General features: G+C 49.1%; 5 protein-coding genes and 2 long non-coding RNA genes across 11 annotated transcripts in view; 4 read left to right on the top strand and 3 right to left on the bottom strand.

Moving 5' to 3' along the window:
* VSTM2L (V-set and transmembrane domain containing 2 like) overlaps window positions 1–10,478 on the top strand; it is a gene marked incomplete at both ends in the record, with an annotated part of 56,715 nt that extends 46,237 nt beyond the window's left edge. The window contains one exon of the mRNA XM_083358218.1: window positions 10,194–10,478. Coding sequence (XP_083214344.1) covers window positions 10,194–10,478 — 285 coding nt within the window. The remainder of the gene's footprint in view (window positions 1–10,193) is intronic.
* A 9,444-nt stretch (window positions 10,479–19,922) lies between these two features.
* On the bottom strand, window positions 19,923–45,679 carry TTI1 (TELO2 interacting protein 1). Of its 4 annotated transcripts, none has more exons than XM_083360832.1 (9): window positions 45,648–45,679; window positions 42,516–44,810; window positions 35,437–35,616; window positions 34,828–34,970; window positions 32,808–32,948; window positions 31,100–31,304; window positions 27,965–28,052; window positions 21,424–21,650; window positions 19,923–20,143 (listed from the first exon to the last, which is right to left on the bottom strand). In XM_083360832.1, exons 2-8 carry the CDS (start codon window positions 44,767–44,769, stop codon window positions 21,464–21,466), a joined length of 3,198 nt encoding a protein of 1,065 aa, XP_083216958.1. In that variant the 5' UTR covers window positions 44,770–44,810; window positions 45,648–45,679; the 3' UTR covers window positions 19,923–20,143; window positions 21,424–21,463. The 4 variants fall into 4 exon arrangements, with proteins under 4 accessions (XP_083216958.1, XP_083216957.1, XP_083216955.1 ...); XM_083360831.1 differs by lacking the exon at window positions 45,648–45,679 and adding an exon at window positions 44,907–45,627; XM_083360829.1 differs by lacking the exon at window positions 45,648–45,679 and having other exon boundaries at window positions 19,923–20,049.
* Window positions 45,680–45,903: 224 nt separating this feature from the next.
* Window positions 45,904–86,452, top strand: RPRD1B (regulation of nuclear pre-mRNA domain containing 1B). The gene is made up of 7 exons (XM_083360966.1): window positions 45,904–46,163; window positions 60,419–60,548; window positions 66,533–66,666; window positions 69,492–69,604; window positions 72,016–72,142; window positions 73,681–73,856; window positions 84,180–86,452. The coding sequence occupies exons 1-7, from the start codon at window positions 46,013–46,015 to the stop codon at window positions 84,327–84,329; spliced, it is 981 nt and encodes a 326-aa protein (XP_083217092.1). The 5' UTR covers window positions 45,904–46,012; the 3' UTR covers window positions 84,330–86,452.
* Window positions 70,148–71,802, top strand: LOC310639376. 2 transcript variants are annotated; one of them, XR_014492283.1, is made up of 3 exons: window positions 70,238–70,854; window positions 71,055–71,352; window positions 71,393–71,802. It is a non-coding gene; the product is annotated as an uncharacterized lncRNA (long non-coding RNA). The 2 variants fall into 2 exon arrangements; XR_014492282.1 differs by having other exon boundaries at window positions 70,148–70,854; window positions 71,055–71,802.
* Window positions 86,453–91,125: 4,673 nt separating the features above from the next.
* On the top strand, window positions 91,126–101,921 carry LOC310639378. Its single transcript, XR_014492285.1, has 3 exons — window positions 91,126–91,354; window positions 95,534–98,340; window positions 101,578–101,921. It is a non-coding gene; the product is annotated as an uncharacterized lncRNA (long non-coding RNA).
* On the bottom strand, window positions 95,728–164,924 carry TGM2 (transglutaminase 2). The gene is given in 18 exon segments (XM_083360842.1): window positions 95,728–100,384; window positions 104,487–104,623; window positions 105,924–106,084; window positions 110,572–110,841; window positions 112,138–112,377; window positions 113,789–113,892; window positions 117,182–117,317; window positions 118,503–118,539; window positions 118,542–118,598; window positions 118,604–118,617; window positions 118,620–118,653; window positions 118,655–118,681; window positions 119,760–119,873; window positions 119,875–119,889; window positions 136,052–136,170; window positions 147,039–147,281; window positions 155,587–155,766; window positions 164,803–164,924. Coding segments are annotated over 18 exon segments (2,052 nt in total). The 5' UTR covers window positions 164,813–164,924; the 3' UTR covers window positions 95,728–100,230.
* Window positions 164,925–197,838: 32,914 nt separating this feature from the next.
* On the bottom strand, window positions 197,839–223,541 carry LOC310639298 (bactericidal permeability-increasing protein-like). Its single transcript, XM_083360910.1, has 15 exons — window positions 223,345–223,541; window positions 221,150–221,264; window positions 218,055–218,183; window positions 214,630–214,785; window positions 211,422–211,485; window positions 208,115–208,178; window positions 207,003–207,094; window positions 205,901–206,077; window positions 205,209–205,268; window positions 203,725–203,892; window positions 202,723–202,790; window positions 200,448–200,490; window positions 200,033–200,096; window positions 199,528–199,604; window positions 197,839–198,621 (listed from the first exon to the last, which is right to left on the bottom strand). The coding sequence occupies exons 1-15, from the start codon at window positions 223,451–223,453 to the stop codon at window positions 198,583–198,585; spliced, it is 1,425 nt and encodes a 474-aa protein (XP_083217036.1). The 5' UTR covers window positions 223,454–223,541; the 3' UTR covers window positions 197,839–198,582.
* Window positions 223,542–226,120: the final 2,579 nt, after the last annotated feature.

The following is a 226,120-nucleotide window of genomic DNA, read 5'->3' as shown; positions in this document are numbered from 1 at the left end:
GGAGAAGAAATGAAATAGAGTTTCCAGCACACACGTATAGTTAGTTATAGTTAGTTATAGTTTATTTGATTTATATACCGCCCTTCTCCTTGGTAGGGACTCAGGGCGGTTCACAGGGCATATATCAAAAAGAGAATACAAAAATTAAAAAAGGAATTAAACCCATGCCCAATAAAACAGTGGTACAAATTAAAAACAATTAAAAACCCATAATCCCCCATCAGGCCAGACCAGCTAATTCGAACAGGTGGGTCTTCAGGCCCCGACGGAAAGTTCGGAGGTCTGGTGCCATCCGGAGCTCCACCGGCAGTTGATTCCATAATGCCGGAGCCCCCACAGAGAAGGCCCTCCCCCTGGGGGCCACCAGTCGACATTCCCTGACTGGCGGCACCCTGAGGAGGCCCTCTCTGTGGGAACGCACAGGGCGGAGGGGAGTCGATGCCGGCAGCAGGTGGTCCCCGAGGTATCCCGGACCCATGCCATGTAGGGCCTTAAAGGTCGTAACCAACACCTTGAACCTCACCCGAAAGACAACTGGTAACCAATGCAGCTCGCGGAGCAAAGGTGTAACATGGGAGTACCGGGAAACTCCCAAGACAACTCTCGCGGCCGCATTCTGTACCAGTTGGAGCCTCCGAGTGGTCTTCAAGGGAAGCCCCATGTAGAGAGCATTACAGTAGTCAAGGCGAGAGGTCACGAGCGCATGAGTGACCGTACACAGGGCATCCCGGTTCAGATAGGGCCGCAACTGGCGCACCAGGCGAACCTGGGCGAAAGCCCCCCTAGTCACGGCCACTATATGCTCGTATACACACACACAATCCAAATTATATTGTGAGAGGTTTCCTCTTCTCCGATTCATTGTGACCTGCTCGTTCTTTCCATTCAGAATTTATTCATTCATTCGGCATTAAGTACGTCATATGTGCGCTTGCAATATACATTTGCATCTCTATGTGCTTTTACTACATACTGCATTTCCCCCCAAAATAAGATTGGGTCTTATATTAATTTTGGCTCCAAACGATGCATCCGAGGGCTGATTTTCCAGTTAGGTCTTATTTTGGGGGAAATATAGTACTAAACGGGTCTGTCTGTCTGATGATCTTAACTGGGGATTATTTTGGGGGGTGGGGCTCATATTCCGAGCACCCTGAAAAATCACGCTAGGGCTTATATTCCACTTAGGCCTTATTTTCGGGGAAACACGGTACTACACACTTTGCAGAAGAGACAATCAACAAGCCCAGGAGGATCAGAACTCCCCCCCCCCGCACCAGCAAACAGCACCCAGATGTGCAGATTAACTCCAAGATGAACATCAGACCAGCAGCCAAGAAGCAAACCGTAGCCCAATCAAGGAACTGCCAAACCAGTTAAGAGTAAGCAGTCCAGCCCAAGAACTGCCAACACCACCCCATCCCCCACTGACAGGGCAAGACATCAATGGAGAGCAAAGCCCACTCCTTACTAGCCCTGATGATGTTCCCTGGATGGGTCATGAAAACGTCTGCAAGAAAACAAGCAAGCTCAGAGAGTGCCACCAACTTCCTCTTCCTCTGCCTCCTCCTCCTCCTCTCCTCTCCGCAAACCCCCCCTCCCTCCCTTCTAGCCCTGATGATGTTCCCTAATTGGGTCATGAAATGTCTGCAAGGAAACCACCCAGCTCAAGGAGCACCAAGGACCCCACAGTCCTCCTTCTTCTTCTCCTCCTCCTCCTCCTCCTCCTCACAAGCCCCACTCGCTTCTGGTACCTGCCAGGAGATGGGCTGCCCCTTGGGAGATTCAGGAAGCTGAAGCCCCGGCTGGGTAGGGGGGACCCTTCGCCCAGTCCTTTTCGTTCTCTGTCCCTTTGTGCCCTCTCTTTGCTACGTTTACCTATAACTCAAGGGGGCGAATGTGTCCAGTAGAACTTCCTCCTCCGCCTTTGCCCTCTACAACAATCCTGTGAGGTGGGTTGGCCTGAGAGAGAGGGACTGGCCCAAAGTCGCACCTAAGGCGGGACTAGAACTCACCGTCTCCTTGGGATTGGCCCATAGTCACCCAGCCAGCTTTCATGCCTAGGGCGGGACTAGAACTCACCGTGCCCTGGTGATTGGCCCAAAGTCACTCACCCGGCATTCACGCTTCAGGCGGGACTAGAACTCACTGTCTCCTGGTGATTGGGACAAAGTCACATAGCTTTCATGTTTAAGGCAGGACTAGAACTCACCGTCTCCTGGGAATTTGGCCATAGTTACCCAGTCAGCTTTCATGCCTAGGGTGGAACTAGAACTCACCGTCTCCTGGCAATTGGCCCAAAGTCACCCAGCTTTCATGCTTCAGGCAGGACTAGAACTCACTGTCTCCTGGGGATTTGCCCAATCAGCCAGCCAGATTTGAACTTAAGGCAGGAGTTGAACTCATGGCCCCTCACTTTCTAGCCTGGTGCCCAAATCGCCAGTCCAAACTAGCTCTAGTTATACTGGAATAGCGTTTCTCATCTTATGCACACTTAGAGAACACAACTATTGTATTGCATGGAATATTCTAGGGCAGTCTTCCCAAACCTGGGACCCTCCAAAATCCCCTTGAATTCCCTGGCAGCACAGTCCTTGGCACCACAGGGAATTTCTGTTGGGATACAGAGCCTTAGTAGAATAAGGGAATACAGAAAAATAGAGATTGGCAAAAAATTGGGGGTTCTACTACAGCTCTTCATTAAAGTAGTGTTTCTCATCCTTGACCACTTGAAGATGGGTGGATTTTAATTCCCAGAATTTCCCAGCCAGGCATTCCTCATCCCCCCCCCCAACCTCTAGAGAGGAGAGATTGCAGAGAAAAGGATTATAAGAGAGTAAGCAGATCACAATGGGGATACACATCCAAAGGAATGCATTATTGTAGTACCAGAGAATTCTGAGTGTTGAAATCCATGCATGCTGGCTGAGGATTCTGGGAATTCAAGTCACCCATCTTCAGCTGGCCAATGCCGAGAAACATGATCTGATGCAACCAGTTTTGTGCCACATGAAAGGTTAAGGAAATGGCTTGAAACTGTTTTCATGCTTCAGGGTGGCGCTATCCAGAATGAGCACGGAAGGCTGACCGCTTTCAGGCCAGAAAAATTTGCTCCCGGGGCCACAAACTTTGAGGCCCTTCTCCTAACTCTGAGGGGAAAAAAACAGGCTGCTGAGATCCTTGCCCAGACTCATAAAAATGATCCATCTTTCGTTTTTATGGAGCCAGACAGGCTTAGCCAGCAATGTTCAGGCTGGATTAAAAACCTGAAAATTTATTTCTCGGGACTTGTCTGGCTGAATCGGCTTTTTCTGAGGCTCACCTGGAAAAGTTTCTTCCCTGAATGAGTATAATGGGAGAGCTGTGTTAATCGATGGGATCCAAAGGTCAGAAAGAGTGAAGAAATTCTTCTAGGCCAGTGTGTTTTTCAATCTTGGCCACTTGAAGAAGGGTGGACTCCAACGCCAGCCAGCCATGCCTATTTGTTTCTCCTACCCACTAGCCTAGAGATCACAGAAAAAGGGATTACAAGAGAATAAGTAGGCCACAATGGAGATACACATCGAAAGGGATGCATTGGTGCCAGGGAATTCTGGGTCTTGAAGTCCATGCATGCTGTCTAGGACTTCGGGAGTATTGAAGTCCATGCTGGCTGGCTGGGGTAATTCTGGGAATTGAAGTCCATCCATCTTGAAGTGGCCAAGGTTGAGGAATATTGCGATAAGGTCTGGCATATCTGAGAAGGAAAATTAATGCAACATCTAGGAAACCCACTACGGCCCAATCCTAGCTCTTTCGCAAGCATCATGGTTTGTATCCTGGTTACCTTCCCTTCCCCTTTCCCTTCGCAGATTTTGAGCCAGAGAAATTCATGGGAACAGACTCAGGCAGTCAACTAATTAGCAAAGAAAATAGACGTTTTACCTGCCCTCTCCAGGCTCCCTCCATGCTCTGCTCCAACAAGGAGGGGCCGGGAAAGCTTTTGCAATTATTTCTTTGCTCATTTCAGCAGAGAGTTTTGCCCAGGATAAATATAGAAGAATATTTTAAGAGCGCTTCGCTTCTGACATGATGTTATTTTAATACCAGCTAATCAGACCCAGATTCTTGTAACGCAATCCTTCTCAGTTGCAACAAGGCTTGAGAAACATGGATTTCCTTCCTTCCTTCCTTCCTTCCTTCCTTCCTTCCTTCCTTCCTTCCTTCCAATAATAAAGTTGGAAGAGACCTTGGAGGTCATCTAGTCCAACACCCTGCTCAGGCAGGAAACCCTATACCATTTCAGACAAATGGCTGTCCAGTCTCTTCTTAAAAGCCTCCATTGATGGAGCACCCACAGTTTCTAAAGGCAAGGAGTTCCACTGGTTAATTGTCCTCACTGTCAGGAAGTTTCTCCTTAGTTCCAGCTTGCTTCTGTCCTTGACTACTTTCCATCCATTGCCTCTTGTCCAGCATTCAGGCACTTTGGAGAATAGCTTGACTCCCTCTTCTTTGGGGCAGCCCCTGAGATACTGGAACACTGCTATCATGTCCCTCATCCTTCTCTTCATTAGACTAGAGTAGACATACCCAATTCCAGCAACCGTTCCTTATATGTTTTAGCCTCCAGCCCCCTAATCATCTTTGTTGCTCTTCTCTGCACTCTTTCTAGAGTCTCGACATCTTTTTTACATTGTGGTGACCAAAACTGGATGCAGTATTCCAGGTGTGGCCTTACCAAGGCCTTGTAAAGTGGTATTAACACGTCACGTGATCCTTCCTTCGTTCCTTCCTCCCTCCCTCCCTTTTCCTTCCTTCCTTCCTTCCTTCCTTCCTTCCTTCCTTCCTTCCTTCCTTCCTTCCTTCCTTCCTTCCTTCCCTCTCAGTCGTTAGAATGCAGTGTTGCAGGCAAACTCTGCCCACAACCTGGAGTTCAATCCTGACCGGCTCAAGGTCGACTCAGCCTTCCGTCCTTCCCAGGACAGTAAAACGAGGACCCAGATGGTTGGGGGCAAATAGGCTGACTCTGTAAGCTGCTCAAAGAGGGCTGCAAAGCCGTGTCAAGCGGTAGATAAGTCTAAATGCTGAGTGCTATTCTGTTAAGTGTGTTTGTGACGTGGACCCACCTGGTGAGGAGAACGGAGGCAGACCCGCTCCTTGGAGGGGCTTCCAAGCCCCCAGGTTCTGCTTGTGAAGGCAGAACCGGTTTCCAGGAGAGCATTGTGTCTCCAGATTGGGGCAAGGATCCTCCCCACTCCCCCCCCCCCCGTAGGCTGAGCGGTGTGCATCCATGCGTGAAAAAACCATCTGCAGCCAGAGCCATTTCTCCCCTCCGAGGGGTTCAAGCGCCGATGATTCAGAAATGGGGCTGCACCCAGGAGACACCCCCCCTCCAGGGCCATCTTGAGGAGAGAAGCCCATCAGTCCTTGCCAGGGGTGGAATGAACTTTTGTGCCAATTTACTTGGAAAAGGACTCTGGTGTCCCCTAAAGAACAATTCTGAGCCCTCGATGATTGACACGAGAAGGATCGTCAGTCTGCAGAGTCTGTGAAAAAGAAGCAGAGAGCAGATTTTCGGCTGAAGGAGAGCTGGGAACTGACCAGGCCTGCAGAAGGGTCTCCATGCAAGTAATCCAGCTACTCTGGGGGCAAATGGCAGTTTGGGGAAGGGGGCAGCTCCTTTGGAACACAGAACATAGAACAATAGGGTTGGAAGGGACCTTAGAGGTCTTCTAGTCCAACCCCCTGCCTGTGGCAGGAGATCCTATAGTACCATTCCGGACTTTCTTTGGGCTTGGTGGCATGGATACACATGATTGTAAAAGAGTACTAGAATAACAAAACAGAATAATAGAGTTGGAAGGAAGCCTGGAGGTCCTCCAGTCCAACCCCACCCCACACACCCGAGCAGAAGAGCCTATACGATTTCAGACAAATGGCTCTCCAGTCTCTCCTTAAAATCCTCCAGTACTGGAGCACCCCTAAGTCCAGAAGGCAAGTCTTCCCAATGGTTAATTGTTCCCCATTATCAGGAAGTTTCTCCTTAGTTCTAGGTTGCTTCTCTCCTTGGTTAGTTTCCATCCGTTGCTTCTTGTCCTGCTTTCAGGTGCTTTGGAGAATAGCTTGACTCCCTCTTCTTTGGGGCAGCCCCTGAGATATTGGAACACTCCTATCATGTCCCCCCTTGTCCTTCTCTTCATTAAACTAGACAGACCCAATTCCTACAACCGTTCTTTATATGTTTTAGCCTCCAGTCCCCTGATCATCTTTGTTGCTCTTCTCTGTACTCTTTCCAGAGTCTCAACATCTTTTTTACATCGTGGCGAGCAAAAATGGATGCAGGATTCCAAGTGTGGCCTTACCAAAGCATTGTAAAGTGGTATCAACACACCACGTGATCTTGATTCTATTAATGCAGCCTAGCACTGTGTTGGCTTTTTTGGCAGCTGCAGCACACAGCTGGCTCATATTTAAGGGATGGTCCACTAGGACTCCGAGATCCCTCTCACAGTTGCTACTATTGAACAAGGTACTTCCTATACCAGGGGTAGGCAACCTCAGCTCTTTTATGACTCATGGACTTCAACTCCCAGAATTCCTGTGCTGACTCAGGAATTCTGGGAGTTGAAGTCCACGAGTCATCAAGGTTGCCTACCCCTGCCCTATACTATAGCTGTGCATTTGATTTTTCCTGCCTAAGTGTCAAAACCTGACTTTTCTCACCGCTGAATTTCATTTTGTCAGATAGGGTCCAGTGTTCGAGTCTGTCGAAGTCCTTCTCGATCATGACCCTAACCTTTTAAAGTGTGGCAATTAAGATGTAAGGACTTCAACTCCCAGAATTCCCCAACCAGGTACAATCTGCCGGCTGGGGCAGTCCTTTCCAGCTTGGGGATGTCCAAGACTTCACCAGAACTGCTGGTGTTGGAAAACAGATTTGGGAGGTGGGGGGAGGAGGGCACAGAGCCCTCCAGGGTGGCTTGGCCATTCCCAAAGGCAGGGAGACGCTCCAGAAATTCTCCAGTCTCTCTTTCCCGGAGCCAATTCTAGCCAACCTTCCTCTTCCTCCCTCCTACTTTGTAGGAACGGGCGTGTTTGCCCCTGACCTTGGCCCACTCTTTAAACAAGAAAAAAATCTCAGCCTCCAGAAAGGCAGTGGGGGCCTTCCTCTTCCCCCCCCCAAGATTATGGGGAAGAGAGGCAGTGGCTTCAGGGCGGGTAATAAAGCTGATTTATTGACCCGGCTCCAGAACAGCATCTGCAGCCAGTGAGCAAGTCTTAAATTTCATTAGGTGATAAATTCCAACAGCCAAACCATTTGCTAGGAAAGCTAATTAGCTCGCGTGAGCCACAGACACATTGACTTCAGGGCCCTGCCAGGGAGAGACCGCCCCCTCCCCGGGGTCCCCTTGATGGATAGGGACTGGGGGAAAGGGAAAGTGGGCCAAGCGGAGGGCTAGGGCTGGGGGCAAAGGCTGGGTGGGGGTGTCTTTGGCATTCTCCATCCTTTTCTGCAGTTCATTGACGTTGTTCTCTGGCCCTCTGGAAACTGTGGGAGGTTTTTAAGAAGAGACTGGGGGGGGGCATTTGATTCTAAACGGTGTAGTAGGGTCTCCTGTTTGGGTGGGTGGGTGGGGGTTAGACTAGGAGATCTCTAAGGCCCCTTCCAACTTGGCCATGCTGTTATTCTGAGTAGCTTGCCTCCAGAGGTTGTGGGTGCTCCATCATTGGAGGCTTCGAAGAAGAGCTTGGATAGCCATTGGTCCAGAATAGTATCGAGTCCCCCGCTTGAGCAGGGGGTTGGACTAGAAGACCTCCGAGGTCCCTTCCACCCCTATTATTCTCTGTGCTAAGCTGACCGCCGTTGGTCCAGTGTTGGCATACATTGCATAGAAAATAGAGGCTTCTATGTGTGTCTTCAGACTGCGGTCAGGAAACAATCAATACGGGTACCACCTTGGTTTTGTGTGTGTGTATGTGTTGTGTGTGTGTGTGTGTCTTGCAAACAGCCCCGAATTGGCAGCTAGAAGAGATAAACATCACAAGATCACTCCCCCCACACTGCATCTCTGCCACAAACGATTATCAGCTGCAGACCAAAAGTGGACCTCTGCGCCTTTTTCTCTGCTCTGACACACACACACCCCACACACACATGCACACACACCACAAATGTTCCTGGATCGTACAGGGCTGGTGAGGTCTGCAAGGTTGTCGATTTTGCGCAATGATGCCAATTCTGTGCATGTTGGCGGCAGTGTTGTGCGGGAGGGTACATTGCAAGCCAGCCAGCCTGAGAGCATCTGGAGATATGCTTGTCTGACCGATTGGACGTTTTTTGTTTTATTATGATGTGTGCGAATCCCCCACCCAGGAATGGGGATCTTAAAAATCAGCCCTGCTCTTTCCCTGGTAAATTCCTCCCCACCCCCCACCCCCTGTGCATGTGCCAGGCTTTCTTCCGAGGGGGGTGTGTGTGATGGGATCCATAAATATCACTTTGCAAAAGAGAGAAAGAGAAGGCGACACAATTCTTTGGCAAAGTCACAAACTTGCTAAGTGAGAAATGGGGATCCCTCTCCTTCAGACGGACGGCCTTAGAAGCCGCGCGCAAACATGATTTTTTTTCTCTTTTTTGCTTGGCAGCTGCCAAGTGACTTTGCAAACAGCCAACAGCCCAGGGTGTGTCTCTTCCTCTCCTGTTTTATTTATTTATTTATTTATTTAATTTATTTAGATTTATATACCGCCCTTTCCCGAAGGACTCAGGGCGGTTTACAGGATGTTTAAAAGAAAAATCAATACAAAAGTTAAAACAATTAAAAAAGATTAAATGAAACCCTGAGAGAAAAATAAAAAAAAACCTAGTTAAAATTAAAAATTAAAAATTCTCAGCCTGGGCCAGAGAGCTCGAAGAGCCAGGTCTTCAGGTCCCAGCGGAATGTGCGAAGGTTGGGGGCAGTCCTAAGCTCCGCGGGCAGCTGGTTCCAGAGGGCAGGCGCCCCCACTGAGAAGGCCCTCCCCCTGGGTGTTACCCGGCGGCAATCTTTAACCGGCGGCACCCTGAGAAGACCCTCCCTGTGGGAGCGCACTGGGCAAAGGGAGCTTGATGCCGGCAGCAGGTGTTCCCTCAGATATCCCAGATATCCCTCAGATATTCCCCACAACAACAACCCTGTGAGGTGGGCTGGGCTGGGCTGGGCAAGAAGGACTGGCCCAAAGTCACCCGACGGTTTTTTCATGGCTAAGGCAGAACTAGAACTCACCGTCTCCTGGCGGTTGGGCCAAAGTCACCCAGCTGGCTTTCGTGCCTAGTTTGTAGCTTGGCACCTAAACAGGGTCTCCTTACAGGGTTAGGCAACCCTGGCTCTTTTATGACTCGTGGACTTCAACTCCCAGAATTCCTGGCTCAGGTTGCCTACCCCTGCCTTAGGAACATAAAATAGGGATGGAAGGGACCTTGGAGGTCATCTATCCCAGCCCCTACCCAGGGAACCCTCCTCTCTCTGCCTCTCGGTCTCTCATACACACACACACACACACACACACACACACACACACACACACACACACAGAGCACCCCCTCTTCTGCTCTGCTTTGTCAACTTCTCCCATACCCTCCCTCTACAATTAGCTGGGGTTCTAGGCATTCAAATGGTCATCCAAGTGGGTATTATTATTATTATTATTATTATTATTATTATTATTATTATTATTATTATTATTATTATTATTATTATTATTATTTAGAATTTCTTTGCTGCCCATGTCACTGGACGGGGACATCCAAGCCCAGCAAGCCAGGGGGTGGGGGAGCCCACCTTAGGATCATAGCAAAGTGGTGGAGGGTAACCTCAGAGGTCATCTATCCCACCCACCCAGCCAGCCAACTCTGTCGCTGGCACGCATAGACACCCCCCCCCGCCGCCCCGACCCTTCCACTCTGCTCTCTGTGCCTGCAGGTGGTGAAGGTGGAGGGCAGCAACCTCTCCCAACGTCCCCCCTGGGTATTCAAGTGGTCATCCAAGCGGATATCATCATCATCATCATCATCATCGTTGTCGTTGTTGTTGTTATTCATTCCATTTCTTTGTTGCCCCTCTCCCTGCAGCCAGGCCCAGCAAGCCAGAGGGTGGGGCGGCGGAGGGGAACCTCGGAGGTCATCTATCCCAACCTAGACCCTTCTGCTCTGCTTTCTCTCCCCCTCCCCCCAGGTGGTGAAGGTGGCGGGCAGCAACATCTCGCACAAGCTGCGCCTCTCGCGGGTCAAGCCGGCCGACGAAGGGACCTACGAGTGCCGCGTGATCGACTTCAGCGACCGGCCGGCGCGGCACCACAAGGTCAAGGCTTTCCTGCGGGTGGCAGCCGAGGACGACAGCGCCCCCCCGCCCGACACGCCGCTGCTGCTCCTGGCCGCCCCCCGCCCGCCCCCCCCGCCCCGCCTGGCCAAGGAGCTGAAGAAGCGCTCGCTGGACGGAGACCCCGCCTGCGACCGCTAGAGACCCCCGACCCCGCCGCAGCCGGAGTCCGGGCCGGAGCGCCCGAGCCGCGCCGAGGAGCCCCTGGTTGGCTGCGTCCCGCAGGGGGAAGGGTCTCCGGCTCCGCGCCCCCTCCTCCTCGGCTGCCCTGGACTGGGGGGGGTTCCTCTCCCGCCCCCCCTCCCCCAGACCCCGCTCCCCACGAACTTGCTGCGGAGGATCGCTCGCAACTGGACTCGCCTGTAAATAGCCCCGAGCCCCCCCCACACTTACACACACACACACACACACACACACACCCACCCTTCCCCGCCGGCCTGGGTGGGCAAGGGCGCCCCGCTGAGGTCCGGGCAGCCAAGCAGGAAGCCGGAGACGGCGGGGGTGGGGTGGGGTGGGGTGAGTGGGTGGGAATTTGGGGAGGGGGAGATCTGGGGGCTGGGGAAGGCACCCCACCACCACCACCGCTACGCACACGCACCCGCACGCAGACCCCCGTCCTCTTCCGCGGGACGGGGAACTCCATCCCGGCTGCGTTCACACAACATGCAGGTCGGGGTTCGGCTTCCTTAGGATTCCCGTCGCTCCGTGTCTTGTGCGCGCACCCGCTCCGTGGGGAGGGGAGGGGAGGGAAGGTGGGGGGGTCTCGTGGATGGTCCGGTATATTTTTTTTCACCCCACTTTGCGGCAGGGGAGGGGGTTAGCATGTTGTGTGAGCTCAGCCCTAGAGCCTCTGCGCTGGAGTTTAAAGAATTGCTTGTGCTTCTTCTTCTTCTTTTTTTCCCCCTTTCTTTTAAAAAAACAAACCAACGAACCAAAAGGAATATTTATGCTTCTACCCATCTTCTTATTACGATTATTAATATAATACCTGTGACGTGTTTCTGTTACACTCTTTGGCCAAAAGAGAGAGAAGAGAGAGAGAGAGAAAAATAAAAATTAAAAAAAAAGTGGGGGGTGGGGTGGGTGGGTCGGGGTCTCTTTCGGGGATGGGGTCCAATTTCCAGCGCTGCTTTGTATTCCGAGGGTTTATTTATTCATTTTTACAAAAGAGTTTCCGAAGCTGTCTGGCCTGGGGGTTTGGGCTTCGCTTCTATTTGGGGGGGGTGTTACAAAGTCTTGGGACTCCCCCCCTTTTAGAAAGGGTGCAATCTGAGGACCCCCTCCCCTTCCCACACATATTCCTTGGGGTGGAAAAGAGGATTGAGGGGTGCAGTCGATTCCATTCCCCCCCCCTTTAAGGAATTCCTTGGGATCCTTTTGCCTGGCTTCATGGGGGCTTTCTGGCAACTGGGGAGGGGGGGCAGAGAAGGCAGACTTTACTGACCCCTGAACAGACAATCATTGTTGGTTTGATTCTGTTAGCCCCCTCTTCCTCCTCCCTTCTGCACCCCTTGTACTGGGCTATGTCTACGTCAGAGTTTCTGGACTCAGCAGCTTTAAGACGGGTGGACTTCAACTCCCAGAATTCCCCAGCCTGGGAGTTGAAGTCCATGCATCTTAAAGCTGGGCTGGCTGGGGAATTCTGGGAGTTGAAGTCCACGCATCTTAAAGCTGGGCTGGCTTAAAGCTAGGCTGGCTGAGGAATTCTGGGAGTTGAAGTCCACCCGTCTTAAAGCTGGGCTGGCTTAAAGCTAGGCTGGCTGGGGAATTCTGGGAGTTGAAGTCCACCCGTCTTAAAGCTGCTGGGGTCGAGAAGCTCTGATTTAATGGCAGCTGTTTCTTGAGGCAGGTAGAATTGGAGTGAGAGGCAGACAGACAACCAGCCAGGGGGTCTCCCTTAGCGACCAAGAGAGTGACTTGTCGCCCCAAGGGAGCCCCAAAATGCTGCATTGGTTGTTAAGCATGGAAGCTGACAAGGGTGGGGGGGAGAGGGAGGGGGGCGGGCAGGCTACGGAGCACCCTGGCACTGTGTGAAGTAGTTTGTGACCAGCTGAAGTGAATAAAAGATCTTTTAAGTGGAGATTGCCTTGTGGTCTCCTTTCTCATTAAACCGCCAAAGCATTCGCCTCTCTCCCTTTGGGAGCCTAGCAAACCAATGCCACACACACACACACACACACACCACCCCAGTTGCAGAGGCAGGCCAGTGAAGGGGAGCACTCTGGACATGGTCAGGGACCATCGTTCCTTTGGTAGTCCTCGGTTTACGACCATTTATTTAGCGACCTTTCAAAGTCACAGCAGCATGGGTGACTTCTCACTGGTGCTCGTATTTAATGACTATCATACACGAGATCAAAATCTTGGCAACCGGCGTGCACTTAGGACAACTGTGTATTTATGACCTTCCCAGCTGGCTTCCAAGAGGCAAAATAAATAAATAAATACAATAACAGAATAACTGAGCTGGGAGGGACCTTGGAGGCCTTCTAGTCCAACCCCCAATGCAGGAAGCCAGTTGCGCTTAACGACTGCATGATTCACTTCATTGCAGTGACTCGCTTAACAACCATGGCATAAAGGTGATAAAATCAGGCGTGGCTCACTTAACAACCGCCTTGCTTAGCAACAGAGATTTGTAGTCTCAATTGTGGTCATAAGTCGAGAACTACCTGTAACTCGCCCATCGATCGGGGAAAGCACAAGATGAGACAGTGGCGTGTTTCCATACATTCGAAATCGATGTTTTTTTTCAACCTCGGTGACTTGAAAAGGGGTGGATGTCAACTCCCAGAACCCCCTAGCCAGCATGCATGGGTATCAATTCCCAGAATTCCCTGGCGCTCGTGCATTCCTTTTCATGCATATCCCCATTGTGGCCTGCTTGCTCTCTTGTAATCCCTTCTTCTGCAATCTCTCCCCTCTAGGGCAGGGTTTTCCAACCTTGGCAATGTTTAGACGGCTGGACTTCATCTCCCAGAATTCCCCAGCCAGCATGGCTGGCTGGGGAATTCTGGGAGTTGAAGTCCAGTTGTCTTAACATTGCCAAGGTTGGGAAACTCTGCTCTAGGGGATAAGAGAGAGAGAGGGAGGGAGGGAGAGAGAGAGAGAGAGACGGGCGTGACTGACTGGAGCTTTCTGGGAGTTGAAGTCCACCTTTGTTCAAATTGCCAAGGCTCAGAAAGGCCGAACTAATTCAACGATTGGGCCAAATTTCATTTTTCAATATCCTAACCGGAGATTGAAGAGAGATGTGTAGCCAAGGCGGAACCTTTCCAGCAAATTCTTCAGCTGTGGCCTCCGTCATTCCCGGCCAGACCAGATGGGACTGAAAGCAGTGGGGTTTAAGCCACCCCACCCCCCAATTGGGGAGGGTGCTTCAGTCCCCAAAGGCAGCACCTAGACTTCATGGCCAAAGTGGCACCGCACCTGTCGTGACGCTGCACAAATAACCCACATTGGGGGGGGGGTCCGTTTCATGCAACTAGGAGAAAATAGCAGAGGGGCCCAGATGGGCAAGGGGGATTGTGAGGGTCCTAATGGCACCCCGTGAAGATACTTACGGTGCAAGCAACTTGAGTCTCTGCTCTAGTCCCCTTTGGCCCCTGAAGGCTGAGACCCCCCCCCCCTTAAGTCCAGCTCTCCATCTTTTATTCATTAACATCCCCCCCCACCTTTGTTTCTCAGCCCCGCCTTGCAGGCAGCGGACAAGAGATAAGCACCGTAAAATAAAAATCAATGCAGCCAGCAAGAGTAATAAAAGGGGGAAAGATAAAAAAACAAACACCCAAACCTCACGGATAAAAAAATAATAATAATAAATACATCCCATTGATATCCCTAAGCAAACATAAATTAAAAAACCTGCCTGGATAGAAAATGTTGTGGGCTTTTTTTTCTTTGAAGGGTGGGGAGGGGTGTCTTTCTGGAAGATGGAGAAGGAGGGGGGAGAGCTAGAAAAATGTCAGGAATCTCACTGCATTCGGGTTAATTGCATCCCCCTCCCCAAGCCAGACACAGCCGGGCCTGGAGACTAATGAAAAGAAGCGACACAATAGCAGTCTTCCAATCTTTGAGGGGCTGCCCCAAAGCAGAGGGGGGTCCCCCTCTCGTCTCCAAAACCCCTAAAGGCAGGACAAGAAGCAACGGATGGAAACTCACCAAGGAGAGAAGCAACCTGGAACTAAGGAGGAATTTCCTAACAGTGAGGACAATTAACCGGTGGAACGGCTTGCCACCAGAAGTTGTGGATGGAGGATTTTTTAAAAAAAAGAGACATTGGGCAACTATTTATCCAGAATGGCACAGGTGCTTGAGCAGAGGGTTGGACTAGAAGACCTCCAAGGCCCCTCCCAACTCTGGTATTGTGCTATAGTTCACCGTCTAGTCAAAGAGGAATTTTTCCATATGCACACACCAATACACACCACAAGGACACAACGGATTGTGTAGATGGCCTTGGGGGAGAGGGATGCTGCCAAGGGTAGGATGAGAGAGGAGGTAGCCCAAAGCTGCATAATAGGTGAAGATACTCCCTAACTTCTCAGGCTGTAAAAGAGACGGTGGGAGAGTTTTGTACTTGCAGATTTGCAAGATTTTGTTAATGCAGCCTTATAAAAAACAAACAAAACAGAATTAGTTTGTCTAGTCCGGTTTCCTTCCTGGTTTACCTGGAAGGGTTGGCATCGATCTTGCAAGTCTGAAAATGGTCCTTGCTGCTCCTGCTTGTAACTGCTCGATCCATTAGGGTGGATCCCGGTCAGGTGCAGAAGGGCAGGATCGCAAGTGATGTTCCAATGAAACTGATTTATTCCTTCTGGTGCCTAGGCACGAGAATCTAGATCAGGGCTCTTCAAACGTGGTCCTTTGATGACTTGTGGACTTCAACTCCCAGAATTCCTCAGCCAGGCACGCGTGCCTGGCTGAGGAATTCTGGGAGTTGAAGTCCACAAGTCATCAAAGGACCAAGTTCGAAGAGCCCTGATCTAGACTAAGGTTAGCACTACTTTGGTATTAGATAGGGGTCAATGGAATTCAAAAGAGGTTGGACTTAGTTTGCAGCTACGTCGGGATTCCAGGCTAATTCCTCTCTTGACTCTGACCCCAGGTGTGCCATGCCTTCTAAATTTTATCCTCTGAGCGTTCAGCGACTCCTCTTCTCTGGTTGTTTCATAGGCACATCTTTTCCTCCTCCCCCAAAGTCATCCACACCGCCCTTTACACAGAGGTGGTCCCCTCCAGGCTGGGCGCAGGCCCAAATCACACAGTGGCAGAGCTCACACTACACACTCTTCCCCGGAACCCCACAAGCTCGCGTGAAACCCAGAGGTCAGGGCAAAACGTCCCTCCGGTCACTTCCTCAAGACTCTGCCGAGTAGCTTGCGCAACAGCCCTGCAGAGCAGACTTGGTGCTGGCTCTCTTTAGAGATCATTTTAAGATCCCTGGTGGCGCAGTGGTGAGAATGCAGTATTGCAGGCTAACTCACTGCCAGCAGTTTGATCCTGACCGGGGCTCAGCGTCGAGTCAGCCTTCCATCTTTCCAAGGTGGGTGAAACAAGGACCCAGGTTGTTTGGGGGGGGGGGGCAAGAGGCTGACCCTGTAAACTGCCCAGAGAGGGCTGGAAAGCCCTGGAAAGTGGCAGATAAGCCTAAGGGCTAGTGCTATTTTCTCAGCTCCTGGTTTAGCTTAGTGATCAGGATTGCCTGCTGGTCTCTCCCGACCATTGATCCATCCTGATCCCGCGTCGCTGTCTGAGACCAGCCAGGCCCAGACGGAAGAATCAGAAGCCGGCAGATGCCGTGAAGCCGGGCGCCTGCAATTCCTGCCCACCATCGGAGCACCAGCGAGAGAATTCATTTCCACCGCAGCTAATCACTCCGGGGGGGGGGGGGGAAGCCGCTTTTCTTGGCTAATGAGAACACAGCTCACCTACTAAGCTACAATGGAATCTGGCTTAGCAGGCTGCGTGATCACATCCCGTGGAGCTGAGCACCCGGGGCTCCAGCCCTAAAATCACGGACAGGTAATGAGGGCTGACAGGGAAACAATCTGCTTTGCTAAATACGCCCAAAGATTGGAGTGGGATGGGCAGTTGAACTGGCACGGCCCTGGGAAAGGATCCCCACCCCACCCTCTCTGGATGCTCCGGGCCTCGCGGAGATTCTGCCACCCGCCCCCCCCCCACGTTGGCGTGTGGCAGTCGGTGGTGGAGAGGGTGTGGGGCCGGGTGTTGGCGGGGCAAATCCAGATGCCTTGCTAGTCTAGTCGCCAGCCTGGAGCTCTGCCCGAGAGGCTGATAAACAGAAGCCTTTGGGGAAGGGATGGGAAGGGAGAGGGGAGGGAAAGGATGCGAAGGGAATAGATGAAGAATGGAATGGAAGGGTTGAGAATGGAATAGGTCAGGGGTCGGCAACCTCGGCTCTTTTATGACTCGTGGACTTCAACTCCCAGAATTCCTAAGCCAGCATAGCTGGCTCAGGAATTCTGGGAGTTGAAGTCCACGAGTCATAAAAGAGCCGAGGTTGCCGACCCCTGGAATAGGTGGAGAAGGGAGGGAAGGGATGGGAAGGGAATAGATGAAGAATGGAAGGGAGGGGAAGGAAGCGAAAGGGAAGGGGTGAAAAGGGAATAGATGAATGGAAGGGAATGAGAAGGGAAGGGAAGGGGAGAAGGGAGGGAATAGATGAAGGGAGGGGGAGGGAAGGGAATAGATGAAAGGAAGGGAGGGGGAGAAGGGAGAACGGGGAGGGTAGAGGCAAGGGAAGGGTAGGAGGGACAAACGGATCTGGGGGAAAGGAAAGAAAGAGTTGGCTAGCCTGTGGAACTCGGGGCCACCAGGGTTCCAGCTCCCCACTTCGGAATAATAATAATAATAATAATAATAATAATAATAATAATAATAATAATAATAATAATAATAATAATAATAATAATAATAATAATAATAATAATAATAATTTTATTTATATACCGCCCTTCTCCCGAAGGACTCAGGGCGGTGAACAGGGCAGACATATAAAAAATACAAAAATACAAAAGTTAAAAAAAAAATTAAACATATGCCCAAGCTAAAAACAGTAAATACATATAGGAAGGCTTTCAAAGAGACCGATTCCCCAACCGTGTTTCTCTTCCACCTCCAGAGACCTGCTTTGGATCCCATTGGGTGAAAAACCCCTGGGGGGGGAGAAGAGAGGGGCTACCTGGGTTGCAGGACACCCCCCCCACTCACACACTACATTAGCCCAGGGAGAAGCAGGGCGCAGGACCAGAGGTGCCTCATTTGAGGGTCCGGGAGGGGGGCAGCCCCACGACCTTTCCTCCCACCACGGACCCTTTTGCTCTCCCTCCTCCCCCCCCCCCGAGAACAGGGCAAACCAGGCAGGCAGGCCCGGTAGGAGAGGAGTGGGGGTCTCCCCAGATCTCCGCCCTCCTAAGAGGCCCAAATGTACAGAGCATCACGTCTCTCGCCCACCCCCCCTACCCCACCCCTGGCTACCTACAACGGGATACCAGGTTAAATGGTGCAGAACCCTGTAAGTAGCCTGATTGTCTTGTCACAAATGAAATACGCACCACGGCAGCTCCAGGTTGGGGAGGGGAGAGGAGGGGGGTCTATTCGGGCAGAATCTGGAGCCCCGAGCATCCTTTGCCCAGGGACCTGCGCTGAGAGACCCAGGGTGGGCGCCTTCCTCCCGGCAAAAGGAAGGGGAGGGGGCCAGCCGGTCCAAGGGCCGGTAGGGAGGAGATGGGGGGGGCTGCTACACCCCCCACGGTCTCACCTCCTCCCTCCCCTCCTTTAGGGATGAGCCAGGGAGGAGAGGCAAAGCCAATTGCGCTTTCTTGCTGCCCTCCGATTCTGCCTTTCCAAAGGGAGGAAGCAAAAGCCCTCAGACACCCCCCCCCACGTACGGGAAGTTCATTTAATGACTGTTCCAACGTCACGACAGCACTGGAAAAAGTGACCTATGGCCCTTTTTTTCACACTTAACGACGGCTGCAGCATCCCCACGGTCGCAGGACCGAAATCCAGACGCTTGGCAACTGGTTCACATTTACGACGGTCGCTGTGTCCAGGTGTGTGTGTGTGTGTGACGTGATCCCTTTTGAGACCTTCTGACGAGCCCGTGGGGGAAGCCAGATAACAACCGGGTGGCTAACTTAACAGCTGCGGCGGTTCGCTTAATGACTGTGGCAAGGAAAGTCGTAAAACGGGGCAAAACTCACGTAACCGTCTCATTTAGCAACGTACATTTTGGGCTCAATTGTGGCCGTACGTCGAGGACTACCTCTGCTGGCTGGGTGGGTGGGTGGATGGCGGGCCATTCAAAGCACCGGAGGGGTTTGAAAGGATCCAATTGATCTATGTAGAGAGGAGCCACTTCAGGAATCCCCAATGACTGGCTATTCACTCCAATGGACAGTAACCGCAAACACTGACCCAGGACGCAGCTATGGAGGGGGGGGGTCTTTGGGTGTCCCCCCCCCAACACTCCTGAAGTCTCCCAGGGAGGTGGTCTTATTGGCAAGCCTGGGAATTTGTCTTTCAGAGGTATAAGAAGACCCCAGACCTCTGCCTCTGGAAATCCACTGGCTGGCAGAGGGGGCTTCAGCAGCCCCATGACTTTTTTACACACACACACACACACACACACACACACACACACACACTGGCTGGGGCTCCCCAAACTGAAGGCTGATTGGCTGGGATGGACAAACACTGCACATTAAACGACATGGTTTTCCCATTAAAGGGCTGACTCGAATGATGGTGGCAATGGTGTGTGTGTGTGTGTTAGTATTTTATTTTTATTTTACGATCTTTAAAATTACTTTTATTTTTCCTACGTTGTGTTTTCGTTGTCTGTAAGCCGTCTAGAGTCGCTGGGGAGCGAGTAGGGGACTACGTAATTTTTCTCAAATAAAGAAGTCAGAAGCGCCTGACCCATAAGGCAACTGATTTCCTCCCCCAGCTCCCTTCCACGTTCCCTGGGAAGCTGCAGTGGTGCCTGGTGGACACTGAGGCAGCCAGTGGGTGGATGTGTGCGTGTGTGTGTGTGTGCGTGTGCACAAGTGTGCTGGGCAGACACAAGGCTCAAGAGCTTCGTTATCGCCTCAGCTTTATTACAGGCAGAGCAAATTGCTTTTGTCTGAAGCTACGCGACGGTCAGAGGAGGCAAATGGCATTTGCACGCTGCCTGCTTAATTCCCGGCTGGTGCTTTGCATATTAAGTTTGCTCTCTCTGCAACGGGCAACGGTCCAGGACGGATGATGCCGCAAAGTTTCAGGACACCAGTGGCGGGGGGTTGCTGAGCTCAAACGTTGGCAGCACTGGGGCAAAAGGAGGGTGGGAAGCTCTGGGTTCTTCTGCTCCTCCACCTGCCTCTTAATAATCCACGCGGCAAACCAGGAAACGGACTCCGTTCTGGGCCCAGCCAGGATTAGCACCGGGTCTGTCTTTGGTGGCTTCCGTCAGAACAGAGAGTCGAAGGGCAAAATGCAGCCGCAGTTCTGGGTATCGTCTGCCAGCAGCCCTGGCCATTCGGGTTCCAGGTGCCCCAAAGGTTTTTTTGGGGGGAGGGGTTTTGCACCAGGACCTGCGTGGGTAAGCCGGGAGGGTCCTCCTTCAGACGCTTGGAAATCTGGAAGGTGGCTTTCTCCGTGGTGACCCCGGCCCTGTGGAACAACCGCTCGCTGAAGTCAGGAGAGCCTTTGAAGGAGAGAGAGGAGAGGACTGGCTAAAGTCAGCTGCTTCTCTCTTGGTGCTGGGAAGGGTTGCTCATGGCACCCCCGGGGTCTTGGACCTAGACGACAGAGGGAGGATAGATACGGACAGAAAGGGAGAGAGGAATGAAGGACGGAAGGACTTGGGTTAGGGACATAAACCTATTTCTCAGCGTAGTTCAGGACCGGTCGTCATTCCTCCAGTGAGTGAGGAGCAGTCTTCTCGTGATTTAGATCAGGGATCCCCAAAGGTGGCAATTTTTAAGACTTGTGGGCGTCAACTCTCAGAATTCCCTGACACCAATGCATTTCTTTTCAGGTGTAGCCCCATTGTGGCCTGCTTACTCTCTTGTAATCCTTTCCTCTGAAATCTCTCCGCTGTAGGGAGTGGGAGGGGAAAAAACCAACCCAACAGGCATGGCTGCCGGAGGAATACTGGGAGTTGAAGTCCACAAAGCTATCAAGTTTGGAGAGCCTTGGTCTAGGTCAGGGGTAGGCAACCTCGGCTCTTTTATGACTCATGGACTTCAACTCCCAGAATTCCCCAGCCAGCCATGCCGGGTTGTTGTTTTCTCTCTGAGCCTGAGCAGAAAGATTGCAAAGGAAGGGATTACAAGAGAGTAAGCAGGACACAATGGGGCTACCCATGAAAAGGAATGCATTAGTGCCAGAGAATTCTGGGAGCTGAAATCCACATGTCTTCCGAGAGGCCAAGGTTGAGAAACATTTATCGAGACCCTGAAGCTAAATCAAATTCTCCGCTCCGGACTTCTGCCAGCCCACAGGTATGTCTGCATGTTCTGCATCCGTAGCCTGAAATTTACGAACGCCCTCACCTGCCAGGTGCAGAACTGTGAAGGAAAACCTCATCTTAACAGTGACATCTGAATGGCCACTAGGCAGCTCTTCCAACATGGGCTAAAAGGGGATGGAATGCTAGAAGGGGAATGGAATAACTGATGATGTTCCCTAGTTGGGGGATGAAACATCTGCAAGAAAACCACCAAGCTCAGAGAACAGCAAGGGCCCCACGGTCTTCCCTCTTCCTCCTCCTCTCCGCAAACCCTCCCCCCTTCTAGCACTGAAGATGTTCCCTAGTTGGGTCACGAAACTTCTGCAGGAAAACATCCCAGCTCAGAGGAGAGAACAGCAAAGGCCTTTCATTTCGACCCCGAGCTACACACAGTCTCCTAAATTGCTTAAAATGGCACAGTCGCAATATCCTTCCAAGCACGACTGCTCAGGATTGTGGTGTGGGGAGGAACGGGGATCTTCCCCAGCTCTACTCGGCCAGTTCAAGGGCCGGCACCCCCCTCACCCTTCCCCTCCTACCCGGAGGGGCCCTGTCCAAGCCTCCTACCTCCAGAGCGTGAGTGCGCCCGGGCGCTCCTTCCTCGCCCTCAACCACCCAGCTGGTCCAAGAGACTCTGCACGTTGTCCGTGAACTCGTTTCGCGTCTTCTCGCTCCCCGCTAGTTTCGCAGGGTGCAAGGAGGGGTGGGGGGCCTCCAGGTTTCTGGGGCACCAAACATTGCAGAGGAAGAACCATATGGCATCCGGGTCAAGCTCCATCAGGCGAAGGAAAACGCTGCAAAAAGGCAGGAGGAGAGAAAAAGGCTGCGGATGGCAAGTGAGGCCATACGTACCTTATGTATATATATTTGCTGCTGCTTTATTTAAACTTATGTCTGTGTATCAAATGATTGCACAACCCCAGTGGGCGCCATGCACCAAATAAATAAAAATCTATTCTCGAAACATGCTAAGCTTCATTAATCTTTGGTGTAGCTCCGTATCTTGTGCAAATCCAACACGCGTTGTTAAGTTTATGAGTCCACGTCTTAGGAGGTCAATTTCGAAAATGGGCTATCCATTCAGCCGCCCAACGCCGCGTCCAAACAGGCTCTGGCGGCTTAAGAAACTCTTGATTTTTAGCTTCACCTCTCGACTTTTCTCCAAGATTCTTTTCGATAGCCACGGAACAGAGCAAGACAAGTCTACAAACCAGCATTTCCTTCTGGGGCACCCTGTCCCAAACGGCCCTCCAGCCTCTCTGCTCAATGCCTCCCGTACGGAGAAGTGTCCTACTCCACAACTTAAAGGCTGCTATCTCCTTCCCCCAAATCAGCTCTCCTCTGGCTTCAAACGCCGTCCTTTTTGCAAACCCAGGAGCCGGTTTTCACTTTCCACTTCCTCAGCGCTCACTCCCGTTGGACGGCACCCATTAAACACCAAGACAAGATTCCCCAAACTGGACTTCCCGGGGGCTCAGGCTAGGGTCATCTATCCCTCTTCCCCTCCTCTTTTCTAAGTGAAAAGAAACTTGAAAGGATTTTTAAGCCGCAGACGGAATGACGGAGCACGTAGTGTAGAGGAAAGTAACGTGTGTGTAAATTAGAGAAGGACGAAGGGAGACAAGAACTCTCTAATGTCTGTACATCTACTAGTTCGCTAAGACCATAGTAGAACAGGAATGAGCACAATTCACTAAAAAGTACTGTTAAGAATAAAGGTAAAGGTTCCCCCGCACACGCGTGCTAGTCGTTTCCGACTCTAGGGGCCGGTGCTCATCTCCGTTTCAAAGCCGAAGAGCCAGCGCTTGTCCGAGGACGTCTCCGTGGTCATGTGGCCGGCATGACTAGACGCCAAAGGCGCACGGAACGCCGTTACCTTCCCACCGTGGTGGTCCCCATTTTTCTACTTGCATTTTTACCTGCTTTCGAACTGCTAGGTTGGCAGAAGCTGGGACGAGTAACAGGCGCTCACTCTGCTACGCGGCACTCGGGATTCGACCCACCAAACTGCCGACCTTCTGATCGACAACCTCAGCGTCCTAACCCACTGAGCCACCGCATCCCTACCGTAAGAATATACAGCCCTAAAGATGTAGGGAACTCCCCCTCTTCCTCTTCCTTCCTGTCACTTTTTTCCTTATTTCCTCCCTCTTTCCTCTCCCTTTCCATTTTCCTTTCCTTTCCTTCCTTCCCTCCCTCAGTTCTCATCTCTTTTCCTATTCTCTCCCAGCCTGGAGGAAGAAGTGGAGAACGGAGCTGTGTAGCTAGGGAAGCATTTTCAAACCATGAAAATGGCCTTATGGATTTCTTGGTTTAGACAGAGGAAGGCTGATTTATAAAAATGGGCACCACCCGATGTCGCCATGGCAAACCAAGCCGAGCTTTCCACCTCCAACTTTTCTCTGAAGCGGGACTGCGCGAAACCCCCCACAGAGCGGGGAGATCTGAAAAACAGCGGGTGAAGGACAGATCGTGGTGGAGAAAAGTCACTTAGGTGGCCGGCGGGTGCCAAAAGCAACCCGACGGGGCCTCATCGATCAATCAGCCCTCAACTGCCCTGCTCTAGGATGCCTGCTTTAAATCCGGCCACCTCTTTGTGATCCTCCTGCCAGATAAGATTTCCTTCCTTTCGTTCAACTGATTGGACGATTCGGGGAGCACGGAAGAGGTTTCCCTGTCAGGCTGCCACAGCCCAATCGATGCGGCTGTCGGATGGAAATTCGGCCGGAGCTGCTTTGCAATCACGACACACGAGGCTGAACGCGCGGCTCCCTCTGGGCCCAGTTCTACCTGACTGTTCTGTCTACATCTGCATCGCGTATCCAGCTAGTGCTCGGCTTACGTTTGAGCCCAAAATCTCTGTCGCTGAGTTTTGCCCCCTTTTACCAGCTCTCTTGCCACAAGTGAATCCCTGCAACAGTATTGTCTAGTTTAATGAAAAGGAATATGTGTGTGTGTGTGTGTGTGTGTGTGTGTGTGTGTGTGTGTGTGAGAGAGAGAGAGAGAGAGAGAGAGAGAGAGAGAGAGAGACGATAGAAGCCTTCCAATATTGGAGGGGCTGCCACAAAGAAGAAGCGGTCCATCTGTTCTCCAAAGCATCAGAAGGCAGAAGCAGCAGCGACGGATGGAAACTCATCAAGGAGAGAAGCAACCTGATGGTGAAGACAATTAACCAGTGGAAGAGAAGTTGCCTCCAGAAGTGTGGGTGCTCCATCACTGGAAATTTTAAAGAAGAGATTGGACAGGCATTTGTCTGGAATGGTATAAGAACTTTGCTTTGAGCAGGGGTTGGACTAGAAGACCTCCAAAGTCCCTTCCAACTATTCTAATTCTATTCTATTCTATTCTATTCTATTCTATTCTATTCTATTCTATTCTATTCTATTCTATTCTATTCTATTCTATTCTATTAATTCCATTCCACTCCACTCCACTCCACTCCACTCCATTCCATTCCATTCTATTCATCACACGGTCGTTAAACAAATCTTTTTCCTCCTCCATTGACTTTGCTGGTCACAAGGTGGCAAAAGGGGATCACATGACACACACACACCCCGGGGACGCTGCAACTGTCATAAATATGAGTCAGTTGAAGGTTGACTCAGCCTTCCATCCTTCTGAGGTAGGTAAAATGAGGACCCAGATTGTTGGGGGCAATTAAGCTGACTTTGTAATAATGCCGCTTGGGGTGTGTGTGAAAGCCCTAATAAGCAGGCATATACATAGAATGAAGGCTACCGCTAAGCTTGTAAGCCGCCGAGTCTTCGGAGAAGGGCGGGATATAATTGGAATTAAAAAATAAAATAAAATAAATAAGTTGCCAAGCATCTGTATTTTGATTACACGACCCTGGGGATGCTTCAAGCCACTAGTGCAGACATGTCAAACACAAGGCCCGGGGGCCGGATCTGGCCCGCGAAGTGGTTTCATGTGGCCCGCAAAGCCATCCTGGAAAAAGTGAGGGAACGGTCCCCACTGCCTTGGCCCTGGCCCAGAGACCCTCCTTCTGCCAGAGACCCTCAGATCTGTCCCACTCTTGCCCAGGCCCCCATAGGCACCCTTGATGCAAACGATGTAGAGCTGGCCATGCCCACTCAGTAGGCCATATGGACTCTAGCCACGCCCACCCAGGCCACACCCACCTGGACCCCTGAGGGCAACTGCAATGCTGATGCAGCCCTCAATGAAATTGAGTTTGACACCCATGGTGTAGGGTCTCCTGCTCAGGTGGGGGGGTGGACTAGATGACCTGTAAGGTCCCTTCCAATTCTGTTATTCTATTCTATTCCATGCCCAGGCACCCTAAGAAATGTGTATTACCCCCAAACATCTCAGAGTTCTCAAAACATCTTGGAGAGTTCCAGTTGGCTGGAAATGGGCTGGTCATGGGAGGAGGGAGATGGGCTGGGGGCAAACCTACCTATAATTTTGCGTCCAGCAAGCGCGGTGATTTCAGAGCTGGCTTGAATTTACGGCAACCAACACTCTTAGTGTGAACGATGTAGAGCTGGCCACGCCCACCCAGTAGGTCATACGCACTCTAGCCACGCCCACCCAGTAGGTCACGCCCACCCAGTAGGCCACACCCACCCTGGCCATACCCACCCGGCCCCCTGAGGGCAACTGCAATGCTGATGTGGCCCTCAATGAAATTGAGTTTGACACCCCTGCACTAGTGTGAAAAATTGTCATGTCACTTTTTTCAGCGCAGTTGTAATTTTAAACGATCAGTAAATGAACTGTTGTAAAGTTGAGGACCGCTCCTTTCAGCCTCCGCTTGGTAGGAAACCCACCCTTGAAAGAGCCCGAGCGATTGTACTACCTAACATCAGCTGACTTTTTTTCTGCCCACCGTGTCTACAAAAATGGTATAGGGTTTCCTGCCTGAGCAGGGGGTTGGACTAGATGACCTCCAAGGTCCCTATCATCATCATCATCATCATCGTTATTGAAGGGACGTGAGACTGGCTGCGCTGCTGTCTTGAGGTCACCTGGGAAATGCCAGCAGAGGTTCAAGAAAGCTCTTTGGCTCCTGCATTTGATCTTCTTCCGCCTGCAACCCTGCAAAATATTCCCGCAGGCAGCCCACTTCCCCGTTCATTTTGAGGGCTTGCTTCTGCAACGTTAAGAGTCTTGTTCGGATGACCCAGCCAAGCAGCCTGCTTCTGCAATGCCAACTGGCTGCATCTGTCCAGAAACTCCGGTAAGAAAACATCTCTGCCATCTTGGCTATCTAGAACCCTCAAGTGGTTAAGGCCCCATTTCAGACAGCTGATGATGGCTTGCTGGGATCGGAGACCAATGGCTCCTCCAATGGTTTGGAAACCTCTGAAGCTTAAAAAAGGACAAACTGGACCGGGTGGCTTGCCGTCTTCTTTAAAAATAATGTCTCTGGCAGTTTCCAAGCAACCTGTGTTTCCATGGCGAAAGATTCCGGGGTGAACCCAGCCTGCACTTCTGACCGCCTTCGCTTTGTTCGGTGAAGTGTTATCGATTCCAGCTCGCCTTTGCTTAGCCGGGCACCGGGGCTCGCTCACGACATTCGGTTGGGGGGGGGAAAAGGAGAGGAGGGTCTGCTGGCATCTTACACATGCTTAACCGCTTGGGAATTAGGGAGGGGGATCGTCTTCAGAGACAAGATGGACGGTTCCAGCCTGACTCCAAGGTCGCTGCCTCTTGAGGATGACCTGTTATCTGCCCAGCACCTCAGCATTCTCAAAACATCTTTGCGGCATTGCATTGGCTGCTGGTGGACTGGTTTTGGGGGGGGGAGGCTGGGTTTGGGGGGGAAACTGCTTCACGCTTTGGGTGGGGCCTCCAGATTCCATGGGACTTTCCTTTCCTCTGATGAACCTCAATGGAGTCAAAGAGTTTTGCTTTCCTGGGGCGACCAGCTAGGGCAGGTCCTCCTCCCACCCAGGCTGAACGGGGGGAAGGGGGGGGCGCTGCTGCACCCCAAAATCTCCAAGGGGATCAGGCAGGCTGGCAGGGCAATCTGCACTATTGACTCCACCAGAGGAATCCGGGGGGGGGGGGGGCAGACAGGTAGTTCTCTATTTACAACCGTTTGTTTGCTGACCGTTCAAAATTACAATGCCACTGAAAAAAAGGAGTGCCCGTGATGGCGCAGCGGTGATGGAGAGCAGCGCTGCAGGCTTCCTCCGTGGACTGCCGGCTGCCACCAATTTGGCAGTTCGATCCTGACCGGCTCAAGGTCGACTCAGCCTTCCGTCCTTCCGAGGTCGGTAAAATGAGGACCCTGATTGTTGAGGGGGGGAATAGGCTGACTTTGTAAACCATTTAGAGAGGGTTGTAAAGCACTGTGGAGCCGTATTTAAGTCTAAGGGCTATTGCTAAGTGTGGAGGGAGGGAGGGAGGGAGGAAGGAGGGAAGGAAGGAAGGAAGGACCCTGGTGGCACAACTGTTTGAATGCAGTATTGCAGGCTGACTCACTGCCCAGTGCCGGGAGTTCGATCCTGACCGGCTCAAGGTCAACTCAGCCTTCCGCCCATCCGTGGCCGGTAAAATGAGGACCCAGATTGTTGAGGGGGGGGGGAAACAACAGGCTGACTCTGTAAACCGCTTAGAAAGGGTGAAGGCCTGTGAAGCGGTAGATAAGCCTAAGGGCTGGTGCTATTTAACGAACGGTTCAGCCTCCCCGTGGCCCGGTCGTCAAAATCCAGAGCTTTGGCAACTAGCAGGCAGTCCTTGCCTTATGGCCAGAACTGAGGATGGAGTTATGCTGGCTGAGGAATTCTGGGAGCTGGAGTCCACAGGTTTTAAAGTGGCCAGGCTTGGAGACCCAGACTTTCTTGGGACTTTTGTTATGTCTGCTCTGGGCCTTGGACCACTTGCCCGAGCGCCCTGGAACCAACCGGTCTCGATCTTGGCGGATTTGGGGGGTAGGCGAACTTCAGTTCCCTGGCTGGAGTTAACGGTGCGACGCAAATGTTTTTTGATCTGGGAAAGGACTTGCAAAGGCCTCCAGGGAACAGATCGACCCTGCAGAGGCCAGAGAGTGAGCAGCCACCCAAGACCGAATGGAACCCTCCTCCGATTGCAGACTTGAGGCTCTCTCTGCAGCCTGCGGGCACACCGGTCTTACCTGCGAGCAGCTTCCTGCAGTCTCACAGGCTGCCTGGCGCTGAGGTAGGGCAGGCAGGCATCCACCACCGTGTTCAGGTCATTCTCGCCTGCAGAGACAATTAAGATGGGTAGCTGAAAAGGGGGAGTGCTCAGCCACAGCCCCCTCACACCTGCCCCCCATCTCCCTAGAGCAGGGGTCCCCAATCTGTGGGCCGCGGCCCACCACCGGATTGTTGGCTGTTGCGTGCCCATGCATGAGCGTCGCGGGTGCTCTGGGGCTCACTTGCGCGAGCAACGGGTGGTCGTATGTGCACGCATCTTCCTGCACGCCTGCCCCTCCCACAAAACCCTCCCCTCTTTCCACCCCCTCCCCTCCGGGACGCCAAGCCGGAAAGGTTGGGTAAATCTGCCCAGGAGAGCCTGCTAGACCAGGCAGCCCAGGCCAGCCACGGAGATGCAGGGAGGGTCATGGCACACGCCAGCCCCTCCCTGGAGTCAACTGCAGGTGCTCCTTGACTTACAATCAGAACTGAGCCCAACCTTCCTGTCGCTAAGTGAGAGAGTTAAGGGAGTTTCAGCCCGTTTTGCAACCTTCCTTGCCACAGTTATTAAGTGAATCACTGCAGTTGTTAAGTCAGTCACACGGTGGCCAAGTGGATCTGACTCCCCCCGTTGAGTTTGCTTGTCAGACAGTCACAAAGGGGGATCACGTGACTCCGTGACACTGCAACCCATCGCAAGTACATGCCAGTTACCAAGCCTCCGAATTTTGATCACGTGTCCACGGGGATGCTGCAATGGTTATTAAGTGTGAAAAATGGCCCTTTTTTTCGGTGTTTTTGTGACTTCGGTCAGTAAACAAACTGTTGTAAGTGTAGTGCAGAGGTCTTCCAACTTGGCTCTTTTATGACTGGTGGACTTTAACTTCCAGAAGTCCTTAGCCAGGTATCAGTTGTAAAAGGGCCAAGTTGGAAGACCCCTGAGAGTCTGGATCCAAGCCCGCAGGTTCATCAAAATGGCCGACTGAGGAATTCTGGGAGTTGAAGTCCACCAGTCGTAAAAGGGCCAGGTCTGAAGACCCCTGAGAGTCTGGATCCAAGCCCGCAGGTTCATCAAAATGGCCGACTGAGGAATTCTGGGAGTTGAAGTCCACCAGTCGTAAAAGGGCCAGGTCTGAAGACCCCTGAGTGTCTGGATCCAAGCCCGCAGGTTCATCAAAATGGCCGACTGAGGAATTCTGGGAGTTGAAGTCCACCAGTCGTAAAAGGGCCAGGTCTGAAGACCCCTGAGTGTCTGGATCCAAGCCCGCAGGTTCATCAAAATGGCCGACTGAGGAATTCTGGGAGTTGAAGTCCACCAGTCGTAAAAGGGCCAGGTCTGAAGACCCCTGAGAGTCTGGATCCAAGCCCGCAGGTTCATCAAAATGGCCGACTGAGGAATTCTGGGAGTTGAAGTCCACCAGTCGTAAAAGGGCCAGGTCTGAAGACCCCTGAGTGTCTGGATCCAAGCCCGCAGGTTCATCAAAATGGCCGACTGAGGAATTCTGGGAGTTGAAGTCCACCAGTCGTAAAAGGGCCAGGTCTGAAGACCCCTGAGAGTCTGGATCCAAGCCCGCAGGTTCATCAAAATGGCCGACTGAGGAATTCTGGGAGTTGAAGTCCACCAGTCGTAAAAGGGCCAGGTCTGAAGACCCCTGAGTGTCTGGATCCAAGCCCGCAGGTTCATCAAAATGGCCGACTGAGGAATTCTGGGAGTTGAAGTCCACCAGTCGTAAAAGGGCCAGGTCTGAAGACCCCTGAGAGTCTGGATCCAAGCCCGCAGGTTCATCAAAATGGCCGACTGAGGAATTCTGGGAGTTGAAGTCCACCAGTCGTAAAAGGGCCAGGTCTGAAGACCCCTGAGAGTCTGGATCCAAGCCCGAAGGTTCATCAAAATGGCCGACTGAGGAATTCTGGGAGTTGAAGTCCACCAGTCGTAAAAGGGCCAGGTCTGAAGACCCCTGAGAGTCTGGATCCAAGCCCGCAGGTTCATCAAAATGGCCGACTGAGGAATTCTGGGAGTTGAAGTCCACCAGTCGTAAAAGGGCCAGGTCTGAAGACCCCTGAGAGTCTGGATCCAAGCCCGAAGGTTCATCAAAATGGCCGACTGAGGAATTCTGGGAGTTGAAGTCCACCAGTCGTAAAAGGGCCAGGTCTGAAGACCCCTGGTGCAGTGGCTTTGCCAGCAAGGACTGAATTCCGCAGGATGGGGCATCTGTGCCTCTGACAAAGAAGAAAGAGACGGCTGGATCAGTGCGAGTCCTCTCCATAATACATTTATTACTCGGCCTTCCCACCTGCCTCTAACTGCCTTCTCTGGCAGGAAGAGGAGTCCGGCCAGGAAAGGGGAGGGAGGAGGAATCGGTGTCAGAATCCATTTATATCACATTCATAAATGTATGTTTAAAACATTATCCACCCCCATGGATTCTGCCATCTCCCGAGGAAGGAGGAGTGGATGTGGATTCAGCCTGCCTTAGGTTATTTCAAAGACCAAGGAAACCTTTTGAACTGGGGGGAACAAAAGGGAGGGTTAGAGAAGCTTCCTCAAAGAGCGGCACCGCTGCCCATTCGCGCGGAGGTACGCACGCACCTCTCCAAAGGTTTGGGGAGGTGCGCGCGCACCTCCGCCCATTCGGGGAGGTGCGCGTGCACCTCTCCAAACGGGCGGTGCCACTCTCCATTTGGAGAGGTGCGCGCGCACCACTGCCCGTTGGAAGAGGTGCGCGCGCACCGGGCGGCTGGGAGCCGCAAGAGACGGCTCAAAGACATGGATTGGGGTGGGTCATGGCACAACTCACAACTCACAATTCAGTCAAGGCGAGCTCGGCGCTGAACGCGCCAAGAATGGGTACCTCAGTCTAGAGCAGAGGTCCCCAACCTTGGCAACTTTAAGACTTGTGGACTTCAACTCCCAGAATTCCTCAGCCAGCCACGGACCGGAGAGTGGCTGGTTTTGTGTGCTGCCTGCGTCCCACAGACGGGGCTTTGCTTGTTTGTGCAGATCGGTTACTGGCGTGCCGTGGCCCGCTCCTGGTCCACGGATTGGGGATCCCTGCGTGAACTACGGTAGGCCAGAACAGGAACCTCAGCCTGGAGTGTTGTGTGGTACTCACCCAGATCCAGAGCCTGGCAGAGGGAGCCCAGGCCTTGCAGCACGGCCAGCTGCAGCTTGAAGGCCAGGCTGTGGCCGTAGATGGGCCCGGCGTGGGCGCTGGTGGGGGCCTGGGCGGCAAGGGAGGCGGCCAGCTTTGGCAAGACGTCTTTGCAGAAACGGCTCCTCAGGAAGTCCCCACTGCAGGCTCCGAGAGTGCACAGCACCTGTTGGGAAGCCCACCGAGTGGTCACTCCCCCCCCGAGACAGGTCCCACCTGCTGAACGGAAGGAGAGCGCCCTTGGCCAGGGTCCAGTGACCCACTTCCCTGGGCTTGTTTCTCCCAGGAAGAAAGAAGGAGAGAGCGAAGTTCTCCCTGAGGCTGTGTTGTGATTCAGGGTCAGCCTGTGGGTTCGGCAGTTGGGTCAGACGACTCAGAGGAGGAGGAGGGGGTGTTGAAGAGCTTGCTGAGGGGGTTGGACAGCTTGATGAGAGCCCCCAGCCAGGCCCCTCTCATCTGGTCACGATGCAGACCCAGCTGTGTGAGCCTGACAGCGTGGATGAAGATGACCCACAGCTGGCCCTGTTCAAGGACGCCCGACGCAGGAGGCAGTCAGTCAGGAGTAAACAGAGGAAGGCAATGGGGCACCTCAGAAGGAGGCACAGAGAGGCCATGCACTGAACTGTATTTAAGGGGAATGTGTGGGAGGGCTGGTTTGCTGAAGGCAACCGCTTGGATTGTTCCTGCTTCTTAGCTCGTGTTTTATGGTTGGTGTCTTTTCTTACTCTGTTTTATGTGAATAAATTTGGCAGGCGTAATCCAGCCTCTTGCCGTTTCTATAGGGGTTGTCCCTGCCTTTTCTGCAGGGCCGGTAGCAGGCTGGTACAGAACAGGCTGGCCTCCAGCACAATTCTAAACCTTCCATCATCATCATCATCATCATTATTGAAGCCTTTGAACTCTGGTGCTGTAGAAGACTCCTGTGAGTCCCTTGGACTGCAAGGCGATCAAACCGGTCGGTCCTAGAGGAGATCCACCCTGACTGCTCTTTAGAAGGCCAGATCCTGAAGCTAAAACTCAAATACTTTGGCCACCTAATGAGAAGGAAGGACTCACTGGAGAAGAGCCTAATGCTGGGAAAGATTGAGGGCAAGAGAAGAAGGGGACGACAGAGAAGGAGGTGGCTGGATGGAGTCCCTGAAGCAGGAGGCGTGAGCTTAAATGGACTCCAGAAGATGGTGGAGGACAGGAAGGCCTGGAGGAACATTGTCCATGGGGTCGCGATGGGTCGGACACGACTTCGCAACTAACAACATTATCTTTTATTCATTAAGACGTGAACCTCAGTCAACTGAACATTCAAATTGACTGGCGCTGATGGTTGACACGGGTTGCTGCCAGCGTCCTAGGTATCAACCAGGTACCTCCTTAAAGTGTAAAATGTTCCAAGTAGCGCAGTTTTTTGCAGCATTGCTGGAGTTATTGCAGGAAGCTGCAGTTTCTTGATGTATTTTGCAAAGTTTTGGGACATGGTTCCCAGTGCCCCGATGACAATGGGTATTACTGTTACACGTTTCATCCATAATCGCGCAGTTTCGATGGCGACGTCGTGATATTTCATCCTCCTCCTCCTCCTCATTATTATTATATTATCCTCCTCCTCTGGTCCCTGTGACCAACCCAGATGGGATCCTGCAACCTTAGGATGGGTCACGTAGATTTGCCTTACCTTGAAGGCTCTGAGAACAGCCAAGGGGTCGTCGTTAATCAAGCGGCAAACGAGAGCCGGCCACGCCCGATGGGCCAGTGGAAGGAGAACGTTTTCATGTGGACCAAGGACCACCAGACAGAGTTCCAGGACATCGAGGGCCTATCAGGAGAAGCCCCAGAGTCAGAGGAGAAGCATGCCAGGATTAAGGGAGACGAGCGGTGACGTTGGGGAAACAAGAGGACTGAGACTCTCATTCGTAATGTGTGAATTTGTGGCTCGGGGTTGAAATGTGGGTTCCTTAGTGGTCTCTCGAGATGGGTTGATTTCTTACGGAGATTTCACGATCCAGCTAGGGAACATCATCCGTGCCTTCTGTCTCCCTTCTAGCACGGATGATGTTCCCTAGTTGGGTCATGAAATGCTTGCAATAACGAAGCTCAGAGAGCACCAAGGACCCCACAGCCGTCCTCTCCACAAACCCAACTCTAGCGCTGATGATGCTACCTAGTTGAGTCATGAAACATCTGCAGGAAAACAACCAAGTTCAGAGAGGACCAAGGACCCCAGTTCCTCCTCCTCCTCCTCCTCCTCCTCCTCCTCTCCTTTTCCTTGTCCTCTCTGCACACCCTCCCTTCCTTCCTTAGCACTGATAACATTCCCTAGTTGGGTCATGAAACATCTGCAAGAAAACAAAGTTCAGAGAGCACCAAGGACCCCACACTCCTCCTCCTCCTCTTCCTCCTCCTCCTCCTCACAAGCCCCACTTGCTTCTAGTTGTTTTCTGCAGGAAAACAACCAAGTTCAGAGAGCACCAAGGATCCCACAATTCCTCCTCCTCTTCTCCCTTTTCCTCTCTGCACACCCTCCCTTCCTTCCTTAGCACTGATGATGTTCCCTAGTTGGGTCATGAAACATCTGCAAAAAAGCAACCAAGTTCAGAGAGCACCAAGGACGCCACAACTTATAATGCGCTCGGTCCTTATGGACAGTGAGAAGTTTAAGCAAAGGCCGAGCAAGAAGGAAGATGGAGAGTCATGCCTCAGTTGGAGGCCGTGGATAAGTGTCCTTCTCATCCAGCTCCATTCCGGTGAGAACCTTTTTCCAGCAGGAAAAGAGGAACACAGCTCTATGAGGAGGGCCTTCCTTGCCCATGGCAGTCGGACTCGGCTTGGGGTAAGGGTAGCTTCGGTGTTTTGCTCAAGACGGTCTCCTCCTTTACGAGGTCAGGTCCTTCTGAGCCTGACAAGAACATGCCTCTCTGTGCGCTACGATTCTGATCAACTCTGAGGTTAAAAGGTACAGAGGCTGAGATGGAAGAATTAACGTTCAGGCCTCAGCCTTGCTTTGGGGCTGTGGAAAGTTCCAAAGGAAACCACAAGTCTCTGGGTCGGGGGGGGGGGGCAACCTTGGCTCTTTTATGACTGGTGGACTTTAACTCCCAGAATTCCTGAGCCAGCATGGGGGAACTATGGCCCCCTCATGACTCGTGGACTTCAACTCCCAGAATTCCTGAGCCAGCATGGCTCAGCTTGGAAACCTCTCCCTTTCCCCTCAGCATGGCTGGCTCAGGAATTCTGGGAGTTGAAGTCCACGAGTCATAAAAAAGCCAAGGTTCCCTACCCCTGCTCTGGGTTAAACATGGGTCCAAAACCACAGAAAGGCACAAATGAGTATATTTTATAACTTACATATATCTGATCTGTCTTGTGCTGGCTTCTTCTGATGCAACTGAGTAAAAGCAAGAAAGCCACCCATACTTGCTTCACACTGCATTTGCGGTTCTTCCAATCCCGCGGAGGACCCACCTCTGCTCAGGTAAACAAATGCCTTTGCTTATCCAGAGAGATCTGGGTTCCGTCTCCTCGTTCGCCCCGAATTACCCCTGTTCCCTGCTTAACAACTTGGAGCAAAACTTAAAAAGACACCTGAGCAGGTGGAGGAAGAGGTCACCCCTGCGCTAACCAAAGCAAGGACAGGGCACTTGAGGGCTTGGTGGCATCAGAGGACGGCTGCGCTGCGTTGATGTGGCTTCCCTTACCTTCAGCCGGACTGCAAGGCTCTTGCTGGGGAGTAAGTGGACGGCCCTCTCCAGGACATCCTTGGCCATCTGGGCCTGCAAGGGCAACGGCCTCTCGGGCCCAGGAGTCTCCTCCGGTGCTTCGGGCCGCACGGCAGGATCCTCTGGGGAGGCAAGAGGCCAATGTCACGGCTCGGACAGATGAAACTCTTCCAAGAAATTCGAGGCATTGTTTACCTTAAAGAATCTTTATTCGAGCAGCACGGCATCAGCAAGTATCGGGTCACAGCCAAAATCTGAATTCTCCTCCCCTTAGCGCATGGTATCAAACGCAATTCCCTCCTCCAATTGACAGTCACAAACCGCATTCTCCAATTAGTTCGAAATGCAGGTTTTCCCTCTTCTCCAACCCGCCATTGTCTTATCATCTCCTATTTCAAAAGCCCCTGCTATCACATGCTGTTGCAATATTGTTATGTGTAACTAATACCACACCACAGCCACAGCTGTGGGCACAGCCAGTGGGGCAGAAGGGAAACTTGCTTGGCCAGACGTTTACCGTCGGCCCAACAGCTGTGGGAGCACTGCCAATCCTCCTGCCCGGCCACAGACCTTTATGGATCTACCAACCTTCCTCCTCTTCCTCTTCCTCGAGATCCCCCTCTGCAATCCGCTTCTGCTTCACGTATGCCGAAAAGAACTCTTCCATTTCTGCTGCGGTGGGCAGGTTGGTCAGCCTCTGTGCCCGCCGGCAGGAAGAACCACCTTCCGGCTCGTGGTGGGTCTGCTGCTCTGGCCCAAACCAGGAAGCTGCCAAGAGGAGGAAAATGCATTTGGGCCTCCTGGATCAAAGATGGGATGGGTGGCAGCGAGAATTTCAGACCAACCTCTGGTGAAAACCCTGAGTTCGTCTACATCAGGATAACAGAGTTGCAAGGGACCTTGGAGGTCTTCTAGTACAACCCTTGCTCAAGCAGGAGACCCCAACCCCAAGCTTGGCAACTTTAAGACCTGTGGACCTCAACCCCCAGAATTCCCCAGCCAGCCATCCTGGCTGGGGAATTCTGGGAGTTGAAGTCCACAGGTCTTAAAAGTTGCCAACATTGGGGACCCCTGCCCTGCACCATTTCAGAGAAATGGTTGTCCAATCTCTTCTTTAAAAAAAAACCCAGTGCTGGAGCACCCACAACTTCTGGAGGCAAGCTGTTCCACTGGTTAATTGTTCTAAACGTCAGGAAATTTAGTTCTAGGTTGCTTCTCTGCTTGATTAGTTTTCATCCATTGAAACTTTAAACTCTGTTTGCCGCCTCTAAAGTGACACTGAAAGCCTTTTATGCCAGCAGGATTTGGAAGTATGAACAAGTATGACCTCTTCCAACTAAGATGCCTTTGCCAAAACCTAAAGATTTACTATTTTGACCATATTACTAATGTACTAATCACAAAGCGCTCCGAAAGAGTTTCTCCTGCATACTACACAACATTGCCACGAGCAGAAGCCTCCAACTTGCAGGTCATATTCTCTGCATGGAGAACAACTGAATCCCCAAGATGGCAATGAGATGGACCCCCAGTGATGCCAAACACCCCAGAAGACAAACTCAGGATCCAAGAAGATCTTGACAAACTGGAACAATGGGGCCTATTCAACAAAATGAGTTTCATTGTGGAAAAAAGCAAAGTCTTACATTTAGGCAGGAGAAACCAAAGGTATAAAAGTACAGATTGGGCGAAACCTGGCTCAAAAACAGCCACTGTGAGAGGGACCTTGGAGTCCTCGTGGACGATCGCTTGACCATGAGCCGGCCGTGTGCAGCAGCAGCCAAAAGAGCTAACACAATCCTGGGTTGTATAAACAGAGGCACAGAATCAAGATCACGTGAGGTATTATTACCGTTTTATAAAGCCCTAGTGAGGCCACACCCGGAATAGGGCAGCCAATTTTGGTCACCATATCACAAAAAAGATGTTGAAAGTTTGGGAAAAAAAATTCAGAGAAGAGCAACTAAGAGGATCCAAGGCCTGGAGACTAAAACAGACGAAGAACGGCTCAGGACTTGGGTTTGGCTAGTCTAAGGAAAAGAAGAATTAGGGGAGACATGATAGCAGTGCTCCAGTATCTCAGGGGCTGCCACAAGGAAGAGGGGGGGGTGTCAAGTTATTAAAGCACCAGAGGGCAAGAGAAGAAACAATGGATGGAAACTAACCAAGGAGAGAAGCAACCTGGAACTAAGGAGAATCTTCCTAATAGTGAGGACAATTAACCAGTGGAACAGCTTGCCACCAAAGGTTGTGGGTGCTCCATCACTGGAGGTTTTTAAGAAGAGACTGGACAGCCATTTCTCTGGAATGGTGTGGGACCTCCTGCTTGAGCAGGGGCCTGGACTAGAAGACATTAGAAGAACAGACATTGCCCCTGCCCTAGGGAAGGTCTCGCCCCGGAGGTGAGGCGGGCCCCCAATCTCCTGGGCTTCTTGGACATCAACATTTGGCTCTGCCAACTGGCACGGGGGCCCAAGAGTGGCACGCAGCCTTGGGGGGGGGGCAGGGGTTGGTGGCTTCCGCGTGCTCCTTTGGCCTTGTTAAACTATGACTTATCCAACATCTAAGGTCCGATATCTCAGGGGCTGCCCCAAAGAAGAGGGATCGAGCTATTCTGCAATGCCCCTGAAGGCTGAACAAGAAGCGACGGATGGAAACTAATCAAGGAGAGAACAAACGTAGAAATAAGGAGGAATTTCCTGACAGTGAGAACAATTAATCAGTGGAATGGATGGCTTGCCTCCAGAAGTTGTGGGATCGGAGAGCCACTGGTCTGGAATGGTCTAGGGCAGAGGGACCAGTTCTCTGGAGAGAGGGCTTTCCGCGGACCGGAGGGGGTGTAGTTTTGTGTGACACCTTCATCTCACGGATGGGGCTTGGCTTGTTTGTGCGGCCCGGTTGCTGGCATGCCGCAGCCCGGTACTGGTCTAGATGTTAATTGGTCTAGGGTCTCCTGCCTGGGCAGGGGGTTGGACTAGAAGACCTCTAAAGTCCCTTCCAACTCTGTTATTCTGCTTTTATTTGCAAAACTGCCCAGTCGTGTAAGTGAGGTGGGTGGAGTAGAACAGCAGTCCACAACTTTGCCACCTGGGAGGCCCGGCGCAGGGGTGTGTGAATGGCCGGCGCACACACGCGCGCACAACTCCATGGGTGTGAGCAGCATGCCTGTGTGTGCACCTTCCGCTTGTGCGAATGGAGCTTTGCGCATCGAGTGGAAGATGCTGGCGTGCGCACAAAGCTCCACTCGCACGAGCGAAGCTCCATTTACGCAAATGGAGCTTCACGCGTGACCACAAGCACCCTCCACTCGTGTGAGTGGAGCTTCACGCATGCAGACTTGCCCATCGCTTGCACGGTCTGGCTACAAAAACGCCACGGCCCAGGACCTGGGGACCCCCCGGGGTAGAAATTTGGTCCTTAAAATAAATAAAAATGCATAGGTGCCAAGCTCATTTCTGCCAAGAAACAAACCTGCGCTTAGAACATAAAAGAGTGTCAGGCCGGACAAAAAGGTGCAAGATGGATGTACAGCCCCCCTTCTCTCTCTCGCAGGCACGCGTAGCTTGAAGCTTGTAGTTAGCAGCTGCTCGTTTTCTGGTCTAGCGCAATGACGATAATAATAATTTTATATGCCATCTGACTCTCAAGGACTCTGGGCAGTTTACAAAATGTGAAAACATTTAAGAAAACTGCACACAAAAAAGATCGATGACGGGAGAGAAGTAATCCAGATGGGAAGGAAGGGAACGAAGCAAAGAGGGCTTCAATCACACTTGCACACAGCCAGGGTTTCGCGGCCCTTTGAAACATCAGCAAGGGGGGGGGGCTGTTCGACTCTTGGGGGAAACTCATTCCGGAGGGCAGGCGGCTGCTACAGAGAAAGGGGGATTCTGGGATATGGATAGAGGGCTTTGCTTAGCGGAAGGAATGTGGAGACCCTTTGCAAAATTAAAATTGGCCTGGTGGATGGTATGGGAGGCGGTGGTCCCTCAAGTAAGCAAGGCCCTGTGCGAGGGAGGGCCTTCGAGACGGCCTTGAATCACATCCAGAAGCAAACTGGCAATCAGTGCAACTCAGGAAGCAGAGGTTACAAACCGAAGTGTGCCTACCGCCGCCGCCTGCGCTGCTGCATTCTGGACCAGGCAGAGCTTCCTAGGTGACCCATGTCTGCGTCTGAAGGTCTATGGAGATTCTCAGTCAATTAATCTTCCAGGTCACGGCTGTCCCAAAGGTTTTTTGTTTTTTTTCCCCTCTCCAAAAGGCAAACTGGACTTCTCTTGGTGTTTTCTTTGAAAACGTTTCGCTTCTCATCCAAGAAGCCTCTTCAGAATCGTTCAGCATGTTTATTTGCTTGCCCATCTTAACATATTAATTAGTCTACGATTCTGAGCTTCCTGGATGAGAAGCGAAACGCTGTCAAAGAGGAGAGCAAGAGAAGTCCAGTTTGCCTTTGGGAGAGAGAGAGAGAGAAAGCCGCTGAGACGAGTGTGTGAAGGGTTCCTGATCTGGGAACAGGCACAACTGGTGCACCGCATAAAAGTCATGCAAAGGTCTTCCTGGCCTCAGCAGCCACCTGCGCGTGAGGAAGGAGTTGTGAGTCCAGACGGCCTACAAATTGTGCGCCACTTTCGAATGGGGAAACGTTCTCCTGTTCCAAGGTCAAAGATAGAATATCCCCCGATCCGGGCGGTCCACACACCCCGGCCACCCAGTCTTGGCTGGAGTAAGCTGGAGACAGGTCCTCCCAGTGCAAACCAGCTCATGATTTCCTGGCAGAAGCTCAACAGCCTCTCTGGCCTGGATGGAGTTGGCATAACTGGGCATAATCGGGCATTACCATTTGCACTGATGTCCACCGAGATTCTCAATCATCCAGGTCCTGGTTGTCCCAAACTGTTCAAAAGGCAACTGGGTTTTTTTTTTATTTTTCCTGAAAACATTTTGCTTCTCATCCGAGTTCTGATCTGAAGAAGCTTCGGTTCTCTCTCGAGCTTCCTCTTTCCGCTATGCATTCAAGATGGATGGGGATTAATATTTATATGTATTCATACGTAAGGGGGCAGGTATATATACACACGCGTTGCATACAGCGTGTTTATGCGCGCGTACGCTTTTGAGAGCAGGCAACAGAATCTCATTTTTAATGTGTGCCAGTGTGGCCACGGGAAAAAAAAAGTACGACAATAAAAGTTATCTATCTTCTTGGATGAGAAGTGAAATATTTTCAAGGGGGAAAAAAAAGCCACGAAAAAGCACCTTTGGGATGCTCGTTCTTACTGTTGATTCAAACCTTAAATGGGGGGGGGGGGCGACCTCACCTAGGTGAGGTCAGACGATGTACGAGAAAGCCGGACTGTGACAGAGAAGGTATGCTTCCTCACTCTCAAAAGGTGACATTTAATTGAGGGGACCTAGACCACAGCCGCCCCCCACTCCCAGGCCCAAATATAACAGACAGGTAAAGTCAGAGTTGGTAGACAGGCAGTCCGTCGAGTAACCGGGCCTTACACAGGCCTTGATTGGTGGTGACCAGTGTCTTGAATTCCACCTGGAAGCCAACTAGGTTAAGAAACACGTTTCTCTGTTCCCTGACCAGAGTTTCATTAATTAAGGTGGGCAGCCATATACGTACGATTAGCAAATGAGCAAAGCCTTTAGCTCAAGTTGGAGAAACCCAACTGCTACATTCACACCGCATGCAACCTCCAAGCAATAAACCGATTCCCAAGAATCTGAGAAATGATCAGTGGATCAAAGGGGCACTCTTAACCCAGGCTAGGCCACGAGGTAGCCGACTCCATCTTGGTCTTTTGTGTGCGTTTCCAAGCCAGTTTCCGATTCCTGAACAAGTCCCAGTGGGTTTTCTTGAAAAGGTTCTTGCGACTGGTTTGTTCTCGTCCCCTTTCTAGGACTGAAGGAAGGTGACGGCGCCAAGATCACCAACGGGTTTCAGGCCTAAGGTAAAAACTTTGGAGACTCCCAGCCTCTGGTTTTCTAACCTGATCCTTAACCGCCACACCGGGGGGGTGTCCAACCTTGGCAACGTTGAGACCTGTGAACTTCAACTCAACTTCAACTCCTAGGCTGGCTGGGGAATTCTGGGCGCTGAAGTCCACAAGTCTTAAAAGTTGCCGAAGTTGGACACCCCTGCACGACACCAAGCTAGCTCTCCTAACCTGCTCTAGCCTCTTCTAAACCCAGTCAGACATAAAGGCAGGCTTAACTGCTCCTGTGGTTTATTGCTGGCCTTCCCAATGCCCTCCAGAGGTAAGTGTCTACGGACAATCTCAGTCACCCGGGTCCTGGTTGTACCAAAGGGGCTTTTTTTCAGGAGACAACTGGACTTTCTTGTTTTTCTTCGAAGACGTTTCCCTTCTCATTCAAGAAGCTTCTTCAGGTTCTGACTGGAGAATGGGGAATGGAAGGATTTGTCCTCCTTGCAGAGAGATGGTCATTTGCCTCCTTTTGAAGAGTCGTTAAGGCCACTTGGAGGTTTGTCTGTATTTGCACCACTCAGGTGACCTTAAGGACACAGATAAACTTCCAAGTAGCCCCAACCACTTTCTAAAACACAGGTGACAAATTGCCGGCCCATGGGCTGGACGCGTCATCCAGAAGCTGCACGCACCCCATTGACGGCAATGGCAAAAGCGTCCCGATACGTTGTACGACGTTACGTGATGTCACGAGTTTGACACGTCTGCTCTAAAAGAAGGCAAACGACCAGCTGTCTGCAAGGAGTATAAATCCTTCCCTTCCCCCACCATCCAGGCAGAGCTGAAGAAGCTTCTTGGATGAGATGAGAAATGTCTTCAAAGGAAAAACAAGAAAGACCAGTTGCCTCCTGAAAAAAGCCCCTTTGGGACATCCGGAGGTGAGTGGATTCCAGCAGGGACTCACATAAGGAGTCCTCAACGTACGACCATAGTAGAGCTCAAAATTCTGGCTGTAAATGGCTGCAGTCATTAAGTTGAGTTACCATAAGACCGGACTGAATTTTATGAGTGTTTTTACACAGTCATTTTACACACACAGTCATTAAAGCAAATCCCACGGCTGTAATTCCAAATCCAGCTTGCCCAATGGGCATTTTTGTCAGAAAAGGGCAAAAACATTTAAAAGTGCCATTAGGTGGACACAAGGCGCTGCTGCCAAGCACCCAAAATACGATCACGTGGCCAAGTGTGTGTGTGTGTGTGTGTGTGTGTGTGTGTGTGTGTGTGTGTGTGCGCTATGTGGAAGTCAAAATTCTGAGGATTGGTGCCAAGTAAGTTTTTTAAATTGGTCATTAAACATTAACCTTAAGCCAGGGGTCCCCAACCCCTGGCCCGTGGACCGGTACCAGGCAGCGGCATGCCAGCAACCAGTCCGCACAAACAAGGCAGCACACAAATCCACACCCTCCGGTCTGCGGAAAAACCTTTCTCCACGGAACTGGTCCCTGGTGCCCAAAAGGTTGGGGGCCTCTGCCTTAAGCAACCAGTTGCAAATTGAGGACTACCTGCGTTGGCTGGGGAACATAGGAATTGAAGTCTAACAGATCCGGAGGCTAACAGGGCTGGAAATGTGAGTTTATCTTAAGGGTAAAACAGTAGCCAAGCACAACCAGCAAGTTCTGAATCTCTGGCATCCCGAAAACCCCTCCCAATCTCTCATTCGTAGTTTACCTAGTGACGCCATCAGGGTCCGGAGCGCTGCCAAGAAGGAAGGGGCCCGTTCGCTGTGGCACTGATCCAACCTGGCCAAAACGTCTTCCACCAGGTCCTCCACCAAGGGGGCCACCCGGGCGTCCGAGTGTCGGAGCATGGCCTCCAGCACCCGCAAGGCCTGGGCCTCCTCGGCTGGGTGCCTGAGACGCAAGGAAATCTCGTTCACCAAGTAATCAGCGTTCTGCCTGAGCAGCTCAGGGATGGAGACGTAGCCGCAGGCCCGGCACATGCCGGCCAGGGTCCACTTTGCAGTCTGGCTGACCAGGAGCGTGCCGTCCCCGGCCTTTTCCAGGACGGGGTACAAAGCGGAGATCAACAGGAAACGGAAGTCCTTCCCCAGGGCAGAGGCAAAGCTGCCAATCCCTTCCAGCTGGAGACAGATCTGCCAAATGTTACTGTTCATACAGCGGATGTTGGGGCTCGATTCTGGGGGCAACAGAGGCCCCCGAGAGGCTTCGTACGTCACAGCCAGAGGTCTGGAACCTGCGGCTTCGGCCCAAGATTCTTGGCCCTCCAAGCTGGTGACCAAATGCCAGTTTCCCGAGTCCACATATTCTTCCAGCACGGAAGTGACGATGGCCACAAGATCCTCTGAGCTCAGCGAAGCGTTCTGTGCCTCCCGCCCTGCGGCTCCAGCGATCAGCTCGTTGACAACCATCGCGGCTTGCTTCCGGTAGACAGTCGATTCTCTGTACAGGTCCATGAAGTGATCCACGAGCAGGTAGAGATTCCCGTGGCCGCCCAGAACCCGGCAAATCTGCTGCAGGAGAGGAAAAATCCGCTCATCTGTGAAGAAGCGGAAGTACTTCCTCTGGAGGCCGGCCGGCCAGGGCTGCTGAAGTGCTTCCGGGGCGCCCCCCTTCTCCTCCACCACCTTCACATCCTTCACCTCCAGCTCCAGGACTTGCATCAGGGCCTTGGACAGACGCTGGAGGTGGGAGGCCGAGTTGAGAACCAGGCTCACCTTTGGGCCCAAGAGCTTCAGGTACCCAAGGAGCAGGTTTAAGGTGGCCATCTTGCCTCGGTCGTTCTGGGAGGTCATGAAGCGAGGCAGAGAAGTGGCCAGAGAGTGGAGATCCTCAGACAGGAGGTCGGCCAGGCACCTGTTCCCAGCCACGCTCTCCTGTGCAGCAACATCCTCCAACGCCCTCTCACTCTCCCGCCGGACCTCGGCGCTCTCATCATTCACGAGGCCAACTAAGGCTTTCAGCAACTGGCCGGCCGAGTCCACCAAAGAGCGTCCGCAGGTCGTCAGGAGGAGGCGAGCCATTTCCACCAGCTCCCGTCGCACCTTCCAGTGGGGGTGAACAGAGCCAAATCCAACCACCTTCTCGATCAGGATGGAGAGTCTGCATGCGGTGTTTCTCGCCCAGTCCGAGTCTCGGCGGACCACGAGGGCCTGTATTTTGCTCTCTTCTGAGGCCGGTTTCTTCTCCTCCTCTGGGATCTGCACTAGCTGCTCATCGGCCATCACCAGACTGACAGCCCCAGAGAAGAGCTTGATGGCCGAGACCGCCACGGCGTGACCTTGCTTCACATCTCCCGTGATAACCTTGGAGAGAGCAATGGAGACCCCAGGGAGGAAGGAGGCAAAGAGATCCCCGCACTGCCTCATCTCCTCTTTCTCCAGGGACTGGTGACCCTGGGGGCAGTCACACTGCAGAAGGAGAGCCTGCAGACACCGCAAGGCGGTGATCTTAACCTGCCGGGCTTTTTCCTGTTCCGCAAGGCCCAAAAGCAGGGAGACGGCGAAGCCCAGCTGGGGAAGGCTGGAAGGCTGGTAGAGAGACAGCAGGACATCTCCGTAAGCGGAGTGGAGCAACGCAAGCAGCGCCTGGGCCACGTCTTGCTTCAGTTCTTCCGACAACGGGGCCAGCTGGGGTGGGCTGGAGGGGGACGCCAGGCAGACACAGAGTTCGGAGAACAGCTCCAGGAGGAGATCTGCCTTCTTCACGCAGGTGGCCGAAAGCACAAAGCCGACGCACTGCACCACGCTTTGGACCACCCCCTCCCGCTTCGGCCCGGGGGTCTTGAGGGCGAATCTCAAAGGGAAAAGGACGTATTCCTGGAGCTCCTGCAGGGCCGAGTCGCTGACCGCCCGCAGCTGTGAGCGGAGGCGCTCCACGTTCTCCACCGTCTGGGCCTTGGTCAGCTGGACGCAGGCGGGACGCAGGGCTCCGAAGGCCTCCTGGGGGGTGTCGAAAATGGCCATGGCTGCCGCTGCCCCGCTCTCAGGTTCCTTCGGTGTCCATCCTGCCAGCAAGAGGAAAGAAAAGGATATTTTTATTGATTCAGTTACATCCTGCCTTTATTCATTTATTTTTAAATAAATAACTCAAGTGAACATACCTAACAGGGGAAGTCCTCGACTTATGACTACTCATTTAGTGACCATTGAAAGTTACAACGGCACTGAAAAAAGTGACTTATGCTCAGGCTTCACGCTCAAAAGACCTTTGCAGCCTCCCCCAGGGTCACACGATCAAACTTTGGACGCTTGGCAACTGACTCGTATTTATGACGGTCGCAGTGTCCCGGGGTCACGCGATCCCCCTTTGTGACTTTCCCAGCTGGTGTCCGACAAGCAAAGCCAATGGGGGGAGGGGGAAGGAGCCAGGTTCGATTAACGACCATATGATTCACTTAACAACTGCAGCGGTTCACGCATCAATCCTGGCAAAAAAGGTCATCAAGTGAGGGAGAAACTCACTTAACAACCGCCCTGCTTAGCAACGGAAACATTGGCCTCAATGGTGGTCGTAAGTAGAGGACGACTTGCGCTCCTCCTCTTTTCCTCACAACAACCCTGTGAGGTGGGCTGGGCGGAGAGGGAGGGGGACTAGGCCCAAAGTGACGCAGCCGGCTTTCCTGCCCAGGGCAGGATTAGAACTCCTGACTTCTAGTCTTAAGCGGCTTCCCCAGACCCCCACGGGTCCTGCCTAGGCCCCTGGCGCTGACCCAGAGTCCGGGCACCCGCCTGGGAGGGGCCCCCAGGCCCGGTAGGGGCGGCCAGGCAGCGCCCTCAGCGGAGAAGGACCCCCCCCCCCCCGCCTCGCTCGGGCCTCCTGAGGGGCAGACGCGCCCCCTTACCTTTACCGACGCTCAAGGCGCCTGCGCGAGCGGCCGCGCATGCCCGGAGGCGTCGTTCCGGCAACCGGCGCGAGCGCTCGGGGCGGACCGCGCAGGCGCGCACCTTCCCGGAGCGGATTGCGCAGGCGTGGCCGTCGGCGGCCGCAAACTCCCCGCGGTCACTTGGCAACTCGGCGTGCCGGGCCCCTCCCCGCCTCCTCGCCGCTTGACCCCCTCCGGCGACCCGTAGCATGCCGCCCTCTGACCCTCGGCGGCGCCGGGGTGAAAGGGCGGGCGGCCATTTTGTGGCGGTTGGTCGCCCCTGAGGCCGGGGCCCGGTCCAGCCGGGGCGGGGCGGGCGAGTGGCGGCGGCGGCGGGTCCCGCCATGTCGTCCTTCTCGGAGTCGGCGCTGGAGCGGAAGCTGTCGGAGCTGAGCAACTCGCAGCAGAGCGTGCAGACGCTGAGCCTGTGGCTCATCCACCACCGCAAGCACGCCGGGCCCATCGTCGTCGTCTGGCACCGCGAGCTCCGCAAGGGTGAGAGAGCGGCGGCGCCGGGGAGGCCAGCGAGCCGCAACCGCCGCGTAAGAGGGCCGGGAGCCAGCCCCACCACCGGCCCCATCATCCCCAGGCCGCCCGCCCCCCCCGGCTGGTCCCGGATGGGGGGCTGCGGGCGGTGGCGGGGAGGGGGCTGGGGGGGGGAAGAGTCCCACAGGGGCTTCTTTGAGGGGGGGCTCTGAAAGGCTTCATCTCGATGGGGGTCTCAGAGGTCGTCCCCGGGGCGAATCGGCTGGGCTGGGCCGGCTCCAGCGGTCCTCGACTTACAACGCTTCGCTTAGTGACCTGCCCAGAGTTACCCCGGGGCGGAACAGAGCGATTTACGACCGGTCCTCGCAGTTACGACCGTCGCGGCATTCCCGACCTCGGGTGATCCGACGCTTGGCAACAGACTCGCTTTGTGACGGTCACGTGATCCCCTTTTTCTGACCTTCTGGCAAAGTCAATTGGGGGAAGATGGGTTCACTTAATAACCGCCGTGTTGCTCGCTTAACAACTGTTCACATAACTGCAACGCTCGCTTTAGGACTTAGGACTGTCGCAGTGACCCTAGAGCAGGGGTCGGCAACCTCGGCTCTTTTATGACTCGTGGACTTCAACTCCCAGAATTCCTGAGCCAGCATAGCTGGCTCAGGAATTCTGGGAGTTGAAGTCCACGAGTCATAAAAGAGCCGAGGTTGCCGACCCCTGCTCTAGAGGATCCCCTCTGGCGACGCCTGATTCGCTTAACGGCCCTGTTGCTAACAGCTGGGGCGATTGGCTTAGTAACCGTGGCAAGCGAGGTTGCAAAAAAAAAAAATGGGGCAAAACGCCCTTAACAGCTGCCTCACTTAGCAAAAGAAATTTTTGGCTCAATTGCGGTCGTAAGTTGTGGACTGCCGGTAACACAACGGCAAGTCGGTTCTCCTTGGGGGCTTCAGTTCCCAAGAATCTATGGAGATTCAGCTCCTGGTTGTCCCAAAAGTGCTTTTTTCTCCCAGGAGGCAGCTGGATTTTCTTGTTTTTCCTTGAAGAGGTTTCGCTTCTCATCCCAGAAGCTTCTTCAGGTTCTGACTGGATGGTGAGGGAATGGAAGGATTTATACTCCTTGCAGACAGCTAGTCGTTTGCCTCCTTTTAGAGAGTCCTTGAGGCCACCTGGAGGCTTACCTGTGTCCTCGGAGTCACCTGAGGGGTGCAAATGGGTGGGGAGCCTTCTTGGCTGCAGGATGTCTTCTGCCCTGGGTCCCGTCGCGGTTACAGACAGGCTCAGGATGATGGGGATGAGTCTGTGTTGTCTGCATCTCAAACTGAAGCGCAAAGGGTTCCTGGGGTCTGCAATGTTTTCTGCAAGTCCATTCATGCCCCGGCATCATTTGAAGGGTGTCCGTCCCCGAGTGCGTGGCTAAATGTCTATGGAGGTTCCCAGTCACGCAGGTCCTGGTTGCCCCAAAGGTGCTTTTCCAGGAGGCAACTGGACTTCCTTTGTTTTTCCTTGAAGAGGTTTCACTTCTCATCCCAGAAGCTTCTTCAGGTTCTGACTGGATGGTGAGGAACAGTGAAGGGACCCAGGGCAGAAAACATCCTGCAGCCAAGAAGGCCCCCCCACCCATTTGCACCCCTCAGGTGACCCTGAGGACACAGGCGAACCTCCAAGTGGCCTCAACGACCCACTAAAAGGAGGCAAATGACCAGCTGTCTGCAAGGAGTATAAATCCCTCCCTTTCCCCGCCATCCGGTCAGAACCTGAGGAAGCTTCTTGGATGAGAAGCGAAACGTCTTCGAAGGAAAAAACAAGAAAGTCCAGTTGCCTCCTGGAAAAGCACCTTTGGGACAGTCAGGAGTGACGTGATGGCACGATCAATCAAAGTCAAGACTTGGAGAAGTCCATATCGTGGGGAAAAGTGGAAGGAAAGAGAAGAAGCAGGTGACCAGTGTCAGAAGGATAATTTGGGGTTCCCAATTGAGTTGCGGTTGTGCGATAAGAAATGAAAAAAATCCTAACAGCTGTGAGGAAAGGAGAAATATTTATTCCCAAAAGCAAAGGGGTTTGACTTGAGACACTGTTTTATAGGGGAGCTTGTCCTAAATGTGGAAGAATATACGTGCTGATTCTAGGGTGACCCTTGAGGGGCATGGGTGTATTGATGTTTGTCTTTGTGAACGTTGGGTTCCGCAGGGAGACCAATTCTTGTGTGTTTACAGACCCTATCCTTTGGTATGTGGATTAGGTCTGGGTAACTTCGACTCAATCCCGCCAAGACTGAGTGGCTGTGCATACCGGCATCTTGGGAGAACCAGTTTTGTCCATCGTTAACTAGGGGGGGGTGTGAGGTGTTACCCCCCGTTGATAGGGCCCGCAACTTGGGCGTCCTCCTGGATTCACGGCTCAGTTTGGAAGACCACATAGGAGACGTGACCATGGGGGCTTTTGCCCAGGTTCGCCTGGTGCGCCAGTTGCGGCCCTACCTGGACCGAGATGCCCTACGCACAGTCACTCATGTGCTCGTGACCTCCCGGTTAGACTACTGCAACGCTCTCTACATGGGGCTGCCCTTGAGGACCACCCGGAGGCTTCAGCTGGTGCAGAATGCAGCCGCGCGAGTTGCGATGGGAGTTTCCTGATACTCCCGTGTAACGCCTCTTCTCTGCGAGCTGCACTGGCTTCCGGTTGCCCTCCGGGTGAGATTCAAGGTGCTGGTGATGACCTATAAAGCCCTGAATGGCTTGGGTCCGGGATATCTGAGGGAACACCTGCTGCCGGCATCAAGTTCCCATCGTCCAGTGCGCTCCCATAGGGAGGGCCTCCTTAGGGTGCCGCCGGTCAGGGAATGCCGGCGGGTGATCCCCAGAGGGAGGGCATTCTCTGTGGGCGCGCCTGCCCTTTGGAATGATTTACCTGTGGAACTCCGCACTGCCCCCGACCTGCGCTCGTTTCTCCGGGACCTGAAAACCTGTCTTTTCAATCTATCTGGCCTGGACTGAGGGGGGTTTTAGTTTTAAGTTTTAACATTGTTTTATTGTTGGTCTATTATTATTATTATTATTATTATTAATTCTATTTTATCTTAATTTATATTGTCGTTTAAATATTGCCCTGTATACCGCCCTGAGTCCTTCGGGGATAGGGCGGTATAGAAAACTAAATAAATAAATAAATAAATAACTTGTTTGAGGAAGTTTGAGTAAAAATTTCCCTCCCTTTGCTATTATGACTTGATTAACTTAGTTTCAGCTTGACTGTCGGTTATCTGACAGAGACGCCGATTCTCAGTCCATTGTAGATTACATTATTGGGTTAAGGAAAGCTGGGAACAAGCATAAAGAACGTGTTTTATTTCGATATAAAAATTTTCCTACACCAGGAAGCAAGTGGATGGATTCAGGGCTGTTGAGGGCCCTATTGGAAGAGCTGAAGGACCAAGCTGGGGGCGGATTATCCTGGGTCAGTGGTGGGCAATTCTGGCAGCTTTACGACCCGTGGGCTTCAACTCCCAGAATTCCTGAGACAGCCATGCTGGCCGTCAAAGACCACAGTTTGTAAAGTTGCCATGCTTGCCCACCTCTGATCTATGTGGTCGCTCAGAGTCAGCACTGACCTGGTGGCAGCTAATTGGCAAGCCAAAAACGGAGCAAGAAGTCAGAATAGAATAGAGCTGGAAGGGACCTTGGAGGTCTTCTAGTCCAGCCGCCTGCTTAAGCAGGAAACCCCATACCATTTCAGACAAGGGACTGTCCAGTCTCTTCTTGAAAACCTCCAGTGATGGAGCGCCCACGATCTCTGGAGGCAACTTCTGTCCCACTGGCTAATTGTCTTCTCTGTCAAGGAGTTTCTCCTTAGTTCCAGGTTGCTTCTCTCCTTGATTAGTGTTCTGTACCAGCCTGCTACCGGCCCTGCAGCAAAAGCAGGGACAACCCCTTTACAAACGGCAAGAGGCTGGAATAAAGCCTGCCAAATTTATTACCACAAAAACAAACGGAACAAGACAAACCAAGAAACAGGAGCTTTAAGAAACAGGAACTATCCAAGCGGTTGCCTTCAGCAAACCAGCCCTCCCAGACATTCCCCTTATATAGAGTTCAGGGCGTGGCTTCTCTCTGCCTCCTTCCGAGGAGCCCCATTGCCTTCCTCTGTTTACTCCTGATTGACTGCCTCCTGCGTCGGGCGTCCTTGAACAGGGCCAGCTGTGGGTCATCTTCATCCACGCTGTCAGGCTCACAGCTGGGTCTGCGTCGTGACCAGATGAGAGGGGCCTGGCTGAGGGCTCTCATCAAGCTGTCCAACCCCCTCAGCAAGGTCTTCAACACCCCCCTCCTCCTCCTCCTCCTCTGAGTCATCCGACCCAACTGCCGAACCCACAGGCTGACCCTGAATCACAACACTTAGTTTCCAACTGCTGTTTCTCTTCCTTCCCTCTGGTGCTTTGGAGAATAACGTGGTCCCCTCCTCTTCTTTGTGGCAGCCCGTCAAATAGTGGAACGCTGCTATCATGTCTCATTTCTTCTTTTCTCTAGACTAAATCAGGACCCTAAACCAAAAGATAGGGATAGAAAGATAGGGAATGAAAGCTAAATTATACCAGTGCCATTCCCTACCATTCTATGCTTTTGCCATTATTGTCACTCCTCCTTTGCCTCCTGTCCTGCATTGCCTTTTCTTCTTTAAACTAATCGTCTGCCCCCCCCTCTCTCTCCCCCCTTCCTTTCTCTCTTCTCCCCTTGCAGCTCTCCATTAATGCAGTCCGTTCTGACTCCTTCTCTGCTGATGACTAGGCCACCCCCCCAGTGGGGCTACTTTTGAATTCCCTCTTCCCCCCCCCCCCAGATCCCCTTTATTCTTAGCCAGTCTTTTTTGTTCTCTTCCACCCCGTAGCCTCTTCCGGCTGCGTTCAGCTCTTCTGCTTCTCCCGACTCCCATTTACTTGCACCGAACGACCCAGAAAGCAGACGCCGAGATGCAGCTGGTTTTGCTTCTTTCAACCTTTGCTCGTGAACGTCAGACGTTGAATTTTCCCCGCTTTCTTAAACACTCCGTCGAGGCCTGCGGCTTTTCTCCAGTTCTGCATAACACACAGTCATTCATTGCGGGTGGTTCTCAAGTTACAACCGTACACGGAGCCTACCCATGATGGTCGTAAGTGGTAAGGGTTGTAAAATGGCTAGGCCCTGCGATTGATCTGTTTCTACCACATTTCTTGTGGCTGTCATTGAGCGGATGCTGTGGTCATAAGTCAACCTCATGGCCATTAAGTGAAAGCTGTGGTCGTTAAGCGAGCCCAAGTGAGGCAGTTTTGCTGAAAAACGGAAGTAAATGCCGGCACAGAACACAGTCAAGTGACCACAGGATGCTGGAAATGTGGCTGTAAGTGTGGCAGAGTTAGCAAAGCCCGGTCATTCCACTGCGGGGAGGTGACCATTCCTAATTTCTGATCCTTTTTCAGGCAAGACATAATAGAGTAGAATAGAATAGACCTGGAATGGGCCTTGGAGATCTTCTAGTCCAGCCCCCTGCTCAAGCAGAAGAACCTATACCATCTCCAACAAGTGACTGTCCGGTCTCTTCTTGAAAACCTCCAGTGATGGAGCGCCCACAACTTCTGGTGGCCAGCTCTTCCACTGGTTAATTGTCCTCACTGTTAGGAAGTTTCTCCTTAATTCTAGGTTGCTTCTCTCCTTGATGAGTTTCCATCCGTTGCTTCTTGTCCTGCCCTCAGGTGCTCTGGAGAATAACGTGACCCCCTCTTCTTCTTTCTGGCAGCCCCTCAAATACTGGAATCTTTCTGTCATGTCGCCCCGTTTCTTCTTTTCTTTAGAGTAGTCCTGCAGCCATCCTTCGTATGTTTGACCCCCCCCCAGGCCTTAGATTATCTTAGTTGCTCTTCTCTGAAATTTTGCCAAGGTCTCAACATCTTTTTTGTGATATGGTGACCAAAATGGGTTGCAGTAAACCGGTTTTAAGTCGACGACAACCTGTATCTATAAATACATTAAACAGCCAAGGGGACATTAGTTTTATCTCCTTTTAGAACCTGAACTATTTGCAAACTCTCTCTTTTTATAGCTCCACATGCTCATTTAGCCTCCTTCCTCCTAATACATTTTCTTAAAATTTCCATTGACACCCATCTTTATAGCTCCGTGGTATCTTTCTCGTGCGCCAGTCATTTAATGTATGCATCCTTTCCTGATTTTTCAAGGAAGCTTGATTTTAATTACCTGCTCAAAAATGTTACCTCGATGGCAGTAATACTAACAACTCAACTTACATGCCATTCAACGTCTAGCCCAGGGGTCTTCAAACCTGGCCCTTCTATGACTTGTGGATCTAACTCACATTCATCCTTTTACTATAGTAATGAAAATTAGGTTTTCATAGTTTTGAAGAACCCTTTTAAGTAAAACAACTTTCAGTTGTGCAAGTTGAAGCACCCAAAGGCAGTTAGTTCCCTGTGTCCCACACAAGGCCATTTTGTCTTCTGGGATAGGATCCTGTCCTAGGAAGGGGGTTGGACTAGATGACCTCCAAGGTCCTTTTCAGCCCTAGGGTTCGCTTGCCATCCCAACAACAATTGCCAGGAATTGCGTCCCCAGTAAAGAGCGGGGGGGGGGGGAAGCGTGCTACTGAAATGAACCTAAAGTTACGTTGTGGAAGAAAAAAAACATACCCCTATTGAAATGCCAGGATGGGTTTGATTATTTTCCTTTCGAAAGTAAATTAAGAATATTGATATGCGCTTTGACCTCAAACAATCATATGAGGAAGTTTTAGTTTGTAGAGCATGGATTACTTTTCCCTTTTCGTTTTCCCTGCTTGTTTTGTTTGTTGAAGAATATTTGTATGCTGCCACAATAAAAAAAAATGACTCGATGGGTGGCATAGGAAAGTCAATAGGAAACAACCTCTCCCCACGCAGAACAGCAACGCTACAAGAATAAAGAATAAAGGCAAAAACAATTCAAATTACGGGAGGCCTCTCTGGAAACAGCGTGGCTGTAGAAGCTGGCACATAATCAGTAGAGCTTCCCAGCCTGCCTGCTGCACGCATATGGGAATAATACGGATATTCGGAAATCTGTATTTTTGTTTAAAGAGTCCCAGAAATGAAGGCAGCCCAAGCACCGGTTCCGTTGCGAAATAAAGAGTGAAGTGTGAGATTTTTCGGCACCGGTACAGTCAGGAGAAAGGTAGATGAATCAAGAAAGCTTTGAAAGCTCCAGTACGATATACAGATAGACATCTAACTAATAAAGGGGAATATTTTAGCTCAGGGTTGAAACGAGGTGTCCTCGGTGCTCTCTGAGCGTGCTTGTTTTCTTGCAGGCGTTCCGTGACCCAAACTAGGTAACAGCATCAGACTGATGACCTAACCCAGTTTGGGTCACGAAACGTCTGCAACAAAACCACCAAGCTCAGAGAGCACCAAGGACCCCACAGTTGTTGTTGTCGTCGTGGTCCTCCTCCTCCTCCTCCATCACTGCAACCTCCTCCTTCCTCCCTCCTTCCTCCTCCTCCTGCCCTACACCAACCCCCCTCCCTTCTAGCACTGATAACGTTCCCTAGCTGGGTCATGAAACGTCTGCAAGAAAACATCCAAGCTCAGAGAGCACCCGGGACCCCTCGTATTCTGTAACTGTCTACCCCAGACCATGGCTAGGCTGTCAGGTGTGATGGTCAATGGCAGATGCATCCATGAGTGTGGAAGGGCTTCGGTGCCTGTGCTCCAGAGTCCATTATGTCATTTTCTTTCTGCTGCAACTTGACAGAGTTCTTGGGGAACCTTTTGAGAGAAAGCTTCCCCTCCCCCCGGAGATTCTGGAGCTTCATTTCTTCCGTGGATTTCTTAGTCCAGCCAACACCAACCTCGCGACCCCGGGTGGGGTATGGCAAATCGCAACTGATATAGTTGACGTCCCACATGAATAAACAGGTGGTGATCTGATACCAATGGAAGACAGTTTTTGTACCCCAGGGTTGAACGGTGGGGTCCTTGGGACTCCTTGACCTTGGTGGTTTCCTTGCAGATGTTTCATGACCCAGCCAGGTAGCATCATCATCATCATCGTCATCACTACTAGAGGGCAATAAGGTTTGAGTAGTGGAGGAGAGGGAGGAGGGTAGGAGGAGACCTGTGGGCTGCTTGGTGCTCTCTGAGCTTGCTTTTTAGTTAGCTTGCAGACATTTCATGACCCAGCTGGGCGACACCATCAGCACAGTTGAGTCAGGAAATGTCTGCAAGAAAGCCTCCAACTCAAGAGAGCACCGAGGACTCCACAGGTCTATCTGATCTCGTGGTTTGGATCAAAGAACAGCCTCTCGGCTCTTGCATTTGGTGTGGTTCTGCCCACCCAAGGGGCAAAGAACTGCCAGAGAGGTGGGCTGCTAATATTATTAAGCCCCTGTTCATTAGTATGATTTGTACAGCTGCAAAAAGAACAGAACAAAGAAACTAAATAAGCTGCTTAATTTTTTTTAAAAAAGAAACAACTGCTATTTCACAGCTATTAGAATAGAAGTAGAATAGAATAGAACAGAACAGAGAACAGAATAGAAATAGAATAGAATAGAATAGAATAGAATAGGAATGGCCGCGCGAGTTGTGATGGGGGCTTCCCGACACTCCCACGTAACACCTCTACTCCGTGAGCTGCATTGGCTTCCGGGTGAGATTCAAGGTGCTGGTGATGACCTATAAAGCCCTAAATGGCATGGGTCCGGATTATCTCAGGGAGCACCTGCTGCCAGCATCCACTTCCCATCGTCCTGTGCGCTCCCACAGGGATGGCCTTCTTAGGGTGCCGCCGGTCAGGGAGTGCCGGCGGGTGATCCCTAGCGGGAGGGCGTTGTCTGTGGGCGCGCCTGCCCTGTGGAACAACCTGCCTGTGGAACTCCGGACCGCCCCCGACCTTCGTTTGTTTCGCCAGGACCTAAAAACCTGGTTGTTTGATTTAGCTGGCCTGGACTGAGGGGGTTTTAAATTTTTAAATTTTAAATTAAATTTTAAATTTGGGCTAACGTTATTTAATTCTATTTTAATTTTAACTGTATTCTAGCTATTTTAACTGTTTTTAACTTTGCCCTGTAAACCGCCCTGAGTCCTTCGGGAATAGGGCGGTATAGAAATCTAATAAATAAATGGAATGGAATGGAATGGAATGGAATAAATAGAATAGAGTAGAGTAGAATAGAATAGAATAGAATAGAATAGAATAGAATACAATACAATACAATACAATACAATACAATACAATACAATACAATACAATACAATACAATAGAATACAATAGAATAGAATACGATACAATACGATAGAATACAATAGAATACAATAGAATAGAATAGAACAAAATAAAACATAGAACAGAACAGAGCTGGAAGGGACCTTGGAGGTCTTCTAGTCCAGCCCCCTGCTCAAGCAGGAGATCCTATACCATTTCAGACAAGTGACTGTCCAGTCTCTTTTTAAAAACCTCCAGAGATGGAGCAGCCATGAGGCAAAAGCTCTTCCACTGGTCGATTGTCCTCCCTGTCAGGAAGTTTCTCCTTAGTTTCCCTAAGTTGTTTCTTGTCCCGCCCTTTGGTGCTTTGGAGGATAGTTGGTTGCCCTCTTCTATGTGGCAGCCCCTCAAATACTGGAATACTACATTAAACATTAAAACAACCTCAATAAGAGAGAGAGATGCTTCCGTCCTTTGCCATGATCTTTGTAGCGGTAGCTTATAACCTCTAAATATTTCAAATTAAGTTTGTGAATTGGGTTTCAGGACTTGTTTTTCACGTGGCAAGCCTCTCTGGGGACCGACCAGAGGCTAACGCCGGCACCTCAGTAATTACTAGGTAATGCTGTTTGCCTTGCCAGGCCATTATTTCTGAAGCCCCCGGGGAGCTTGGAAAGGAGTTAGGCTGAATCCGGTGAAGCGGTGGCAGAAACGGCGGTGCCGGCCTCTCCCTCCAAAGAGCCTCGGTGGCACTTTCTCTAGCTGAAGCTGTGAGACGAGATAAACTTTCCTTTGGACTCGGCCAGGGCGTGACTGCAGCGTGTCCCGCACGCTGATAACTCTTCAGACACACAGCCGGCTCCGCTGCTTGGCGCCCTGTCCTTGCAGCTGGCCCAGAAATGGGAGCCAGCGGAGCAGGCCGGGTTCTAGCTAGGTCAGGGGTGGGGGACCTTGGCCCTTTTAGGACTGGTGGACTTCAACTCCCAGAATCCCTGAGCCAGCCGTGCTGCAATGGCCGGAAGCGTGTGAAAAACGGCCATCGCTTTTTCCAGCGCCGTTGTAGCTTTGAACAGTCACTAGGCGAACTGTTGTAAGCCAAGGACTGCCTGGACTTAGTTTGGGCAATGAAACCTCTGCAAGGAAGCAACCAAGCTCAGTGTGGAGAGTTTATTCAGAAATAAGTGGGGTTTTGCAGCATTCCTCCTGTGCGGGTGGAGGGAGAGGAGCTGCACTCCGGGTACAACCCCCTCCCCCCCCCCCCGAAAAAGGACATTTTTCAATTCTCACCGGCTCAAGGTTGACTCAGCCTTCCGTCCTTCCCAGGTCGGTAAAGCGAGGACCCAGATTGTTGGGGGACAAGAGGCTGACTCTGTAAACGGCCCAGAGAGGGCTATAAATCTCTGTGAGGTGGTATAGTGTACAACGTGTGCACCATTATTAGGCAAGTGAGCCGTGTCTCGTGAGCACCGAACACCTTGTACTTCTGGACAGTTCTGGAATATGACAGCCCTGGAGGATCCTGGGTTGCTGGGAGCTTCCCATTTGGTTCTCCTCAAGTCTTTGGTAGTTCACGTGCATTCCTTTTCTCTCCATGCGTTTCTTGCAACCCTCAAGAGAAGAGAAGAGAGCTGGAAGGGACCTTGGAGGTCTTCTAGTCCAGCCCCCTGCTCAAGCAGGAGAACCTATACCATCTTAGACAAGTGAGTGTCCAGTCTCTTCTTAAAAACCCCCGATGATGAAGCAGCATACAGGCTGTAGGAAGTTTCCCCTTAATTCCAGGTTGCTTCTCATCCGTTGCTTCTTGTCTTGTCTTCTGGTGCTTTGGAGAATATCATGACCCCCTCCTCCTTGTAGCAGCCCCTCAAATACTGGAACACTGCTATCATGTTGCCCCTATTTCTTCTTTTCTTTAGACTGGCCAAACCCAAGTCCTAACCCTTTTTTCATATGTTTTGGTCTCCAGGCCTTGGATCATCTTAGTTGCTCTTTCTGAATTTTTTCGCCAAACTCTCAACATCTTTTTTGTGATATGGTGACCAAAATTGGCTGCCCTATTCCAGGTGTGGCCTCACTAGGGCTTTATAAAACGGTAATAATACTTTGTGTGATCTTGATTCTGTGCCTCTGTTTACACAACCCAGGACTGTGTTAGCTTTTTTGGCTGCTGCTGCACACGGCTGGCTCATGGTCAAGCGATCGTCCACAGGGACTCCAAGGTCCCTCTCACAGTGGCTGTTTTTGAGCCAAGTCTCGCCCAATCTGTACTTTTATGCCTTTGGTTTCTCCTGCCCAAGTGCAAAACTTTGCTTTTCTCCACATTAAAACTCATTTTGTTGGACAGGGCCCATTGCTCAAGTCTGTCAAGATCTTTTTGGATCCTGAGTTTGTCTTCTGGGGTCTTGGCTACTCCTGCCAGTTTGGTGTCATCTGCAAATTTGACGAGTTCCCCTTCTATTCCCTCCTCTAAGTCATTGATGAAGATATTGAAGAGTCCAGGGCCTAAGATGGAGCCTTGTGGTACCCCACTGCTTACTTCCCTCCATGTGGATGTGGTGCCGTTGAAGACTACTCGTAGAGTACGATTTGCTTGTTGACTATTTGCAACAAAACGTTTGATGGCTCTGTGATCACACCCTGATATCTTAGCCATTTCCAGAGTGCTACATCCCTGTGAAAGACTTTTTACAATGTTTGGCATTTCAGAGTCAGATAAATCTCATTTTATTTGGCCCATTTTGCACCAAGGAAAAGAAGCTGCCGAATAATTACACACACCTTGGTATAGGGGTGTGGATCTCCTCCCTCATGACACAAACACACACATCACCTGATATGCTTCTATCCGCTAAGCATTCAAGTTTATACCGCTTGGAGGTGGAAAATATGCACGGAAATGGTGATACGATCGGTCAAAATGCTCGCTCGCCTAACCATTGTGCACACAGTGTAAATCAAGTGCCATTTCTATTTTATTTTATTGGTTATGTTTATTAGGCCGCCCATCTTGCCGCAGGGCAACTCTTGTGGAACTGCAAATACGGCAGCCTTAAGGCTTTAACTAGGCCGTCCTTAGCTGGTTTGTCTCTGTGCCCTGCCCAGCTTGTGCTGAGCTGTTACGCTTGAATGGCGTCCTTGTGAGTGCACAACGCCCGTTCCACACCCGCAGTGGCTTCCCTGCAGTGGTCTCCCTGCTTGAGCCTTCTTTAGGTGCCCAAGAGCAGCCCCCTCTTCCCCCCCACCTGTTAACCTGCTTGACCTGATGTTTTTAACCCTCTGTATGTGTCCGTGTTACAAAGAGCCGCTGCTGTTGAAAGAACGCAGTCCAGATGCTGCAGTTCCCACGCTCCAGCGAAAAGCTCTGGGAAGAAAGGGCTGCTCTGATCGTTGCCGTTTCTCCCTACCTGGAGGTCCAGTATGTCAAAATAAAAAATTAAAAAAAAACAGGAAGAATCCAAGGTTTTTTCTTTAAAATAAAAGGCGAGTTTCAGAGACGGGTGATTTTAAAGGAGAATATTTCCAGCTCAAGGGTTGAAATGAGGATGATCCTGGGTGCTCTCTGAGCTGGGCGGTTTTCTTGCAGACGTTTCATGGCCCAACTAGGGAACATCATCATTGCTAGAAGGGGGGGGGGGGGGTTGCAGAGGTGGGGGGAAGGGGGAGGGGGAGGAAGAGGAGGAAGAAGATAAAGAGGAGAGAAGGATTGAAGGGTCCTGGGTCCTCTCTGAGCTGGGTGGTTTTCTTGCAGACGTTTCATGGCCCAACTAGGGAACTTCATCAGGGCTAGAAGAGGTGGGTTTGTGAGGAGGAGGAGGAGGTGGAAGACTGGGGCATGAATAGAATAGAATAGAATAGAATAGAATAGAATAAGGAATGAATAGAATAGAATAGAATAGAATAGAAATATAGAATAGAATAGAATAGAATAGAATAGAAGAATAGAATAGAATAGAATAGAATAGAATAGAATAGAATAGAATAGAATAGAATAGAATAGAATAGAAATTATAGAATATCTTTATTACTGTGTACCAACAAAATTAAGTATATCGAGACAAGGTCAGTTAATAGTCATTCCCCCCCCCCAAAAAAAAAAGATTGATGGGCACAGACTGGATGACAGGCCTTCTTTGTGGCAGTCCCCGCCCCTTTAAAATACCCTCCCCCCAGGCCTGCATGGTTCCTCTCTGGCTTGTGTTCAGAAACAAACCAAATCAGTCATATTCCCTTGGTTCATGGCAAATGGTCATCAGAATGGTGGGTGGGTGTGCCACAATTGTTGAGCGAATCAGGTGGCCGTTCAGCTTCCCCCATTGACTTTGCTTGTCGGAATCTGGCTGGGAAGTTCACAAAGGGCGATCCCGGGACGCTGCAGCCATCGTCGATAACGCGCTGCTTGCCAAGCGGCCGAATTTCGATTCTGTGACCCTGGGGATGCCGCAGTGGTCGTAAGTGCGAGGACTGGTGGTTGTAAACCCCCCCCCTTTTTTTTTTTTTTAAAAAAAAATGCTGTTGTGATTTGGAAAGGTCAGTAAATGAAGGATTGCAAATTGCGGACAGCCTGGCCTTCCCAGAGTTATGGTTCAAATCCTTAGCCACCCAGAGCGTTTGCAGATTTGGTCAGGGTATAAACGCCGTAAATAAATAAGTCCTCTTATTATGGCATCGGGTTAGGGTTTTTTTTGTTTTTTGTTTTCATTTTCCTCGGCCTTTAAACATGGCTGTTTTTAAAGGAGGTCGTAGGAAGTGATTGACTCTCTCTCTGATGACGCTGAAACCGCAGAGCCCTCGGAGACCTTGTTTAGATCCAAGCAGCAGTGCAGTTGGTTGGCTGGAGAGGTTTTTCTGTGGAGGGATTTCTGGGACGTCTCCGTTCATCAGCGGGATTTTAGGCAGTAGATAAATTCAGTAAACCGTGGTTTAAAAAAAAAAAAAGATCTTAGCTTCCGAACACATGGGAACGTGTAAATCTGAGATGCGAGTTGAATGCCGTGTTACGTAGATATATATATATATTTCTTTATTTCCCTTTCCTTTCCCAGCCAAATCGAGTAGGAAATTGACTTTCTTATACTTGGCGAACGATGTCATCCAGAACAGTAAAAAGAAGGGACCCGAGTTCACGAAGGAATTCGAAACGGTGCTCGTGGATGCCTTTTCACACGTGGCCAGGTGCGTATAACACCTTCCTTGCTTGTCTCTCTCTGTGTGTGTTGAGGGCTGCTGGAAAGCAGGTTCGCCCCTGGGCTTTTCACGGACCATCCTTGCCGTTGCAGTGATTCCAAAGGAAAGCCGGCTTGGGGTGGCTGAAATATTTGTGTCCTGTTGTGTCTTTCCACCTTTCCTGCAGAGCTGCCAGTTTACATCTTCCTCTGGAGTAGACTTTTGTCCGTGGCTGTAGCGGAGATGGGAAGGGCATGCCGAGTGTGTGTGTGTGTGTGTGTGTGTTTGTGTGAGCAGACATGTGATCTTGCTCTGTTGCCATCTTTCTTCTGCCATACCGCAGTGGCATTGTAAGTTGCAGGTTTTGGTGTGTGTGTGTATGTGTGTGTGCGTGCGTGTGTGTGCACGCACTCTCTGCACAGGATCACAAGATGTACCTGACTAGAACAAAATGGGGGCATCGCCTCTGACTGACAGGAGGGAAGTTCAACAGTCATGTTAGAAAGGACGACTTCACAGAAAAAGTCTTAACACAAATTTAACAAAATAATAAAAAAACCTCAAAGGGCAGATTCAAAGGTCATTTTCTATGTTTTTATGTTTTAGATTAAAGCTCTCTTCCTCCCTCCCTCCCTCCCTTCAGTTAACCTCAAGCGGTTAAAGTACTGGCCTAGAAACTAGGAGACGGTGAGTTCTAGTCCCAGCTTAGGTATGAAGGCCAGCTGGGTGATTTTCGTCCAATCACCAGGAGACGGTGAGTTCTAGTCCCGCCTTAGGCAGGAAAGCCAGCCGGGTGACTTTCAGCCACTTCCTCTCTGTCAGCCCGCCTCACAGGGTTGTTGTTGTGAGGGAAGGAAGTTGTTTTGGATGTGTGCGCTGCCTCGGGTTATTTGTAAAAATAATAACGGTGGGATCAAAAGCCGCCATTCTGTTTGTATGCATTGGCAATTTATTTATTTTTATTTGCTCTCTTTACAAGCGGCACGCAGAGTTCAAAACAAAATAACTCCAAATACTCACAAGAATCTGTTTCGAATATCAGCCATGTGAATTTGCTGCTGCTGTCCATAAAAGCAGGGTTAAAAAGGTAAAGGTAAAGGTTCCCCCGCACATGCGTGCTAGTTGTTTCCAACTCTAGGGGCCGGTGCTCATCTCCGTTTCAAAGCCGAAGAGCCAGCGCTTGTCCGAGGACGTCTCTGTGGTCCTGTGGCCGGCATGACTAGACGCCAAAGGCGCACGGAACGCTGTTACCTTCCCACCGTTGTGGTCCCTATTTTTCTACTTGCATTTTTACGTGCTTTCGAACTGCTAGGTTGGCAGAAGCTGGGATGAGTAGCAGGCGCTCACTCTGCTATGCGGCACTCAGGATTCGACCCGCCAAACTGCCGACCTTCCGATCGACAAGCTCAGCGTCCTAATTCCCAAATGGTTTGATTTCTTCTGTGACACCCCCATCAGTCTCCCCCTGGGCAAACCAGGGACCAACCGCACCCCAGTGTTAGTTCTTTTCCAGCAGTGGGCCCTTGCGTCTTCAGATGATGCCACGAAGTATTGATAGCTTCATTCTTTATGATGCAGAGAAATCCCTGCGAGAAATCGGGAAGGAACCCACATTTGACACAGCGGGGGGGGGGGCAGGATCCTCTGGAAAAAGGATCCCCTTGCCACACACAGCTGTTGAAGCCTCTCATTTTGACCCGATGGCCACGAGCCACGAAAGACGTTGCTTCACACAACCTTGCTTTGATTTCCTTTCCCGACCATCGCAAAATACGTCCAGGTCCCAGCAAATCCCCCTCGTCTTTCGACACAGCGGATGGACGGCGCAAAGATTCCCCTTCAGAGTATCCGCCTGCTTCCTTCGGATCCCAGTTGGCACTTTTTGCGTGGTGGTTAGTTATGCCGCACGCCTCGCCTCTATATCTGAACACGCTTTTAAGTGAGGCCAGCGACTCAAGCGGTGGGGATTTATCAGATTTATTTATTTATTTTCCCCCTTCTTCTTCTTCTTCTCTCTCTCTCTCTCTCTCTCTCTCTCTCTCTCTCCTTTTCCAGATTGTCTTTCTGCTCGACTTGCTCCATCTGTCACCAGGTGACGCTTCTCCCACTGTGGGGCAAGCTATAAACGAGCAGATCCGTGTTATTTCCTGGCAGCCGATATATTACCAGCTAGTTTAAAGACGGGGACATTATTTAGCGAGGGCCTTCTGCCATCCAAGGGACGCGGTGGGGAAGGCGCAGGGGAAAAGATTAGGGACGTGGCTCCCCCAAGCTGGCGCCCTCCAGATGTGCGCGAGCTTCAGGCCACTTGGGCTGATGTTGTTCCCCAGGCAGCAGGAAGAGTCTGGGGTGGGGAAGATGGCTGCGCATTTACAGGTAGTCCTCGGCTTATGACCCCCAGCGAGCCAGAATTTCTGTTGCTAAGCGAGACGTTTCTTAAGGGAGTTTGGCCCCGTTTTTTATGACCTTCCTTGCCACTGTTGTCGTTAACGTGAACCCCGTCAGTTCCCCCCCCCCATTGAAGCCTGTTTCACTTTTAACGACCAAGCGACTAACTTAACAACTGACGTGGGGAATCAAAGGGAGTCACTCGACGCTGCGACCGTCATAAGTACGAGTCAGTTGCCGAGTGTCTGAATTTGGATCACGTGACCACGGCGGGGGATGCCGCAGTGGCTGTGCGTGTGGAAAAAAAAGAGGTCCTTAATCACTTTCTTCAGTGCCGTCGTAACTTTGAACTGTCGCTAAACGAATGTGTTGTAAGTCGAGGACTTACCTGTATTTAATTTCTTTTTTTATTTTTATTTTTTAGCCGATTAGACAGCCTTGCACGTTTGAAGGCGCTTATTTTGTTTGTTTGTTTGTTTGTTTTTAAAAAAGGGCAAGATGCCCGCCAATCCTAGCAGGTGCATACGTGTGCGAAACGCACCAAACGCCAGGCAGTCCTCGACTTAACATCAGCTCATTTAGTGATGGTTTCGAAGTTACAACAGCACTGGGGGAAAAAAGTGACTTGGGAGCGTTTTTCACGCTTAGCGACCGTCGCAGCGTGATCACATGGGTGCGTGTGTGTGTCACGTGATCAGAATTCAGTCGGTTGGCGACTGACTCGTATTTACGATGGTCGCAGCCTCCCAGCATCACACGGTCCCCGTTTTGCGACCGTCTGACCAGGAAAGGCCAAGGGGAAAGCCAGGTTGGCTTGAGAATCGTGTTGCTGACTTAACAACTCCAGTGATTCATTTAGCAACTGTGGCAAGGAAGGTCGTAAAATGGGGCAAACCTCACTTCATTGTCTCACTTAGCGAGAGAAATTTTGGGCTCCATCGTGGCCATAAGCCAAGGACTAACTGCATGCTGAATTTGTCTTACGTTGAACGAATGAATAAAAGCAGCTGTGCAAAGGCCATTTCTCTTGGCTGGTGGAGGTTTTCTAACTGCTGTGCAAACAACAACGAACAACAGCAACAACAACTCAGGACATGGCTATCAAACATCAAAAACATCTGTCACACTAACCCGCCTCCTTTACATGGGTGATTTGAAGCTGTATGGAAAAACATCATCTGAAATAAAATCACTGCTCAACATTGTCCGTATATATAGCCAAGATATTGATTGCAATGGAGTTTGGGCTGGACAAATGTGCACACTTACTCTCAAACAAGGAAAAACAGTGAAAACCGAAGGAATCAAGATGCCCCACGGAAACAACATTAAGATCTGGATGAGGAAGATTACTACAAATACTTGGGTATCCTTCAAGCTGACAACATCAAGCACACTGAAGTCAAGAAAAAGATTAGAGGTGAATGCATCACGAGAGTGAAGAAGATCTTAAAGTCCAAACTCGATGGAGGAAATACCGTGAAGGTAGTCAACACCTGGGCAATTCCAGTCATTAGATACACAGCTGGAATAGCGGACTGGACTCAAGCACAACTAAAAGCAATGGATAGGAAGACCAGAAAAATAATGACAATGAATCATGCCCTTCATCCACGAAGTGGCATTGACAGACTCTTATCTACCAAGGGAAATAGGTGGGCGTGGAATGCTGCAAGTACATCAGATGGTTGAAAAAAAAATGGCTTTGGAAGAATATCTGAAAGACAACGATGAAGATGCACTGAAATTAGTATATCAGGAAGGCTTACTGACCACTGGAGAGACCAAACTGGCCTACGAGAAAGACCAAATGAAGAACAGAATAGAGGCGTGGGAAGACAAAGCACTACATGGCCATTACATTTATAAAAACAGCTGGGAAAGCAGATAATAACAAGAGCTGGCAATGGCTAAGAGCAGGAAAGTTGAAGAAAGAGACCAAGGGACTAATTCTGGCTGCACAAGAAAGACCAAGCCTTAAGGACAAATGCATACAAAGTCAAAATTGAGAAGACAGCAACAGACAGTCAGTGCCACCTATGCAAAGAAGCGGAAGAAACAGTGGATCACCCGGTAAGCTGCTGCAAGAAGATCACACAGACTGACTACAAGCAGCGGCACGACAAAGTAGCAACAATGGTGCATTGGAAGATCTGCAAGAAATATCATTTGCCTGTAAGCAAGGACTGGTGGGATCATAAAATAGAGAAAGTCATAGAAAATGATAAAGTTAAACTGCTCTGGGACTTCAGAATTCAAACAGACAAGCACCTGCAACATAACACCCGGGACTTAACAATTGTCGATAAGAAAGACAAAAAAGTCTGGATAGTGGACGTGGCAGTGCCTGGAGACAGCAGAATAGACGAGAAAGAACTGAAGAAGATAACAAAATACAAAGACCTACAAACAGAAATAGAATGGCTGTGGCAAAGGCAAGCAAGGGTAGTAGTACCAATAGTAAGAGGCGCCTCGGGTGCCATCCCAAAACAACTGGAGCACCACTTGAACACCATCATCGGCATTGACAAATTCGCCATTAGTCAATTGCAAAAGGCGGCCTTACTAGGAACTGCTTCCATCCTGTGACAAGATCTGTAATACCATCCAACATCCACATCTGCCTATCCCAGGTCCTTGGGAAGGAGACGATAGGCAGACAAAGATGCCAAATCCAGTCCGAACATCTGGCTGTGCAATGAACAATAAAATAATAATAAAAAAATTGGAAGGGACCTTGGAGGTGATCTAGTCACCTGGTCAGGCAGGAAATCCTGGCCTATACCATTTCAGACAAATGCTTGTCCAGTCTCTTCTTAAAAATCTCCAGAGTTGGAGCATTCACAGCTTCTGGAGGCAGGATGTTCCACTGGTTAATGGTTCTACCTGTCAGGAAATTCCTCCTTAGTTCCAGGTTGCTTCTCTCCTTGATGAGTTTCCATCCGTTGCTTCTTGTCCTGCCTTCGGGCGCTTTGGAGAAGAGATTGACTCCCTCTTCTTTGGGGCAGACCCTGAGATATTGGAACACTGCGATCCTGTCCCCCCCTCGTCCTTCTCTTCGTTAAACCGGACATCCCCAATTCCAACAACTTTTCTTCATATGATATTAAAGATATGTATGTATGTATATGTGTGTGTTTGTATATAATATCAACTATTCTATTTCTATCATCTGTTATTTCTATTTATTCCATTCCATTCCATTCCATATTTTCTATTCTATTCTATTCTATTCTATTCTATTCTATTCTATTCTATTCTATTCTATTCTATTCTATTCTATTTATTCTACAATCTATTCTATTCTATTCTATTCTACTCTACTCCTACTCTATTCTGTTCTACTCCTACTCCTACTCTACTCCTACTCTACTCTACTCTACTCTACTCTACTCTACTCTACTCTACTCTATTCTATTCTATTCTATTCTATTCTATTCTATTCTATTCTATTCTATTCTATTCTATTCCCTATTCCCTATTTTCTATTTTCTATTTTCTATTTTCTATTCTGTTCCGTTTTCCTCCTTTCCAGCCCTAGACCTCTTTGGTAGCAGCTGTTTCTGATCCTGCTTTTCACGCTGCCCTTTCCCCCCACCTGGCAGGGAGGCAGACGAGGGCTGCAAGAAGCCCTTGGAACGGCTGCTGAACATCTGGCAAGAGCGGAGCGTGTATGGCGGGGAGTTCATACAGCAGCTGAAACTGTCCATGGAGGACTCCAATAGCCCCCAACCCAAAGGTAAGCCCTCCGCTCCTTTTCTCGGAACTCTTCGGGTTACAGGTGGTCCTCGACTCACGACGATTCGCTTAGGGACTGTCCGAAGCTGCAAGGGCGCTGTAAAAAAAGTGTCTTACGACCGTTTTCCACACTTAACGACCGTTGCATCATTTCCCCCCTCCCCCCACAGTCACATGATCCAAATCCAGGCTCTGGGCAACCGACTCGTACTTATGACGGACGCAGAATCCCGGAGTCACGTGATGCCCTTTTGGGACCTCCTAACCAGCAGAGATTCTCTTAACAACCGGGTTACTCAACAAACTGCAGCCATCAGTTGCTCTTCTCTGACGATGTTGCCCAATTTGGGCAATGTAAGGTCTACAAGGAAATAAGCTCGGGGGGCACCCAGCGTCCCTTACGGCAGGGGTCCCCAACCCCTCCTCCCCCCCTGGGTCCGTGGACTGATACCGGCCCGGGGCGTGCCAGCGACCGGTCTGCAGAAAGAAGCAAAGGCCCACCCGTGGGGTGCAGGCGGCACACAAAAGCTTTCCCCACGGAACTGGTCCCTGGTGCCCCAAAGGTTGGGGGCCTCTGCCTTACGGGAAAGGCTGGTCCAGAAGGATGCCTGCTGCGGACCTGAGGCTCTGGCTTGCCCAGAAAGGAGGCACGGAGGGGCGCTTTGCAGATGCATTGCCGTGCGTGGCACCTCCGCCGATGCTCGGGAGAGGGAATGGCCGTAGAACAGCTGGCTTCCCCTTTCCTTGGCGCTCTGCAAGGCAGCCGGGCACCCCGAAGCCCTTTGCGGAGGGCGGCAGCTCCCTGGCCAGCTGGCGCTTCGTCTCCCCTCGCTGCCGCCAGCTGCCGCTGCTACGGCTCCTCTTCCGGGCCTGCCCCCTGGCGTCCCTTCTCCTACGCCAGCCGGACTCCACCTTTCGCACCTGCCAAAGCGTCCCATTAATTCTCACGTGGGGTTTTGTGGGGTTTTTTTTGGGTGGGGCAGGGTGGTGTTGCCTCCTGCAGAATCTCTTGAGGCTTTGAATAATGGCCGGAAGGCTCCCTTACTGGTTTCTCTGGAATTGCCAGCTCCCGCTGCTGGGCGGCGGTGTCTTTGCGGCTCCCACGGTGGGCGAAACTGGGCTCTGCAGCTGCCGTTACGCCAGGCAGGGGGTTCTGCAGCGGCTTCAAGCAGGAGGGTGTGTGTGTGTTTGTGTGTGTGTGTGCACGCGCAGAGCTAAAACGAGGAATTAAAGTTAAGGATCCTTCCTCTCTGCCTCTCCCACCCTGCACTGCCCAGCCCTGGAGGAACGTTTTCCGACCGGCTGGGTCCTGCTCACCTGTACAGGTGAATCTAAAGAGGGAGGAGAAGCCCAGCGGTTGATTTGACGGGGCTGGGCAGAGGCCTTTTTGACCTGGCCTGGCCTTTTGGCCGTGGGGGCTTTCTCATCTCCTATTGAAAGGACAGACTCCAGAGCCCTCCCTAGCTTTTGATTTTGGCTGGGAACGATGTATAAACCCGGCCAGTTGTGACTTACGGGAACCGTGGCTTGAAACTCACGTTGTGCAGTGCGGGCTTGCTCTTCACGTAGAGCAGTCTGGGTACCTGCCTCTGATGCTTGACTCGTCTTCCATGGGAGTAGTAAATATCTGTGCTTTGACTTAACCTTTCTCCTTCCTTCCTTCCTTCCTTCCTTCCTTCCTTCCTTCCTTCCTTCCTTCCTTCCTTCCTTCCTTTGTCTGTCTATCTGTCCATTCCATCCCTCTGTTCGTCCATCTGGCTGGCTGGCTGGCTGCCTGCCTGCCTATCTATCTATATCTATCTATCTTATCTATCTATCCATCCATCCATCCTGTCTGTCTATGTATCTGTCCATCTCCATCCATCTCTGTCCGTCTGTCCATCCATCCATCCATCAACCCACCCACCTACATACCTACCTACCTGTCCGTCCATCTTCATCCATCCATCTCTGTCCGTTCATCCACCCACCCACCCATCTCTCTCTCCCTCTCTCCCCCCTCTCTCTCCCTCCCCCCTTCTCTCTCTCTCCCCCCCGTCTCTCAGCCATTTTTTGGCGCCTTTCCTGAAGGCCAGGAGAAATGGGGCCTGCTTACCTGTGTGAGAGAGTTCCACAGGGCAGAAATATGCCTGAAATCTGTGTAAGGGGCAGGAGACCCGTGCCAGGCTTGTATTCCTGCCCTGGGGGTGGGGTGGGGTTTTTTTTTTTAATCCCATTTATATCCCGCCCTTCTCCGAAGACTCAGGGCGGCTTACAATCTTAAGAAGCACAAATCAATGTGCTTAGCAATAGCCTTCATTCTATCTATATGCCTGCTTATTAGGGCTTTCACACACACACACCCCAAGCGGCATTATTACAGAGTCAGCTTAATTGCCCCCAACAATCTGGGTCCTCATTTGACCTACCTCGGAAGGATGGAAGGCTGAGTCAACCTTGAGCCTGGTGGGACGCGAACCTGCACTAATTGTAGCTTGGACTAGGAGACCTCCAAGGTCCCTTCCAGCCCTAGGATTCTAGGATTTGATCCGATTGGATTGGCCTTGGCAAGTCGCACGGCAGAAGTAAGGGCTGGGTGAGTTTCTGATGCTTCTGGACCTGAGTGAGGCCGGGCTCTGTGCAGTGTCGAAGTGAGCCCCGAGGAGCAGCGAAGGTGGGGGTGGGGGAGTATGCTGTGTCTTGGGCACTCCCCCACCCACCCACCCCCGGTCGATGAACTGCTTGGGGTGGGCAGTTGTGCGTGTGTTTGTGCGTGTGTGTGTGCGTGTGCAATTGTGCCCCTTTTGATTTTGCCAGCACCCAAAAGGGGTCTTTTTCCTTCCTCAGTTACAGAGGAGAAGAAGTCCCTGAAGAGGACGTTTCAGCAGATGCAGGAGGAGGAGGACGACGACTATCCCGGAGGCTACTCCCCACAGGACGCCAACGCCGGGCCCCTGCTGGTACACTGGGGAGAGGGGAGCCACCACCAGGGGGCGCCCTTAGCAAGGGGATCCCCTTCCTTCCTTCCCTCCCTCCTCCTCCCTCCCTCTCTTTCTTTCTTTTTCTCTTTTTCTCTCTCACTTTCTATCATCTATCATCTATCTATCTTCTATCTATATATTCTCTCTATCTCAATATCTCTTTCTTTCTCTCTTTCTTTCTTTCTTTCTTTCTTTCTTTCTTTCTTTCTTTCTTTCTTTGCCTTTCTTTGCCTCTCTCTCTCTCTTGTGCCATCTGGGTGGTTGGACTTCCATTCCCATAATTCTCAGCCAGGGTTGGACCTTGCAGCTGATGGGGAGTAAAGAGGAGTTGGCCGAAGACCCCTGGAGGGTAGTGGAGATGGGAGAAAGTGCTCCACTTGCTCCAGGCCCTTTAATGGAAGGCTTCGTGCATGACCTCTCTCTGCGCTCCAGATAAATAGACGGACAGATGAAGCAGGTGATTAGAGAGACAGATGGTAAATGAAAGATAAAGAGAGAGAGGGATAAATCAGATGATAGCCAGTCAGGAGAGGTATTTAATTAGCTAGAGATGATAAAGATAGATAGATAGATAGATAGATAGATAGATAGATAGATAGATAGATAGATAGATAGATAGATAGATAGATAGGATGGATGGAAGCGGGGGGGGGTTATGTGTGCCCATGTGTGCGTGCCCTGGCCAGCCATTTCTGTGGCCTGCTGGCCAAGAGCCCACAGCCCAGTACCCATAGTTTGGGGACCCCTGCCTTAAAGAACAATCAAAAGTGAAACCAAGACTGGGGTTCCCTCCCAGAGGTTATAATGTTACAAAGTTGAACTTCCCACCCCAGTAATATGTCAGAATGTGGATACTTGATAACCAGCATAGGTTTATGATGATTGCAGGGTTTGTGACCTTTCCAGCTAGCTTCAGACAAGCAAGGCACAGCGGAGGTGAGCTGGACTCACTTAATGAACATACGATTCACTTAACAACGTGATTTACTTAACGTGAAAGGAAGCAAGAGATCGCGAATCCCAGTCCTGCTTTAGCCTGCAAATCCAGCTGGGTGACCTTGGGCCGGTCCCTCTCGGCTTGGCCCACCTCACAGGGTTGTCGTTGTCATTGGGAATAGAGGAGGAGGAAGGGAGAATCTTAGTTACGTCGGCCACCTCGAGTTATTTATGAAAATAATTGCCGAGATGGAAGGAGTGAATGAATGAACGAACGACAGTTGTGGCAAAAAGTCCTGAAGTTTGGCGTGGCCACGTAACGGCTGCCCGGCTTAGCAATGGAAATTCTGCTCCCGATTGTGGTCATAAGCTGAGGACTCCCTGTCTGTCCAAGAGAGCCCATCCAGGAAACCTTAAACTGGATTTTCAAAGCGAGCTGCTTCCCTGGGAGGAAGGCTTTTTAGCAAGCGTTGGCCTGGGCAGCCCATCCGAGCTCGTGAAGCTTGGCTGAGTGTCACCGGGAGAGGTGTCGATGCAGGCAGAGAGAGGGCCGCCCCCCCCCCCCTTCCCCAATTCATCTCTTCCTGCCAGCAAGAGCAGTGAATGGGCGGGAGGGCTGGCCTCCGGAGGCAGGGGGCGCTCCATCAGCGGAGGCCTTCCCGAGGAGACTGGGCGGCCCTCTCTCTGGAATGGCCTAGGCCAGGGAGGTCCGAACATGGGAGCTTCAAGACTTGTGGGCTTCAACTTCCCCCACCCCCCCAAAAAAAAATGGAAGGAGAGGGAGGGGGAAGGTAGGGAAAGAGGAAGGAAGGAAGGAAGGAAGGAAGGAAGGAAGGAAGGAAGGAAGGAAGGAAGGAAGACGAAAGGAGCGAGGGAGTGAAAGAAAAAGGAAGGGAAGAAAGAAAGGAAAAGAAGGGAGGGAGGGAGGGAAAAGGAGAGGAGGGAAGGAAGGAAAGAGGGAGGGAGGAAAGAGGAAGGAAGGAAGGAAGAAAAAAGAAGGAAGGGAGAAATGAAAGCGAGGGAGAAAGAAAAGGAAGGGAAGAAAGGGAAGGAAGGAAGGAAAAAGGGAGAGGAAAGGAGGAAAGGAGAAGGAAGGGAAGGAAAGAAAGAAAAAGGGGAAGGAATGGAAAGGGACTCACAGAATTCTGGGAGTTGAAGTCCGCGTCTTAAAGTTGCCAGGTTTGGAGACCCCCCCCCCCGCTCTAGGATCTTCTGCCGTGAGCAGGGGGGTTGGACTAGAAGACCTCCGGGGTCCCTTCCAACTCTGCCACTCCGTCATCTGCACGGGCAGCGCCAGCCAAACCCTCCGCCCTGCGTGGCCGGGGCGCTTTGGTTCCTCCTGGCAGCGCCGTCTCGGGGGCCGCCCCCAGGCGCTTTGGGGGAGAGGCTGTGTGGGGAAGCCCCAGCGCCCACCTTCTCCTCTCTCTCCCCTCCCCTCCCCCCCCCCCGGGCAGGCCGAGGACCTGATCAAGGCCTTGCAGGACTTGGAGAACGCGGCCTCGGGCGATGCCACCGTGCGGCAGAAGATCGCTTCCCTCCCGCAGGAGGTTCAAGACGTCTCGCTGCTGGAGAAGATCACAGGTGAGCAACTCTCCTCCCGGGGCCAAAACCGCTCGCTTGGATGAGCCGAGACCGAAAGGGTCTCAGAGCGACGGGGGGTCCTCAACTGGGCCAACTTCCAAGACTTGTGGACTTCAACTCCCAGAATTCCTCAGCCGGCAAAGCCACACCCCCACCCCGCTTCCTCCGAAGCCATGTTGGCAGTTGGGTCTGTTGCGATGCCATTTCAGATCGACCCATCGTATGGGAAGTCCTCAACTTATCACAGTTCACTTAGTGACTGTTCGGAGTTACAACGGCACTGGGAAAAATGACTTATGACCGTTTTTCACACTTAACACCCTTGCAGCATCCCCCCTTCCCCCCCCCCCGGGGTCATGTGATTGACCTTCAGACGCTTGGCAACTGACTCGTATTTATGATGGTCGCAGCGTCCCCGGGGTGTGTGTGTCACATGATCCCCTTTTGCGACCACCTGACAAGCAATGTCAACGGGGGGAAGCCAGATTCACTTAACAACCGGGAAACTAATTTAGTAAGGGCAGCGATTCACTTAACAACAGTGGCAAGAAAGGTCGTAAAAATGGGACAAAACTCACCTAGCAGATTTCCCGCTTATCAACATAAAATTTTGGGGCTCCGTTGTGGTCGTACTGTGTTGGGGTGCACAGCGTTGCATTGAGAAGCTGAGCGGGGGCCAGGAGGCAAGAAGGAACACACACACACACACACACACACACACGCTCCAGGCTCCCCATTCCTGACACCGCGAGCTGCCCTTGGACCAGCTTTTCCCCCCAGACTCGACCGTTTGGCACCCTTGTTTGGTGATAAAATGTATATCCTGGCCCGACTCACAGTGGCTCTTGGGGCTGACAGAACTAGAAGCCCAAGTCAAAGGCCAACGAATCTCCTCAACCTCTGATGGCAACAGTCGAACCAACCAGTGTCCCCCTCGGCCAAAGCAGGTCTTTGGCACCTTTTGAAAGAGTGTCCAAGCGGGAGGCCAGTGTCACCTTCCCAGGGGTCATGTTCCTCAGAGAAGGAGCCACTCTTGGTCCCTCCAGAGGGGCCTCCTTAAGTGGGGGAGACCCATAACATCCCCTGCTCTTGGTGGGCCAGGTGGAAGCGACTGTCCTTCAAACAACAGAGAAGGTCCTTCTTGGTCGCACCAGATGGACCTCCTTAAGAGAAGGGATCCGTAACGTTTCCAGCCTCCCCGCTCTGCTGGGTCCGCTGGGCGTAACTGGGAAAAGAGGGCCCTTCAAATAAGAGGGAGGGGGCCACCACGGAGAAGGCCCTTCTTCTTGGTCCCACCAGGTGGGCCTCCTTAGGAGAGGGGACCCCTGACATTCCCTACCTTTGTGCTCTGCTGGGCTGGGAAAAGATGGTCCGTCAACTTTCTCAGATTTTGCATCAGGTAGAAAGTTGGCCAAGGTTGCAAAACCCTCTGTGGGCATCCTTCCCTCCAGGCGAGCGGCCTACCGCTTCTCAGCAACACAAAAGTGTGTGTGTGTTTGTGTCCTCCCCGTAACCTGTTTTACTGCTTCTGTGCGCAGACAAAGAGGCGGCGGAGCGCCTGTCGAAGACGGTGGATGAGGCCTGCTTGCTACTCGCTGAATACAACGGGCGGCTAGCTGCGGAACTGGAGGACCGGCGCCAGCTGGCACGCATGTTGATCGAGTACACGCAGACCCAGAAGGACGTGCTGACGGAGAAGGAGAAGAAGCTAGAGGTGAGCGGGGTGCCCTGCCCTCCCTCCTAACCCCCTTCGCCTTCTGGGCACAGGTGGCCTCGGTGTAGGGCGAGTTATGCACACACATACACACACCCACAAACACACACACTCCTTGCAGGAGCACACCAGTCTGGGGAAACGGACTGCCTGGAGCTTCTCTAGGGCTTGTCCTTGAGCCATCACGACTTGAGAACCTGTGGACTTCAACTCCCAGAATTCCTGAGCCAGCTCTTAAAATTGCCCTAGATTTTATTTTATTTATTTATTTATTTAATTAGTTTTTTATACCACCCTATTCCCGAAGGACTCAGGGCGGTTTACAGGGCAACATATAAAAGACAATATAAAATTAAGATAAAATAGAATTAAAATGAATTAATTATAGCCCAAACAATTAAAACAATGTTTAAAAAAGCTTAAAACCCCTTCAGTCCAGTTTTGAGGGACACAGCCTGATGACCAGGAAGAAGATGCAGTTGCTTCTTAACCCACCATTTGTGCTTCTTGTTCAGTCTTAGAATAACCGAGTAGGAGATTTTCTACCCTGTTCCCACGAAAGTAAGACTTTCCCCCAAAATAAGCCCTAGCTTGATTTTTATGGGGCGGGCCTAATATACGCCCTACCCCCAAGTAAGCCCTACTTTTGGGGCAAGGTGCACACCTAAAAGTCAAGCTGGGGTGGGGGCGTGGAGCTGCCACACGTGCCCCGCCAGCCCTCTCCTGCTGACCCTCTCCTTCTGCGGCATCTTCCACAGCCAGGCCTGCATTTCTCAGTCACAGGCCTTTCCGGAAGGCCTCTGCAGCCGAGAACCGAGCTATGGATCAAATACATAGCTCGGTACTCAGCTGCAGAGGCCTTCCAAAAAGGCCTGACTGTGAAGTACAGGCCAGAATTCAGCTGCTCCTTTAGCCCCAGAAGAAGTGGAGCCGGCTGGGCGGTGTTGTCGGTGCCGGAGGTAAATATGAAAGACACACACATCTCCAAAAATAAGACCTGGTGCCTCTTCTGGAGTAAAATAAAAATAAGACCCAGTCTTATTTTCAGGGAAACACGGGTGGTCCACCTGGCTGCTCGGGCAGGAAACCCACTACTATTTCTTCCCTCCTTCCTCGTCCAATCTTTGCGCAGAACTTTGCAGACGGACAGGCAAGTTCATTTTGCCTCTGCTGGGGGGTCAGGAAATTACAGATTGTCCTTGAGTGACGGCCACCATGGAGCCCAAAATTTCTCCTGCTAAGTGAGACATTCGTTACGTGACATTTTACGACCTTCTTCGCCACACCTGCAGCTGATAAGTCAGTCACCGGTCGCTAAGCAAATCCGGCTTCCCCCGGTGACTCTGCTTGTCACACGGTTGCAAAAGGGGATCATGCGATCTCCCCCCCCCCCCCCGAGACACTGTGCAACCGTCATAAATCCGAGTCAGTTGCCAAGTGTCTGAATTTTGACCACGTGACCCTGGGGAGGCTGCAACGGTCGTAAGTGTGAGAACTGGTCCTGAGTCCCTTTTTTTTGTGCCGTTGTAACTTGGAACAAATAGTTGTAAGTGGAGGACTGTTGTGGGATGGATGGACAGCTGGCATTAACAGACCAACATCAATTGTTTTCAAGCGGGTTAAGGCCTCACCAAATCAGGGAAGCCTCTGGATATCTTGCGATAGCCCCAGAACTTAGAAAGGATGACTTCGCAAGAAAGAGGAGTGAGTGCAAGCGTGGAGCCAATTTCCAGCAGGCACCGTATTTAAACATGCTTGGGGTAAGAACATGTCCATTGTATCAGTGAGAGTCCTAGTGGACAATCCCTTAAATATGAGCCAGCCGTGTGCTGCAGCTGCCAAAAAAGCCAACACAGTGCTAGGCTGCATTAACAGAGGGAGAGAATCAAGATCCCGTCAAGTGTTACTACCACTTTACAAGGCCTCGGTAAGGCCACACTTGGAATACGGCATCCCGTTTTGGTCACCACAATGTAAAAAAGACGTTGAGACTCTGGAAAGAGGGCAGAGAAGAGCAACAAACAGGATAAGAGGTCTGGAGGCTAAAACGTACAAGGAACGGTTGCTGGAATTGGGCATGTCTAGTTTAACGAAGAGAAGAGTGAGGGGTGACAGGATAGCAGTCTTCCACTATCTCAGGGGCTGCCCCAAAGAAGAGGGAGTCAAGCTATTCTCCAAAGCACCTGAAAGCAGGAGAAGAAGCAACAGATGGAAACTAGTCAAGGAGAGAAGCAACCTAGAACTAAGGAGAAACTTCCTGACAGTTAGAACAATTAACCAGTGGAACCACCTGCCTCCAGAAGTGGTGAATGCTCCAACACTGGAAGTTGTTAAGAAGAGACTGGACAGTCACTTGTCTGGAATGGTATAGGGTTTCCTGCCCGGGCAGGGGGTTGGACTAGATGACCTCCAAGGTCCCTTCCAGCTATTATTATTTAGTAGTAGTAGTAGTATCAGTATCTGAGAAGAATTTAAAAGAATAAAATCAAACTCGAAGGGCACGTGGCTCGGTGGACCAGTGGCTCTTTTTCTGCCATCCGTTTTCTATGTTGCCAAGCAATTCTCCAGCTATCCAGTGATTCAAATAGCTAATTCTCGTCTTTCTCACTTAACAAATATTGACAGATTTTAGTAAACGTCGCTAAGCATGTTTGGTGTTTCAGTATATAAAATTCGCCCTTCGAGTTGCTTAGGTAGGATGTCTTCATTTCGAGATTTTCATTTAATAAATCCATTTCCCCGAACTTATTTTTTTAAAAAATCGTGACTCTTTGACTATCACTTTTAACTTTCACTAGCCAATTTTTCTTTCCATTTTTGTCTCCTTATCTAGCTTAATCTATTGTTTTATTTGTTTTTCTTTTAAAAATGCCGTGTCGGAACAGTATATCTCAGAAGGGCTGCTAAGCAGGTGACTGGCTGGCGATCTGAAATGTTAAAATCCGGATTTAGAGGTTGCTGCCGACCTCCAGCATTTTCTTGGCCAGTTGCAGAATCTGGGTTGTTCCTATAAAATGTCTGTATGGTTCCCTGGTTGGGACCGCTCTTCCCAGGCCTGAACTCGCTCCGGCTGAGTGAGAGTGTGTGTGTGTGTGTGTGTGTGTTGCCGAAAAGGAGGGCTAGAGCCGCCTCCCTAAACCCCACACAGAGAACAAAGGGGCCAGGAAAGGACGTGCAGCCGTTTAGTCTTTGGGCAACCAGACCAAGAAAAATGTCAGAATAGAATAGAGTAGAATATAGAATTAAGAGTAGATCAGAATACAATTAGAATAGAATAGACTTACAATGGAATGGAATGGGAATAGGAATAGAATTAGTATTAGAATAAGAATAGAATTAGAGTTGAATAGACAGATTGTAGAATAGAATAGAATAACAATAGAATTAGAATAGAATAAGAATAGAATAGAATAATAATAATAATAAACCTTTATTGTCAAACATACAGGCAGTCCTCGACTTAACGACCATTCATTCAGTGACCCAGGGCCTCTCCCACCCCCTGAGGCAGCCCCTGCTCTGCCTAATGACTGGAGTGGGGGGAGCCGGGATGTCGTGGCTGGGCGTGCCTCTCTTTACTACAGGACGGAAATCCTGGGCTAGGTTGACTGCTTGTGATATAGCAGTGTGCTATAGTAAGCCGAGGGCCACTGCTTCACCACAGCTACAACCTAAACTCTCTAATTCTGGGCTCAGTTCAGTAAAGGTAGTCCTTGGCTCATAAGAGTTCGTTTAGTGACCGGTCAAAGTTACGCCGGCCCTGAAAACAGTGATTTGCAATCGGTTTTCTCACGACCGTTGCAGCGTCCCGTGATTTATGTTTAGATGCTTGGCAGCTGACTCCTATTGATGATGGTCGCGGTGTCCCGGGTGGGTGACACATGATCCCCTTTTGCAACCTTCTAAGCAGCAAAGGCCACGGGGGAAGCCAGATTCACTTAACGACCGTGTCACTCACCTAACAACTGCAGCAATTCGCTTCCCAACCGGGGCGAGAAAAGTTGCAAAACGGGGCAAAGTCCACTTAGCAGTTGTTTCGCTTAGCAACGGAGCTTTTGGGCTCCGTTGCGGTCGTACGCCGAGGACTACCTGTGTCCATCACGTGGAAATGTGATGTCGTAAGTTGAGGACTACTGCTTTACAAAGCAGCGCCCTAATGATTGTAATCCTGGCGCTCAATTGACTACCTCTGATGTAATGTCGTAAGATGAGGACTACGGCTTTACGACAGCTGCCACATAATGGACCGTAATTCTGGGCTCCGTTGACGACTACCTCTTAACGTAGTGACGGAATGTCGTAAGTCGAGACTGGCCACGGTGTTAGCAGATGGGTGCATATACGCACCCTGCAACTCCCCATTTATTTATTTATTTATTATTGGGACTTATATGCCGCCCTATCTCTCGAAGGACTCAGGGCGGCTAACAACAGTAACATATAATAAATACAGAAGTTAAGATAAAAAATTAAAATTAAAGGCCTCTGTACAATAAATTAAATTTTATCCCATACCTTCATTGGCTTCCTGTGCCCCCTTTTGTAAAGCAGGATGCAGGCCCATCCCAAGTATAGTTTTTGTGTTGTTTTTTTAAACTGCATCTCCAAAGCAAGGGTGTAAAATGCGAGGCTTTGCTCCTCCGCCAGGAAGCTCTGCAAAACATAACACACACACACACCCAGTTTTTTTTAATTTTCTGCAGAGTTGGAGGAAAACACGGGCAGAGATTGGGTTTGACTGGAAGGTGGAAAATATATGAACAAAGAGGAAACAGGCACTGAGAGGAGAAATGGATGATAGGGAAATTCAGCCAAAAAAAAAGGAACAAGAAGGCATATATTCTAAATTTAAGACTTGTGGACTTCAATTCCCAGAATTCCCCAGCCAGCAGAGCTGGCTCAGAAATTCTAGGAGTTGAGGTCCGCCGGTCTTAAAATCGCCAAGATTGGACAATCCTGTTTTAAATGAAGGCAGCTTTGCTAACTTAAAATCTCCATCAATTGCTAGCTGTTAGTTTGTGAAAGATAACAGCCCTGAGTGGCAAATCCGTGGAGTGATCTGATTGTTGAACAGAGTCCCTTGTATTTTTCAATCAATCAATCAGTCAATCAGTCAATCAATCAGTCACAGAATATAGCTGAAAGGGACCTTAGAGGTCTTCTAGTCCAGCCCCCCACTCAAACAGGAGAACCTATACTATCTCAGACAAATGGCTGTCCAGTCTCTTCTTAAAAACCTCCGGTGTTGGAGCATTCACAGCTTCTGGAGGCAGGTTGTTCCACTGGTTAGTTAGGACGTTTCTCCTTAATTCCAGGTTGTTTCTCTCTTTGGTTAGTTTCCAACCATTGTTTCTTGTCCTGCCTTCAGGTGCTTTGGAGAATAATTTGACCCCCTCTTCTTTGGGGCAGCCCCTCAAATACTGGAATGCTGCTATCATGTCTCCCCCAGTCCTTCTTTTCTCTAGAACTAGCCATTCCCAAATCCTGCAACCGTTCTTCGTATGTCTTAGACTCCAGGCCTTTAATCATCTTATTTGCTCTCCTCTTCACTTTTTCCTTTTTTGGATATGGTGACCAAAATTAGCTGCAGTATTCCAGGTGCGTCCTTACTAAGGCTTTGTAAAGCTGTACTAACACTTGACGTGATCTTGATTCTGTGCCTCTGTTTATACAACCCAGGATTGTATTGGCTTTTTTGGCTGCTGCTGCACACGGCTGGCTCATGGCCAAGCGATCGTCCACGAGGACTCCAAGGTCCCTCTCACATTGACTATTTCTGAGCCAGATCTCGCGTCGTCTGTACTTGTACCTTTGGGGTTTTTCCTGCCCAGGTGTAAAACCTGGCTTTTCTCCACATTAAATATCACTTTGTCGGATAGGGCCCGTTATTTTTTTGTAGAGTCTTTAAAACCTGAAATTTCCTCGTCTGCTACGCTGGACCAGAGCCCCAGCGCGACTCCTGCGTTGCTCGTCTTTTGTCGCACCCGCCAAACGTCGTGCGGCCTTTTTGAGCCGTAGTTACTTTCTTGGTCTGGCTGCATCTTCGCTTGAAGTCGCTTCCTTTTAAGGGGATTTTGAAATCTTTCGTGGATGGAGACCAGCAGTCTGGAAGCAGGCGAGGAATCCGTGGGTGGACTGGGGCCATTCGGCTTCCAGACGATCTCTGCGTTTGGCAAAGACACACGAGACAAAATCAGCAGGGCTGATCAACATGAAAGAGCGGGTCCTGGCAACTGTTTTTCCTGCGTGTTGCTGGCTGTCAGCTGGGCCTGGGGTAAGAGAGGTCCTTCCCAATAGGGCTGTGGCCTTAACACGTGTCCCATGAACACTTGTTACGTGGCCTCCCCCTGGTCTCCCCTCTACAGGTCACCCTTGACTTACAGCTAGCTATTCATTTATTTTATTTTTTTATTTTTATTTATTTTAATTCCATTTATATCCCGCCCTTCTCCGAAGACTCAGGGCGGCTTACAAGCTTAGCAGTAGCCTTCATCCTACGTATATGCCTGCTTGTTAGGGCTTTCACACACACCCCAAGCGGCATTATTACAAAGTCAGCTTAATTGCCCCCAACAATCTGGGTCCTCATTTGACCTACCTGGGAAGGATGGAAGGCTGAGTCAACCTTGAGCCTGGTGGGATGTGACTGGGGCCCTGAAAAAACGATGCATAACCATTTTTCACACTAAAGAAGGCCGTTGCAGCGTTCCCGGGGTCACGTGATTAAAATTCGGACACTTGGCAACTGACCCGTATTTACGACGGTTGCAGCGTCCCCGAGGAGGGTGGTGTCACGTGATCCCCTTTTGCCACCTTCGATGAGCAGAGCCCGCGGGGAAGCCAGGTTCATTGAAAAACCCAGTTGCTAACTTAACAACTGCAGTGATTCACTTAACAGCCGTGGCAAGAAAGGTTGTAAAACGAGGCAAAGCCCCCTCAACAGCCATCTCGCTTAATAGCGGTAATCATGATTGTAGAATTGCAGAAAAGCAGGTCCCTGGAGATTCTCCATCGTCCAGGTCACGGTTGCCCCAGACGGTTCTTTATCATCTTAATTTCTTCAAATCTTGTCTTTTTTGCACTCCCATCTCTGCGTGTCCTCCCCGTTTTTCTTGCTGGTCGCTGTCAATTTCTTTTGAGCTCTGTTCGCGTTGAAAACGTGCACACCAGTTTTGGGAAGAACGAGGACGTCGATCTTCCTTCTGCGTTCCCTGTCATTCATTGATCGTTGAAGATCCTTGTCCCAAAGGGGCTTTTTTTTTCCCAAGAAGGCGACTGGACTTTCTTGTTTTTCCTTTGAAGACGTCTCGCTTCTCATCCCAGAAGCTTCCTCAGGTTCTGAGTGGAGGGTGGAGGATGGAAGCTGTCTGCAAGGAGTATAAATCTTTCCGTTCCCCACCACCCAGTCAAAGCTGAAGAAGCTTCTGGGAGGAGAAGTGAAACGTCTCCAAGGAAAAATCCGGTTGCCTCCTGGAAAAGCGCCTTGCACAAAAAGCGTGTGCCGCATTTTCCTTGAGGGTAAACACTTGGTGTTCTTTCGCCGCAAAATAACACCCAGGATGCGCGGAGGCACCTTAATCGTCTGCTTTCTCCTTCGGTCAGGGCATCATCATAATAACGGATTTGCTGCGGCAGCCGTCAGATTAGGGGGAAGTCCTGTAAGCGCCATAGTGTGAAGTGCTGGAGGGTGGCTTTCCACACCCACCCAGGCGGTCCTCGGTTTACAGCCGGTTGCTTGCCGGCCACTCCCAAGTTGTGACCTCCCTGGAAAAAAGGGAGGGGTGACCCCTTTCCACAGGTCCGATGATCGGCAGCCCGGCGCCCGCACTTTGTGTGGCTGGCCGCCGTCCTGCGTTCATACGACCGTGTTTCATGAGGGTTTTCAGCAAAACCGCGCCGTTGCACTCAATGGGCTTGCTTAGCAACGGCTGGTTGTGACATCGGGATGGCGAAGGGGCTGATCCGTTTGGGGGCCGTCGCGACAGGTCACCACGATGGGAGGACCCCCTCCCTTGTCCCAGAGGCTCCCCGCAGCGGCCAAAATGGAAGTGGGCAGAGGAGCTGGGAACGGGGCAGGCAGCCGCTATAAGTAGTCTGCCATTAAAAGAGACGCCTTGCCCCCCCCCCCCGGAGCCTCTGGAGGGTGAGGGGCTGCTCAGCCGGCATCATTTCCACCAAAGCCACCACTTCACACACACACCCCACCACACACACACACCCTCTTCAGCTAGTGAGGGGTGTGTGTGTTACGCTGCTGATTTTAAGAAACAGATGATCCTTCCTTGCTTGCTTCCTTTCCTCCCCCCTTGCTTTTTCCCTTCCCTCCTCCTCCCACCCTCTTTCTTTCCCTCCCTCCCTCCCTCCCTCCCTCCCACCTTCCTTCCTTTACCCCCTCTCTCTTTCTTTCTTTCTTTCTTTCCTTTCTTTTTCTCCCTCCCTTCCCCCTTTCTTCTCTCTCTCTTTCTTTCTCTCCCTCCTTTCCCCCCTCTCTCCTTCCTTTCTTCCTTCCTTTCTTCCTTCCTTCCTTTCTTTCTTTCTTTCTTTCCCTCCCTTCCCCCTTTCTTCTCTCTCTCTTTCTTTCTCTCCCTCCTTTTCCCCCTCTCCTTCCTTCCTTCCTTCCTTCCTTCCTTCCTTCCTTCCTTTCTTTCTTTCTTTCCCTCCCTTCCCCCTTTCTTCTCTCTCTCTTTCTTTCTCTCCTCCTTTTCCCCCTCTCCTTCCTTCCTTCCTTCCTTCCTTCCTTCCTTCCTTCCTTCCTTCCTTCCTTCCTTCCTTCCTTCCTTCCTTTCTTTCTTTCTTTCTTTCTTTCTTTCTTTCTTTCTTTCTTTCTTTTTCTCCCTCCCTTCCCCCTTTCTTCTCTCTCTCTTTCTCTCCCTCCTTTCCCCCCTCTCTCCTTCCTTCGTTCCTTCCTTCCTCCCTCCCTCCCTCTCTTTCTTTCTTTCTTTCTTTCTTTCTTTCTTTTTCTCCCTCCCTTCCCCCTTTCTTCTCTCTCTCTTTCTTTATCTCCCTCCTTTCCCCCCTCTCTCCTTCCTTCCTTCCTTCCTTCCTTCCTTTTTCTTTCTTTCTTTCTTTCTTTCTTTCTTTCTTTCTTTCTTTCTTTCTTTCTTTCTTTCTTTCTTTCCCTCCTTCCTTTCCCCTTCTCTCTCTCTCTTTCTTTCTCTCCTTCCTTCCTTCCTTCCTTCCTTCCTTCCTTCCTTCCTTCCTTCCTTCCTTCCTTCCTTCCTTCCTTCCTTTTTCCTATCCTTCAAACACATTTCTCTCTGTTCTGGAGGCCTTCTTCTGCGCGTCTTTTGCCCCATCCTTTCTCCAGCGTCCCCATCGCTGTGCTGAGAATACAGACCGGAGCTGTGCTTGGAGTGCATTTCACAGCTTTATTTATTCCTTGCAAAATTTCACATCCACTCCTGGTAACTCCAGGCGCCTTAGAGAAGTGAAACCCCGCCACAAAACTCAACGAACAGCCCTCCTCCTTCCCCGTGACAGCAATCAAGTCAACCATTTGACGGGTTTCCTATCTCTCTCTCCGGGGTCTCCGGACCCCCTGGCAGAAGCCCGTCTTCAGGGCCTTTTGAAAGAGTGTGTGTGTGTGGGGGGGCAATCTTACCTCAGCAGGGATGGTGTTCCACAGCGAAGGAGTCACCACAGAGAAGGCCCTCCTCCTTGGTCCCACCAGATGGGCCTCCTTAGGAGAGGAGATCTGTCACAGCCTCTGCCTCGCCACGCTGGTGACTCAAGTGGATGCAGCTTGAGAAATGGCCGGCCTTCCATATCTTAACACCGCGGCCCCCAACCTTTTGGGCACTGGGGACCGGCTCCGCGGAGAGAGGTTTTTCCACGGACCGGAGCGGGCCTGCTTTTCTGTGCAGCCTGCCTCCCACCGATGGGGCTTCCCTTCTTTGCGTGGACCGGCTTCTGGCATGCCGGGGCCCGGTACCGGTCCACGGCCCCGGGGTTAAACCGGTCTTAAAACGTTAAATCTCGGCAACTGGAGCACAGTTTATTAAAACCGAGACGTTTCGTTACTCGCCCAAGCAGCTTCTTCAGTCCAGAAGTCATCCAGATGGTCCCAAAGATTCACGTTCGGAGCTGAAGAAGCTTCGTGGATGAGAAGCGAAACGTCTTCAAGGGGGGAAAAAAAGCAAAGCTTAGTTTTACGTACCGTTTTTATCCTTGGGGTGTTTCGGGGCACACTGACCAGCGTCCCTTTTTGGAGTAAGGTGGGCAGCTCAGAACTTCAGAAATGCGGAAAAGCAAATTAATTCATGTCCTCCCCCTCTCCCTCCCTCCCTCTCTTCCTTTCCCCCTTCCCCCCTCTTCCCTTTCCAGGAGTACAAGCAGAAGCTGGCCCGGGTCACCCAGGTGCGCAAAGAGCTGAAGTCCCACATCCAGAGTCTGCCGGACCTGTCGCTGCTGCCCAACGTCACTGGTGGGCTGGCGCCCCTCCCGTCTGCTGGGGACCTTTTCTCTACTGACTAGGACACGGGGGAGGGGGTCCGCCTCGCCCGCCCACCTGCCCTGGACCCCCCTCCCCGGCAGGAGGCGCCTCCGGCAGGATGAGGAATCCTCGCGGGAAGCCGATCTCGGAAGGGACGGGCAGAGACCCCCGCCGTGGCCCGTCTCCATCTCCACCGGGGCTGCTGCCCAGCCGGGTGGCCGGGAAGTGGGGGGTGGAGGGGGGAAGGAAGTGGGCGGGGGCACAGAAGGGCACCGCCTTCGTTTTGGGTGGGAAGCAGAAGGTGTCTTTCCACGGGAAAACTCACCCTGGCGGCCACTACCAACGCTCACAAATCATGTGTGCCCAGAGCCTTCGAAGAATTTTGATCTCTCTCTAGCTTTGTGTTTGTTTTTTTTCTCCCCCATGTGTTTGAAAAAAAGAAGAAGACTGGATTGTTTTGAGGGGGGGCAGGGTCAATTTTGGGGGGCGGGGGGGCTGTGGGTCAGGAATGGCAGAGGCAGCTGCGTGGCGGATCAGCCCCGGGGACAGCCGGAACACCACCACCCCTCCCCTCCAAATGACCTGGGGCGGCCCCTTCCCCTGCTTTGAACCCTGGGAGCCCGGGGTTAGCGAAAGCCCCTCCTGCTCCCCCTCCCCTTAAACAGGGGTAAGGGTAGACAGTTCAAATCCCGTGGGCTTTAGGAAAGCGTCTCCAATCCCCTCAATCTCCAAAGCTGTGAAACTTTGGCCACTTCCTTCCCTGCCTGGCTCCCGGTCTGTGGGAGGGACAGCAACAGTCAATGGGTACATCTTCTGCTCCCCAACACCACACACACACACACACACACACACACACACACACACACACACACACACACACACACACCGCAGTGAACAGAGCCCAGACCTTTGGATCCGCGCCCAGGTCGGACGAAGCCCTTTCCACTTTGCAACGCAGCCGACATAAAAATGCAAGTGTTTGCTTTGCCCCGAGACCCCCACCAAGGAGGGTGGGGGGCTGTCCTGCTGTTTTTCAAAAGAGAGCAATGGGAAACGACCCATTCCGCCATTGCTGTGCCTTTCTTGGAGGCATCCTCTTGCCCCTTCTTTCAAGCGGGGGTGTGTGTCTCCAGCCTTGGCAAGGTGTAACACTTGTGGACTTCAACTCCCAGAATTCCCTGGCATCAATGCATTCCTGTTCACGCGTAACCCCATTGTGGCCCGCTTACTCTCCCGTAATCCTTTCCTCTCTAATCGCTCCACTCCAATTGCTGGGGAATTCTGGCAGTTGAAATCCACCCATCTTCAAGCCAGGTTGAGAAACACTATTCTAGGTGATGTGAAGCAGAAAATGGGTTCCCTTTGGTAAATAACCTAGGCTGTGAACAGCAATGTCCCATCAGGGTCTCCAAACCTGGTTACTTTTAAGACCGGTGGGCTTCAACTCCTGGAATAGCCTGGCTGGGGAATTCTGGGACTTGAAGTCCACCAGTCTGGAAGTGGCCAAGGTTGAAGACCCCTGCTTTAGAAGACTTTTGCTGCTCAAATCCCTTTGTTCTCCTTACACAGAAGGGTCGGGCTTTCTGCTTGGTGCCCACATTTGGCCCCCCTGAAATCCCTTCCATTGGGGGGGGCTGTTTTGGGCCGCCGGTCCCCACCTTCTCCGTCAGCTCAGCCCAACTTGGCAGATGTGGCACCGAACGTCTGGAGGTGTCCCAGGTGGAGAAGGCAACTTCCAGTGGTCTTTGAGTCTGGAAGCAACTGGGGCTGATCCCCTTCCCAGACCCCACAGCAGGGAGGAGCCCCCCCCCCCTTTGCATACGCGGGGTGCGCAAGTGAGCATGTCTGAATCACAGCCTCCCACGTCCAGCCACCCCCATCTTGTTATTCCATTCGTGGTTTCACCCTAATTGAAATCCAAGGGTGGGGGGGGTGGGAGCTGTGATGGGAGACCCCCTCCCCCCCTTTCCCCTCCCCACTGTGTGGTCTTTCGGCTCTTGGTCTGATCCGCCTCCTCCCCCCCCCCCAAAGGCATTTTCTTAAACCTGTACATGAATCAGTTTAGAGATTTAGAGGGACAGGCTGTCCTTTTAGCAGCGGTATATTCTGAAATGTCTCATAAATATATTTTTGAATAAAGAGGGTGTCATTTGATGGGCGAGAAGCTGCTTCCTGGCGTCCTTTTTTCCCCCCTCCCCCTCCTCTTGGAGCAAAAGAGACCCCTGAGGTGAAGTCAGGTTTTCAAGGTTTAAAGCAAGGGTGTCCAACCTTGGCCACTTGGAAGACCTCTGGACTTCAATTCCCAGAGTTCCCCGGTGTTAATGCATTCCTTCTCACGCGTAGCCCATTATGGCCTGCTTACTCTCTTATAATCCTTTCCTCTGTAATCTCTGCACTCGAGAGAGGGAGGGGGAAAAAGAAACCCAGGCATGGCTGGCTGGGGAATTCTGGGAGTTGAAGTCCACAAGTTGCCAAAGTTGGACATCTTTCATCTAAGCTTTGAAACTCAGCCTTTGGATGGTCTTATACTGAGAGCATTTACACCAGTGGGCCAGTTCAGGTAGTCCTTGAGTTACGACTTTCAAGGACCCTTACCCACTATCGCCGTAAGTCATTGCAGTCATTAAGCGAGGCGGGTGATTAACTCAATGGCCGTTCTCTCTGCCCTCCCAGAGCTCTTTTTCCTCGCACCCCACATTTATTTCATCACTCTTGTTTTCTTATCCTGGCAGGTAATCCTCTACTTACGACCACTTATGTTGCTAAGCAAGGCATTTGTTGAGTGAGTTTTGCCCCATTTTGCCACCTTGCTGCCGTTGCTAAGTGAAGGCCTGCAGTTGTTCAGTTAGTCATTCTGTGCTTCCCTAAGGGTTTCCTGCCTGAGCAGGCGGTTGGACTAGAGCAGGGTTTTTTCAACCAGTGGTACGGGGTACCACCTGGGGTACGTTGGCAGGTGGTACGCGACCATCCTAGGAAAGGGGTAGCGGGGGAGGGGAAGGAGCTGAACCGGTGGCAGCATCACACAAGCCTGAGCGAGAGACGGCTGGAGCTGCAGGGCTGTCAGGGCTCAGGGGAAGCTCCAGGATCAGCGCCAGGATCCAGCCGGAGCTCAGCGCTGATCCTGGCCCTTCTGAGCCCAGAAGAAGCGCCGATCGGCTGGAATGTTGCAGCATCTCCAGGGTCTTGTGATTTACAGTCAGATGCTGGGCAACCAATTCATATTTATGACGGTCACAGTGTCCCAGGGTCATGTGAAGGGACCAAAACCTGCTGCAACCACCCAGCAGAGGGGGGGAATAAAAACCAAACACCCCCCCACCCCTCCCCCACTGCCAATCCTCAACAGAAATGCTCCCAACAATGAAAACCTCGGACAGGAGGAAGAGCGCCACCAGGAGGGGCAGGCAGGTGTCTTGCTCGGCTGTGGCTTGGGGGGCACTTTTTCAGTGCCATGGTAACTTCGAACAGTCACTAAGCGAACTGTTGTAAGTCGAGGACTCCCTGTACTTCATCACTTTTTTCCTTTTTTTTTTTTTTTGGTCATCAAGTTTTTGACCCCTTGCTAGGCGACTGGTGGTGCTTGGATGTTGCCATATCCTAAAAGTGGTAGAATGGGTGAAAAAGTTGAAAAACCTAGACTAGAAGACCTCCAAGGTCCCTTCCAATTTTTTATTATTGTTATTATTATTATTATTATTATTATTATTATTACTACTACTACTACTACTACTACTACTACTACTACTACTATTGATTTCACCTCATTTCAAAACTGCCCATCTTCCTCACAGGAGGACTCTGGGTGACATATAATCTCCATATTTATTAACTTTCTAGGTCTCGGGCTCTGGTTGGTTTCTGGTTGGTTTATAATAGCGTAATGAAACAGTATAAACACATGGATAAAAGCACAGATTAAAAAAACGAGAGTTCAGAACACAACTAAACCCGGTTTGGTCAGCGATTAGCTGTGCGTTTCAATCCAGAACTCTTTAAGAATCCGGGGCCTTGCTTGGCCAACCCCCCCCCCCACCCCTTTGTGGCTGCTGGGACACAAAAGGGTTGTGCGAAAATACTCGTGGCTGACCATGTTGTTTGCAGCCAAGCCACTGTGGCTTGGACACCCCATTCGTGGGTTTGTGGAGCAAACCCAGCCAACTCCCCAAAGGAGAATATTTGTAGGTCAGGCTAGAACTCTGTGTGTGTGTGTGTGTGTGTGTGTGTGTGTGTGTGTGTCCGTCCTTGTTGCTCTCTGAGCTGAGTCGTTTCCTTGCACAGGTTTTATTAGCCAACTAGGGAGCATCATCTGCTGGAAGGGAGGGGGGTCCATGGAGGAGGAGGAGGAGGAATACAGTGGTCCTTGGTGCTCTCTGAGCTTGGTTGTTCTCTTGCAGATGTTTCATCACCCAACTAGGGAACATCATCAGGGCTAGAAGGAAGGGGGATTTGCAAAGAGGAGGAGGAGGACTATGGGTCCTTGGTGTTTTCTGGAAGGGAGGATCTACAAGGTCCACCAAGCTCAGAGCACACAGAAACCTACAGTCCTCCTCCTCCTCCTCCTCCTCCTCCTCCTCCTCCTCCTCCTCCTCCTCCTCCTCCTCCTCCCTTCCAGCACTGATGATGTTCCCTAGCTGGGTCATGAAACATCTGCAAGAAACCACCCAGCTCAGAGAGCACCAAGGACCCCAGAGGTGTTCTCCTCCTCCTCCTCATCCCAACCGAGCCCAACAGGCAGTCGCTAAGTGAGTTGCATCCCATTTTATGATGGTTTTTGCCACGGTTAAGCAAATCACTGCAGTTGTTCAGCGAATCCTGGGCTCACGACAGTGGCACGCTCCTTCCGTGCCACAGTCAAGGTGTCTGTCACTGGCTTTGCAACTGGCAGCTGTCATCCTTCCAGCGCCTTGGATGGCCAGAATAAATGTGCCACCCTACACACACACACACACACACACACACACTTTTCCAGCAAAGTTGACCCAGCCAGCTAATCAGTTGCATGAAGAATTGAACCTCAGTTTTTTGTGTGTGTGTTTCCGCTCTTGCTCCGGCTTGCAACTATTTTATTTCTTTTCCCTTCCAAAGTGAGATGCAGAAAACTTTTGTCACCTCTTTGTCCCTGCAGCTCAGGGCCAGATCCAGTTGGCACAAGCGGAGCCTGCTGGTCTCTGCCGGTCCGGTCCACGTCACCCTCTCTCTGCATGGTGTAGCCACAATTTGGGATGTGTTAAATGGCTGTGTGTGTGTGTGTGTGTGTGTGTGTGTGTGAGAGAGAGAGAGAGAGAGAGAGAGAGAGAGAGAGAGAGAGAGAGAGAGAGAGAGAGAGAGAGAGAGAGAGAGAGAGAGAGAGAGAGAGAGAGAGAGAGAGAGAGAGATGGAAACTCATCAAGGAAAGAAGCAGCCTGGAACTAAGGAACTAAGGAGGAATTTCCTGACAGTCAGGTCAATTCACCAGTGGAACTGCTCGCCTCCAGAAGTTGTGGGTGCTTCATCACTGGAAGTTTTAAAGAAGAGACTGGATGGCCATTGGTCTGAAATGGTCTAGGGCAGGGGTAGGCAACCTCGGCTCCTTTAGGACTCATGGACTTCAACTCCCAGAATTCCTGAGCCAGCATGGGGGAACTATGGCTCTTTTATGACTCGTGGACTTCAACTCCCAGAATTCCTGAGCCAGCCATGCTGAGGGGAACAGGAGAGGTTTCCAAGCTGAGCCATGCTGGCTCAGGAATTCTGGGAGTTGAAGTCCATGAGTCATAAAGGAGCCGAGGTTGCCTACCCCTGGTATAGGGGCTTCCTGCTTGGGCAGTGTGGTTAGACTGGAAGACCCACTCGGGTCGCTTCCACCTGTGTTATTCTAGTAGTTCCTTTCTGCTTCTCCAAATATGGGGCTGGTGGTGGCCTTCCCCGTAGGCTGAAAAGCATGAGAGGGAAGTGGACCAGGCAAGCTGGTGGGTCCAGGAAAGGCTGCCCAGTGGGGCTTGCTCCCCCCCTGGGGGGGGGCTTTGAAGAGGGAAGGCAGAAGCGGGGCCACCCAGCATCCAACAAGGAGGAGGAGGAGGAGGAGGAGGAAGAGGAGGAGGAGGAGGAGGAGGAGGAGGAGATCCGATGGCAAGGAGGTGTGGTGGGCTGAAGAAGAACATCAGGATTATTTATGGGGAGGCAGTGGGGGAGATAGAGGGGGGGAAGGTCAGGCTGACCCAGCACAGAACTTCAGGCACTCTCCCAAAGCAAAAGGAGCATAAATAGAGACCAAAAGGGGGGAATATTTGTCGGTTGGGTTGAAGTGTGAGGTCCTTGGTGCCCTGGTTGCAGATGTTTCACGATCCAACTCAGTAACCTCCTCCGGGCTAGAAGGGAGGGAGGGGGGAGGAGGAGGAGGAGGACGGTGAGGTCCTTCGTGCTCTCTGGTTTCTTTCTTGCAGACATGTCATGACCCAGCTGGGCAACATCAGTACTAGGAGGAGGAGAGGTTTTGCAGAAAGGAGGAGGAGGAGGACTAGTAGCCCTGATGACGTTTCCTAGTTGGAAGATGAAATATCTGCAAGGAAACAATCCAGCTCAGGGAGCACCAAGGACCCCACAGTCGTCCTCTCCTCCTCCTCCTCTCCTCCTCCTCCCCTCCTCCTCCCTCCTCCTCCTCCTCCTCCTCCTCCTCCTCCTCCTCCTCCTCCCCTCTGCAAATTCCCCTCCCTTCTAGCCCTGATGATGTTCCCTAGTTGGGTGATGAAACATCTGCAAGAAAACAGTCCAGTTCAGAGTGCACCAAAGGTCTCACAGTCCTCCTCCTCCTCCTCCTCCTCCTCTCAGCAAACCATCCTCCCTTCTAGCACTGATGATGTTCCCTAGTTGGGTCATGAAACATCTGCAAGAAACAGCCAAGCTCAGCATCCACCACTCCACCACATTCACCTATTTTACACCAGTCTCTTTAGACAGGCTCCCAAAGACAAACCGAGGAAGAGTCACGGCCAGAAAATCAGCCTCCGGTGTGGACATCTGAATTCAGTCGCTGCAATGGGACACGGGTGAGCCCTCCAGATGTGAACTGCTGTCTCGACTGATGGGTGTAAGTGACAGATTCGAACACTGGGCACTATCTAACGAAATGAAATTCAATGGTGAAAAAAGTAAGGTTCTACATTTAGGCAGGAAAAATCAAATGCATAGGTATAGTATAGGTGATACCTTGCTCAATAGTAGTAACTGTGAGAGGGATCGCTGAGTCCTAGTGGACAATCCCTTAAATAGGAGCCAGCCGTGTGCTGCAGCTGCCAAAAAAGCCAACACAGTGCTAGGATGCATTGACAGAGGGATAGAATCAAGATCCCGTGAAGTACTAATACCACTTTACAATGCTTTGGTAAGGCCACACCTGGAATACTGCATCCAGTTTTGGTCACCACGATGTAAAAAAGATGTCGAGACTCTAGAAAGGGTACAGAGAAGTGCAACAAAGATGATTAGGGGGCTGGAGGCTAAAACATATAGGGAACGGTTGCTGGAATTGGGTATGTGCAGTTTAATGAAGAGAAGGGTGAGGGGTGACATGATAGCAGTGTTCCAGTCTCTCAGGGGCTGCCCCAGAGAAGAGGGAGTCAAGCTATTCTCCAAAGCCCCTGAAAGCAGAACAAGAAGCAACGGATGGAAACTAACCAAAGAGAGAAGCAACCTAGAACTAAGGAGAAACTTCCTGACTGTTAGAACAATTAACCAGTGGAACCACCTGCCTCCAGAAGCAGTGAATGCTCCAACACTGGAGATTTTTAAGAGGAGACTGGACAGCCATTTGCCTGAAATGGCATAAGGTTTCCTGCCTGAGCAGGGGGTTGGACTAGATGACCTCCAAGGTCCCTTCCAACTTTTATTATTATTATTATTATTATTATTATTATTATTATTATTATTATTAATAATAATAATAATAATAATAATAATAGGGGAGCAGGGGGCGCAAAGGACTGCCTGCTCATCTGGCCAGGTGAAGCCTCCCCCTCTTCTGATGCGGCCAGAGAGGACAACCTGCAAGTGGGGGATTGGCCTGGGCCAGAGAAGCAATGACCAAGGCAGTGGTCAGCTCCCTTTGAAGGACTGTCAGCCAGCCCCCACCAGCAACCTCTTTCTCACAGCCAAATGCCCCCCCCCCGCAGGTTCCCCAGGGGGACCCCAGGCTCAAAGCCTGGATAAAGAGGCTACAAGTCAACCTGAACTCTTCCTACCCGTTTGCTTCTGGTTGACTGTGCCGGAATTTGCACTTTTGATTTTTAAATGGCAACCTTTTTTTTTAAAGCTCCCCGGCAAAGATAGGAGTGCTAAATTAACCCTCTTTATCTGAGGAGGGGTGTGCAGCTTCTCCTTCCAGCTGGATAGATAGGAGCCAGGCCAACGGCTCCTCTGAGTTTTGAAACCGCAGCCAGCTGCGTTTCAGATAAGAGAAGCAGCAAGGGAGAGGAAAAGAAAGAGAGAGAAAGCAAGAAGGAAAGAGGGGGAGAAAGAAAGAGAGGGGGAGGGAGGAGAGGAAGAGAGAGAAAGAGAAATGGAGGGAGGGGGAGAAAGAAAGAAAGAAAGTAAAAGAGAAAAGAAAAAGAAAGAAAGAAAGAGAAAGGAAGAGAAAGAAAGAAAAAAGAGAAAGAGAAAAAAAGAAAGAGAAAAAAGAAAGAAAAAGAAATGAAAAAGAAAAAGAAAAAGAAAAAGAAAGAGAAAGAAAGAAAAAGAAAGAAAGAGAAAAAGGAGGGAGGGAGGGGGATGGGAAGGAAGGAGGAAAGAAGAAAAAGGGAAGGAAGAGGGAGAGAAAGTGAAGATTGGGAGAGAGAAAGAAATGGAGAGAGAGTGAAAGAGGGAGGAGGGGGAGAGAGAGGGAGAAGAGGAAGGGAAAAGGGGGCATCAGGAGGGGGGAATGTACGGTATGGGGGGGGCCAAACGGAGAGCCCAAGGAGGCCCCTGCCAGTTTTCTGCACCAGCTGGCGAAAGTGACCAGCAGGAGAGTTGATGGACGGACTTGTCAGGATTTATTTATTTATTTATTTTAATCCCATTTATATCCCGCCCTTCTCCGAAGACTCAGGGCGGCTTACAAGCTTAGCAGTAGCCTTCATTCTATGTCTATGCCTGCTTATTATGGCTTTCACACACACCCCCAAGTGGCATTATTACAAAGTCAGCTTAATTGCCCCCAATAATCTGGGTCCTCATTTTACCTCCCTCAGAAGGGTTCTGGCAAGGAGAACTGGGTGGCCCAACAGTGAGAGTCCAGCCCCTTCTGGTCGGGCAGGGGACCCTCCACCATGCCAGACAAAGGGCTGCCCAGTCTCTTCTCGGAAGCCTCCAGGGACGAAGCCCCCATAACACTCGGAAGCAAGCGGTTCCCCTGGCGGTTCCCCTGTCCTCCCCGTCAGGAAGTTTCTCCTTCATTCCAGGTTGCTTCTCTCCTTGGTCAGTTTCCAAACGTCGTTTCTCGTCCTGCCCTCAGGTGCTCTGGTGACCCCCCCCCCTCTTCCTTGTGGCAGCCCCTCAGATACTGGAACACTGCTATCGTGTCTCCCCTGTTTCTTCTTTTCTTTAGACTGGCCAAACTCAAATCCTGCAGCCGTTCTTCGTCTGTTTTAGTCTCCAGGCCTCAGATCATCTTAGTTGCTCTTCTCCGAACTTTTTCCAAACAATAACAACAACAACAACAACAACAACAACAACAACAACAACAACAACAACAACAACAATAATAATAATAATAATAATAATAATAATAATAATAATAATAATAATAATAATAATAAAGTTGGAAGGGACCTGGGAGGTCATCTAGTCCAACCCCCTGCTAAGGCAGGAAACCCTATCCCATTTCAGGCAAATGGCTGTCCAGTCTCTTCTTAAAACTTCCAGTGTTGGAGCATTCACCGCTTCTGGAGGCAGGTTGTTCCACTGCTTAATTGTTCTAACTGTCAGGAAGTTTCTCCTTAGTTCCAGGTTGCTTCTCTCCTTGACTAGTTTCCATCCGTTGCTTCTTGTCCTGCCTTCAGGGGCTTTGGAGAATAGCTTGACTCCCTCTTCTTCGGGGCAGCCCCTGAGATACTGGAAGGCTGCTGTCACATTGCCCCTCGTCCTTCTCTCAACATCTTTGTTGTGATATGGTGAGCAAAATTGGCTGCAGTATTCCGGGTGTGGGGATACAACCTTGATTAAAAGAAGAACAATGGGAAGACCGGCTGCATCCAGGCCAACCAACCAACCATGGCTAAACTGAATTAAATATCAGGTTAGGAAAAGCCCACCCAGGTTTAGTATTTACTCTCTGCGTCTTCTAGGTCAAATGCATCCAGAAGGGCAAAGCTCTTTTCGCCGGGACCTAAAAACCTGGCTATTTGAGTTAGCCGGCCTGGACTGAGGGGTTTTAAGGTTGTAAATTTTAAATTTTAAACTCTATTAATTTTATTTTATTTTAACCTGTACATTGTACTGTTTTAATTTGCCCTGTAAACCGCCCTGAGTCCCTCAGGAAAAGGGCGGTATATAAATCAAAATAAATAAATAAATAAATAAATAAATAAATAAAAATAAAGCTATCAGTGGGGAGTTTTGGGGGCTCTCTGAGCTGGGTTGTTTTCTTGCAGACGTTTCGTGACCTAACTAGGTAACATCACCAGCACGAGAACGGAGTGGAGGAAGAGGAGGAGGACTGTGGGGTCCTCGGTGCCCTCTGACCTTGGAGGGTTTCTTGCAGACGTTTCATTGCCAGACTAGGCAACATCATCAAAATTAGAAGGGAGGGGGGGTTGCGAGGAGGGGGAGGAGGACTGCATGGTCCTTGGGACTCTCTGAGCTTGGTGGCTTTCTTGAAGATATTGCAACCTTTCAAGATGTCACCTAGTCTCCTAGGTGCAAGATGTCACCTAGTTGGGTCATGAAATGTCTTCAGCCTGGCTCAGAGAGCGCCGAGGAGCCCCCAGTTTTCCTTTCCCCCCCTCCAAACCCCATTCCCTCTAGCATTGATGATGTTAGCCAGGTGGGTTATCAAACGTCTCCAAGAAAACAACAAAGCTCGGAGAGCACCAAGGACCCCACAGTCCTCCTCCTCCTCCTCCTCCTCTTCCTCCCTTCTAGCCCTGATGATGTTCCCTAGTTGGGTCATGAAATGTCTGCAAGAAAACCACCCAGCTCAAAGAGCACCAAGGACCCCACAGTCCTCTTCCTAGCTCAGAGAGCACCAAGGACCTTCACAATTCAACCCCAAGCCACAAATATTCTCTTCTAGAACTACAATTCAGAGGAGCCATGGTTAACTAGATTGCTGCAGAATGATCTCCACGGAGCTGCCCTTGAAAACAATCAGGAAGTCTCATTGATAGGGCCGCTGGATGACGGTGCCCAGAATCCCCACCCAGCACAGCTGTTGGCAGCAGAGAGCCATTGAAATGTTGGCTGAACAAAAGAAACCTAAACAATTGCAAGGTGAAAAATAAACTTTTTATTGAGTGATTGCAAAATAAATTCCCACCCGGTCGTTTGCGAAAGAGATTAGCCCCAGAAGGATTGCAACGTGAGTAAACATCTTACAAGGTTAGGAAACGTTTGATGGCTTATAAACCATATCTGTCTCTCGTCTCTCTAAGTGCTCTTGGGGAAGCTCTGTGCAAATAAGTTTGAAGCAGGGCGTGACTGGACAGCGGCCAAGGGACTTGGAAAGCAGCGCTTCTGGCCAAGTTAGCGCTGCAAAAAGCACCAGAGTTTGGGTCAAAAGGTAGCGTGGTTGGGCTTGACCAACCACCAAGACTGAGGGGACATCATGTTCCTGGAAACCCAGAGGAGGTGGAGACACAGAGGCTCACCCCTCAGTTGATACAATCCAGGTGGCTTGGGCTGGGCCCATTCTCCCCCGTTCCAGCTAATAAGGATGGCTAAAGACCACCTCACTGGAAAAGGCTGGTCTGGATCTTCTCAACTGGTCAGCCAACTATCCCTGACCTCTTCTACTCATCCTGTAGACCACCAGAGCTGGAAAAGGGTGCTCTGGACCTTCTCAACTGGCCCTTCTTAGTCAGCCAAATGTTTCTGACTTCTTCTAATCACCCTGTAGACCACCACAGCTGGAAAAAGCTGGCCTGGACCTTCTCAACAGGTCCTTCTTAGTTGGCCAACTGTTCCTAACCTTCTACTCATTCTGTTGACCACCAGAGCTGGAAAAGACTGGTCTGGACCTTCTCAACTGGTCCTTCCCAGTTGACCAACTGTTCCTAACCTTCTACTCATTCTGTTGACCACCAGAGCTGGAAAAGACTGGTCTGGACCTTCTCAACTGGTCCTTCCCAGTTGACCAACTGTTCCTAACCTTCTACTCATTCTGTTGACCACCAGAGCTGGAAAAGACTGGTCTGGACCTTCTCAACTGGTCGTTCTTAGTTGGCCAACTGTTCCTAAACTTCTACTCATTCTGTTGACCACCAGAGCAGGAAAAGACTGGTCTGGACCTTCTCAACTGGTCCTTCTTAGTTGGCCAACTGTTCCTAACCTTCTACTCATTCTGTTGACCACCAGAGCTGGAAAAGACTGGTCTGGACCTTCTCAACTGGTCGTTCTTAGTTGGCCAACTGTTCCTAAACTTCTACTCATTCTGTTGACCACCAGAGCTGGAAAAGACTGGTCTGGACCTTCTCAACTGGTCCTTCCCAGTTGACCAACTGTTCCTAACCTTCTACTCATTCTGTTGACCACCAGAGCTGGAAAAGACTGGTCTGGACCTTCTCAACTGGTCGTTCTTAGTTGGCCAACTGTTCCTAAACTTCTACTCATTCTGTTGACCACCAGAGCAGGAAAAGACTGGTCTGGACCTTCTCAACTGGTCCTTCTTAGTTGGCCAACTGTTCCTAACCTTCTACTCATTCTGTTGACCACCAGAGCTGGAAAAGACTGGTCTGGACCTTCTCAACTGGTCGTTCTTAGTTGGCCAACTGTTCCTAAACTTCTACTCATTCTGTTGACCACCAGAGCTGGAAAAGACTGGTCTGGACCTTCTCAACTGGTCCTTCCCAGTTGACCAACTGTTCCTAACCTTCTACTCATTCTGTTGACCACCAGAGCAGGAAAAGACTGGTCTGGACCTTCTCAACTGGTCCTTCTTAGTCCGCCAACTGTTCCTGACTTCTTCTACTCATCCTGTAGACCACCACAACTGGAAAAGGCTGGTCTGGACCCTCCAAACTGGTCCTTCTTAGTTGGCCACCCTTCCTTAACCTCCTTGGCTTATCTATTCATATATCCATCCATCATTTGTGCTTGTCTTGCCCATCTCTGGGTGTTTCCTGAACAGTTGCCAATCACCTTCCTTGATAAGGGAGCAAAAACATGCTGGGCTGACTCAGAAGCAGTAACACCACTGGAAAAGCACAGGAGCCCAAACAGCTGGCATTTGCGGTAAGCCACACCTTAGGCAAGTGACTACCAGCTCCCCCCAAAAGCCGGCCTGGTCTTGTCCAGAAATGGGTTGGGAGTGTGCAGGCAGATACCTTTCTCTCCACATCTCTACCCCTTTTCCATTGCCTTCTCCTGTTCCATGTTCCCCATCCGGCATGGCTGTTGGCAGCAGAGAGCCACTGGAGTACACTAGATCTTGCTCTCTCTCCAAACCCAACGTTCTTACAGACCTGGTCACTTGATGAGTGGAGTTCCGCTCCCAGGATTTGCTGGAAGCGGAATGCTGGACGTTGAACCCCACCCATCCTCAAGTTGCCATTGGCCCAAGTGGAGAAAGACTGCTCTAACTAGGTTGCTTCAGGGGATGTGGGCTGCTGAGGCTCCAGGGGGAATTCTGGGAGTCAAAGTCCACTCATCTTCAAGAAAAACTCTGAAGATAGTCATCTACAGAGCTTCTCAGTCATCCAGGCCAACGGGGCTTTTTCAGGAGGCAACTGGACTTTCTTGTTTTTCTTCGAAGACGTTTCCCTTCTCATCCAAGGAGCTTCTTCAGGTTCTGACCGGATGGTGGGGAAGGGAAGGATTTATACTCCTTGCAGAGAGCTGGTCATTTGCCTCCTTTTAGATAGGAGTCGTTGAGGCCACTTGGAGGTTCATCTGTGTCCTCGGGGTCACCTGAGGGGTGCAAATGGGTGTGGAGCCGTCTTGGCTGCAGGATGTTTTCTGCCCTGGGTCCTTCCATCCCGCCACCTCCAGTCAGAGCCGAAGAAGCTTCTGGGATGAGAAGTGAAACATCTTCAAAGGAAAAACAAGAAAGTCCAGTTGCCTCCTGGAAAAAGCCCCTTTTTGGGTCTGAAGGTAGTCAAGGCAGAGTCTGACCAACTGTCACAATTTGATGCTGGCTTCTCTTTGAAGGCACGCTCCTGTCGCCTCCATGGTTTTGCTGTCTTTTGATCGTATCTGGTGCTTTGCAGAAGGGAACCCCCCTTCAAGGGTCTTAGTGAGGAGTCCCAGCAGGGGACGGACTCTGTAAGACCTCCCTTCCTTCAAAAACTCTTTTTGGTAGTCAGTTTGGAGAAGGTCTAGATGCTCTCCAGCCATGGTTAATTGACTTTCTGCTTCCCAGCCCTCTTCTTTCCCTGCTCAGATCCACAATTCCTGTAGGCCCTTCCCAAGGGCTGAAGGACCACCCTCCTCCCCCCCCCAGGAGACACAAGATGTCAACAATCAAGACATTTCTTCTCTTCTTCCAAGTAAGGGGTGGAAGTCGCTCGTCAAATGCCATTCTTGAGATCTTGCTATCTTTCCTAACTCAGCGTTTGTCCAACTTGTCTAGTTGAAGACGGGTGGACTTCAACTCCCAGAATTATGCTGGCTTGGAATGCTGGGAGTTGAAGTCCATCTGTCTTCCAGTGGCCAAGGTTGAGAAACCCTGATTAGCCCAGGGTTTCCTTCGGGGAATGTGGCCTGCAAAGAGTCCAAACGCTGGTGCTTCGCGGAAGGTTCCTTGAGGGCCTATCAGAGATCAGCCATCAGGTCCTCGTGGGAAAAAAATCCATAGGGGGTCCAGCAGGAAAGCCAGGGGTCCCACGCTCTGAGAAAAGACAGGCCCTGCAGAGCCAAGGGCCCTCTAAACAATAAGCAAGCAGAGTGCCTTAGGGACTATGGAGTCATGCAAGCAACGGTGGAGATCTTTCATGCCAGGAGTGTGCCATCGAAGCCAAAACTCGCCGGGGCAATAGGGGAGGCTGATTTGTTCTGCCCAACCGACCTCACCCTTGTTTCTATGGGCTGCCACGCCATAGAAACATGAGATCTTTTCATTCTGGATGCTTCTGACATCTGGTGGGACATCAGGATGGGGGAAGCAGATGCTCTCCTCTGTGCCCTTCTCAGGAGGCTTTCAAAGGCCATCAATGATTGGGAGGGCAGTTAAAGAGGACTTCCCTAAAGAGGAGCCTGCAGCCTTGGCAACTTTCAGCCCTGTGGACTTCAACTCCCAGAATTCCCCAGCCAGCAAAGCTGGCTGGGGAATTCTGGGAGTTAAAGTCCACCAGTCTTAAAGTTGAAGTCCACTGGTCTTTTAAAGCAGCCAACAGTGGACAGCCCCTGCCCTAAAATAATCCCTTTCCTTCAGCCTGACCATCCAGGGCAACCAGAATGGATGGCAAACATCCTGGTAGGAGGTGTGTGTGTGTGTGTGTGTGTGTGTGTGACCTCTGGCAGGGCGGAAGACCCCCAGAAGTCACATCGTAAAGGGGTGGTTCTCCCGCGTGCACACATCCCGAGTCAAGGGCTGCCACCCCCTCCCCAATTGCAGCCACGTCCGCTCTAGGATTCGGGGTGCCCTCCAACCAGCTGTGGGATGGGGCCGGTCTTTGGTGATGGCAAGAGCACAGAAGCATCTGGAAGGCGGGTGTAGTTGGGGGTGCAGGTAGAAAGACACACACACACACATACACACACACACACACGGCATCTGGGCGGGGGGGGGCTCCTGGACTTGTTTGGCTTTTCGACTGGGGGAGACGTCTGGCTCTATTAGCGCAGGGGGGCGATGATGACGTTCCGGTAGCCCTTCACCGCCTTCAGCTTGTTGCTCTCAAAATCCACCACCAGCTTCCGCAGGCCGAATTGTTGGGGCACGAAGTCCACCATGGCTTTGGCTTCCTCCCCAGGCTCGACGGGGGCTTCCCTGCAGCAGGAGGCAGAAGCACAGGTCAAGCGGGGGACCCGGCTCAGTTTTTGGGTGCTTCCCTGCTGTGTCCCCAACACCCCTCCTTCTAAATGTCTATGGAGACTCTCCGTCATTCAGGACGTGGGTGGCCCAAAGGCGCTTTTTCAAGAGGCAACTGGACTTTCTTGTTTTTGGAATGGAAGAACAGAACAGAACAGAACAGAACAGAACAGAATAGAATACGGAATGGAATGGAATGGAATGGAATGGAATAAAATAGAACAGAACAGAACAGAACAGAATAGAATACGGAATGGAATGGAATGGAATGGAATGGAATGGAATAAAATAGAACAGAACAGAACAGAACAGAATAGAATACGGAATGGAATGGAATGGAATAGAATAGAATGTAAGAATAAAGGATAGAATAGAATAGAATAGAATAGAATAGAATAGAATAGAATAGAATAGAATAGAATAGAATAGAATAGAATAGAATAGAATAGAATAGAATAGAATAGAACAGAACAGAACAGAACAGAATGTAGGAATAAAGGATAGAATAGAATAGAACAGAATAGAATAGAGAATGAATAGAAAGAGAATAGAATAGAATAGAATAGAATAGAATAGAATAGAATAGAATAGAATAGAATAGAATAGAATAGAATAGAATAGAATAGAATAGAATAGAATGTAAGAATAAAGGATAGAATGGAATGGAATGGAATGGAATGGAATGGAATGGAATAGAATAGAATAGAATAGAATAGAATAGAATAGAATAGAATAGAATAGAATAGAATAGAATAGAATGTAGGAATAAAGGATAGAATAGAATAGAACAGAATAGAATAGAGAATAGAAAGAGAACAGAATAGAATAGAATAGAGAATGAATAGAAAGAGAATAGAATAGAATAGAATGTAAGAATAAAGGATAGAACAGAACAGAACAGAACAGAACAGAACAGAATAGAATAGAATAGAATAGAATAGAATAGAATGAGAAGAAAGAATGGAATGGAATGGAATGGAACAAAAGAGAATAGAATAGCATAGGAGCTGGAAGGGACCTTGGAGGTCTTCTAGTCCAGCCCCACCCACCCCGCTCAAGTAGGAGAACCTATACCATCTCAGGTGATTGTCTAGTCTCTTCCAATGATGGGGCGTCCACAATTTTTAGAAAGTCCTTGAGGCCACCTGGAGGTTTATCTGTGTCCTCAGGGTCACCTGAGTGGTGCAAATGGGTGGGGAGCCTTCTTGGAACTGCTGAAAGGACCGTGTGGTAGACTGGAGATGGGTGATGTTGTGTCTCCAACCCCTGTGTTGAGAGAGAGCTGTTCAATTTTGCTATAGATGTAAGAGGGATTCAAAGAGGCCAACTAGGTCAGAACAGCCCTGTCTCAAGGGGGGGGGAGGGAATACGACATCATCCATCTCCAGTCTACAACACGGTCCTGTCAGCAGTTCCAGGAAGGCTCCCCACCCATTTGCACCCCTCAGGTGACCCCGAGGACACAGGTAAGCCTCCAAGTGGCCTCAACGACTCTCTAAAACAGGGGTGTAAAACTCAATTTCATTGAGGGCCGCATCAGCACTGCGGTTGCCCTCAGGGGGCCGGGTGGGTATGGCCAGGGTGGGTGTGGCCTACTGGGTGGGCGTGGCTAGAGTGCGTATGGCCTACTGGGTGGGCGTGGCCAGCTCTACATCGTTCGCATCAAGGGGGCCTATGGGGGCCTGGGCAGGAGTGGGACAGATCTGAGGGTCTCTGGCGGGAGGAGGGTCTCTGGGCCAGGGCCAAGGCAGTGGGGGCCGTTCCCTCACTGTTTCCAGGATGGCTTCGCGGGCCGCATGAAACCACTTCGCGGGCCGGATCCGGCCCCCGGGCCTTGTGTTTGACATGTCTGCTCTAAAAGGAGGCAAAGGACCAGCTGTCTGCAAGGAGTATAAATCCTTCCATTCCCTCACCATCCAGTCAGAACCTGAGGAAGCTTCTGGGATGAGAAGCGAAACGCCTTCAAAGAAAATTAAGACATTCCAGTTCTCTTGAAAAAGCATCTTTGGGATACCCCCCTACTATCTCCGGAATGGGACAGCTCTCCGCGACCAAGCGGCCGCTTGATAATTCAACAAATGCACCTAGTCCTTGACTTACAACAGCCCATTTAGTGACCGTTCAAAGTTGCAGCGTCACTGGAAAAAAAAAGCTTTTCACACTTCCCAAACGTTGCAGCATCCCCGTGGTCACGTGATCACAATTCAGGCGCTCGGCAACCGGTTCATATTTATGACGGTCGCAGTGCCCCCCGGGGTCACATGATTCCCCTTTGGGGACTTTTTTTTTCTTATTGAAAAGTTTTTCAATACATTTTATCTTTAACAATCCCTCCCCCCCTCCCCCCACCCAACCCTTCCTAACCCTCCCTAACCCTCCCCCCCTCCCCCCTCCCGACTTCCCAGAGCTAAATGCAAGGTATAAAAGTAAAAGCAATCATAAACAACCATATGTTAACAACCATAAACTATTAAGTCTATCGCACTCTAGCGCGTATAAAATGACTACAAGCAATACTAATATCACATCAAAACTTATGCAAATGCTAAATGAAACTTTTTGGTCCCATATTTGTTCTGGATGTAATCAATCCACTTTTTCCACTCCATAATAACCTTTTGGGACTTTTTGATCAAGCAAAGTCCGTGGGGCAAGCCAGATGAACGTAACGAGCGAGCGTGCTGCTCACTTGAGAACCGCAGTGATGCCCTTATAACACCTGTGGGGAGGAAGGTCATAAAATGTCTTGCTTAAGCAGCGGAAATCCGGGGCTCAGCTGCGGTTATAAGTCAAGGGTTTACCGTGTGGAAAAGTTAAATTAATTTTGACGGGAGCGTGGCCAATCATAATTTGATTTTACTGTTTTTTACATTTCATTTCATTTTAATTTATATTCTATATTTTGTTTGATTTGATTTTATTTATTTTATGTTCTATATTTCATTTTGTTTATTTTTTGATTTGTTTCATTTCATTTCTATTCTATATTTTATTTTATCTTATTTTATTTACTTTATTTATTTTATTTTTTTAGTTTAGCTTTTTCTTTTGTTTATGCCATTTGAGGCCACCCCAAAGGAAAGAACCATCTGCCTTTGCTGGTTCTAGCACCTTCCTGTCCCGAGACCACCAAGACCCCCCATTCTCTGGGTGGGGGGGGGACTTGAGATTTTGGCCCAGACCCCCCTGGGAAAGACTTTGCCCCCTTCTCCCCCTGGAGTAAGGGGCTCCTGGCCCCCAAGGGGATCAGTCCTTTGCTGAGGGCACTGGAGGTTAATCCCCCCCCTTCCCCTGGGCTTTCTTCACTGCCCTTTCCAATTTATTCGATTTATATGCAGCGAGTCCTCGACTTACGACTACAATTGAGCCCAAAATGTATGTTGTTAAGTGAGACATTTGTTAAGCAAGTTTCGCCCCATTTTACAACTTTCCTTCCCACCGTTGGTAAGTGAATCACTGCAGTCGTGAAACAAGACCGTCGTTAAGTGAATCCGGCTTTCCCCATTGATTCTGCTTGTTGGAAAGTCGCCAAAGGGGATCACGTGACACACACCCCCCGGGACGCCGTGACCGTCATAAATACAAGTCCGTTGCAGTGCGTCTGAATTTTAATCATGTGACCACGGGGAAGCTGCCACGGTTGTAAGTGTGAAATGTGCCATTGTAACTTGTGAGCCGCCCTGAGTCTTCGGAGAAGGGCGGGATATAAATGGAATTTTTTTAAAAAAACGGTCACTAAACGAGCCGTTGTATATCCGAGGACCACCCATACAGGTGTTCCTCAACTTAATGACCAGAACCAGGACCAGAATTTTCCCTGCCAAGCGAGAGGAGTTCAGCCGTGAGTTGCCTCTGATTTTACGACTTGGCTTTTCAATCCGGAGGGGGTCCCCTGAGGTCATCCAATCCAGCCCCTGCTCCGAGCAGGACCGATGGCCCTCAGACCGTCATTGACAGGCACACAGACCCCTTTCTGGTCTCCCAGGTCCAACCGCAGCTTCTTCTAGAACCTCTGACAACCCGGGTGTGTGTGTGTGCATGTTTGTGTTGTCACACGTACAGCCGCTGCATTTTCTGCCCTCCGGTCAGTCCGGCCCCCTCCATGGTGAAGACGCAGTCGGTCAGGGCGGTGGGGAGGGGGTTGGACAGGGTCAGCTCGGCCACCAGTTTACGCTTCTGCATCGGCTCGCCAAAAATCTGCAGGACGGAAAGAGAAGTTCTTGACCGGGGGTCCTCAACCTTGGCAACTTTAAGACTTGTGGACTTCAACTCCCAGAATTCCTCAGCCAGAGGATGAGGAAAGAGTATGAGGTATAATTGCTGCCTTGAGTTACTTATGAAGTGATAAAGGTGGGACAAAAGCAGATGGATGGATGGATGGATGCATAGATAGAGATAGATAGATAGATAGATAGATAGATAGATAGATAGATAGATAGATAGATAGATAGATAGAGTCAAGCTATTCTCCAAAGTGCCTGAAAGCAGGATAAGAAGCAATGGATGGAGACTAACCAAGGAGAGAAGCAACCTGGAACTAAGGAGAAACTTCCTGACAGTGAGAACAATTAACCCGTGGAACTCCTTGCCTCTAGAAGCTGTGAATGCTCCTACACTGGAAGTTTTTAAGAAGAGACTGGACAGACACTTGTCTGAAATGGTATAGGGTTTCCTGCCTGAGCAGGGGGTTGGACTAGATGACCCCCAAGGTCCCTTCCAACTATTAAGATTACGATTATGAAGGATAGATACATAAATAGATAGATATGGATGGATGGATGGATAGATAGATAGATAGATAGATAGATAGATAGATAGATAGATAGATAGATAGAGATGGATAGATAGATGTGGGGAGAGAGAGAGGGAGGGAGGGAGGGAGAGATAGAAGATAAATATATATAGATAGAAAATAGATAGATATAGATATGGACTGCAAGGCGATCAAACCGGTCAGTCCTAGAGGAGATCAACCCTGACTGCTCTTTAGAAGGCCAGATCCTGAAGCTGAAACTCAAATCCTTTGGCCACCTGATGAGAAGGAAGGACTCACTGGAGAAGAGCCCAAGGCTGGGAAAGGTTGAGGGCAATAGAAGAAGGGGACGACAGAGAAGGAGGTGGCTGGATGGAGTCACTGAAGCAGGAGGCCTGAGCTTAAATGGACTCCAGAAGATGATAGAGGACAGGAAGGCCTGGAGGAACATTGTCCATGGGGTCGCGATGGGTCGGACACGACTTCGCAGCTAACAACAACAAGATATACAGAGAGAGAGAGAGAGAGAGAGAGAGAGAGAGAGAGAGAGAGAGAGAGAGAGAGAGAGAGAGAGAGAGAGAGAGAGAGAGAGAGAGAGAAAGAGAGAGAGAGAGATGGACGAGGGCTCTGAGCCCTCCCAAAGGTTATTTCAGCCGCCCCACCAGGTGCCCTAATTCCCTCGGGCCCCGTTCCTTCTCCTTGTCCAAGGGACCCTCCCTGCAACTCCCCCCCCCATCACCTCACCCGGATTTTGATGTCGGGGTTCTTGACGTGGAAGTCCCGCACCCCGAGGAGGATCTTCTGGTTCTCGTACTGCTGCAGCACAGCCGTGACTTTGATCATGTTGTCCGGGGTGAGGCAGTCGCCGTACTTCTCGTAGGGGATGCGCAGGGGGACCGACTTTTCTGGCGGGGGGGGGGAAACACGGACGGAGCATTGTCAGAATCTGGCTCGGTTTTGACTCTGGAAACGTCGTGTATTGCCGGAGTTTCACAGAGATACGTTGCCTTTCATTTTATGTTCGGATGCATTGGATATTTGTGGACTTTGTGCAACAATTCATTAATGGCCTCTTTGCTTTATTCACACTGGAAGTGTCCAACCTTGGCAACCTTAAAAACGGTGGACCTCAACTGTGGCAAGAAAGGACATAAAATGAGGTAAAACTCACTTAACAAAGGTCTCGTTTAGCAATGGAAATTTGGGGCCCCATTGTGGTCGTAAGTCAAAGGCAACCTATTCAAAATGATGTTGCCTATGCCAATGGTGGAATTTCGACTGTTACGTTCTGGTCATCGTCTTAAATTTTTCCAACATGGCCATTTAATTAAATTTATTCAGTTTTGACACTGCTGGATTCCAAACGAATAGAATAGAATAGAATAGAATAGAATAGAATAGAATAGAATAGAATAGAATAGAATAGAATAGAATAGAATAGAATAGAATAGAATAGAATAGAATAGAATAGAATAGAATAGAATAGAATAGAATAGAAATATGGAATAAGAATAGAATAATAGACTAGACTAGACTAGACTAGACTAGACTAGACTAGAATAGAATAGACTAGAATAGAATAGAATAGAATAGAATAGAATAGAGCTGGAAGGGACCTTGGAGGTCTTCTAGTCCAGCCCCCTGCTCAAGCAGAAGGACCTACACCATCTCAGACAGGTGACTGTCCAGTCTCTTCATAAAGATCTCTAGTGATGGGGCGCCCACGATTTCTGGTGGCAAGCTGTTCTACTGGTTGATTGTCCTCCCTGTCAGGAAGTTTCTCCTTGAAACCAAGAGGATGAAAAGAGAAGGCCGGGGTCATGAAAAACGTAGAAAGGAAGGAGGTCCAGTTGACACTGGCAAAACCCACAGATTTCAATCAGAAAAAGCTCCGTTGGGTTTCTTCCTTCAGAGGTCTCCTGCCTCCTTAACATGTTTCATCAATTAAAGCTGCTGCAGAGAAGTTTTAGATGCAACCCATTTAACTTGTGGAGGTCAATCTGAGGCTGGAGTTCGAAATCCAAAAATAGATCCGGGCAAGAAGATCTGAGCTCTCCTCGGGGGCCTTCAGAGCCTTTCCCAGCTATGGAAAAAACACGTCATTTTTCCTGGAGAGACAGAGAGCGAGAGGGCAAAGGAACAAGCCCCTGGCTCCTCCGGCTTTTGATTCCACCATGTTCCTGCAGAATTTGTGCCTCAAAGGCAAGCTTCATCCAGAGGAGGGAATATCTGAGCATCCAAACAGCATCAGGCAGGAGACCCTAGGCCATTGCCTGAAATGATGGAGGGTCTCCTGCTTGAGCAGGTGCTGGACTAGAAGACCTTGCCAGGTCCCTTCCAGCTCTGTTCTGATTAATAAAACAAGAGGGAAATTGCATGTTCCTGCAATATAGAAATTCTCTCTCTCTCTCTTCCTCCTCCTCCTCTTTCTCTCTCTTTGCTGGTCTTGGTCTCTCTCTTTCTCTCTCTGTCTCTCTCTGTCTCTCTGTGTGTATGAGAGACAGACAGAGAGAGAGAGAGAGAGAGAGAGAGAGAGAGAAAGAAAGAAAGAAAGAAAGAAAGAAAGAAAGAGATGAAGAAATGAAAGTTGCCATGATTTTAAAAAAGATGTTGAGACTCTAGAAAGAGTGCAGAGAAGAGCAACAAAGATGATCAAGGGACTGGAGGCTAAAACATACAAGGAACAGTTGCTGGAATTGGGCATGTCAAGTATAATAAAGAGAAGGATGAGGGATTCTTTGCAGCTAGCAAAGGAGAGCTGTGAGAGAGAACCTGGAGTCCTAGTGGACGATCCCTTAAATAGGAGCCAGCCGTGTGCTGCCGCTGCCAAAAAAGCCAACACAGTGCTGGGCTGCATTAACAGAGGGATAGAATCAAGATCAAGTGAAGTACTAATACCACTTTACAATGCTTTGGTAAGGCCACACCTGGAATACTGCATCCAGTTTTGGTCACCACGATGTAAAAAAGATGTCGAGACTCTAGAAAGGGTACAGAGAAGAGCAACCAAGATGATTAGGGGGCTGGAGGCTAAAACATATAGGGAACGGTTGCTGGAATTGGGTATGTGCAGTTTAATGAAGAGAAGGGTGAGGGGTGACAGGATAGCAGTCTTCCAGTATCTCAGGGGCTGCCCCAAAGAAGATGGAGCCAAGCTATTCTCCAAAGCCCCTGAAGGCAGGACAAGAAGCAACGGATGGAAACACGTCAAGGAGAGAAGCAACCTGGAACTAAGGAGAAACTTCCTGACAGTGAGGACAATTAACCAGTGGAACAACCTGCCTCCAGAAGATGTGAATGTTCCAACACTGGAAGTTTTTAAGAAGACACCGGACAACCATTTGTCTGAAATGGGATAGGGTTTCCTGCCTGAGCAGGGGGTTGGACCAGATGACCTCCAAGGTCCCTTCCAACCTTGTTATTCTGTAATTCTACTGTTTCTGGTAGATTTGGGACAGGTGCTGACCAATCCCTTCCTCCCTGCCTGCCCCCCACATGTCTTTTTCTCCGTCTCCAAGGGATCTCCCCGCAATACATCTGCAGTTGGAGAGAACCTTCCGATGCAGAAGTCCAGGCACAGAGTAGGGCAGATAGGCAGAAGCCGAGCAGAGTGTACCTGTAAACACTAACTCTGTGGGCACCCCGGCTCTGTGGAATCAACTGCCGGTTGAGCTCCGGATGGCACCGGATCTCCGCTCCTTCCGGCGCGGGTTAAAGACCCACTTATTCGAACAAGCTGGCCTGGCCTGATGGGGAGTCAATTTAGGGTTTTAATTATTTGTATATTTTTACTGTTTTATTTTGGGCATTAATTTAATTCTTTTTTAACTTTTGTACTTTTGTATTTTTATTATATGCCCTGTTCACCGCCCTGAGTCCTTCGGGAGAAGGGCGGTATAAAAATTTAATAAAACTTAAACTTAACTAAAAAGGCACAATGAAAAAGGCTTAACTGCACAACCTATGGACACAAAGTGTGAGCATCCTGGAACAAGGTAAGTCCAAAAATGCCACAGAATTCCTGGAAGCCCAGCACTCAAGGCTTTGCTGGCTGAGGAATTCTGGGAGTTGAAGTCCACGAGTCTTAAAAGTTTCCAAAGTTGGAGAGCCCTCGCTCTAACGTGTCAGGAGCTTGAACAACTAAAGGTAAAAACTCCACCGGAGCAAAAACGACACCCGTTTGGCACACAAAGTGAAGCTCACTCGGGCCCTGACCCACCTCCCTTCTTTGCCTCTCCGGCCTTCCCACCCTGAGCACCATGGACGAGGCAACCCAGGCAAGTCCCGACTGTGGGAAGAATTTATGAATTTATGTAACTGTTAGAAATATTGTGCAGGAAATCCTACGTTAATTAATCCAGGTCTCCACGAAGTTACTGATTAACAGCTTTCGAACCTTTAAACGTACACACACATCCTTTTTTTTTCATATTATAAACACACACAAGCAAACATACAAAACTCCATTAACACAAGGTAAACATAATTATTATAACACTAGCGGTTCAAACGAAGAGAATCCACATCACTTGGCTTAACTGATCTGTTCTCTGGGTCAACACATACATACTTCTGCACCCCTCAAGTGTCACCCTCTAGAACCAGCACGTACGCACTTCCACACCCCTCAAGTGTCAACCTCTAGAACCAGCACGTACACACTTCCAGACCCCTCAAGTGTCACCCTCTAGAACCAGCACGTACACACTTCCACACCCCTCAAGTGTCAACCTCTAGAACCAGCACGTACACACTTCCACACCCCTCAAGTGTCAACCTCTAGAACCAGCACGTACACACTTCCAGACCCCTCAAGTGTCACCCTCTAGAACCAGCACGTACACACTCCCACACCCCTCAAGTGTCAACCTCTAGAACCAGCACGTACACACTTCCAGACCCCTCAAGTGTCAACCTCTAGAACCAGCACGTACACACTTCCAGACCCCTCAAGTGTCAACCTCTAGAACCAGCACGTACACACTTCCAGACCCCTCAAGTGTCAACCTCTAGAACCAGCACGTACACACTTCCAGACCCCTCAAGTGTCAACCTCTAGAACCAGCACGTACACACTTCCACACCCCTCAAGTGTCAACCTCTAGAACCAGCACATACGCACTTCCACACCCCTCAAGTGTCACCCTCTAGAACCAGCACGTACACACTTCCACACCCCTCAAGTGTCAACCTCTAGAACCAGCATGTACGCACTTCCACAGCCCTCAAGTGTCACCCTCTACAACGAGCATGTATGCTCTTCCACACGCCTCAAGTGTCACCCTCTACAACTAGCACGTATGCTCTTCCACACCCCTCAACTGTCACCCTAGAATCAGCAGGTACACACTTCCAGATAATTTGGAACCCCAAATTGTTCTTCTGGCACTACCTGCGTGGGGCTCCAGGTTGACGTTCAACAGGTCCTTGCACCCGCATTCGGGGCCCAGCTCCCCGTTGTAGCTGGTGATGGCAGCCGAAATGCTCAACCGGCAGAGGTGTTCCTCGGGCGTGTTGTTGTTGATGACCACAAAGACATCGAAGTCACATCCGTTGTTCATCCCCTCGGAAGCCTTGATCTTGAGGGCCAAGCCTTCCTCTTGTGGGGTCTGGGTCTTCTCGTGTTTCGCCTTGTCGAAGCTTGCTTTCTCCTCCTCTGAATCTGAAACAAAAACAAGAGCAAAGAAGCCTGGAAAATGTCTTTCGGGGGGGGGGTTCCCGGAGGGCAGCTCCTCTCCCCCCACCTGCACAGGAAGAACGCTGCAAAGCCCCACTTATTTCTGAAGAAACTCTCCACACTGAGCTTGGCTGTTTCCTTTGCAGAGGTTTCATTGCTCAAACGTAAGTCCAGGCAGGCCTTGACTTACAGCAGTTCGTTTACTGACCGTTCAAAGTTACAACGGCGCTGGAAAAAGTGACTTACGAACGTTTTCCACACACTTCCAGGCATTGCAGCATCCCCAGGGTCACGTGATCAAAATTTGGACGCTTGGCAACTGACTCGTATTTATGACGGTCGCCGTGTCCCGGTTGGATCACAGTGATCCCCTTTCAGGACAAGCAAAGTCAACGGAGAAGCCAGACCCCCTTAACAACCTTGTTGCTAGTTTAACGACTGGGGTGATTCGCTTACCAACGGTGGCAAGAAAGCTGGAAAAATGGGGCAAAACCCGCTTGACAAGCGTCTCACTTAGCGACAGAAACTTTGAGCTCAATTTGGGGTCATTAAGTTGAGGGCTGCCTGCAATGTCACGGGTGTATGAGCAACAAATATTCTCCTTTATTGAAACTCTGCACGTACTTAAGAGCTCAAGGCGGCCTGGAAGAAAAGCACCAGGCCAATGTTTCTCAGCCGGCTGGGGGGATTCTGGGCGTTGAAGTCCACCCGTCTTAAAGCCGCTGAGTTTGAGGAACTTTGCTCTGGTCTGGTGGATTTCTTCAGGATGTCTTCCATTAAACGCGCTCAAGAAGTCCGTTTACAGGTGGTTCTCAATTTACGACCGTTTGCTTAGCGCTGGTTTGATGTTACAACGGATCTCCCCAGGGAAACTCACAAGGCAGGCCTGAAGTCCGGACGATGGCCACGCGGTTGCATTTTGGGTGCTGGGTAACTGACTTGCCCTTATGACTGTTGGCAGGGTCCCACGGTCACGTGACCGCAAGTTACGTTTTTACCAGAATCGGGCCCTTCTTTCCGGCAAAGCAGAAACAAAAACAAAGCCACCCGTCGTGGACAAGGGATTTGCTCAATGGCAGCTGCATTCACTTAAGCACCACGGTGCTTCATTTAATGACCGCTTCAAAAAGGTCGTAAGTTTGATCATCTCCATGTGGGGAGCCACTTAAGGATCGGCATGAGTTGTGACGGTAATTCCAGGATCCGCAACTGGTCGTAAGCCCGGGACGGCCTGTATTCCCACCCAATTTTCCCACCGCCCCTCAAGCTGCTCCGAAGTACCTTCACGGTGTTTATAGGTGTGCGTGATGTCCTCTTTGGTGTCCCTCCCCACACTCTTGGTGCTGATCTTCTTGCCCACGAAGGTGGGGTGCATGGTCTTCTTGCGGGACATGTCGCTCTGAAGCATCAGGAAGGCCACCTCGGCGTTGACCTCGGCAAAGACAAACTTCACATCGTACTTCAGATCAAGGTCTCCTTCCCTGACGGCTCTCACCGGAGTTGGCCCGCAGCAATAGACTCCTGCAGAGGGAGCACACAGAACACAGAATAACAGAAGGGACCGTGGAGGTCATCTAGTCCAACCCCTTTCTGGAGCAAGAGACCCTCTACCATTCCAGACAAATGGCTGCCCTGTCTCTTCTTAAAAACCACCAGCAATGGAGCAACCACAACTTCTGGAGGCAGGTGGTTCCACTGGTTAATTGTCCTCACTGTCAGGAAATTTCTCCTTAGTTCCAGGTTGCTTCTCTCCTTGGTTAGTGTCCATCCGTTGCTTCTTGTGCTGCCTTCAGGGGCTTTGGGGAACAGGTTGACCCCCCTCTGCTTTATGGCAACCCCTGAGAGATTGGAAGACTGCTATCGTGTCCCCCCTTGTCCTTCCCTTCATTAAACTAGACATCCCCAATTCCAGCAACCGTTCTCTATATGTTTTAGCCTCCAGTCCCCTGATCATCTTTGTTGCTCTTCTCTGCACTCTTTCCAGAGTCTCAACATCTTTTTTTACATCATGGTGACCAAAAAATGTAGGATTCCAAGTGTGGCCTTACCAAGGCGTTGAAAAGTAGTATTAACACTTCACGTAATCTTCATTCTATCTCTCTGTTAATATGGCCTAGAACTGGGTTGGCTTTTTTGGCAGCTGCAGCACACTGCTGGCTCATGTTTATGTTATTAAATAAATATGACATTAAGCAGACAAGGCAGTTCCCTAAAATATCCTGGCTGTGACCTTCTTCTCTCATATTCTTGATGTGTTTCCATCCATTGCTTCTTCTCCTGCCTTCAGGCGCTTTGGAGAAGAGCTTGACTGCCTCTTCTTTGGGGCAGCCCCTGAGATATTGGAACACTGCTATCATGTCACCCCTGGTCCTTCTATTCCAGGGGTCAGCAACCTGAAACAGTGAAAGAGCCACTCGGAACCGGTTCCCTCACAAAAGGAAAAACTGGGAGCCGCAAAAAATGTGTTCACATGTGCGTACATGCGCACATGCACAGAACAGGGTTTGACTGAAGAGTGGAGCCAAGGCGAGATATGCACCTACCCTGCATATTTGAATTGATTGGTTGAACTTTTTTAGTCCCACTTTTGTTTTTTGGGACTGCACATGGCAGAGGACTGGGAGCCGCAGGAGACGGCTGAAAGAGCCACATGCGGCTCCGGAGCCGCGGGTTGCAGACCTGTGTTCTATTCATTAAACCAGACATACCCAATTCCTGCAACCTTTTTTGTATATATTAGCCTCCAGCCCCCTGATCAACTTTGCTGCTCTTCTCTGCACCCTTTCCAGACTCTCAGCATCTTTTTTCTATTGTGGCGACCAAACTGGATGCAGGATTCCACGTGTGGCCTTACAAGGGTGGATTTGCCAGGCGACAGTCTGCTCCATCCGAGGTCCTTCCTCCCACCGCTGGGAATGTCTCCATCACTTACCTTCACTTTTTTCCTGTGGAGTTGGGTCCAAGGCCTGCCAGCCGTCGTAGCCGCTCGGAAGGTCTGGACGGGCCATCCAAGATTCCACCCAGCAGTGAAAATTCCTGGGTCAAGAAGGGAAGGAGAGACCAAGAGGAGAAGGAAGGGTTGAAGAGATCCAGGGACAGCCTCCTCCATGTTCCTCCTCCTGAGGTTGCGCAGGTGGAAATGTCCAACATGCTCCCAGTGATAAGAGACCTGGATCCCATGCACCAGGGGTAGGCAACCTTGGCTCTTTTATGACTTGTGCACTTCAACTCCCAGAATTCCTGAGCCAGCATGGGGGAACTATGGCCCCTTCATGGCTCGTGGACTTCAACTCCCAGAATTCCTCAGCCAGACGCCTGGCATAGCTGGCTCAGGAATTCTGCGAGTTGAAGTCCACGAGTCATAAAAGAGCCAAGGTTGCCTACCCCTGCACTAGATTCTAGAAAGAGTGCAGAGAAGAGCAACAAAGAGGATCAGGGGACTGGAGGCTCAAACATACAAAGAACGGTTGCTGGAATCGGGAATGTCTAGTTTAATGAAGAGAAGGATCAGTGGTGACATGATAGCAGTCTCCCAATATCTCAGGGGCTGCCCCAAAGAAGAGGGAGTCAAGCTATTCTCCAAAGCCCCTGAAAGGCAGGACAAGAAACAACAATGGATGGAAACTCATCAAGGAGAGAATCAACCTGGAACAAAGGAGAAACTTCCTGACAGTTAGAACAATTAATCAGTGGAACTCCTTGCCACCAGAATTGGTGAATGCTCCAACCCTGGAAGTTTTTAAGAAGAGACTGAACAGCCATTTGTCTGGAATGGAATAGGGTTTCCTGCCTGAGCAGGGGGTTGGACTAGATGACCTCCAAGGTCCCTTCCAACTTATTATTATTATTATTATTATTATTATTATTATTATTATTATTATTATTATTATTATTATTATTATTGCCATTTGTGGACTGGCTTCCTCATTTTATCTAATTCCTGATCCTTTTCACGTTTTTATATTTGTGCTGTAGATGGCTTTGAATAGTGAGATGGGGAGCATAAAAAGGTAAGGCAGCCGTTCATTTAGCGACTGTTCCAAGTTGCAACAGCACTGGGAAAACTGACTTATGACCGTTCTTCACACTTACAACCATTGCAGCATCCCCCAGGGTCACATGATCAAAATTCAGACCCTTGGCAACTGGTTCGTATTTAGGATGGTTGGACTGTCCCAGGGGTCATGTGATCTCCTTTCCCAGCCTTCTGATAGGCTAAGTCAAGAGGGAATGGGAGAGGGTTTCCTGCCTGAGCAGGGGGTTGGACTAGAGGACCTCCAAGGTCCCTTCCAACTCTATTCTATTCTATTCTATTCTATTCCATTCCATTCCATTCCATATTTTCAACTCTATTCTATTCCTATTCCTATTCTATTCTGTTCTGTTCTGTCCTGTTCTGTTCTCTTCTGTTGTATTCCGTTCTCTATTTTCTATTCTATTCTGTTCTATTCTATTCTGTTCTATTCTGTTCTGTTCTGTTCTGTTCTGTTCTGTTCTATTCTATTCTATTCTATTCTATTCTATTCTATTCTATTCTATTCTATTCTATTCTATTCTCTCACAATACTATTCTATTCTATTCTATTCTATTCTATTCTATTCTATTCTATTCTATTCTATTCTATTCTATTTTTTCTATTCTATTCTATTCTATTCTATTCTATTCTATTCTATTCTATTCTATTCTATTCTATTCTATTCTATTCTATTCTATTCTATTCTATTCACGCCAGATTAATTTAACAACCACGTCACTAACTTTAAAACTGCAGCGATTCACTTTTCAACAGTGTCAAGAACAGTCAGAAACCTCACTTAAAATCTGTCTGGCTTGCAATGGAAAGTTTGGGTTCATTCGTGGTCGTAAGTCGAGGAACACTTATCCATAAACAAACGAACTCTGGGGGTGTTCTCTGTTTTGCCTGGGGCTTCTCGTTTTGCAAAAAGAAAAAAAGAAATTAGTGGTGCTGATTGCCGAGAGGGCCACCCCAGGGAAATGGGCTTTTTGGAGACCTGACTGGCCCCTCGGGCTATGAGTAAAAAGAGGCAAGGCAAATAAATAAATACAGGAATTAAACCCAGAGCCTCCGTGACTCTCCCCAGCTCTTACGCAATGCAAGAAGGAGAAGTTAAAAACTAGGGACTGGCAGCCGGGCATCTGAGAAAAATGAATGCTTTTCTGCATGCCCACCGGGGAGGTTGCCATTGAGCAGACAGCCGTGTGTGTGCAGGCGTTGAGCAAACAGGGAGCCGAGTTCAAGGCTGCAGCTGCAAAACCTGGGGAGGAGGAGGAGGAAGGAGAGGGAGGGCAGAAGTGAGCAGAGGGAGGGGGAAAGGGGTCAACGGGGGTGGGGTGGGGTGTGTCCCAGGGCTGAGTCACCCCCGTCTCGCCTGCGGTGCAGACAGGACGGAGGGAGTGGTGCAGGAGAGCCGGGCAGCTCCGTGTCCTGAAATCAAGGGGCAGCCTGCAAGGCTGGATTCCTGCAGAAAAGGACGGAGGATCCTTCTCTTGCCTGCCTTTGAGGAGGGGGATTGTGGGAGGAGAGTTGTGTCGCTCCGTTAAGTCTGCGGAAGTTCCCAACAGTATCTGCTGGCTAACGGAAAGCTTAATGCTCTGATCCCCGGGCTGCTTTCTGGCGGACGTTTCATCACCCAACTAGGGGACATCATCAGTCATGGAAGGGAGGGGGGGTCTGTGGGGAGGAGGAGGAAGCCTGTGGGGTCTTTGGTGGTCTCTGAGATGGGTGGCTTTCTTGCAGACTTTTCATGACCCAATTAGGTAACATCATCAGTGTTAGAAGGAAGGGAGGGTTTGCAGAGAGGAGGAGGAGGAGGAGGAGGAGGAGGAGGAGGAGGAGGAGGAGGAGGAGGAGGACGACGGTGGGGTCCTTGGTGCTCTCTGAGCTTGGCAGTTTTCTTGCAGACGTTTCATGACCCAACTAGGGAACATCATCAGTGCTAGAAGGGAGGGGGTTTGACAAGAGGAGGAGGAGGAGGAGGAGGAGGACTGTGGGGTCCTTAGTGCTCTCTGAGCTTGGATGTTTGCTTGAGACGTTTCATGACCCAACTAGGGAACATCATCAGTGCTAGAAGGGAGGGGGTTTGACAAGAGGAGGAGGAGGAGGAGGAGGAGGAGGAGGAGGAGGACTGTGGGGTCCTTAGTGCTCTCTGAGCTTGGATGTTTGCTTGAGACGTTTCATGACCCAACTAGGGAACATCATCAGTGCCAGAAGGGAGGGGGTTTGACAAGAGGAGGAGGAGGAGGAGGAGGAGGAGGAGGAGGCAGTTTGAGCCCCCGTGCCGCCCTTCCCCCCACCTGACTCACCAGATCATCTCCCGGTTTCCCCTCTGCAGCTTCCCGTTCTCGTCCAGGTACTGCTCGATGACCAGGTTCCCGTTGCTGTCGTGGGCCGAGTTGTAGTTGGTCACCACGCGTGTCGGAATCCCCAGGCACCGGAGCACTAGGCGGGCGGGGGAGGAAAGCAGCCGGTTCAGCCCCTGTTCGGCCTCTGGGCAGAAGAGACGGCCGGCTCTCGCTCCGAAAGCCAAGCCACCTTTCCCCTCATTTTATGCTAGTCTCTTTGCGAACCCACATTCGCACCCTGGCTTGCGACAGAGCACTTTCTGGGAGCTGAAGTCCACGCATCTTAAAGTAGCTGAGGCCGAGAAGCACTACAGGCAGTCCTCAACTTACGACCACAATCCATGTTGCTAAGCGAGACATTTGTTAAGGGAGTTTTGCCCAACTCCCAGAATTCCTGTGCCAGCCTGGGGGAACTACGGCCCCCTCATGACTGGTGGACTTCAACTCCCAGAATTCCTGTGCCAGCCTGGGGGAACTACAGCCCCCTCATGACTGGTGGACTTCAACTCCCAGAATTCCTGAGCCAGCATGGGGGAACTACAGCCCCCTCATGACTGGTGGACTTCAACTCCCAGAATTCCTCAGCCAGCATGGGGGAACTATGGCCCCTTCATGACTGGTGGACTTCAACTCCCAGAATCCCTGAGCCAGCATGGAGGAACTATGGCCCCCTCATGGCTTGTGGACTTCAACTCCCAGAATTCCTGAGCCAGCATGGGGGAACTATGGCCCCCTCATGGCTTGTGGACTTCAACTCCCAGAATTCCTGAGCCGGCATGGCTCAGCTTGGAAACTCTCCCTTTCCCCTCAGCATGGCTGGCTCAGGAATTCTGGGAGTTGAAGTCCACCAGTCATAAAACAGCCAAGGTTGCCTACCCCTGGACTGTAGCTGAATATTTTTTGTTTTAAAAAAGAGCTGGGAGGATCGGGCTATGGAGTGACGGCCTCCTTCTTCCTTGAGAAAAGCCTGGCTGGCCATTCAAGCCAATCTGATCAAGAAACAATTCTTTGCTCCATTTCCTCTGCTTTACACACACCCTGGGATTAAGCCCTGGCACACAGCTAAGCGTGGGAGCTTAGCTGTGTGCTTGTAGGCCTTGTGTAGGAAGCTTCTTCAGTTCTGGATGAGAAGCAAAAGGTTTTCAAGGAAAACCAAGGAAGGCCAGTTGCCTTTTGGGGGAAAAGCACCTGTGGGACACCTCTTGAACTTCTCCCTCCAACCAGCTGCACTGTCATGATTGTGACCACCTGGGCAGCAACTTGACCTGTTGTGGATTCTCACCTGTGCAGGCCACCGCAGCAAAGACCCAGCAATTGCCCGTAGCGAAACCGGTTGGCATCCGTACTTCTGCCACCTGCGAAGGATGTCCACGCTGCCCTCCAGGTCATGGGGCTGACCCGTCATCGTAGCGGTTTGTCCAGCGTCCGAAGAGGGATGCCTTTGTCATCGTTGCAGTTGACCTGCAGCCAAGAAGGCAACGCCTCAGTGTGAGATAACACAAGTTTCAGTAAGGAAGAAGAATACTGGCAACTCAGGTTGAGCTGAGGGGTCCTTGCTGTTCTCTGAGCTTAGATGTTTTCTTGCAGACGTTTCGTTACCAAACTAGGCAACATCCTCATTTCCAGTAGGGAGTGGGGTAAATTGAGAGCAAAGCTTGCTCCCTTCCAGCACTGATGATGTTACTTTGCTTGGTAATGAAACGTCCGCAAGAAAGCAACCAAGCTCAGGCTGCATCAAGGACCACACTGTATTCCTCCTCCTCCTCCTCCTCCTCCTCCTCCTCCTCCCTCCTCCCTCCTCCTCCTCCTCCTCTCCCCAAACCCACTCCCTTCCAGCACTGATGATGTTACTTTGCTTGGTAATGAAACGTCCGCAAGAAAGCAACCAAGCAGGCTGCATCAAGGACCACACTGTATTCCTCTCCTCCTCCTCCTCCTCCTCCTCCTCCTCCTCCTCCTCCCTCCTCCTCCTCCTCCTCCTCCTCTCCCCAAACCCCCACTCCCTTCCAGCACTGATGATGTTTACTTTGCTTGGTAATGAATCGTCCGCAAGAAAGCAACCAAGCTCAGGCTGCATCAAGGACCACACTGTATCTCCTCTCCTCCTCCTCCTCCTCCTCCTCCTCCTCCTCCTCCTCCCTCCTCCTCCTCCTCCTCCTCCTCCTCCTCCTCCTCCTCCTCCTCCTCCTCCTCCTCCTCTCCCCAAACCCCACTCCCTTCCAGCACTGATGATGTTACCTAGTTTGGTCATGAAACAGCTGCAAGAAAGCCACCCAGCTCAGAGAGCACCAAGGATCCCTCAGCACAAGTTGCCGCAAAACAAAGTTTACAAATTGTTTTTCTATAGTAGGTCCACCTTGTAAGACTTTAGATCAACTTTAAACCTTGTTGATTTCAGTGCAGGAAGAATTCAGTCAGATCAAGAAGGTGGGGATACTTCTGAGTCTGCTCTCATCTGTGCAGAAAGTGCTAGTCCACCGGGGCCCAGGAATCCATCTGTCCTTTCCTTGAGTGCAGGTCAAAGGGTCGGTGGTCTTACCATGGCGCTCACCACCCTGCTGATGTAGATGGGGCTGTTGCGTCGGGCACAGTCCTTGTCTTGATTAAGGAGGAACTTGGGGTTGTTGTCCAGCAGCTGCAAGCTGATGTCCAAAAATGTCCTCTTCAAACTATTTCGGGGAAGAAAGAAGGTGGGAGAGCTGAGATGGAGCTGGTGGCCTTCAACAGAAACATCTGGTGGTTCCTTGGTTCCCAGCGGTCACGAACGCATCAATGGAGTCCTTGCTCCATCGGTTGGACCCTGAAGAGCCAACAGAACAAGGAGGAACGGTGGCCATCCGCCCTATCTCCCTCTTTCTGGTGGGCGGCATCCAGCACCTGGAGACCCTCAGGAGCTTGGGCACCAGAAGGTGGCCTTCCCCACCCCGGATCTCCTTCAGGCAGTGACAGGTCCTGACCTGTTTCCACACACACAGCCCCCGCACATCCTGTTCTCTCCCTCCCCATTTTAATTGCAATTTTACTGTTGATTTTAATTCTATTCTGTTGTTTTTAGAAATATTTAGTTATTATGTTTTTATAGCTTTCAATGTTAAAGCTGCTCAGAGTCACCTCAGGGTGAGATGGGGGGCAAATGAGACGTGGTGCACCGTGGCAGGTACAAACCACCAATATTAGACCAGCAGCAAGCAGGAAAGAAACCAGGAATTACAACTCAAACAAAGAAGCTAACAGTAAATGACAGGCTGGTCAAGCAACCAGCAAGAAGGAAAAGACAACAGCCCCATCAACACTGACCGGGCAAGGCACTTGTGTGTAAACAGAGAGCCAGCCACACTCCCTTCTAGCATTGAGGGTGTTCCCTAGTTGGGTCATGAAACGCCTGCAAGAAAACAAGCAAGCTCAAGAGAGTTCCAGGATCCCACAGTTCCTGTTCCTCCTCTCCTCCTCCTCCTCCTCCTCCTCCTCCTCCTCCTCCTCCTCCTCTCCACAAACCCCACTCCCTCTAGCACTGATGATGTTCCCTAGTTGGGTCATGAAATGTCTGCAAGAAAACAACCCAGCTCAAGAGAGTAGCAGGGATCCCACAGCTCCTCCTGCTCCTCCTCGTCTCCACAAACCCCACTCCCTTCTAACACTTTGGGTAGTGAAACGCCTGCAAGAAAACACCCAAGCTTAAAGAGCATCAAGGACCTCCACAGTTCAGTCCTGAGCTACAGATTCTCTTCTAATGTCATGTTTATTTAATAACTTAAGCATGAGCCGGCTGTGTGCTGCAGCTGCCGAAAAATCCAATGCAGTCCTAGTCTGTATTTACAGAGGGATAGAATCAAGGTCACATGAAAGAGCCTTGGTGGAGCAGTGGCTAATGCCTCCTTAAGTAACACCAGCTGCCTGCAATTAGTGCAGGTTCGAGTCCCACCAGGCTCAAGGTTGACTCAGCCTTCCGTCCTTCCCAGGTAGGTAAAATGAGGACCCAGATTGTTGGGGCAATTAAGCTGACTTTGTAATAATGCCGCTGGGTGTGTGTGTGTGAAAGCCCTAATAAGCAGGCATATACATAGAATGAAGGCTACTGCTAAGCTTGTAAGCCGCCCTGAGTCTACGGAGAAGGGCGGGATATAAATGGAATTAAAATAAAATAAAAATAAATAAATGAAGAGTTACTACGCTTTACAAGGCCTTGGTAAAGCCACACTTGGAATCCTGCATCCAGTTTTGGTCACCACAATGTAAAAAAAGATGCTGAGACTCTCGAAAGAGTGCAGAGAAGAGCACAAAGTTCATTAGGGGACTGGAGGCTAAAACATATGAAGAACACTTGTGAGAATTGGGTATGTCTAATCTAGTGAAAAGGATTGGGTAACGTGATAGCAGCCTTCCAGTATCTCAGGGGCTGCCCCAAAGAAGAGGGAGTCAAGCTATTCTCCAAGCACCCGAAGGCAGGACAAGAAGCAACGGATGGAAACTAGTCAAGGAGAGAAGCAACCTGGAACTAAGGAGAAACTTCCTGACAGTGAGGACAATAACCAGTGGAACTCCTTGCCTCCAGAAGCGGTGAATGCTCCAAGACTGGAAGTTTTTAAGAAAAAAATGGGCAACCATTTGTCTGGAATAGTATAGGCAGGGGTAGGCAACTTGGCTCTTTTATGACTGGTGGACTTCAACTCCCAGAATTCCTCAGCCAGCCTGCTGAGGAGAAAGGGAGAGGTTTCCAGCTGAGCCATGCTGGCTCGGGAATTCTGGGAGTTGAAGTCCACCAGTCATAAAAGAGCCAAGGTTGCCTATCCCTGGTATAGGGTCTCCTGCCTGAGCAGAGGGTTGGACTAGATGACCTCCAAGTTCCCTTCTAACTCTATTATTATTATTATTAAGTTGTGGGTGCTTCATGACTGGAGGCTTTTAATAAGAGACTGGACAGTCCCTTGTCTGGAATGGTATGGGGTTTCCTGCCTGAGCGGGGGTTGACTAGAAGATCTCCAAGGTCCCTCCAATCCTGTTATTCTGCTTGCCTCAGCTTTGTAAGTGGGATTCCTATCTGTCTGTCTATCAAGCCATCCTTTCTCTCTCTCTCTCTCTCTAATTCTCCGCTTTTCTAAACAGGGCTCCGAGCCAGGGCAGCCAGGCATGCAACTCAATCACCTAAGATATACAACATTTCTTTCTAAGCCCTTCGTGTGGCCGGGAGGACAGACGATCCTGTGTTTTCCCTCAGCAGACAGGGAGGGTTTTGTGCGGTCTCCGGAAGGAGCAGGATGGAACCTGTAAAGTATTCACAAGCAATTAGCCGCAACAGGCTGCCTTTTGTTCTCCGTCACCTGGACCCACCCCATCTCACCCAAAAATCCTGTCCTGGCCAGGAAACCCCAAAGCGTGCCAGAAACGGAGGCACTTCCGGCACCCTGGACTGCGGGAGGCTGAGGAGGGCAGGAGATGCCAGCTGCGTTGGCGCCTCTGGAGGTCTTGGCACACACCCCCACCCATAGCTCTGCAAAGGGAAGTGTGCGATAGCAAAAGCTCTTACTATATACTTACAGACTGCTTCCTAGTGCTTTGCCACCCTCTCTAAATGGTTTACGGAGTCAGCCTCTTCTCCCCCCCCCCCCCAACAATCCAGGTCTTCATTTTACCCACCTCGGAAAGATGGAAGGCTGAGTCAACCTTGAGCCCTGTCAGGATCGAACTACAGGCTGTGGGCAGTGAGTTAGCCTGCAATACTGCATTCTGACTATCAAACTACCACTGTGCCACCACCAAAAATGAGCAACTATGTCAAAGAATGGAAAGAAAGAAAGAAAGAAAGAAAGAAAGAAAGAAAGAAAGAAGAAAGAAAGAATGAAAAGAAAGAAAGAAAGAAAGAAAAAGAAAGAAGAAAGAAAGAAAGAAAAGAAAGAAAGAAAGAAAGAAAGAAAGAAGAAAAGAAAGAAGAAAAAGGAGGAAGGAAGGAAGGAAAGAAGGAAAGGAAGGAAGAAGAAAGGAAGGAGAGGAAGAAAGAAAGAAAGAAAGAAAGAAAGAAAGAAAGAAAGAAAGAAAGAAAGAAAGAAAGAAAGAAAGAAGGAGGAGGGAGGGAGGAGGGAGGGAGGGAGGGAAGAAAGGAAAGAAAGAAAGATGAAGAAGAAAGAAAGAAAGAAAGAAAGAAAGAAAGAAAGAAAAGGGAGGGAGGGAAGGAGGAAGGAAGGAAAGAAGGAAAGGAAAGGAAGGAGGGAAGAAAGAAAGAAAGAAAGAAAGAAAGAAAGAAAGAAAGAAAGAAAGAAAGAAAGAGGGAGGGAAGAAAAGGAAAGAAAGAAAGAAAGAAAAGGGAGGGAGGGAGGGAGGAAGGAAGGAAGGAAGGAAGGAAGGAAGGAAGGAAGAAAGAAAGAAAGAAAGAAAGAAAGAAAAGGGAGGAAGGAAGGAAGGAAGGAAGGAAGGAAGGAAGGAAGGAAGGAAAGGAAAGGAAAGGAAGGAAGGAAGGAAGGAAGAAAGAAAGAAAGAAAGAAAGAAAGAAAAGGGAGGGAGGAAGGAAGGAAAGAAGGAAAGGAAAGGAAGAAAGGAAGAAAGGAAGAAAGAAAGAAAGAAAGAAAGAAAGAAAGAAAGAAAGAAAGAAAGAAAGAAAGAAAGAAAGAAAGAAAGGGAGGAAGGAAAATACTGCAATAGCACTGACATACCGCTTCACAGTGCTTTACAATCCTCTCTAAGCAGTTTCCGGAGTCAGCTTCTTGCCCCCCCCCCAAAAAAAACACAATCTGAGTCCTCATTTTACTGACTTTGGAAGGATGGAGGGCTGAGTCCAGCTTGAACCAGTTAGGATCAAACTCCCGGCTGTGGGTCGGGTTTTTGCCTCCGATCCTGCCCCCAAACCACTGCACCAGCAGGCCTCTTTGAGGCAAGATCCCCGATCAAGGATGTCCCCAAACGTGGTCGAGAAAGTCGAGATCCTCGAAGTTGTCAGAAATAGATGGTACATCCTTGCGACTGGGGTGGTACGAGACCCCTGCCTTGGAAAGCGGGTGGACTAGACGGAAGACAGCCTGCCTCCAGAAATCATGGGCGCTCCCTCACTGGAGGTTTTTAAGAAGATGTCTGAGATGGTATGGGGTCTCCTGCTTGAGCAGGGGGCTGGACTAGAAGACCTCCAAGGTCCCTTCCAGCTCTATTCTATTAAAAGACCTCCAAGGTCCCTTCCAGATTCTATGTTCCAAGATGGGGGACGCGAGAATGCTATTGATCAAAGCTCCACCTGTTTGTTTGGGTTTTTTTTTAAACGGGCATCCAAATAGCTCCAAGTCCTACGGAGGTTGGCTAAACAGAAACAGTGCCACAAACACACCCCTGAACAAAGGCCATGGCAAAAATAACAACGTAATATAATGTAACATAACGTAACAACATAATACAGTAAAAAGTAAAGTAAAGTAAAATAAAGTAAGGTAAAGTAAAGGTAAAGGTTCCCCTGCACACGCGTGCTAGTCGTTTCCGACTCTAGGGGCCGGTGCTCATCTCCGTTTCAAAGCCGAAGAGCCAGCGCTTGTCCGAGGACGTCTCCGTGGTCACGTGGCCGGCATGACTAGACGCCAAAGGTGCACGGAACGCTGTTACCTTCCCACCAGAGCGGTCCCTATTTTTCTACTTGCATTTTTACGTGCTTTCGAACTGCTAGGTTGGCAGAAGCTGGGACGAGTAACAGGCGCTCACTCTGCTATGCGGCACTCGGGATTCGACCCACCAAACTGCCGACCTTCTGATCGACAAGCTCAGCGTCCTAACCCACTGAGCCACCACGTCCCTTTTAAGGTAAGGTAAAGTAAGCTAAAATAAAGAAACTAAACTAAAGTAAAGTAAGTAAAGTAAAGTAAAGCAAAGCGAAGCGAAGCGAAGTGAAGTGAAGTGAAGTGAAGTGAAGTGAAGTGAAGTGTCATGGTTCCAAGAGATGAAACCCACAAAGAACTTCAAGGCATCGTTCATCTTGGAGAATCATTGACATAAAGTAAAAATAATAAAATATAAAATAAATGAAAGGAAATAGGCTTTCACGAAAAGGTTGGGTAACATTTGTCCAGGGTGGTATAAAACCTCGGGTGGCTGGGTGGACTAGAAGACCTTCAGGTGTCCTCCCATCCCTACAATTCCATGTTTCTATGAGAATAAAACAGGAAATAGGAAAGTCAAGTCAAGTCAAAGCCAATGAAGCAGAGAAGGGCGACGACTCCCCACGGGGTGGACTTTACGCTCTTGCTGATACGTCTAAAAATAGTGCTGGCCTTTTTAGCAGCTGCATCCCAGGGCTGGCTCAGCTTCAGCCTCCGATGAAGAAGGACACCCAATCCCTTTCCTACGTAGGGCTGCCAACTCTTGTTTTCCCATCCTAGACTCATGCTTTGCATTTCTCTCTCTCTCTCTCTCTAGAAGCAGGCCCTGACTTTTCTTCGCCTTGTTTCAGATCAGTCTTAGGCCTGTCTCGCTAGTTTGGACCTTCTGGGTCCCTTCTAGAAGGGTTGGTCATTCCTCCTAACCTTATCTGCAGATTTAGTATGTCCTTTGTCACATCAAAGTCCTTCAAAAAAAAATAATTATGGAACGGTCCAGGATGGAGCACGGTGGATTATAGCAGCCTTCCAATATTTGGGGGGCTGCCCCAAAGAAGAGGGGGTGGTCCACCTCCAAAGCGCCGGAAGGCAGGACAAGAAGCCATGGATGGAAACCAAACAAGGAGAGAAGCAACCTGGAACTAAGGAGGGGATTTCTTGGTGGAAGTTGTGGCGTCTCCAGAAGTTGTGGAGGTTTTAAAGGAGAGAGTGAGCCACCGTTTGTCTGAAATGGTATAGGGTCTCCTATTTGAGCAAAGGGTTGGACTAGAAGACCTCCAGGGTCCCTTCCAGTCCTGTAATTCTGTTGTTCCCTCTAGACTAACGTGCAGTCAAAGTGATAGGTCTTGATCTGATCTGAATCCACTTAGGACACCCTTATAGATCCATCTCACAGCTGTATCATCTAACTCAGGGGTCTTCCAACCTGGCCCTTTTAGGACTTGTGGACTTCAACTCCCAGAATTCCTCAGCCAGGTACACGTGCCTGGCTGAGGAATTCTGGGAGTTGAAGTCCACAAGTCCTAAAAGGGCCAAGTTGGAAGACCCCTGACCTAACTCATATTTATCCTTTTACTATAGTAACGAAAATTAGGTTTCTCTCGATCTGATGGATCCAATTGGAGGAGTGTTTGGCCTGATCCAGTTTTAGACCAGCTCTTCTCCTGCTCTTCCCTAAGTTCTCTCTGGCACAAAGTCAAGTTCTCTTTTGTCAGGAAAGAAAAGTATTGGTCCATCTGTCTTCTGTCCCCTACAGCTAAATGATAACGTAGCGCTAAGTGGATCTCCTGCAGAAAAGATGGATCCCTCCTCATTCAGACCAAGTTTGCCTTGTGGTACGTGAGCTCTTGACACATCTGCATTTGGGGTGGCAGATTTTCTGAGGCGTTTTGGGGTGGAGGAGAAGAACCAAAACTCCTTCTGAAGGCCTGGAGTGGTGCCACCCAAGAAGATCTTGATCAGGACTCGAACAGGACCTCAACGTTCCTCCTAGCAAGTCCTCAGGTACCAGGTGAGGTCCTTTGGGAACTGTACTTTGATCTCCTTTGAGGGCGGGGGGAGGAAAAGGAGGTGAGCTGGCTGGCTGGGGAATTCTGGGAGCTGAAGTCCACCCAGCTTCAAATGGCTGAGGTTGAGACATATGGATCTGGCTGGGGAATTCTGGGAAATGAAGTCCACCCATCTTCAACTGGCTGAGGTTGAGAAGCATGGATCTGGCTGAGGAATTCTGGGAAATGAAGTCCACCCATCTTCAACTGGCTGAGGTTGAGAAGCATGGATCTGGCTGAGGAATTCTGGGAACTGAAGTTCACCTAGCTTTAAGTGGCCAAAGTTGAGAAACATGGATCTGGCTGGGGAATTCTGGGAATTGAAGTGCCCCCATCTTCAACTGGCTGAGGTTGAGAAGCATGGATCTGGCTGAGGAATTCTGGGAACTGAAGTTCACCTAGCTTTAAGTGGCCAAAGTTGAGAAACATGGATCTGGCTGGGGAATTCTGGGAATTGAAGTGCCCCCATCTTCAACTGGCTGAGGTTGAGAAGCATGGATCTGGCTGAGGAATTCTGGGAACTGAAGTTCACCTAGCTTTAAGTGGCCAAAGTTGAGAAACATGGATCTGGCTGGGGAATTCTGGGAATTGAAGTGCCCCCATCTTCAACTGGCTGAGGTTGAGGAAGATGGCCTCCAGCCTCTGTTTCCTCCACAAAAGAGTCAATTTCCCAGCAGCACGAGTAGGGCATCTCCAGGGAGACTCGTCCGTCAGGAAACACATATTTGTGTAGGCTTTGTGGGGTGAATGCAAACAGATCTGAGCGTCCTCCAGCCTGGTGGGAATTTTCTGCCCTTAAGTAGGTTCAAGGCTTTCACATCCAGTTCCCTGCCTGCGGAGAGTCTCGGTCCTCAGTGAGGTCCTGGTTCTCCCAAGGGTGCTTCTTAAGAGAGGCAAGTGGGCTTTCTTGGTGTTCTTTGGAGACGTTTCGCTTCCCGTCAGAGCTGAAGAAGCTTCTGGGAGGAGAAGTGAAATGTCTTCAGAGAAAAACAAGGAAGTCCAGCTGCCTCTTGAAAAAAAAACACCTTTGGGACATCCCGTTCCCTGGCGAGTCAAAATCCATCCTGTCTCTGCCAGTCCTCTCCTCCTCCCTCCTCCCTCCTCCCTCCTTCTCTTCCTCCTCCTCCTTCCTCTCTCCTTCCTCCTCCTCTTCCTCCTCCATTCTCCTCTTCCTCCCTTCTCCTCCTCTTCCTCCTCCTCAATCCTCCTCCCTCCTCCTTTCTCCCACTTCCTCTCTCCTTCCTCCTCCTCTTCCTCCTCCATTCTCCTCTTCCTCCCTTCTCCTCCTCTTCCTCCTCCTCAATCCTCCTCCCTCCTCCTTTCTCCCACTTCCTCTCTCCTTCCTCCTCCTCTTCCTCCTCCATTCTCCTCCTCTTCCTCCTCCTCACTCCTCCTCCTTCCTCCTTTCTCCCACTTCCTCTCTCCTTCTTCCTCCTCCTCTTCCTCCCTCCTCCTCCTCTTCCTCCTCCTCACTTCTCTTCCTCCCTCTCCCCCTCCTCTTCCTCCTCCTCCTCCTAACTTCTCTTCCTCTCTCCCTCGTCCTTCTCTTCCTCCTCCTCCCCCTCCCCCTCCCCCTCCCCCTCCTCTTCCTCCTCCCTTTTCCTCTTCCTCCCCCTACCTCTCCTCCTCTCTTCTCTCCCTCCCTCCTCCTCCTCCTCTTCCTCCTCTTCCTCCCTCTCCCCTCCTCTTCCTCCTCCTCCTTCTCCTCCTACCTTCTCTTCCTCTCTCCCTCGTCCTCCTCTTCCTCCTCCTCCCCCTACCTCTCCTCCTCCTCCCTTCTTCTCCTCCCTTCTCCGTCTCTTCCTCCCTCTCCCCCTCCCCTCCCCCTCCTCTTCCTCCTCTTCCTCATTCTCTCCCTCCCTCCCTCTCCCCCTCCTCCTCTCCTCAGCATCTTCACTTCCAGCGACAAGGTGAGCCAAGTGAATGAAAAAATGAACAAGCAGCTCCCTTTGTAGGCGTCAAGCCATAACGTTGGGCGTCAGGGTCCCTTGAAAAGGCCAGCCCTCCTCGGAGACTTGACAGTGGGATTATCTGTGGTCATGAAAGGCCTTTTGACTAGCTGGGGATGAAATTTAAGAGGGGGATTTACGTGCAGATTACAGGCAGGTTTTTAGGGATGGGTCTGGCTTTGACCGGCTGTTCCAGAAAATCAGGGCCGAGAGCCAGGCGTCTCCAAGAGCACCTAAGCTTCCTGCTGCAAACCACAGACTCGCAATAAACCCTGGTTATGAATCTGCCCCTTCTTTCCCTCCTTGGCCAGGATGGGCAGATGCCCTTTTCAGCGTCTGTACCTTTTCGCAAGAGGAATTTCACCGTCTCTTTCTGCGGGACAGAACATTTTGTAACAGCCGTTTGGATCTCCGTCTGGGGGGGGGGAGAGGGAACACAGCAAGCCCCGTTGCCCTCATTTGGGGAGGGGGCAGGTTTTGAAGATGCCGATGGACTGATGGATAACGGGGGCCGTGAATTTCACCCAGATGCTCTGGGGGAGCTGATAGGAAGGAGAAAGTGAAATGCAATTTATATCTTCCGGCTGGATTGGATGAAGCAGGAAAAACTGCTGGTTTTCCAGAACGTGGAAAATCATTTTAGTGGCCTTTAAAATATGGGCTGGGAAGAAGCTCAAGTTGGACTGTGAGGTCAGGCACACCAAAGCTGTGCAGGTGTCCCTTGCCAAGGTACACAACAAGCCGGGGGAAAAAACCTCTGCTTTTGTTCCAAGAGAAGATGGAAATCTGGGCAGCTGTCAAGCCCTAAATCAAGGATGACAATCTGTAACCCTTCCCAGCTGACTTCTTTATTGTTTCACACCTATCGACAGAATCTTTGCCAGACTAAAGATTTGACTATCTGCATCTACAACACACCCTGGGAACCAGTCAGGAGGGGCTGTCTTCACCCTCTTTCTCTCACATGGGATATCCAGGCTGGGCTGCTTCTTACTCTTCTGCAATGCCTCTGTCCCTCTTCTGATCCACTGAACTATAGTCCATCACATCAGGTGTGGACTTCAACTCCCAGAATCCCTCAGCCTCCAAGTGTGGACTTCAACCCCCAGAATCCCTCAGCCTCCAAGTGTGGACTTCAACCCCCAGAATCCCTCAGCCGCCACGTGTGGACTTCAACCCCCAGAATCCCTCAGCCTCCAAGTGTGGACTTCAACCCCCAGAATCCCTCAGCCTCCAAGTGTGGACTTCAACCCCCAGAATCCCTCAGCCGCCACGTGTGGACTTCAACCCCCAGAATCCCTCAGCCACCATGAAACAACGGATGGAAACTAACCAAGGAGAGAAGCAACCTAGAACTAAGGAGGAATTTCCTGACAAGGAGAACAATTAACCAGTGGAACAACCTGCCTCCAGAAGTTGTGGGTGCTTCATCACTGGAAGTTTTTAAGAAGAGACTGGACAGCCATTTGTCTGAAATGGCATAGGGTTTCCTGCCTGAGCAGGGGGTTGGCCTAGAAGACCTCTGAGGTCCCTTCCAATATTCTATGTTCTTGTTCTGGGAAACTCCCAGAATCCCTCAGCCACCACATGTGGACTACAACTGCAGAATCCCTCAGCCACTATGTGTGGGTTTCAACTCCCCGAATTCTTCAGTCGCCATGTGTCAAGCCCAGTTATTCATCAGGGACAGCCTTGGCCATACTCAAACCAGGATGCCCAGGGCGCCGTTTACTTGCCGGTCAGAGGGCCTGGGAAGCTTTTAGGAAAGATGGATGGGGAGATGGGGAAAGGAGGCCCAGGGGAAAACGTCATATCTCCAGGAATGAGTGGCAGAGAAGATGACACGGCTATCAAGCCCAGGCTGCAGTTCCTGAGCAAAGGGCCCATTCCAGGCACAATTCAACTCCGTATTGTGGAGGGTTAGGGTCAAAAAAGTCAAGATGGAGGTCAAGTTGGGGCAACAGTCCAAATTGTGTTATGTGCATTGCACATGACATCCTGGAGTGTTGATTGTGGTCACCGTTTGGCTTTGTACGTACTCAGATTAGACATGTATCTATGCGCCTCTGGCTTTGTAGGCACTCAGATCAGACGTTTTAATTTTTTTTAAGCATTTTAATGGTTTTTATTTTTTTAAAACGATTTAAAGATTTCAATTGTAATATGTGTTTTTGAACTGTGAACCGCCCAGAGTCGTTTGCTGACACGGGCAGCTATAAAAATCAAATTAAATCGCATCCCATCAAATAAAGTCAAATCAATAAATCTTGACCGCCTTGGCCATGCTCAGCAAACACCCTTGACTCAGTTTCTCTCCTTGCCTTTCAGTAGCAATCCTCAGCCACGAAGCCACTGCAGTCCTGCCTTCATTCTCAAAATTTGGCATCTAACATCAGAAACATCTGCCAGGCTGTCCCACCTCCTTTACACGGACGATCTGAAGCTGTATGGAAAAACACCAACTGCTCAACACCATCCGTATATACAGCCAAGATATTGCAATGGAGTTTGGACTGGACAAATGCGCCGTGCTTAAAATCATCAGGGAAAAACAGTGAAAAATTGAAGGAACCAAGACACCCTACGGAAATAACATAAAAGGGTCTGGTCTGGATGAAATGATCATATTTGTACCTGGGCATCCTTCAAGCTGACAACATTAAGCACACTGAATTCAAGAAAAAAGATTAGAGGTGAATACATGAAGAGAGTGAAGAAGCTCTTAAAGTCCAAACTCAGCGGAGGAAACACCATCCAGGCAATTAATACTTAGGAAACTCCAGTCATTAGATACACAGCTGGAATAGTGGTCCGGACTCAAGCAGGACTAAAAGCAATGGATAGGAAGAGCAGAAAAATAAGGACAATGAATCAATCATCCTTCATCCTTAGTAGCGACGCTGACAGACTCTACTTACCAAGGCAAATAGGTGGGCGTGAAACGTTGCAAGGACATCAGATGGTCGAAGAAGAAAAAAAAAGGCTTTGGAAGAATATTTGAAGGACAACGAAGAAGATACACTGAAATTAATATATCAGGAAGGCTTACTGGAGAGAACAAACTGGCCTACAAGAGCGATCAAACGAAGAAGAGAAAGGAGGGAAGACAAAGCATTACATGACCAACACATTTAAAAAAAGAAAAGTAACAGATAACGCAGATAACAACAAGACCTGGCAATGGCTAAGAGCAGGAACGTTGAAGAGACAGAGGGGCTAATTCTGGCCACGCAAGACCAAGCCGTAAGAACAAAGGTATACAAAGACAGAATTGAGAAGACAGTGAGAAACAGCAAGTGCTGCCTCTGAAAAGAAGTCAAAGAAGCGAGGACCACCTGGTGAGCAGCTGCAAGAAGATCAGCCAGTCTGACTACATACAATGGCACTACTTTGGAAGACAATATAGTAGCTGTGACTAGGGGGGCCTTTGCCCAGGTTCGCCTGGTGCACCAGTTGCGGCCCTATCTAGACCGGGATGCCCTGTGTACGGTCACTCATGTGCTCGTGACCTCTCGTCTGGACTACTGCAACGCTCTCTACATGGGGCTTCCCTTGAAGACCACTCGGAGGCTCCAACTGGTACAGAATACAGCCGCGAGAGTTGTCTTGGGAGTTTCCCGGTACTCCCATGTTACACCTTTGCTCCGTGAGCTGCATTGGTTACCAGTTGTCTTCCGGGTGAGGTTCAAGGTCTTAGTGATGGTTTTTAAGTCCCTACATGGCATGGGTCCGGAATACCTCGGGGACCACCTGCTGCCGGCGTCGACTCCCCTCCGCCCTGTGCGTTCCCACAGAGAGGGCCTCCTCAGGGTGCCTCCGGTCAGGGAATGCCGACTGGTGGCCCCCAGGGGGAGGGCGTTCTCTGTGGGCGCCCCGGCCTTATGGAATTGGTTGCCGGTTGAGCTCCGGACGGCGCCTGACCTTCGCTCCTTCCGACGCGATCTGAAGACCTATTTATTTGAACAAGCCGGCCTGGCCTGATGGGGGATGTGTTGGGGTTTTTTATTGTGGTTTTTTACATTATTATTTATTGTTTTAGCTCAGGCTTTGTATTTAATTCTCTTTTAACTTTTGTACCTTGTATTTTATATGTGCCCTGTTCACCGCCCTTAGTCCTTCGGGAGAAGGGCGGTATACAAATATAATAAACTTTAAACTTTAAAGTACTAACAACGGTGCACTGGAAGATCTGCAAGAAAAATACCCTTTGCCTGCAAGCAAGAATTGGTGGCACCATAAAATAGAAATAGAGCTGGAAGGGACCTTGGAGGTCTTCTAGTCCAGCCCACTGCTCGAGAACACTTACACACCCACTGGCCAATTAACATCTTAAAGACATAGCATTATGGTTAATACATTTTCAACCCAACATTGTAGGCTAACACCATATGCCTAACAGGTGGCACCATAAAATAGAAATAGAGCTGGAAGGGACCTTGGAGGTCTTCTAGTCCAGCCCACTGCTCGAGCAGGAGAACCTGTACCATCTCAGACAAGTGACCGTCTAGTCTCTTCTTAAAAACCTCCAGGGATGCAGCACCCACGATTTCTGGAGTCAAAGCTGTTCCACTGGTTGATTGTCCTTAAGTGTCAGGAAGTGAACAGCCCTTAGTCCATGTCCATGTCTAGTCAGGTTCACTGCAAAGTGTCAACACCACCAAGCATTCATGGAAAACTGGAGACAGTATTGGCAAACCACCAAATGGGAAAGGCTGGGCTTTGCTTACTTTGGTGCCAAGATGCCACCGGTCACGTCCAAAAAAGAAGCACAAACATGTTTTTAAAAAAATTACTTTCCTAGTCGCCAATGTTTAAAAATAGGGTTGCATGTTACGGTACGCAGTGGTATGCTTTCATATTTTTAGCCATGTTGCCCTGTGGTGAGATGGGTGGCCAACAAATTTTTAAAAATAAAGACATCTAATAAAGGAGAATGTGTAGCTCAGGGTTGACAGGAGGCGTCCTTGATGCTCTCTGAGTTTGGTGGTTTTCTTGCGGATGTTTCAGGACCCAAAATGGGTAACATGTTGCCTAGTTTGGGTTATGAAAGGTCTGCAAAAAAAAAAAAAACCCAGCTCAGAGAGCACCTGGGACCCCCCCCCCAAATTAATCTGTTTTGTGGAGGGATCCTAAACTCTGCAGTTCCTGGATGGAAGGAGACCCTGGAAACAAAATTGGGGTGATGGTGATTTTTTTCCCCCACTTCACATGATTTGCCCTGGTCATCTCCCGTCTTGACTACTGCAAAGCGCTCTACATGGGGCCACTCTTGAAGAGTATTTGGAAGCTTCAGCTGGTGTGGAATGTAGCCACGCAAGCAATTTTGGGTGCCCAGAGAAGGACACACATGACACCTCTGCTCCGCAAACTACACTGAAGTGGATCCACTTCAACGTGTTGGTTGTGACCTATAAAGCCCCCCCCATAGCAGAGGGCCAGGTTACCTACCCACCCCTCTTTATTCCACCAGCCCACCCCAACCGATCAGGCAGGGAAGGCCGGTGGCAGGCCCCGTTAGGTAAAGAATTCTGACTTGGGAAGGGGGGGTTTCCAGGAATGGAGCTTTCTCTGCAGGCCCCCACTGTTCTGGTCTTCCAGAAAGGGGTGAAAACACAGCCCTGTGTGGGGAGCCCTGAAACCCCCTCCCCTCTGCCTTTTCTTAAAACCGGGTTTTAATTATTTTATTCTTGTTTTTAACTGCTTTTATTATAGGACGTATATATTGTTTTGATGTTTTATGTCTATATGTATGATAGATAGATAGATAGATAGATAGATAGATAGATAGATAGATAGATAGATAGATAGATAGATGATAGGTAGGTAGGTAGGTGGGTGGGTGGGTGGGTGGGTGGGTGGGTGGATGGATAGATAGATAGATGATAGATAGATAGATAGATAGATAGATAGATAGATAGATAGATAGATAGATAGATGATTGATAGATAGATAGATAGATAGATAGATAGATAGATAGATAGATAGATAGGTGGGTGGGTGGGTGGGTGGATGGATGGATGGATGGAGGGGCTGCATGGATGGGTGGATGATAGATAGAGATAGATAGATAGATAGATAGATAGATAGATAGATAGATAGATAGATGATAGGTAGGTAGGTAGGTGGGTGGGTGGGTGGGTGGGTGGATGGATAGAGGGGCTGCATGGCTGCATGGATGGGTGGATGATAGATAGATAGATGATAGATAGATAGATAGATAGATAGATAGATAGATAGATAGATGATAGATAGATAGATGATAGATAGATAGATAGATAGATAGATGATTGATAGATAGATAGATAGATAGATAGATAGATAGATAGATAGATAGATAGATGATAGATAGATAGATAGATAGATAGATAGATAGATAGATAGATAGATGGATGGATGGATGGATAGATGATAGATAGATAGATAGATAGATAGATAGATAGATAGATAGATAGATAGATAGACAGACAGACAGACAGACGGGTGGGTGGATGGGTGGGTGGGTGGGTGGATGGATAAATGGATGGAGGGGCTGCATGGCTGCATGGATGGGTGGATGATAGATGATAGATAGATAGATGATAGATAGATAGATAGACAGAGAGATAATACATAGATAGATAGATAGATAGATAGATAGATAGATAGACAGACAGATAGATAGATAGATAGATGATAGATAGATAGATAGACAGAGATAATAGATAGATAGATAGAGAGAGAGAGAGAGAGAGAGAGAGAGAGACAGAGACAGAGACAGACAGAGAGACAGTTACAGAATAGCAACAGGTTGTGGGGAGATAGACCGACACACCATCCATTCCTTCCCCACCAAAAAAATCTTTCTCTCCTCAGCTGAATGAAACCAAAATGAAACAGTCAATCTTCAAGATGGGTGAGAAGATGCCCATTTTACTGATCGATTGATTTAGAACACTGACAGGGCTGCCTCTCTTACTCCCAATAGTCCTAGCTGACTCCCAACATCATTCACAAAATCGGAATAAACAAAACCCAGAAAAACCCACAATGACATCACATATCGAACCGCAGTGCCACAACGTTCCCCTCAATGATACATTTGGGTGTTCACTTCCCTCCTAACCCAGTTCCTGAGTGAAAAATCCAGGTCTTTATGGTCCTCTGGAAGGCGAAGGGGTGGGGTGGGGGGCTTTAAATGTTGGGGAGAGGCTATCCAAAGATTGGCCACCACAGAAAATTTGGCCCCACCAGGAGAGGCGGTCTCACCCACAGCTGGACAAGAGAACAGCTCACCTGTCCGAAGTTCCATGGGACGGGGACAATGTAGTCCTTTGATCCTTGGTAGATCAGGCCTTGTTGAGTCAACACATACTCAACCCGGTCCTCTTCGTTCTCCATGTAGGTGGAGTCCTCTGGCAAAAAAGAGGAAGCTTGGATGCAGGAGGCAGTTTTGGGATGGAGAGAAGCCCTGACCCAAGAGGACTTCCGCAGAACATCTGTGTCCACCTACCCCCGGGGCCCTGGTCTTCCAGAACTTTGGCCAGCCACCCAGAACATTGGCCATCCTTGAGCAGGGGGCTGGACTAGAAGATCTCCAGGGTCCCTTCCAGTTCTATTCTGTTCTGTTCTGTTCTATCCTAGTCTACTACCAAAGCCCTCCAAAATCAAGAGGACATCTGATTGATGCAAAATCTGATTCCATATTTCACCCCCAGAAACTCCCAGCCACCTTGGCTGAGGATCACGGGAGTGGGCAATCCAGCCCACGTCCCAAGGACGGCCAACCTGGAGAAACCACCTTGAAGCAAAGAATGAACAAAGACAGATGACTTCTCCTGAAAAAATACACCCGGCTTCATTCTTTGCTGTCAGCAAAACAGAGAGGTTTCCTCTTATCAGCAGCCAAGAAAAGCTTCAGGAAGGTGAGGATAATGGGAATTGATTAGTTTATCAGTAATCCCCTTGAAGCAAACCGTGTGTTGTTGGTTTGTTGGCTTGTGTTGGGAGAGGGCCAACTCCCAGACTCCCGACAGGAAAAAAAACAAAGTTACGTTTTCAAGGTTGATTGAGATCATCCCTTGAGGTTCTCCATGATGTTCAGTTGGACTTCAGCTGTCTTTGGACCAGGTGACAATTTGTAGCTTTCAGTCTGGCCCCAGAAGCTAAAGATGAGCCCAGGGGTGTCCACAGAGCAGGTCAAAAAAGTCAAGATGGCAGATTAAATGGGTGCAACTGAAACTCCGATGGTGGAGTCTCCATCACAGCCTTCAGTATTCCAGCTTGACTTGTTTGACAAGGTCCTTCAGATCCTTCTATGGTGACCCATCTTAGCCACCAGGAAGAGATGGTTTTCTGGCTCTGAGCCAGAATGGACGGTGGCTGAGAGGCTACCTAGGAAAATTTCTCAGTCACCCCAAAATATGAGGGGGTTCCTCCAGAAACCTGGTCAAGTATCCAGGAGCTGCAGGTCATCTTCAACGTACAGCCACAACTGGGCCAGAATTTCCACTGTAAGCAAGGCAGCTGTAGATGTGCATCACACCCAATTTTATGTCCCATTTTTGCCACAAGCGAACCACTGCAGTTGTTAAGTGAATCGCACCGTCGGTAAGTGAATCCAGCTTCCCCCATTGACTTCGCTTGTTGGAAGCCAGCTGGGATGGTCACAAATGGTGACCACACGACCCATGATGCTGCGACAGTCCTAGATACCTGCTGGTTTGTTAAGCACCCAAATTGGGATCAACCGATTGTGGGGACGCAGCAAAGGTTGTAAGTGTGAGGGTCCGTTATAAGTCTTCTTTTTTTTTTCAGGGGCACTGTAACTTAGGACAGTCATTAAATGAACAGTCGTAAATGGAGGACTACCCGTATTCGGGTAGTTGTGACCTGAACTCTCATTTTGTATCCATTCCAAGCATCTGTGCCAAGCTCCGGGCCTTCCTTGCCTAGACCCACTCTGGTAATTAAGGGTTTCCCTTAATTAATTAATGAGCTGCAGACTGAAAAGTAAAGGGGTTCCATCCCCCCGCAGCTGTGACGCAAGGAATGGAAACGCCTGCGCCACCCTGGGCAACAGGGAAGATTATATTTCCCAGTTGTGCTCTGGGTAAGTTTTTCTAAGCCCTGTGAATTGATCGGGGGTGTGTGTGTTGGGGGTGTTTCTGATTAGTTAAAGTGAATAAATTTTAAAATAAAATTAACAGGGAACTGATTAAGTTATCTAGTTTGGTAGTGAAGCCTCTGCAAGAAAGCCACAAAGCTCAGAGAGCATCAAGGACTCCAGAGTCCTCCCCCTCCCCCCCCCTCCTCCTCCTCCCTTCTAGCACTGATGATGTTACCTAGATGGGTTATGAAATGTCTGCAAGAAAACCACCAAGCTCAGAGAGCAAAAAGGACCTCACAGTCCATTTCCTCCTCCTCCTCCTCCTCCTCCTCCTCCTCCTCCTCCTCCTCCTCCTCCTCCTCCTCCTCCTCCTCCTCTGGCACTGATGATTTTCCCTAGTTGGGTCTTGACCCCATCATTGACGTCTCCTCCCCAGACTCCGCCATTCCCGAAACTGCCCCCTGTGAATTGATGGGGGGGTGTCTCTTCCTGCCCTCTGCAGCAGAAGACCTGAGAAGCCCATCCAGCCCTGTGGGATCCTCCAAGCCCCACCCCCGCCAAGTGGGGCTTCCTCATCCCTTCATCTGGCGGCTCTTTAGCGCAAAGGCTGGTAGACTCCAGGGAACCGGGACGGGGGTCAGCCGGGGAACAGGGGGTCCTGGAGTGACCTCAGCGGGGGCACCGAAGCCGTGGAGCAGCCTTGGAAGCCTTCCGGCCGGAGGTCCACTAAGGCTCCTCCGTTCCCACTCAAGCTCATTGGTGCCCCTGGGTCTTCCAAATCACAGAAGGACGGTGTTGATGGGGCCGCGGTCGCCTTCTAGTCCAACCCTTCTGGACTTGAAGAGAAGAGAGCTGGAAGGGAGCTTGGAGGTCTTCTAGTCCAGCCCCCCGCTCAAGCAGGAGAACCTATACCGTCTCAAGACAGGTGACTGTCTAGTCCAGTCTCTTCTTAAAAACCTCCTGGGATGGAGCGCCCACTGTTTCTGGAGGCAACTTCTGTTCCACTGGTTGATTGTCCTCACTGTCAGGAAGTTTCTCCTCAATTCCAGGTTGCTTCTCTCCTTGTCTCTGACTTCACCTACGTCTCTGTGTATTTACTTATGTATCTATTTTTCCTCATTTCTGAACTACTTCTCTCCCTCTAACAGAGGCTCTGGGCGGTGTACAATAAACGTTGAAATAGAAAACGGCAGAGGTAGCTCTCAACTTACAGCCATTTGCTCGAAGTTGCAACAGCACTACCTCTATGCAGCTAGTCCTCAATGTTCAACAGTTAGTGACTGTTCAAAGTTACAACGGCACTGGAAAAAGGGACTTATGATTGTTGCTGCATCCCTCGTGGACACCTGATCAAAATTCAGAGGCTTGGCAACTGACTCATATTTGTGACGCTCGCCCCGTCCCCCAGGGTCAGGCGATCCCCTTTTGCGACCTTCTGACAAGCAAAGTCAAGGGGGGGGAGCCAGATTCATTTAATGACCGTGTTACTAAGTGGAAAACTGCAGCGATTCCCTTAACAAGGGTGGCCAAGAAAATCTATACAAAATGTTCTGCAGATGGCATTTAACACCGGTGAGGTTAGCAAAAATGTTTAAAAACTCATCAAGGAGAGAAGCAACCTGGAACTAAGGAGAAACTTCCTCACAGGTGAGAACAATTAACCGGTGGAACAACCTACCTCCAGAAGCGGTGAATGCTCCGACACTGGAGGTTTTTAAGAAGAGACTGGACAGCCCTTTGCCTGAAATGATGTAGGGTTCCCTGCCTGAGCAGGGGGTTGGACTAGGTGACCTCCAGGATCCCTTCCAATATTATTATTATTAGCCCACTGCTCCTTGGTGGAGCAAGTGGGCTAATGCCTCCTTAAGTAACACCAGCTGCCTGCAATTAGTGCAGGTTCGAGTCCCACCAGGCTCAAGGTTGACTCAGCCTTCCATCCTTCCGAGGTAGGTAAAACGAGGACCCAGATTGTTGGGGGCAATAAGCTGACTTTGTAATAATGTCGCTTGGGGTGTGTGTGAAAGCCCTAATAAGCAGGCATATACATAGAATGAAGGCTACTGCTAAGCTTGTAAGCCTCCCTGAGTCTTCGGAGAAGGGCGGGATATAAATGGAATAAAAATATTATTATTATTATTATTATTATTATTATTATTATTATTATTATTATTATTATTATTATTATTATTATTATTATTATTATTATTATTATTATTATTATTATATCTAGCAACTGTTGGAAATGTAGACAAAAACCAGGCATTCATTACCATCTTTGGTGGACATGCCCCAAAGCTAAAAGATTCTGGTCAAGAATACACACACGGTTAGAGAAAATGACTAAAAAAACCACATAGATTTTAAGCCAGAATTATTTTTGTCAGGCCTAATGGTAGGCAACTATGAGAAAGAGTGTATATATCTAATTTTACATGTATTAACTGCAGCGAGAATTGTATTCGCTCAAAATTGGAAAAAAGGAAGTTTTACCAATGGAGGAAGACTTACCTAATTAAAAAAAATTAGATTGTGCGGAAATGGATAGATTGACATTGAAAATGAAAGAGAAAGAAGATTCCATGTACTTTTAGAACAGGGGTGTCAAACTGCCGGCCTGCGGGCCAGACGCATCACGCGGAAGCTGTGCCCACCCCATGGCAAAACTGTCCCGGTATGTTGCGTGACATCACGTGACGTTGCAGGTTGACATGTCTGCTTTAGAACATGGGATACCTTTTATCAATGGTTAGAAAAACGAGGTAGAGAGAAAGGAATTTAAACATGTATTAGTAAGTTAAATGTTGGAACCTAGACAATGTCTTGCTGATAATATGTTAAAATATTATATATTGTATATATAAGTATATAGCGGGCTTTTTTTCTCATAGAACGCTCAGAACGGAGTTCCGGCACCTTTTTTTGGATGGAACCTTGAAGGGTAGGCAAGGTTGGTTGTGTGACATGTGTGAGTTCCGGCACCTTTTTCTTTTACAAAAAAAGCACTGAGTATATATATACAACTGTGGCCAAGAAAGGCCATAAAATGGGGCAAAATTCACCTTAACAACTGTCCTGCTTAGCAACGTAAATTTTGTTCTCCACTGCAGTCGTAAGCAGAGGACTACTTGTACATAATCACAAAACATTAGAATTGGAGGGAGGGGGGAGGGATTGTTAAATATAAAATGTATTGTAAAACTTTTCAATTAAAAAAAACATTAGAATTAAAATATTAATTCTCATTAAATTCTCTGTTTAGAATTTTTTTTATTTATTTTTATTTTATTTTATTACATTTATATACCGCCCTTTCCCGAAGGACTCAGGGCGGTTTACAGGGTAATTAAAAACCAAAATACAAAAGTTAAAAACAAGTTTAAAAAAAAATTAAATTTATCCCTGTATAAATAAAACCCCAGTTAAAATAAAAATTCAACTCTCATTTAATTCTAATTAAATTAAACGTAATGATACGTTAGAGTTAAAACTGCGAGAATTGAAATTTGTCAAAAGGTCAGGCTGTTTTTCCTACGCAAACGGTCATTTTTTCCAACCCCCCCCACCCCCCCTTGTTTGTCCTTTCTCCTTCTCCTGTTTTCCTTGAATGAGTCAAGGAAATAGACACACCTCGGGGAGGGGGGGGGAGAAAGACTTTTGTTCCCCCGGTTAGGTGGAAAAATAATCGCAGGGCCAGAATGTTTGAATCCACGCTAAAAACCTCTGGAGGACGAGTATTCATCGCTTGCGAGCAAGGAAGATGCGTCCTTGCAAAGGAAGAAATGGGGCTGGAAAGAAAGATATTTTTATCCTATTTGTTTTCTCTTTTGCAAGAGGCCGATCAGACCGGCCCGATGGGATGGTCAAGCCGGCGTCTGCCAACACACGTCATCAACATGTGGAAGGAGTGATTGTTTGCTCAAGGAGAAAGGCGGCCTAACATTCGGGCTACTCCGATGTTTGGTCTGGGCTGCCGTGAATGTGTCATGGGAAAAGCCCCCTTTCGCAAAGACGTGTTGAAAGAGAGGCCGGGGGTGGGTGGGTGGGGTGTGTGGATGGGACGCCAATCTTTTTTGCCTGACATTTTAGATTTCCTTCCAAAAGGCTCTTTGTGGTTCTTTTCGCTCTGCGGTTTAGTGAGAAGAAACATCGAATAACAGAGTTGAAAGGGACCTCGGAGGTCTTCTAGTCCAACCCCCTGCTCAATGTAGGAGACCCTACTATGCCATCCTGATCAAATGGCTGTCCAGTCTCTTCTTCAAAACCTCCAGTGTTGGAGCGCCCACAACTTCTGGAGGCAAGCAGTTCCACTGGTTAATTGTCCTCACTGTCAGGAAATTCCTCCTTAGTTCCAGGTTGCTTCTCTCCTTGATGAGTTTCCATCCGTTGCTTCTTGTCCTGCCTTCAGGTGCTTTGGAGAATAGCTTGACTCCCTCTTCTTTGGGGCAGCCCCTGAGATATTGGAAGGCTGCTATCATGTCCCCCCTCGTCCTTCTCTTCATTAAACTAGACATGCCGAATTCCAGCAACCATTCTTCGTATGTTTTAGCCTCCAGTCCCCTGATCATAGAACACAGAATAGATAAGTAGAGTTGGAAGGGACCTTGGAGGTCTTCTAGTCCAATCCTCTGCTCAAGGCAGGAGACCCTATATCATTACAAACAAATGGATTTCTTCTTGAAATCCTCTAGTGTTGGAGCAATCACAGCTTCTGGAGGCAACTTCTGTTCCACTGGTTAATTGTTCTCACTGTCAGGAATTTTCTCCTTAGTTCCAGGTTGCTTCTCTCCTTGATGAGTTTCCATCCGTTGCTTCTTGTCCTGCCTTCAGGTGCTTTGGAGAATAGCTTGACTCCCTCTTCTTTGGGGCAGCCCCTGAGATATTGGAAGGCTGCTATCATGTCCCCCCTTGTCCTTCTCTTCATTAAACTAGACATGCCGAATTCCAGCAACCATTCTTCGTATGTTTTAGCCTCCAGTCCCCTGATCATAGAACACAGAATAGATAAGTAGAGTTGGAAGGGACCTTGGAGGTCTTCTAGTCCAATCCTCTGCTCAAGGCAGGAGACCCTATATCATTACAAACAAATGGATTTCTTCTTGAAATCCTCTAGTGTTGGAGCAATCACAGCTTCTGGTTCTGGAGGCAACTTCTGTTCCACTGGTTAATTGTTCTCACTGTCAGGAATTTTCTCCTTAGTTCCAGGTTGCTTCTCTCCTTGATGAGTTTCCATCCGTTGCTTCTTGTCCTGCCTTCAGGTGCTTTGGAGAATAGCTTGACTCCCTCTTCTTTGGGGCAGCCCCTGAGATATTGGAAGGCTGCTATCATGTCCCCCCTTGTCCTTCTCTTCATTAAACTAGACATGCCGAATTCCAGCAACCATTCTTCGTATGTTTTAGCCTCCAGTCCCCTGATCATAGAACACAGAATAGATAAGTAGAGTTGGAAGGGACCTTGGAGGTCTTCTAGTCCAATCCTCTGCTCAAGGCAGGAGACCCTATATCATTACAAACAAATGGATTTCTTCTTGAAATCCTCTAGTGTTGGAGCAATCACAGCTTCTGGAGGCAACTTCTGTTCCACTGGTTAATTGTTCTCACTGTCAGGAATTTTCTCCTTAGTTCCAGGTTGCTTCTCTCTCCTTGATGAGTTTCCATCCGTTGCTTCTTGACCTGCCTTCAGAGGCTTTGGAGAATACCTACCCAATTCCTGCAACTGTTCTTCCTATGTTTTAGCCTCCAGCCCTCCAATCATCGCTGTTGCTCTTTTCTGCACTCTTTCCAGAGTCTCAACATCTTTTTTTATATTGTGATGACCAAAACTGGACATCAGCAACATCAACATCAATCAACATGTCAGACCTGAGTCCAATATGTTGGTCACCGCAGAATAAGAGAGTTGGAAGGGACCTCTTCTTTGTGACAGCTCCTCAAGTTGTGGAAGAGAACTGTCCTATCGCCCCTACTCCTTCTCTTCATCACACCTACTCCCCTCAATTGTCCATCGTATGGTCTAGCCTCCAGACCCACATCCATCCTTGTTGCTCTTCTCTGCCCAAGAGGTGCCCACAAGGAGACCAGCCATCCTCTCTTGACTTCTGAAGAGGGTCCACATCTGGAGATTGAAACAGACCGGACCTCCAGTCCCCAAGACCTTCTGCTCACCTCTTGGAAGTTGCTTCTCCATCATCTATGGGGTCTTCAAAGAACAATGGAGTTCTCAGAAAGGGGAGTTTGAGTGACCCAGGATAAGGGGGATAATATCTACCCTGTTCCTCAGGAAGTCTTCCCCGTCTTACTATGTGGCAAATTATGGACAGGAAGATGGCCCCATGATATCTCAGTTCAAAAGCCCTTTGGAGTTGATCTCCTGCCACAAGCAGAGGATTGGACTAGAAGACAAAGATGATCAGGGCACTGGAGGCTAAAACACATAAGGAAATTGGGTATGTCTAATTTAATGAAGAGAAGGACCAGTGGTGACATGATAGCAGTCTCCCAATATCTCAGGGGCTGCCCCAAAGAAGAGGGAGTCAAGCTCTTCTCCAAAGCACCTGAAAGGCAGGACAAGAAGCAACGGATGGAAACTCATCAAGGAGAGAAGCAACCTGGAACTAAGGAGAAACTTCCTGACAGTGAGAACAATTAACCAGTGGGACAACCTGCCTCCAGAAGTTGTGGTTGCTCCAACACTGGAGGTCTTGAAGAAGAGACTGGACAGCCACCCGTCTGAAATGGTGTAGGGTTTCCTGCCTGAGCAGGGGGTTGGACTAGATGACCCCCAAGATCCCTTCCAACTTTATTATTATTATTATTATTATTATTATTATTATTATTATTATTATTATTATTATTATTATTATTATTATTATTATTATAGAATGAAGGCTACTGCTAAGCTTGTAAGCCGCCCTGAGTCTTCAAAAAGGGCAGGATATAAATGGAATTAAAATAAATAAAAATAAATTATTATTATTATTATTATTATTATTATTATTATTATTATTATTATTATTATTATTATTATTATTATTACCTCCAAGATCCCTTCAGACCCTATTATCCTATGTTCTGTGTTTGGGAATCCACCAAGGGCGGACAACCTGAACTTGTGTTTCTTGGCTGCAGCTCTTGGGAGTGGGTCACCCAGTAAAAATAAGTAGTAAGCAAAATAAAATCACAAGGGCAATAACTGTGGCCATCAACGCAGCTCCTGGATAATGCTGGATATAATCCTTTCCGCTCAGCAAACGCTTCCTGCCCTGTGGGAAAACCTCTTTGGTTGTGTGAGATGCCTCCACTCGGAACTGCCAAAGGCTAATTGCACACAACACTTTCTCTATACAAGGGCTGGGCCCTAAAGACGTTGTTTATCTAACCAGGGTTTCCCAAGCACACAAAAATTAGCCATGTTTCTCAGGCAACGTTCTAGACCAGAAGCAACGCAATCGCATGATGGGACTTGTTCACGGAAACGCAACACATCCGTATGCTCAGCCAGTTGACGGTGGGGAATTCGCTTTAGCTGAGACCCCAAAGGATGCAGCCAGCTAGTCCTCGGCTAACAAACCTTCGTTTACTGCAGGGGTAGGCAACCTTGGCTCTTTTATGGCTCATGGACTTCAACTCCCAGAATTCCTGAGCCAGCCACGCTGAGGGGGAAAGGGAGAGGTTTTCAAGCTGAGCCATGCTGGCTGAGGAATTCTGGGAGTTGAAGTCCTCAAATCATGAAGGGGCCATAGTTCCCCCATGCTGGCTGAGGAATTCTGGGAGTTGAAGTCCACCAGTCATAAAAGAGCCAAGGTTGCCTACCCCTGGTTTAGTAACTGTTCAAAGTCACAACATCATTTTTTAAAAAATGACATGACTGTTTTTCACATTTAGGACCGCCAAACTGGGACACTTGGTGACTGACTCGTGCTTACGACGGTCACAGAGTCCCCAGGGGGTCACGCGATCCCCTTTTGTGACCTTCTGACAAGGAAAGTCAAGGGGAAAAGCCATATTCGCTTAACGTCCGTGTGATTAACTTGACAACTGCAGGGGTTCACTTCAGAACGGTGACAAGAAAAGTAATAAAATGGGGCAAAACTCACTTAACAACTATCTCGCTTAACGACAAAAGTCGAGCATTACCTGTATTCAAAGTTATAACGACACTAAAAAAAGTGACTTCGGAGCGTTTTCCACCCTTACAACCATGATCAAAATTCAGATGCTTGGCAACTGCAACTGGCTCATAGTTATGACGGTCGCAGCATCCCCCGGAGTCACGTGATCCCCTTTTGCGACCTTCTGACAATGGGGCAGCCAGACTCATTTAACAACCGTGTCGCTAACTTGGCAACCGCAGTGATTCACTTCCCAAATGTGGCAGGGAAAATTGCAAATTGGGGCAAAACCCAACTCCACAACGGTGTCGCTTAACAATGGAAATTGTGGGGTCAGTTGTGGACGCAGTTGAGGACTGCGTGCCCCTGAATGACAGTAATGAGTTAGAAGAATCATCTCTGGCATCCTGGGAAGTTACTGCTGCTCAGCGTAGGAGATCCTTCTCCAGGGTGGGTCCCTCAAGTGTTGTGATTCAGGGTCAGCCTGTGGGTTCGGCATTTGGGTCGGACGACTCAGAGGAGGAGGAGGGGGGTGTTGGAGAGGTTGCTGATGAGAGCCCTCAGCCAGGCCCCTCCCACCTGGTCACGACAGAGACCCAGCTGTGTGAGCCTGACAGCGTGGATGAAGATGACCCACAGCTGGCCCTGTTCAAGGACGCCCGACGCAGGAGGCAGTCAATCAGGAGTAAACAGAGGAAGGCAATGGGGCTCCTCGGAAGGAGGCAGAGAGAAGCCACGCCCTGAACTGTATTTAAGGGGGAATGCGTGGGAGGGCTGGTTTGCTGAAGGCAACCGCTTGTAAAGCTCCTGTTTCTTGGTTTGTGTCTTGTTCTATTTGTTTTTGTAGCAATAAATTTGGCAGGCGTAATTCCAGCCTCTTGCCTTCTTGTAAAAGGGGTTGTCCCTGCCTTTTCTGCCGGGCCGGTAGCAGGCTGGTACAGAACATCAAGAGGGGTTGGCTCTGCAACCCAGGAGAAGCTCAGCCGATCCTCAGGGTGGAGAAATCTGGGCCGACGGTGCTGGGAGGGATCTCCCCAGATCTAGCCTGGAAGAAGGAGAAGTCTTACCTGGACACCAGGGGTTGAAGAGCAGTACGAACTCCCCCAGCGGGAAGCTGGAGCCTTGGGCCTGGCTGGAGGCGTCCAGGACCAGACTGTAGCGGCCGATGCGAGCGTCTGGAGGGGAGGCGATGGCCACCGTGAGCGAGAGGCCCTCCTGGTGCTCCACGGCCGAACTCCAGGCCGAGCTCTCCAGGGAGCAAGAGAGCGGGAAGGGGGCCCGGGTCCCCGAGGTCTCGATGGGGCAAGGTCCTGCGGGAGGGATTGATAGAGGGAGAGAGGGAGGGAGGGAGGGAGAGAGGGAGGGAAGAATGGAGGAAGGGATTGACAGAGGGAGAGAGGGAAGAAGGGAGGAAGGAAGGGATTGACAGAGAGAAAGAGGGAGAGAGGGAGGAAGGGAGGGAGAGAGGGAAGGAAGAATGGAGGAAGGGATTGACAGAGGGAGAGAGAGAGGGAGGAAGGAAGAGAGGGAAGAAAGGAGGAAGGAAGGGATTGACAGGGAAAGAGGGAGGGAGAGAGGGAGGGAAGAATGAAGGAAGGGATTGACAGAGGGAGAGAGGGAAGAAGGGAGGAAGGGAGGGATTGACAGGGAAAGAGGGAGGAGGGAAAGAAGAAAGAAGGAAGGAAGGGATTGATAAAGAGGGAGGATTGAAGGAAGGGAAGGAGAGAAGGAAGGGAGGCAGGGGAGAGAGAGAGAAGAAGGAGACAGGCGAGTTCGTGATCCAATCCTTCCAAGGTCTTATGGGAGTTTCAGGGATCGCCCCTTGTGGTGCTGGGGTGTGTGTGTGTTTGGGGGGGGTCCTTTCAGGAAGCCCCTAAAGGCATAAGGGGAAAAGGTGTCCCACGAGGAAGACTCGGTATCCCCTGCCCGCAAACTCTTTTGTCCCCTCGATGGATTGCTCCGCACTCCGGATCAGTCTGTCTCAAACCTGCTCACCGGAAGACGGGTGGACTTCAACTCCCAGAATTCCCCGGCCAGCAAGGAGACCACCCCAAAGGAGAGCAGAGGCCAACCTATCCCGGCTCCCCAAACAACTTACGCCCAGCCCTTGCCTTGCCCGGCTCTGTGGCTCCCCCCCCCCCCGTCCGACTGCCCGGGGCAGCTCCTGGCAGGCCTTTGGGGCTGTGCCCAGGTGCCAGGGGGCTGGCAAGCGCCCCCCTCCCCCTGCGCTCTCCGGCCAAGGGCTCTGGCCCTGGGGAAGCCGGGGGGGGGGGATTCTGGGCGGCCACTGCAAAGCCCTGGGCAGGAGGGGAGCTCATTGGTCGGTAGGTGTGCAGGTGTGTTTTTGTCTCTCTGCGTGTGTGTTTGTGCTCTTCTCACCCAGGACAACTACAGTTCCTCCTGCCCCCCGCCCCCCCCCCCCGAGATTAGGCTGCTTTACACCACATGCTCTGTTGGCATCTCATAAAGGCTGGGCTGATAGTCAAGCAGGCTGGGCACCTGCCCCACCCTGGCTGTAAACTTCCATTGGCATCTCTCCCTCCCTTCCCTTCCCTTCTCTTTCTCTCTTTCCTTTCCTTTCTCCCCTCCCCTCTCCTCCCCTCTCATCTCCTTCCTTCCTTCCCTCCCTCTTTCCTTCATCCTACCTTCCTTCCTTCCTTCCTTCCTTTGTTCCTTCCCTCCCTTCCCTTTCCTCTTCCCTTCCCCTTCTCCCGTTCCTTTCCTTTCTCTCCTCTCCTCTCCTTCCTTCCTTCCTTCCTTCCTTCCTTCCTTCCTTCCCTCCCTCCCTTTTCCTCCTTCCTTCCTTCCTTCCTTCCTTCCTTCCTTCCTTCCTTCCTTCCTTCCTTCCTTCCTTCCTTCCTTCCTTCCTTCCTTCCTTCCTCCCTCCCTCTCTTTCCTTCCTTCCTTCCTTCCTTCCTTCCTTCCTTCCTTCCTTCCTTCCTTCCTTCCTTCCCTCCCTCCCTCCCTCCCTCCCTCCCTCCCTCCCTCCCTCCCTCTGCCCAGTGCCAGGACAGGCTGCCTGCTTGCCCTGCCATCTGGCAGAAGGATGGGCATCTGTCACAGTGAGAGGCTGGCATCAGAAGCCGTGTGCGAAAAGACACACGCGCCTGCAGGGAGGGGTGTGTTTGCCTCCCCCTCCAGCTGGCCACTGAAAAGCCGTCTCGCCCCCTGCCGCCCCCCCCAGCTGAGGAGGCCGAGCGCTGACTCAGCAGCCCCAGGAGGGGCGAGACAGGGGCTTCCTTCATCCTTGCAAAGAAGGGGGAGGGAGCGGGAGGCAGAGAGGTGTCGCTTCCTGGGGGGGCCCTGCCAACTCCTCGCAGCCCAGCCCAGCCTCTGCCCACCCACCCACCACCCACCGTGCCAGCAACACCGGCTCTTTGTGCCGAGAGGCCAGGACAGATGGGGACGGGGGGGGGAAGGCTGCAGGACAGACCCTCCTTCAGGTTCGCCTGCCTTGACCCCGACTCTGCCCTTCAATAGAGACAGGGACCCTATTCATCCAGGCCCAGGAGCTGGCAGGATGCCCCCCTGCTGGGGGGAGTGAGTGCAAGGCAGGGTCACCTTTTGGCCAAGCATAGCGGGGGGGGGGTGTCTTCTCTTGCCCACAGCCCAAATCCCCATCTCTCCATCAATTACAGTATATTGGTCACAATCCAGCAGGGTCTGCAAACATCATGGCGACAGCGCCAGTTGTATCCTCAACGCCGCTTTCCTCGTAAGGGGGCGAGGTGGGGGCTGCCCTCTTGACTTTCCTTTTTTTGACTTTGGATTTAAAACCAGTTTCTGTGCAGCAGATGGGTTCTTTAAGATGGGTTGACTTCAACTCCCGGAATTGCTCGGTCAGCTAAAATGGGTGGTCGTCAAATCCCAGGATAGCCCAATTTGCTATGGTTGCCCAGGTTCGCCTGGTGCGCCAGTTGCGGCCCTACCTGGACCGAGATGTCCTGCGCACAGTCACTCATGCGCTCGTGACCTCCTGATTGGACTACTGCAACGCTCTCTACATGGGGCTGCCCTTGGGGACCACCCAGAGGCTTCAACTGGTGCAGAATGCGGCCGCACGAGTTGTAATGGGGGTCTCCCGATACTCCCACGTAACACCTCTACTCCGCGAGCTGCATTGGCTTCCGGTTGCCCTCCGGGTGAAATTCAAGGTGCTGGTGATGACCTATAAAGCCCTACATGGCCTGGGTCCGGGGTATTTGAGGGAACACCTGCTGCCGGCATCAAATGCCCTTCGCCCAGTGCGACACACAGGGAGGGTCTGCTCAGGGTGCCGCTGGTGAGAGATTGCCGGCGGGTGACACCCAGGGATAGGGCCTTCTCAGTGGGGGCGCCTGCCCTCTGGAACCAGCTGCCGGTGGAGCTGAGGACTGCTCCCGACCTCCGATCATTCCGCCGGGGCCTGAAGACCTGGCTCTTTGAGCTCTCTGGCCTGGACTGAGAGTATTAATTGGGGTTTTAATTGGATTCTAATTGGGATTTTTATTTATTCAAGGTTAATGTAATCATTTTAATTGTTTTTAATTTTTTTAATTGTTCTATTGTTTTTTAAAAAACCTTGTGAACCGCCCTGAGTCCTAGGGGAGAAGGGCGGTATATAAGTTTAATAAATAATAATAATAATGAATAATTAGCTAGGATGGGTGGTCTTCAACTCCCAGGATAGCCCAGCTTCTGAGAGTTAAAGTCCACCCATCATGCAGCGTCCAAGCTTAAGGTGACTGACATTCTGCAATTAATGCTTTATAGAACATGGCAAAGATACGCTAAGGGAAGCACCTTGATATCAAAGCAAGAAATATAAACATTTTTTTGAGCTTGGGGGCAAAATCTCTGCTTTATGTCTACGGAGACTCTCAATCAGCCAAGTCATGGTTGTCCCAAAGGTTTTGTTTTTCCCCCCAAAAGGCAACTGGACTTCCTTGGTGTTTTTTTTTTTTCCATTGGAAATTTTTCACTTCTCATCCAGTTCTGAAGAAGCTTCTTGAATAAGAAGAGAAATGTTTTCAAAGAAAAAAAAACACACCCCAAGAATTTCCAGCTGCCTTTTGGAAAAAGAGCATCCTTGGGACAAAAACTCTACTTAAAAAAGAAGTGAAAAATATCCCTAAATATAATATAGATATTACATATAATGAACGGTTGCAGGAAGCAGGTATATCTAGTTTAGTGAAAAGAAGGACTAGGGGTGACATGACAGCAGTCTTCCAATATTTGGGGGGCTGCCCCAAAGAAGAGGGAGTCAAACTATTCTCCAAAGCCCCTGAAGGCAGGACAAGAAGCAACGGATGGAAACTCACCAAGGAGAGAAGCAACCTAGAACTAAGGAGGAACTTCCTCTCAGTGAGGACAATTAACCAGTGGAACCGCCTGCCTCCAGAAGTTGTGGGCGCTCCAACACTGGAGGTTTTGAAGAAGAGACTGGACAGCCATTTGTCTGAAATATATAGGGTTTCCTGCCTGAGCAGGGGGTTGGACTAGATGACCTCTAAGGTCCCTTCCAACTCTGTTATTCTGTTAAATATTTCACCTCTGACTTGCCCGTTCTTCGCCCTCCAATCCTTTTGCCGTGCAAGTATAAACTTTACAAACTGTACCCCGAATGTTTATCTTTGCCTTACTGTGTGACATATAATCCAGATGGAAGCTGTTGCTGATTAAATTTACTTCTGTTACGTATCTATATAGTAGTGTTCCAATATTTGAGGAGCTCCTACAAAGACGGGAGGGTCAGATTATTCTCCAAAGCGCCCGAAGGCTGGACAAGAAGCAACGGATGGAAACTAATCAAGGAGAGAAGCAACCTGGGACTAAGGAGGAATTTTCTCACATTGAGAACAATTAACCAGTGGAACTCCTTGCCTCCAGAAGCTGTGAATGCTCCAACACTGGAAGTTTTGAAGAAGAGACTGGACAGGTATTTGCCTGGAATGGTGTAGGGCAGACATGTCAAACACAAGGTCCGGGGGCCGGATGCGGCCCGCAAAGTGGTTTCATGCGGCCCACGAAGCCATCCTGGAAAGAGTGAGGGAATGGCCCCCACTGCCTTGGCCCTGGCCCAGAGACCCTCCTCCTGCCAGAGACCCTCAGATCTGTCCCACTCCTGCCCAGGCCCCCATAGGCACCCTTGATGCCAACGATGTAGAGCTGGCCACGCCCACCCAGTAGGCCACGCCCACCCTGGCCATACCCACCCGGCCCCCTGAGGGCAACCGCAATGCTGATGCGGCCCCCAATGAAATTGAGTTTGACAACCCTGGTGTAGGGTTTCCTGCCTGAGCAGGGAGTTGGACTAGATGACCTCCAATAACAACTCTGTTATTCTATGTTCTACTGTTTGTTTCTGTATTGCAGATTTTCATGACTTTTTTTTTAACTTGCCCTCCCACTGCAGTCATTCCTGTCTATGACTTCAAAGCGGAACCTCCCCAAGCTGCTGAGGACCTGTTCAAGGCTAACCTCTGGGTGGAAACAGACTCACAAGAGGCCCCGAACATCATTTCGCCATCAAATTGCAACCTTGGTTTTGGGAAGGGAGAAGGATCCCACCCAGTCAGGCAGGGAAGGAATGCAGAATAAGAGAATAAGGGTTGGTCTTCTACACCAACCCCCTGCTCAAGCAGAAGATCTCCCGTCACGAGGGGGCCTCGGTGCTCTCTGAGCTTGGGTGTTTTCTTGTAGACGTTTGATATTTGACGCTTGATGCCGTTACCTAGTTTGGGTCATGAAATGTCCGCAAGGAAACCACCCAGCTCAGAGAGCACCAAGGACACCACAGTCCTCCTCCTCCTCTCCACAAACCCCCCTCCCTTCTAGCACTGATGATGTTACCTAGCTGGGTCATGAAACGTCTGCATGAAAACCACCCAGCTCAGAGAGCACCAAGGACCCCGCAGTCTTCCTCCTCCTCCTCCTCCTCCTCCTCCTCCTCCTCCTCCTCCTCCTCCTCCTCCTCCTCCTCCTCCTCCTCCTCCTCTCTGCAAAGCCCTCTCCCTTCTAGCAATGGAGATGTTCTCTAGTTGGGTCATGAAACGTCCACAAGGAAACACCCAAGCTCAGAGAGCATCAAGGACCCCACTGTCGTCGTTGTCCTCCTCCTCCTCCTCCTCCTCCTCCTCCTCCTCCTCCTCCCCGCAAACCCCACTCCCTTGTAGCACTGATGACGTAACAGAATTAAGGTCACGAAACGTCTGCCAGAAAACCAGCCAGCTCCTTTCCCCTCATGCAAGCCCCCCTCAGGTCAGTCCTGAGCTACAAATATTCTCCTCGATTGGTTCAGCTCCAGCAGTGGCCGACTTGAGGAGAGAAGACCCGGCAGTGCCCATCTTTGGTGGGCAGAAAAGCCCACCTGGCACAGTGCAGGCTGCTACAGAATTCCCCCCCTTGGGGGCTACAGGGAGATTTTCCGAGGGGGCCGGCAGGTCAAAGCGGTCTGGCTTTGGGGGGTCATCCCTGGCCTGGTCCCTCAGGGAGGGCCAACACGCCGACCGCTTTGTTTGGGAACACAACGGAGCGAACACTGTGGGAAAGGAGCGTCCCACAACTTCCTGCCTTTGTTTCCCTGCCTTGAACCCTTCTCTGCCCACAGGCTGCCTGGATGGAGGAGATAAATCCTGGGCCAAGGACCACGTGGACCCCACACACACACACACACACACACATACACGGCCCACTCCACTCCGCAGCCTACCTCCTCCCTTCCCACCCCACTGAGGAATGTGGGGATTCAGGCCGTGAACACCCGAGAGAGGTACAGAGGGGTAGGGAGGCTTCCTCTCCAATTCAGCTTCGTGCATTTATTTAACAGAATAACCGGATTGGAAGGGGCCTTGCAGCTGGGAAGAACTGGGTATGTCCAGTCTAGAGAAAAAGAGGACGGGGGGGGGGGGGAGGAAACAGGATGGCAGCCTTCCACTATCTGAGGGTCCCTGTCACAGAGAGGAGGGGGCCAACCTCTTTTCCAAAACGCCTGAAGGCCAGACAAGGAATAAACGGAAGGAAACTGATCAAGGAGAGATTCAACCTGGAAATGAGGAGGAATTTGCTGACAGTGAGAACCATCAAGCGATTGGACAGGAGTTGCCTTCAGATGTTGTAGGAGCTTCATCACTGGAGGCTTTCAAGAAGAGACCGGACGGCCATCTGTCAGAAATGGTGTAGGGTCTCCTGCTTGGGCGGGGGGGCTGGACTAGATGACCTACAAGGTCCCTTCCAACTCTGTTATTGTATGCTATTCTAGTCCAACCCCCTGCTCAGGCAGGAAACCCTATCCCATTTCAGACAAATGGCTGTCCAGTCTCTTCTTAAAAACTTCCAGTGTTAGAGCATTCACGGCTTCTGGAGGCAGGCGGTTCCACTGGTTAATTGTCCTCACTGTCAGGAAGTTTCTCCTTAGTTCCAGGTTGCTTCTCTCCTTGCTTAAGTTTCCATCCGTTGCTTCTTCTCCTGCTTTCAGGTGCTCTGGAGAATAGGTGGACACCCCCCCTCTTCTTTGGGGCAGCCCCCCAAATATTAGAAAATTGCTATCATGTCTCCCCAAGTCCGTCTTGGGGATTAGCCAAACCCAATTCCACCAACTGTTCTTTATGCATTTTAGCCTCCCCTCATCACCTCTGTTGTTCTTCTTTGCACTCTTTCCAGAGTCTCAACATCTTTTTCACGTCACGATAACTATAGCTGGGTGCAATATATTTATTGCACCATAACAAATATGGTATAATATTTATTTTTTATTTTTTATTTATTCAATTTGTACAGGATTCCAGGCCATTTGGTGGGGAGGTTTCATATGAAAGTGAATTCATTCATTCATTCATTCATTCATTCATTCATTCATTCATTCATTCATTCTTCATTTTCAATTTCTACAGGGTTCCAGGCTGTTCGGTGAGCAGGCTTACTCTGAAAGTGCATTTTATTTATTGATTTTTATGTAAATATTTGTTGAATTTCTTTAGCCACACAACTCAAGCAAGCGACTCCGGGTGCCTTACTCTTCTCAAATTAAAACAAATTTCAAAAATGTTAATATCATTATCATCATCATCATCATCATCATCATCATCATCATCATCATCTACTAAATAAAATTTTCTCTGGAAAGAAGTGCTGGAGGCACTTTACAACCGTCAAGAAGCCTGCACTTTCCATCGTAGGTCATGCGGTCGTTGAGGCACCTATGTGATGGGCTGGCGGTTGTTAAGAGAACACAGCCGCCGTTAAGCGAATGTGATGGTCCTTAAGTGAATACGGCAGTGTTAAGTGAGCACGACAGTCATTAAATGGCTCCACTCTCCAGAAAAGGAGGGTTGGGGTTGTTTGTGATCAGAAATAAGAGTTTTCGGCAAAAAAACCAAACCCACAAAAAAACTTGCCACCCATCAATAAAGCGATGCTGGCTGGGGGATTCTGGGACTTGAAGTCCACTCAAGGTTGGCCGAGGTTGAGAATCACCCACCTACAAAAGGTGATCCAACACATTTCCTGTGGGCCTGTTTGCCCGTTCCTGCAAGGTGTGTGTCAGGTCACACACCCCGCATCTGCAAGGCCGGCTGTGGATGATGGGAGTTGTGATCTATTCCCCCCTCCTCCCCAGAGGCGGCCGAGGCTTACCTGTCTCCGTGATAAAGGTGAGCTTGTCCACGCCCTCTTGGTACGCTCTGCCCGCGAAGTGCAGGGTGATCCGGAACGGCCGTCCTCGGCGTACGAAGAGCCGATGGGAGCCCATTTCGGAGGTCTTGTGATCCTGGTTGTTCTCCTCGCATTTCAGCTCCCAGTCGTCTAACTGAAGATCTGCAAGAAGAAGAAAAAAAATCAGATTTATTTATTTCATTTTTTTCCTGGCAGGACTTGCTCTTGCAAAAAAAAAAGGAGGAACGAATGAAGAGCCTGGAAAAGCCTTTAGATCACCAGCTGAGGCATCTCCTCTTCTGCGAGGACTTTGCGGCGTGTAATAACCCTCTACTTATGACAGCCTACTTAGTGACCGTTTGAAGTTACGACGCACTGCCCATAAGCTTCTTGAGCATGTAAAGAAGCTAGAAACTGCATCTGCAGCTGTTTGCAGCATCCTGTGGCTGTATGGTAGTTTTTATTATTATTAAATTTGTTTTACGTTTGTTAGAATATTTCTCCCAGAAATTGGTGTTTATATTTCCAGTTTCCTGCAAAAAATGCCCCATAGTGAACAATGGATTCACTTAACGTCCATTAATTTATAACTACCACAAAAAAGGTTATAAAATCAGGTTTGGTCATGTGGTGACTTGTTTTACGACCAGCATACGACCATAATCATATAGGGTTTCCTGCTTGAGCAGGGGGTTAGACTAGAAGACCTCCAAGGTCCCTTCCAACTGTGTTATTCTGTTGTTATTCTGTTAGTCATAAGTCAAGGACTGCCTGTACACAAACCGAGGCCAATTTAGTGGCACGGCTGTTTACGGAACGATTAACTCAAAGGTTAACAACGATTTTCAAAATCATTTTGTTCGGCTTGCCGTAATGAGAGTTTGGAAGAGATATAAAGTAAGATGGACTCCTTATATTTCTTTATATGTCATCCGTAGACGTTTTTTAACAAGAGAAATTGTTGACACAAACTGGGTTGACCTATGTGGATTTATTGACTTGCACTCGAGGAGAATAACAGCGCTGGAAGGGACCTTGGAGGTCTTCTAGTCCAACCCCTTTCTCAAGCAGGGAACCCTATTCCAGCGGTGTCCAGTCTTGGAACTTTAAGACTTGAGGACTCCAACTCCCAGAAATCTATGCTGGCGGGGGAATTCTGGGAGTTGAAGTCCACAAGTCTCAAAGTCGGATATACCACTCCAGACAAATGGCTGTCCAGTCTCTTCTTGAAGACCTCCGGTGACGGAGCCCCCCACCACTTCTGGGGTCAAGCAGTTCCACTGTTTAATAAATTCATTTTAACCTAAATTAAAAACTGGAGAAGAACTGGAAAGAGAAGGCCGTGTCCATCCACGCATTTTGCCCCGTGCAAATTGACAGATTTAAATCGGACGAGAAGAACTGTGGTTTTTAAATGAATGAGAAAAAGCGACTTGGAATTGGATTTATGTACTGGGGACGAATGTGTGACTGCTGAGATGTATAAATGGCCCTGGAAAGGGAATACGGAAGTTGAACACGTCCACGATCGTTTGATTAAATGGGCAAAAAAAATAGGAAATAACTTTATGCTTGACCAAGGGGAGAATATGGGGACTGAAGGACTGAAATTTACACTGAATTATAATTTGAAAGAGGAGTTTTATAAGGTGAGGTGTCGTTGCTATTTAACCCCTGACAGATTGTGAAAGATGTATAAAGAGGAGGGGTCCAGCATAGGTTGGAGAGAATAGAACAGAACGGAACGGAACGGAACAGAACAGAACAGAACAGAACAGAATAGCACACTCTTTCTCTCTGCTTTTCTTTCTCTCTCTTTTCCTATTTGTTTCTCTTTTTCTCTCTCTACTTTTTTCTACCTTTCTTCCTCTCTTCCTTTCTCTTTCTCTTTTCTCTCTTTCTCTTTCTCCTTTTTCTCTCTCTCTCTCTCTCTCTTTCTGTTTTCTGTCTCTCTCTTCCTATTTCTTTCTCTTTTTCTCTCCTCTTTTTCTACTTCTTTCTCTCTCTTTTTCTTTCTCCCTCTCTCCCTTTCTCCCTCTTTCTCTTTCTTCTTCTCCTTTCTTTCTCTCCCTCTCTCTCTTTCTTTTTCTCTGTCTCTCTTTTTCTATTTCTTTCTCACTACTCTTTTTTCCCCTCTTTTTCTCTTTCTCCCTTTTTCCCTCTCTTCCTTTCTCTTTCTCTTCCTTTTTCTTTTTCTCTCTTTTCTGTCTCCCTTTTTTATTTCATTCTCTTTTTCTCTCTCTACTCTTTTTTCTCCCTCTCTCCCTCTCTCTCTCTCTCTTTCCCTTTCTCTCTTCTCTCTCTCTCTCCTGCGTTGTAAGACATAGGATCAAGGATGAGTCAGAACCCTAAAACTGGAAGGGATTTGGAGGTCATCTAGTCTAATCCCCCGAGGAGGGTAGGAACTCAAGCCCAAATGTCCCAGCCTCTGCTTGAACCCACCCATCCGTCTGATTCATGGACTCTGCTCAGATGAGTAACAATCCTACGACTGGGAGGTAGCCTCGTTCCTTAGAAAGAGTTCAGAGAAGAGCAATAAAGACTCAGTAGTACGATGAATGGCTAAGGAAACTAGATAGGTTTAACTCAATGAAGAAAGGACTAGGGGGCATATGATAGCAGAGTTCCAATATTTGAGGGGCTGCCATAAAGAAGAGGGGGTCCACCTCTTCTCCAAAGCCCCTGAAGGCAGGACAAGAAGCCACGGATGGAAACTCACCAAGGAGAGAAGCAACCCGGAATTAAGGAGGAATTTCCTGACAGTGAGGACAATTAACCGGTGGAACTACCTGCCTCCAGAAGTTGTGGGTGCTTCATCACTGGAGGTTTTTAAGAGGAAATTGAACACCCATTTGTCTGCAATGGTATAGGGTTTCCTGCCTGAGCAGGGGGTTGGACTAGATGACCTCCAAGGTAGCTTACAACTTTATTATTATTATTAAGTAACAATGGTTGGAAACTCACCAAGGAGAGAAGCAACTCGGAATTAAGGAGGAATTTCCTGACAGGGAGGACAATTAACCAGTGGAACAGCTGACCACCAGAAGCTGAGAATGCTCCAACACTGGAAGTTTTTAAGAAGAGGCCGGACAGCCGCTTGCCCGAAATGCTACAGAGTTTTCTGCTTGAGCAGGAGGCTGGACTAGATGACCTCTGAGATCCCTTGCAGCTCTGTTTATTCTGTTATTCAGTCTTCTGGGATCTGGCTTGTCCGGTCCAGAAACAATGGGTAGCCCCAAAGAGCAGCCTGGTCTGTACAAATTTCAATCTGTACGCGTGTTCAATTGTTAATTGGAAACATTTATTTTAAAAAAGCTGTGAAACGCAGCTGGAGAACAAAAAGAAGAAAGGAAAAAAAAACAACAACAGGAGAGGCCGGCAGCTGAGGAAATGTAGTTTGGCCGAATGGCCTGATTTTGTTCCATGTAAATGGGGATTGTTTAGATCAGGGGTCTTCAAGCTTGGCCCTTTGATGACTTGTGGACTTCAACTCCCAGAATTCCCCAGCCAGCGTGCCTGGCTGAGGAATTCTGGGAGTTGAAGTCCACAAGTCATCAAAGGGCCAAGTTTGAAGGCCCCTGGTTTAAATCGATGTTTGTCAACCCGGGCAACTTTAAGACGGGTGGACCGCAACTCCCAGAATTCCCTAGCCAGCAAGGTTGGCTGGGGAATTCTGGGAGTTGCGGTCCACCCGTCTTAAAGTTGCCCAGGTTTGAAAGACACTGTTTTAGATTGTCCAAACTGGGAACATTTCTACCCAAGTTGCAGAAAAATGATAAAGATGATCACCTGTGGGTCTCCCTGGGTCTCCTGCTGCCCCCCCCAAGAAAGACCTTTAAGGGCCCCCTGTACAATGTCCACGGAGACCCTACCCCTCTCCCCACTTCCCTGCAGTTTACCCAGGTACTCCCCAAACCATCAGCCACTTCCCACTCTTCCCTGTTGCTCATTACCCCACCACCCTCCACACAAGGAGCGTGGAACTTTTTTTTTTCCCCCTGCCAAAACCTTTTCGACTTTTGTCCAAACGGATCACCGGCAGTTTCCAAGGTTCCGATAGGTCGAATCGGCAAGGCGACCCGGTCGAAACGGATCTACCAGCGAGCATCCATAAAGGACAGGCGTTTGAAAGACCCCAGGCCAGGTGAGCAGGTGGATTTGGGCCACCTGGCGCCTTGCAAGCAGCCGCCCTCCCCCCTTCCTTTGGCACAGGAGGCGGTGGGGCAAAGTCACCTGCCAAGGTGGGGAGGGGCCAGCTGCTCTGCAGAGGCAGGTCCTGAGTCCCCCCCCCCCCCCGTTCCCTCCCCCCCTTCCCATCCCACAGCTTTTCCCAGTTTGTTAATGATTCTCTTGTTTAGGTTAGAAACCTGCTAAGCAAGGAAGGAAGGAAGGAACGCTGTCCTGGGCACATTGGCACGGGGGGGGGGGGAAGGTTGGCACAAAGGAAACACTGACCCAGCCCTCCCTCCCTCCCTCCCTCCCTCCGTTATGCTTTCAGTTTCACCCCTTTCCAGGAGGCTAAGAAAGGGGGGGGCTCCCTCTGTCCCTCCCTCCCTTTTCCTTCCTTCCTTCCTTCCTTCCTCCCTCCCTTCCTTCCTTCCTTCCTTCCTTCCTCCCTCCCTCCCTCCTTCCTTCCTTCCTTCCTTCCTCCCTCCCTTTTCCTTCCTTCCTTCCCTCCTTCCTTCCTTCCTTCCTTCCTGCCTTCCTTCCTGCCTTCCTTCCTCCCTCCCTCCCTTTTCCTTCCTTCCTTCCTTCCTTCCTTCCTTCCTCCCTCCCTCCCTTTTCCTTCCTTCCTTCCTTCCTTCCTTCCTTCCTTCCTTCCTTCCTTCCTTCCTTCCTTCCCTCTTTCCTTCCTTCCTTCCTTCTTTCCTTCCTTCCTTCCTTCCTTCCTTCCTCCCTCCCTCCCTTTTCCTTCCTTCCTTCCTTCCTTCCTTCCTTCCTTCCTTCCTTCCCTCTTTCCTTCCTTCCTTCCTTCCTTCCTTCCTTCCTTCCTTCCTTCCTTCCTTCCTTCCTTCCTTCCTTCCTCCCTCCCTCCCTCCCCTCCCTCCCTCCCTCCCCATCTCTGGCTGGAAAATCTTCCTCCATTGTTTCCCCCCCCCCCCCCCGTTGGCATTGCCTGTCAAAAGGTCGCACAAGAGGATCCCGTGATTCCCCCGGGACGCTGCGACCGTCATAAATACGATGCTCTAATTCTGATCACCTGACCCTGGGGATACTGCAGCGGTCGTAAGTGTGAAAAACAGCCCTTGTCCCTTTTATCAGGGGCTGTTGTAACTTCGAACGGTCAGTAAACAAGAAGAGCTACCTTTGGCCCAACGGGTGCATCTGAGGGGGGGGAGTTGGGGGCTCAGGGCTCCTGGACCCTCCGGCCCCAAATCCTTCCCTGGTCCTGCAAAGCCTTTTCTTGTGGCCTTCAACCCTGGGCAGGGGGCCCAGGACGCCCCGGGTCCCCCGAAGGCTCAATCAACAGATGGACGCCGCCTAATCCTTGGATTGGGGCGCCCACCGACCTCACAGCCTGGACTGCCCAGTGGGAGACACAGGCACACATGGGCCGCCAACGCCCACACGCATGCACACACAGGCCACTAGCACCTACACGCATCCAGACACGGGCCACTACTGCCCTCACACAGGCACACATGGGCCACCAGCCCCCACGCGCATGCACACATGGGCCACTAGCACCAACACGCATGCACAGACGGGCCACTGGCACCCACACACATGCACACACGGGCCTCTAGCACCCATGCGCATGCATAGACGGGCTGTTAGCACCACACGCATGCAGACACGGGCCACTGGCACCCACACACATGCACACACAGGCCCCCAGCCCCCACGCGCATGCGCACACGGGCCTCTAGCACCTATGCGCCTATACCCACAGGGAGCTAGCGCCCGCATGACACTAGCATAAGTGGGAGGGTGCGTGCACACATGCACTCGCCATCCGTTAGCACAGCCCAATGGCCAACAGGCTACGGCCTGTTTCGGGCCACGGCCCACAGGTTGGGGACCCCTGATCTATACCGTGCAGAGTCTGTTTTTCTGTTTTCTCCCTTCCTAAAGGGCAATTTATAGAAATTACTAAAGGAGTAAATTTGGGCTTGGCTGCCTTTTAACTGACGGCTAACTCGTAATTATTTCAGACAGGGAAAGAGCTGGGTGGATGGCACCAACCGACTGGGGAGGAGAGACGCCCCTGCAAATTGTTTTCTGCCCAGATTTCGGAGTTCCACCTCGCTGGATCCATTGCCCAAAATAGAACAGATGCACCCAGAGCCTTTCCGTTCTTGCATTTTTATTTTTAAATTATCCCCGAAGTCTCCCTGGCTTGCGCCTACTCCTTGTCAGCCAGCCAGACTCCTGAATCTACGCCAGGAAGCAAATTGCTCGAGTTGCAACAACTGTGTTTTTTGGGGGTTTTTTTTTGACCACTCTAACAAGTCGTAATGTGCTTCGGTGGGTCACAAAAAGAAAGTTTTTTTGGAAAATGAGAGAGAGCAGAATCGGAGGCCGAGGAGCCTGCCAGCTCCGGGCTGTGGCTGAAAGGGGTCGTGGCTGCAAGAAAAGATTTACGGAAGGTTTTTCCTTGCCAGATGTTCCTCCTGTCCAGGATCGGATTTGCAACGCAACCCTCAGGTGAGTAGGTTGCAAGGAAAGCAGCGGTGGATCCCAAGGAATCTGCCTATTGCAGAGCGGTTGCAGGTTATTGTGGTTTTTGTGTTGAGGTTTTATCCTTGTAAGCCGCCCAGGGTTACCGCCAGGGAGCCGGGCAGGCATAAATCAGTAAGTCCTCTGACTTACGAACGCAACCGGGCCCAAAATTTCCATTCCATTCCAGTTGTTAAGTGAGCTTTGCCCCATTTTGCCCCCTCTCCTGCCACAAAACTTGGATGAAAAAGTCCGGTTTAAGGAAACCAAACCTTTGGCCCTTTGGAGAACAAAAGAGGATGAATCTGCAAAGTGCCCGGGGCTGAAATGCAAATTGAAGACTCAGTACAAGGAGTGCTCGTCTTACGACCGCAATTTTTGTCGCTAAGCGAGACATTCGCTCAGCGGGTTCTGCCCCGCTTTAGGACCTTTCTTAAGCGAATCACTGCCGTTGTTAAGTTAGTACACGGTTGTTAAGTGAACCCAGCTCCCCTATGGATTTTCCTTCTTAGAAGGTTGCAAAAGGGGATCGCGTCAACCGTCGTCAGTACATGCCAGTTGCCAAGCAGTTCGATCACGTGACCACAGGGATGCTATGACGGTCGTAAGTGTGACAAACGCTCACAAGTCCCTTTCTTCAGTGCCGTCATAACTTTGAACGGCCACTAAGCAAACCGTTGTAAGTCGAGGACTACCCGCGAAAGCCCTTAAACAAATAAATAAATCCACCCGTCATGATTTATTTCTGAAAATCCTGCAAGTTCAGACTGGGGTTTTGAAATTAAACCGGGCAAATGCATTATTGTGAAGGCCAGCTGTGCGAAGAGGCACAGATACCAGGCACCGTGATTGCCAGGCTGCCGGAAACAGCGAAATAAATATATACTTCATTTTACGACGTACGTCTCCCGTAATCCTATGGGGATAGGTGAGAGAAAGAGAGAGAGAGAGAGAGAAAGAGAGAGAGAGATGGGAGGTTTCTGAACAGGATAAATAAAATAAAAGTATTCCAAACTCAGTTCAAAGAATTGTTTACCGCCCAAAGTCCTTTGCCGAGGTGGCTATATATAAATCAGATAAAGCAAATAAAGCAAAATGAAAATAAACATTTCTCCCTATACTCCTCATCCATGGCCACATATTCTTTTTCCTTATAAGCACAAATGACACAGACTCGGGTCATGCAGAAAAATCTCCAACGCCGTCAGCTCTGGCCAGACTTTAATTCTCCCCCAAAGCAGCTGGTTCTTTTGCAGTTCGTTCCCTAACATTTTCTAAATAATGGAGCCTTAATCATCACTAATCATTCGATGTAGGTTCGAAAGCTTTAAGATACCCAGAGAACTTTAAGAGGCAGCGTGAAAGAAAACTTCTCTGTGCTTTGAACGTGCATTAACAAAATTTCCCTTTTGGACTCGTGCAAAGTTAGTTTTTAGAGGAACACAGGTTTCAATCAGAATAGAGCTGGGAGGGACCTTGGAGGTCTTCTAGTCCAGCCCCCTGCTCCAGCAGGAAACTGTGTACCATTTCAGACAAGTGGCTGTCCAGTCTCTTCTTAAAAGCCTCCAGTGATGGAGCCACCACGATTTCTGGTGGCGAGCTGTTCCACTGGTTGATTGTCCACCCTGTCAGGAAGTTTCTCCTGAATTCCAGGTTGCTTCTCTCCTTGATGAGTTTCCATTGGTTCTTGATCTACCTTCTTGTGCTTTGGAGAACAGCTTGACCCCCTCCTCTTATTTGTGGCAGCCCCTCAAATACTGGAATATTGCTATCGTGTCCCCCCCCCCCCGCCCCCCAGTCCTTCTTTTCTCTGGACTGGCCATTCCCAAATAATAATAATAATAATAATAATAATAATAATAATAATAATAATAATAATAATAATAATAATAATAATAATGTTGGAAGGGACCTTGGCGGTCATCTAGTCCAACCCCCTGCTCAGGCAGGAAACCTTATACCATTTCAGGCAAATGGCTGTCCAGTCTCTTCTTAAAAACCTCCAGTGTTGGAGCATTCACCACTTCTGGAGGCAGGTTGTTCCACTGGTTAATTGTTCTAACTGTCAGAAAGTTTCTCCTTAGTTCTAGGTTGCTTCTCTCCTTGACTAGTTTCCATCTGTTGCTTCTTGTCCTGCTTTCAGGGGCTTTGGAGTAGAGCTTGACTCCCTCTTCTTTGGGGCAGCCCCTGAGATATTGGAACACTGCTATCATGTCACCCCTCACCCTTCTCTTCATTAAACTAATTCCTGGAACCGTTCTTCACATCTTCTAGTCTCCAGGTATTTATTATTATTATTATTATTATTATTATTATTATTATTATTATTATTATTATTATTATTATTATTATTATTATTATTATTAGCAAAACTTTTCAAACAAGTTTCCCCCCCCAAAAAACCCTCTTTAAAAAGTTTTTTTTTCCCTGGAGGGTTGAAAATCAGGGGGAAGCCCAGACTCCCCCTCCCCCGCCCCCTCCGTGCCTGGTCCAGGACTTTGGAGTTACTTTTATTTATTATATTTTCTTTTATTTTACCTTCTGCCATGGTGCCTGCAGAGACGCTTCCCTTCCGCTCCGCTCTCCCGCTGCCTGCCCTGGGCCAACTGGCGGAGCTGCGTCGAGGTTGCCTCCGGAGCCAGGAGCCCTCTCCCTTTATAGCCAGCCCCTTCCCCTCCCCGCGGCTGGGTGGGTAGATCACCCAAGTCATCAGGAAAAGGAGAGCGAGCGGGAGGGGGTGGATGTGAACTGCAGGGGAGGGCGCTTTCCAGGAAAAAGGAAAGGCAGATTTAAAAGAAACGGAAAGAAAATGAGCATTAACACCAAATTAGGCACCAGAGTAGGTGGTGAAGAGGGCATTTGAGCGACAGGCTGGGGGGGTGGGGTGGGATTCTGCCTGGGGAAAGAGCCCCCCCAGCTGGTTTGCCTTGGTCAGATCCTGGAATTTTCAGATATATTTTACATTTTATTTTTCCCATGTTGATAATAATGAATTTCTTATATTTTGTTGTTAGCTGTGAAGTCGTGTCCGACCCATCACGACCCCACGGACCACGTTCCTCCAGGCCTTCCTGTCCTCCACCATCTTCTGGAGTCCCTTTAGGCTCACGGCTCCTGCTTCAGTGACTCCATCCAGCCACCTCGTTCTCTGTCGTCCCCTTCTTCTCTTGCCCTCAACCTTTCCCAGCATGAGGCTCTTCTCCAGTGAGTCCTTCCTTCTCATTAGGTGGCCAAAGGATTTGAGTTTCAACTTCAGGATCTGGCCTTCTAAAGAGCAGTCAGGGTTGATCTCCTCTAGGACTGACCGGTTTGATCGCCTTGCAGTCCATATCTATATCTATATCTATCTATCTTTTATCTATATATATTTATCTTCTATCTCTCCCTCCCTCCCTCCCTCCCTCTCTCTCTTCCCACATCTATCTATCCATCTCTATCTATCTATCTATCTATCTATCTATCTATCTATCTATCTATCTATCTATCTATCTATCTATCTATCTATCCATCCATCCATCCATCCATCCATCCATCCATCCATCCATCCATCCATCTATCTATCTATCTATCTATCTATCTATCTATCTATCTATCTATCTATCTATCTATCTATCTATCTTCTATCTATCTATCATCTATCTATTTATCTGTATATCTGTATATCTTGTTGTTGTTAGCTGTAAAGTCGTGTCTGACCCATCGCGACCCTATGGACAATGTTCCTCCAGGCCTTCCTGTCCTCTACCATCTTCTGGAGTCCCTTTAGGCTCACGGCTCCTGCTTCAGTGACTCCATTCAGCCACCTCCTTCTCTGTCGTCCCCTTCTTCTCTTGCCCTCGATCTTTCCCAGCATGAGGCTCTTCTCCAGTGAGTCCTTCCTTCTCATTAGGTGGCCAAAGGATTTGAGTTTTAGCTTCAGGATCTGGCCTTCTAAAGAGCAGTCGGGATTGATCTCCTCTAGGACTGACCGGTTGGATCGCCTTGCAGTCCAAGGGACTCGCAGGAGTCTTCTCCAGCACCAGAGTTCAAAGGCCTCAATTCTTTGGCGTTCGGCCTTTCTTACGGTCCAACTTTCACTGCCATACATTGCAATTTCTTATATAGTGGTTTTCAAAGTACTTACGGATTTTATTTTTCCCATTCCATAAAAATGCGTGCCACCCCAGCTGTAAATCATGTCCCTCCAAATATAACAACCTTTTGTTTCTAAGAATTATCCATTCTTTTACCCATGTTAATACGGATGCTTGATAATATAAGACCCACTCTGGCAAACCAAAACCTCCATTGTCATCTTGATTCTAGCTTTCTTTCCTCGCCAAATAAATTTCAAAATTAAGGAATTTAAATCTTCAAAGAATTTTTTTTCTCAAGTTTTATAGGTATGGTTCAACCATTCAACACTTCAACTGGATTATTTAAAATAATTCAAGAATTATTTTAATGTTTGTCTGTCATTCACGTTTCATTTGGTCTTTCCGTTCTTCAGTGCCTCCATTCTACCAGTTTTTTTGATATGAGTGTAACTTTTGCCCCGTGGTGAGTTTGCCACAGAGAGCTAACAATAACAATAACAACAACAACAACAAAAATAACAGAGTTGGAAGGGACCTTTTGAGGTCTTCTAGTCCAACCCCCCTTTCCCCCCCCCGGCTCAGGCAGGAAACCTCAGTTGGCAGCTGTGAGTTGGTTGCAGAAAGTTATCCCAGACCTTGTTTTGGGGTGCTGGCAGGGCCACCATGTTCCCCCCACACACACCATCTTTGTGGTCCTCCTTAAAAGTCCCCAGGCTGGGGGAAGTGACCCAAATTTACTTCCACGAAGGGATCTGGGCCCTTTCAAGGGTGCTTTGCTGCTTCGGTGAAATGAGTCTAGGGGTTTCCTGCCTGAGCAGGGGGTTGGACTAGAAGACCTCCGAGGTCCCTTCCAACTCTGTTATTCTTTTCTATTCTATTGAAGGTACTCCCCCTCCTCTTGCACGGAGCAATTCAGAGGGGGGGGGGCTCCAGCTGCTTCAGGCCAGGGCTGGGCACTCTGGGTAGGGGGAAAGGCTCTCCCAGCATCGGATCAGCCTTAAAGAACTTCGGGCTGCATCTTTGCTGTCAGGCCAGCAATGCTGAAACTTCTCGGCTGGGCCATGCCACCATTTTGCTAGTTACACGCAGGGAAACTGAGGCAGGAGAAGGTAATGGATGAGGGGGAAAAAAAACAGGGCCAGGAAGTCTCGGGGGTGGGAGGGGGTCTTGAGAGCAGTCAGGGTTTGAGGGAGGGGGTTTCCAACGGTCACTCCGATCCTGCCAGTTTGGCGCTTCACTAGGAACCGGGTGGGTGACCCGTCTCGTGTGTCAGTTCAAGAGGGGCTAATGCCTCCTTAAGTAACACCAGCTGCCTGCAATTAGTGCAGGTTCGAGTCCCACCAGGCTCAAGGTTGACTCAGCCTTCCATCCTTCCGAGGTAGGTAAAATGAGGACCCAGATTGTTGGGGGCAATTAAGCTGACTTTGTAATAATGCCGCTTGGGGTGTGTGTGAAAGCCCTAATAAGCAGGCATAGACATAGAATGAAGGCTACTGCTAAGCTTGTAAGCCGCCCTGAGTCTTCGGAGAAGGGCGGGATATAAATGGAATTAAAATAAAAATAAATAAAATAAAAATTAAGCTGACTTTGTAATAATGCCGCTTGGGGTGTGTGTGAAAGCCCTAATAAGCAGGCATAGACATAGAATGAAGGCTACTGCTAAGCTTGTAAGCCGCCCTGAATCTTCGGAGAAGGGCGGGATATAAATGGAATTAAAATAAAAATAAATAAAATAAAAATTAAGCTGACTTTGTAATAATGCCGCTTGGGGTGTGTGTGAAAGCCCTAATAAGCAGGCATAGACATAGAATGAAGGCTACTGCTAAGCTTGTAAGCCGCCCTGAGTCTTCGGAGAAGGGCGGGATATAAATGGAATTAAAATAAAAATAAATAAAATAAAAATTAAGCTGACTTTGTAATAATGCCGCTTGGGGTGTGTGTGAAAGCCCTAATAAGCAGGCATAGACATAGAATGAAGGCTACTGCTAAGCTTGTAAGCCGCCCTGAGTCTTCGGAGAAGGGCGGGATATAAATGGAATTAAAATAAAAATAAATAAAATAAAAATTAAGCTGACTTTGTAATAATGCCGCTTGGGGTGTGTGTGAAAGCCCTAATAAGCAGGCATAGACATAGAATGAAGGCTACTGCTAAGCTTGTAAGCCGCCCTGAGTCTTCGGAGAAGGGCGGGATATAAATGGAATTAAAATAAAAATAAATAAAATAAAAATTAAGCTGACTTTGTAATAATGCCGCTTGGGGTGTGTGTGAAAGCCCTAATAAGCAGGCATAGACATAGAATGAAGGCTACTGCTAAGCTTGTAAGCCGCCCTGAGTCTTCGGAGAAGGGCGGGATATAAATGGAATTAAAATAAAAATAAATAAAATAAAAATTAAGCTGACTTTGTAATAATGCCGCTTGGGGTGTGTGTGAAAGCCCTAATAAGCAGGCATAGACATAGAATGAAGGCTACTGCTAAGCTTGTAAGCCGCCCTGAGTCTTCGGAGAAGGGCGGGATATAAATGGAATTAAAATAAAAATAAATAAAATAAAAATTAAGCTGACTTTGTAATAATGCCGCTTGGGGTGTGTGTGAAAGCCCTAATAAGCAGGCATAGACATAGAATGAAGGCTACTGCTAAGCTTGTAAGCCGCCCTGAGTCTTCGGAGAAGGGCGGGATATAAATGGAATTAAAATAAAAATAAATAAAATAAAAATTAAGCTGACTTTGTAATAATGCCGCTTGGGGTGTGTGTGAAAGCCCTAATAAGCAGGCATAGACATAGAATGAAGGCTACTGCTAAGCTTGTAAGCCGCCCTGAGTCTTCGGAGAAGGGCGGGATATAAATGGAATTAAAATAAAAATAAATAAAATAAAAATTAAGCTGACTTTGTAATAATGCCGCTTGGGGTGTGTGTGAAAGCCCTAATAAGCAGGCATAGACATAGAATGAAGGCTACTGCTAAGCTTGTAAGCCGCCCTGAGTCTTCGGAGAAGGGCGGGATATAAATGGAATTAAAATAAAAAAAGAACCTCTGCCAGAGGGTGGAAAGGAGAGCAGCTGGCCAGGCCTGACTGGGGGAAAACATCAGGAGAGCCCGTGAAACAATAGAGGTGGGACGTGCCGAGCTCCGATTCCAGCACGGAGAGCATGACTCAGAAACCACGGTGTGAAGCAGGCAAAGGGACTCTCTGAACTTGGCTTCCATGGCTGGGCCCTGCCTCCCCCCCCAGCTCCCGAGTGACATCCCCCCCCCCACAAAAGGCAGAGGCAGAAAAACATGAAAGTTACTGCTCAAGTCCCAGCAGTGGCCACGGGCTCAGTCCGGCCAAGCTGGCTACTCCTGCGTGAATGTTGGCTTGTTGGCTTTTCCCAGAAGAGCTGGTGAAGCTCGAGAATCATTCTAGGTCAGGATTGAAGTCAGGGCTCCTTGGCTCTCTCTGTGAGGTGGAGGTTTTTTCCTTGCAGACCTTTCATGACCCAACTAGGTAACGTCATCAATGCCAGAAGGGGATTGGGTATGTGGAGGGGAGGAGGAGGAGGAGGGAGGAGGGCGATGGATTCCTCTCTGAGCTTGCCTGTTCTCTTGTTTTATAACCCAGTTTGGTTCTTCTAGATGTTATCTAGATGAGTCGTAAAACATCTGCAAGGAAACAACCAACCAATCACAGATAGCGCCAAAGATATTACAGTCCTCCTCCTCCTCCTCCTCCTCCTCCTTCTACCACTGAAGATGTTCCTTCGTTTGGTAAAAAAAGTCTCCAAGGAAACAACCAAGCTCAGAGAGCACCAAGAACCTCACAGCCCCCCCTCCTTTCCTTCCTCCTCCGTCCCCTCTCTTCCTCTTCTTCCTCCTTCCTTCCTTCCTTCCTTCCTTCCCATCTCTCCCTCCCTCCCTCCCTTCCTTCTTGCCTTCGTTCCTTCCTTCCTTCCTTCCTTCCTCCCTCCCTCCCTCCCTCCCTCCCTTCTTTCCTCCCTCCCTCCCTTCTTGCCTTTGTTCCTTCCTTCCTTCCTTCCTTCCTTCCTTCCTTCCTTCCTTCCTTCCTTCCTTCCTTCCTTCCTTCCTTCCTCCCTCGCTCCCTCCCTCCCTCCCTTCTTTCCTTCCTTCCTTCCTTCCTTCCTTCCTCCCTCCCTTCCTTCTTGCCTTTGTTCTTTCCTTCCTTCCTTCCTTCCTTCCTTCCTTCCTTCCTTCCCCTCCCTCCCTCCCTCCCTCCCTTCTCCCCCTCCTCCCCCTCCTCTCCACAACCCCCCTCCCTTCTTGCACTGATGATGTTAGGATGAGTGACTCTGAGCAGTGAACGTTGGTCCAGGAAAGGGCGTAATGTAGCTGACGTGGCTTTTCTCTCGGGAAGCTCACCTGCATTTCTGCACCTGCTCTCCCACCCGGGGGGGGGGGGCAGGGAAACGGCCAGCCACACACTCCCCCTCCCAGGGTCTAACTTTGCAATGTTTGTGAACTTTGCAATGGGCCATCGGGAAAGAACCAGCACCTTCTCCTTCTCCTCCTTCTGATGGGTTGGCGTTCCTTGACTGGGCTGGCTACTCAGCGTATGCTGGCTGGCTCCCCTCTGCTGGGTGGGCACAGGGCGCAGCGCTTCTGAGCCGTGGATCACGTGACCGTGGGGATGCTGTGACCGGGCTACGTGCGAGGACAAGTCGTAAGTGACTTTTCTCCTTGCCACTGCTAAATGAATGATTGCAAGTCAAGCAATTCCCTCGACCGGCTCATTGGAAATGTCTGTGTCCTGATTGGTTTAGATCTTGGGTGCTCGACTCTTGGGGGGCTGCCCCAAAGAAGAGGGAGTCAAGCTCTTCTCCACCTGAAGCACCTGAAGGCAGGAAAAGCAGCAACGGATGGAAACTAATCAAAGAGAGAAGCAACCTGGAACTAAGGAGAAATTTCCTGACAGTGAGAACAATTAACCCTGTTATTCCAACTTCTGTTTTCTGTTCTTGAGTCGCTTAGTCTGAGCAACGGTTGGCTAAATGTCTATGAAATTCAGACTCCCAACAGTGTTCCTCAACCTTGACAACTTTCAGATCTGTGGACTTCAACTCCCAGAATTCCCCAGCCAGCAAGGGGAAGAGAAACATTGCTCTAGAGATTCGTAAGGAAGCAGGAACCTACTCTTTAGTGATCTATTGATCTAATGATGTATGGGAATAGCATAGCATAGCATAGCATAGCATAGCATAGCATAGCATAGCATAGCATAGAATAGAATAGAATAGAATAGAATAGAATAGAATAGAATAGAATAGAATAGAATAGAATAGATTTTTTTTGATTTTATTAGATTTATATACCGCCCTTTTCCCGTAGGACTCAGGGCAGTTTACAGGGTGTTTAAAACATCAATACAAAAATTAAAAAACAATTAAAAATGATTAAATTCAGTCCCTGAAGTAAAAATATAAAAACCCCAATTAAAACTCTCAGCCTGGGCCGGAAAGCTCAAAGAGCCAGGTCTTCAGCAGCTGATTCCAGAGGGCAGGCGCCCCCACCGAGAAGGCCCTCCCCCTGGGTGTTATCCGCCGGCAATCTTTTACCGGCGGCACCCTGAGAAGACCCTCCCTGTGGGAGCGCACAGGACGAAGGGAGCTTGATGCCGGCAGCAGGTGTTCCCTGAATAGAATAAAATAGAATAGAATAGAATAGAATAGAATAGAATAGAATAGAATAGAATAGAATAGAATAGAGTAGAGTAGAGTAGAGTAGAATAGAATAGAATAGAATAGAATAGAATAGAATAGAATAGAATAGAATAGAATAGAATAGAATAGAATAGAATAGAATAGAATAGAATAGAATAGATCAGATCTGGAAGGGAGCTTGGAGGTCTTCTAGTCCAGCCCCCTGCTCAAGCAGGAGGACCTATACCATCTCAGACAAGTGTCCAGTCTCTTCTTAAAAATCTCCAGTGTTGGAGCACCCACAACTTCTGGAGGGAAGCCGTTCCACTGGTTAATTGTCCTCACTGTCAGGAAGTTTCTCCTCAATTCCAGGTTGCTTCTTTCCTTGATTAGATTCCAACCGTTGTTTCTCATCCTTCCCTCTGGTGCTTTGGTGAACAACCTGGCCCCCTCTTCCTTGTGGCAGCCCCTCAGATACTGGAACGCTGCTATCAAGTCTCCCCTGTTTCTTTTTTTCTTTAGACTAGTCAAACGCAAATCCTGTTTTAGTCTCCAGGCCTTGGATCATCTTGGGTGCTCTTCTCTGGAATTTTTCCAAACTCTCAATATCTTTTTTTGTGATGCACTGACCAAAATTGGCTGCAGTATTCTAGGTGTGGTCTTACTAGGGCTTTATAAAGCGGAACTAATACTCTGCGTGATTTTGATTCTATGCCTCTGTTTTATGCAACCCAGGATTGTATTAGCTTTTTTGGCTGCTGCTGCACACGGCTGGCTCACGGTCAAGTGATCGTCCACGAGGACTCCAAGGTCCCTCCCACAGTGGCTGTTTTTGAGCCAAGTCTCGCCCAATCTGTACTTTTATGCCTTTGGTTTCTTCTGCCTAAATGTAAAACTTTGCTTTTCTCCACATTGAAACTCATTTTGTTGGACAGGCCCCATTGTTCCAGTTTGTCAAGATCTTCTTGGATCCTGAGTTTGTCTTCTGGGGTCTTGGCTACTCCTGCCAGAGTCTCTTTCCCCTTTTGGCACAGCAAATCCCTCCCAGTTCCATCTTCATTTCGTTTCTGGCAGTCTTTGCTATCTACTGTATATATACATAAATGTATGTATGTATATATGTGTGTATATGTATGTGTATAAGATTGAGAGTGTCTTGGCGACGTTTCGGCGAGGTCCCACTCGTCATCTTCAGGCTGGTGTCTTCGGCTGCGTGCTAGTCGTTTCCAACAAATATACACGTACATACATTTACATATTTGCAAATCAGCTGCCTGTTTCTGGGCTTCGGCTGGCCTTGTATTCTCTGCATCCAGTTTTGGTCACCACGATGTAAAAAAGATGTCGAGACTCTAGAAAGGGTACAGAGAAGAGCAACAAAGATGATTAGGGGGCTGGAGGCTAAAACATATAGGGAAAGGTTGCTGGAATTGGGTATGTGTAGTTTAATGAAGAGAAGGGTGAGGGGGGACATGATAGCAGTCTTCCAATATCTCAGGGGCTGCCCCAAAGAAGAGGGAGTCAAGCTCTTCTCCAAAGCACCTGAAAGCAGGACAAGAAGCAACGGATGGAAACTCATCAAGGAGAGAAGCAACCTGGAACTAAGGAGAAACTTCCTGACAGTTAGAACAATTAACCAGTGGAACAACCTGCCTCCAGAAGCTGTGAATGCTCCAACACTGGAGGTTTTTAAGAAGAGACTGGACAGCCATTTGCCTGAAATGGGATAGGGTTTCCTGCCTGAGCAGGGGGTTGGACTAGATGACCTCCAAGGTCCCTTCCAACTTTATATTATTATTATTATTATTATTATTATTATTATTATTATTATTATTATTATTATTATCTGAAAGGAGAGAAGGGTGGATGGCAGCAAACTGGCGAAGACAATCATGGCTGCCTTGCACTGCTCGCTTGGGTGGGGCAGAATTGCTGGGGGGGAGCTGCGTGAGATGGCGGGCAGATCTTTCCTTGGCTGCAACAAGATTTGAACACTGCCTTCTTCCCTCCCCCCTGCCCCCCCCATGATGATCAAGTTTTGTTTTGGCTATGACCTCAGGCACTGATTTATTCCCATTTATTTAAGATATTTCCAGGCTGCCTTTAGGGCAGAAACCCAAAAAAAACCCAACTCCCTGGATAGCTTACACATAAAGAGAATGAAATATTAATCGTGGCAGCCTCACGTTTGGGGCTAGAAGTTCTCAAAATGGATCCAACCAAGCGTAGGAAGAAGGAAAAAGTAAAACAAACAAATAAATAGATAGATAAATAATAAAGACAGTTCCAGGATGGGGAAAGAGAAATGGAGAAATATCCTCTTCCCAGTTGCTTTCAATTAGGCCGCCGAGCCTGTTTCGGTCTCTGCCTTTTCCAGGGACCGGCGGATCCCGGCTGCTGCTGGCCGAGGCAGCCCACCTGCGTGACCTCACCTGCCAGGCCAGGCTGGCTGAGGTCGATCGTCCAGGGAAGGGGAAGCTGACCAGTTCAAGGATGCTGAAGGTCCTACATTTTGTTGTTGTTAGTTGCGAAGTCGTGTCCTGGAGGCGGTTCGGGTCTGGATGGGGAGGAACAGACTTCAACTCAACCCTGACAAGACTGAGTGGCTGTGCATTCCGGCATCCCGGGACATTCAAAATGTTCCATCTCTTTCTATGGGGGGTGAGCTCTTACCCCCCGTGGATAGGGCTCGCAACTTGGGAGTCCTCCTAGATTCACGGCTTACCCTGGAAGATCATGTGGTGGCCGTGACTAGGGGGGCTTTCGCCCAGGTTCGCCTGGTGCGCCAGTTGCGGCCCTATCTGGACCGGGATGCCCTGTGCACGGTCACTCATGCGCTCGTGACCTCTCGCCTTGACTACTGTAATGCTCTCTACATGGGGCTTCCCTTGAAGACCACTCGGAGGCTCCAGCTGGTACAGAATGCGGCCGCGAGAGTTGTCTTGGGAGTTTCCCGGTACTCCCATGTTACACCTTTGCTCCGCGAGCTGCATTGGTTGCCAGTTGTCTTCCGGGTGAGGTTCAAGGTCTTGGTTATGATCTTTAAGTCCCTACATGGCATGGGTCCGGGTTACCTCGGGGACCACCTGCTGCTGGCTTCAACTCCCCTCCGCCCTGTGCGTTCCCACAGAGAGGGCCTCCTCAGGGTGCCTCCGGTCAGGGAATGCTGACTGGCGGCCCCCAGGGGGAGAGCCTTCTCTGTGGGTGCCCCGGCTTTGTGGAACCAACTGCCGGTGGAGCTCCGGATGGCATCAGACCTCCGAACTTTCCGTCGTGGCCTGAAGACCCATTTATTTGAATTAGCCGGTCTGGCCTGATGGGGGAGTTGGGTTTTAAATTGTTGTTTTAGAATTACATTATTGTTTTTTAATTGGGCACTGATTTAATCTTTGTTTTAACTTTTGTATTGTATTGTATTGTTATTTATATGCCCTGTGAACCACCCTGAGTCCCTAGGGAGAAGGGCGGTATACAAATTAAATAAAACGTAAACGTAAACGTGTCCGACCCATCGCGACCCCATGGACAACGTTCCTCCAAGCCTTCCTGTCCTCTACCATCTTCTGGAGTCCATTTAAGCTCACACCTCCTGCTTCAAGGTCTTAGTGATGGTTTTTAAGTCCTTACATGGCATGGGTCCGGAATACCTCAGGGACCACCTGCTGCCGGCGTCGACTCCCCTCCGCCCCGTGCGTTCCCACAGGGAGGGTCTCCTCAGGGTGCCTCCGGTCAGGGAATGTCGACTGGTGGCCCCCAGGGGGAGGGCCTTCTCTGTGGGCACCCCGGCTCTGTGGAATCAACTGCCGGTTGAGCTCCGGATGGCACCGGATCTCCGCTCCTTCCGGCGCGGGTTAAAGACCCATTTATTTGAACAAGCTGGCCTGGCCTGATGGGGAATTACTTAGGGTTTTTATATTTATATATATTTTTATTGTTTTTATTGTAGGCAATAATTTAATTCTTTTTTAACTTTTGTACTTTTGTAGTTTTAAGATATGCCCTGTTCACCGCCCTGAGTCCTTCGGGAGAAGGGCGGTATAAAAATTTAATAAAACTTAAACTTAAACTTAAACTTCAGTGACTCCATCCAGCCACCTCCTTCTCTGTCGTCCCCTTCTTCTCTTGCCCTCCATCTTTCCCAGCATGAGGCTCTTCTCCGGCGAGTCCTTCCTCCTCATTAGGTGGCCAAAGGATTTGAGTTTTCGCTTCAGGATCTGGCCTTCTAAAGAGCAGTCAGGGTTGATCTCCTCTAGGACCGACCGGTTTGATCGCCTTGCAGTCCAAGGGACTCGCAGGAGTCTTCTCCAGCACCTACAATTAGGGAAGAAAAACCAAATGCACAAGTATAAAATAGCTGGTAGCTGCCTCAAGGGATCTACTCTACGAAAAAAACAGTGGGCCCTATCCAATGAAATGAAATTCAGTGTGGAGAAAAACAAGGTTTTACACCTGGGCGGGAAAATCCAAAGGGACAAGTACCGATTAGGCGAAAACCTCGCTCAAAAACAGCAACTGGGAGAGGGACCTTGGAGTCCTAGTGGACGATCCCTTCAGTGTGAGCCAGCCGTGTGCTGCAGCTGCCAAAAAAGCCAACACAATCCTAGGCTGCATGAACAGAGGGACAGAATCAAGATCACGTGAAACATTCATGCCTTGGTAAGGCCACCTCTGGAATCCTGCGTCCAGTTGTGGTCAGCACGATGTAAAAAAGATGCTGAGACATGATAAAAAGTGCAGAGAAGAGCAAAAAGGCGATTGGGGGCCGGAGGACAAAATATATAAAGATCGCTTGCTGAAATTGGGTATGTTTAGTCTGGAGAAAGGAAGGAATAGGGGAGATGTGATAGCAGTCTTCTAATATTGGAGGGGCTCAACCTACCCTCCAAAGCCACAGAAGGCCGGACAAGAAGAAGCAACGGGTAGAAAGTAACCAAGGAGAGAAGCAACCTAGAACTAAGGAGAAACTTCCTGACAGGTAGAACAATTAACCAGTGGAACAACCTGCCTCCAGAAGCTGTGGATGCTCCAACACTGGAGGTTTTTAAGAGGAGACTGGACAGCCATTTGTCTGAAATGTACAGGGTTTCCTGCCTGAGCAGGGGGTTGGACTAGATGACCTCCAAGGACCCTTCCAACTCTGTTATTCTGTTAAATATTTCACGTCTGACTTGCCCATTCTTTGCTCTCCAATCCTTTTGCAATGCAAAAGGTTTTTAAGAAGAGACTAGATAGACACTTATCTGGAATAATATAAGGTCTCCTATCCGAGCGGGGGTTGGACTAGAAGATCTCTGAGGTCGCTTCCAGCCCTAGGATTCTAGGATTCTATCATTCTAGGATCTCTCCCTTCTCCTCTTCCATGCCCAAGGGGAACTGGGAGCCATTCAGTCTTGCCCAAAAAGTTGGTCTGCAAAGGGAATGACGTGCACACCTGCCCGGAGGGGCTCCCTGACTCTTTGTGGCCAGAAGTGGCCTTGACTGGCTTTATTTAGGAGTGACCTCACCAAGATGTAGGCTTTGGAGTCCCAAAGGTGCTTTTTTCAAGAAGCAACTGGACTGTCTTCTTTTTCTTTGAAGACCTTTTGCTGAAGAAGCTTAGAACAGAATAACAGAGTTGGAAGGGACCTTGTAGGTAATCTAGTCCAACCCCCCCCCACCCAAGCAGGGGAGCCTACACCATTTCTGACAGATGGCCGCCCAGTCTCTTCTTGAAAGCCTCCAGTGATGAAGCTCCCATAACTTCTGAAGGCAACTCCTGTTCCATAGGTTGATTGTTCTCACTGTCCAAAAGTCTCTCCTTATTTCCAGGTTGAATCTCTCCTTGATCAGTTTCCATCCATCGTTCCTTGTCTGGCCTTCAGGTGCTTTGGAAAAGAGCCGGACCCCTTCCTCTCTGTGGCAGCCCCTCAAATATTGGAAGACTGCTATCATGTGTCCCCCCCCACCCTAAATTCTTCTTTTCTCTAGACTAGCCAAATCCTGCAACCGTTCTTCGTAAGTTTTAGTCTCCAGGCCTTTAATCATCCTAGTTGCTCTTCTCCGTGCTTTTCCTAGAGTCTCAACTTCTTTTTTACATTGTGGTGACCAAAATTGGTTGCCGTATCCTAGGTGTGGTCTTACTAAAGCGTTACAGAGTGGTGTTAGTACCTCACACGATCTTGAATGAATCCCTCCGTAGATGCAACTTAGGATTGTGCTGGCTTTCTTGGTTGAGAAGCAAAACCTCTTCAAGGAAAAAACAAGAAAGTCACTTGCCTCTTGAAAAAGCATCTCTGGGACAACCATGACTGGAGGATGGAAACTCTCCATCAGGGGTCTTCAAACTTGGCCCTTTTATGAGTTGTGGACTCCAACTCCCAGAATTCCTCAGCCGTTGAGGAATTCTGGGAGTTAAAGTCCACAAGTCATCAGAGGGCCAAGTTTGAAGACCCCTGCTCTCCATAGACAGTAGGCCAGCAAAGTGCCAACTGAGCATCACGGATCCAAGCGAACAGCCTCATCCTTCCACCCTCGCCAGCCGTTCCCCGTCAGAGATCCTCCATGAACTGGTCAGGCTGGCAGAGTTTTAGAGGAGCAGGAGTCCAGAACATCTGGAAATCCTCAGCGCTGGGAAGTCTGCCTTTTGGTCTACATCATAAAAGTAATTCGAGGCCTCGTCCCTGGCGCATGGACACGGCTTCTTCCTGGCTGTGTCTTTGTGTCTTTATGCAATTCTGCTGGCTTCATTTTCCTTTACCTTGAGAGCCTCTTGAGGTCAGGAAGTTGTCCACATCCTGCTGCTTTTTTGACTTCTGGCCAGCCTCCAGCTGCTGTTCTCCTCACATTTCTCCTCACCAAGGACCCTCGGACACCGTCCCACCTTCCTCCACTTTCCTGGATACGGGTTCTAATCCTTCTGTTTCCATCCACTTTCTCTAGGCTACAGTTTCTTCATCTTCTATGATCATTTTGGGGTCCCGCCAGCTCTTGCTTGCCGGCAAATGCCATTCCTTGTAGATCGTCCAATGCACCGTTGTTGCTATTGTTATTATTATTCTTGAATTTATATGCCAAAGAGAGACTGGAATATAAAACGAAAAAGGACCTTCAAACATTGACCACATTCAACATTCAGAATTAAAATTGGACAGCAATTTTCCGGAGTGGTAGAGGGATAGAATAGAATAGAATAGAATAGAATAGAATAGAATAGAATAGAATAGAATAGAATAGAATAGAATAGAATAGAATAGAATGGAATGGAATGGAATGGAATGGAATGGAATGGAATGGAATGGAGTGGAGTGGAGTGGAGTGGAGTGGAGTGGAGTGGAGTGGAGTGGAATGGAATGGAATGGAATGGAATAGAATAGAATAGAATAGAATAGAATAGAATAGAATAGAATAGAATAGAATAGAATAGAATAGAATAGAACAGAACAGAACAGAACAGAATATTTATTTATTTATTTATTTATTTATTTATTTATTTATTTATTTATTTATTTATTTATTTATTTATTTATTTATTTATTTAAATTTATATACCGCCCTTTCCCGAAGGACTCAGGGCGGTTTACAGGGCATTTAAAAAACAGTCAATACAAACGTTAAAACAAATTAAAAGAGATTAAATAGAACCCTGAGAAAATTAAAACCCAGTTAAAATTAAAATTAAAAATATGCTCAGCCTGGGCCGGAGAGCTCAAAGAGCCAGGTCTTCAGGTCCCGGCGGAATGATCGGAGGTCGGGGGCAGTCCTCAGCTCCACGGGCAGCTGGTTCCACAGGGCAGGCGCGCCCACCGAGAAGGCCCTCCCCCTGGGTGTCACCCGCCGGCAATCTCTTACCGGCGGAACCCTGAGCAGACCCTCCCTGTGGGAGCGCACTGGGCGAAGGGCGTTTGATGCCGGCAGCAGGTGTTCCCTCAAATAACCCGGACCCAGGCCATGTAGGGCTTTATAGGTCATCACCATATGAATAGAACGGAACAGAAGTAGAAGTAGAAGTAGAAGTAGAACTAGAAGTAGAAATAGAAATAGAAATAGAAATAGAAATAGAAATAGAAATAGAAATAGAAATAATAGAAATAGAAATAGAAATAGAAATAGAAATAGAAATAGAAATAGAAATAGAAATAGAAATAGAAATAGAAATAGAAATAGAAACAAACAGAAATAGAGCTGGAAGGGACCCTGGAGGTCTTCTAGTCCAGCCCCCTGCTCAAGCAGGAGAACCTATCCCATTGCAGACAAACGTTTGAACTGGAAGACCTCCAGGGCCCCTTCCAACTCTGCTCTTCCATAATTAATTGTGCAATTACGGAATTGCACCATTAATGGTGTCAAGTATTGGCCTTCCCCTTCTCTGCCGGCCTGTCCAAGGGCTTGCAAAGGGGAGACCGAAGCTGCCAAGCCGAATTGTGCTCTGCAGCGACCAAGGGAGGAGCAGCCCTCCCGGGGGCTCCTCCAGAGGAGAAGGAAGCGCTCTGAAGAATCGGGTATGGGTTGTTTGGGGAGGAGGAATTTATCTTGGCTCGCTCGGGGCCAAGATTTAGGCGTTGCCGTGAAGTCGGCCGTATCTCCCACGGGCATCTGTCACTCGCTTCCAGCAGCAGCTCACCTCAAGCATAGCTCCTCTGCCCCGACCCTGTTGTTTTTGGACGATTTTCACAGCAAGCCTTCAGTTTAAACAATGTTTGGGGCTGCCTTCTTCCTCATCCGGCCTCCGCTAAATACACATTCCTTATCTCCTTCCGGCATCTCAGGTGCGCCATGATGCTCCTGAACGGATATAACTCCCTCCCTCTCTTTCTCTCTCTCTCTGTGCCTGTGTGTTTTGCTCTGACATGTCCACCTGGCTGCCCCCCCCCCACTGGCAAATCAGCTCTTTTTGTCTGCCAAATGCCGTCCAGAATGGTTACACAATGTTCTTTGAAAGTGTCAGCTGTCAGCACGTTTGTGGCAGAGGATAAAAGAAATCCAGTTTTGGTCCCTCCAGTTTGGGTCTCCATGATATATAAAAAAAAAGATGCTGAGACTCTGGGAAGAGGGCAGAGAAGAGCAACAAAGATGATCAGGGGACCGGAGGCTAAAACATATGAAGAATGATTGCAGGAACTGGGGATGTCTAGTTTAAAGAAGAGAAGGATGAGGGGGGACATGGTAGCAGTCTTCCAGTATCACAGGGGCTGTCCCAAAGAAGAGGGAGTCAAGCTCTTCTCCAAAGCGCCCGAAGGCAGGACAAGAAGCAACGGATAGAAACTAAGCAAGGAGAGAAGCAACCTGGAACTAAGGAGAAATTTCCTGACAGTGAGAACAATTAACCAGTGGAACAACCTGCCTCCAGAAGTTTTGAATGCTCCAACACTGGAAGTTTTCAAGAAGAGACTGGACAGCCATTTGTCTGAAATGGTACAGGGTTTCCTGCCTGAGCAGGGGGTTGGACTAGATGACCTCCAAGGTCTCTCTATCATTCTCTTACAGATTTATGAGCGCAAAATTTCTGCAGCTAAGTCAGACATTTGTTAAGTGAGTTTTGCTCCATTTTGCGACCATTCTTGCCACAGTTGTTAAGTGAATCACTGCAGTTGTTAAGTTACTAACACGGTTGTTAAGTGAATCTGGTTTCCCTGTTGGCTTTGTTAGGAGGTCACAAAAGGGGATCACGTGACCCCAGGACACTGCAGCCACCATGAATAGGAACCATTTGCCAACTGTCTGAATTTTGATCATGGGGATGCTGCAATAGTGACAAGTGTGAAAACTGATCATAAGTCAATTTTTTTTCAGCGCTCTTCTAAGTTTGAAGAGTCCCTAAGCCAGGGGTGGGCAACCTTGGCTCTTTTATGACTCATGGACTTCAACTCCCAGAATTCCTCAGCCAGCATGGGGGAACTATGGCCCCTTCATGACTGGTGGACTTCAACTCCCAGAATTCCTGAGCCAGCATGGGGGAACTTTGGCCCCTTCATGGCTTGAGGACTTCAACTCCCAGAATTCCTGAGCCAGCATGGGGGAAACTTTGGCCCCTTCATGGCTTGAGGACTTCAACTCCCAGAATTCCTGAGCCAGCATGGGGGAACTATGGCCCCCTCATGACTCGTGGACTTCAACTCCCAGAATTCCTGAGCCAGCATGGGGGAACTATGGCCCCTTCGTGACTCGTGGACTTCAACCCCCAGAATTCCTGAGCCAGCATGGGGGAACTATGGCCTGCCTCATGACTCGTGGACTTCAACTCCCAGCTTTCCTGAGCCAGCCTGGCTCAGCTTGGAAACTCCCTTTCCCCTCAGCATGGCTGGCTCAAGAATTCTGGGAGTTGAAGTCCATGACTCATAAAAGAGCCGAGGTTGCCTACCCCTGCCCTAAGCAAAGTGTTGTATGTCAAGGACTACTTGTATATAGGGTTTTCCCGCTTGAACGGGGCTGGACTAGAAGACCTCCAAGGTCCCTTCCAACTCTGCCATTCTGTTATAATGCTTCCCTCTTTGGTGGACAGAAAGTCTATTCTTGCATTGCTTCTCTGTTGTGACCCAGGTGTTGATCTTGCCAAAGTATGACAGGCCTTTGTTTGGAATTCTCCTCTTTCACTGAGACCCTGGGTCAGATTCATGCGTGCTGCGGCTTGAATTAAGAGGCTGTTTACTCCTCACTTGAAACTTGGATCGGGACACTGAAGTCCTGATCCACACCGAGAAGAGATTGGAAGCAGGTTTCTGCATGAGCTCATCGGCGCAACCAAAGCCTTTCTCTGCTTGAGCGACACATGGAAGGAAATGCGTCCAAGTGCAGATGTTACCCAACTGGGCTGTAATTCTTTCAACTCGGTGTCTTTGCAGGGTTCACTTTAGCAAGTTGAGCCAGATGCTGACACACGGGCTCAGTTTACAGATGTTGCAATGGAACAGGCAGAGCATGTTGAGATGTGAATAGAATAGAATAGAATAGAATAGAATAGAATAGAATAGAATAGAATAGAATAGAATAGAACAGAATAGAAAATATGGAATAGAATAGAATAGAATAGAATAGAATAGAATAGAATAGAATAGAATAGAATAGAATAGAATAGAATAGAATAGAATAGAATAGAATAGAATAGAATAGAATAGAATAGAATAGAATAGAAAATATAGAATGGAATGGAATGGGATGGAATAACTTTATTGTTCTGCTCAGGCAGGAAACCCTATACCATTTCAGACAAATGGCTGGCCAGTCTCTTCTTAAAAACTTCCAGTGTTGGAGCATTCACAGCTTCTGGAGGCAAGGAGTTCCACTGGTTAATTGTTCTAACTGTCAGGAAGTTTCTCCTTAGTTCCAGGTTGCTTCTCTCCTTGATGAGTTTCCATCCGTTGCTTCTTGTCCTGCCTTCAGGCGCTTTGGAGAAGAGCTTGACTCCCTCTTCTTTGGGGCAGCCCCTGAGATATTGGAACATGGCTATCATGCCCCCCTTGTCTTTCTCTTCATTAAACTAGACATACCTAATTCCTACAACCGTTCTTCATATGTTTTAGCCTCCAGTCCCCCAATCATCTTTGTTTCTCTTCTCTGTACTCTTTCTAGAGTCTCGACATCTTTTTTACATCGTGGTGACCAAAACTGGATGCAGTATTCCAGGTGTGGCCTTACCAAAGCATTGTAAAGTGGTATTAGTACTTCATGTGATCTTGATTCTATCTCTCTGTCAATGCAGCCTAGCACTGTGTTGGCTTTTTTGGCAGCTGCAGCACACTGCTGGCTCATATTGAAGTGATTGTCTACTAGGACTCCAAGATCCCTCTCACAGTTACTACTATCGAGCAAGGTACCACCTATACTATACCTGTGCATTTGATTTTTCCTGCCTAAATGTAGAACCTTACTTTTTTCACCATTGAATTTCATTTTGTTAGATAGTGCCCAGTGTTCGAGTCTCTCCAGATCCTTCTGTATCTTAAGCCTATCTTCTGGAGTGTTGGCTATTCCTGCCAGCTTGGTGTCGTCTGGAAATCTGATGAGTTCCCCATCTATCCCCTCATCCAAATCTTTGATGAAGATGTTGAAGAGCACTGGGCCCAGAACAGAGCCCTGGGGCACCCCACTACACACTTCCTTCCATGTAGATGCGGTTCCATTGAGGACCCCACACTGAGTATGGCCTGTCAGCCAGCTACGAATCCATCTGGTGGTGATGCTATCTAACCCACATTTTTCTATCTTATCAAGTAGTAGGTTGTGATCTACTTTATCAAATGCCTTACTGAAGTCCAAGTAAATTATATCTACAGCATTCCTCTGGTCCACTAATTTTGTCACTTGGTCAAAGAATGTAATAAGATTTGTCTGGCATGATCTGTTTTTGACAAACCCATGTTGGCTTTTAGTGATGACTTTGTTCGCATCAAGGTGTTCGCTGATTCGTTGTTTGATTATCTTTCCCAGAATCTTCCCAGGTATTGAGGTCAGGCTGATAGGTCTGTAGTTTCCTGGATCTATTTTTCCCCCTTTTTTGAAGACGGGTTTTTAGCCATCAGAACCACTTGGGGGGTGGGTGGGTTTTCAACAGTGGCACCGAACAAGACCCCCTCTGGCCCACCAGCTTCTCTCCCTTCCTTGTCCACAGAGAAAACAGTTCAGGTCCTTCAACTCCCACCTCCTCCAAATTCTCTGGCTTATCCCTCCAATCAGGTCTCTGAAGCTTCTAGTTGACCTTTTAAACTGTGAAGTGCTGAATCCTAACATGGAAGGATCCCTTGAGGTCATCAAGTCAAACCCACTGCCCATGCAGGAATCCATGCAGGGATCCATGCTGTTGCTGTTGGTGGCACCGCTAGCCAGATGTTCAGACTGGAGTTGGCATTTCTATCCCAAGAACCTGGGCCAGGCAGATGTTGTAGTTTGATTATTATTAAACTGCTTTAGGCAAGAAAGCTGTCTTGATCGTGAGTTATAGTCCCACCTTAAGCATCAAAGCTGGTTGGGAGACTTTGGGCCATTCACCAGGAGATGGTGAGTTCTAGTTTTGCCTTAGGTATGAAAGCCAGTTGGGTGACCTTGGGCCAATCACCAAGAGAGGGTGAGTTCTGGTCCTGCCTTTGTGAACCTTCTAGTGGTTCCCAAGGTAAGATACAAATATTGCAGGGATGATTTTCCAAGGGCTCCTGGAGGAGGAGGAGGAGGAGGAGGAGGAGGTGGTTGCCCTGGTTGAAGTCTTCTTGAGGAACTGATGAAAACAGGGATATCCAGAGTGGAGAAGGTGGCCACTCCTCCAAATCTTAATCCTTTTTTAGATCATCACAATGGATGGCAAAAATGGTCGGGGTTTGAACTGCATGGTGGTAGCCACCATCTTGACTTCCCGAGTCCTCTGCAGACACCCCAGGATTACAACAACACAGGGAAAACCAGAGAACACAACTCGCTGGTGCTGAGATCCTGGCTGCTGATCCACAGGTCACTGACTTCTTCTTTAGGAGAGATTTTGCTTCTAGTTGTGTTGACAGCCTACTTCCTAATGTACATGCAAATATTTCCGGATTTGCACAGGGTTTGGTTCTTATCCAAAATCGCCCGAAGCAAAACTTCCATTCTGGAGCCAGCCTGCTTCCTCTTTGCTTGTATCATATTTGTTCATCCGTTATCCTTGGCTGATGGAAGAACAGGCCCCGCAAGGACCCAACTGTGCTGACCGACTCCCAGAATTCCCCAGCCAGCATGAAGGGAGTGGGGTTTGCTCTCTATTCCTAGAGACCCAGCCTAGAAATAAGGAGAAATTTCCTGACAGTGAGAACAATTAATCACTGGAATGGCTTCTCTCCAGAAATTGTGGGCACCCCATCACTGGAGGTTTTCAAGAAGAGATTGGATAGCCATTTGTATGTAATGGTGTAGGGCAGGAGTATCCAACCTTGACAACTTTAAGACCTTTGGACTTCAGGTTTGCTTGTCATTCTACAGCAGAGTTTCTTCAACTCGGCCACTTAGTCCAACTCATCCAACTCACTCAACCAATCAACCAATGCATCCATCTCAGTTAACCAACCAACCAGCTCATTCAACTCAACCAACCAACTCATTCAACCAAACATCCAACTCATACAACTCAACCAACCAACCAACCAACCAACCAACTCATCCAACTCAACCAACCAACTCATCCAACTCAACCAACCAACTCATCCAACTCAACCAACCAACTCATTCAATTCAGCTGCACCAACCAAACATCCAACTCATTCAACTCAATCAACCAACTCATTTAACTCAACCAACCAACTCATTCAATTCAACTCAACCAACCAACAACTCATTCAACTCAACCAACCAAACATCTAACTGATTCAACTCAATAAACCAACTGACTCCTCCAACTCACTCACTTACTCAACCAACCAACCAACCAATCAACCAATCAATCAATCAACTGCTGGCTGAAGAATTCTAAGAGTTGAAGCCCACATATCTTAAAGCTGCCATGGTTGAAAAACACTGTTAGAGAAGAACCTTCATCCAGGCTGGCTGGGGAATTCTGGGAGTTGAAGTCCACAATTTTTAAATTTGCCATGATTGGATACCCCTACTACAGAGTCTCCTGCTTGAGCAGCGGATTGGACTAGAAGACTTTCAAGGTTCCTTCCAATTCTGTTGTACTACAGAAGTGACTTGCCTTGTCAGGGTTGGTGGCAAAGTTCTTGGTGATTCCTTGATTTTATGGAGAGGTTCCTATACCCAGGAAGGCAACTCTATCCCAGAAGTTGTGTCTGTTCTGCACAAACACAGCCAATAATTCACAGTATCTGAACATTCACGAGATATGTGCTATTTGCCAGTCTCATCACTCCCATAAAATTGCGCCTTCTTTCTGGTCAAGCTGCTCCATTCCAAACCTATGTGAATTTCCAGGGATGTGCTCACTTAAGTAGATAATTGGATGCATAAATATATTTGGCTGATGTTGCAGGCCACGTGGGTTCTCCTGACCCCAGATAATCAGCTTTCAGCAATGCCAGGAATGTCCATGAGTTCAGCTGGAGCAATGTGGGATGCCTTTAAGTGTGTGAGAGGTTTTTGCCCCAAGCCTGGCTGCAACAGGAACCAGCCTACATGCCAGATCTAGGCTGAAGCCTTGCCTGGAGACAGATTCTCGTTTTTTGCCCCTTAACGGAGAACAGCCTTTTAATTAATCAGTAACTCCATAAATAAATCAAGTCAGCTTCATTCCATCTGTCTTGGAGCGGCTTCCAAAATAATTCAGTTCAAGTAGGAAGAGATAAAAGATTGGCATGCAGAAAGGATGGGTTGCTCTAAAAAAATAAAACAAAAAGCACGCCTCCAAATTCCGAAAGAATGGATGCTTCTCTAAAAATCAGCCTATAAATCCCTGGATGAGGGAGGGGTGGAAATCATATCAATCTTTCTTTCGGCATATTAATCTCCTTGCAGCTGGGATAATTAACGGCTCTGCTTCGCTGCCACCAAACTTCCACCAAGCTTCCAGCATAGCAACGCAACTTTCCTGTACCCATACTTGACTGTTTAACAGTGTGCGTGTGTCCTGAACAATAAACCTGGAGAGACGGGGCCCAAAACTTGCAGAGTCCTTAGTGGGAGGAGGAGGAGGAGGAGGAGGAGGAGGAGGAGGAGGAGGAGGAGGAGGAGGAGGAGGGAGATTGTGGGGTCCTTGGTGCTCTCTGAACCTGGTTGTTTTCTGGCAGACGTTTCATTAACCAAACTAGGTAACATCATCAGTGTTAGCTGGTGGAAGCGTGCCTGTAGGTCATTTTTTCCCATCTGCATGCTTTCTGAACCATTTGATGCCCAATAAATATTGGTATTGTGAGATTTAAAAACCCCAAATGTGATACCCTCAACTCGAAGACAAGTCTGGTTAACAAAGACAAAGATTTATTGAAAAGAAAATTGAAAATAAAAAATTAAAAGCGTTTGCAAACGTGGCCTCTTTAGACCCTTCCCAAATTGGATTGGGTTCAAGAGCACACCGAGAAAGTTTCAAAGTAGGCATTTTATACTCTTTCACAATGTACGCCACCCCTAAGAAGCTTAAGTCATTCTTTTGAAGTTGTTTCCTATTTCTAAAGGGGTCCTTCTGATCATTTCCGTCTATCCCAGGGGTCAGCAACCTGAAACAGTGAAAGAGCCACTCGGAACCGGTTCCCTCACAAAAGGAAAAACTGGGAGCCGCAAAAAATGTGTACGCATGCGCGTACATGCACACATGTGCAGAACAGGGTTTGACTGAAGAGTGGAGCCAAGGCGAGATATGCACCTACCCTGCATATTTGAATTGATTGGTTGAACTTTTTTAGTCCCACTTTTTTTTTTGGACTGCACATGGCAGAGGACTGGGAGCCGCAGGAGACGGCTGAAAGAGCCGCATGTGGCTCCGGAGCCGTGGGTTGCAGACCTGTGGTCTATCCGTTATGATCTTATCCAGATCTTACCTCGTTTACTTGTAATTTCCACCTCAGGCCGATGTTCCTGTCTTTCGGAAGCTTTGCTGATTACCATTTGTGAGTCACTGCCTGGGCAGGAAACAGTCAGCCTCATACATTGGTTTTTACATTTTATACAGTTCATTTATAAAAGAATAACCTTTATTGTTTCCTTCAGTATCGAATGTGCTACCAATATAGGAGAATATTTGTAGCCCAGGATTGAAATGAGGGCTGCTTGGTGCTCACTGATCTTGATTGTTTTCTTCCAGATGTTTCATGACCCAACTAGGAAACATCATAGTTGCTTGTCTCTCTCAGACGAGAGAGTGTTTGCGGAGAGGAGGAGGAGGAGGAAGAGGAGGAGATGGAGGAGGAGGACTGTGGGGTCCTTGGTGCTCTCTGAGCTTGTTTTCTTGCAGACGTTTCATGGCCCAAACTAGGGAACGATATCAGGGCTAGAAGGGAATGGGTTTTGGGGAGAAGGAGGAGGATGAGATGGAGATGGAGGTGATGGAGGAGGAGGACTGTGGGGCCCTTGGTGCTCTCTGAGCTTGCTTGTTTTCTTGCAGACATTTCATAACTGTCAGAATCCATTTATATCACATTTCATAAATGTATAGGTAGAACAATGTGCTTATTCTGGGGATTCTGCCATCTCTCCGAAGGGGGGGGGAGAGGATAGACTTTAGGCATCTTCAAACAACAGGGAACATTTGAACTGGGGGAGGGAGGGGGAGAGACAGATCTGGATTGCATCTTCATTTACAACTGAAAAAGGAAAGCAATAACCATAAAACCAAGAGGAGTTCCCTTTCCCATGGAAGGGCCTGACACCTAAGTCAATGACGGGAGCCTGACCAAATGGATGAGGGGAGGGGGCTGAAATGGGAATGCTTTATATAGGATTGAAATGTAACTTTGTTAGATTCCGTCTTGTATTCCCACAATCGATTCCATCCTAGCAAACATTTTCCTTTTGGACTAAACTTGCATCCAAGTGTTCTTATTTCCTAAGATGTGGATTGAGGTGGGTCCTGACAATAACCCAATTAGGTAACATCACCAGTGCCAGAAAGGAGGAGGTTTTGCAGAGAGGAGGAGGAGAAGGAGAAGGACTGTGGGGTCCTTGATGTTCTCTGAGCTTGGTGGTTTCTGTGTTGCAGCACTGACGATGTTAGCTAGTTTTGGTCAGGAAACGCCTGCCAAGAAAACAGCCGAGCTCAGAGAGCATCAAGGACCATTTTCCAGGAAAAGGCGCTGCAGGTTTTTCTGGAGATAAATTCCAAATCTTGGAATTCCAGACCGCCACAGAAACTACGTTCTATCTACTTGGCAGACCTGCAGCTTTTTAGAGGCTGCTTTGTTTGCAATTTCTGTGGAATTTTGCTCACCAGCAATTTCCTAAACAAAGACGAAACGTTTCCTGTGGTTTCGCAAGACTACCACGCGCTGGATAGGCCCTCATTTGAAGAGTCTCCTGTTCCGGCATGTTCTGCAGAATCCTCGTCTCTTTTGAAGGGGAGATCAGGCTTATAATATGGAATATAGAATAGTAAAGTTGGAAGGGACCTTGGAGGTCATCTAGTCCAACCCCATGCTCAGGCAGGAAACCCTATACCATTTCAGACAAATAGCTGTCCAGTCTCTTCTTAAAAACCTCCAGTGTTGGAGCATTCACCGCTTCTGGAGGCAAGGAGTTCCACTGGTTAATTGTCCTCACTGTCAGGAAGTTTCTCCTTAGTTCCAGGTTGCTTCTCTCCTTGATGAGTTTCCATCTGTTGCTTCTTCTCCTGCCTTCAGGTGCTTTGGAGAAGAGCTTGACTCCCTCTTCTTTGGGGCAGCCCCTGAGATACTGGAAGACTGCTATCATGTCACTTCTAGTCCTCCTCTTCCTTAAACTAGACAGACCCAATTCCTGCCATCGTTCCTTATATGGTTTAGCCTCCAGTTCCCTAATCATCTTTGTTGCTCTTCTCTGCACTCTTTCTTTTTTGCATTGTGGTGACTGGAACTGGATGCAGAACTCCAAGTGTGGCCTTAGGTAGCCCACCTGCCCACTCGTTCCAGGGCAAAAAGGATGCCCCATGAACAACAGTGCTAGGAAAGGGGCTTAAATCAGGGCCGTGAAGTCTGGGCACGGCAGCTTTTGAAAAAAAGGACTCAGAGAAATCCAGGGAGAACTTGGGGCTTTCAAGCCTGCCCGATAAACGGGCACTTTTCAGGAACATGGAAGGCAGGTGAAGGTGGCCACGCCTTTGGATTGTGACAGGCAACTCACAATACCAATTAGCCATGTCAACCGGGCAAAATATCTGCCAGCAGTAAATGCTGAGCGTTGCAGCCTGGAGGGAATTCCGGGTGCAGGAATTCACAATAGCATCTGCGTGAACTGAAGCCGTGTCAGACCCAGCTGATCAGCACAAGGCGTGACTGGCCTTCAGCTACATGAAGCTGCATTTATTTTATTTTATTTTATTTTATTTTATTTTATTTTATTTTATTATTTTATTTTATTATTTTATTTTATTTTATTTTATTTTATTATTTTATTTTATTTTATTTTATTTTATTTTATTTTATTTTATTTTATTTTATTATTTTATTTTATTTTATTTTATTTTATTATTATTTTATTTTATTTTATTATTTTATTTTATTATTTTATTTTATTTTATTTTATTTTATTTTATTTTATTTATTTTATTTTATTTTATTTTATTTTATTTTATTTTATTTTATTTTATTATTTTATTTTATTTATTTTATTTTTAATTATTTTTAATCAATTTTTAATTTTTAATGAGTTTTTAATTTTATTATTTTGATTGTGATTTATTTTTTTATTTTAATGTTTATTTCTTATTTTATTTTATTTCTTGTTTTATTTTATTTCAGTTTTTGACCTGATTTTATATTTTTTTTATTTTTATTTTTAATTTTATTATTATTTTTCTACTTTATTTATTATTTTATTTTATCTTTTGATCTATTTGTATCCCAACTTTCTTATTTTTCACAACAACCCTGTGAGGAGGGTTGGGCAAGAAATATTTATTTATTTATTTTTATTTTATTAAATTTATATACCGCCCTATTCCCGTAGGACTCAGGGCGGTTTACAGGGAAAATTAAAAGCATAACATACAAAAATTAAAATCAGTTAAAACAATTAATTAATTCAAATAGTTCTACCATGATCCAATTAGATAAAATCATCAGGGCTAGAAGGGAGTGGGGTTTGCGTGGAGGAGGAGGAGGAGGAGGAGAAGGAGGAGGAAGGGGGGAGAAGGACGATAACTGTGGGGTCCTTGGTGCTCTCTGAGCTGGGTGGTTTTCTTGCAGACGTTTCATGACCCAACTAGGGAACATCATTAGTGCTGGAAGGGAGTGGGGTTTGCAGAGGAGGAGGAGAAGGAGGAGGAAGGGGGGAGAAGGACGATAACTGTGGGGTCCTTGGTGCTCTCTGAGCTGGGTGGTTTTCTTGCAGACGTTTCATGGCCCAACTAGGTAACATCATCAGGGCTACAAGGGGGGAGGAAGAGGAGGAAGAGGATGATTGTGGGGTCCCTGGTGGGCTCTTGAGCTGGGTGGTTTTCTTGAAGACGTTTCATGACCCAACTAGGGAACTTCATCTGTACTAGGAGTGGCGTGTATGGAGAGAAGGAGGAGGAGGAGGAGGAGGAGGAGGAGGAGGAGGAGGAGGAGGAGGAGGAGGAGGAGGAGGAGGAGGAGGAGGAGGACCAGGGCATCATTGGCGCACTCTGAACTGGGTGATTTTCTTGCAGCCGTTTCATGACCCAACTAGGGAACTTCATCAGTGCTAGAAGGGAGGGGGTGGGCCCTTCCTCTCTGTTCATAAACAGGGGCTTCCCCGATCAGGGACCATAGTTGGCTACTTAAACCCCTGCATGAAAACACCCAAATTCAGAGAGCCCCACGAGGGGAAAGGTCCATGGCTGAAGAAAGGCGGAGAAACAGCGGCCTAGCTTGTTGATTACCTGCAGGGTGGATTGACCAGCCAACCGCAAAGAATGGAGACACTCACACACCTTAAAGTGACAAACACGGAATCTGAAAGCTCTTTCTCCCCCCCCCCTCCGCTCCCTGCCTTTACTTTCCCCGAGAACCTGGGAGGGTCCCTCTGGGCCCCCTTCCCCTCCCTCATTCTTGCTTCCAACTCGCATTCCTTCTCTTCCACCCTTCTTTTGGCTCCAGTTCTTCTTCCTGGCTCTTCTCACAGCCCTGCCCGCTTTCTCCTCTCTCAGATCAATATTCCAGATTGTTAGGATGCCCTGCCTCTCCCACCGATACCATTTTGTTGATTTATTTAACACTCAATTAATTTACGGGGTTGCAGAGAAAGCATTAAATGTACTTCCTCCTCCTGTATCAGCTCAACAGTGCAAGCCGGGCAGGTCAAACAGGGGTGCCCAACCTTTCGGGCACCGGGGACCGGTTCCGTGGAGAGAGGTTTATCCGTGGCCCGGAGGGTGTGTGGTTTTGTGTGCTGCCTGCATCCCACAGATGGGGCTTTGCTTGTTTGTGTGGACAGGTTGCTGGCATGCCGCGGCCGGGTACCGATCCACGCACCTGGGGTTGGGGACCCCTGCTTTAAAACAAAGGAGGCTTACGAATTCCTGGGCTGGGGGAGCCTGCCTGACCCCAGTTTGCTCATTTGCTAACTAAGATAATGAACCCCCCCACACATATTTTTTTCTTTCTCAAAGGCAGACATTCCTAACTCGGTTCCCAGAGTTAGGTTCTCCATTAATTAATTCTTAAAAATAATAAAAAAGAGTGGGGATGGCCAAAGGCATGCAACAAAACAGAACAAGCCTCCTGATAAAGCCTTAGGAAGGCCACACCTGGAATACAGCATCCAGTTGTCGTCACCACATTACATAAAAGATGCACTAAGATGATCCGAGGCCTGGAGACTAAAATATATGAAGAACGGTTGCAGGATTTGGGAATGGCCAGTCTTGAGAAAAGAAGGACTAAGGGGGACACGATAGCAGTGCTCCAATATTTGAGGGGCTGCCACAGAGAAGAGGGGGTCAATTTATTCTCCAGAGCACCAGAAGGCAAGACAAGAAGCAACAGATGGAAACTCATCAAAGAGAGAAGCAACCTGGAACTTCCTAACAGGGAGGACAATTAACCAGTGGAACAGCCTGCCACCAGAAATCGTGGGCGCTCCATCACTGGAGGTTTTTAAGAAGAGACTGGACAGCCATTTGTCTGAAATGGTGTAGGGTCTCATGCTTGAGAAGGGGGCTGGACTAGAAGACCTCCAAGATCCCTTCCAGCTCTATTCTATTCTGTTCTGTTCTGTTCCGTTCCGTTCCGTTCCGTTCCGTTCCTTTCCATTCCATTCCATTCCATTCCATATTTTCTTTTCTATTCTATTCTATTCTATTCTATTCTATTCTATTCTATTCTATTCTATTCTATTCTATTCTATTCTATTCTATTCTATTCTATTTATTCAATTCCAATTCTATTCTATTTTCTATTCTATTCTATTCTATTCTATTCTATTCTATTCTATTCTATTCTATTCTATTCTATTCTATTCTATTCTATTCTATTCTATTCTATTCTATTTATTCAATTCCAATTCTATTCTATTTTCTATTCTATTCTATTCTATTCTATTCTATTCTATTCTATTCTATTCTATTCTATTCTATTCTATTCTATTTATTCAATTCCAATTCTATTCTATTTTCTATTCTATTCTATTCTATTCTATTCTATTCTATTCTATTCTATTCTATTCTATTCTATTCTATTTATTCAATTCCAATTCTATTCTATTTTCTATTCTATTCTATTCTATTCTATTCTATTCTATTCTATTCTATTCTATTCTATTCTATTCTATTCTATTCTATTCATTACTTTAACAAATAATTCAACGCAGGGAGCACATCCTTCCTTCTCCAAGCATTCTCTTCTTTAGCAGATGGAATTGTCTGGGCTGCCTTCTCTTGAGTAAACCCCTGGCCTCCCTAATGTCCTTTGGGCACAATCCATGTTCACGGGTAACCGGCGTGGTTGCCATGCACAACACATGTGTATGGACGGGCGGTGCTGGACCGGCCCTGACCCTGACCAATTTGGACTTAGTGACCAATCAATTCGATATGAGCCAACAGTGTGCGGGGGCAGTCAAAGCACATTGATTTGTGCTTTAGATTTTAAGCCGCCCTGAGTCTTCGGAGAAGGGCGGGATATAAATGGGATTTTTTTAAAAAAAGCTAAGTTGCATTAACAAGATTCAATCAAGATCATGAGGTACTATCACCACTCCATAAAGCCTTAGTAAGACCACACCTAGAGTACTGCAACCAGTTTTGGTCCCCACACTATTAAAAAGATGTTGAGACTCTGGAAAGAGTGCAGAGAAGAGCAACAAAGATGATTGGGGGACTGTAGGCTAAAACATACAAAGAACGGTTGCTGGAATTGGGTCTGTTTAGTCTAATGAAAAGGAGGACCAGGGGCGACATCTGAGGGTCTCTCAAAGAGAGGAGGGGGTCAACCTGTTTTCCAAAGCACCCGAAGGAATAACAGACGGAGACTGATCAAGGAGAGATTCAACCTGGAAATAAGGAGAAATTTTCTGACAGGGGGAACAATCCACCAATGGAACAGAAGTTGTGGGTGCTTCATCACTGGAGGCTTTGAAGAAGAGACTGGCCTGCCATCTGTCAGAAATGGTGTAGGCTCTCCTGCTTGGGCAGCGGGTTGGACTAGATGACCTCCAAGGTCCCTTCCAGTTCTATTCTGCTCTATTCTAAATGTGGCCTTCAGAGCTGGTTCTTTGCTGCTCCTCTAGCTCCCTCTGCTGGTCACCTCCAAGTCCAGCCTCGTCAGAAGTCCCATTGTCCATCTTGAACGGCGCTCAAAAAGAATGTAGCACAGAACATGGAATAATAGGGCTAGAAGGGATCTTGGAGGTCTTCTAGTCTGACCCCACCCCCCCAGCCATAGCAGGAGATCCTATAAGATTCTGGACTTTCTTTGGGCTCGATGGGATGGATACAGGTGATCATAGAAAGAATAATGGAATAGCAGAACGGAATAATTGGAAGGGACCCTGGAGGTCTAACTCCCTGTCCAAACAGGAGATCTTAAAAAGCTCCACTGAGGGGCTGCCAACCTCTTCTCCAAAGCACCCGAGGGGAGGACAGGAAGCAACAGAGAGAAACTCATCACGGGAGAAGCAACCTGGAACTAAGGAGAAACTTCCTGACAGTCAGAACAATTAACCAGTGGAACTGCTTGCCACCAGAAGTCGTGGGGGCTCCATCCCTGGAGGTTTTTAGGAAGAGACTGGACAGTCACTTGTATGCAATGGTGGAGGGTCTTCTGCTTCAACAGGGGGTTGGGCTAGAAGACCTCCAGGGTCCCTTCCAGTTCTGTTATTTGGTACGTACTGTAGGTCCATCGAGTGGGAAGGAAGCTTGGTCCCCCTCAAAGTGGCTGCAGCCAGGAACAGAAGACGCCTCCCCTGTTCCTGAGCTCCAGGCCTGGGCCAAACCTCAGGTCCATCGTGAACCCACCCCACACATCTGGGCCAGCTGGGACCTCAGGAGCGCTCTCCCTCCCTTGGCGGAAGCGCCTGTCCGTCAGGGTGACCAGCCGTGGGGACCTTCTGTGGACAAGGGAGAGGCAGCGGCCGTTAAGGGCTGTCTAGCTCCCCAAAAGGTCCCCACATAGATTTGGCAGAACTTCTCCATCAAAGGTTGGTGAACCTCTGAGCCTGGTCAAAGATAACGAAATGCAAACAAAAAAGGGAAGGTTTCCTTCCTTCCTTCCTTCCTTCCTTCCTTCCTTCCTTCCTTCCTTCCTTCCTTCCTTCCTTCCTTCCTTCCTCTTTTCTTTTGTTATCTTTCCTTCCTCCCTTCCTTCAGTCTCTCCCTCCCTTTTCCTTCTTCTCTCCCATTTCTTCATCTCTCTTTCCCTGCTTTCCCTTCCTTCCAGCCCTTCTTCTTTCCCTTCTTCCCTTTCTTCACCTCCCTCCCTCTTCTTCCCTCCCTCCCTTCCTTCCCTCCTTCATCTTTCTTTTCCTTATCTCTTTCCTTCCCTCCTTCCCTTTCTTCCATCTTCTTTCCTTTCCTTTCCTTTCCTTTTCTCTCCTCCCTCCTTTTTTCCTTCCCCTTCCTTCCTTCCTTCCTTATCTCTCCTTCCTCCCTCCCTTCCTTTTTTCTTCCTTTCCTTTCCTTATCTCTCCTTCCTTCCTTCCTTCCTTCCTCCCTTTTCCTTCCTTCCTTCCTCCCTCCCTTTTACCCTTCCTCTTTCCTTTTCCTTCCTTCCTTCCTTCCTTCCTTCCTTCCTTCCTTCCTTCCTTCCTTCCTTCCTTCCTTCCTTCCTTCCTTCCTTCCTTCCTTCCTTCCTTCCTAAAAATAGAGTCATAAATCAGAGTTGCTCCAGTCCACTTTTGCAGCAAGGGAAGATTTGTAAAGAGATGGAAATCTCCCTCATCCAGCCCTGAACTTTCCAGGTTGTCGTGTTTTACCTTCTGCTCCAAGCTGATAACCTTCGGAGACGACATTCCTCCAGGAAGCGAGATTTGTGCCCCACAATGTGGCCTTTTCTTATTGTTCTCCAAGGAGGGAAAGTGGCAAGCCAAGGTGTTAACACGCACCTCCAGGTTTGATTTTTTTTAAAATTCCATTTATATCCCGCCCTTCTCCGAAGACTCAGGGCGGCTTACAAGCTTAGCAGTAGCCTTCATTCTATGTATATGCCTGCTTGTTAGGGCTTTCACACACACCCCAAGCGGCATTATTACAAAGTCAGCTTATTGCCCCCAACAATCTGGGTCCTCATTTTACCGACCTCGGAAGGATGGAAGGCTGAGTCAACCTTGAGCCTGGTGGGACTCGAACCTAAACTAATTGCAGGCAGCTGGTGTTACTTAAGGAGGCATTAGCCCACTGCCGTCATCCATTCACACAAACTTCATCCGTTCACACAAACTCCCAGCCCGGGTCAACAGCCACACTCAAATCACTTTCAACCCATCAGAGGACCACAACTGCTTCTTTGGAAGACCCGGAAAGCGGATGGAGTTCAAGGAACCACAAAACTTTGCTGGTGACAATGCACATTTGCGCTTTTTCTCGCTCACAAACGCACGCACGCACAGGCTCACCCGCACTTATTCCTCAGCTAGTTATCCAGTATTATATTCTTTGTCTCCAGTTGGCTTTTTATTATTATTGTTTTGAGCTGTTAAAAGGGGCAAATGGACGAGAGCACGGTCAAACACAAACGTAACTCCCGTAGAAAAGAATATTTGTAGCTCAGGGCGGGACTGAATAGTCCTGGGCGCTCTCTGAGTTTGGTGGTCTTCTTTCAGACGTTTCGTTACCCAACTAGGGAACATCATCAGTGCTAGAAAGGAGTGGGGTTTGGGGAGAGGAGGAGGAGGAGGAGGACTGTGGGGTCCTTGGTGCCCTCCGAGCTGGGTGGTTTTCTTGCAGACGTTTCATGACCCAACTAGATAACATTATCAGAGGTAGAAGGGAGGGGGGTTTGCAGAGAGGAGGAGGAGGAGGAGGAGAGGAGGAGGAGAGGAGGAGGAGGAGGACTGTGGGGTCCCTGGTGCTCTCTGAGCTTGGTAGTTTTCTTGCAGACGTTTCATGACCCAACTAGGGAACATCATCAGTGCTAGAAGGTTGTGGTGAACCTAGTTTAATAACGAAATATCTGGAAGGAAGCAAAGATGCTCAGAGGGACTCCAGGACCCCAGAAATCTGCTGACCCTCCTTCAACTCGACCCCCTCTCTCCTGACCCCAGACTCTTTTCCCCGTGACAGCAGAGCGGATCACGTCCAGGTTCTCCTGTAAGGAGCTCCATCCACTTGCCAGCGGGGAATCCTTGGCCCAAAGGGGACAAAGGGGCCGGGTGGGAAATGAGGCTGAAAGAAAGAAAACGGCCACTGAAGCCCCTTCCCCAACCTGGTGCCCCCGAGATGCTGGGATTACGACATTCATCAGGCTTCAAGAGATTGTGGCAATGGTCCTGCAAGTTAGGGGGGGGGAAATTCCATGTTAAGAGGGCTGTTCCTGGAGAACTTTCTGCAGAATCCCCAACGGAAGTCCAGTGGAATCTGAAGTGGGGATATTATTCCTTCATTTCCTCCTCTATTTCTCTGTTTCTCCCTCGCACCTTCTCTATCCGTAGCGCACGTCCGATGCAAAGACCAGAAAATCCTGCAGGGAGGTCAAAGGGAAAAGTTCAGCCATCTCTCTCTCTCTCTCTCTCTCTCTCTCTCTCTCTTCCTCTCTCTTTCTTTCTCTCTCCCTCTCCCTCCCTCTCTCTTTTGCTCTTTCTCCCTCTCCCTCTCCCCCTCTTTCTCTCTCTCCCTCCCTCCCTCTCTCTTTCTCTCTCTCCCTCTCTTTCTCTCTTTCCCTTTCTCTCTTTCTTTCTCCCTCTCTCTTTTTCTTTCTCTTTCTCCCTCTTTCTCTCTCTCTCTCTCTCTTCCTCTCTCTCCCCCTCTTTCTCTTTCTCATTCTCTCCCTCTCTCTCTCTCTCTCTCTTTTGCTCTCCCTCTCTCTTTCTCTTTCTCTCTGTGGCCCAATCAGACAATTAGAATCCTCCTGCTACGAGGATGCAAATTTTGGTCTTATGGGCTCAGTTTGCAATCTCTAGGGCTTGCCAGATTTCAGAATGTTCACAATAACATTCTGAGCTTGTCGATCGGAAGGTCGGCAGTTTGGTGGGTTGAATCCCGAGTGCCGCGTAGCAGAGTGAGCGCCTGTTACGCGTCCCAGCTTCTGCCAACCTAGCAGTTCGAAAGCACGTAAAAATGAAAGTAGAAAAATAGGGACCACTACGGTGGGAAGGTAACAGCGTTCCGTGCGCCTTTGGCGTCTAGTCATGCCGGCCACATGACCACGGAGACGTCCTCGGACAAGCGCTGGCTCTTCGGCTTTGAAACGGAGATGAGCACCGGCCCCTAGAGTGGGAAACGACTAGCACGCGTGTGCGGGGGAACCTTTACCTTTACCTTAATCCTTGATTTACAACTGTTCCTTAGCAACCGTTTGGAGATCCCTGCTGTAGGATAAAAGTCAGTTTCCCACCTGTCCCACCAAAGTGTCCCACCTGTCACTCACCTGGTGAGCCTGAAGGACAGGGTTGGAGAGCTCCAGATGATCCAGGAGGGGGAGGGGAAATCCTTCAGCCAGACGGGCTGGAAGAGAGAAGAAGTCACAGCATCAGGCAAGAAAGCCAAAGCATGTGCTTATCACCCTTTGTGGTCTTCTAACCCCCTGCTCAGGCAGGAGACCCTAACCCATTTCAGACAAATGGCCCTCCAGTCTCTTCTAAAAAAACTTCCAGGGTTGGAGCATTCACCGCTTCTGGAGGCAGGTTGTTCCGCTGGTTAATTGTTCTGTCAGGAAATTTCTCCTTAGTCCTAGGTTGGCTCTCTCCTTGATTGGACTCTGCCTGTTGCTTCTTTTCCTGCCTTCAGGCGCTTTGGAGAAGAGCTTGACATACCTAGTTCCTCAATCATTCATTGTATGGTTTGGCCTCCAGACCCCTGGAGTCTTTGCTGCCATGCTCTGAACTCTGCAATAAGATTATATGAAAGGTCTTTTGACTTTACAATGTCCTTACCATTCATTTGTGGAACTAGGATGCTCGCCGTAAGGAAGTTTACGAGGGATTCCAGCAATTGTACCTGCGTGTTGGGAGAGAAATCCAGAATTAGAAAACCATATGAACTTGATTGATTCTTCTCCTTCAATGGGAGGTCCTAGATCCTTAGGGCCTCACCGCCTTGGCTTGTAGACCAAAAGGCACCATCCTTCTAACCCAGTTTGCCACCCATAGCCTGGACCCACCAGAAGGGCTAAGAGAACATTTCAGTCCATCATCAAGTCTTTGAGGAAGGTCCTGAGGAGAAGGACCTAGCCCAGGAGAAGAAGACAGGATGACCCCAGAGTGAAATGGACTTCTGGCTGGGACCCCAAGAAGATTGGGAAGGAGGGGGGAATACCATTTCAAGGGGAAAAAAACATCTCAGTCTTACCGAGAAGAACCCAACATCTGAGTGCTTTAAGGAGAACTTCATCCTACAAGAGGGACAGGGAGAGGAATGTGTTGAAAGCCTTTCATGAAATCCATCACGCAAGATAAATATCTAGCCTAAATGTCAGGCCTGCCCCAGCTCAGGTCCTTAGGAAAGAAAAACCCTCGACTCCATTTAGCCAAAGTGATAGTTTCTTTCTAAGTGGTTGCAGCGAAAGAGAGGCTAGATCTGAGCATTCCCGTGCAAAGGTTACGCTTTTTCCCATTCCCTGGTCCCACCCCCTTGACAATAGTATTCCTGTTTGAAGGTTTGGGAATGGCTTGGAAGTTGGCGCCACTGGATGGAGTTTTGCATTCTGTTCTCAGGCCTGGTGTCCTTGGTGTATTCCAGTCCTGGCATCTCTGGTTTCCATCAAGGCTGTCACACACACACACACACACACACACACCACAATACCAACATTTGTCTTTACACTCTCATTCCCATCTCTACCACTCTACATTTTGTTGCTCCCACTTCCTCCCCTTGCATTTTATGACAGGACGCCAGCAAAGTGTAAAAGCTGGAGGTGGCAGATCTGACATCAAGCCAAGTTAGTGTAGATGACCAGGCTGAGACCGAGGGAGGGGTCAAATGCCTCATCAGTCTTGAGTCCTTTTGTGCCCACAAGAGATCTAGCACCAGTTCCCAAAGGTGCTTCCCCCCCCCCGGAGGCAACTGGACTTTGTTTTTCTTTGATGACTTTTCCCTTCTCATCCCAGAAGCTTCTTCAGCTCTGACTGGATGGTGGGGAATGGAAGGATTTATACTCCTTGCAGACAGCTGGTCGTTTGCCTTCTTTTAGAGGGTCATTGAGGCCACTTGGAGGTTTGTCTGTCTTTGCACCACTCAGGTGACCCCAAGGATCCAGGTGGCCTCAATGACTCTCCAAAAGAAGGCAAATGACCAGCTGTCTGCAAGGAGTATAAATTCTTCCATTCCCCACCATCTGGGAAAAAAATGTGAAAAAGCACATTTTAGGGGAGATATAATAGCAGCGTTCCAGTATTTGATGGGCTGCCACAAGGCAGAGGGGGCCAGGTTATTCACCAGAGCACCAGAGGGCAGGATGAGAAACAATGGTTGGAAACTGGTCAAGGAGAGAAGCAACCTGGAACTGAGGAGAAACTTCCTGACAGTGAGGACAATCAACCAGTGGAACAGCTTGCCACCAGAAATCGTGGGCGCTCCATCACTGGAGGTTTTAAAGAAGAGACTGGACAGTCACCTGTCTGAGATGGTATAGGTTCTCCTGCTTGAGCGGGGGGCTGGACTAGAAGACCTCAAAGGTCCCCTCCAGCTCTATTCTATTCTGTTTTATTCTATTCTATTCTATTCTATTCTATTCTATTCTATTCTATTCTATTCTATTCTATTCTATTCTATTCTATTCTATTCTATTCTTATTTCTTTATTCTATTCTATTCTATTCTATTCTTATTTCTCTATTCTATTCTATTCTATTCTATTCTATTCTATTCTATTCTATTCTATTATCTATTCTATTCTATTCTATTCTATTCTATTCTATTCTATTCTATTCTATTCTATTCTATTCTATTCTATTCTATTCTATTCTTTGTTCCTACATTCTATTCTATTCTATTCTGTTCTGTTCTGTTCTGTTCTATTCTTTATTCCTCCATTCTATTCTATTCTATTCTATTCTATTCTATTCTATTCTATTCTATTCTATTCTATTCTATTCTATTCTATTCTATTCTATTCTATTCTATTCTATTCTATTCTATTCTATTCTAACCCTACCCTACCCTACTCTACTCTACTCTACTCTGTTCTGTTCTATTCCATTCCATTCTCACCATTGCATTCTCAACGAGCAAACATGAAGCTATTCACTCTATGCACAAATTCAGATTTACAGAAATCCACAATGGAATTGCGTTCAGAAAGTCCCCTATAAATGAACCCCTGAAGTTGTCAAGGCAGTAACGTGGTTGTTAAGTGATCTGGCTTCCCCCATTGACTTTGCGGGTCTCAAGAGGGGATCACGTGACACACACCTCCCCCCGGATATGGCATCCATCGTAAATGTGAGTTGGTTGCCAACTGTCTGAATTTTGATCAGGTGAGCCTGGGGGCGCTGCAGCGGCCGTAAGTATGAGAAACAGTCCTAAGTTATTTCTTTCACTGCCATTGTAACTTCGAACCGTCACTAAACAAAGAGTTGTAGGTCAAGGACCCCCTGTATTTCCCTAGATCCTGCCTTGCTCACCTGCCCATCTTCAGGTTCCCAAAGATCCTGGTGGAATTGACCTCGACGTGGGCAGAAACTGAGGCGGACTGAAAGGAGAGGAAACAAGCAGAACTCAGAAAGAGGCAGATCGGGGCTGTTCCATGCCCACCTCCATCATCTCCTCCTTTGGGTGGAGGCCGCCCTCGATTTAACAACCCTAATTAAGTCCAGAATTATTTGTAAACCAGGCCGGTCATTAAGCAGATCGCCATATAATCAACCCAATGTTACATTTCTTTTCAATGCCGGTTAAGCGAACCCGTCTTCCCCCGCTGACTTTCCTGGTCAGAAGGTCCCAAAAGGGGATCATGGGACTCCCGGGGACAATGCGACCGTTGTAAGTGTGAGTCACTTGTGGAGCATCTGAATGTAAGTCACGTGATTATGGGGATGTGGCAACAGATAGATAGATAGATAGATAGATAGATAGATAGATAGATAGATAGATAGATAGATAGATAGATATGATAGAGATAGAGATATAGACAGAGATAGATAGATGATAGATTGATAGATGATACATATAGACAGAGAGAGAGAAAGAGAGAAATAGACAGATAAATAAAGATAGATAGATAGATAGATGATAGATCGATAGATGATAGATAGATAGATATAGACAGAGAGAGAGAGATATGATACCTGTCAAAGACTGTGCAAACATACCTGGATTGTCCACCTTTGACCATGAGACATGTTATGTATTAAGCTTTATTGGAAACCTAAAGCTGTGTTTAAGAGTCACCACCAGGAGGCGTTGAACTGTAACTGTTTTGGCAGGAAGCAATTTCGGCGGGAAACAGAGGTTCAAGCCGATTGGTTGGTTGTGTACCTGGCCAGGTATATATGAGTGCAGGTAACCCCTATTCCCCAGTACAGTCACTTCCACCTAATAAAGAGCTGTTATGTTGTACTCATCGTCTCGGCATCCTTCCTGCTCTCCAGAACCCACTATACTACAAGACGGAAGAGTTAACTTACCACTCCGATCAAAAAGAGGGGCGCCAGGGAGGAATTGGGGAGAATCACAAAGGCCTGGATGTCGACCGAAGGGGTCAGCGAGACAGATTCAGGGGAGATGCTCAGAGACGGGGCCGAAGAAGGGGAGACCCTGAGCTTCATCGGCATGCTGGGGTAGAGCTTCTTGATCTGGGGAGAAGGTAAGGAGAGAAGACACATTTCCAAAGACTGAAGCCTGGCTTCGCTGGATGGCCCCCGCCCCTTTGGGGATCAGGGGTCCCATGGTTGTTTTAATCCAGGGTGAAAATTAAAGAGACGCGGCTAAGATCTTCTAAGAACCACCAACAAGCTTTGGGGAACGGCCCCTCGTAAAATAACAAACTACCTTGTCATTTGGAGTAGAACCGATTAATGAATATCCTTCAGTCTGCTTAAGCAGGGCAACTTTAAGAGAGGTGGACTTCAACTCCCAGAATGCCCCAGCCACCAATCTGACCGCTATTGATTGCCTTGACTTTATTCTCTTGTAGAACTAGGGAGAGCATATTGGCGAAGGAGGGTGAGGAGCAAGGAAGGATCTTCTGTGCACGAACAAGCCTGAAATGGTGGCTTGACGCTTCTTGAGACAACTGTGGGATCCTCTTGCAAAATAATTCTTTGCTCCAGGGCACAACCTGGGTAGGTAACAGTTCTGAGATCCATCGGAAGGATCCACAAGACAATTTAGCAATTAATGAAGAGGATTTGTAGCTCAAGATTAAAATGGGTGGTCTTTGGGGCTCTCTGAGCTTGGCAGTTTCCTTGCAGACGTTTCATGACCCAGCGAGGGAACCTCATCAGTGCTAGAAGGGAGGGGAGGAGGAGGAGGAGGAGGAGGAGGAGGAGGAGGAGGAGTTGGAGGAGGAACAACTGTGGGGTCCTTAGTGCTGTCTGAGCTTGTCTGTTTTCTTGCAGATGTTTCATTACCCAACTAGGGAACAGCATCAGGGGTAGAAGGAAGAGACGGTGTGCAGAGAGGAGGAGGAGGAGGAGGAGGAGGAGGAGGAGGAGGAGGAGGAGGAGGAGGAGTTGGAGGAGGAACAACTGTGGGGTCCTTAGTGCTGTCTGAGCTTGTCTGTTTTCTTGCAGATGTTTCATTACCCAACTAGGGAACAGCATCAGGGGTAGAAGGAAGAGACGGTGTGCAGAGAGGAGGAGGAGGAGGAGGAGGAGGAGGAAGAGGAGGAAACATCACTATAAAAGCTGAAGTGAAGTGAACCCCAGAGCTTAAGACAATATAGTCCGAAGAAGTGCTATCAGATCCCCAACCGCTGCACTTGAGATGTGACTCGGAGGTCCATCTTTGCCTTCGGGACTTCATAAATTGGGATGGTGCAACCTCAGAAGGTTCCAGACAATCACCTTCCCCCCCCCGCCCCAGACACATATCCTTAGCAGCTCCCCACACAACATGCCCCCACTTCCATTCTCATTGGAGCCCAGAGCAGGAAGGCCGAGGGGCTGACCTGGGGGATGAAGGGTTCGAAGGAGAGGGTGTTCAGCCGGATTTTAATTTCCTGAGGAACCTGCAGGGGGGAAAGACGGTTGGAGGTGAGTCCTCAACCTGCCCAAGACCCTAAGTCCCTTTTAGCCCCCTTGACTGTCTGTGGCTGACTGGCGAGTCAAATTAAGAAAAGAGAAACAAGGGGGGGGACATTAAAGCAGCAATCCAGCATCTGAGGGGCTTCCACAAGGCAGAGGGGGCCAGGTTGTTCACCAAGGCGCCAGAGGGAAGGATGCGAAACAGCGTCTCCTCTAGCCAGCCACCGGCCAGGTTACACCTTCCAGTTGAGAGATCTCCAGACCACCTAAAATGAATGCTGAAGATCCTGTCAGAGGTTGGGATCCAGTGGAGGGGGGAAATCCACCACCCCCCATCCTAGGGCTACACCAGCACATCTGGCTTTCTTGAAGAAGCTTCCTCAGTGATTTCCAAACCCCCAGCAGAAATGGCTGCAGCTTGGTGGATTAAAGTTTCTGCTTGGAACATTAATTGGGGAAGCAAATTTTGAGGATCTGGCGCTCTGCTGTTCCCCCCCTGTTCACACACACACACCATACGCAAACACAAGTGTTGTGTGCAGGATCAGGCAGGAGAAAGCAGGATTGGCCACCCCAGATGCTTCGGGGCAGGGCTTCACGATCTTCTGGGCCTCACCATGTCGTCCACGATCCAGGAGGTCAGGCTTTGCGCCTGGTAGTAGACCTGGCCAGCTGTGTTGAAGAAGTAGGTGGAAATCGCAAACTGGACCATGCGGTCCGGATCCACCGCAAAGGACAGGGGAGGCGGTGGGAAGGGAGCAGGAGAACGTTGGGAGGTGGAGAAGAATTCACCCTGGTTGGGAGAAGAGGAAGGAAGTTAGGAAGACGGACGAAAACAGGGAAGGCACTGGGATCCCTGAGGGACCGGCTCTTTCCCCAAGAAACTCCGTCCATTTCGATCCAGCCGATGGGAACTGCTGCGGATCCCGTCCGCCGAAGAGAGTCGAATGGGGAGGACCAGAAGATGGTCCTTTGGGGCAGTGTCCCCAGCTATCTTCCCCGTGGAGATGAGGGTTAGAGAGGCAGTTTGGTCTAGTGATTAAGACACCAGGCTAGAAACCAGGAGATGGTGAGTTGTAGTCCCGTGTTAGGGAGGAAAGCTGGCTGGGTGACTTTGGGCCAATCACAAGGAGGTTGTGAGTTCTAGTCCTGCCTTAGGCATAAAAGCTGGCTAGGTGACTTTGGGCCAATCACCAGGAGACTGTGAGTTCTAGTCCCGCGTTAGGGAGGAAAGCTGGCTGGGTGACTTTGGGCCAATCACAAAGCGACTGTGAGTTCTGGTCCCGCCTTAGGCATAAGGAGATGGTAAACTCACAGTCTCCTGGCAATTGACTTAAAGTCACCCAGCCAACTTTCCTGCCTAATGTGGGACTAGAACTCACAGTCTCCCGGTTTCTAGCTTGTGATTGCCTCAACCATGACATCCAACTGGCTCTCTAAGAGGCAAATAGTACAGAAGGCTCTTAATAGCAGCAGTGGGTGATCTGGGACCCAGGATGTCCTCCCCACCCACCTCAGGGACTTGGTTTCTCTCCATCCTGAAGTGAGAAGCAAAGAAGAACTGTAGGGTAACTCCTAAAATGGTTGCATCCTGTATTGGTAAAAAGAGGCCGAGAACCACAGGGGGAGAGAAGGAGGGAAGAATGACAAGCAAACTCTGAGAGGCATGACCATCTTCTGCAGGACCATCCTTCTCCAGGTTTTCTGCTGAAGCTTACCTTGAGGTCCACGTCTACACAATCACTTATAGCAACGGGTGGCCCAACCAGAGAGTAATCGATGCTAGATGTGTTGTCGATATTGGTGGTAACTGGGGGGAAAGACAACATAGGGATGACATCAAGGATCTTTGTCCCTTCTGTATGAGAGTCTCAAAGATGATGGAGAACCATAAAATCTAGCTCTGGAAGGGACCTTTGCGGTCTTCAAGTCCAACCCCCTGCTCAAGCAGGAGATCCTCCACCATTTCAGACAAATGGCTGTCCAATCTCTTCTTAAAAACCTCCAGTGTTGGAGCACCCAGAACTTCTGGAGGCAAGGAGTTCCACTGATTAATTGTCCTCACTGTCAGGAAGTTTCTCCTTAATTCCAGGTGGCTTCTCTCCTTGATTAGTTTCCATCCATTGATTCTTTTCTTGTGTTCTGGTGCTGTGGAGAATAACTTGACCCCTCTTCTCTGTTGGAGGCCCTCAAGTATTGGAAGATTATCATATCATCCCTAGCCCTTCTCTTCATTAGACTAAACATATCTAGGTCCCTCAACCATTCACGGTATGGTGTAGCCTCCAGACTCAGAGGGCAGGACAAGAAGCAACAGATGAGAACTCATCAAGGAGAGAAGCAACCTGGAACTAAGGAGGAATTTTCTGACATTGAGAATAATCAACCAGTGGAACTACCTGCCTCCAGAAGTTGTGAATGCTCCAACACTGGAAGTTTTAAAGAAAAGACTGGACAGCCATTTATCCTGGATAGTATAATGTCTCTTGCTTGAGCAGGTTAGACTAGAAGACCTTCAAGGTCCCTTCCAACTCTATTGTTCTATACTAAAGGGTCCAACAGTAAGTCAAAAGAGTAACTAAAAGTCTAGACAAGTTAGGCAGAAACACAGAGATGCAAACAAATGTTGGCTTCCTTAAAGCAGGGGTCTTCAAACTTGGCCCTTTTATGACTTGTGGACTTCAACTCCTGGCTGAGGAATTCTGGGAATTGAAGTCCACAGGTCATAAAAGGGCCAAGGTTGAAGACCCCTGCTTTAAATGATGCTCTTCTCCTTCTGATGGAGCAAGCTTTTGAGGGTCCATCACTACTCCAAGGGTTTTTCTCTTACCTGGCAGAGACTGAAGGTGGGACTGCAGTTTGGAGTTGACAGACATTCTGACTATCTCACAGATCTGGAAAAAAAAATGCACAAGAAGGTGGTCCTTAAAGAGAGGAAAAGCAAAATAAAGCAACGACTTTCAGCAGGAACCAGAAAAGATGGTAAATGAGGGCCATCAGGCCCTCTCCTAGCCGCCATTTCCTACCTCGGAAAGTTGCTGGATGTGACCCCCTCCTAAATTTGCAGGCCAAGCCAAAGCGGGCATTTGTGTGCTGCTACAGAGTTTTGCAAAGGCGTTCATAACCTCAAGAATAGCCTTTGAAAGCTGGCCGCTGGAAGCATTACGTTAGGGGGAAAAAACTATGTTAGATGTTTAGTGCCAGCCATTGGCAGTTCCCCAAAAGGGTCATCAGATGGAGGCAAAGAGGCTTCTTTGCTTCCACTGATGAGCCAAGGGTCTCGGACCCTACAGCCCCATTGGTGAGAGTGTTTTATGGTCAGGGAGGGACCAAGACCCCCCATAAATACCTCTGCACGAGGGGCTGCTCTTTGTTCTAGTCTCCATTTCTCCTTCTAGTTCCAGTTCTCCTCTCCTAGCTCCTAGTCCTCCTGTTTTAGTTAGTTATGTAATGCTAGCTTGTTTTATTTTATTTCTCTCTCACATGCAGGCATGAATGCTTTCATGCCAAGTATTTCTTTCTCTTTGATCTATCATGAATAAAGATAATATGATTGCATCTCTGCTTGATGCCCTTGCTTGGAAGCTTCTTTAACGATTCATTGTGAGAACACCTCACAAACTAGTTGAAAACCATTTGGAAAGAAATATGTGGCTTGCTTAGGCAATAGAAGCAATGACCCCGTCTGAAAATGGGGCCTGCGTTCCGGTCGGATGAGCAAGCTGATTTGCTCAATGTCACAAGGTCTGTAGTAACCACGCTCAAGTTGCCGATGGCTCCCTGAAGAGCTGTTAAGATAAAGTGAATAAACTCGCTGAAGGATTGACTCCCTATTCCGCCCGCTGCACAATGGGTTTCATCCAAGATGTAGAATCATAGAGTCCTAGGGCTGGAAGGGACCTTGAAGGTCTTCTAGTCCCACCCCTTGCTGAGGGAAGAGTCCTTTCCAAAAGTTTCAAAAAAAAGGAGATTGAACAGCCATTTGTCTGAAATGGTATATAGGGCAGGGGTCTCCAAACTGGGCAACTTTATGACTTGTGGACTTCAGCTCCCAGAATTCCTCAGCCAGGAGTTGAAGTCCACAAGTCATAAAAGGGCCAAGTTTGAAGACCCCTGCTTTAAGGAAGCCAACATTTGTTTGCATCTCTGTGTTTCTGCCTAACTTGTCTAGACTTTTAGTTACTCTTTTTGTTAGATGTTTTGTGCCAGCCATTGGCAGTTACCCAAAAAGGTCATCAGATGGGAGCAAAGAGGCTTCTTTGCTTTCACTGATGAGTCAGGGGTCTCAGACTCCTGCAGCCCCATTGGAGAGAGTGTTTTATGGTTAGGGAGGGGCCGAGACCCCCCATAAATACCTCTGCTCAGGGGCTGCTCTTTGTTCTAGTCCTTCTCATCTTTCTCTCTCTTGCATGCATTCTCTCTCTATCATACAAGCATGGATGCCTCCATGCCATCTAGCTCTTTTTATATAACCTATCGATGAATAAAGCATCATAATGACTGCAACTCTGCATCCTGCCTTTTTTACTTGGAAGCACCTTAACGACCCATCGATCTCTCGTCAGAACTGCTTCACACTTTTGGTATAGGGCAGGGGTCTTCAAACTTGGCCCTTTGATGACTTGTGGACTTCAACTCCCAGAATTCCTCAGCCAACGTGCCTGGCTGAGGAATTCTGGGAGTTGAAGTCCACAAGTCATCAAAGGGCCAAGTTTGAAGACCCCTAGTATAGGGTCTCCTGCTCAAGCAGAGAGTTGGTCTAGAAGACCTCCAAGGTCCCTTCCAACTCTGTTATTCCATCCTATGTCCTAAGTCCTTATTCCATGCCAGAGAAATGACTGTCCAGCCTCTTCTTCAAACACCTCCAGCGATGGAGCACCCATAACTTCTGGAGGCAGGTCGTTCCACTGGTTAATTGTTCTCACAGTCAGGAAATTCCTCCTTAATTCCGGGTTGCTTCTCTCCTTGATTATTTGCCATCCATTGCTTCTCCTCCTGCTTTCTGGTGCTTTGGAGAAGAGGTGGACCCCCTCCTCTTCTTTGGCGCAGCCCCTCAAGTACTGGAGAACTGCTATCGTGTCTCCCCTAGTCCTTCTTTTCGTTAAGTCAAACCTACCTAATTTCCTTAGCAAATTCATCATACTATTGAGGCTTTATCATCTTTATTGTTCTTCTCTGTGTTTTTTCTAGGGCCTCAGCATGGTGGTGTTTTTTTTTTGTATTGTGGTGGCCAGAACTGGATGCAGCACTCCGTATGTGGTCTCACTAGTGTGATATAATGCGGTACTATCACTTTGTGTGATCTTGATGCTATTCTTCTCTTGATGAAGCCCAGGAATCTGTTGGCCTTTGGGGCAGCTGTAGTACACTGCTGGCATCATCATCATCATCATCATCATCATCATCATCATCATCATCATCAAAACAACAAAAGCAACAACAGCAACAACAACGACAACAACAACAACTGCTTCCATCCTGCGACGATATCTATAATACCATCAAACGTCCACATCTGCCTATCCCAGGTCCTTGGTAAGGACTCGATAGGTAGACAAATATGCCAAATCCAGTCTGAACATCTGGCTGACTGTGCAATGATCAATAATAATAATAATGATAATGATAATAGATTTGGAAGGGACCTTGGAGGTCTTTCATTCCAACCCCCTGCTCAAGCAGGAGAACCTATACTATTTTACACAAATTATTGCCTAAACTCTTCTTTAGGTTGTTCTCCCTGTCAGGAAGTTTCTCCTTAGTTCCAGGTTGCTTCTCTCCTTGATGAGTTTCCATCCATTGCTTCTTGCCCTGCCTTCAGGTGCTTCAGGTGGAGAATAGCTGGACTTGACTGCAGGCGACAGAATTTCATTTTTATTGTGTGCCAGCCTGCCCACCATAAAAAAAATATCAATAAAGGTTATCTAACCTATCATACTCTAGCAATAGTGCATCAGGATACCTCAAATCTCTCTCACAGGTACAACGGTCGAGCCAGGGGCCCTTTTGAATTGTGTTTTTCTGCAAACAGCTTCCATGTTGGAAAGCTCAGATGCTTCCTCATCCTTGCAAGCCTCCTTTCTTAGAAGGCAAGTGTGGGGATGCTGGTGTGAAGGCTCAGGGTCCCGGGCCCTTACCTTGCTTTCCATGGCTGTCTTGAAAGCTGATTCCACCTGGCTTTCGAAGAGATTGTACAGCCACCTGCAAAAGCAAAGGCCACAGTTGAGGTTCATAGTCAATGGCTTGATGAGTTGACCCTCAGAAACCTCCTTGTCTTCTTCAAGCCAGAGTTTAGAATAGAATAGAATAGAATAGAATAGAATAGAATAGAATAGAATAGAATAGAATAGAATAGAATAGAAATAACAGATTGTAGAATAGAATAGAATAGAATAGAATAGAATAGAATAGAATAGAATAGAATAGAATAGAATAGAATAGAATAGAATAGAATAGAATAGAATAGAATAGAAATAACAGATTGTAGAACAGAATAGAATAGAATAGAATAGAATAGAATAGAATAGAATAGAATAGAATAGAATAGAAATAACAGATTGTAGAATAGAATAGAATAGAAATAACAGATTGTAGAATAGAATAGAATAGAAATAAGAATAGAAATAAGAATAGAATAGAATAGAATAGAATAGAATAGAATAGAATAGAATAGAATAGAATAGAATAGAATAGAATAGAGCTGGAAGGGACCTTGGAGGTCTTCTAATCCAGCCCCACACTTAAGCAGGAGAACCTATGTACCATCTCAGACAAGTGACTGTCCAGTCTCTTCTAAGAAATTTTCAGTGATGGAGCACCCACAATTTCTGGTGGCAAGCTGTTCCGCTGGTTGATTGTCCTCACTGTTAGGAAGTTCCTCCTTAATTCCAGGTTGCTTCTCTCTTTGGCCAGTTTCCAACCGTTGTTTCTTGTCCTTCCCTCTGGTGCTCTGGTGAACAACCTGACACCCCCTGCCTTGTGGCAGCCCCTCAGATACTGGACTGCTGCTATCGTGTCTCCCCTATTTCTTCTTTTCTTTAGACTAGCCTAGAGAAACTTTCCTAGTTCACTTCTCTGGATGGGTTTTTTAAACATCTGAAAGGGTTCTGTTGACATCCTACGGAGTCGAGGTACACCTGATATTCCTAGGAGAGGGGTAGGCAACCTTGGCTCTTTTATGACTCGTGGACTTCAACTCCCAGAATTCCTGAGCCAGCCATGCTGAGGAGAAATGGAGAGGCTTCCAAACTGAGCCATGCTGGCTCAGGAATTCTGGGAGTTGAAGTCCACGTGTCACAAAAGAGCCAAGATTGCCTACCCCTGTCCTAGAACAATAGATTCATGAGTGACCACGATCCTGGACAAGTTCATTTGAAGGTTACATTTAGTCTGGTGGCTGATGGGGGTCAAATGGACCTTTGTTAAAACCTTCCCTGTGATCTCCTCAAAGGAATCGTCTCCATCGTTCCGTTGGCTTAATAGTTAACATTTACAGTATTTATAAGAGGCGCCGTCTGAATGACACAAGCTGAAAGTAGTGGGAGTGTGTGGATTGATAGTGAGATGTTTTGGTCTTTATGTTTCCTTTTTTGGCCCTTCTGATTACCTTTTTGAATGGTATGTAAATGCTGTTTATCTCTCTGGGCCTGCTAATGGTTGATTTGCCTGAGTGCTTCCAGACTTCCTGGAATTCAGCCACCAACAAGCACATAGAGATAAACAACCTCTACATACCATTCAAAGGGGACAAAAAGGAAAGAAAAAGACCTAAACATCTCCCCACTAGCAATCCCCAATTAGATAAGCAAAGATTAACACCTAGTTTAACACTAGGCCAACAATTGTTATTTAAGACTAGTAAACAATACCCCAATCAAGAAACGATTACCTAACAGACAAAAAAGCCAGCAGTAAACAACAGCCTAATCAAGGAACCGCCAAGAATACTCTCATGGAGAGGGCAAGCCACTTGTGTATAAACAGAGAACAAACCTTACTGCCTTCTAGCACTGATGTTGTTACCTAGTTGGGAAAAATCTGCAAGAAACATCTGCAAGAAAACCACCAAGCTCAGAGAGTTCCAAGGACCCCACAGTCCTCATTGTTCCTCCTCCTCCTCCTCCTCCTCCTCCTCCTCCTCCTCCTCCTCCTCCTCCTCCTCCTCCTCCTCCTCTCTACACCTCTCTCCTAGCACTGATGACGTTCCCTAGTTGGGTCATGAAATGTCTGCAAGAAAACACCCAAGCTCAGAGCACCAAGGGCCCCACAGTCCTGCTCCTCCTCCTCCTCCTCCTCCTCCTCCTCCTCCTCCTCCTCCTCCTCCTCCTCCTCCTCCTCCTCCTCCTCTCTACACCCCACTCCCTTCTAGCACTGATGACGTTCCCTAGCTGGGTCATGAAACGCCTGCAAGAAAACAGCCAAGCTCAGAGGGCACCAAGGAGTCCACATTTCAACCCTGAGCTACCAATATTCCCTTCTACTCCTAGATTTTGTCCCTCTTATCTTGGAGGAAAGTTATGGGATGAAAGTAACTGTCTACAGAGGCAGGAGAGGGACAGCCAAGAAAAGCATCCTCTTCAACGCTAGGAGTTTTATGCTAACTTGGGAACAGGTGCAGGACACAACTGAGCCACTGATCAGACTCCCCAGGTTTACATTTGAAAACGGGGCAGAGGCCATTGGGAGAGTTGTAGGCCAACTCTAGCAGAGGAGGGACCATGAAACAGACCCATTTTGCATGGTCTAGTGATGGTGTTGGACCAGGACTGGAAAAACCTGGCCTCGGGTCCCCTCTCAGCTCTAGGAAATAATAGCTGATTCTGAGCAACCACTTTCTCTCTCTGGAAGCTCTCAGATTGTGCTCGTTGAGGAAGGGGTTGAGGACACCATGCACGTCACCTTACGTTCCTGAAGGAGAAACAGGCTAGAAGTGTAGCACACAGATAAACCACGGATCCATCACTGGAGGCTTTTAACAAGAGATTGGACAGCCACTTGACCAGAACGGTATAGAGTCTCCTGCTTGGGTGGTGGGGTTGGACTAGAAGACCTCCAAGGTCCCTTCCAACTCTGTCATTCTGTTCTGTTATTTCTGTGATCATGTACATCCATCCCATCAAACCCCAGGAAACCTGGAATGGTATAGGATCTTCTGCCATGAGCAGGGGGTTGGACTCGAAGACCTCCAACGTCCCTTCCCATCCTTTTATTCTATGTTCTAAATAATGTCTAATCCTACTTCAGGTCTTTCACTTCCTAGGGAAGAAGGTGCCTTGGCTGATGCTAGTGCGAAGGGCAGATACTCATATGAAGAACCGTCTATGAATATTAACAAAATTGACTCACTCCCATTTGCCAGATATGTCAATGTTGACATTGGAAATGTGGGCATTACAATCCAAGGTGGTAACCGTTGGTCTCCCGGCACCATCACTCCCCAGCTTCAAGCCCACGGAGATGGAGATGCCGTCAACCTCCAGTTCAAATGAGCCGCTGTCCTTGCTGGTAGGAGACACAATACAACAGGAGCACTCCCAAAAATCTCAGACTTTTGTTTCAAGAGATAATGAAGCCACCAGCCTGAGCCTAGGCCAGGGGTAGGCAACCTCGGCTCTTTTATGACTCATGGACTTCAACTTCATGGTGGCGCATCAGCTTCCTCTGTTCCTGGAGGAAACTGATTATCTGGACTCATACCAATCGGGTTTCAGGCCCGGATACAGCACGGAGACGGCATTAGTCACACTGGTGAATGATCTCTGGCGGGCTCGGGACAGGGTTTGTTCCTCTGTCCTGGTCCTATTAGATCTCTCAGCTGCTTTTGATACCATCAACCATGGTATCCTACTGCGACGCCTTAGGGGGCTGGGAGTGGGAGGCACCGTTTTACGGTGGTTCTCCTCCTATCTCCTGGGCCGCTCGCAGTCGGTGTTGACGGGAGGGCAGAGATCTACCCCAAGGCCTCTTGTTTGTGGAGTTCCTCAGGGGTCGGTTCTCTCGCCCCTCCTGTTCAACATCTATATGAAGCCGCTGGGTGAGATCATTCGTGGTTTCGGGGTGGGGTACCATCAGTACACTGATGATACCCAACTTTTTCTTTCCACCCCGAACCAACCCAGCGATGCCCTTGCCGTGATGTCCCGTTGCCTGGAGGCGGTCCAGGTCTGGATGGGGAGAAACAGGCTTCGTCTCAATCCTGCCAAGACTGAGTGGCTGTGTGTATCGGCATCTCGGGTTAACCAGACTATTCCACCTCTAACGATGGGGGGGTGAGGTGTTACCCCCCGTCGATAGGGCTCGGAACTTGGGCGTCCTCCTGGATTCACGGCTCAACTTTGAAGACCACATAGGAGCCGTGACCAGGGGAGCTTTTGCCCAGGTTCGCCTGGTGCGCCAGTTGCGACCCTATCTGGACCGAGATGCCCTACGCACAGTCACTCATGCGCTCGTGACCTCCCGTTTAGACTACTGCAACGCTCTCTACATGGGGCTGCCCTTGAGGACCACTCGGAGGCTTCAACTGGTGCAGAATGCGGCCGCGTGAGTTGTGATAGGGGCTTCCTGATACTCCCGTGTAACACCTCTACTCCGTGAGCTGCATTGGCTTCCGGTTGCCCTCCGGGTGAGATTCAAGGTGCTGGTGATGACCTATAAAGCCCTAAATGGCTTGGGTCTGGGATATCTGAGGGAACACCTGCTGCCGGCATCAAGCTCCCTTCATCCAGTGCGCTCCCACAGGGAGGGTCTTCTCAGGGTGCCACCGGTAAGAGATTGCCGATGGACGACACCCAGGGGGAGGGCCTTTTCTGTGGGGGCGCCTGCCCTCTGGAACCAGCTGCCAGTGGAGCTTAGGACTGCCCCTGACCTCCATTCATTCCGCCAGGACCTGAAGACCTGGCTCTTCGAGCTCTCTGGCCCAGGCTGAGAATTTTAATTTTAATTTTAACTGGGGTTTTTATTTGTTCAGGGATTGATATAATTTTTTTAATTGTTTTTAACTTTTGTATTTTTCGTTTTAATCACCCTGTAAACCGCCCTGAGTCCTTCGGGAAAGGGCGGTATATAAATATAATAAAATAAATAAATAAATAAACTCCCAGAATTCCTGAGCCAGCCCAGCTGGCTCAGGAATTCTGGGAATTGAAGTCCATGAGTCATAAAAGAGCTGAGGTTGCCTACCCCTGGCCTAGGCTAAAGCAGTTATTCATGTTATTCAATTCCTTGTCGTGTCCCCTCCCACTGCTCAACCTGATAGTGTCCCATTTGACAGTGGTGTGCAGCCTTGGAGGACTACAATGTTCATGTAAAGGTCAGTATTTATTTATTTATTAAATTGATATGCCACCCATCACGCTACCCAGTGACCCTGGGAGGCTTAAAATGGCAAAAAAGCAGAAATATAAAAGCATTAAAATTAAGACCAATTAAATAAAGGTAAAAATCAAGGTGGATTTTGTCTCTCATTCAATCAACCAAGTCATCTAACTCATTCAACTCACTCAACCAATCAACACATGCAACTCAACCAACCAACCAACCAGCTCATACAACTTATTCAAGTCACTCAATCAACCAACCAACTCATACAATTCACTCAACCAAACAACCAATGCATCCAATTCATCCAACTCAATCAACTAACCAACCAACTCATCCAACTCACTCAACCAAACAACTAACTCATTGAACTTATCCAACTCACTCTACCAACCAACTCATCCAACTCACTAAACCAAACAACTAACTCATTGAACTCATCCAACTCACTCAACCAAACAACTCATCCAACTCACTCAACCAAATATCTAACTCATTGAACTCATCCAACTCACTCAACCCACCAACTCATCCAAGTCACTCAACCAATCAACTCATCCAACTCACTCGACCAAACAATAAACTCATCCAACTTAACCAAACAACCAACGCATCATACCATTATTGGATGATTCTAGACCCCTAGGAAGAATGGAAGATCTACATCTTAAGGTTTCTTCTGGACTTGGTGCTTTTGATCAGCTTTGCTGCTCAAAAGTTAAGTCCCACTATGGAGATACAAGACCCTGGCCATGTGTTGACCCCATTCAGTGTGGACTAAAGTTCTGTGCTTTACACAGGGCTGGTTTAACAGATGTTGCTGAAGTTCAGCTGGTAAATAATTCATCTGCCCAGTTGCCTAGGAGGGGCATTGAGGACCCCAAGCTCATAGACGCGATGCAGGAGTCTTCCTGATCCAACAGAAAAGATTTTTGTTCCCCTTCCACTTGCATGGAGGTAGTTATCCCAAAGGTGTTTTTTCCCCCCAAAAGGCAACTGGACTTTCTTGGGGAGGGGGGGGGTTGCTTGAAAACTTTTTGCTTCTCATCCAACAAGTTTCTTTTACTTCTTGGATGAGAAGGAAAATGTTTCCAAGGGGGGGTGAAAAACACAAGAAAGTCCAGTTGTCTTTTAAAGAAAACACATTTGGGACAACCATGACGTGGATGATGGAGGAACTCCATGGGCACAGAGGTAGATAAAGTTATTCTAAAGTGTGTGGATTCGTGATACCCGGCAATGGCTGCCCGAGCTTCTGTTCTAAACCATGGGGTTGAAAGGTCCATGTGATGTCCAAGAGGCCAGCCTTGATAGCCCCAGCACGAACCTTCTGTTTTGAGATGCAGTCACAGTTACTTCTGTCACAAAACAGAGGGATTAATGGCCTTCTGGTACTCAGCCCCTTTCAGAAGCAACAACAAAGGTATGGAAAGGTCAGGAGCGGTGAGACTCACAGCCAACGTTTCTTCAGCTGCCAACGGCCAGTCATTTCAGCCAAAGCATTCCCGATGGAGACTCTCACGCCCTGGCCTGGCATGGGTTCAATTGTTGAATGGGGCAGTTCGAACCTACGAATGTTCAGACTGAAAGCAAGGATGGAGAGGAAAAGAAAAAAAAGCTTTTGAATTTCTGAGTTGAGTGGCTGGGTTTCATCTTGCCATCAGCGTGTCCGGCCAGATGGATTCAAGACCAAGCAGTTACATTCAGACCATATGCTAAGCTTTGGTAAATATGCACCAGTATGATGAATAATCTTCAGAGACAGTCAAATCTACTGTACAATGGAAACTTACTGAGTAGACAAACAAGCTGGCCAAAGAAACTACAATGGATGGGAACCAGCAAAGGGTAGCATAAAGGGAGGATTTGAGATAGAATAGAACAGAACAGAACAGAACAGAACAGAATAGAATAGAATAGAATAGAATATAGCATGGAATGGGATGGGATGGGATGGAATAGAACAGAACAGAACAGAACAGGATAGGATAGGATAGGATAGGATGGGATGGGATGGAAGGGAAGGGAATGGAATGGAATAGAACAGATTGTAGAATAGAATAGAAGATAGTAGATAGCATGGAATGGAAGAGAAGAGAGGAGAGGAGAGGAGAAGAGAAGAGAAGAGAAGAGAAGAGAAGAGAAGAGAAGAGAAGAGAAGAGAAGAGATTGTGGAATGGAATGGAATGGAATGGAATGGAATGGAATGGAATGGAATGGAATGGAATGGAAGACAAGAGAAGAGAAGAGAAGAGAAGAGAAGAGAAGAGAAGAGAAGAGAAGAGAAGAGAAGAGAAGAGAAGAGAAGAGATTGTGGAATGGAATGGAATGGAATGGAATGGAATGGAATGGAATGGAAGAGAAGAGAAGAGAAGAGAAGAGAAGAGAAGAGAAGAGAAGAGAAGAGAAGAGAAGAGAAGAGAAGAGAAGAGATTGTGGAATGGAATAGAATGGAATGGAATGGAAGAGAAGAGAAGAGAAGAGAAGAGAAGAGAAGAGAAGAGAAGAGAAGAGAAGAGAAGAGAAGAGAAGAGAAGAGATTGTGGAATGGAATAGAATGGAATGGAAGAGAAGAGAAGAGAAGAGAAGAGAAGAGAAGAGAAGAGAAGAGAAGAGAAGAGAAGAGAAGAGATTGTGGAATGGAATGGAAGAGAAGAGAAGAGAAGAGAAGAGAAGAGAAGAGAAGAGAAGAGAAGAGAAGAGAAGAGAAGAGATGAGATTGTGGAATGGAATAGAATGGAATGGAATGGAAGAGAAGAGAAGAGAAGAGAAGAGAAGAGAAGAGAAGAGAAGAGAAGAGAAGAGAAGAGAAGAGAAGAGAAGAGAAGAGATGAGATGAGATGAGATTGTGGAATGGAATGGAATGGAATGGAAGAGAAGAGAAGAGAAGAGAAGAGAAGAGAAGAGAAGAGATGAGATGAGATGAGATTGTGGAATGGAATGGAATGGAATGGAATGGAAGAGAAGAGAAGAGAAGAGAAGAGAAGAGAAGAGAAGAGAAGAGAAGAGAAGAGAAGAGAAGAGAATAACACATAGGCAAAAATTAGCTGGATTTTCAGAGTGGGAAAAGGAAGAAAACAAGCTGTAGAAACAGCCATAAGGGGAAATGGCTAGCCAGGGAAAATTAGCTGAATGGGATAACAGGAAAGGTAGACTAAATTGAAAAACAGGAAAGAACCTATTGTCCTAAGGGGCCATAAAATATCCCCAGAACTCAAAACAACCAATAGAATATGTCTAATATATAATTATTAATGTATGTGTGAAGTATAATTTAGTACAGGGGTCTTCAAACTTGCCCTTTTATGACTTGTGGACTTCAACTCCCAGATTTCCTCAGCCAGCGTGAGGGAACTATGACCCTTTTATGACTCGTGGACTTCAACTCCCAGAATTCCTCAGCCAGTGTGCCTGGCTGAGGAATTCTGGGAGTTGAAGTCCACAAGTCATAAAAGGGCCAGGTTTGAAGACCCCTGATTTAGTATGTTTAAGGAAGGTAGCAGGAAATATGTAGGTGGTGGTCAGAACGAGCGTAACCTCATAGTATCTCAGCCAACAGGGAACGAGGAGGTGTGTGGCAGCCGGGACAGATTTGTATAAGTAAAGAAGCGAATATTTTGGGCTGGAACTTTGGAGAAAAGCAAAGTTTTTGATATCTTCTCTCCCTGCTTATTGCAATAAACAAAACAAACGGATGTCACTGTGTTGTCATGGTTCCGATAGATGAGACCAGTAAAAACAGAACAACAACAAAAAACAGAAGTCCAAGGCAAGAGATTCCCTGAAAAAACATATTTATGTGGCTACAAAGTATCAGCACGATCAAAAGTGAAACCAAGGTTGAAGTTCCCCTCCCAAAGGTTACAATGTTACAAAGTTGAACTTCCCACCCCAGTAATGTGTCATAAATCACATTCCCCAATTAATTACTTTGACGGCAGAAACTCCAGCCCACCAAAATGCAAGCAGCAATGACCTTGGTTCCCACGGAACAATTTATTGTTTTGACTAAGCTAAAAAATACTCATCCCCCCTCCCAACTCTGTGGCCACTGAAAAGGAAAGGAAAATGGCTTCAGCCGAGTTCACTTGCAGCATTGGCATGTGTCTCGGTTGGTTATTGGTCAGACGAGCACGCCTCTGGTCATGAAGGAAAGCAGCCAGGAGCACATAACAACCCGATCAGGGTTAAATGCGAGTTAGATTCTGCATCTGTATGATTTTTTAAAGTTTATGCTTCGAAGTCAAGTGCACAGCCAGGAAATGGGGCAATCCAACAAGCAGATCAACAGAGGTCAGTCACCCTCACATTTTCAGTTCCTTGTATGAAATTCAAGTTGAACAAAATGTTCTCTCCCTCAAACGGACATTCTCAAGGGAAGACCAAGCAAGACCCACGGTGGGGCTCTGGATTTGGGGCCTAGTCCGGTCTCCCATCCACACTCCACAGGTCTGAAGCGTTTCCAGAATTACAATTCCCCCCCCCCCCATCCTTCTGAGGCCAGCTAGCAGAAGTCGCTACCTCACTTTCTTAGCTCCGACGGACTCACCCGTAGAATCTGTAGTCCACATTTCCAATCACTTTAACTCTGTAGGAGCTGGAGAATTCGGGCAGAGTTATCGCAGGCAAGTCCTTCTGCAAGGTTGCAACTCCCTGTTGGCATGCTGAAACAAGTGGACAAGTTGTGGGCTGGCATGTTGTTTTGGTTTTTTTTACTCCTTTAGAGCTTTCGCGCTCTACATTTTTTCCAAAGATGAAAAAGAAATGTGTCTTATTTGCCAGGTCCTGGGTGCTGTCTCTGGTTTTCTTACAGACATTTCATGACCCAGCTAGGTAACGTAATCAGGGCTAAGAGAGAACCCCTTCATTAGCACTGATGATGTTGCCTAGTTGGGTTATGAAACGTTTACAAGAAAACAAGCAAGCTCAGAGAGCACCAAGGACCCCACAGTCCTCCTCCTCCCCCTCCCCTCCTTCTCTTCCTCCTCTTCCCCTCCACAAACCCCACTCCCTTCTAGCACTGATGATGTTCCCTAGTTGGGTCATGAAACATCTGCAAGAAAACAACACAGCTCAGAGAGCACCAAGGACCCTACAGTCCTCCTCCTTCTCTTCCTCCTCCTCTCTGCAAATCCCCCTCCCTTCTAGCACTGATGACGTTGCCTAGTTGGGTTATGAAATGTCTGCAAGAAAACAAGCAAGCTCAGAGAGCACCAAGGACCCCACAGTCCTCCTCCTCCCCCTCCCCCTCCCCCTCCTTCAACTCTTCATCTTCCCCTCCACAAACCCCACTCCCTTATAGCACTGATGATGTTGCCTAGTTGGGTTATGAAACGTCTGCAGAAAACAGCCCAGCTCAGACAGCACCAAGGACCCCACAGTCCTCCTCCTCCTCCTCCTCCTCCTCCTCCTCCTCCTCCTCCTCCTCCTCTTCCACTCTGCAAACCCCTCTCCCTTCTGGCACTGATGATGTTACCCACGTGGTTTATGAAACATCTGCAAGAAACAACCACACTCAGGGAACACCAAGGACCTCACAGTCCTCCTCCTCCTCCTCCTCCTCCTCCTCCTCCTCCTCCTCCTCCTCCTCCTCCTCCTCCTCCTCAACCCTTACACCCTCCTAGCACAGATCAAGCTCCCTAGTTGGGTAATGAAACACCTGCAGGAAAATGACAAACCTGAGCTACAGATATTCACCTGCGTCTTTTTTTAATAGACACTACTAGAAGATGTGGCTTCCCCCAGGAACCACTCTCTGGAGGAGTTGTGTCCCTCCACCCAGTGGTGCGCCAGTTCTATCTTGATTCATCCCAATTGAAAAGAATCTTCTGTTGGCTACAGGCAACATCCTAACCCCTTTTTACACCGGTTGCAACACAGGTAAAAGAGGTGGGATTTCAATCATTCATAGCAACTGCCTCCTTATTTGATCACTCCCCCGGACTGTACTCTGCTTGCACAATCAGTCCGTCACAAGTAAATGATCTAAAACAGTGTTTTGCTGACTTGGCTATTTTAAGAGGTGTCATGTCGGACCTGCCACAACTTAAACCTCTCAACATGGTGAGGTATGAGAAACTTACCTGAGTCTTCGGAGAAGGGCGGGATATAAATGGAATTAAAATGAAAAAAATGAAAATGAAATGATTTAGAACATAGGATAACAGAGTTGGAAGGGAGATCGTGAAGGTCTTAATAATAATAACGAAGTTGGAAGGGACCCTGGAGGTCATCTAGTCCAACACCCTGCTTGGGCAAGAAACCCTATACCATTTCAGACAAGTGGCTGTCTAGTCTCTTCTAAAAAAAAAACTTCCAGTTTTGGAGCATTCACCGCTTCTGGAGGCAGGTTGTTCCACTGGTTAATTGTTCTGACTGTCAGGAAGTTTCTCCTTAGTTCCAGGTTGCTTCTCTCCTTGGTTAGTTTCCATCTGTTGCTTCTTGTCCTGCCTTCAGGTGCTTTGGAGAAGAGCTTGACTCCCTCTTCTTTGGGGCAGCCCCTGAGATATTGGAAGGCTGCTATCATGTCCCCCCTGGTCCTTCTCTTCATTAAACTAGCCCACCCTTTGCCCATGGAAGGAGATCCTATACCCTTTCAGACACATGGCTGCAACATGATGCAAAATGGGAGAGTCACTTTGGGGTCACCCCTCTGATCTCCTTGCACCCCACACATTGCCAGATGGTTGGCTGTGGGGCAGAGGGGGTTCCTGGGGGCAGTGGAAAGACCAGATGGGTACCTACCATAATCCAAGCCTTTCTTGGTGATTCTGCCTGCAAATCCCGGATTTACAGCCTCAGACGAAGGCACGAAGTAGCAAAGCCAGAGCACCAGGAGGGTCACCCTGCACATCTTGGCACACACAGCCAAACTCCTGGAGACCTTCCGCTCAGACCAGAGTGGGTGTCTGCAGACCCTGCCGCTGGGTGCTTCTGGTGTAGAAAAAGAGGAAGCAAGAGTGAGCTTTGAGAAGAAGCAGGAAGCTGTGCTCTCCTTCCGGAAAGGGGCTTCACCCTTGTCCAGCCTTGATTTGGAGTGAGATTTTCCTCCCACAGACTCTTCAGAGGGTGACAATCCAGTCGCTATTTGGACGTTGCGATCCTGTGAGTCACGCGGAGATTGTGGCTTGGAGGTGGCACAGTTGGATAAAAAGCAAACATCAGAGCATTGGGAAAGAGGGCCAGTCGAACCCAGAATAATAGAGACGGAAGGGGCCTTGGAGGTCATCTAGTCCAACCCCCTGCTCAAAGCAGGAGCTCCTACACCATTTCAGACAAATGGCTGTCCAGTCTCTTTTCAAAAACCTCCAGTGATGGAGCCCCCACGATTTCCGGTGGCAAGCTGGTTAATTGTTCTCACTGTTAGGAAGTTTCTCCTTAATTCCGGGTTGCTTCTCTCTTTGCTCAGTTGCCAACCATTGTTTCTCATCCTTCCCTCTGGTCCTTTGGTGAACAACCTGGCCCCCTCTTCCTTGTGGCAGCCCCTCAGATACTGGAAGTCTGCTATCGTGTCTCCCCTATTTCTTCTTTTCTTTAGACCAGCCAAACCCAAGTCTCGCAACCGTTCTTCGTATGTTTTAGTCTCCAGGTCTTTGTTCATCTTAGTTCACGGGTCGGCAACCAGTGGCTCCAGAGCCGCATGCAGCTCTTTGAGCCGTCTCCTGTGGCTCCCAGCCGCCCGGTGCGCGCGCACCTCTTCGAACGGGCAGTGGTGAGCGCGCACCTCTCCAAATGGAGAGTGGCACCGCCCGTTTGGAGAGGTGCGCACGCACCTCTCCGAATGGGCGGAGGTGCACGCACACCTCCGCCTGAACAGGCAGTGGCGCCGCTCGTTGGGAAAGCTGCCGCAGCCCGTTTGCAGAGCTGTTGCCTTCCTCCGAAGGCGGTAGCTCTGCAAATGGGCCGTCGTCATTGCGCAACCGGTTCCATCATACATTAAAAAAATGGTAACCGTGCGCATCCGTGCATGCGCAGCTTTCCCAACAAGCGGCGCCACTGCCCGTTCCGAGAGGTGCGTGCGTACCTCCGCCTGAACGGGCAGCGGCGCTGCTCTTTGGGAAAGCTGCGGTGTCCCGTTTGCAGGCTGCCGAAGCTCTGCAAACGGGCCGCGGCAGCTTTCCCAACAAGCGGCGCCGCTGCCCGTTCTGAGAGGTGCGCACAGTGGCGCCGCTTGTTGGGAAAGCTGCCGCAGCCCGTTTGCAGAGCTGCCGCCTTCCTCCGAAGGCGGTAGCTCTGCAAACGGGCTGTTGCTGTCGTGCAACCGGTTCCATCATACATTAAAAAAATGGCAACCGCGCGCATCCGTGCATGGACAAGAAAAAACGTTTTGTGCATGCGCAAAACGTCTTTTGCGCATGCGCATGCATGGACGCACGCACGCGGCTCCCACTTTTTTGTGTGTGATGGAACCGGTTCCCAGTGGCTCTTTTCCTTTTTCAGGTTGCCAACCCCTGTCTTAGTTGTTCTTCTTTGAACTTTTTCCAAACTCTCAACATCTTTTTTGTGATATGGTGACCAAAATTGGCTGCAGTATTCCAGGTGTGGCCTTACTAAGGGTTTATCAAGTGGTACTAACACTTTGCGTGATATATTGTGGAGTGGAAAAAATGGATTGATTACATCCAGAATAAATATGGGACTAAAAAGTTTCATCTAGCATTTGAATAAGTATTGATGTGATATTCATATTGCTTGTAGTTATTTTATAAGAGTTAAAGTGCGATAGATTTAATAGCTTATTGTTGTTTGCATAAGGTAGATTATGATTGTTTGTATTTTTATACCCTGTATTTAGCTCTGGGAAGTCGGGGAGGGGGGAGGGGGAAGGGAGGGAGGTGTTGGGGAGGGTGGGGGAGAGGGGAGGGGGTTGGGAGGGGTTTTGTTTTGTTAAAAATGTATTGTAAAACTTTTCAATTAAAAAAAAACACTTTGCGTGACCTTGATTCTATGCCTCTCTTTATGCAGCCCAAGGACAAAGGTGTCATCTTGTCCAGCAACTGCCCAAATGCCCTTTCTCTGCTGGATTTCTCCTGTGGCTCTTGACTCCTCTGGTTCCCCAGAGACCAGATGCCCAAGGACCAAAAACCGCCTTCAAGGATGACCCAGTTCTTCCCAGCCTCAACCCTCTGCCGTGCCAACTGGGTGCCCACCAAATTGGGGGTGTGGCTCTCAGGGAGCCATCACTTCTCAGGAAAATGCAGGGAGAGCGTGGAGGAAGAGACCCCACTCCACGGCCCTCTAAGCCCGTTGGGCAAACCTCCATCGCTGGAGGATTATTTTCAAAAAAGATTGGGCAGCCATTTGTCTGGGGTGGCATAAGGACTCCTGCCTTAGGCAAAGGGTTGGAGTAGAGCAGGGGTAGGCAACCGTGGCTCTTTTATGGCTCGTGGACTTCACCGCCCTGAGTCCTTCGGGTGAAGGGCGGTATAGAAATTAAATTAAATAAATAAATTAAATAAATAAATACACTCCCAGAGGAGGAGGAGGAGGAGGAGGAGGAGGAGGAGGAGGAGGAGGAAGA

The sequence above is a fragment of the Vipera ursinii genome (assembly GCF_947247035.1).
Source record: "Vipera ursinii genome assembly, chromosome: 3".
Classification (NCBI taxonomy): Eukaryota; Metazoa; Chordata; class Lepidosauria; order Squamata; family Viperidae; genus Vipera; species Vipera ursinii.
Note: the sequence above shows the minus strand (reverse complement) of the source record. Positions and strands in the feature narration are given on the sequence as shown.

Excerpts from the sequence above, each read along its gene's own strand:
- LOC310639298 (XM_083360910.1), bottom strand. The coding sequence starts at position 223,453 with ATGTGCAGGGTGACCCTCCTGGTGCTCTGGCTTTGCTACTTCGTGCCT. Across the intron at positions 218,184-221,149 it reads GTGGACTACAGATTCTACGG|TCTGAACATTCGTAGGTTCG; the intron begins GTGAGTCCGTCG and ends CCTTGCTTTCAG. Across the intron at positions 198,622-199,527 it reads CTGTCCTTCAGGCTCACCAG|GATTTTCTGGTCTTTGCATC; the intron begins GTGAGTGACAGG and ends ACCTCCCTGCAG.
- TTI1 (XM_083360832.1), bottom strand. The coding sequence starts at position 44,769 with ATGGCCATTTTCGACACCCCCCAGGAGGCCTTCGGAGCCCTGCGTCCC. Across the intron at positions 28,053-31,099 it reads CTGCCAGGCTCTGGATCTGG|GCGAGAATGACCTGAACACG; the intron begins GTGAGTACCACA and ends TTGTCTCTGCAG. Across the intron at positions 21,651-27,964 it reads CTGCAGGAAGCTGCTCGCAG|CGTTTTCCTTCGCCTGATGG; the intron begins GTAAGACCGGTG and ends GCCTTTTTGCAG.
- RPRD1B (XM_083360966.1), top strand. The coding sequence starts at position 46,013 with ATGTCGTCCTTCTCGGAGTCGGCGCTGGAGCGGAAGCTGTCGGAGCTG. Across the intron at positions 69,605-72,015 it reads CCAACGCCGGGCCCCTGCTG|GCCGAGGACCTGATCAAGGC; the intron begins GTACACTGGGGA and ends CCCCCCGGGCAG. Across the intron at positions 72,143-73,680 it reads GCTGCTGGAGAAGATCACAG|ACAAAGAGGCGGCGGAGCGC; the intron begins GTGAGCAACTCT and ends TTCTGTGCGCAG.